The sequence below is a fragment of the Bufo bufo genome, chromosome 5 (assembly GCF_905171765.1).
Source record: "Bufo bufo chromosome 5, aBufBuf1.1, whole genome shotgun sequence".
Taxonomy (NCBI): domain Eukaryota; kingdom Metazoa; phylum Chordata; class Amphibia; order Anura; family Bufonidae; genus Bufo; species Bufo bufo.
In genome coordinates this window covers 387,985,281-388,273,638 of record NC_053393.1, presented here as the reverse complement: position 1 = coordinate 388,273,638, position 288,358 = coordinate 387,985,281, and the positions used below count along the sequence as shown (strand labels likewise).

Here is a 288,358-nt window from a genome sequence, read left to right as displayed (position 1 = left end):
GGTGGGTCGACGCAGCAGGAATAAGCAAGTGTTCCATATTTAAGCTGACAAAGCTATGATAAGCGCCACATTAAAGCTAATACATGTACTCAATCTCTCAATGTCTCATGCTTAAAAAATTTATATTTATATATAAATGATATATACCGACTAGAGATGAGCGAAGGTTTGACAAATTAGATTCGGCAACTTAGCCGAAGTTTGCCAAGAAATTAGATTCCTTCCAAATGAATTTGTCACAAATCGCTATAAATCCGTTTTTTTTTTTTTTAACGATGCAATGAATGGTTTCGCATATGGTCTGTAAAAAAAAGGAAGGGACAATACGTTCGTGTCTATGAGCATATATATATATATATATATATATATATATATATATATATATATAATATAATATATTTTTTAATTTATGTTATGTTCTCTCAGTTATGAATGCCAAGGCTATCGTTCTTTTTTAATCAACCTGTATATATATATACAGTAATGTGCAAAAGTTTTAGGCAGGTGTGGGAAAAAATGATGCTAAGTAAGAATGCTTTCAAAAATAGAAGAGTGAATAGTTTATTTTTATCAATTAACAAAATGCAAAGTGAATAAACTAAAGAGAAATCTAAAACAAAATCAATATTTGTCTAGTGCACTAAGTTTACTTGGCCAATCACTGCAAATACGGTCCTACAAGTTGCTTCTTCAAAAGTGCTTAGCAGGCACATACTGATCCATCATGCAATCTCATGTGGAAGGTTTCTGATTGGCTTCAAATTTGTTCTGCAGCAGGACAATGACCCCAAACATACAAAGAGTCCTGGAAGTGAAGAGCCCTGATCTCAACATTAACAAGTCTGTCTGGGATTACATCAAGAGACAGAAGGATCTGACCAAGCTTACATCCACAGATCTGCGGTTAGTTCTCCAAGATGGTTGAAGCAACCTCCCTGTCAAGTTCCTTTAAATACTGTTTATAAGTGTACCTAGAAGAACTGATGCTGTTTTGAAAGCAAAGGGTGGTCACACCGAATATTGATTTGATTTAGATTTCTCCTTTTGGTCATTCTCTGCATTTTCCTAATTGATAAAAATAACCTTTTTTTGAAAGTATTCTTACTTTGCAGCATTTTTCCCCACACCTGCTTTGAACTTTTGCACAGTGCTGTATATATATTAGCAGAAAAGTATCTGTTCTGTCCATGTGATAGACACAACGATACACAACTCATTATAGTACAGTTATCAGAGCTGTGTTTTGTGGAAAGCCATCCAGTTGTGTGTCCAGGACAGATTTTTATGCCTTGGAATTAGGCAATGTAAGTTCCCAGCAACCGGAAATCTATGAATAATTGGTTGTCTATCATAGGATTAGCAAGCTGATTTTTTTTCAATCCATTATACTTAATGGGGCCGGAATTCAAAACGGAGATGTGAAAGTAGCCTTACCTGTATCATTTTTTTTTTTTATCTGTAGAGATCCCATATTCAATTTATATAGTTCAGTTTCTATACAGTATATGTTGAGCATTGACATCAAAGGTAACCATGATTATGTCAACTTTAAATAGCATCTATGGGGGGTGCTATTCTCCTGCTAGAGATAAGTTTTAAAATCGTGAGGTGTGACTATTCCCTAATTATTATTAAGAAACCTAGACTAAGAAAACACCCGTCTATGGCATCTGTAGAAGATTTCAGATAAATCAATATTAAGAATAGTCATTAAATTGAAATATCAAATTGCAATTCACAGGCACATAGTGGGTCATTTATTAAGACAGGCGATTTATATGCTGGTCTTAAACCCCATGAGCTGAGGTTAGATGCGCCAACATTATGTAGAGGCACAGGCCACATGGCAGTGCTCCTAAAATGTCCCCTAGTGATGTACATAGAATAGTCCCCATTTACTGAGGAGGATTGGGAAAAACTGTTCAAAAGAAACAGCAGGTGGTGTTATTCTAATATTCTTGCAATATTTAGGGATATAAGATATTTTTTCAAAATAAGTGTCTTTACGGTAGGAGCAGTGAGACTATGGAACTCTCTGCCTGAGGAGGTGGTGATGGTGAGTACAATAAAAGAATTCAAGAGGGGCCTGAATGTATTTCTGGAGCGCAATATTAAAGGCTATAGCTACTAGAGAGGGGTCGTTGATCCAGGGAGTTATTCTGATTGCCTGATTGGAGTTGGGAAGGAATTTTTTTCTCCTTAAGTGGGGAAAATTGGCTTCTACCTTACAGTTTTTCTTTTTCCTTCCTCTGGATCAACTTGCAGGATAACAGGCCGAACTGGATGGACAGATGTCTTTTTTCGGGCTTATAAACTATGTTACTATGTAAATACAAAAATCTTCATAATTTGGAACTGTATTTAAAAGGGGTTGTGCAGGGGTTTTATTTTGATGACCTATCCTCAGAATAGGTCATCAATATCAGATCGGCAGGAAAAGCTTTGCCTCCTCTTCATTACACTACACGTCACCTCCCCCGTTGCGGTGGCGTAGTTTACTTACAAGTACTTGCTCCATTCAAGTGAATGGAGTGACACTTGCTTCCGAGATGACAGACAGTGTAATGAAGAGAAAGTAACACTCGAAAGGAGCGCTGCCTCCTTTTCAAACAGCTGATCAGCAAAGGTACCAGGTGTAGAACCCCCGCCAATCCTATATTGATGACCTATCCTGACGATAGGTCATTAATATAAAATCCCTGCACATAACCCTTTAACTATAAACAATTTTTGTAGGACAACCCCAAATCCTGCATTAATTTTTACATTCTTCATTATCCATAATTTATGCTTATGTGATTAGGGAATCTGTAAAAGTATCTCACAATGGATTGACACGACAGCCGCTGTTGTAAATGTAAGTTCCTATAAGCTGCACTGGGTGTGAGGTTTAAAGATTCTAGATCACATCCGGGAGGTCACCTAATGTGCTCTGGATACACTCTCATAACACAACCTAAGGCACTGGAGATCACACAGACTTAGCTATTAATCATATCCAATGCAGCACACAAAAGGAATTTAAATATTGTAGAGACGAAATAGGAAAAAAGGTCATTAGAACAGGTCATTCGCTATAAGAGAACATTGTGGAGATTGAAATAAATTAATTCACTAAAAATGAATAATTATTATGCCACAGTATGAACTGTGATAATAATCTGATATGCTAATAGTAGCTGGCTGTACGAAAGTTTTAATTACAGTAAAAGTGGCCGTTTCTTTTCAATTTTTTTCTGCACGGATCCCATTTAATTTGTATCTGCCGCTGTCATCCAAATGTTCCAGATAACTTATTACTATGTTAATGGACAGCCATACTGAGTTTATAGGGTCAGTTAACAGTTCATGGGTTAAAATTAGTAATTAATACTCCCCAATCCTGCATTCCCACGAGGACCTTCTTCAAAATTGAGTAAGCAGGCAGAGACTGGCTGTTATGATAGAGGTCCTTGACACTCCGGTCCCACTCTCCACCTGCGGGCAAAAACGCATTTCTCTCAGCCAGCTGGGCTGGACGTCCCTGGGTATCTTATGCACTCTGTCCTGTTGGAGGGTGCATGAGCTTTAGGTTGGATAGTCTATAGTAACCAGCAAAGGTTTCCCTTTCTGACTACTCGTGCACCATAGTCTAGCCTGACTACCTGATTTCTAGCCATCTTCCCTGACCTTAGCCTGTTTCTTGGATTGCCCTACTTCTGCCTGCCCTGACCTCAGACTTGTTTTACAGATATGCTAGTACACTGGCAGCCCTGACTTTGGCCAGTCTCCAGACTATGCATATTGCCTGATCCTTCGGTGCTTTGCACCAGTGTCTAAGACCCCATGGGTCAGCCGCCAGCCACACCAGGACTATCTCAAGAGGTAGCGTTCTGGTGGTTCTTGGGGATTACACATACAAAAAGGTGATACACACGGCATGATAGTTATCAATAGCAACAGGCAGTTGCCACACTTACAGAGCAGGTCTTTCTAGTAGTCCACAGATAAGTACTGAAGAGATTGCTATCACTGGTAACAGGACAGTCTGTATACTCCCAAAGCAGTTGTCACTGGTTACAAAAAAAACACTGTGCCCTGAAACTTGCAAACAGATATTTGTTTGGTTCGCCAATAAAGGTATCACTGCTATAATACTTTTGCCTTTTTTTTAACACAAAGGTATTTAACATCACATGGATAGTTCAGTACTCAAGCAGTCCACATCATGTAACCTCCTTGCCTCTCCATTAGACTATGCTAACCTCTAATTATAAGCATCAGCACAATATAAAGGGCGTATCTCAGACAATCAATTTTCTAATATTGCCACTGGAGTGAAGTCATAGTCAGGGTGACAGTCAATCTTTAATATCATGCCAGCAGCTAAACTTTGCTAATGCAATACTACAGAAGAAAGGATGTCAGGGCTGACTATGTCTAGTCTGCCCTGACATCATCTCTGAACTGACAAATATATGAAAACTATAATTTCTGAAAATCTATCTATCTATATCAAGGCAGTACATGTACGGTAATACTAATGGCTCCCAGGAAAGATATCTTGTTTACAAAATGTTCTGGAGTCCTAACACTGCTGCATAAGGTAGGTTTCATCTCTCATGAAATAAGAGATGGGGTCAGCTGGTTCATTCAATCAACAGATTCTCCAAAAGGGACAAACTGCACAACAGGATTAATTCTGAGTACAGTTAAGGCTCCAGTACACATTAGGCTCTATATATATTATGGTACTGTTGGACAACACTTCAGGACCAGCAGATCTTCTAATGTGCATGGGGGACTAAAGACTCTCCATAACAGATGATATTGGGGAAGAAAAGGATAGGGTGCTTTGAATTTCTTCACCCAATCCTTTTGTTCTACCGGGAGATAAGGTGCCGCAATTGATGTACAGCAGTGTGTAGAACCCCCAGACACATTACATACAGTCACAGGGAAAGAGACAACAGACAGGGACTACCACAAAAGAACTTTAATGTTTGCCTTAGTGAAGCTTTATCAGTCTCTCAGGCAGCACTGAGGGCAAAATATTTGATACAAACACACTTCATGTGATGGATGCTGTTCGTGAATATACTCTACATCCGCTTTGGTCACTGTGCTTTTCCAAGGGGCCAGTTGCTCTCAGCCCCTCGTGTTTCTATCTCTCGTAGTCACGCTCACCTAGCTGGTGCATTTCAACTGATTCTCAACACTGGACTTCCCAGGTGACGCTTACTCCTGTTTCTTACTATGTCCACTTCTCTTAGACCCCAAGTCTGGAAGTTTTGGCTCTGCCACTCTCAGTCCCTAGGTTATGTACCAATTTGCATGCTCCACTCAGCTCCACTTGTCTCTGAGTGGCTTTTTCTTTCTATACTAGCAGATGAGGAGTTCCCTCTGGTCCTCACAGACACCAGCATTTACAGTGAGGAACAGAAGTATTTGAACACCCTGCGATTTGCAAGTTCTCCCACTTAGAAATCATGTAGGGGTCTGAAATTCACATTGTAGATGCATTCCCACTCTGACAGAATTGAAAAAAAAAAATAATAATAAAAAAAAAAAAAAAATCAGGAAATCACATTGTATGATTTTTATAGAATTTATTTGTCTTGCACTGCTGGACAAACGTATTTAAACACCTGAGAAAATAAGTGTTAATATTTGGTACAGAACCCTTTGTTTGCAATTACAGAGGTCAAACGTTTCCTGTAGTTCTTGACCAGGTTTGCACACACTGCAACAGGGATCTTGGCCCACTCCTCCACACAGATCTCCTCTAGATCTGTCAGGTTTTGTGGCTGTTGCTGAGCAACAGAGTTTCAGCTCCCTCCAAAGATGTTCTATTGGATTTAGGTCTGGAGACTGGCTGGGCCACTCCAGAACCTTGATATGCTTCTTACGGAGTCACTCCTTGGTTATTCTGGCTGTGTGCTTCGGGTCGTTGTCATGTTGGAAGACCCAGCCATGACCCATCTTCAATGCTCTGACTGAGGGAAGGAGGTTGTTGCTCAAAATTAAGGAGAGGATGGCCCCATTTATCCTCTCCTTAAGGCCTCATGCACACGACCGTTGTGTGCATCCGTGTCCGTTGTTCCGTTTTCCGTGATTTTCTGCGGACCCATTGACTTTCAATGGGTCCGTTGAAAACTCGGGGAATGCACCGTTGTTCATCCGCGTCCGTGATCAGTGTTTCCTATTTTTCTGACGGACAACGGTTCACGGACCCATTCAAGTCAATGGGTCCGTGAAAAAACACGGATGCACACAAGATTGTCATCCGCGTCCGTGATCCGTGTCTGTAGGCTACTTTTACACAGACCGATCCGCAGATCAGTCTGCATAAAAGCTTTTTCAGATCTGAGTTTTTACTTCGTGAAAACTCAGATCCGACAGTATATTCTAACACAGAGGCATTCCCATAGTGATGGGGACGCTTCAAGTTAGAATATACTAAGAACTGTGTACATGACTGCCCCCTGCTGCCTGGCAGCACCCGATCTCTTAGGCTGGGTTCACACGGGCGTGACGGATTGGCTCAGGATGCGTTCAGGGTGCGTTCAGTGAAACTCGCACTATTTTGCAAGCAAGTTCAGTCAGTTTTGTCTGCGATTGCGTTTAGTTGTTCAGTTTTTTCCGCGCGGCTGCAATGCGTTTTGATGCATTTTTCACGCGCGTGATAAAAAACTGAAGGTTTACAAACAACATCTCTTAGCAACCATCAGTGAAAAACGCATCGCACCCGCACTTGCTTGCGGATGCAATGCGTTTTTCATGCAGCCCCATTCACTTCTATTGGGCCAGGGCTGCGTGAAAAACGCAGAATATAGAACATCCTGCGATTGTCACGCAACGCAGAACTGATGCATGAAAAACAACGCTCATGTACACAGACCCATTAAAATAAATGGGTCAGGATTCAGTGCGGGTGCTATGCGTTCACGTCATGCATTGCACCCGCGCGGGAAAACTCGATCGTGTGAAAGGGACCTTACAGGGGGCTGTGATCCGCACCCCTCAGGTGCCGCACCTGAGGGGTTAATTGTGCGTATCATAGCCCCCTGTAAGAGATCAGGTGCTGCCAGGCAGGAGGGGGCAGACCCCCCTCCCTCCCCAGTTTTAAATTAATTGGTGGCCAGTGCGGCCCCCCTCTGTCATGGTCTTACCTGCTTGCTGCTCTCCTTCGTTTGACATGTGCTGGCGGCCATCTTGGGTCCTGGGTTTCTTGTAGCCTTCCACCCTGCGGCTCCTCCTTCCCCTGGGAGGAGCTGGATGCCTAGCTCATATATATAGGAGGTCTGTGGCTTCAGTTCCTTGCTTGGTCCTCTTGTGTTCACATGCTTCTAAGACTGCTGCTGCTTCTGGTTCCTGATCCTGGCTTCGTCTGACTACCCTGCTGGTTCCTGATCCTGGCTTCGTCTGACTACCCTGCTGGTTCCTGATCCTGGCTTCGTCTGACTACCCTGCTGGTTCCTGATCCTGGCTTCGTCTGACTACCCTTCTGGTTCCTGACCTCTGGCTTCGCAAAGACTCTGCTCGGTTTCACCATCCGTTTGGACTTTTGCTTTACAGCTTTATTTTCAATAAAGCCTTCTTATTTTCATTTATCTCTTGTTGTACGTCTGGTTCATGGTTCCGTGACATTAGGACCAAGCCATGAATTCTGACGGTACAGGGCCATCCTCGCTACCCACGCTGGTTGCCAGACTTGATCAGCAGGATCACCTGTTGGGTCGGTTCGCTGTGGCGTTGCAAACCCTGCTTGAACGCACGGCTCATTTCGCTCCCGTTGCCGATGGGTCGGTTGTCGCTCCTGGGCTCGCTCCTACTGCCGCTCCGGTTGTTGCGCCAGAGTCTACCCCGACACCTGTTGTTGCGCCTGCGGTGTTTCGGGGTATGACCGGTTCTGCCCCTCTTCCACAGCGCTTTGGGGGAGAGCCAACTCAGTGCCGAGGTTTCCTTAACCAGGTGGGCATTTATTTCGAGTTGCTGCCACATGCCTTTCCTACTGAGAGATCAAAGGTGGGCTTCTTGATCTCGCTGCTCTCGGACAAGGCCTTGGCCTGGGCCAGCCCTTTATGGGAGAACAACAATCCGGTGGTTGCCGAGTTTTCCGGTTTTGTTGCTTCTCTTCGGAAGGTATTCGATGTGCCGGCTCGTGCTGCCTCTGCTGCGAAGCTCCTTATGTCCATCAGACAGGGTTCACGATCCGTAGCTGAATACGCCATTGAGTTTCGTACCCTGGCAGCAGAGGTGGGCTGGAATAATGAGGCTCTGGTCGCTGCTTTCTCTCATGGTCTCTCGGATGCCTTGAAGGATGAGGTTGCAGCTAAGGACCTACCAGTTGAGCTCGAGTCTCTTATTTCTTTCCTGATTTTGATTGACACCAGACTCAGGGAGAGACCTTCCTTTAAGGAGAACCTGCGGAGGTCTTCTAACAGATTGGTGCCTACGTTTGCTGTCCCACCCGTGCCTCCCTCTCCTCCCACGCCTCCTGGGGATGACTTGTCTGGGGGTGAACCCATGCAGCTGGGGTTTGCTCGCCTGTCAGAGGGGGAGAGGGCACTCCGGAGACGCGAGGGCCGATGCATGTACTGTGGTCTCGGTGGGCATTTTCGGTTGGCATGTCCGAACCGTCCGGGAAACGCTCGTACCCTGAGATCCGTCGGGGGCAGATCTTGGGTGGAGTCTCCTCGTCCCCGGTTTCCCGTGTTGACAAACCACTGATCACTGTTGTCCTCTCCTGGGTCGGGGGCTCGGTGACGACCCAGGCGTTGGTGGACTCTGGTGCTGGTGGTTTGTTCATTGATAGTGTGTTCGCTGCCGCCAATTCCATTCCTCTGCAGGCTCGAGGTTCCCCACTGGCTCTTGAGGCGATAGACGGCAGACCCCTTCTGCCGCCACACGTGACTCATGAGACCCTTCCAGTGGGGATAGCCATTGGTGCCGTTCACAGAGAGTCGGTCTGCCTCCAGGTTATTTCGTCTCCACACTACTCGGTGGTCTTGGGGTACCCCTGGCTCCAGAAGCATAATCCGACTTTCGATTGGAGATCGGTCGAGATCCTCTCGTGGTCACCGCAGTGTGGGGCTAGTTGCATCCATGGGTCTGTCAAGTTGCTGTGTACTTCCTCGGACTCTCTGTTGCCTCCTGAATACGAGGAGTACCGGGATGTATTCGATAAGGTGCGCGCGGTTGCCCTACCTCCGCACCGCCCATACGATTGTGCCATAGAGTTACAATCTGGTGCCGTTCCTCCTCGTGGCAAAGTCTATCCACTGTCGGTAGCGGAGAATGAGGCCATGGAGGAGTACGTGAGGGAGGCGCTTTCACGCGGACACATTCGCAAATCTTCGTCCCCGGCAGGGGCTGGATTTTTCTTTGTGAAAAAGAAGGGCGGTGAGTTGAGGCCTTGCATCGATTACAGGGGTCTCAATCGCATCACGATCAAGAACGCTTACCCGATACCCTTGATTTCCGAGCTGTTCGATCGCCTTAAAGGGGCCACGGTCTTTACCAAACTCGACCTGAGGGCGGCATATAACCTGGTAAGGATCAAGGCGGGCGATGAGTGGAAGACCGCGTTTAACACCAGGACTGGTCATTACGAATCCTTGGTTATGCCCTTTGGGTTGTGCAATGCGCCCGCAGTCTTTCAGGAATTCATCAACGATGTTTTCCGTGACCTGTTGCAGCAGTGTGTGGTAGTCTATTTGGATGACATCTTGGTATATTCTGAATCCATGGAGGCCCACATTCTGGATGTCAGACGAGTGTTGCAACGGTTACGAGAGAACAAGCTGTTCGGTAAGCTTGAGAAATGCGAATTTCACCGATCCCAGGTAACCTTCTTAGGTTACATCATTTCCGCTGAGGGGTTCTCCATGGATCCTGAGAAGGTTTCGGCTGTCTTACAGTGGCCCCAGCCCAGTGGTCTTCGTTCCCTGCAGCGCTTTTTGGGCTTCGCCAATTATTATCGGAAGTTCATCAGGGACTTTTCCATGCTGGCCAAGCCTCTCACGGATCTGACCAGGAAGGGCAGTAATTCCCAGGTCTGGCCGCTCGAGGCCATCCGAGCTTTTGAGGCCCTAAAGTCCGCCTTTGTGTCGGCTCCGATTCTGTCGCATCCCAACCCTGGGTTGCCCTTTGTCCTCGAGGTGGACGCGTCTGAGACGGGAGTAGGCGCCCTTCTGTCTCAGCGTAGAACACCAGAGGGTCCTCTGCTTCCTTGTGGGTTTTACTCCCGGAAACTGTCTTCCGCGGAGTGCAACTATCAGATTGGTGACAGGGAGTTATTGGCCATCGTGCAGGCCCTTAAAGAATGGAGGCACTTGCTCGAGGGTTCGGTGGTTCCGGTTCTCATCCTGACGGACCACAAGAATCTGACCTACCTTTCTGAGGCCAAGAGATTGACACCACGTCAGGCCAGATGGGCTCTGTTCTTGTCACGTTTTAATTACGTGGTCTCCTACCTACCCGGTTCCAAGAACATCAGGGCGGATGCCTTATCATGGCAGTACTCCGAGCTGTCCAGGGAGGAGTCGATTCCGACTTCGGTCATACCTCCGAATCAGATCCTGGCCGCCATTCGCACCAGCCTGACCTCTCCCCTGGGTGAGCAGATTTTGGCGGCTCAATCTGGTGCTCCCTCTGGGAGACCCAACGGCAGATGTTTTGTGCCTGAGGAGTTGCGCACTCGGTTGTTGCGAACCTACCATAACTCCAAGACCGCGGGGCATCCTGGAAAGAATCAGCTGTCCTGGGCTGTTTCACGTCTGTTCTGGTGGCCTTCCCTACGTTCCGACATCGCCGCATATGTAGCGGCATGCTCCGTTTGTGCCCAGAGTAAGTCCCCTCGGCACCTTCCGTTGGGCCTTCTGCAACCCATAGCCACCGGGGAGCGCCCATGGTCACACCTGGGGATGGATTTCATTGTGGACCTCCCTGCATCCCGAGGCCATACGGTCATTCTCATGATTGTGGATCGGTTTTCCAAAATGTGCCACTGTGTTCCTCTCAAGAAGTTACCCTCTGCACAAGAGTTGGCCACGATTTTTGCCAGGGAGGTCTTCCGGTTGCACGGTTTGCCTAAGGAGATTGTGTCGGATCGGGGGAGTCAGTTTGTGTCCAGGTTCTGGCGCGCCTTTTGCTCCCAGTTGGGGATTCATCTCTCCTTCTCCTCGGCCTACCACCCTCAGTCCAATGGGGCCGCAGAACGATCCAATCAGGCCTTGGAGCAATTCCTTCGTTGCTATGTCTCCGATCACCAAGACAATTGGGTTGACCTCCTGCCTTGGGCTGAGTTTGCCAGGAACACGGCGGTGAACTCTTCCTCTGGGACGTCTCCCTTCATGGCCAATTATGGGTTCCAACCTGCCGTGTTACCGGAGGTATTCTCTCGCCAGGATATTCCGGCTGTGGAGGATCACCTTTCCGTCCTACGTGCTTCTTGGGTACAGATCCAGAAGTCCCTTGAGGTCTCTGCGCAGCGCCAGAGATTCCAGGCTGATCGCAGACGAGCGCCTGCTCCTTCCTACCAGGTCGGAGACCGTGTATGGTTGTCCACCCGCAACCTCAACCTTCGAGTGCCCACTCCCAAGCTGGCGCCTCGCTTTGTTGGTCCCTTCCGAGTGCTTCGCAGGGTAAACCCGGTAGCCTATGCCCTTGCGCTTCCTCCTGGCATGCGGATCTCCAACGTGTTTCATGTCTCCCTGTTGAAGCCACTGGTGTGTAATCGTTTCACTTCCTCGGTTCCTCGGCCTCGTCCGGTCCAAGTGGGCAATCGTGAGGAATATGAGGTGAGCAATATCCTGGACTCACGCCTGGTCCGCGGTCGGTTGCAGTTTTTGGTCCATTGGCGTGGTTATGGTCCAGAGGAACGTTCCTGGGTTCCCTCCGCAGATGTCCATGCTCCTGCCTTGCTCCGAGCCTTCCACGCACGCTTCCCTCAGAAACCGTTTTGTGCTCCGCGGAGGAGGGGCCCTTGAGGGGGAGGTACTGTCATGGTCTTACCTGCTTGCTGCTCTCCTTCGTTTGACATGTGCTGGCGGCCATCTTGGGTCCTGGGTTTCTTGTAGCCTTCCACCCTGCGGCTCCTCCTTCCCCTGGGAGGAGCTGGATGCCTAGCTCATATATATAGGAGGTCTGTGGCTTCAGTTCCTTGCTTGGTCCTCTTGTGTTCACATGCTTCTAAGACTGCTGCTGCTTCTGGTTCCTGATCCTGGCTTCGTCTGACTACCCTGCTGGTTCCTGATCCTGGCTTCGTCTGACTACCCTGCTGGTTCCTGATCCTGGCTTCGTCTGACTACCCTGCTGGTTCCTGATCCTGGCTTCGTCTGACTACCCTTCTGGTTCCTGACCTCTGGCTTCGCAAAGACTCTGCTCGGTTTCACCATCCGTTTGGACTTTTGCTTTACAGCTTTATTTTCAATAAAGCCTTCTTATTTTCATTTATCTCTTGTTGTACGTCTGGTTCATGGTTCCGTGACACCCTCCCTCCCCTGTATTACATTCATTGGTGGCCAGTGCGGCCCCCCCTCCCTCCCCTGTATTACATTCATTGGTGGCCAGTGCGGCCCCCCCTCCCTCCCCAGTATTATATTCATTGGTGGCCAGTGCGGCCCCCCCTCCCTCCCCTGTAATAAATTCATTTGTGGCCAGTGCGGCCTCCCATCTCCCCCCCCTCCTAATTAAAATCCCCCCCCCCCCATCATTGGTGGCAGCGGAGAGTAAGTGACAGGTCTGTGCTATAAGCAATGCGCCGCACAGACCTTTCACTTACTAGTAGGAGGAGCGCCCGGCCGGTCACAGACAGCGCAGGTAAGTATAATGCTTCTAAAATTGCTAAGTAACCATGGCAGTCAGGACTGCAGTAGCGTCCTGGTTGCCATGGTTACAGATCGGAGTCCCAGCAATTAAACTGGGACTCCGATCGGAACTCTCCGCTGCCACCAATGATGGGAGAGGGGAGGCCGCACTGGCCACCAATGAATGTAATACAGGGGAGGGAGGGGGGCCGCACTGGCCACCAATGAATTTAAAACTGGGGAGGGAGGGGGGTCTGCCCCCTCCTGCCTGGCAGCACCCGATCTCCTACAGGGGGCTATGATATGCACAATTTACCCCTCAGGATTAACCCCTAATTGTGCGGATCACAGCCCCCTGTAAGAGATCGGGTGCTGCCAGACAGCAGTCATGTACTCAGTTCTTAGTATATTCTAACTTGAAGCGTCCCCATCACTATGGGAACGCCTCTGTGTTAGAATATACTGTCGGATCTGAGTTTTGACTATATAACTCAAATCCGATGGTATATTTTAACAGAGGCGTTCCCATGGCGATGGGGACGTTTCAAGTTAAAATATTAATAAAAAATAGAGGGGCACTCCGTAAGGGAACAGGAGACCGCAGTTGAAGACTAATATTTAATCTTAATTAAAAGACATCACATCAAACAATCACAGATAAAACCATCTGTATAATAATACAATAAAAAATATGCACAATGGAAAATAGCCGAATGATGGTAAAAAGTTCAAGGGTACATGAGTGATCAACAATCCCCACAATGAAATTAGGTCACAGCGAATCTTGATGCACCTAGACAAGGCTCCAAAAGGAACGCTCTGACAGCGTCGATAAGGTAGTATCAATATTATGGACTGTCCAACTTCAAACCTCCAGTGTAGAAGGACAAACAATGTATCAAGTCCTGGGAGGGATCTCTGTTAAGATGGACAGATTATAGCAAAAGTCTCTTACCCTATTCCGTCACTCGCTGTCACGGAACCATGAACCAGACGTACAACAAGAGATAAGTGAAAATAAGAAGGCTTTATTGAAAATAAAGCTGTAAAGCAAAAGTCCAAACGGATGGTGAAACCGAGCAGAGTCTTTGCGAAGCCAGAGGTCAGGAACCAGAAGGGTAGTCAGACGAAGCCAGGATCAGGAACCAGCAGGGTAGTCAGACGAAGCCAGGATCAGGAACCAGCAGGGTAGTCAGACGAAGCCAGGATCAGGAACCAGCAGGGTAGTCAGACGAAGCCAGGATCAGGAACCAGAAGCAGCAGCAGTCTTAGAAGCATGTGAACACAAGAGGACCAAGCAAGGAACTGAAGCCACAGACCTCCTATATATATGAGCTAGGCATCCAGCTCCTCCCAGGGGAAGGAGGAGCCGCAGGGTGGAAGGCTACAAGAAACCCAGGACCCAAGATGGCCGCCAGCACATGTCAAACGAAGGAGAGCAGCAAGCAGGTAAGACCATGACAGTACCTCCCCCTCAAGGGCCCCTCCTCCGCGGAGCACAAAACGGTTTCTGAGGGAAGCGTGCGTGGAAGGCTCGGAGCAAGGCAGGAGCATGGACATCTGCGGAGGGAACCCAGGAACGCTCCTCTGGACCATAACCACGCCAATGGACCAAAAACTGCAACCGACCGCGGACCAGGCGTGAGTCCAGGATATTGCTCACCTCATATTCCTCACAATTGCCCACTTGGACCGGACGAGGCCGAGGAACCGAGGAAGTGAAACGATTACACACCAGTGGCTTCAACAGGGAGACATGAAACACGTTGGAGATCCGCATGCCAGGAGGAAGCGCAAGGGCATAGGCTACCGGGTTTACCCTGCGAAGCACTCGGAAGGGACCAACAAAGCGAGGCGCCAGCTTGGGAGTGGGCACTCGAAGGTTGAGGTTGCGGGTGGACAACCATACATGGTCTCCGACCTGGTAGGAAGGAGCAGGCGCTCGTCTGCGATCAGCCTGGAATCTCTGGCGCTGCGCAGAGACCTCAAGGGACTTCTGGATCTGTACCCAAGAAGCACGTAGGACGGAAAGGTGATCCTCCACAGCCGGAATATCCTGGGGAGAGAATACCTCCGGTAACACGGCAGGTTGGAACCCATAATTGGCCATGAAGGGAGACGTCCCAGAGGAAGAGTTCACCGCCGTGTTCCTGGCAAACTCAGCCCAAGGCAGGAGGTCAACCCAATTGTCTTGGTGATCGGAGACATAGCAACGAAGGAATTGCTCCAAGGCCTGATTGGATCGTTCTGCGGCCCCATTGGACTGAGGGTGGTAGGCCGAGGAGAAGGAGAGATGAATCCCCAACTGGGAGCAAAAGGCGCGCCAGAACCTGGACACAAACTGACTCCCCCGATCCGACACAATCTCCTTAGGCAAACCGTGCAACCGGAAGACCTCCCTGGCAAAAATCGTGGCCAACTCTTGTGCAGAGGGTAACTTCTTGAGAGGAACACAGTGGCACATTTTGGAAAACCGATCCACAATCATGAGAATGACCGTATGGCCTCGGGATGCAGGGAGGTCCACAATGAAATCCATCCCCAGGTGTGACCATGGGCGCTCCCCGGTGGCTATGGGTTGCAGAAGGCCCAACGGAAGGTGCCGAGGGGACTTACTCTGGGCACAAACGGAGCATGCCGCTACATATGCGGCGATGTCGGAACGTAGGGAAGGCCACCAGAACAGACGTGAAACAGCCCAGGACAGCTGATTCTTTCCAGGATGCCCCGCGGTCTTGGAGTTATGGTAGGTTCGCAACAACCGAGTGCGCAACTCCTCAGGCACAAAACATCTGCCGTTGGGTCTCCCAGAGGGAGCACCAGATTGAGCCGCCAAAATCTGCTCACCCAGGGGAGAGGTCAGGCTGGTGCGAATGGCGGCCAGGATCTGATTCGGAGGTATGACCGAAGTCGGAATCGACTCCTCCCTGGACAGCTCGGAGTACTGCCGTGATAAGGCATCCGCCCTGATGTTCTTGGAACCGGGTAGGTAGGAGACCACGTAATTAAAACGTGACAAGAACAGAGCCCATCTGGCCTGACGTGGTGTCAATCTCTTGGCCTCAGAAAGGTAGGTCAGATTCTTGTGGTCCGTCAGGATGAGAACCGGAACCACCGAACCCTCGAGCAAGTGCCTCCATTCTTTAAGGGCCTGCACGATGGCCAATAACTCCCTGTCACCAATCTGATAGTTGCACTCCGCGGAAGACAGTTTCCGGGAGTAAAACCCACAAGGAAGCAGAGGACCCTCTGGTGTTCTACGCTGAGACAGAAGGGCGCCTACTCCCGTCTCAGACGCGTCCACCTCGAGGACAAAGGGCAACCCAGGGTTGGGATGCGACAGAATCGGAGCCGACACAAAGGCGGACTTTAGGGCCTCAAAAGCTCGGATGGCCTCGAGCGGCCAGACCTGGGAATTACTGCCCTTCCTGGTCAGATCCGTGAGAGGCTTGGCCAGCATGGAAAAGTCCCTGATGAACTTCCGATAATAATTGGCGAAGCCCAAAAAGCGCTGCAGGGAACGAAGACCACTGGGCTGGGGCCACTGTAAGACAGCCGAAACCTTCTCAGGATCCATGGAGAACCCCTCAGCGGAAATGATGTAACCTAAGAAGGTTACCTGGGATCGGTGAAATTCGCATTTCTCAAGCTTACCGAACAGCTTGTTCTCTCGTAACCGTTGCAACACTCGTCTGACATCCAGAATGTGGGCCTCCATGGATTCAGAATATACCAAGAAGTCATCCAAATAGACTACCACACACTGCTGCAACAGGTCACGGAAAACATCGTTGATGAATTCCTGAAAGACTGCGGGCGCATTGCACAACCCAAAGGGCATAACCAAGGATTCGTAATGACCGGTCCTGGTGTTAAACGCGGTCTTCCACTCATCGCCCGCCTTGATCCTTACCAGGTTATATGCCGCCCTCAGGTCGAGTTTGGTAAAGACCGTGGCCCCTTTAAGGCGATCGAACAGCTCGGAAATCAAGGGTATCGGGTAAGCGTTCTTGATCGTGATGCGATTGAGACCCCTGTAATCGATGCAAGGCCTCAACTCACCGCCCTTCTTTTTCACAAAGAAAAATCCAGCCCCTGCCGGGGACGAAGATTTGCGAATGTGTCCGCGTGAAAGCGCCTCCCTCACGTACTCCTCCATGGCCTCATTCTCCGCTACCGACAGTGGATAGACTTTGCCACGAGGAGGAACGGCACCAGATTGTAACTCTATGGCACAATCGTATGGGCGGTGCGGAGGTAGGGCAACCGCGCGCACCTTATCGAATACATCCCGGTACTCCTCGTATTCAGGAGGCAACAGAGAGTCCGAGGAAGTACACAGCAACTTGACAGACCCATGGATGCAACTAGCCCCACACTGCGGTGACCACGAGAGGATCTCGACCGATCTCCAATCGAAAGTCGGATTATGCTTCTGGAGCCAGGGGTACCCCAAGACCACCGAGTAGTGTGGAGACGAAATAACCTGGAGGCAGACCGACTCTCTGTGAACGGCACCAATGGCTATCCCCACTGGAAGGGTCTCATGAGTCACGTGTGGCGGCAGAAGGGGTCTGCCGTCTATCGCCTCAAGAGCCAGTGGGGAACCTCTAGCCTGCAGAGGAATGGAATTGGCGGCAGCGAACACACTATCAATGAACAAACCACCAGCACCAGAGTCCACCAACGCCTGGGTCGTCACCGAGCCCCCGACCCAGGAGAGGACAACAGTGATCAGTGGTTTGTCAACACGGGAAACCGGGGACGAGGAGACTCCACCCAAGATCTGCCCCCGACAGGATCTCAGGGTACGAGCGTTTCCCGGACGGTTCGGACATGCCAACCGAAAATGCCCACCGAGACCACAGTACATGCATCGGCCCTCGCGTCTCCGGAGTGCCCTCTCCCCCTCGGACAGGCGAGCAAACCCCAGCTGCATGGGTTCACCCCCAGACAAGTCATCCCCAGGAGGCGTGGGAGGAGAGGGAGGCACGGGTGGGACAGCAAACGTAGGCACCAATCTGTTAGAAGACCTCCGCAGGTTCTCCTTAAAGGAAGGTCTCTCCCTGAGTCTGGTGTCAATCAAAATCAGGAAAGAAATAAGAGACTCGAGCTCAACTGGTAGGTCCTTAGCTGCAACCTCATCCTTCAAGGCATCCGAGAGACCATGAGAGAAAGCAGCGACCAGAGCCTCATTATTCCAGCCCACCTCTGCTGCCAGGGTACGAAACTCAATGGCGTATTCAGCTACGGATCGTGAACCCTGTCTGATGGACATAAGGAGCTTCGCAGCAGAGGCAGCACGAGCCGGCACATCGAATACCTTCCGAAGAGAAGCAACAAAACCGGAAAACTCGGCAACCACCGGATTGTTGTTCTCCCATAAAGGGCTGGCCCAGGACAAGGCCTTGTCCGAGAGCAGCGAGATCAAGAAGCCCACCTTTGATCTCTCAGTAGGAAAGGCATGTGGCAGCAACTCGAAATAAATGCCCACCTGGTTAAGGAAACCTCGGCACTGAGTTGGCTCTCCCCCAAAGCGCTGTGGAAGAGGGGCAGAACCGGTCATACCCCGAAACACCGCAGGCGCAACAACAGGTGTCGGGGTAGACTCTGGCGCAACAACCGGAGCGGCAGTAGGAGCGAGCCCAGGAGCGACAACCGACCCATCGGCAACGGGAGCGAAATGAGCCGTGCGTTCAAGCAGGGTTTGCAACGCCACAGCGAACCGACCCAACAGGTGATCCTGCTGATCAAGTCTGGCAACCAGCGTGGGTAGCGAGGATGGCCCTGTACCGTCAGAATTCATGGCTTGGTCCTAATGTCACGGAACCATGAACCAGACGTACAACAAGAGATAAGTGAAAATAAGAAGGCTTTATTGAAAATAAAGCTGTAAAGCAAAAGTCCAAACGGATGGTGAAACCGAGCAGAGTCTTTGCGAAGCCAGAGGTCAGGAACCAGAAGGGTAGTCAGACGAAGCCAGGATCAGGAACCAGCAGGGTAGTCAGACGAAGCCAGGATCAGGAACCAGCAGGGTAGTCAGACGAAGCCAGGATCAGGAACCAGCAGGGTAGTCAGACGAAGCCAGGATCAGGAACCAGAAGCAGCAGCAGTCTTAGAAGCATGTGAACACAAGAGGACCAAGCAAGGAACTGAAGCCACAGACCTCCTATATATATGAGCTAGGCATCCAGCTCCTCCCAGGGGAAGGAGGAGCCGCAGGGTGGAAGGCTACAAGAAACCCAGGACCCAAGATGGCCGCCAGCACATGTCAAACGAAGGAGAGCAGCAAGCAGGTAAGACCATGACACTCGCTCAGTGTAGTGAATCCGAGAAACAGCCGATCTCAGCTCAACGCGGCGTCCCACATGATGTGGAGTCTGTACGTGACGTCTCACGTGACTCCTCGGCTGGAGCAGTAGTGACGTAGTTGGTCCTTCTTGGCAACACAGCCCCAATGCGAGACAAACTGTGAGAGTCACCCCGACCGTCGTTGTTTCCTCTTGGTCACTTGTGGTTACTTGGGGGGGGGGGGAACGGCTCACTGTCCCGACTAGCCCAAGGTGCATCAACAGTGTAATGGTCCCGACTATGCACCATACGCCCAGAGACTGGACTTGGGATGGGTAGTCATAGGAAATGTATGCTTGGATCAACCAAAAATCCGCTCATTCAAAACGTACGTGCGTGGGGATGGACGCACAACTTGCATTAAGCCTTGCCCTCATCACTATGAGGTGAAAGAGAAGCCTCCAGACCTCATACAACCACCTGACGACATTCTTCCCTACTTTGCTGACAACTTGGGAAGATTAGTCTTTCACACAAGCAAGGACGATGATAAAGTAGCTTTGTCAGTAGAGGACAGAGAATTTATCAAGATAATGGACAATGAGTTCCTTAAAGACGAAACCAATCACTGGGTTTCTCCACTACCCTTCCGAGCTACCAGGGTGAGACTCCCGAACAATAGGGAACAAGCTCTGTCTAGATTTAACTCTCTTCAGCGTACCATGAACAGTAAGCCTGAGATGAGAGAACACATCGTTGCCTTTATCGACAAAATATTCCGCAACAACCATGCAGAACCAGCTCCATCCTTAGGGAAGAATGACGAGTGCTGGTACTTGCCTTCATTTGGAGTGTATCACCCACGGAAACCTAATCAAATTAGGGTCATTTTTGACTCAAGTGCCAAACATCAAGGTGTATCTCTTAATGATGTCCTTCTCACAGGTCCTAATCTGACAAATAACCTAGTTGGAGTGCTGATGAGGTTCAGAAAAGAGCTCGTTGCCATCACCGCTGACATTGAACAGATGTTCCACTGTTTCGTAGTCAGGGAGGACCACCGGAATTTCCTCAGGTTTCTGTGGTACAAGAATAATGACACCAACGCAGAGATGGCAGAATATCGTATGAGGGTACACGTATTTGGAAACAGCCCTTCACCTGCCGTGGCAACTTACGGCCTTCGGCGAACTGCATTAGAGGGAGAATCCAAGTACGGTAAAGACGCCAGAGACTTTGTAGAAAAGGACTTCTACGTAGACGATGGACTCAAATCACTACCGACTGAAGAAGCGGCTATCGATCTGCTTAAAAGGACTCAAAGTATGTTGTACCAAGCTAAACTTAGACTACACAAAATTGCTTCAAACAGCCTGGTCGTTATGAGGGCCTTCGAATCAGGCGATCATGCACCAGGATTCAAGGACATTAACTTGGGACTGGACAGTCCACCTGTGCAGAGGAGCTTGGGCCTCAGATGGGATCTCTCGGCTGACTCTTTCGGTTTTCAGATAAGTTGTGCCGACAAGCCATTCACAAAGCGAGGCGTCCTATCAGTGGTAAACAGCCTATTTGATCCGCTGGGATTTGTAGCGCCCATCACCATACAAGGTAAATCTCTACTGAGACAGTTTTCTGAAACAGTCAAGGATTGGGATACCCCACTTCCCTCCGAGAAAGAGCAAAAATGGGAAGCCTGGAAGCGATTCTTGTGTGCCTTGGATGAGATCCACATCCCGAGATGCTATATTAAAACCTCACTTTCCTCTAGCATAAAGAAAGAACTCCATGTGTTCTCGGACGCCTCCACGGAGGCCATCGCAGCGGTTGCCTATCTGAAGGTGACAGAACCCAACAACCAAAACCACGTTGGATTCGTCTTTGGTAAGGCTAAGTTAGCCCCCAAGCCTGATCATACTATTCCCAGACTGGAACTTTGTGGGACTGTGTTGGCAGTGGAGATCGCGGATTTCATACAACAAGAACTGGGTGTCGACATAGCTGAAGTCCAGTATTACACCGACAGTAAGGTCGTTTTAGGTTACATCCACAATCGGACCAAGCGATTTTATGTGTACGTTAGTAACCGCATAGAGAGAATCAGGAGGTCCTCCAAACCTGAACAATGGCACTATGTACCGTCCGAACTTAATCCGGCAGATCATGCCACTAGGCCTATGTCTATAGGTTCCTTTACTAACTCTACTTGGCTTACAGGTCCAGAGTTTCTGCTTGGAGAGGCGGACGAATGTGTACAGGAAGTTTTCAGCATCCAGGATCCGGATAATGATCCAGAAATCCATGCTGAAGTTAGTGCATTAGTCACTGGAACAAAGCAAAACGCCAGCTTCGGTTGTCAGCGCTTTGAACATTTCTCCAGTTGGATGAGACCCATCGAGAACGTCCCTGATGGGTGAACAGGACTGTATCTAGCTTCGCAGATCTTCTCCATTCCAAGTTGGAACACAGGACTAATCTATGTTTGCATTCTAACATGTTCTTTTTACAGGTTGTTTATATTTTATGGACATTCGTCATAGTGAAATCCCCTAAGTGAATTTCAGACGGGGAGTGTGCTGTTCCTTTCATATTGAATTCCTGCACTGCATTATTATCTCTCCTTTACTATGTTGTTTCAATATATTGTTCTCTGCTGCCATCTGCTGGCCGGAATTCGTATGCTGCACGCCTTGTTCGTTGTCTATAAAGTTTTATCTCTGGGCGTGGTTTTAGCAGCCTTGGGCCTTGTCACTTCCTGTAGCCTTTTTCAGTGCTGCATTCCTTTGTGACTGGAGACACACACCTTGGCTTGTGAAGGCATCAGTTTTTGACCAGCAGTAGCCTCAGAAAAGACATCCACATGACAGCATCTACTGCATTCCTGTATTGCATCACCGTATGTCACTGCTCTGGATCAAATAAACCCACGATTGATTGCATCCTCATGTCTACGTCTGGATCCATCTAACCTGAGCATCTGCCGGTCCGGTCTGCTCCACTGCTTGGATACGAAGGTAGGACAGCCACAAAGTCATTATCATTTACACCTTCATTCGCCTTCATGTGGGGAAAGAACACATATGATTTTTGGTTGCTCTATATTACACTTTTTGTGAGGCAAGATAACAAGAAATAGCTGTTTTGGCACAGTTTTTATTTTTTGTTATTTACAACATTCATCTGACAGGTTAGTGTCACGACCGCTACCCCAGCAGCAGTCGTGTCGCACCAGACGGAGGGGAAGGGGGACCCTTATCTACGGATGGGAATAGTATGGCCACCCCTGACTAACCCTAAGCTGGCACCTGTCTGCCCTGATACCCTAGACGGGGTGTGAACCCGTGCGGCGAGCAGGATGCCTAAACCCTCAGTCACCCTAAAGCCTAGAGTGGGGAAAGGCCGATGGGAGCACTAGTCACCATCACTCATGTCTAGGAGAACAGCAGGGGAAGACAGCAACAAACAAACTATATCAGAGATAGACTTATCCAGTCACGAGCAGAGAAGGCGATCCCAATCACGACAGTCCACGCCGGACAAGAGCTCCACAGCAACACCATCAAACGATCTCCTTCAAAGGTCAGAATAGAACTGGAAGTAAGGACTATATCTGGCAATGACTGCAAGTGAAAGTGAAACTAATATAGTAGCTGGGAGTGGCAGACAGGACTCACCTGAGAAGGATGCCTACAAACTCCCAGTCAGGACAAAAAGGTTCACAAGGCAAAACCCAGATGACATACCCTGAACCACGGAGCAAGCCATCGCGAGTAGCAAGTCGCTGCGACCTTCTCCTCCCAGACCTGTCAGGATCAGTCACAGTCGTGACAGTTAGATCATGTGATATTTTTATAAACCAGGTTGTCACGGATGCGGCGATACATAAATAAAAAAAAAATTATACATTTTAGGCTACTTTCACACTAGCGTTCGGGGCTCCGCTTGTGAGTTCCGTTTAAAGGCTCTCACAAGCGGCCCCGAACGGATCCGTCCAGCCCTAATGCATTCTGAGTGGATGCGGATCCGCTCAGAATGCATCAGTCTGGCTCCGTTCAGCCTCCGCTCCGCTCAGCAGGTGGACACCTGAACGCAGCTTGCAGCGTTCGGGTGTCCGCCTGGCCGTGCGGAGGCAAACGGATCCGTCCAGACTTACAATGTAAGTCAATGGGGACGGATCCGTTTGAAGATGACACAGTATGGCTCAATTTTCAAACGGATCCGTCCCCCATTGACTTTCAATGTAAATTCAAAACGGATCCGTTTGCATTATCATGCATTATTATTTTTTTGTTCATGGTTATGCAAACGGATCCGTTCTGAACGGATGCAAGCGTTTGCATTATAGGAGCGGATCCGTCTGTGCAGATACCAGACGGATCCGCTCCTAACGCAAGTGTGAAAGTAGCCTTAGGTAAGTTTCACACAATGATTTCTTTTTTGAAGCAAAAAAAAAAATATATATCATGTTTTAGTGTTTCCATAGTCTGAAAGCCATAATTTTTTCAGTTTTTGGGCGATTACCTTGGGTAGGGTATGATTTTTGCGGGATGAGATGACGGTTCATCTGAGGGGTTAGGTCATGTGATATTTTTATAGAGCCGGTCGATACAGACGTGGCGATACATAAATAAAAAAAAGTATAAATATTAGGTAAGTTTTACACAATAATATCATTTTTCAAACCAAAAAAATAAAAAATCATGTTTTAATGTCTCCATATTCTGAGAGCCATAGTTTTTTCAGTTTTTGGGCGATTATCTTAGGTAGGGTCTCATTTTTTGTGGGATGAGATGACGGTTTGATTGGCACTATTTTGGTGTGCATATGACTTTTTGATCGCTTGCTATTACACTTTTTAAGATGTAAGGCCTCTTTCACACTTGCGTTGTCCGGATCCGGCGTGTACTCCACTTGCCGGAATTACACGCCGGATCCGGAAAAACGCAAGTGTACTGAAAGCATTTGAAGACGGAACCGTCTTCCAAATGCGTTCAGTGTTACTATGGCACCCAGGACGCTATTAAAGTCCTGGTTGCCATAGTAGGAGCGGGGAGCGGGGGAGCGGTATACTTACAGTCCGTGCGGCTCCCGGGGCGCTCCAGAATGACGTCAGAGCGCCCCATGCGCATGGATGACGTGATCCATGTGATCACGTCACCCATGCGCGTGGGGCGCCCTGACGTCACTCTGGAGCGCCCGGGGAGCCGCACGGAAGGTAAGTACACTGCTCCCCGCTCCCCGCTACACTTTACCATGGCTGCCAGGACTTTAGCGTCTTGGCAGCCATGGAAACCATTCAGAAAAAGCTAAATGTCGGCTCCGGCAATGCGCCGAAACGACGTTTAGCTTAAGGCCGGATCCGGATCAATGCCTTTCAATGGGCATTAATTCCGGATCCGGCCTTGCGGCAAGTGTTCCGGATTTTTGGCCGGAGCAAAAAGCGCAGCATGCTGCGGTATTTTCTCCGGCCAAAAAACGTTCCGTTCCGGAACTGAAGACATCCTGATGCATCCTGAACGGATTTCTCTCCATTCAGAATGCATTAGGATAATCCTGATCAGGATTCTTCCGGCATAGAGCCCCGACGACGGAACTCTATGCCGGAAGACAAGAACGCAAGTGTGAAAGAGCCCTAAGGTGACCATTTTTCTTTATTTAGCACAGTTTTAATTTTTTACTGTGTTCATCTGAGGGGTTAGGTTATGTGATATTTTTATAGAGCCGGTCGATACGAACGCAACGATACCAAATATGTATACTTCTTTTTATTTATGTAAGTTTTACACAATAACAGCTTTTTTAAAACAAAAAAAAGGATGTTTTAGTGTCTCCATATTCTGACCCATAGTTTTTTTTATTTTTTGGGCGATTGTCTCAGGTAGGGGCTCATTTTTTGCGGGATGAGATGACGGTTAGATTGGTACTATTTTGGTGGGCAAACGCCTTTTTGATCGCTTGCTGTTGTACTTTTTGTGATGTAAGGTGACAAAAAATGGTTTATTTAGCACAATTTTTATTTTTTATGGTGTTCATCTGAGGGGTTAGGTCAGGTGATATATTTATAGAGCCGGTCGATACGGACGCGGCAATACCTAATATGTACACTTTTTTTTCCCCTACTTTTTACCAATTTTTTTTAACTTTATTTGGGGAAAATGACGTTTTTGTTTATTTTTACTTGAAACTTTTAATTTTTTGGGGGGAAAACTTTATTTTTTCAACTTTTTTTTCACTTTATTTTTTGTCCCACTTTGGGACTTGAACTTTTGGGGGTCTAATCCTTTACAATGCATTCCAATACTTCTGTATTGGAATGCATTGGCTGTATGAGTAATACTGTGTGCATTACTCATACGGCTTCCGGCCTGTGAGATCCAGGGGGCTGGATCTCATAGGCTCGTCACCGGAAGGCAGCGCGATGCCTTCCTTAGGCATCGCGCTGCCTTCCATGCCATCGGGCCCCCCCTACAGCCGCATGGGGACCCAATGGCACCGCCACACTCCGGCGCAAACCGCAGGTAAATTGACATGGGGGGGGGGTCCCCCCCCCCGCGCGCATTTAGCCAAGGTGCCTGCTCAATGATTTGTGCAGGCACCGGGTTACGATCACCGCCCGCCGGGCAGCGGTGATCGGAACACATGACGTACCGGTACGTCATGGGTCCTTAAGGACTCTGGAAACATGCCGTACCGGAACATCCTAAGTCCTTAAGGGGTTAAAGAGCTCAGACAGGTGCTACTAAGTTAGATTAATAAGTGGAGTAGAGGTGGACTTTTTAAAGGCACAGTAACAGGTCTTTGAGAGCCAGAATTCTCAGCATTCTCAGAATGTTCAGCAGTGCAAGACAAATAAATTCTTTAAAAATCATACAATGTGATTTCAAGATTTTTTTTATTTTTTATTCTGTCTCTGAGTGGGAATGCACCTGCAATGTGAATTTCAGACCCCTCCATGATTTCTAAGTAGGAGAACTTGCAAAATCGCAGGGTGTTCAAATACTTCTGTTCCTCACTGTATCAACAACAAGAATGTCCTGGGTGTGTTTTAGAACTTCCACCTCAATGCACATCAGTTCTGCTTCCATAAGATGAAGCTATCACTAGTTGTCCTCAGTGCTCCCAACCACTAGTTGTCCAGTGTTCCCAAACCCTCCAGCAGTCCATCCTGTATGAGGAAACACACAAAAAGTAATTTTAAAAATTTAAATATAAGGCACATCATACCATTAACTTTAATGGGATTCTGTCACCTCATTTTCACCAATATAACTAACACTGCCCCATAGAAGACTGCAAATGCTTTCCAAGCATTCCTGTGTGTACTATGTGTCTTTATTTCATGTCCAGGAAAAGCACTTTTATTCTGCTGGAAAATATCTCCCAAGTGCCCAGCTGAAAGTAAAAAAAGCTTTCACTCCTGACTCGCTTTCTAATGGCTATATCTTCTGATATAGTGATATAATGCTGTGGTTCTGGTATAGTTTGAAAGGTTGGAATGCCAGCTTTCAAACAATGTCAGGACCATATTTCTGGTACCAATCCTAAGATATGAGCAGCTAAAGCAGCCCTCCCCTCTTCAGTCTGGTTTGCTTTGGGCAATTGGAGCAGCAGAGCTGGGCACTTAAAGTGATTCTGTCATGAGATTTTACCCCTATAACCTAAACATATGCTCATGTCCGGAGTAATAATAAGAATCCTAAGATGCCATTATTAAACTTCACTGTGGCTCCATTTGCACAAAAAACAGGTTTTTATAACCTGTCAATCACTTAAGGTGCCCAAGGGAAGGTCCGTTAATACAGGGTGCCCGGCCGTCCCCCTCGCCGTCCGGTGCCCAGCGCCGCCTTCCTAGCTCAGCGCCGCCTCCGCAATCCTACCCATCCCTCTGCCAGATACCGCGCCTGCGCACTAGGCTCAGCCTGATGCGCCGCGGACTCCGCTCAACGAAGCCGCTGCCACTACCTGTGCTCACAGGTATGCTTGGGATGTGTCTTTAATCTTCTGTGGTACAGTGCACTTAGTTATATTGGTGAAAAACAACGTCTTTCACGCGTCTTTCTCTTCTCTCACTATTGAAAACTCATACATGCTCAGCCAAACTGCATGCATAGGTATGCAGGTGTCAAAAGAGAAAGCGGTCACCTGAAAGAGCATTCACCAACAACTTTTTGAAGTTAAAAAGGGTAAAGGAAAGCACAGACATAAAATAAATGGGTATTAGGGGCATAAATAGGCAGTGCTAGGGGTGTTAGGGGCAAATATCACAGAGTGTCTGCTGTTTAAAACAGCAAAGAGTACCAAAAAGTAGTGTACATGGGGCAAACCTGCAGGCGGGATAAATCAGAACGTGTCACTGACGTTCCACTCTCTGCTCTTGAGTGGATGCGAGCAGGTCAATCAGCTGAAGAACAGCAGTGAGCAGGATACTCTACTAAACGATAACTAAATATTTGGTGAAAAACCAAAGGGTCAGCAGCGATACTCCGAGAACTCCAACCTTCAGCTTTCATCGGTTGGAGCATTTGGAGTACAGATTACATATACTTTCTACAGATCTGTAGTCCTTTCACTCCAAAAGAGGAGCACAACCAATGAACATGGAATAGGACGAGTCCTCTGTGCAGCTCTGCTGTCCCATTGTTTTTTGGAAAACTGTGGGCATCCTCTTTAACCCGTAAAGGACCCGCGCTGTACATGTACGGCGCAGATGTCCATGCCTTAAGGACCAGAGCAGTACATGTACAGCGCTGTGATCGGGCGGGTGCAGGAGCTGCGCCCGCCTGATCTGCGGCAGGGGTCCGGCAGTCACTGATAGCCGGACCTCGGCTGCATGCGCCGGCATCGGTGAAATCACCGATGCTGGCGCATTAACCCTTCATGTGCCACAGCACATGCGATGTCCTCACGGGAATGGGCGCTGCCATCGGGTCCCCGTGCTGCTGTGACATGGACCCGATGGCATGGAAGGCAGCCCCGATGCCTTCCTTAGGCATCGGGGCTGCCTTCTGGTGGAGAGCCTGTGAGATCCAGCCCCCTGGATCTCACAGGCAGGAGGCTGCATGTGTAATACAAATTGTATTACACATACAGCCTATGCATTCCAATACAGAAGTATTGGAATGCATTGTAAAGGGGATCAGACCCCCAAAAGTTGAAGTCCCAAAGTGGGACAAAAAATAAAGTGAAAAAAAAGTTGAAAAAAGAAAGTCCCCCCCCCCAAAAAAAACTAAAAGTTTCCAGTTAAAAAAATAAAATAAAATTCCCCCAAATAAAGTTAAATTTTTTTTTGTAAATAATAGGGAAAAAAATAAAAGTAGACATATTAGTTATCGCCGCGTCCGTATCGACTGGCTCTATAAACATATCACATGAACTCACCCCTCAGATGAACATCGTCAAGAAAATTAAATAAAAAATGTGCTAAATAAACAATTTTTTTGTCACCTTACATCACTAAAAGTACAATACCAAGCAATCAAAAAGGTGTATGCCCGCCAAAATAGTACCAATCTAACAGTCACCTCATCCCGCAAAAAATGAGCCCCTACCTTAGATAATCGCCCAAAAACTTAAACTATGGCTCTCAGACTATGGAGACACTAAAACATGATTTTTCTTTGTTAAAAAAAAATGAAATCAATGTGTAAAACTTACATAAATAAAAAAAGTAGACATATTATGTATCGCCGCGTCCGTAATAACCTGCTCTATAAAAATATCACATGACCTAATCCCTCAGGTGAATACCGTAAAAAAAATATAAAGTAAAAAAAAGCCATTTTTTGTCACCTTACATCACAAAAAGTGTAATAGCAAGCGATCAAAATGTCATATGCACCCTATAATAGTACCAATCAAACCGTCATCTCATCCCGAAAAAAATGAGCCCCTACACAAGACAGTCGCCCAAAAAATTTATAAAACTACGGCTTTCAGAATGTAGAGACATTTTAAATTTTTTTTCAAAAATGCTTTGCTATGTAAAACTGAAACAAACAACCCAAAAAAGTAGTCATAATTGATAGTCACGTCCGTAACAACCTGCCCTATAAAAATACCACATGTCAGATGAATGTTGTAAATAAAAACGGTGCCAAAACTTCTTGTTACCTTGCCTCACGAAAAGTGTAATAGAGCAACCAAAAATCATATGTAACCTAATATAGTGCCAACAAAACTGCCACCTTATCCCGTAGTTTCTAAAATGGGGTCACTTTTGTGGAGTTTCTACTCTAGGGGTATATCAGGGGGTCTTCAAATGTGAGATGGCAGCTTAAAATTATCCCAGTGAAATCTGCTTTCCAAAAACCATATGGCGTTCCTTTCCTTCTGCGCAATACCGTGTGCGCGTACAGCAGTTTACGCCCACACGGGGCGTTTCTGTAAACTACAGAATCAGGGCCATAAATATTGAGTTTTGTTTGGCTGTTAACCCTTGCTTTGCAACTGGAAAAAATTGATTCAAATGGAAAATTTGCCAAAAAAGTGAAAATTTAGAAATGTTTTCTCTATTTTCCATTAATTCTTGTGGAACACCTAAAGGGTTAACAAAGTTTGTAAAATCAGTTTTGAATACCTTGAGGGGTGTAGTTTCTAAAATAGGGTAATTTTTGGGTGGTTTCAATTATGTAAGCCTCAGAAAGTGACTTCAGACCTGAACTGGTCCTTAAAAAGTGGGTTTTGGAAATTTTCCAAAAGATTTGCTTGTAAACTTCGAAGCCTTCTAACGTCCCCCCCCCAAAAAAAAAATGGCATTCACAAAATGAGTAATAACTATTTTTAGAGGTATTACTATGTATTATAAAAGTAGAGAAATTGAAATTTGCCAATTTGCTAATTTTTCCAATTTTTTTGTAAATTTGGCATTTTTTTACCACTGTCATGAAGTACAATATGTGACGAGAAAACAATTCTCAGAATGGCCTGGATAAGTAAAAGTGTTTTAAAATTATCACCACATAAAGTGACACATGTCAGATTTGCAAAAAATTGCCTGGTCCTTAAGGTGAAAAATGGCAGGGTCCTGAAGGGGTTAAACTTAAACTGAAGTATAGCATTATATTTTTAAAACATATTGACAATTGTCTGTAATTGGAAATAATGTTGCAGTAAAGTTATTAAAGGGGTTGTGATGTTTTCCACAGACTTTCTGGCATGGCTGCACCCGCAATGGCAATCATGATGACCTGACCCCCGCTGCTGGGTTATAGCTCCATCGATGCAACAACGGCTCTACATGTTCCCCCGTGCCAACATCCATTTTGATGCAGGTCATATGACCACTGCAGCTAATAAGAGCCCACAGCAGTAACTTGTCACCTGTCACCCATGCATCACGTGACCTAGTGACATGACGCATGAGTGATAGGTCACCTCTGTGGCCAGTCATTGGCTGCAGCGGTCATGTGACCCATATCAAACAGATGTTGATGTGGGGAGACCTGGGGCCTGCAGAACCGGCAGGGCAGCGTAGGAGCAGGATCAGATCAGTATGATTAACACCACGCTGTAAAAAACATCTCCAGGGGTGAATAACCCCTTTAAGAAAGCCATTGGACTTGAAATCAGCCCTTGGTATAACACTTTCATTTGGTACATAGTAATAAAATATGTGCACAATTTTGATTCTTGCAGAATGTTGCATTAAGTTTGTGCCATAACTAAATGCCAAAGTATTTCAGAGAACAGTATCAATATTATGCCTGACACAATGCAGCCCAGTGTGCTAGTGCCAAACACTTCTTGCGGATCATTGCTCACATAATATGCCAATCTTGAGCAAGACCAGGGAACATAAGAATGATCTGAAGGAATGCACTCGAAACAGCTTTTCAAATTCCACTTCAAGCATCAATTCAGGACCCATTATTTTCCACTTGGGCACAGGTATTCAAGTTTTAAAACTCCACAATTAGCCCTTAGATGCTGTAAGCAGTTTTACCCTTCAACATTACCACTCCTCAGCTTAATAAAGATATTGCAGCCCCACCTTGTGGCCACAAAATTCACCTGCAATAATAGGTTATTGTTTTATTTATACATTTATTATTATGAGTTATGGAGGCATCACATAATACAGTGGAGGCTGAAATTCATTAAGGACTCGTGCACACAACCGTATCCGTTTCTCGATCAGCAAATATGGATGCCTTCCATTTTTCTCTCACCCATCCACAGAAATGACTATTCTCATCTTCAATGTGGACCAGAATAGGACAGGTTCTATAATTTGTGGGATGGACATACGGATGTCATCCGTGTGCTGTCCGTTTTTTGCAGACCCATAGAAATACTGTACATGCGGTGGTGTCCATGAGGACTAATACAGATCATACTTTCAGACCTCATTGTCTTATATGAAGAAAATATTGCTCTGTAATAGAAAAATTGAAAAAAAAAAAAAAAAAACACAAGAAGCAAGTTTTCACATTTTCTTTTTTCTATTTGTTTCCTTTCTATGACATTAATATACTTTGGGGGTCATTTACTAACAGAAATACTCTACTTTCTGGGTAATATCTGTCTGTGACTTTTCCTCGCTCACTCCAGGTTTAAAAAAGTGGGCATGGCATCGGCCTGTTTGAGGCGTAGAAAATGGTCTAAGTCTATGCCAGCAAGGCAGCTGGAGTAGATTTAGACAGGTGGTGGATACGCCGAAGTTAAGTAGAGGCCAGCGCCTCTACTGAAATTCGGCACATCCCCAGCCAGCTAGAAGGGTATTAAGACCGGCATTTTAGACGCCAGTCTAAATATCCCTGTCGGCTAGCGGGGGATGCGCCGAATTTATGTAGAGGCGCTGGCCTCTACTTAACGGACTCCCTTAGTCTTTGCCAATACTTTCTAAACATATCAGACTATCGATATCTTTCTTATCCAGCTATTTTTCCACAGCACAGAACATACAATGACCGGCGACAATTCTGATTTCTATTTTTTACATCCATATCATAATTGAGAACAGTGATGGTCAGTTCGCAGTGTTCAAACACATGCGGGCTGCCATCTTTAGTAAGGTAGACTCACCTGTCCGGCGATGCACAGGTAAGCCCTTACCAGTGCCTGTGCCGCGAGCCGGTCTGAAATCAAATGCGGTCACTGGGAGCAGGCAGTTTTGAGAACAGCCTGATGAAGGCCCCCGGCGGCTGTTCTCGGAACTGCCTGCTCCCGGTGACTGCATTTGATTTCAGACCGGCTCCCGGCACAGGTAAGGGCTTACCTGTGCATCGCCGGACGGGTGAGTCTACCTTACTAAAGATGGCAGCCCGCATGTGTTTGAACACTGCGAACTGACCATCACTGATTGAGAAGTCACCATTGTTCCTTTTTTTCGGCATTGTATTCTTTATGTTTATGATAAAGATGAATGGCCAGTATACCTGCTTCCCTCATTGTACTCTCAGCATATAGTTATGGTGACAGCGCCCAAGCCTCTTGCCAATCTGAAACCAATCTAGTTTTAAATGTTTCTTAGGCCTCTTTCACACATAGGCCAAGATTTACTAACCCTGTAGATGGTGTAAACCTAGAGTGGCTATCCAGACCCACACCACATTTATCACAGTGGCTCAGGATGGATAATAAGTCTGGTGCGGGGATGGACACTTTTGTCTAATTCTATACCAACTATTTCCTGGCTTAGGCCTCATGCACACGAATGTTGTTTTGGTCTGCATCCGAGCCGCAGTTTTTGCGGCTTGGATGCGGACCAATTCACTTCAAAAGATGCTGTCCGCATCCGTTGGCCGTAAAAAAACAACAACCTGTCCTATTCTTGTCTGTTTTTGACAAGAGTAGGCAGTTATCTTTGCAGAATGCGCACGGACGCCATCCGTGTTTTGCGGATCCGCAATTTGCGGACCGCAAAACACACAACGGTCGTGTGCATGAGGCCTTACTTTTTCTTTATACCAGAATTGTGGTGCGTTGCAACGTGGGCCACACCTCTTTTCAAGCAATGTGGGGAAAAACAATGTAGAAACCTTAGTTGCACCAAATTGGCACTACTTTTTTTGACAGATTCCAGGTGCAGACACTTTAGTAAATCTGGGACATAGTGTCTTTTGGTTATTTACTTTTTGCATATAAAAAAAAGTTTGTGCTTTTTTGCACCATTTTTTATGGGTTTTTTTTTTGTAACACTTTAAACGTGCATTTTATTCCAGTGTTTTTCAATTCTTAGGCCTCTTTCACACTACTGTTTTTTTTTTCCGTTTACGGCCCATTTTTTCCGTTCCGTATACGGTACCATTCATTTCAATGGTTCCGCAAAAAAAAAAAAATGTATGTATTCCATATGCATTCCGTTTCCGTATTTCTGTTAAATGATAGAACATGTCCTATTATTGCCCAAAAATCACGTTCCGTGGCTCTATTCAAGTCAATGGGTCAGCAAAAAAACGGAACACATACAGAAATGCATCCGTATCCATTCCGTTTTTGCGGAACCATCTATTGAAAATTTTATGCCCAGCCCAATTTTTTCTATGTAATTACTGTATATGACATACGGAAAAACGGAACCGAAACGGAAGCACAACGGAAACAAAAAACGGCCTGCAAAACACTGAAAAAGCCTTATAGAGGAAGCTTGTGTGGAAGACACCTGAAAAAAAAAAAAAAAAAAAAAAAAAGTCATGCAGCAGAAAAAAAAAAAAAGTGGTATAAATGAAACCACCGGCCAAAGAAACAGCAAATCCATTTTTTTGTTCCCACAGATCCCTTGTAATAAATGCCTATCCTTGTCCGCAAATGTGAAAAAAGTAGGACATGCACTATTTTTTTTGCTAAAGGGAAACATGGACAACGGACGCGGAACACAAACAGATGAACTATCAGCATTTTTTTGCTGACCCATTAAAATGAATGGGTCCCCATCCTATCCGCAAAAAAAAAACGGAATGGAGGCCGAGAAAAACATGAGGCCTAAGACTTCCTTAAGGCCTCATTCACATTTCCGTTTTTCACCGACATGTGCTGTCCGCATTTTCCATGGACAGCACACGTACCCATTTATTTAAATGTGTCCGTTCACACACTGTTCACATGGGTCAGTAAAAAAAAGTCACAGAAACATGCACTACTTTGGTCCGTGATGTGGACCAATGACGCCCACTGAAGTCTATGGGTCAGTGAAAATGCATCCATGTTGCGTCCGCTTTCCCTGGCCACTGATAGGAGATGCTCTGGAAATTAATTTTCAGCGGAGCAGCATACATGGAATACGGATGACACACAGTGGGTAAAGAACAAACACACGAACCAAACATGGATGTCTTCACGGATGTAACATGGGCTGATTTTTTTCACAGGACAACCAATCAAACCTCAATAACAACTGATACACAAAAGTAAAAAAGGGGTCTAGCCAAATTAGATTTAAAAAAAAAAAAAAAAAAAAAAAACACATAGTACCACCAATAACCCCAAGAGAAATTGCAAAAAATATATATAATATATATCAGTAAAATATATAAAACATATTGAATAAGTAGATCCAGATTCAGAATTTCCTATATTCTTATTCCTACGTTTGCCGTTACTACTCACCAAGAGTTGGGACTTTTTCACTCTTAGAGGTTACAATCGGAGAGAAATTAATAAGGGATATCTATCTCGAAATCTGTTGTATAAATCACGTGCTCGAGTCTCAAATCTCTGATCACTGGAGCAGATACGGCAGAGCCTTAAGAATTGTCCAATCGGGATACCTCTAAGGGCTCGTTCACACGAACGTATTTTGCGTTTGGTTACATGCTGGAGGTAACTAGTGAGTTGTTTGTGAGTCGGCCTCATGCTCCTGTAATTTGCCCACTGGCTCCTGGTATTGCCCATACGGCGCAGGTAGGTGAGAGTTAGGTCCCCGAGCTACTTAAGAAACCTTGCGCGGTGCTCGGGCTTAGACATGTTTTACACCGTAGGATATGTTGGCTAATCTCTCAATTTTAACATCAGTTTGAGGGTTTAGTAAGACCGCAGAGTGCACCTGTCTTGGTTATTATTTTGTTCTATTGCTATATTGATTACCACATCCACATAATTGCCATCTTGTGTAGGATGTCTATTGTGGTACTTGTGGTTCACTGCGGGCATCCTCCACTGTATGCATTTTTGCTGGGGATCGTCATTAGCAGCGGGCCACAACTGCAGGATTTGCTCCCCAATATATATGCACAACTGCATATGGGTTTGAGCATTTCCTGCTTGGTTAATGCCACGCCATTCTTTTCAGTTTGTATCCATCTGAGAGTAGATGTATTTCCAAGTCAGATTGATATTTAGCAATTATGCTATTTCTGTGGGAACCTCTTGTCAATGCAGCGCAATAATATTAATGGTGACTCACTCCTTTGCATTTAAGGATCTACTTATTCAATATATGTAGATATAATAATATAGCGCAGCATTTTTCAGTTACCCCCACAGAGTGTCCATATGATATATTTGGGATACTTCTTATTAATATAATATTGAGCGGTTATACAGATATACCTTTTGAAATCGGTTTCTCTTTACTGGCTACCCTATTGACCAAGTCCCATTAGCCCTGTTTGGGCGTCATCTCTGTAGCATTTACCTGGGGGCCTTTGCCGTATTTGTTATACTGTGTCATTATTTATGCGATTTAATAAACTTTATATTTTATGGATTTTTTTCACAGACATGAAATGGACAGGAAAAATATGGACAAGGCCTAACACACAATTTTTGCAGCAGTACACCCCAAAGCCAACACACTAAAGCTCATGCACACGACCATATGCGTTTTGTGGTCCGCAAAACACGGATCCGCAAAAAATACTGATTCCATATTTTGAGGAACGCAACAGCTGGCCCCTAATAGAGCAGTGCTATACTTGTCCGTACTGGGGACAATAATAGGACATGTTCTATGTTTTTGGACATGCAGACATACAGAAACGGAATGCACACGGAGTAACTTCCGTTTTTTTGCGGACCCATTGAAATTAATGGTTCCGCATATATTCAGCAAAAAAAAAAAAAGGAACGGACAGAAAATACGTTTGTGTGCATGGGCCCTACAAGTGAGAAAAAAAAAAAAAAAAAAATAGAAGAAGGACACAAAAACACACTGTAGTGGATGTAAAAATTCCCTTTTGGTTTTCAGCAAACATCTGGCTGCAGCATTCTTTGCAAAAAAATTTTTTTGTGTGAAAACAGTATGGCCCATAAATGCTATTATGACTGCTCATGAATTCTGGTGTTAAACTGCACCAACATTTGGCAAATTTTTGCTGCTAAGTGGCGTATCTCATTTTAGACATGTATGAAGCAATAAATAATAATCTACTGGACCTCGTCCACGAAGAGATATTGCTTCATGGCAAGGGTGTGGTTTCACAGGAAAATGGGCATGGCTTAAGAGGTGCCATTTTGCAACAAAATTCTGTAAGTAAGTCAACCAATAGGTGGTATAAAGTTATACAAAAGTATCTAGACATGCACCAAATCCAGACCCAACTCCCACTCTCCATACACTCCTGGTGGGCCCAGACATTGGGGTAACTCTGTAACTCCACACAGGCTGCAGCCTGCTTGCCAACCCAGCTTCTGTCACTCTGTCTTAGACCTCTAAAATGGCCAATGCGCGCATCCTAAATTTCACTAGCCTATAGATGGCCATCTTGGGGTACTTAAGGCACCTTCCCCTGTGGTAGAATACCTGAGAAAAAAGGTTCTTAGTCTACTAGCTCCTGCTAAGGTATGCTATATGTCATAGTCTACTAATGTACCGAGCTCTGCTTGTTTCCTGGATTCTGACCCTTCGCTGCCTGACCTGACCCTGATAACCATATTAACCCTTCACTGCCTGCCCTGACCCGAGATTGTTTTCTGGATTTCCCAAATTCTGCCTGCCCTGACCACAGCCTGTCCACTCTGGTGTCTCAACTTGTGGGTCAGCAGTCAACCAAACAGAGATTAGTCCAAGAGGTAGCAGCCTGGTGCTATATTTCATTGTCTGCCTGTGTACTGACCCAGGCCTGTTTCCTGGATTCTGTCCCTATGCTGACTGACCCGACCCCGATAACCATATTGACCCTTTGCTTCCTGCCCTGACCTCAGACTGTTTTCTGGATTTCACAAATTCTGCCCGCCCTGACGGCCTGTCGGCACCGGTGTCTCAACTTCTGGGACAGCCATCAAACAAACAGATATCTTCACAGATGTAACATGGACTAGTTTTTTTCACAGATGTGAAATGGACACAAAAATGTGGACAAGGCCTGATTACTCCAAGAGGAAGCAGCCTGATGGTTCCTCTGCAACAAAGTCCAGATCCCTGTATAGGGGTTAAAGGGTGAAAACCAGAGGACTGCCAGGATAAACGCCCTTAGGAATAGACCCAAATCAAATCTGTTCAGTTTAACAGACACTTCCGTAACACACAAAACATTGCAAAATATAGAAACTCCATGCAGATGTTGTCCTTGGTCATATTCACACAATTTGTGCCAAAAATAAGATGCATCTTACCCCAGAAGTCTGGTACAATATGGGCCATTACATCAAATTAAAGCCACTTAAAATTACATTTTCCCCAGCAGTGATTCCCAGCAAATTAAAAGCCAAATAGAATAACAGCACTGGTGCTCATGGATAGACCCAAGCTTCAGCGATACAGACAGATCATCCAGATGAGTTTGTTCACTCCCAATGCCAGTTAATACAATAGAAAGAATGCAAAGAAAAGCGTCCTCCCAGTCAGTGACTTATTAAAACCACTAAGGCTGGTTTCACACGGGCTTTGCGGATTGGGGCCGGATGCGTTCAGTGAAACTCGCACTATTTTGCAAGCAAGTTCAGTCAGTTTTGTCTGCGGTTGAGTTTAGTTGTTCCGTTTTTTCCGCGCGGGTGCAATGCGTTTTTCACGAGCGTGATAAAAAACTGAATGTTAACAAACAACATCTCTTGGCAACCATCAGTGAAAAACGCATCGCACCCGCACTTGCCTGCGGATGCCTACGTTTTTCACGCAGCCCTATTCACTTCTATGGGGCCAGGGCTGCGTGAAGAACACAGAATATAGAACATGCTGCAATTTTCACGCAAAGCAGAACTGATGCGTTTAAAACAACGCTCATGTACACAGACCCATTGTAATGCTATTACCGGTAGTTTATAAAATTTAAAACCTTTGAAAAGTTTCTCTATATTGGTATGAGAATATTCATCAAAACTAACTGCCCAGTGACAGAAGCCATCTCATTCTCTTTTTCAGCCTATTTGTTGATTGCTGGAAAGGTCAAGGAGTGCAGAAGACAGCCTACATATGCATCTTCGTTTCCCTACAGAATTATGTAACCCATGCCTTCCATTACCTTCTGAGTGATAGCATGGCTTTGACATCTATCAAAATCATTTATGTTTGTTTGTTCTCACAAAGGTACATTAAGCTGTTAAAATGAAAACTGACTTATTGATACTGATGGTAAGAATTTCTTAAATTTTTTTTCCACATATTAATACAGAAAATTATACAATGAAAAGGTACCTTTGTGTAATATATAATATATATATATATATATATATATATATATATATATATATATATATTATATTGTGGGGGGTTAGCTCTTCTCCGGGGGTCATTCTCACAGGTTACTTCACCAGACACGGATATACTGTCCAAACTTTGCATTTATTGTGCAACACCAGCAACAACAACCAATAACACAAAGCAAATACCTGCCCGGCTGGGCTCTAACTAAACATAGGGTAGAATCCCTGACTCACCTATAGAGTGCTGTTCAGACACGGTCATAACCTGCAGCTTTCTCAGATAGCCCAGCAGCCTCCAGACTGTAGCAAACGCAAGTCCCTTTGGGGGATTGTGGTCCAGCAGTCCTCCCGACTCTGACCTTGTGGCCCTTGTACCGCAGGCGTCACTGCATCCCCCAAATTCCAGGCTGTCACTTAGCCTCGTGGTCCCTCAGCCTAGCCCAGCTGAGACCACACAGACAGAGCCTCACCAGGACTCTGCTTCACCAAACACTCCAGAGTGAGACACACCCAAGATCCAGTAGCAGGATTAAATAGGATCCCCGGACATGAGCATGTCTCAAGTCCCGGACTGGAACCTGGGGAAACAACACCTCAATGTTCACATTGCCACATATCCCCCCCCCCCCCTGTTCAAACCTGTGGGGCTGAACACATGTACCAACTGGATGCTCGTGACAGGGCATCCGCATTATACTGCCATCTTCCGGCTCAACGTTCCCCCTGGAAGAGATGGCCAGCGTCACATGCTTCCCTTTATTTTGCCAGACCCAGGCCATCAGAGCTTGGTTTGTCATAAACACTGCCTTCCTACCTAGAGTACAGTGTCTAAGGGCCTCCTCCGTAATCTCTTCGCTGGAGAACTTAGCTTTCTGGCTTGCTTCTTTTCTAGATTTCTTCTTAGTCCCACAACCTTAAACTTCCGCAACCTTTACAGCCGCGTTTTCCACAGGGAGCTCCCGCCTCCTCCTTTTGTTGGAGATCCGGCTGGTCAGTTTTAAACCACCCTTCAGCCGCTCTAATGTCACCTGGATATCAGGCAGTAGATCCTTCAGCTCACTTATCTCCTTCTGATTGCAGCTGTACTGACACGTCTGGTCATCTACCACTGCCTGGGTATAGGTCTCAGTCACTAGGCTGACGTCTCCCCACTTAACTCTCGTCACGTCAGGTATAACTGTTGTCTGGTCGCTACTAGCAACTACTTTACTTTCACAATACCTTGACCTGGTAGCTTCTTTCTCAGAGTTGCCATCGGTCACAGCACATACGTCATATATACCGCTCGGGTCATTATCAATCCTGACCTCTAGGGGCACCGATGAGCTAATCTTCCCCCCCTCTAGCCCTATCATATTCTCCTGCACGTTCAAACACTGAGCTGGAGCTGGGCTTTGCTCCACACTACTTATATACACTGCTCAAAAAAATAAAGGGAACACTTAAACAACACAATGTAACTCCAAGTCAATCACACTTCTGTGAAATCAAACTGTCCACTTAGGAAGCAACACTGAGTGACAATCAATTTCACATGCTGTTGTGCAAATGGGATAGACAACAGGTGGAAATTATAGGCAATTAGCAAGACACCCCCAATAAAGGAGTGGTTCTGCAGGTGGTGACCACAGACCACTTCTCAGTTCCTATGCTTCCTGGCTGATGTTTTGGTCACTTTTGAATGCTGGCGGAGCTTTCACTCTAGTGGTAGCATGAGACGGAGTCTACAACCCACACAAGTGGCTCAGGTAGTGCAGCTTATCCAGGATGGCACATCAATGCGAGCTGTGGCAAGAAGGTTTGCTGTGTCTGTCAGCGTAGCGTCCAGAGCATGGAGGTGCTACCAGGAGACAGGCCAGTACATCAGGAGACGTGGAGGAGGCCGTAGGAGGGCAACAACCCAGCAGCAGGACCGCTACCTCCGCCTTTGTGCAAGGAGGAACAGGAGGAGCACTGCCAAAGCCCTGCAAAATGACCTCCAGCAGGCCTCAAATGTGCATGTGTCTGCTCAAACGGTCAGAAACAGACTCCATGAGGGTGATATGAGGGCCCGACGTCCACAGGTGGGGGTTGTGCTTACAGCCCAACACCGTGCAGGACGTTTGGCATTTTCCAGAGAACACCAATATTGGCAAATTCGCCCCTGGCGCCCTGTGCTCTTCACAGATGAAAGCAGGTTCACACTGAGCACATGTGACAGACGTGACAGAGTCTTGAGACGCCGTGGAGAACGTTCTGTTGCCTGCAACATCCTCCAGCATGACCAGTATGGCATTGGGTCAGTAATGGTGTGGAGTGGCATTTCTTTGGAGGGCCGCACAGCCCTCCATGTGCTCGCCAGAGGTAGCCTGACTGCCATTAGGTACCGAGATGAGATCCTCAGACCCCTTGTGAGACCATATGCTAGTGCGGTTGGCCCTGGGTTCCTCCTAATGCAAGACAATGCTAGACCTCATGTGGCTGGAGTGTGTCAGCAGTTCCTGCAAGACGAAGGCATTGATGCTATGGACTGGCCCGCCCGTTCCCCAGACCTGAATCCAATTGAGCACATCTGGGACATCATGTCTCGCTCGATCCACCAACTTCACGTTGCACCACAGACTGTCCAGGAGTTGGCAGATGCTTTAGTCCAGGTCTGGGAAGAGATCCCTCAGGAGACCGTCCGCCACCTCATCAGGAGCATGCACAGGCATTGTAGGGAGGTCATACAGGCACGTGGAGGCCACACACACTACTGAGCCTCATTTTGACTTGTTTTAAGGACATTACATCAAAGTTGGATCAGCCTGTAGTGTGTTTTTTCACTTTAATTTTGAGGGTGACTCCAAATCCAGACCTCCATGGGTTGAAAAATTTGATTTCCATTTTTTTATTTTTGTGTGATTTTGTTGTCAGCACATTCAACTATGTAAAGAACAAAGTATTTCAGAAGAATATTTAATTAATTCAGATCTAGGATGTGTTATTTTTGTGTTCCCTTTATTTTTTTGAGCAGTGTACATTTCTTCAAACCTTTTGATCAAGTCATATAGCGCTTCATGAAACATAGCAGATGCAGAAAATAAAGTTTCATCATCATTTACATTTTTACCACCAGGGGGCGCTTCTCCCCAGACCACAACCTGCAACGGAAAAGATATATCACTGTCACCACATATTTCATATGACATCACATTTTCCTTATGCATTTCCGCACTCGTCACCATCACTATTGTTTTCAATGGTCAACATTCTTTCCCCATGGAGGTCACAGTGCAGCTCCCTTAGACCTTCACTTAAAGGGACAGGTACAGGTTCTGCAGGAGTTTCCTCACTATCTGCAGAAGGGTCTACCTTACCCCACAGCAACAAAATGATATCACGGCCCAATAACACATCATGTATACGTGAAACTGCATCACTAAGTTCAAAAGTCCCAGATTGCACTGGAGTCTTACACTCAGGGAGAGCCACCGGACAATTCATGCCAACTCCATGAACGTCCCGCACATAGGTCTCAGCCACCCGGCTGGCAGGTACCAGGATCACCTGGCTCTCTGCGTCCAACAACGCCTGGACTGGACTGCCCTTCTCCACAAGGTCACACATTGGTGTAGCAGTCTCTAGTCCTGGTGTTTTTACACACCGACTGGCTCGGCAGATAGCAACTGCTGCTGGCTCATACCACCGCACAGGGCTTCTGAGGCATTAGGGCACTGGTCAGCAACATGCCCAACCTCCAGAGCCCCGCTGCCTGTCACTAACTGCTGTATAAGAAACAACTGGAATGCTCTTACCCACAGCCGTCACGAGTTTGGCGCTTCCAAGTGCTGTACGCACGTCTCCCCAGCAGTCATCTTCCTTCTCCGGGATGTTGGGAACCTCCCATCTTTGATTCCTGGTCATGGGACAACCAGGTGCACACCTTCCCACTTGGCGACATCTCCAGCAGCACTTTCTCTGTTGCTGGACAGCGGCATGCTGTCGAGGTTGGTTGCTCTTAGCAACAGCATTACGGCATCTTCGCACATCCTGTCTAGGACTCTGTACACCTTGGCAGAAAACACTTGAACTCTTGAGAGCCGCACTGCTCTCCATCTCACTCTCTTCCCGTCGGTTGCCCTTGGCAACGGCATACACCCCCCTCTGCATCCAACCGCATCCTGAGAACCTGCAGTTCTTGGCTCCTGGTCACTGCCCAGTTCCTCCGCACAGCAGTTACCATGGGAAACGTCTTGGGTTAGGACGTCTCTTTGTTTGTCCAACCCGCACATGAGCTTTTCCTGATCCTGTTGCCACATCATTTGCCTTTGGCTAGCCTTCAGATTGGCCCGCATAAGCTGCTTGGTGAAATCCTCCATCCACCCCATAGCAACTGACAGTCCTTCCAAACAGGTCAGTCTCTCTCACTGGCTTCTGGCCCTTTAAATCCTGCACAGTGTGCACCACAGAAAAAAAAAAAAAAATGTCCAGATTAACACCAGCAGTTTTCCAGCAGCTGCTGCTCCTGCAAACTAGCAGGCTTCCAGCACTTTTACTTATCAGCAGGGACACCTGCCCGCATCCAACACCAATTGTAAGGGATCGCCTCTTATTTGGGGGTCATTCTCACAGGTTACTTCACCAGACACGGATATACTGTCCAAACTTTGCATTTATTGTGCAACACCAGCAACAACAAACAATAACACAAAGCAAATACCTGCCCGGCTGGGCTCTAACTAAACATAGGATAGAATCCCTGACTCACCTATAGAGTGCTGTTCAGACACGGTCATAACCTGCAGCTTTCTCAGATAGCCCAGCAGCCTCCAGACTGTAGCAAACGCAAGTCCCTTTGGGGGATTGTGGTCCAGCAGTCCTCCCGACTCTGACCTTGTGGCCCTTGTACCGCAGGCGTCACTGCAGCCCCCAAATTCCAGGCTGTCACTTAGCCTCGTGGTCCCTCAGCCTAGCCCAGCTGAGACCACACAGACAGAGCCTCACCAGGACTCTGCTTCACCAAACACTCCAGAGTGAGACACACCCAAGATCCAGTAGTAGGATTAAATAGGATCCCCGGACATGAGCATGTCTCAAGTCCCGGACTGGAACCTGGGGAAACAACACCTCAATGTTCACATTGCCACAATATATATATATATATATATATATATATATATATATATATATATATATATATATACACTGCTCAAAAAAATAAAGGGAACACAAAAATAACACATCCTAGATCTGAATTAATTAAATATTCTTCTGAAATACTTTGTTCTTTACATAGTTGAATGTGCTGACAACAAAATCAAACAAAAATTTAAAAATGGAAATCTAATTTTTCAACCCATGGAGGTCTGGATTTGGAGTCACACTCAAAATTAAAGTGGAAAAACACACTACAGGCTGATCCAACTTTGATGTAATGTCCTTAAAACAAGTCAAAATGAGGCTCAGTAGTGTGTGTGGCCTCCACGTGCCTGTATGACCTCCCTACAACGCCTGTGCATGCTCCTGATGAGGTGGCGGACGGTCTCCTGAGGGATCTCCTCCCAGACCTGGACTAAAGCATCTGCCAACTCCTGGACAGTGTGTGGTGCAACGTGACGTTGGTGGATAGAGCGAGACATGATGTCCCAGATGTGCTCAATTGGATTCAGGTCTGGGGAACAGGCGGGCCAGTCCATAGCATCAATGCCTTCGTCTTGCAGGAACTGCTGACACACTCCAGCCACATGAGGTCTAGCATTGTCTTGCATTAGGAGGAACCCAGGGCCAACCGCACCAGCATATGGTCTCACAAGGGGTCTGAGGATCTCATCTCGGTACCTAATGGCAGTCAGGCTACCTCTGGCGAGCACATGGAGGGCTGTGCGCGCCCTCCAAAGAAATGCCACCCCACACCATTACTGACCCAATGCCAAACCGGTCATGCTGGAGGATGTTGCAGGCAGCAGAACGTTCTCCACGGCGTCTCCAGACTCTGTCACGTCTGTCACATGTGCTCAGTGTGAACCTGCTTTCATCTGTGAAGAGCACAGGGCACCAGTGGCGAATTTGCCAATCTTGGTGTTCTCTGGCAAATGCCAAACGTCCTGCACGGTGTTGGGCTGTAAGCACAACCCCCACCTGTGGACGTCGGGCCCTCATATCACCCTCATGGAGTCTGTTTCTGACTGTTTGAGCAGACACATGCACATTTGTGGCCTGCTGGAGGTCATTTTGCAGGGCTGTGGCAGTGCTCCTCCTGTTCCTCCTTGCACAAAGGCGGAGGTAGCGGTCCTGCTGCTGGGTTGTTGCCCTCCTACGGCCTCCTCCACATCTCCTGATGTACTGGCCTGTCTACTGGTAGCGCCTCCATGCTCTGGACACTACGCTGACAGACACAGCAAACCTTCTTGCCACAGCTCGCGTTGATGGGCCATCCTGGATAAGCTGCACTACCTGAGCCACTTGTGTGGGTTGTAGACTCCGTCTCATGCTACCACTAGAGTGAAAGCACCGCCAGCATTTAAAAGTGACCAAAACATCAGCCAGGAAGCATAGGAACTGAGAAGCGGTCTGTGGTCACCACCTGCAGAACCATTCCTTTATTGGGGGTGTCTTGCTAATTGCCTATAATTTCCACCTGTTGTCTATCCCATTTGCACAACAGCATGTGAAATTGATTGTCACTCAGTGTTGCTTTCTAAGTGGATAGTTTGATTTCACAGAAGTGTGATTGACTTGGAGTTACATTGTGTTGTTTAAGTGTTCCCTTTATTTTTTTGAGCAGTGTATATATATATATATACTCATATATTCAAAAATCTATACAACACAAATTATAAGTATGTTTATATGACATCCTATTTTTTGTATACACAAAATATTAATTAGTCAGTGCCTGGAAGTATGTATCTTAATTTATGGAACACAGGTTTATATTGCTACTTAAAGGGCATCTGTCAGCAGATTTGTACCTATGAAACTGGCTGACCTGTTACATGTGTGTTTGTCCCATGTAGTGATAGATGAACATCGGCCGGGATGATTCGCGAACACGATCAAATGTTCGCGAATCGCAAATTTGCGGCAAACCCCATTCCCTTTAATGGCAGGCGAACCTAAAAAACCTTCAGGTCATATTTGCAGCCACCAAATACTTACTAGAAGGGCACAAATAGTCCCACAATATGGACAGTGACATAGCAGAGGGGGATCAATGAAAATTCCCACAAAAAAATAAGTATTTTAATCAGGGGCCATTTTTATGCGTCTTAAAGGAAAATTCTCAAAAAATTCTAAAAAAAAGAAATTGTGAATATGTGGCTCGAGGTACATTATGCGGTGAATGGATAAAAATGCTACTGTAGGCCACTGGAGTACAGGCCCCAAACATTAGGCATTCACCAGACAGAAAAGATCAAGTGATTATGTGGCTGGAGGTCTATTAGACGGTCATTGGATAAGAATTTTACTGCAGGCCAGTGGAGCACAGGCCCCGAACATTAGGCATTCACCGTACAGAAAAGAACAAGAGATTATGTGTCTGGAAGTACATTAGGCAGTCAACGTATAACATTTTTACTGTTGGCCAGTTAGATTATAGGTCCCAAAAATGATGCATTCAACGTACAGAAAAGATCAAGTAATTATGTGGCTGGAGGTACAGTACAGACCAAAAGTTTGGACACACCTTCTCATTCAAAGAGTTTTCTTTATTTTCATGACTATGAAAATTGTAGATTCACACTGAAGGCATCAAAACTATGAATTAACACATGTGGAATTATATACATAACAAACAAGTGTGAAACAACTGAAAATATGTCATATTCTAGGTTCTTCAAAGTAGCCACCTTTTGCTTTGATTACTGCTTTGCACACTCTTGGCATTCTCTTGATGAGCTTCAAGAGGTAGTCCCCTGAAATGGTTTTCACTTCACAGGTGTGCCCTGTCAGGTTTAATAAGTGGGATTTCTTGCCTTATAAATAGGGTTGGGACCATCAGTTGCGTTGAGGAGAAGTCAGGTGGATACACAGCTGATAGTCCTACTGAATAGACTGTTAGAATTTGTATTATGGCAAGAAAAAAGCAGCTAAGTTAAGAAAAACTAGTGGCCATCATTACTTTAAGAAATTAAGGTCAGTCAGTCAGCCGAAAAATTGGGAAAACTTTGAAAGAAAGGGCTATTTGACCATGAAGGAGAGTGATGGGATGACCTGGCCTCCAGTGTCACCGGACCTGAACCCAATCGAGATGGTTTGGGGTGAGCTGGACCGCAGAGTGAAGGCAAAAGGGCCAACAAGTGCTAAGCATCTCTGGGAACTCCTTCAAGACTGTTGGAAGACCATTTCAGGTGACTACCTCTTGAAGCTCATCAAGAGAATGCCAAGAGTGTGCAAAGCAGTATTCAAAGCAAAAGGTGGCTACTTTGAAGAACCTAGAATATGACATATTTTCAGTTGTTTCACACTTGTTTGTTATGTATATAATTCCACATGTGTTAATTCATAGTTTTGATGCCTTCATAGTCATGAAAATAAAGAAAACTCTTTGAATGAGAAGGTGTGTCCAAACTTTTGGTCTGTACTGTATATTAGATGGTCATTGGATATCAATTTTACTGCAGGCCAGTGGAGTACAGGCCCCAAACATTAGGCATTCACCGTACAGAAAAGATCAAGTGATTATGTGGCTGAAGGTATATTGGACGGTGATTGAATATCAATTTTACTGCAGGCCAGTGGAGTACAGGCCCCAAACATTAGGCATTCACCGTATAGAAAAGAACAAGTGATTATGTGGCTGGAGGTACATTAGGCGGTCGCTGGATAAAAACTGTAGGCCAGTACAAATACATGTCAAATACATATGTTTAAAAGAACTAAAAATATATAATAGGATTAAAAACATGGCTAACGAAATCCCCCCTCTTGAATAAACCCCAAATGATAGTATGTGAAATTCGATAACACGTGGTCGTCACAGGTCTTGAATTCCTCCGAGGCCCCAACAATTAGGCATTCACCGTACAGAAAAGATCAAGTTATTATGTGGCTGGAGGTATATTAGACAGTCTTTGGATATCAATTTTACTGCAGGTCAATGGAGTACAGACCCCAAATATTTGGCATTCACCGGACAGAAAAGGCCTTTTATGCCACTGTATTTACATAAGACAGGGACCATTCTTTGTTCTTTGTGGTGTAGGAAATGTGTGGGCTGGCGTGAGGAAATTCAATTAAATGTGCTCGTCACAGGTGTTCAATTCCTCCGAGATCGATGCCTCATTCATTTTTAGAAATGTGAGATAGTCCACACTGTCGTGAGCTAGGCGAGTGCGCTTATCGGTCACGATCCGCCCTGCTGCGCTGAACGTCCTTTCAGACAGGACACTCGACGAGGGGAAAGCCAAGAGTTCCATGGCAAATTGTGCCAGCTCTGGCCACAGGTCAAGACTGCACACCCAGTAGTCCATGGGTTCCTTGCTTCTCAGAGCGTCCACATCGGCAGTCAACCCGATGTAGTCGAACACCTATCGGTCTAGGCGTTCCCTGAGGCTGGAACATGAGGGCGGCTGTCGGTGGGTTGGCTGTAAGAATGATCTCATATCCGTAGTGACCAACACATCTTCAAACCGCCCTCTTCTTGCAGGCGCGGTAGGATTGGTATCCGCACCTGTTTCGCTGTGGGTGGAAATTCACCTGCCAGCGCCCGCAACAGCAGAATTCAGCATCTCTCGCAGAAAGGCCTGGAAATGCTGAATTCTGCCAGCCCTCTGTGATGCTGGTAACATGTTCGCCATTTTATGTTTGTAGCGGGGCCCTAAGTACGTTGCCACCCAGTACTGGTCCTTACCCTTTATGCTTTTATACGGGGGTCCCTCTGCAGATATTGGAGCATGAAGGCCCCCATTTGCACTAAATTGGAAGCGGTGGAGCGCCCTGGCTCCTGCTCATTGCTCAGGAGAATGTCATCTTCGGTCTCCTCCCCCTAGCCATGGACAACACCAAGGATCCCCGAAAAGTTTGAAGTCCCCCTCAAAGCCTGCTCTTCTTGCTCCTCCTCCTCCCCCCAGCCACCATCCTCCTCTGACTCCTCTTCAGACTCCTGCTGACTTGTCTCAGATGGAGTAGCCCCCCTGGGAATTCATTAAGCATTGCGACTTCCTCATCTTCCAGCTCCTGCTCCTCGACGGCTTGATCAATGACATGACGCAATGCACACTCCAGAAAGATGGTGTAAGGTACGATGTCACTGATGGTGCCCTGGCTGCGACTGACCAGTTTGGGGATTTCATCAAATGGCCGCAGAAGTCTGCATGCATCGCGCATGAGCAGCCACTGGCGTGGTGAAAAGAAACCAAGCTCCCCAGAACCTGTCCTGCTGCAGAGTTCGTACAGGTAGTCGTTAAATGCACATTGGTGCTGGAGCAGCCTATCAAGCATATATATGGAATTCCAGCGCGTCGGGCTGTCACAAATCAGACGTCTGACGGGCAGGTGGTGTTTGCCGCTGAACGTCAGCAAGGCGAGCCATTTCAGCATGTTCAGCATATTGGCACCGTTATCGCACACCACTTTACCAACTGTCAAATTGAACAGGATTAGCCACTGATCGGCCTGTGACCGCAGAGTTAAAAGCAGTGCAGGACTCACCTGGCACGTTGAATAGGTTCTGGGGAGCTTGGGGGGGGCGCAGTGGAAGAGGCGGTAGCAGTGGAACAGGAGGAGTCAGCCGTGGAGGAGACAGAGGATGGAATAGAAGGTGGAGAAGAAAAGGCAGGCCTGCATGCAATCCGTGGCGGTAACACCAAATCCACACGTGTGCCACGGGTTACATGCTTGACAGCCGTGAGAAGGTTCACCCAGTGGGCAGTAAAAGTGATGTACCTTCCCTGCTCGTGTTTGCTAGACCACGTATCTGTGGTCAGATGTATTTGGTCACCGACACTGTGTGCCAGAGATATATTAACTTGCTGCTGAACGAGGCCATATAGTTCAGAGATGCCCTTCTGGGAGAAATATTTCCTTCCAGGGACCTTCCATTGCAGTGTGCCAATGGCTAAAAATTTTCTAAAGGCCTCCGAGTCCACCAATTTATATGGCAGTACTTGGCAGTTCCGACAAGCCAGCGGCCTTTGGGCAAGAGGATTGTCTGGCGTCATTTTTTTTACGCTTATATTTGGGCCATGGAAGTCTGCCTTCAGCCAGATGAATGCGACGATGGCACGGTGGAAGGTGGAGTGGAGGACGTGGAACGCCGGGAGTGTGGCTTGCTCCCACTGGGCTCTGTGACGGTAATGTACACTACACACAGGGGGGAGGATAGTGACCACTGCGCTCCACCCTCACCCCTGGCCCTGCCTACTTGCCTCGCAAGTCCTAATGACAGGGGACAACTAGACGGCAGTCCCTAACCTAGGATACGTGCTGGGAAGACAGACAAGACAAATAACGGAACGTGAACGGACCGGGTCAATACCTAGAGAGCTACGCAGTACTAAGGAATGAGCAGAGAATAGTCAAGAAAAGCCGAGGTCAAATACCAGGAGAGAAACGAAGTACAACAGGAGTCCGCAAAGAATAGTCAGGTGGAAGCCGGGGTCAGGATACCAGGAGAGATGCGCAGTACAGGAGGAGCAGGCAGAGAATCGTCAAGGAACACAGGATCAGGTAAGTATGCAGGAACAAAACAATCACCAGATACCTAAAATTAACAGGCAACCTGTGGCCAGCAGGCTGCCTGTATTTATAGTGGGGAGTGAGGGTCATGTGACGTGGCCAGCATCACATGACCGACAGACCGACCAGTCGAGCACCGAGTGATCAGCTCGGTGCTCAAGGCAGACCTAGGAGCAGGGAGCCTCCCAGCTAGCAAAGCTTCCCTGGGAACAAGGTCAAACACAGATCCTCGCTCCCGAAGCTAAGCAGCAGGTCTGCGGCTGATGGGAGACCGAGTGCGCCTTCGGCACCCCGTTACAGGCCCAATGGGAGGACAGATGCCTTCTTAAGGCGGTATTCCATATGTGAGTGTTGGGCTTACCTCGTTAAAAAAAAGCACACACTGCGGAGCCATGTGCTGGTGTCCTGGGAGCACCAGATGTGACCGTGCATGATGGATGGCTCGCTCCAGATACATTTGCAGTCTGCTTTTTGCCTCTTGTGCACTGCGAGTTCTGCCTGCTTCTCCTCCTTCTACCCCCTTTCTGCTGCTCTGTCTCTCCCTCTGGACTCCCCTCCTCTTCCTCTCTTGTGGGCACCCACTTGTCATCCATCGACACATCATCATCCTCACCTTCACCACCACTGAATTAGAGATCTCGGAATAGGCAGCAACAGCGGGGACCTCCGTCCTTGGACTGATCTGGGTTCTGTCGTCAGACCGCTGGGTGGCGGCCATTGCTACCTCCTCTTCCTGATCTGATGCCAAGAATGGCAACGCATCGGTAAGGTCTGGGAATGGATGGGAAAATAATTCCTCTGACTCGAGTGGAGGGGCTATGGTGGTGGTGTCTTTGGGGGTGAACATAGCAAAGAGTGAGGAGGGTGCAGATACAGAGGATGAGGAGGGTGCAGAAGTGGAAGGCTGAGTGAGCCACTCAACCAACTGGATTTGGTGGAAGCCGGTATATCAAACCCCTTATTCAATATTTGGTGGAAGCCGGTGTATCGCAGGCCTCAATCAATATTTGGTGTAAGCAAGTATATCAATCCCCTCTACTAGTATTTTGTGGAAATAGGTATATAGAACCCCTTAATGAGTATTTGCTGGAAGCTGGTATATCAAACCCCTTAATCAATATTTAGTTGAAGCCGGTGTATCGCAGGCCTCAATCAATATTTGGTGGAAGCTGGTATATCAATCCCCTCTATCAGTATTTTGTGGAAACAAGTATATAGAACCCCTTAATGAGTATTTGCTGGAAGCCAGTATATCAAATCCCTTAATCAATATTTGGTGGAAGCTGGTGTATTGCAGGCCTCAATAAATATTTGGTGGAAGCCAGTATATCAATCCCCTCTATCAGTATTTTGTGGAAACAGGTATAAAGAACCCCTTAATGAGTATTTGCTGGAAGCTGGTATATCAAACCCCTTAATCAATATTTGGTGGAAGCCGGAGTATCATACCCCTCAATCAATATTTTGTGGAAGCTGGTGTATCACACCCCTCAATGAGTTTTTTTGGGGGCAACAGGTATATCGCGCCAGCGTTTGTCCCTCTATATAGCTGCGGTATCTCAGCAGAACCGCACACAACGGCTGTACAATACAAATGCACTATAATATACTTTCTATGTTAGAAGGTATATTATAGGTATATCACACTCCTCAATCATTTTTTTTGGGGGGGGGGGGGCAACAGGTATATCACACCAGTTGCAATTCGTTATTCCAATAGCGTTTGTCCCTCTATCTAGCTGCGGTATCTCAGCAGAACCGCACACAACTGCCGCACAATACAAATGCACAATAATATACTTTCTATGTTAGAAGGTATATTATAGGTTTGTGGTCATGGCTACGGCAGAGAGCTAGTGCCCCGAACGTGCCGAGACCTGAGAGAGGAAACCAACCTGCCTAAACTGATATGGCTGGAGAGGTGCCCTTAGCCATGCCGCGGGTAAGCCTAAAAGGGGGCATACCCTGAGGAGTATGAAAAGAAAGGGGGGGGGAGGGTGGGGCACCGAAAACGCCCGCACATGAGGAGAGGGCGTGCCTCCTTTTAAGAGCGCCTACGCCCCTCCCACAAATGCAGGCTGACATGTCAGCCTTAAGCTACTTGTGGTCATGGCTACGGCAGAGAGCTAGTGCCCCGAACGTGCCGAGACCTGAGAGAGGAAACCAACCTGCCTAAACTGATATGGCTGGAGAGGTGCCCTTAGCCATGCCGCGGGTAAGCCTAAAAGGGGGCATACCCTGAGGAGTATGGAAAGAAAAGGGGAGGGAGGGTGGGGCACCGAAAACGCCCGCACATGAGGAGAGGGCGTGCCTCCTTTTAAGAGCGCCTACGCCCCTCCCACAAATGCAGGCTGACATGTCAGCCTTAAGCTACTTGTGGTCATGGCTACGGCAGAGAGCTAGTGCCCCGAACGTGCCGAGACCTGAGAGAGGAAACCAACCTGCCTAAACTGATATGGCTGGAGAGGTGCCCTTAGCCATGCCGCGGGTAAGCCTAAAAGGGGGCAAAAATACATATGAGTAGGGAGAGAGAACCTCTGCCACTGACCAAGTTACAAAACCAAACTGTGGAATGCCTGGGATATCTTGGCCTGAGGGTAGGTATGTAACGTGGGAAGCCTGAGGAGCGCCAGCGACCCATTTGCGGATGACGTGGCCGGGGACGTTGTGCTTGAAGCCGCGGATGCAGCTCCAATACGGAAGGAGTGTCCTGAAATGGTCTTGGGGTTGAAACCCAAGCCCGCCGCCAGAGTGCGAACGTGGGAGATGAAACTGCGAGGCCGTGCGGGCCAAGACCTGGAACGGGAGCAATGGGCGGTCAGGGACGGCGTCCCCCAGAGCTGCCAGCCAGCTCCTGAGCACCTGGACCGGGCACCATGCGTTGGTGGACTGGAAGAACTTCACCTCCACGGGTGATCCCACCTGTGAGGTTGGAAGTGAGGAGCTGTGAGGAGAAATGGTCGTCGGGCCATACCAGCTGACCCCCGGTTAAACCCTTGGACCTGACTGAACTGTGGGTGAATTTGCTGTGTCCTAAGAACCCGCGGAACTAAAGTACATGGCAGCCTTTATGACAGTGCTGGAAGGAGCCCAAAAGGAAGACCATCTAGGGAGGTGGAAAGCTTCTAAATAATCCCCTGACACAGCCTGCCTGCTCGGGACGACCGCGTGACTACTCTCCTGAACACCCCTTAACCGTTTGAGACAGAAAAACCGACCTACTTTCGGGGTCTTCCAACATGGAGAAATGTTGGACTTCGGCCAAATATCGTTGATGGTGTTAAAGGATAGTTGTGGAACAGGATGGCCTGGATCTTGAGGACACATCAGCTGGGGGTGAGCCCTGAAACATGCATGAAGGGGCCCTACATTTGTTGTAATGACAAGCAGTTTGGCTGCGGCAGGGAATGAAAAGCGAGGGAGCAGTCTCGGTAGCGTACGGAACCCTACCTGGGGGAACGGGCCCTAGGGTGGAGGTTATTGGCAAGGCTAGAGTGGACTGGGCAGGTGGCAGCCCCCCGTAGGACTTGACGGCCAAGAGGCTGGACTGGACGTCCGAAACCAAGGAGGCGACGGAGTTCATCCCGGCATGTAGCTGCGCCAGGGACACCTGAAGGGTGGACATGGAGACTTGCTCCAAGTCCGGGGCAGCTGGTTCAACCATCAGTAGCCGATACAGCTCTGCTTTACGGCGGAAGCAGGGTATTGGAACCCTCTCCGGTTAAGCTCCGTAACCAACTTCGGAATTGACCAACTCCTTAGGGCCGCTTGGATGCGGGTGTTTCCGGTACAGATAGGCCTTCTTCGATGTTGGAAATGCGACATACTGCAGCTGCGAAGTGACAAATAGAAAATAACATTTGACCAGGAAGCCCCGTACCTTGCAAGCGACACCCGAGACGTGAATGGTGGTTAAAGGAGGACTAGCGAGTGTCTAGTGCTCTGAACGGCGGGACCATGGACTAAGCGTGAAATGACGTGAGAAGGCTAACCGTACTTAGCCCCAGACAGGAAAAAGAAAACTGAAGAGAAAACAAACATCAAACCTGAAATCGTACCGGAGAAAGGACTACCGAATCGAGTCTAAAACATGACAGGCGACAGAAACAGTAAATTAACAGTGTGAACCTGAAGTGACAGGTAACAGAAAATAAATGATACCACGTAAGACTTTGAGTGATCCGGACCCTTATGTACGCCTGAGCGCGATAACCATGGCATGAGAAGTGACGAACGTGGACCCTGAACGAAAGAGGCAACGAAAACTGGAAACGTACATCGATGCGCAGCCGGTGGCAGACACGGCGTGACATGAACGTAAGCCTGAAGCGTGACAGGCAACACCTGAAAAATAAAAAACACGTGAGCCTGAAGCGCAACAGGCAGCAGATGATTGATTGAAACGTGACAAATTGAAAACGTAAGCCTGAAACGTAACAGGCAACAGATAATGAAAATAACACGTAAGCCTGAAGCGTAATAGGCAACCTAAGATAAATTAGAAACGTAAGCCTGAAACGTAACAGGCAACAGATAACGAAACTAACACGTAAGCCTGAAGCGAGACAGGCAACCTGAGATGAATTAAAACGTAAACCTGAACGTAACAGGCAACAGACAATGAAAATAACACGTAAGCCTGAAGCGTAACATAAACAGATGAGGAATTGAAAACGTGAGCCTGAAACGTGACAGGCAACAGATAAAACATGGCAAAAAGATGAGATTGAAACGTGCGTTTGAAACGTGACAGGCAACAGATGATACACTGAACAAAAAACGTGAGCTTGAACCACGGCAGGCACCCGACATGGTGAGATGTGCACGTGAGCCTGAAGCGCAAAAAGTGGCAATGGTAATAAAGCGTGAGTCTGAAACGTGACAAGCCAATGATTGAGAAAGGAACGGACGCCTGAACAGAACAGGCCGTGGGAGGCAAGAGGCGTGAGCCTGGCCGTGACCGCCAATTGATACATAGGCCTGACACGTGACAGCAACAGCCTGTCGTGGACAGGTATGACAGAGAAACAAAACATGGTGACATGAACAAGAAGTGACCTGGGACGTGACTGGAGACAACCTGGTGACTACGACGTGACCCTGACGCGGGTGACAAAGGAATAGGAAGTTGCATAGCAGCGAAGCCTGGAAGACCGCGAATGTGTGGTAGAAAATGAAGCAGTCGCCGGAAATGTCAGTGGATGTGGAGAGTGGAAAGCGATGGTCGGCAAACGGGACAAATTAGCGCAACCTGGCTGACGAGCGCAGCCAGAGTGGCGCAGCACCCGGGGACTGCAAAATAATTGGTAACGTGAGGGGGAGACTACGCAGACCGGAACGCGCCAATGCGTCCCAACCGTGACATGGGGAACCATCATTTTTTTTTTTTTTTTTTAAAGACTTCGATGCTGCTGCTTGACTGTGTGGAGAGAATAAAAACTTTGGGTGTGACTGGAGTGAGAAGGACTAAAAAACCAGCACCTACCTGTTTGAACCCTGAGTGGGGAATTTTATGACCTCTGTAAGGATGCATGGATCCCTGGTTGAAGATTAACGGGTACCCAGGGTCTGCAACAATAATTTATTTTTATTTTTTTTGGAAAAAGAACACAAAACTGGGGTCGTACTGTAGAAAATAATATTGATCGAATCTGGAATAAAAATGATAGCGACAAAGAATAGTGATTAACAGCATGAACCTGGCCTGTAACCGGAAATGGATGAAAAAACGTAAACCTGAAGCGTAACGGGGAATAAATACATAAGAGAAATGTAAGCCTGACACACGTGACAGGCCACGGACGTGGTACGGTGGATACGTAAGCCTGAAACGTAACAGGCGACAAAAATAAAAGAAAAACGTAAGCCTGAAGCGTAACAGGCAACATAATACATTGGGAACGTAAGCCAGAAACGTAACTGGCAACAGAAAAGAAAAACGTAAGCCTGAAACGTAACAGGCAGCAGACATGATAGATTAGAAACGTAAGCCAGAAACGTAACTGGCAACAGAAAAGAAAAACGTAAGCCTGAACGAAACAGGCAGCAGACATGATAGATTAAAAACGTAAGCCAGAAACGTAACTGGCAACAGAAAAGAAAAACGTAAGCCTGAAACGTAACGGGCAGCAGACATGATAGATGAGAAACGTAAGCCAGAAAAGTAACAGGCAACAGACATGATATATTAGAAACGTGACCCTGAAACAGGCACTGACGGCAAATAATACGTAAGCCTGAAGCGTGACTGGCAACAGGTATAGTCTGGGAAAACCGTAAGCCCGTGGCGACATGGGCAACAAATGGTAAGAATGATGCGTAAGCCTGACACGGAACAGGCCACAGACATGTTGGAGCATGAAAAGACATGCGTGAAACATGAAGAAAACCCGGCAATGAACATGGTGGGATGACATGGAAGCAAACCCGCCGTGTGACTGGTGACAGAACGGTGACTGAAAATAAGTATTTACCGAACAACGTCCGCAGATGTGGCAGAGTGGAACAGGCGGTGGTCGACACGGGCGGAATTTGTTTGAAAAACCTTGGCAGACGATGGATGGCAAGCACGGCAGAGTAACCAGAGTCTGCAACAATAACCAGTGGCGTGAGGGGGGGGGGGGGTTGGTGGCCCCTGCTACGCCATTACTCGACCCATGACCCAGAGAACTGCGAGTCCCTGTGATCTAATGAGACTGTGTGTGTGGAGGCTGACGTGTGAGGTGGCGGAACCGCTGCCGTGGGGTGTGGAGGGTTAACTGGTCTGCTGCTTTAACAAGACAGGGGAGGGCACGTGGGAGCTAGCGGTGTGCCATGACCCTGGCAAGCAGCTATGCTATGTATGTGCTGGCGAGGGCCTGTGGTGGGGCTTATTATGATGAACCAGTGTGTAGACCAATGCTTTCAAGTGTATTTTTTTTTATTTTTATTTTTTTCAAACTTTATTGATGGTAAACAGCAGCCGGCCGCCGGCCAGTAGCTGCGTGGGAAGAAACGGCACCCCTGGGTCTGGACGGACCCGCCCGTGGGGAGAGCGCCAGGACCAGCCAGACAAGGGGGGTGTGAGCTGCTGCGGCGGCCGGTGCCAGGAAGAGAGCCCGACAGCTGAGGCCGGCCGGGACGCAAGCTCCGTCGTCAAGGCAATGGAAGCGCTGCCCGGCGTCCCGCGAGATCTGCTCAGGGCGGCGCCTGAGCGAGGACGTGCCGGCCGTACCACCCGGGATGCGAGGTGGGTAGCGAGCTGACCGGACCGGGGGGGGGGGGGATGGGTGGACATGCCGGAGAGGGGTGCGGGAGGAGCGTGAACTTACCCAGGCAGCTGAGCGGGAAGCGTTGGAGGGGAACCCTCAGTAAACTTACCTGCACCGCAGCACAGCAGGACGGGGCGTGACGTCAGGCGGGAAAAAGCACTGCACCGAAAACGCCCGCACATGAGGAGAGGGCGTGCCTCCTTTTAAGAGCGCCTACGCCCCTCCCACAAATGCAGGCTGACATGTCAGCCTTAAGCTACATATCACACCCCTCAATCAGTTTTTTTGGGGGGGGCAACAGGTATATCACACCAGTTGCAATTAGTTATTCCAATAGCGCTTGTCCCCCTATCTAGCTGCGGTATCTCACCAGAACCGCACACAACTGCTGCACAATACAAATGCACTATAATATACTTTCTATGTTAGAAAGTATATTATAAGTATATCACACCCCTCAGTATGTCACACCTATACCAGTCCTTAAAATGACTTTTGTGCCCCTATTAGCTAGCATTTGGTGTCCCTAACAGTCTGTCCCTGCTCCACACAGCAATCTCTCCCTACACTCACAAACACAGAATGTAAAATGGCTGCCAGATCGGGTTTATTTATAGGGTAGGGGGGTGTCCATGTGCTGAAATGTCTCAATTGGCTGTCCTGTCCCACCTGATGGATGTGTCATGGGTCAAAGTTCTGCACAATGCAAAAGAATATGGTGCCGGCAGACATCGCCGTATGTTCGCCTGTTCAGCAAACTGCGAACGAGCAAAGTTCGCAGTGAAACAATCGCCGGGCGAACCGCAAGGCCATCTCTAGTCCCATGTTCATATGTGCCCACATTGTTGTTTGGTACAGTAGTAACTGTCATATATTGCATAGCTATGAAATAAGGAACTCATGCTTCCTTTTATCTTTAGACAGTACTTCGAAAGCTTCTGTTTAGACATATATTATCTGTAGAAATGCTTTAATATTTTCTATAGTACCAGAACATGAAATCCAACCTAGCCATAGTCACAGATAAAGACACTGCCTGGGTAGTTTCTAATTATATAACATGCGAAATGTAAAAAGGAATTGTGAAAAGGAAATTGGGGACACTCTGCTATCTGGCGTCAAATGGACACAAAGCTAGTTACTTAAAACAATTGATTTAATCCTTATGTATAAAACCCTACACCAGACCAAATATCCAATTAAATACAAAGCATGGTATTGCATAAACAATGCATATATAATAAAACTTATCAAAATAAAAAATGGAATGAGACAAACATATAATAAACGCCTAATGGAGTGGTAGGAGGATGACGTATTCAAAAAATAAAATTAAATCGTATTCATAAAATTATTATGTAGCCAAGATAAGTCATCGGTAGATAGTAAACGATGGACTAGATAAAGTTAAAGAATAAAAAATTAAAATAGAAAGTATGACGGAGTACAATATGTCTCCCGTAGGAGCGTGAAACGCTATGGCAATCCCAGTAAAAAAGTAAAAAATTAAGTCTGTGTAAACATAGTCGACTTGGTAAGTCAGTCTATTGGGTAACCCACATGTCCCAGGGTTAGGGAAAAGGTGAACACGTATATGTGCAGCACAATTGTTGTAAGATGTTATAGGTTGTTAGTACATCATTATAGCGGAATTAATTCCACATACAGTGGCGCTGAATACTGCGGTACTTTACCGGTCCTGGAGCCTTTACCAGTCCTGAAGCTTTTTGTCTGGCGTCTTGTAATGAAACGGCTATGTTCGGTGTTTGCACGTATTGCGTGTTGTCCCATGTGATCGGGTTGAGTCACGTGATATCTGTTGCCTTAGTGATGTCCGGACACAACTTGAGAAGCTTGCTGTAGAAACAGAGTGTAGATTGCGGGATTCTCACAGGTATGTTTGTCAGTTAAGACAAGTGAGTTTGTGGATCACTCTTTGCTGCAATTACTGCTATACCGCAAACGCGTTTCGGGGCGAAGCATGCCCCTTCCTCAGTGGTCAGCAGTAAATGGTTTGTGATGGCTTTATATGCAGGTCGTTATTAGCAAAAGGGTGTATGTCCCAAAGGGGTATGAACTACCTGGAAATACTGGACTGGAATTCCAGCAATCCTTATCCATGAAAGGTGATGTTATATTGTATAAGTAAATACATCATATAGTAAGATATTAAATCCATTATTACAAATACCACATATCTTCATATGGGAGATAAAAAATCCATCATTGGAGACCAAGATTGAAATATTGACTAGAATGACACTGAATATCTGATGTTGTTGCATATAAAATGCATCTGCGGTTATCTTGCAGTTTTGCTGCGTTTTTTACACTTTCAATCTGAATGAATCCAACTGGGTGAATTTAGCATTGAGGCCAGACGGTGTCAGGGTATTAAAATCGAAAATCCTTCTTGATTCGGTTCTTGACATGTTTGCAACATGATTACCACCTCGCCAAGGTCTCCTGATTTTTTCGAAGGCTATAAACTGTAATAATGACAAATCGCTGTTATGATATGACTTGAAATGATTAGAGACCAAATGGCATTGCAGGCCCTTCTTGATATTTGCAATGTGTTCTGCAATATGTTTTTTAAAAGGTCTCTTTGTCCTCCCGATGTATTGTTTATGGCATGGACATTCTAAAAGATAGATTACGTCCATGGAGTCACATGTTAGGGTGTCTTTGATTGCGAAACTAAATGTGTTAGTGGTTGATATTTTTTATCTCTCATATGAAGAAAAAGGAAGTTTTTGTGGTATTTGTAATAATGGATTTAATATCTTACTATATGATGTATTTACTTATACAACATAACATCACCTTTCATAGATAAGGATTGCTGGAATTCCAGTTCAGTATTTCCAGGTAGTTCATACCCCTTTGGGACACACACCCTTTTGCTAATAACGACCTGCATATAAAGCCATCACAAACCATTTACTGCTGACCACTGAGGAAGGGGCATGCTTCGCCCCGAAACGCGTTTGCTGTATAGCAGTAATTGCAGCAAATAGTGATCCACAAACTCACTTGTCTTAACTGGCAAACATACCTGTGAGAATCCCGCAATCTAAAATCTACACTCTGTGTCTACAGCAAGCTTCTCAAGTTGTGTCCGGACATCACTAAGGCAACAGATATCACGTGACTCAACCCGATCACATGGGACAACACGCAATACGTGCAAACATGTGACACGCCATTTCCGGACCTACGGAAGGTCCTACCGAACATAGCCGTTTCCTTACAAGACAACATTACTAACAACCTATAAAATCTTGCAACAATTGTGCTGCACATATACGGGTTCACCTTTTCCCTAACCCTGGGACATGTGGGTTACCCAATAGACTGACTTACCAAGTCGACTATGTTTACACAGACTTCATTTTTACATTTTTTACTGGGATTGCCATAGCGTTCCACGCTACTACGGGAGACATATTGTACTCTGTCATACTTTCTATTTTTGTTTTTTATTATTTATCTAACTTTATCTAGTCCATCGTTCACTATCTACCGATGACTCATCTTGGCTACATCATAATTTTATGAATACGATTTTATTTTATCTTATGAATACGTCTTTCTCCTCCAACTCCATTAGGCTTTTATTATAAGTTTGTCTCATTATAAGTTTTATTATATATGCATTGTTTATGTAATACCATGCTTTGTATCTAATTGGATATTTGGTCTGGTGTAGGGTTTTATACATAAGGATTAAATCAATTGTTTTAAGTAACGAGCTTCGTGTCCATTTGACGCCAGATAGCAGAGTGCCCCCAATTTGCTTTTTACATTTCGCATTTTATTTATCCGACAAGGGGTAGTGGGCAGGCGAGCACCAAACCATTGCCATCCAGACTGGTGAGCCACTATAACCCAAACCAATTCTTCTATAATTATATAACATGTAAGGTGCATATAATAAGGAAACACAGTCAGTAAAATCTAAAAATAAATTAAAATAAATAAAAAAAGCATACATACTCAGAATCAATTTCTGTAAAGCACTATGAACCTTTAAATAACAAAACTGAGGCAAAGAGCTTGAAAGCAGAGGAAATAACATGTTTTGCTCTGAAGCCTGATATCAGTTCCTTCATTACAGTGTTGCAGCACTTTTCCTTTTACATCGAGTGGAATGGCAGTATAAATGCAAGCTGTTGCAATAATTTCCAGTTAACAAAACACTGACTCCTTTCTGATGTGATTTTCTGTTATCATTTTTTACTCACTGACTTCCAGGAGCAATAACTTTTATAAATTTTACTATTCACATAGCTGTATGTGGACTATTACAAAAAAAAGTGGTACTTTCTAATGGCACCATTCATTATTGCATATTATGTACTGGGAAACTGGAAAATAATTCTAAATGAAATGGGGTGAAATTGGAGAAAAACTCAATTCTGACATTGTTTTATGGGTTCTGTTTTTAGGACATTCCCTATGCGGTAAAAATGATAGGTTAACTTCATTGTGTGGGTCAGTAGGATTACATCAATACCACATTTTTATAGTTTTTTATTGCAGTTTTCTAACCATAACTTTTTTCATATTCACGTCTACGAAGCTGTGCATGGGCTTGATTTTTGTGGGGCATCCGTATTTTTCATTGATACCATCTGGGGTGCGTATGATTTTTTGATCACTTTTTATTGAAATTTTTATGGAAGGTGAGGTAACCAAACAACGGTGAATCGGACATTTTTTTCTGTTACGCTGTTCATAACGGAAAAATACATTAATATTTAAATTCTTCTGGTATTTTTTGATGCAGTGATGCCAATGACTTTCATTTTTTTTTATTCTTCATTTTTATTTGTAAAATGGAAAGAAGGTGATTTGAATTTTTAGTCCACAGGGGACTTTAACTTGCAATCATCTAATTGCTAATACCATAGACTTCAATGATTTACCACTGCAGTCTAAGGGAGAATCAGTGTGATCCTATCAAGCCTTGCTATGGCAGTCTGAGGCCCTCAGACTGCCATAACAGCCGAACAGCTCGTCGGGATTGTGCCATTCAATCACCGGAATCACAGTGCACCTGGTAAATGACCACTCAGATGTTGTGTTTGCAACTGACCACAGCATCTGAAGGATTAAAAGTCCATGACTGGAGTTTCTCTGATTACCAGGTGTCTGCTGTGTACAACACCACCATCTTTACAGATCCAAGATCCACCATACATGTATGGCGGATGTTGGAAAGGGGTTAAAACCAATAATATGAATAATATGATTACAAATGCACTAAAGGGTCCATATAATAACAAAGGTCACACAGACCAATGTCACTGGATGTCTTCCTGGGCTGATGAATCAGATTTAAAACGTAATGCAGCAGGTGTGGACCCACTGTGTCACTTAATAGATTTGGCCTAGGGCTACTTCTAAGGGCATTATCTAAGGACCCCCCTAGTTTTTACCCTTTCTCCCCTGTATGGTGATCTGGTCATCGCTGCAGGGGAACAACCAAGCCACTACCTCTTGGAGTAGTTTCCATTCGGTGACAGCTGACCAAGAAAGAATCAGGCTATACCATTGCGTGGCACCAGAGGGGACAAGCAGAATTGTAGTCAGTGGACAAGGCGAGGTCACAGTAGGCAGAGTTCATTCAAAGTGGTAAACGGGCCAAAGGTCAGGGCACATTATATTGGGCCAATACGACTAACACGCACATCACAGTGACTAGGCAAACTAGGAACATTTTTGCTTAGGCACTCTCCCATAGGGGAAGGTGTATGAAATACCCAGGGAAGGCAAGATCTGGACTGATTAGGACATGTGCACTGGTCTTTTAAGAGCCAGAGACAGCACGCACGTGTCATATGGGCAGAGAGAAGTGCAAGCAGTAAGTGATGAGGCTGCATAAGCCTAACATGGGGAAGATCAAGCTAACCCAGATAGAGAGAGCAGGGAAATACTGGTGGACATAGACCACCAGAGCCACAGGGCGGCAGAACAGATGAGCATTCTGGCAGCTGTCTTCTCGGGAACAGGGAGATGCCAGTGGGCAAGGACAGTGTGCAAATTTCACAGTGCTTCAGAATTTACATCTACAACGGTACGACCACACGTCACGGTCATGATCCGGTCGGGTTCCACCTGTGCTGCGGTCAAGAACCGCACTGCCAATTAGCTCGCAGCTGCATTTCATCGAACTAATTAAGACCGCACTGTTCATTGTGTTCATTCATAGCCAGGAACATGTGGAGCTGCATCCTGGTCTCCTTTCTCAGATTACAAACCTGCATGATTACCTTAGCATGTTCCCTGGGCTCTTGTCCATTCTCTCCCTTCATATCATTGTGTCTTGATGTCTTTCTAGGAGTACTGTTTCTCCATGTGAATAGCACATAGTAGGCATAAAGAGTCTTATAGGCCACGCAATGCTTCGCTGGGAAAAAAGGTTTGCAAATTAGCCCTCTTTCTAAAAAGAAAAAGTCAGTTTGACCTTTTAAACCCTTAGTGACCAACCTGTTTTGACCACCCTGCCTTAGTGACCAGCCCGCCTTAGCGACCAAGCAATTAAAAAAAAAAAAATCTTCATCGCTTTCCAAGACCTATACCTTTTTTTGGTACATAACACTTTTTGATCACTATTTATAAAAAAAAAATTTGTTGGTGAATAAGCAAAAAATAGCAATTCTTTTTTTTTCTTTTTACTGCCGAACATGGTGCAGGATATATTATGTAATAATTGTGCAGTATTGGTCATTAAAGTCATGGCGATATCAAATACGTGGAGGGGATATTATTTTAGCAATTTTTCCACTGAAAAGCATTTTCTCAATGTAAAAAGGGGATTTTTTTTATTTTTTTAACTTTAACTTTTGTTTTTACAATTTATTAGTCCCACAAGGGGACTTTTACAAGCGATCTAATTACTTCTATAATATACTGTATAGCTTAGTCTACTTTCACACTGGCGTTTTGGCTTTCCGTTTGTGAGATCCGTTCAGGGCTCTCACAAGCGCTCCAAAACGGATTCGTTTTGCCCTAATGCATTCTGAATGGAAAAGGATCCGCTCAGAATGCATCAGTTCAGTCTCCATTCAGCTTTGGAGGCGGACACCAAAACTCTGCTTGCAGCGTTTTACTGTCCCGTCTGATGAAACTGAGCCAAAAGGAGCCGTCCTGGCACACAATGTAAGTCAATAGGGATGGATCCGTTTTCTCGGACACAATCTGGCACAATAGAAAACGGATCTGTCCTCCATTGACTTTTAATGGTGTTCAAGATGGATCCGTCGTGGCTATGTTAAAGTCACAATTTTGAGGTCCCCTTTGCTCAGGGGATATGGATTAATTAGCTGACTAGAGTGTGACACTTTGAGCCTAAAATATTGAATCTTTTCACAAAATTCAAATTTTAACCCCTTAAGGACTTGGCCATTTTTTGCAAATCTGACCAGTGTCACTTTGAGTGCTGATAACTTTAAAACGCTTTGACTTATCCAGGCCATTCGGAGATTGTTTTTTCATCACATATTGTACTTCATGACACTGGTAAAATGAAGTAAAAAAAAATAATCATTTTTATTTATAAAAAAAATACAAAATTTACCAAAAAAATTTAAAAAATTGGAAATTTCCAAGTTATAATTTCTCTACTTCTATAATACATAGTAATACCTCCAAAAATAGTTATTACTTTACATTCCCCATATGTCTACTTCATGTTTGGATCATTTTGGGAATTATATTTTATTTTTGGGGGATGTTACAAGGCTTAGAAGTTTAGAAGCAAATCTTGAAATCTTTCAGAAATTTTCCAAAAACCCAATTTTTCGGGACCAGTTCAGGTCTGAAGTCACTTTGCGAGGCTTACATAATAGAAACCACCCAAAAATGACCCCATACTATAAACTACACACCTCAAGGTATTCAAAACTGATTTTACAAACTTTGTTAACCCTTTAGGTGTTCCACAAGAATTTATGGAAAATAGAGATACAATTTCAAAATTTCACTTTTTTGGCCAATTTTCAATTTTAATAATTTTTTTCTGGTTACAAAGCAAGGGTTAACAGCCAAACCAAACTCAATATTTATGGCCCTGATTCTATAGTTTACAGAAACACCCCATATGTGGTCATAAACCGCTGTACGGGCACACGGCAGGGCGCAGAAGGAAAGGAATGCCATACGGTTTTTGGAAGGCAGGTTTTGCTGGACTGTTTTTTTTTACACCATGTCCCATTTGAAGCCCCCCTGATGCAACCCTAGAGTAGAAACTCCATAAAAGTGACCCCATCTAAGAAACTACACCCCTCAAGGTATTCAATACAGATTTTACAAATGTCGTTAACCCTTTAGGTGTTCCACAAGAGTTATTGACAAATGGAGATGAAATTTCAGAATTTCAATTTTTGGGCAAATTTTCCATTTTAATCCATTTTTCCCAGTAACAAAGCAAGGGTTAACAGCCAAACCAAACTCAATATTTATGGCCCTGATTCTTTAATTTACAGAAACACTCCATATGTGGTCTTAAACAGCTGTACGGGCACACGGCAAGGCGCAGAAGGAAAGGAATGCCATACGGTTTTTGGAAGGCAGATTTTGCTGGACTGTTTTTTTTTTACACCATGTCCCATTTGAAGCCCCCCTGATGCACCCCTAGAGTAGAAACTCCACATTTTAGATCATGTGATATTTTTATAGACCAAGTTGTCACGGATGCGGCGATACCTAATATGTATACTTTTTTTTACACAACGATTTCATTTTTGAAGCAAAAAAAATCATGTTTTAGTATTTCTATAGTCTGAGAGACATCATTTTTTCAGTTTTTGGGAGATTACCTTGGGTAGAGTATGATTTTTGCGGGATAAGATGACGGTTTTATTGTCACTATTTTGGGGTGCGTGTGACTTTTTGATCGCTTGCTATTACACTTTTTGTGATGTAAGGTGACAAAAAATGGTTTATTTAGCACAGTTTTTATTTTAAATTTTTTACGGTGTTCATCTGAGAGGTTAGGTCATGTGATATTTTTATAGAGCCGGTCGATACGGACGCGGCGATACCTAATATGTATACTTTTTTTTTATTTATGTAAGTTTTACACAATGATTTGATTTTTGAAGCAAAATAAATCATGTTTTAGTGTTTCATAGAAACATAGAATGTGTCGGCAGATAAGAACCATTTGGCCCATCTAGTCTGCCCCATAGTCTGTGAGCCATAATTTTTTCAGTTTTTGGGCGATTACCTTGGGTAGGGAAATATTTTTGCGGGATGATTCCAGAGGGGAAGCAAACCAGGCTGGTGCAGTGAGCTGCATTTATATTAATATAAGCAGATATATATTAAGTGTGTGACTTAAGATTAAGTGACTTTAGATTCAGGGACTTCAGTGGGGGACTGCAATTAGCCTGTATCTTATTACTACATTGTATTGTATTTTTTGCTTTTGTGGTGTAATCCCCATTTAGTATGTGTTGCACAATTGACAACGCAGTCCAGTGCACATCTTGCATGATGTATGCAGTCCTGGAACAGCCGTTCCAGGGCGAATTTCTTTGTTCAAGATGTGAGCAAATTACCCGTTTGGAATCGCTAATCGAGTCTCTAAATGGGCAAGTTGCAACACTGAGAGGCATTGACAATTTGCAAAAAAGTTTGCTTCTCACCGAGCAAGCACTCTTTGGGGTAGATGAGGGAGAGGGTGACAGAGAGGAGGCTGAGGAAAGTGAGGTAGCTAGCTGGGTAACAGTTAGAAAGCGGGGTAGAGGGAAGAGTGCCAGGGAGGCTAGCCCTGATCTGACACACCCCAACAAGTTTGCACGTTTGGCAGATGAGGGGGATATCAGTCCAGGGACGGCACTGCCGCAGCCGGACACTTCCTCTGCCAGTCAGGGGAATGTCAGCTCCGGTAAGCAGGGGACCAGGAGAGCAGGGCAGGCCAGACAGGTGCTGGTAGTGGGAGACTCAATTATTAGGGGAACAGATAGGGAAATCTGTCACAAAGACCGTGATCGCCGAACAGTGTGCTGTCTTCCTGGCGCTAGAGTTCGACATATCGCGGATCGGGTTGACAGATTACTGGGAGGGGCTGGAGAAGATCCAGCGGTCATGGTCCATATCGGAACCAATGACAAAGTTAGGGGTAGGTGGAGAGTCCTTAAAAATGATTTCAGGGATTTAGGGCAAAAGCTTAGGGCAAGGACCTCAAAGGTAGTATTTTCCGAAATACTACCGGTACCACGGGCCACACAAGAAAGGCAGCGGGAGATTAGGGAAATTAACAAGTGGCTCAAGAACTGGTGTAGGATGGAGGGGTTTGGGTTCCTGGAGAACTGGGCCGACTTCTCTGTCGGCTACAGGCTCTATCGTAGGGACGGGCTGCACCTCAATGGGGAACGGGCAGCTGTGTTGGGGAAGAAGATGGCTAGAAGGTTGGAGGAGTGTTTAAACTAGGGACTGGGGGGGAGGGTAATTACACTATAGAAGGGGAAGATAGTGCAGATAGAGACCGGGGGCAAGGTAGTGGGACTGGGGGAGAAATGGAAGGAGGGACAAGAACAGTTCAGAAGGAAAGGTGTAGGGTAAAAAATATACATAAACCTCTCATATGTATGTATACTAATGCCAGAAGCCTGACTAATAAAACTGGTGAACTGGAATTAGTGATGTGTGAGGAGGACTATGACATAGTGGGAATAACTGAGACATGGCTGGATGATAGCTATGACTGGGCAGTTAATGTACAAGGTTACAGTCTGTTCAGAAAGGATCGTCAAAACCGGAGAGGTGGAGGGGTCTGCCTTTATGTAAAGTCTTGTCTAAAGCCCACACTCCGTGAAGATATAAGTGAGGGACATGAACATGTGGAGTCAGTATGGGTAGAGATAAATGGAGCTAAAAACAACAATAAATTACTAATAGGAGTCTACTATAAACCACCTAATATACCAGAGTCCACAGAAAATCTACTAGTAAACGAGATAGACAAGGCGGCAAATCATAATGAGGTGGTTATTATGGGGGACTTCAACTACCCAGATATAGACTGGGAAACTGAAACTTGTATATCTCATAAAGGAAACAGATTCTTGGCAATAACCAAAGACAATTATCTCTCCCAACTGGTTCAGGACCCGACTAGAGGGACGGCCATACTGGACTTAGTATTAACCAATAGACCTGACAGAACAACAGACGTGCAGGTTGGGGGACACCTGGGAAATAGTGACCATAAAGTAATAACCTTCCAATTATCATTCAAAAGAGCGTTTCTACAGGGAGGAACAAAAATACCAAACTTCAAAAAAGCTAAATTTAGCCAACTAAGAGAGGCCATAGGCCTAACTAACTGGGACAAAGTCCTCAAAAATAAAAATACATCCACAAAATGGGATATCTTTAAAAACATCCTAAAATCTCATTGTGAGAGGTACATACCGTATGGGAATAAAAGGTTAAGGAACAAAAAGAAACCAATGTGGATAAACAGAACTGTAAAGAAAGCAATAAATGACAAAAAGAAAGCATATAAAACACTAAAACAGGAGGGTAGCACGGAAGCACTGAAAAACTATAAGGAAAAAAACAGAACATGTAAAAAACAAATAAAAGCGGCCAAACTAGAGACTGAGAGATTAATTGCCAAAGAGAGTAAAACTAACCCTAAAATGTTCTTCAATTATATAAATGTTAAAAAGTATAAATCTGAAGGTGTCGGCCCTTTAAAGAGTAATGAGGGGGGAGTCGCAGAGAGCGACGAGGAGAAAGCAAAGCTGTTAAATATTTTTTTCTCCAATGTATTCACTGAGGAAAATAAACTGTCAGATGAAATGCTGAATGCTGAAATAAATTCGCCATTAAAAGTGTCCTGTCTGACCCAGGAAGAAGTACAACAGCGACTTAAAAAGATCAAAATAGACAAATCGCCAGGACCGGATGGCATACACCCCCGTATCCTAAGGGAATTAAGTAATGTCATAGCCAGACCCTTATTTCTGATATTTGCGGACTCTGTACTGACAGGGAATGTCCCACAGGATTGGCGCATGGCAAATGTGGTGCCAATATTCAAAAAGGGTCCAAAAACAGAGCCTGGAAACTATAGGCCGGTAAGTTTAACATCTGTTGTGGGTAAACTGTTTGAAGGTTTTCTGAGAGATGCTATGTTAGAGCATCTTAACGGAAATAAGCAAATAACGCCATATCAGCATGGCTTCGTGAGGGATCGGTCATGTCAAACTAATTTAATCAGTTTCTATGAGGAGGTAAGTACTAGACTTGACAGCGGCGAATCAATGGATGTCGTGTATCTGGACTTCTCCAAAGCATTTGACACTGTACCTCATAAAAGGTTAGTATATAAAATGAGAATGCTCGGACTCGGAGAAAACGTCTGTAAGTGGGTAAGTAACTGGCTCAATGATAGAAAACAGAGGGTGGTTATTAACGGTACATACTCAGATTGGGTCACTGTCACTAGTGGAGTACCTCAGGGGTCAGTATTAGGCCCTATTCTCTTCAATATATTTATTAATGATCTTGTAGAAGGCTTGCATAGTAAAATATCAATTTTCGCAGATGACACTAAACTGTGTAAAGTAATTAACACTGAAGAGGACAGTATTAACACTGAAGAGGTTACAGTCTGTTCAGAAAGGATCGTCAAAACCGGAGAGGTGGAGGGGTCTGCCTTTATGTAAAGTCTTGTCTAAAGCCCACACTCCGTGAAGATATAAGTGAGGGACATGAACATGTGGAGTCAGTATGGGTAGAGATAAATGGAGCTAAAAACAACAATAAATTACTAATAGGAGTCTACTATAAACCACCTAATATACCAGAGTCCACAGAAAATCTACTAGTAAACGAGATAGACAAGGCGGCAAATCATAATGAGGTGGTTATTATGGGGGACTTCAACTACCCAGATATAGACTGGGAAACTGAAACTTGTATATCTCATAAAGGAAACAGATTCTTGGCAATAACCAAAGACAATTATCTCTCCCAACTGGTTCAGGACCCGACTAGAGGGACGGCCATACTGGACTTAGTATTAACCAATAGACCTGACAGAACAACAGACGTGCAGGTTGGGGGACACCTGGGAAATAGTGACCATAAAGTAATAACCTTCCAATTATCATTCAAAAGAGCGTTTCTACAGGGAGGAACAAAAATACCAAACTTCAAAAAAGCTAAATTTAGCCAACTAAGAGAGGCCATAGGCCTAACTAACTGGGACAAAGTCCTCAAAAATAAAAATACATCCACAAAATGGGATATCTTTAAAAACATCCTAAAATCTCATTGTGAGAGGTACATACCGTATGGGAATAAAAGGTTAAGGAACAAAAAGAAACCAATGTGGATAAACAGAACTGTAAAGAAAGCAATAAATGACAAAAAGAAAGCATATAAAACACTAAAACAGGAGGGTAGCACGGAAGCACTGAAAAACTATAAGGAAAAAAACAGAACATGTAAAAAACAAATAAAAGCGGCCAAACTAGAGACTGAGAGATTAATTGCCAAAGAGAGTAAAACTAACCCTAAAATGTTCTTCAATTATATAAATGTTAAAAAGTATAAATCTGAAGGTGTCGGCCCTTTAAAGAGTAATGAGGGGGGAGTCGCAGAGAGCGACGAGGAGAAAGCAAAGCTGTTAAATATTTTTTTCTCCAATGTATTCACTGAGGAAAATAAACTGTCAGATGAAATGCTGAATGCTGAAATAAATTCGCCATTAAAAGTGTCCTGTCTGACCCAGGAAGAAGTACAACAGCGACTTAAAAAGATCAAAATAGACAAATCGCCAGGACCGGATGGCATACACCCCCGTATCCTAAGGGAATTAAGTAATGTCATAGCCAGACCCTTATTTCTGATATTTGCGGACTCTGTACTGACAGGGAATGTCCCACAGGATTGGCGCATGGCAAATGTGGTGCCAATATTCAAAAAGGGTCCAAAAACAGAGCCTGGAAACTATAGGCCGGTAAGTTTAACATCTGTTGTGGGTAAACTGTTTGAAGGTTTTCTGAGAGATGCTATGTTAGAGCATCTTAACGGAAATAAGCAAATAACGCCATATCAGCATGGCTTCGTGAGGGATCGGTCATGTCAAACTAATTTAATCAGTTTCTATGAGGAGGTAAGTACTAGACTTGACAGCGGCGAATCAATGGATGTCGTGTATCTGGACTTCTCCAAAGCATTTGACACTGTACCTCATAAAAGGTTAGTATATAAAATGAGAATGCTCGGACTCGGAGAAAACGTCTGTAAGTGGGTAAGTAACTGGCTCAATGATAGAAAACAGAGGGTGGTTATTAACGGTACATACTCAGATTGGGTCACTGTCACTAGTGGAGTACCTCAGGGGTCAGTATTAGGCCCTATTCTCTTCAATATATTTATTAATGATCTTGTAGAAGGCTTGCATAGTAAAATATCAATTTTCGCAGATGACACTAAACTGTGTAAAGTAATTAACACTGAAGAGGACAGTATACTACTACAGAGGGATCTGGATAGATTGGAGGCTTGGGCAGATAAGTGGCAGATGAGGTTTAACACTGAGAAATGTAAAGTTATGCACATGGGAAGGAATAATGCAAGTCACCCATACATACTAAATGGTAAAACACTCGGTAACACTGACATGGAAAAGGATCTAGGAATTTTAATAAACAGCAAACTAAGCTGCAAAAAACAGTGTCAGGCAGCGGCTGCCAAGGCCAATAAGATAATGGGTTGCATCAAAAGGGGCATAGATGCCCGTGATGAGAACATATTCCTACTACTTTACAAATCACTGGTCAGACCCCACATGGAGTACTGTGTACAGTTCTGGGCTCCTGTAAACAAGGCAGACATAGCAGAGCTGGAGAGGGTCCAGAGGAGGGCAACTAAAGTAATAACTGGAATGGGGCAACTACAGTACCCTGAAAGATTATCAAAATTAGGGTTATTCACGTTAGAAAAAAGACGACTGAGGGGAGATCTAATTACTATGTATAAATATATCAGGGGGCAGTACAGAGATCTATCCCATCATCTATTTATCCCCAGGACTGTAACTGTGACGAGGGGACATCCTCTGCGTTTGGAGGAAAGAAGGTTTGTACACAAACATAGAAAAGGGTTCTTTACGGTAAGAGCAGTGAGACTATGGAACTCTCTGCCTGAGGAGGTGGTGATGGTGAGTACAATAAAGGAATTCAAGAGGGGCCTGGATGTATTTCTGGAGTGTAATAATATTACAGGCTATAGCTACTAGAGAGGGGTCGTTGATGCAGGGAGTTATTCTGATTGCCTGATTGGAGTCGGGAAGGAATTTTTTATTCCCCTAAAGTGAGGAAAATTGGCTTCTACCTCACAGGGTTTTTTTGCCTTCCTCTGGATCAACTTGTAGGATGACAGGCCGAACTGGATGGACAAATGTCTTTTTTCGGCCTTATGTACTATGTTACTATGTTACTATGAGATGACGGTTTTATTGGCACTATTTTGGGGTGCATATGACTTTTTGATCGCTTGCTATTACACTTTTTGTGATGTAAGGTGACAAAAAATGGTTTATTTAGCACAGTTTTTATTTTACATTTTTTACGGTGTTAATCTGAGGGGTTAGTTCATGTGATATTTTTATAGAGCCGGTCGATACGGATGCGGCGATACCTAATATGTATGCTTTTTTTTTATTTATGTAAGTTTTACACAATAATATAAATTTTGAAACAAAAAAAAATCATGTTTTAGTGTCTCATATTCTGAGATATATATATCTTAGGTAGGGTCTCATTTTTTGCGGGATGTGATGATGGTTTGATTGGCACTATTTTGGGGTGCATGACTTTTTGATCGCTTGCTATTACACTTTTTGTGATGTAAGGTGACAAAAAATGGTTTATTTAGCACAGTTTTTATTTTTTATTTTTTACGGTGTTCATCTGAGAGGTTAGGTCATGTGATATTTTTATAGAGCCGATCGATACGAACGCGGCGATACCAAATATGTATACTTTTTTTTTATATATGTAAGTTTTACACAATAACAAAAAAAATTATGTTTTAGTGTCTCCATATTCTGAGCCATAGTTTTTTTTATTTTTTGGGCGGTTGTCTCAGGTAGGGGCTCATTTTTTGCGGGATGAGGTGACGGTTAGATTGGTACTATTTTGGTGGGCAAACGCCTTTTTGATCGCTTGCTGTTGTACTTTTTGTGACGTAAGGTGACAAAAAAATGGTTTATTTAGCACAGTTTTTATTTTTTATTTTTTACGGTGTTCATCTGAGGGGTTAGGTCATGTGATATGTTTATAGAGGCAGCCGATACGGACGCGGCGATACCTAATATGTATACTATTTTTTCCCCTATTTTTTGCCAATTTTTTTTAACTTTATTTTGGGAAAATGACGCTTTTGTTTATTTTTACTTGAAACTTAAATTTTTGGGGGGGGAAACTTTATTTTTTCACTTTATTTTTTGTCCCACTTTGGGAATTGAACTTTGGGGGGTATATTCCTTTACAATGCATTCCAAAACTTCTGTATTGGAATGCATTGGCTGTATGAGTAATACTGTGTGTATTACTCATACAGCTTCCGGGGCCTGTGAGATCCAGGGGGCTGGATCTCACAGGCTCTTCACCGGAAGGCAGCGCGATGGAGGCAAGAAAAGAAGGGATTATAATATCAGCTAGAGGAAACTGGGAAAAAGTGCTCCTATCTTTTATGGAAGAAAAATGGAATGATGCCCTTAGAAGTTATACTAGGGTCTCAGAAAGGGCTTCACATAAAATTTCGCAATTCTTTATACTCCATAGGTTACATCGATCTCCCTGGGCGCTAAAGAAAATGGGGGTTAGAACCTCGGCTAAGTTTTCAAAATGTAGGGGTGAGAGGGCGGATCTTATACATTGTTTTTGGAGATGCCCTAAATTGATAAGGTATTGGAAAGAGATTGTAGAGATTACATCATTATTTTTAGGTATTCAAGTTTTGGAAGACCACGTATTCTGTATATTGGGGGCTACTGCACACCTTAAGGTAAATAAAGAGCTACAGTTGGCGTTGAATAAAGTATTGTTTCAGGCTAGACTGTTGATACTTCGGAAATAGATAAATAAAGACCCCCCTACAGTAGGACAGTGGCAGGAAGCTGTGCTTAACCTGATTAGATTGGAACAGGTTTCAGAGAGATTGAGTGATAGACAGGAAAAAACTGATAAAATTTGGAAGAAATGGTTGAACCAGGGCCGAGGTGTTTGAACAAAGATTTTTTATTTATTTTATTTTTTTCTTCTTCCTCTCCCCCTCTCTCTCGCTTCAAGGGGGTGGGTGGGTATTTGGGGTAAAAGGTTAATGCAAATGCTTATGTAAATGTAAAATGTTTTGTAATATGGACCTTTTGGACGGTCAATTAATGTTGTATTGGTCCTTTTGTATTTTGGAAAATAAAAGATTTATAATAAAAAAATTTAAAAAAAAAGACATCGCGCTGCCTTCCATGCCATCGGGTCCCCCCCATAGCCGCATGGGGACCCGATGACACCGCCGCACAGCCGCCGGAACCACAGGTAAAAGCCGCAAACCGCAGGTCTGAATTGACCTGCGGTTTGCGGCGATCGCTGATACGGGGGGGGTCACATGACCCCCCCCCCACCCGGCGTTGTGACAGAATGCCCGCTGAATGATTTCAGCGGGCATCCTGTCACAATTAAACCCCGCCGCGGTTTAAACCCATGGCGTACCGGTACGTCATGGGTCCTTAAGGACTCGGGAAACATGCCGTACCGGTACGTCATGCGTCCCTAAGGGGTTAAGCTGCAATAATGCAATTCCTTTTCATTTGCATTACTGAAATAAATGGACTTTTGCACGATATTCAAATTTTTCGAGTTTCACCTGTAGGTAGGGACAGGGATAGGGAACATTTTTGTAATATACTTTATTTATGGAAAACCTTTATTTATATTAGAATACTAGGACTGAAATGTCCCTTAGGCCTCATGCACATGACCGTTGTGTGCATCCGCGTCCGTTCCGTCATTTTTCACAGTTTAGCGGAGGTCCCATTCATTTCTATGGAGCTGTGAAAAAAAAATGATAGTCCTCAGTTTTTTCTCCGTGTCCGTGATCCGTGATTCCAGTCCTTCAAAAAAATATAACCTGTCCTATTCTTGTCAGTGGAAAACGGAGGACGGATCCATTCAAGTCAATGGGTCCGTCAAAAAAACCAGATGCACAACTGGTATGTCATCCGTGTCCGCGCCCGTTTTTTTCTACAAGACCTTGCTGCAATAAAATTACACTTTTCATTAACCTTCCTTTTTTTCCCCCTGTCAGACAAAAAAAAAGGAAGACACAAGGAAACGCAACTGAAGCAATGTCAGACACGGACCACTGAAGCCAAATCTCTGACAGTGAAAAAACACTGTTGTGTGCATGAGGCCTTAGTAGCTGTCTTTTTCAGAGCTGCTGCTAAGGGATATCCATCTTCCTAACAGCGTAGTGCTGTGCTAACTAGGAAGACGGGCTGGGAACTGGTAGGTGTCTTCTCGCACTGCTCCCTCTTACTGTATAGTGGAGTAAATAAAGTAATAATACATGACATATATAATAATATATGTGAATATATAAACTTTGTTCCTGTTTGTGAGCTTTCCCCCTGTACTCCCAATGCACCATGTAATTAACCAGCCGCCAGGAGCGGTGCCTGTGTGAGCGGTAAGCGTTCACTACAGCCAGTGCAGGGAGGCAGGGGGAAGCTCCTCTACTGTACATAGGGACAGTTATAGTATATTACTGTCTAGCAAAGGAAGCAATATGGAAATTCACTATACATTAGTATGTGCCTTGTAATAACTTTCTTTACATGAGAAATGTAACCTTTTTAAAGAGGTAATCCCACTAATTAAAAAAAAATACTGCCGTATGTAGACTACAGTACTGCAGTTCAATTTCCTGTGCTACAAACCCAAATATGTTAATGTAGATGGCTGTCGTCTGCTTTTATTTTTTTAAGAAAAGAAAATTTGTAAAGCAGAAAAATGTGTCAAGTATTACAAGCTTTAGTTGAGAAGATGTTCACTGCCAGAACACTAGCCTAGCCATGATAATGAAAAGCAAATATGAGTCAGAGCATTTAAATGAATTACACAGGAGAAAGTGGGGAAAATTGGACTTATTCTATATCAATACTATTTTGTGTGTCGGCACATTTGCTGTAAGGGATGGCAGGAAGATAAAAGCACTATCACACGATCCACTTTGTAGCTGATTGATAAAAGACTGCAGATTTCTAAGTGACTCACCAGCCATCAGCTGAGGCTAAAGACACCTTCTTGTCTTCTGTGTTATCTTCTATTCCCTTTTATGTTCTTTCTCTGCGGGAAGGATTTGTTAAAACTTCTTTCTTGGGAATATGTGGGAGTTATTCTGCAATTTCCTCACTCTAGGAATTAGAGGTCATTCAATAACTATTTTACAGCTTTGCTACCATAAGCAAAAATACTGCAGACTCAATTGCCGTGCAGTATTCTGTTTTAGGCTCCATTCACACGTCCGTAATATTGGGTCCGTATCCTTTCCGCAAATTGCAGAACAGGTGCAGACCCATTCATTCTCTATGGGGCAGGAATAGATGCGGACAGCACACAGTGTGCTATCCGCATTTCCAGAGCGTGCTCCCGATCTTCCGGTCCGCGGCTCCAGAAAACAATAGAACATGTCCTATTCTTGTCTGCAATTGCGGACAAGAATAGGCATTTCTATGGGGAAGCCGGCCGGGTGTATTGCGGATGTGTGAATGGACCCTTTCTGCTCCACAAGTATCAGAACAGTGCAGTGTGCAATTACTGTATATATAATTGCCTATATATACAGTATAAAGTCATATAAAAAGGATTTGCCTCCTACCATGTGTCCTCTATTTTTGTGACTCTTTATTTTGGCCTTAATGAGGTTATCCCATGACTAATGTAAAAAATGGAAATCAGACATGATATATTCCATGACAACCTCTTTCTAAGGCCTCATGCTCATGACCGTATGTGTTTTGCGCAAAAACGGAACAGCTGGCCCCTAAAAGAACAGTACTATCCTTGTCCGTAATGCTGGCAATAATAGGACATGTTCTATTTTTTGGGGGAACGGAAATACGGAAGTACGGAAACAGAATGCACACAGAGTGCATTCCATTTTTTGGGGGGCGGACCCATTAAAAAGAATGGTTCCGTATACGCAAAAAAAAAACGGAATGGACACGGAATGAAAATACATTCGTGTGCATGAGGCCTAACAAAGCTAGAACCAGCCCTGTACCTCACATGGATCCAGAGATCTCCCCATTCATTGCTCTGCTAGAATTATATCAAGCTGGCTGCTCAGGGGGAGTGTAATTTCTGCAGCAGCTCAGGGGGCGTGTCCATGCGCTCCCTATCACAGCTCAGTAAGCAGTTGAAGGATGAATCTGAGCATGTGCGTCCTTCTCAGTGAGCAGGTCAAAGAAATAAGAAAAAACAAATAGCAGGTGGCGCCATACATATGCATTTTATTAAATAACTCAGTGGCTATACAAAATTTTTAATTACATGTAATTACAAAAGTATTCCGATCCAAGTGCTGGTTGGAAAACTGTAGAATATTTTTCGTGGGACAACCTCTTTAAAAAGCGCCATTTTTCAAATCTGACATGTCACTTTATGTGGTAATAACTCTGGAATGCTTTTACTTATCCATTGATTCTGAGATTTATTTATTTTTTCGTGACACATTGTACTTTATGTAAGTGATAGATTTTGGTTGATATATTTTTGTTTTATTTATAAAAATCCCAAAGTTTATGAAAATGTAACAAAATTTGCAATTTTCCAAATTTTAATTTCTCTGCTTTTAAGCCAGACAGTCCTAGCTCACAAAATCCTTAAGGTGCCATTTGTCATTTGCTTTTGTTTTATGGTTCAATAAGATTTTATTATTATTATCAAATACAATCATAAGAGAACATCCCAAATTGCAGTATACATACCGCATACTCATTTGCTGTTGTTTTATATCATTTTTTAAGTCTGTCTTTTCTTTGTCTGTGCCAAGTTTATGAAATGGCGCACGTTAGTAATATATTTGGCAAGATTGCAATGTACACAAAAGTACAATTGCAAAAGTACACCACGGGGTTGTCTGGCATGGAGAAACAACTTTTGTGCAACTTTTGCAAACGCACATAGTAAATGTGTCATAATCCAGATCTAATCTTATTTTTGTCCCTTAAACATAGGCCACCTGTTTGACCCAATGTCACAAACTCCCCCTCCAAACTGGTGTATCTCATTTGATAAATGTCCCTTTTAGTACTTAAAGGGGTTTTCCAGGATTTTAATATTGATGACCTATTCTCAGGATAGGTCATCAATATCAAATCGGCAGGGTCCGACTCCCAGCTACCCCACCTAGCAGCTGTTTGAAGAGAAGGCTGCACTCCCATTCACTTCTGCCCTTTTATATTGGCATCATTGTTCAGTCGTACTTTTATTTTTATGTTATTAAGATGTTAAAGGGCTTACAAGTTTAGCAGTGTCAGTCTCAAAGTGGTTCTGAAAGGCCTATATATTAGAACCCCCCATATATCACCCCATTTAAAAATAAATCACAGAAATTAACCACCTCAGCCCCCAGTGCTTAAACACCCTGAAAGACCAGGCCACTTTTTACACTTCTGACCTACACTACTTTCACCGTTTATTGCTCGGTCATGCAACTTACCACCCAAATGAATTTTACCTCCTTTTCTTCTCACTAATAGAGCTTTCATTTGGTGGTATTTCATTGCTGCTGACATTTTTACTTTTTTTGTTATTAATCGAAATTTAACGATTTTTTTGCAAAAAAATGACATTTCACTTTCAGTTGTAAAATTTTGCAAAAAAAACGAGATCCATATAGAAATTTTGCTCTAAATTTATTGTTCTACATGTCTTTGATAAAAAAAAAATGTTTGGGTAAAAGTTATAGCGTTTACAAACTATGGTACAAAAATGTGAATTTCCGCTTTTTGAAGCAGCTCTGACTTTCTGAGCACCTGTCATGTTTCCTGAGGTTCTACAATGCCCAGACAGTACAAACACCCCACAAATGACCCCATTTCGGAAAGTACACACCCTAAGGTATTCGCTGATGGGCATAGTGAGTTCATAGAACTTTTTATTTTTTGTCACAAGTTAGCGGAAAATGATGATTTTTTTTTTTTTTTCTTACAAAGTCTCATATTCCACTAACTTGTGACAAAAAATAAAAAGTTCTATGAACTCACTATGCCCATCACGAAATACCTTGGGGTCTCTTCTTTCCAAAATGGGGTCACTTGTGGGGTAGTTATACTGCCCTGGCATTCTAGGGGCCCAAATGTGTGGTAAGGAGTTTGAAATCAAATTCTGTAAAAAATGACCTGTGAAATCCGAAAGGTGCTCTTTGGAATATGGGCCCCTTTGCCCATCTAGGCTGCAAAAAAGTGTCACACATCTGGTATCTCCGTACTCAGGAGAAGGTGGGGAATGTGTTTTGAGGTGTCATTTTACATATACCCATGCTGGGTGAGAGAAATATCTTGGCAAAAGACAACTTTTCCCATTTTTTTATACAAAGTTGGCATTTGACCAAGATATTTATCTCACCCAGCATGGGTATATGTAAAAAGACACCCCAAAACACATTCCTCAACTTCTCCTGAATACAGAGATACCAGATGTGTGACACTTTTTTGCAGCCTAGGTGGGCAAAGGGGCCCATATTCCAAAGAGCACCTTTCGGATTTCACAGGTCATTTTTTACAGAATTTGATTTCAAACTCCTTACCACACATTTGGGCCCCTAGAATGCCAGGGCAGTATAACTACCCCACAAGTGACCCCATTTTGGAAAGAAGAGACCCCAAGGTATTCGCTGATGGGCATAGTGAGTTCATGGAAGTTTTTATTTTTTGTCACAAGTTAGTGGAATATGAGACTTTCTATGAAAAAAAAAAAAAAAAAAATCATCATTTTCCACTAACTTGTGACAAAAAATAAAAAATTCTAGGAACTCGCCATGCCCCTCAAGGAATACCTTGGGGTGTCTTATTTCCAAAATGGGGTCACTTGTGGGGTAGTTATACTGCCCTGGCATTCTAGGGGCCCAAATGTGTGGTAAGGAGTTTGAAATCAAATTCTGTAAAAAATGACCTGTGAAATCCGAAAGGTGCTCTTTGGAATATGGGCCCCTTTGCCCACCTAGGCTGCAAAAAAGTGTCACACATCTGGTATCTCCGTACTCAGGAGAAGGTGGGGAATGTGTTTTGGGGTGTCATTTTACATATACCCATGCTGGGTGAGAGAAATATCTTGGCAAAAGACAACTTTTCCCATTTTTTTTATACAAAGTTGGCATTTGACCAAGATATTTATCTCACCCAGCATGGGTATATGTAAAAAGACACCCCAAAACACATTCCTCAACTTCTCCTGAGTACGGAGATACCAGATGTGTGACACTTTTTTGCAGCCTAGGTGGGCAAAGGGGCCCATATTCCAAAGAGCACCTTTCGGATTTCACAGGTCATTTTTTACAGAATTTGATTTCAAACTCCTTACCACACATTTGGGCCCCTAGAATGCCAGGGCAGTATAACTACCCCACAAGTGACCCCATTTTGGAAAGAAGACACCCCAAGGTATTCCGTGAGGGGCATGGCGAGTTCCTAGAATTTTTTATTTTTTGTCACAAGTTAGTGGAAAATGATGATTTTTTTTATTTTATTTTTTCTCATACAAAGTCTCATATTCCACTAACTTGTGACAAAAAATAAAAACTTCCATGAACTCACTATGCCCATCAGCGAATACCTTGGGGTCTCTTCTTTCCAAAATGGGGTCACTTGTGGGGAAGTTATACTGCCCTGGCATTCTAGGGGCCCAAATGTGTGGTAAGGAGTTTGAAATCAAATTCAGTAAAAAATGACCTGTGAAATCCGAAAGGTGCTCTTTGGAATATGGGCCCCTTTGCCCACCTAGGCTGCAAAAAAGTGTCACACATCTGGTATCTCTGTATTCAGGAGAAGTTGAGGAATGTGTTTTGGGGTGTCTTTTTACATATACCCATGCTGGGTGAGATAAATATCTTGGTCAAATGCCAACTTTGTATAAAAAAATGGGAAAAGTTGTCTTTTGCCAAGATATTTCTCTCACCCAGCATGGGTATATGTAAAATGACACCCCAAAACACATTCCCCACCTTCTCCTGAGTACGGAGATACCAGATGTGTGACACTTTTTTGCAGCCTAGGTGGGCAAAGGGGCCCATATTCCAAAGAGCACCTTTCGGATTTCACAGGTCATTTTTTACAGAATTTGATTTCAAACTCCTTACCACACATTTGGGCCCCTAGAATGCCAGGGCAGTATAACTACCCCACAAGTGACCCCATTTTGGAAAGAAGAGACCCCAAGGTATTCGCTGATGGGCATAGTGAGTTCATGGAAGTTTTTATTTTTTGTCACAAGTTAGTGGAATATGAGACTTTGTATGAAAAAAATAAAAAAATAAAAAAAATCATCATTTTCCACTAACTTGTGACAAAAAATAAAAAATTCTAGGAACTTGCCATGCCCCTCACGGAATACCTTGGGGTGTCTTCTTTCCAAAATGGGGTCACTTGTGGGGTAGTTATACTGCCCTGGCATTTTCCAGGGGCCCTAATGTGTGGTAAGTAGGTAAATGACCTGTGAAATCCGAAAGGTGCTCTTTGGAATGTGGGCCCCTTTGCCCACCTAGGCTGCAAAAAAGTGTCACACATCTGGTATCTCCGTACTCGGGAGAAGGTTGGGAATGTGTTTTGTGGTGTCATTTTACATATACCCATGCTGGGTGAGAGAAATATCTTGGCAAAAGACAACTTTTCCCATTTTTTTATACAAAGTTGGCATTTGACCAAGATATTTATCTCACCCAGCATGGGTATATGTAAAAAGACACCCCAAAACACATTCCTCAACTTCTCCTGAATACAGAGATACCAGATGTGTGACACTTTTTTGCAGCCTAGGTGGGCAAAGGTGCCCAAATTCCTTTTAGGAGGGCATTTTTAGACATTTGGATACCAGACTTCTTCTCACACTTTGGGGCCCCTAAAATGCCAGGGCAGTATAAATACCCCACATGTGACCCCATTTTGGAAAGAAGACACCCCAAGGTATTCAATGAGGGGCATGGCGAGTTCATAGAAGAAAAAAAAAATTGGCACAAGTTAGCGGAAATTGATTTTTTTTATTTTATTCTCACAAAGTCTCCCTTTCCGCTAACTTGGGACAAAAATTTCAATCTTTCATGGACTCAATATGCCCCTCAGCGAATACCTTGGGGTGTCTTCTTTCCAAAATGGGGTCATTTGTGGGGTGTTTGTACTGCCCTGGCATTTGAGGGTCTCCGCAATCATTACATGTATGCCCAGCATTAGGAGTTTCTGCTATTCTCCTTATATTGAGCATACAGGTAATGAGATTTTTTTTTTCCGTTCAGCCTCTGGGCTGAAAGAAAAAAATGAACGGCACAGATTTCTTCATTCGCATCGATCAATGTGGATGAAAAAATCTCTGCCAAAAAAAGAAAAAGGAGGGGAAAGGCGTCTGCCAGGACATAGGAGCTCCGCCCAACATCCATACCCACTTCAGCTCGTATGCCCTGGCAAACCCGATTTCTCCATTCACATCAATCGATGTGGATGAATAAATCATTGCCGGGATTTTTTTTTTTATATATACAAAGTGTTTGCCAAAGTATATGAACACCGCCACCTCCTCAGCTCATATGCCTCGGCAAACATATCTTTTACTGCAGAGGAGAAATCTCGTCTTGCAGCGCTGCATACACCGACTTGCGTGTAATCTGACAGCAGCGCAATGCTTCTGTCCGAATGCACATCAGTGCTGCAGCTAGTCGATCGGTTGGTCCACCTGGAAGGTAAAAAAAACAAAACAAAAAAGAAAAAACCAGGCCGCAAAGCAATAACTTTATTAACTTTAGAACAGAACATATTAACTTTTTTTAAACTTTTTAAACTTTTTTACTTACCGGTAATTTTTTTTTTGTTTAGTTTTTTTTACCTTTATAGAACAAACCTCTCCTTCCCCATGGGACAATGTGCAAAGCGCAAATCGCCCAAAGATGTGGCGAAGTACGTTATGCACTTTATCCCAGGTGAAAGGAGAGGTTTGCAGCAGCTGTGAGTAAAAGGGCCCTAATAGCCCTGTGTGCCTGTCCTGTGAGATGCAATCCCTATGCTAGGTGTACCTGTGTGTGGTACTTCCGGAAACACTCACCTAAGCATAGGGCAGGGTGGTCAGGGCAGTCAGGACAGAAATAGCGGGTGTCACGCCTTATTCCACTCCTGCTACAGACACGACATTTTTTTCGGGGTGGTGGTTGGGTTGAGGTACCAGCAACGACACTGGGGAAATGTCGCTCGTGTAGACGGCTAACTACACTGGTGGATGGGGGCACGGAACCTCCTGGGTAAAGGAGGTTCGCGATGATCTCTTCCTGGAATTTGAGGAAGGATCCTGTTCTCCCAGCCTTACTGTAGAGAACAAAACTATTGTACAGCGCCAATTGAATTAAATATACAGACACCTTCTTATACCAGCGTCTGGTTCTGCGGGAAACTAAATAGGGAGCCAACATCTGGTCATTGAAGTCCACCCCTCCCATGAGCGCATTATAGTCGTGGACTGAGAGGGGCTTTTCAATGACACGGGTTGCCCTTTCAATTTGGATTGTCGTGTCTGCGTGAATGGAGGAGAGCATGTAAACGTCACGCTTGTCTCTCCATTTCACCGCGAGCAGTTCTTCGTTACACAAGGCAGCCCTCTCCCCCCTTGCAAGACGGGTGGTTACAAGCCGTTGGGGGAAGCCCACGCGACTAGTTCGCGCGGTGCCACAGGCGCAAATCCGTTCTAGAAACAAATGCCTAAAGAGGGCCACACTTGTGTAAAAATTGTCCACATAAAGATGGTACCCCTTGCCGAATAAGGGTGACACCAAGTCCCAGACTGTCTTCCCACTGCTCCCCAGGTAGTCAGGGCAACCGACCGGCTCCAGGGTCTGATCTTTTCCCTCATAGATCCGAAATTTGTGGGTATAGCCTGTGGCCCTTTCACAGAGCTTATACAATTTGACCCCATACCGGGCACGCTTGCTTGGAATGTATTGTTTGAAGCCAAGGCGCCCGGTAAAATGTATTAGGGACTCGTCTACGCAGATGTTTTGCTCAGGGGTATACAAATCTGAAAATTTCTGGTTGAAATGGTCTATGAGGGGCCGAATTTTGTGGAGCCGGTCAAAAGCTGGGTGGCCTCTGGGACGGGAGGTGGTGTTGTCGCTAAAATGCAGAAAACGCAGGATGGTCTCAAATCGTGTCCTGGACATAGCAGCAGAGAACATGGGCATGTGATGAATTGGGTTCGTGGACCAATATGACCGCAATTCATGTTTTTTTGTCAGGCCCATGTTGAGGAGAAGGCCCAGAAAAATTTTAAGTTCGGAAACTTGGACTGGTTTCCACCGGAAAGGCTGGGCATAATAGCTTTCCGGGTTTGCGGTTATAAATTGTGTGGCATACTGGTTGGTCTCTGCCACGACTAAGTCCAAGAGCTCCGCAGTCAAGAACAGCTCAAAAAATCCCAGGGCCGAACCGATTTGAGCCGTCTCAACCCGAACTCCAGACTGGGCGGTGAAAGGGGGAACTACAGGTGCGGCTGAAGTTGGTGACTGCCAATCAGGGTTTGCCAGCACCTCAGGGACTCTAGGGGGTCTACGGGCCTGTCTGCGCGGTGGCTGCGACGGGGTAACTACTGCACGTGCCACCGTACCAGCTTCAACTGCCCTTCTGGTGCTCGCTACTTCACCATGTTGTACGGCAGTGCTGGTACTAGGTCCAGGAAGGGCTGCGCTGCTGGTGTATGCCTCACCACGTGATCCGGCAGCGACAGCCCCACTCTGCTGCTCTTGAAGCGGATCCTGCATAACCTGTGGTCTAGCGACACGGGGCCGGGTACGCCTGGTGCTGCCAGGGACCTCCACCTCCTCGTCCGAACTTTGGGTCAGAGAGCCACTGCTTTCCACAGGTTCATATTCTGACCCGCTAGATTCGTCAGATGAGGGTTCCCACTCCTCATCCGACTGGGTCAGAATCCTGTAGGCCTCTTCAGAAGAATACCCCCTGTTTGACATTTTGGACTACTAAATTTAGGGGTATTCCCTGAGACTACCCAAGAAAAAAAGCAAACCTGTCTTACAAAGGGGAGGCTAGCGAAGTACCGGAGGCCGCTGCGGTTGATAAAAAATATCAAAACTGATTTTTTTATCGCCGCAGTGCGTGTAAAGTGAATGTGCAGTGATCAAAAAATAATAATTTTTTGTCACTGCGGTGGGGCGGGTGTGGGTGAACGCACGTGTGGGCGACCGATCAGGCCTGATCGGGCAAACACTGCGTTTTGGGTGGAGGGCGAACTAAAGTGACACTAATACTATTATAGATCTGACCGTGATCAGTTTTGATCACTTACAGATACTATAAAAGTACAAATGCTGATTAGCGATACGCTAATCAGCGAATAAAAGTGACTGCGGTGCGGTGGGGTGGGCGCTAACTGACGCTAACTACCTAACCAAGGGGCCTAAACTATCCCTAAAACCTATCAGTCAATACCAGTGAAAAAAAAAAAGTGACAGTTTACACTGATCACTTTTTTTCCTTTCACTAGTGATTGACAGGGGCGATCAAAGGGGTGATCAAAGGGTTAATTGGGGTGCAGGGGGGTGATCTGGGGCTAAGGTGTAGTGTTTGGTGTACTCACAGTTCAGTCTGCTCCTGTGCTGGATCCAACCGACAAAAAGGACCAGCACAGGAGCAGAGAAGCCATATAACAGATCATATTTACTAATATGATCTGTTATCTGGCTTGTAATTCGATTTTTTAAAAATCAGCAACCTGCCAGCGACGATCATTGGCTGGCAGGTTGCTGATGCAATTCTCCTCGAACTTTTGCCGGCCCGCGATGCGCATGCGCGGGCCGGCTGAGACCGAAATCTCGCGTCTCGCGAGAGGACGCGCCGGCGCGTCCACTCGGAATGAAACAACCACCTCCAGGACGCGTCTGTGCGTACAGCGGTCCGGAGGTGGTTAATGTAAAATGGAGGTGAAATATAATAATTTCAATTTTTTTGCATATTTTCAATTTTAACCCATTCTTTTGAACACAGCAGGTGATAAAATAGAACTAATACTCCATATTTATTACCCTGATTCTGCAATTTTAGAAATAACCCATATGTAGCACTAGAGTGCTACTTGAATATTGGCCTAAGAATTGAAGGAGCACCTTGTGGATTTTCGGACCCCTATCTTTTATGAAGTTTTTCAGGCACCATTTCAGGTGCATAAGAAACACCTCCATAAGGCCCCATTTTTTTTTATATAGCATTACACTCACCATTTTAAACCCACAGGTATTTCATAGAATTTATTAGGACTGGGGCAGGAAATTCAAAAATTATATGTTAACAATAATATTTAGTTATAGCTTATATATAGCATTTTTACAAGGGTTAACCAGAGAAAAAGCACCCCAAAATCAGTACACCACTTCTTCCAAGTATGGATTATACCATATGTGGTCATTAACTGCTGTATGGGCACTCTGCAGCATTAAGAAGATAAGGAGCACCATTTGGCTTTTGAAATTTTACTATAATGGGTTTGGGCACCATGTTGAACCTGCAACACCCTTACGGTACCAGTACAGTGTAAACTCCAAGAAGTAACCCCATTTTTAAAACTACATATACCCACCCCAAAGAATTCAGCTAGAGATGTAGTTATGGTTTAGACCTCACAGATGTTTCATAGACATTATTAACACAGGACCGTGAAAATAAAAATGTAATTTTTTTCCAATAAAATGATGTTTTAGCATAAATTTTTCATTTTTGAAAAGATTAAAAAGAGAGAAAAAGCACCAAATAATCAGTAACGCAATTTTTCCTAAATATGGAAATACCTCAGATATAGGGGATATAATTGCTGTTTGGGGATACGACAATGCTGAAAAGGGAAGAAGCAGCATCTGGATTTTGTAACATGGAATTTGCTGAAATGGTTTTAAAAGCCACAACCAAATTTGTATTGTTTCTCATGCTTTACTTTGCATCATAAAATCACTTTTTTGCATGGCCATATACAGTTGCAAGAAAAAGTATGTGAACCCTTTGGAATGATATGGATTTCTACACAAATTGGTCATAAAATGTGATCTGATCTTCATCTAAGTCACAAAAATAGACAATCACATTCTGCATAAACTAATAACACACAAATAATTAAATGTTACAATTTTTTTATTGAACACACCATGTAAACATTCACAGTGCAGGTGGAAAAAGTATGTGAACCCCTAGACTAATGACATCTTCAAGAGCTAATTGGAGTGAGGTGTCAGCCAACTCGAGTCCAATCAATGAGATGAGATTGGAGGTGTTGGTTAGAGCTGCCCTGCCCTATAAAAAAAACACACACCAGTTGCAGGTTTGCTTTTCACAAGAAGCATTGCATGATGTGAATGATGCCTCGCACAAAAGAGCTCTCAGAAGACCTACGATTAAGAATTGTTGACTTGCATAAAGCTGGAAAGGGTTATAAAAGTATCTCCAAAAGCCTTGCTGTTCATCAGTCCACGGGTAGATAAATTGTCTATAAATGGAGAAAGTTCAGCACTGCTGCTACTCTCTCTAGGAGTGACTGCTAGAGCACAGCTCAGACTGCTCAATGAGGTGAAAAAGAATCCTAGAGTGTCAGCTAAAGACTGACAAAAGTATCTGGCATATGCTAACATCCCTGTTAGCGAATCTATGATACGTAAAACACTAAACAAGAATGGATGTCATGGGAGGATACCACAGAGGAAGCCACTGCTGTCCAAAAAAACCCATTCCTGCACGTTTACAGTTTGCACAAGAGCACCTGGATGTTCCACAGCAGTACTGGCAAAATATTCTGTGGACAGATGAAACCAAAGTTCATTTGTTTGGAAGAAACACACAACACTATGTGTGGAGAAAAAGAGGCACAGCACACCAACATCAAAACCTCATCCCAACTGTGAAGTATGGTGATGGGGCATCATGGTTTGGAGCTGCTTTGCTGCGTCAGGGCCTGGACGGATTGCTATCATCGAAGGAAAAATGAATTCCCAAGTTTATGAAGACATTTTGCAGGAGAACTTAAGGCCATCTGTCCACCAGCTAAAGCTCAACAGAAGATGGGTGTTGCAACAGGACAACGACCCAAAGCATAGAAGTAAATCAACAACAGAATGGCTTAAACAGAAGAAAATACGCCTTCTGGAGTGGCCCAGTCAGAGTCCTGACCTCAACCCAATTGAGATACTGTGGCATGACCTCAAGAAGGCGATTCACACCAGACATCCCAAGAATATTGCTGAACTGAAACAGTTCTGTAAAGAGGAATGGTCAAGAATTACTCCTGACCGTTGTGCACGTCTGATCTGCAACTACAGGAAACGTTTTGTTGAAGTTATTGCTGCCAAAGGAGGTTCAACCAGTTATTAAATCCAAAGGTTCACATACTTTTTCCACCTGCACTGTGAATGTTTACATGGTGTGTTCAATAAAAACATGGTAATATTTAATTCTTTGTGTGTTATTAGCTTAGGCAGACTGTGATTGTCTATTGTTGTGACTTAGATGAAGATCAGATCACATTTTATGATCAATTTGTGCAGAAATCCATATCATTCCAAAGAGTTCACATACTTTTTCTTGCAACTGTATTAACACCCATAACATTTTTACTTTTTCCCCAATGTAGCTGTCTGAGGGCTTGTTTTTTTTAAGTATGTTCTGTCTTTTTTATTGGTACATATGACTTTTTGATCCTTTCTATTAAATTTTTTGGGAGGTGAGGTAGGCAAAAATTGCAATTCTGTCTTTGACCATGTGCGTTATTGCTCACCTGGCAACACTACCTAAGTTGAACTGTGAAATGTTATATGACTCTTATTGCATGCTATTATATCTTCCCCACGTCCAAATGCTATATGTGTGTACAGCGACATGGAATAAATGGCGCATTAACCCATAGAGGAGCTTCGCCGTACATATTTACTGCGCTGGGATCCGTGACTTAAGGACCAGCACCATACAGCTACGGCTTCTGCTGCATATGCTGGCATAGATGAAAACACCAATGCCGCTGTATTAACCCCTTGAATGCCGCGGTCAAAGCTGACCGCAGCATGCAGAGAGTTTGCAGAGGGTACGTATTCCCACCACTTCCCCATTGGGTCCCCGCGCTGCAGTCACGGGGATCCAATGTCTGAGAAGGCAGCACGATGCCTTCCATAGGCATCCGGGCTTGCCTTCTACGGAAGCCTTTGAGATCCAGCCCCTTAGGATGGGTCTCAAAGGCAGGCTGTCAGTGTAAAGGCTGACAGGCAATGCATTACAATACAGATGTATTGTAATGCATTGCAGAGGGGATCAAATCCCCAGAAGTTGAAGTCCCAGAGTGGTACAAAAATAAAAAGTAAAAAAAATGTGGTTTTCATAATAAAAAAATAAAGTTTCAAGTAAAAGAAAAACCCCTTCCCCATAATAAAACATATCAAATTGTAAAAAAAAAAATATATATATAAAAAAAAAAAAAACTGACATATTGGGCATTGCTGTGTCCGTAACGACCAGCTCTATAAAAATATCACATGATCCACCCCGCCATCTGAACACGGCAAAAAAATAAAAATAAAACTTTGCTAAAACAACCATTTTTTGTCACCTTACATGACAAAAAGTATGATACCAAGTAATCAAATAGTCATATGTGCGCTAAAATAGTACCAATCAAACAGTCATCTCGTCCTGCAAAAAATTAGCCCCTACATTAGACAATCGTCCAAAAAAACAAAACAAACCATGGCTTTCAGAATATGGAGACACAAAAACATGATTCTTTAAAAATGCTTTTATTGTGTAAACTAAAATAAAGAAACAAAAATAGACATTAGGTATTACTGCATCCGTAACGACCTGCTCTATAAAAATATCACATGATCTACCCCCTAAGGGGAATGGCATAAAAAAAATAAAACCTGCGCCTAAACAAATACATTTTTGGTCACCTTACCTCAAAAAGTGTAATATTGAATTATCAAAAAAATCATATTTACCCAAAAATGGTACAAAAAAAACATCAGTTCTTTCTGCAAAAAAACTTTTGGGGAATTCCTACTCTAGGGATGCATCAGGGGGTCTTCAAATGTGACATGGCAACTTAAAATTATCCCAGTGAAATCTGCCCTCCAAAAACCATATATTGCTCCTTCTCTTCTGCGCCCTGCCGTGTGCCCATGCAGCAGTTTACAATCACAAATGGGGTGTTTCTGTAAACTACAGAATCAGGGTACTAAAATGGAAAATCTGACAATAAAGTGAAATTCTGAAATGGCATCTACATTTTCCTTTAATTCTTGTAGAACACCTAAAGGGTTAACAAGGTTTGTAAATTCAGCTTTCAATATCTTAAATTTATAAAATGGGGCCATAAAGTTTCTATTATGTAAGCCCAACAGTGACTTCATAACTGAACTGTTCCTTAAAAAGTGGGATTTGGAAATGTTCTCAACATTTTTTAGATTTGCAATAATAATAATAATAATAATAATAATAATAATATATCGCTGTGTTCAAGTAGCTTGAGAAGGTTAATGGGACCTGCATGCCATCTGGATATAAACCATACAATTTGAAATCTAAAACTGCACTGTGAACTGTGGCATGCAGGGGTTAACTGCCAGAGAAATTGTCAGGAGCTGAGCTGAATCAGAGGTCAGTGGAGGGATTAAGTTCAATGCCTCCCCACATAGGAAGCTTGTTCCTGAAACTCCATTTATCATAGTAGAGACAGGGCCTCTTAGTCACAGCATGCAGGCAGCCAGCCAATTTAGCTGCGGAGAGAGAGACAACTGAATACTGAGTAGTAGTTAGCTAGCAAGTGGAGGTGAGTGTTGCTTGCCAATTGGCATACCACTCAAGGGTTAAGATAGGGGAAAACCACTTGGGAGTCAAGTGTAGCCTGGAGCAATGGTAGCAAATTTGTTCTTCCCAGCTTATGCACCTTGAAAGCAACAAAGGACCTGTGTTGCAATTCACCTCTTATACGTGGTCAGTATTTGGTCAGTATTTTTGGGTTCAAAACACAGAAGAGGTGCAAATATTTCTATTATACCTTTTCTCTGTAGTTTCCACTTCTGGTTTTGGCTTACAAACACTTACCAAATTCTGATGCAAAATACTGACTGTGTGAAATAGGCCATTGTCTGTGTTGCAAGGATTCAGATACCATGACTGGTCAGAGACCGTGCAGAATGCTTGCCATGAGTGAGAGAATAGAGATAGCACAGTCTGAGAGAGCCTGTTCATACTGCGCAGTGATGTGCCACGACGGATGACTACCATAGCCTTTAAGATAGCTATAGCCAGCATCCTTGCTGCAAAGCTAGAGGAGACTCCAGAGTGATGGCAACGCATGCCAAAGCAAAGAAAGTTATTGCCTCATAAAGAGATAAAGGATAATTTATTAAACAGAAATATGCCTCAATTAGGTGTATTTCTGGTGCAGACTGCAGCGCAAATGTCCTTTGTGCCCTACTTTTGCCTGCTCACGCCAGGTATAAAAAAGTGGGCGGAATAAGGAGACGGGCTGGCAGGCCCGTCTCATTTACCATTTTCTCTGATTGTTTTAGGTGTAGAAAATGGTCTAAAGACTTCCGGTTCCAGCGCCGACATGTAAAGAAGCACGGAGAGCGAGCTCCTCGGCTGCCAAACACTTAACGTGTCACACTGTCTGTGCGTACCCTTCTTTGAACAACTAGAGAACAACAGTTGAACCGGGAGCGGTGTATGGACTGGTACATCGTTAGCATGGGCAAAAAACTCAAGAGCAGAGTGATATCGTCACCGCTGCAGGAGGACGCCATGCCTTCTAATGTGGCGCCAAACCCAGAGATTACGGAGCGGGCACTGTCTGTAGACCCGACAGAGCACGAAATTGACACAATAGAGTCACAGAACCCTAAACCGGACTCCCTGGTCAACCATATAGACTACAAAGCCTTAGCGGTGGAAGTAGCTGCGCAATTAGCCCCGGACCTCCGGGAGACATTGGCATCCTCTGTCACGAACGTTATGCAGCAGCTGCAAGAAACAGTACAGCAACACGACTCCGGACTGGAAACAGCGGAATCTCGTATACAAGTAGTGGAGGATACCACAGAATCCATTCTATACAAAATGCAAAGTGTCCTCACCGAAAACAAATGCCTGTGGGACAGGCTAGAGGACATTGAAAACAGATCCAGGCGCAATAACCTGAGAATAGTGGGTCTGCAAGAATCGATACAAGCAGGGGAACTGCTGAACATATGTGAACAAGAATTACCCTATGCTTTAGGGATTTTGCGCCATTGCAAAGTCGAATGTGCCCATAGAGTGGGACCTAAATGTCGTGGTGACAACAGCCAGCCTGACAGACCCCGACAGGTCATTATGAGATTTCTGGACTATACTGATAAAGAAGCTATTTTAAGAGCCTTCAAAGCACGTAAAGGTCCAGTCACTCTAAGAGGGACGAAAATACTAATCTTTGGGGACTACTCTTCGGAGGTTACCAAAAGGCGAGAAGCTTTCTCATCGATCTGCACACAGTTACATCGCAGAAATATTAGGTTTGCCTTAATCTACCCAGCCTCCCTTAGAGTTTTCCACCCAGATGGCTCATCAACATTATACAGCTCTCGAGAAGAGGCGACTATCCAGGCGAGGATCCAGCAGGACTGTTGCAAAGTCGTAGCCCGAGAGACATAGGAATCGTGGGGAAACACATGTCACCAAGGACACAAGAAGAACCTTTCAGAAACCCGGGTAGTCCAGGACTGCATAACAAGATCCGCTGAGACTCCAAGACTGAAAACCAAGAAAGCTTTCTGCGCCAGTCCAAATAACATCTTGAACTACAAGTGGTGATAGATGCCATATTTCGGTTGCTGCCGTTTGGGCCTGAAGGGGATGACTGTCCAACGAGCTGAACCTCTTACCGGGTCCACCCCCTGATGCCCTGGTTTTCCAGACCTTAATGGTAAGCTTAATCCGTTGTCTTGTTATGCCATAATGGCGGGGTTCAGTGCTGCTCTGCCCTTGTAATTTAGGCAGCTGAGGAGGGAAGCATTGTTGTCCTAATACTGCTATTCTTATTACATGCAGAAAAAAGTGAAGTCATACAGAGCTATATTATGGTCACTTGTGCCATCTGAAGTGCCTAGAGCTCAAATGTTAGTTTTATTTTGTTCCTATTGTTTGATGATGATGTTCAGATCTCAATCTCAGGGGGAATTGTTAGTACAGTTATTATGTGGCTGTCTGCCAATACTCGCCTTCGCAACTAGGGGTCAGCTTAGGAGAAATTATTATGAAGATAGCATCTTAGAATACTAAGGGGTTGCGCTCCCCTCAGAAGCGCAATAAGGTCCTCAGACATTTAAAGCACCTCCGTGCTGACATTGCCCTAGTACAGTAAACTCACTAGCAAACGGAGGACTTTGTCAGAATGGAGAAAATGTGGGTGGGGAAGGACTTGGGATCAGCCACGGTTCACCGTAAAGCGGGAGTAATGATATTACTACACAAAAATCTAGCGTATAATATCTTAGATTGGACGAATGATGATAATGGAAGATGGTGCACCTTACGTATAATGAGAGATGCAGGCGAATTTACCCTTTATAACATATATGGACCTAATGGTGACAATAGACACTTCTTCGCAGAACTAGCAGTTTTAATAGCTAGAGACACCTCAGTAAATAAAATAGTGGGCGGAGACTTTAACACAGTGGTAAACTTAAATGAAGATAGGAAGAGTTCATGTTTACATATAGATCGGCCTCATACAGGAGAAAGGGCTCTAGTTCCGTTTTTAAATGACACGGCTCTGTCAGATATATGGCGACTCATGAATCCTGATGGCAGAGAATTCACCTTCTTTTCCGATACCCATGACTCATGGTCAAGGATTGATTACTTTTTCCTTACCAACAATCTGAACCATAGAGTAACCGATTCCCATATTCACGACCTAATTATATCTGACCATGACCCCATTTCAGTGACACTTTCAGAGCAACAACCTAGAGGCACAGACTTTCTGTGGCGCTTTCCATCATATCTATATTCTGACGAGAATTTTGGGGATCTCCTAAAGGGTTGGTACTGGGAATTTAAAGGTGATAATAGTATGCACTTAGATTCTCCTTCCATCTACTGAGATACTGCAAAAGCAGTCCTCAGAGGTCGGATCATAGCATATACACGGGGACTAAAGAAAAAAGTTGCACAAGAGCTACTAGGAAATAGCCAAACACTCCGCACGGCATACACAACATACTTGACATCACCGTCGGCACAGACTAAGCAAGCTTGGCAGGAAGCGAAGGAAACATACGAATTATGGTATGAAAGGAAGACGAAATTAGACATGTCACATACAGCAGCAAAATTTTTTAGAGGAGGCAACAAGGCGGGTAGACTGTTATCTGCTTTGGTGAAAAACTCCAAACGTCAGCAACACATAACAGGTATAGCTGACTCACAAGGGGAAATACACAGGAAACCTGAGAAAATAGTCTGTGTTGCGAGATTTTTTTGCCTTACTATATAGTGATCCGGGTACAGTAGACTCTATGTCAGAATTTTTCCTAAAATGCACTCGTCTTCCATCTCCTTCACAGGATCAACTTGAGAATTTAAACGCCCCGATCACTGAAACAGAGACGATTAATGCCATAAAGAATTTGAATTTACATAAAGCTCCAGGCCCAGATGGGTATACAAGCGAATTCTATAAACTTTTGGGAGGGGAGATAGCAGAACCTCTCACGAAGGTCTTTAATGGCATCCTAACAGGAACACCTTTGTCTTTAATGGACAATGTGGCCTATATCAAACTGAAAAGGGGAAAGACATATTACAACCTTCTTCTTACCGTCCCATCTCGCTGATCAATGTTGATCTAAAGCTGGTAGCAAAAATCGTAGCTGATAGGCTATCATATATTATGCCTAACTTGGTGTCTCCCTCCCAATCGGGATTCATTAAGGGCAGATCTGCGGTATCTAATATCTGCAAAGTACTGACTGTACTGGATGCAGTTCACTGGAAAATTGGCAATTTTGTCACACCTTCGTTGGTGGCGGTTGACGCAGAAAAGGCATTTGATAATGTCAGATGGGACTGGTTGGAAAAGGTATTAGATCGTATGCAAATTTTTGGCCCCTTTAGAGTATTTATATCTGCCCTATATAATGCCCCAAAAGCTAGGATCTCGATACCTGGGTTTTTATCAACGCCTTTCACATTGGCTAAAGGAACGCTCTAGGGATGTCCCCTCTCACCACTTTTATTCAACTTAGCTCTAGAGCCGATAATACGATTACTTGAGGAGGGTGATATATTCCAAGGAATTAAGATAGGGAATCAGGAAGTTAGGACATCACTTTTTGCTGATGATCTTCTCCTCTTTTTGGCTGATCCTGTGGAGGATTTGGAAAAAGTGCTACACATTCTGAATGCTTTTGGGCCAGTATCTGGCTTTAAAATAAACCTTGACAAGTGCATGTTGTTGCCGTTAAGCACTTCTACATTTAGAGCCAAATTACCAGCCTCCTGTCATCAACTCGCGATATCAGATACATATATAACATACTTAGGGATTAAAATTGGGAAAACACACGAAAATGCTGTATAAACTAAACTATATCCCACTGTTTAAAGCCATCAAAAAAGATCTGAAGAGGTGGAAGTCGTTACCATTGTCTATCACAGGTAGAGGTCATTTATTAAAAATGATTTGTTTCCCAAAGCTCTTATACCCCCTACAGACTTTTCCACTACTCCTGAAACATTCAGACATAAAAGATCTCCAATCTGTTTCCACCTCATTCCTCTGGTCAGGTAAAAAACCAAGAATAGCCTTATCCAAGCTAATGTTGCCCAGACTTCGTGGAGGTCTCAATATACCAAACCTGCGACTATATAACCTAGCTTGTCTCTTTAGGCACTGTATAGATTGGGTTCACAACACTCAACACTATTCAAATTACCTACTAGAACAACAATTGTCCAACAAATGGCCATTAGTAATCCTGCTACACTCCAGGAGACAGACATTGCCTCTCTACCTAAAACAATCACTTATGGTAAGGGACATGATAGTGGCCAGGAAAGAAGTGTGCAAACTAGCATAAAGCCCATTCTTAATTTCAAGAGACATGACATTATGGCGCCACCCAGAATTCCCTCAGGGAATACAAAACAAGATGTTTGCAGTATGGAGACTTCATGGGGTGAATAACTTCATTGACCTGCTGCAGGTTTCTGAGAACAGATATCTCACGTTTTCAGAGATTTGCGCCAAATATAATTTGGGATAAATGCAGTTCCTGGCGTACCAACAAATCATTCACTTCTGCAAACAAAGATTGTTGGATGTATCTAGTGAATGCAAAACCCAATCATTGGCATTCTCGCTAATTCACAGGGACTTTAAATACTCAATTTCTCACATATACCAGGTACTTAGAGATACAGCAGACAAAAAAAAACAGAAGCTAATTTGTTTAAAAAAAATGGGGGGAAAAGCTGCAAATTATGCTACCAGTTGATGAGGTCTTGCAAGGTTGGAGGAGAGTATGTAAAGCAGTACCGTGTGAAAATTGGAGAGAATCACATTTTCGCCTCATACACTCCGCTATTTATGCATTTAATTTCTCGAGTAAGATGAGAACAGCAAAACACCTCACATTGTGTCCAAAATGTGGGACGGAAAGGGCAGACTTAGTACACTGCGCTTGGTCTTGTATACTGTGAGAGACAGGATTTTATTTATTTCTCTCTCTGCTATAGTACACATTATTCTCCACTAGATGGCAGAAATCAATTAAGTGCCTCGTGTACATTTTCTCTTTGTTGTAAGATCCTTGGTGAAAAAAAGGAGGAGTTAAGTTACTAGTTTCAAATGTACCAATAAAACTCAGGAATAAAGTTAGTAAACTACTCCCTTTTTGTCACAGAGCCAATAAACTTTCATCTAGGACCACCCTTTTGTCTATATTGCCTATATAAGTGTATGTAACTGTAATAAAGGACTGCATATTTTCCATGATACCAGCCTGTATTGGTCTCATTGAGAAAGCTGTATGAGCTCATACTTATAATTCTAACTGATTTGGAGCCACACAAAAGAAGAAGTGTGTCGTAGAATTTGCGACAACAATACATACTCAAACTTTCTGGGAGATGGTTATCAAATGGATTAAAGAAACGTAGGGAGACACTCTAGATCTCAAACCTCAAATAGTTTTGTTTAATATATTTGAGACATCTAAACCAAAGCTAATAATAGATGTGGCGCTATTAGTGGCTCTTCGTACCCTTCTGCATAACTGGCTAAAGCCAAATATCCCACAGCTACAGGACCTAATATCCCAGATGTCACACTTCATGTATATGGACAAACTGGATACAGAAACCCAAAAAGAGAAAAAAACTAAAGTTTTTTTTTTGTAAATGGAAAACCTTTATTGGGAAACACCTTACACAGGCAGACATTAATAAACTCATGTTAGTCTTCAAATATACAGATTGGTACTCCAGGGCAGTGTTGAAAGGGAACCTGGGAAAGTTGGAAGTGAGGGCAATGGATCCATGTCCAATGATACCTTCTTCTTGTGTCACTGATCTCTGATTCTAAGGTTGGGGAGGGAGGAACTTGAGCAGATATCCTTTTAGGAAGTTGTGGGCTAGGGTAGGTGGGAATGCTGTTTTTTATTTTGGAATGTCATGTATTCAATTGTCATCTTTTCTTATATTTGAAAACATAATGCATCCAGTACTAATATACTTGACTAAATGTATGTCATCCATTTACCTGATGCAGGGCTTTATTAAGACCGGCGTCTAAAACTTGCCCCATAGTGTCATTATTTAACATGATGCATCTAAGACTGCACTCTTCTTGAGAAACTTTGTAATCATAATTTTGTTTCCCCAAATGAGTATATAACCACTAAGGCTGTTGTGTCTTGTAAGACTGTTGTAACTACCAAGCTTTGGTGCCCTTCATAAATCCAGAAAAAGCCTTTGTTCAATGTTATATCTGTGTCCTCCATTTTGAGTGGGGAGCCATGCATACCACCAGTGGCATGCCTAGGGTGTTTGGCACCAGGGACGGGTCCTTTCTCTGGCCCCCCCCATACTTTAAAAACACTGTACCCCTTCACAGTAGTATTGCCCTCATTGTACAACCTTTACAGTAGTTTTGTCCAAATATGTGCCCCTTCACGGCAGTTACGCCCATATTATAACCCCTCCCAGTAGTAATGCCCATTGTGCCCCTTCACAGTAATAATGTCCACTCAGTGCCTCATAACAGTTATGCTCACCCCCTTCACAGTAGTAATGCCCTTTGTGCTCCCTTCATAGAAGTAATGCCTATTGTGCCCCTTCATAGTGGTTATGCCCATTGTGCCCCCTTCATAATAGTAATGCCCATTGTATCCCATTTATAGTAGTATTGCCCTCTGTGCCCCCTCCATAGTAATAATGCCCATTGTGCCCCTTCATAGTAGTAATGCCCATTGTGCCCCTTCATAGTAGTAATGCCCAGTGTTCCCCCTTCAGAGTAGTAAAGCCCTCTGTGCCCCCTTTGTAGTAGTATTGCCCTCTGTGCCCGCTTTGTAGTAGTATTGCCCTCTGTGCCCCCTTTGTAGTACTAATGTTCTCTGTGCCCCTCCGGGGTAGAAATGCCCTCTGTGCCCCCTCCATGGTAGAAATGCCCTCTGTGTCGCGTCTGTTAAAAAGCAAAACAAAAAATACACAGTAACTACTCACCTTGTTCCTTTCCTGAAGCTTACTTCCAGCTCTCCCCTGCAGCCCTGTGTGGGCGGAGCGTAGGCAGATTCCCGGGCTGCAGGCTCCTCCCCCACAGGCCGATAGCACGATCTGTGTCTGTAGGCTGAATGGTGGAGCAGGGAGAAGTTTTCCTGCTTCAACATTCAGTGCAGGAGAGAAGGAGCGCGGGGGGCTGAGTGACAGGACCGCAGCTCTCGGAGCTCCAGCAGTGAGCGCATCCATCTATATCTTTGGAAGCACTCATTGCTTCTAGGCTCTGGCACTACCCTGACAGCAGGCACCAGATGTGGACCGACCCCCGCTCCCCCTTACCACGCCACTGCATACCACTCATGGTCAAAAAGATCCTTAAAGGGAACCTGTCACCTGGATTTTGGGTGTAGAGCTGAGGACATGGGCTGCTAGATCGCCGCTAGCACATCCGCAATATCCAGTCCCCATAGCTCTGTGTTTTTATTGTGTAAAAAAAAAACTATTTTATAGATATGTAAATTAACCTTAATGAGTCCTGTCCCCTCCATGCTTGAGAGATGAGTCCAGCGTTCTCTGACTCTGAGCCCAGCCATGCCCACTGTGAAGGAGCCCAGCACCTCCCCGCATCCTCTGAATCTCGTCCTTACTCCCCGACGTCACAAAGCTAGAGCACCGTAATCTCGTGATGCGCGAGCTAACGCACGTGCAGTTCGTTCCCTGATGCCAGCAGAGGGAAGTAACACTATGTCGACACTGCGCATGCGCAAGCTCGTGCATCGTGAGATTACAGTGCTTTAGCTTTGTGACGTCGGGGAGCAAGGAGGAGTTTCAGAGTATACGGGGCGGGCTGGGCTCCTTCGCTGTGGGCGTGGCTGGGCTCTGGAAACATTAGTAGCCTCATTTACATATATATAAAATCGTTTTTTTGACATAATAAAAGCACACAGAGCTATGGGGACTGGGTATTGCGGATGTGCTAGCGACGATCTAGCAGCCCATGTCCTCAGCTCTATACACAAAATACAGGTGACAGGTTCCCTTTAAGTAATTTCTGACCCTCTTACAAACTGCATAACTCTTCACAGTTTTCTTACAGCAATTCTATTACAGTTTAGAGCAATTTAATAAAATCAATAGTGGAGAATAAGCGCCTCTAACACCATGGGAAATGCCATTGATTAATTCCCAGCCCTTTTGTAAACTGGTATTTTCAGTGTCAGCCCAATCAGGGCTTATAAAGTCTGTTCTTTAGAAAAGCCATTCAAAGAGAAAAAAATCAATCATTTTATTTGACAGTACAGACGTTACCTCTAGATATGATAGAAAAGGTTATCTGAGAAGGTGCCTAATCTGGGAAAAGCTTAGTGTAGGTTTACGGTTTCTATAATAAAGCCATTGCTGCTTGGAACTGACAAAACACCTGCTTTGTATCACAGTCACCACAATAATCAAGCTGTAATTTTATATCAGAACAATTAGCAGCTATAAATTACACAATTTCTTTCATGTATCACGCTTGGATTGTTTTGTCAATGATTTGTTCTGAATAAATGGATAAACCCCTTTGCAAAGTCTATTTAAGGATACAGAAGGTGCAATCTGTGGAATTGGTTAGAAACACTTCAGTTCAGATATCAACAGAATAACTATATAATAATTATAATATTATATTATAATTATATAATTATGTCCAGAGCTTGTAACATGATATATGTACTATCAAGCAGTTAATGCAAATCTGTATGTAAATGATACCAGGTGCAATGTTGGAAAATGAGGCTGAGTAATAGGTGAGTATATATATCAATCACAAGTAAAATGATGAATGTGATGCTGATCCATAACAGATAAACTGTAGTATACAGCGGCATACTGGTCATAGACCCTACAGGGAAATTTCCTGGTGGGCCAATGCCCAGGGCGCTGCCCATACCCTTGGCCTCTGGCCAGGTACATAATGATGTGATGCTCTCAGCATTAATTAATGCTAGGAGCATCAGGTAATTATGCACCTGGCTAGGGGCAGGAGGTGCCCTCCTGAATTCAACTGTATCACCGTCCTCAGGACGGTGATACATTTGAATATTGTGGTGAGGGTGGCAGTATTTTGTGCTGCACTGTGGTATTTGGTTCTGCTGGGGCGGTACTTTATACTGCACAATAGTATTTGTTTTGGCCATGCCTACTTGTGTTGCCCCATCTTCTGTCAATTTGGACCCACCTACAAAATGGAGTCACTTTTAGTTTTTTTTCCAGGGCCACTTAAAGTTCCCAGTCCACCCCTGGTAGGATACCTTCTTAAAAATACAAATGGTACACAAAATGCTAAAACCAATATATAGCTTTTTTAGACTTAAAAATTTAGGGCCCCACAGGCTGTACGGAGACAAACGTAGCCACTAAAGATCTGTACTAGACCGACATGTAGAACCTCTGTGATACAGCATCACTCAGATCATGGAAAAAAGAAATCCTCTTGGATTAAAGAGGTATTCTTTCAGTAGAATATCGATGACTTATCCTCACAATTAATATTTGATCATGGGGGTCCAACTCCTGGCACCTCCGTCAATCAGCTGTTTGAAGAGGCCAGACCACTCAGGTCTTCCTGGGCTTTTTCCCTAATGGAACAATGTGGAGTTCACATGCAATGATACCACAATTTTGCCTGAAAATATTATGCAGACAGGTGTTGCCATAGAGTCCTAGCCTTTCAGTTGCTCCAAACTAGACCTTTGTTTTAACAAAATTTTGCATATCTGAAAAGATTATACAAATCTATTCTTGGTCTCATGAAAAATATTCTGACATTTTCAAACCAGCACCTGGATCTGAATACTTTTGTAATTGTATATATTTAAAAATTAAGCATAGCCACTGAGTTATTCATTAAAATATATCTGTATAGTGCACCCACAATATTTATATCGCTTGACGCTGAAAAAGCTTTCGATAGGGTGCACTGGGGGTTTCTGACGGAGGTGTTAAATCATTTTGGGTTCCGGGGACCTATTCTATCGGCTATCTTAAATCTATATTCTCTGCCATCAGCTCGAGTTTTAGCATCTGGCTTTTATTCCAAAAGCTTTGATATAACGAACGGTACCAGACAAGGCTGCCCGTTGTCACCATTGGTTTTTGCGCTGGTGATGGAACCCCTGGCAGAAAGAATCCGCTTGGACCCAGGTATTTTAGGTATACATGTGGGTAATGCATCACACAAAATAGGATTGTACGCAGATGATGTCCTGTTATCACTTACGAACCCAGAGATATCTCTCCCAAACGTTATGGAAGTCTTAAATGAATATGCTCAAGCCTCCTTCTATAAACTTAATGTTACAAAATCGCATATTCTCCCATTTGCGATCCAAGAACCCCTCAAAAGGGAACTTCTGGCGAAGGCTCCATTTCAGTGGGCAGAGGATGGCATAGTTTACCTGGGCATACTATTAACACCTCGTATACTAAATTTGGTGAGAAGCAATCTCGACTCCCTGAGAAAAGAATTACTAACAGACTATGCCGAGTATTCTAAACTGTTTATGCCATGGCTGGCCAGAATTAATGCGGTCAAAATGATGATTCTTCCTAAGATCCTCTATAAATGTATTCCTCTTATCATTCCACAAAAAATATTAAAACTGTTGCAGTCGGACCTTATAAAATTTATATGGAGTAACAAAGCACATAGAGTGGACCGTCGAGCCCTATACCCAAAACTGAGAGAAGGGGGCCTTGGAGTCCCGGACCTCATTCGTTATTATAAGGCGAACCTCATTGAGCAGACTAAAGAGTGGTGGGCGCCTTCCTCGCTACAGAGATGGCATGAATTAGAATCCACCTACACAAAACTGGGTTCTCTCCCAGGCTTTCTTGCCGCCCTTTCCCTGGAAGCGCCTAAATCTACACCCCCTCTCTTGACTATGCAAGCGGCAGTTTGGACCTGGTCCAATTATATAGAGAAAGGGTTGCTTTTCACACCTAAGAGATCTGAGATCCCACTGGTTGCGCTTACATATGGGGTCCCCGATCTCTCCTTAGATAAATGGGAGAAGGCAGGTATCACACGTTTGGATCAGTTGTATGAAGGTGATACTATGAAAACATTTGAGACCTTACATCAGAATTATGGTATACCTAACACTTGTTTCTATCAATACCTACAAGTTAGGCATATGCTGAACAGAACGAGACTTCGCATTATTTCATTGAATAAAACGACCCCTTTTGGTAAATACTTTACTGGTACGACAGGTCAGGGGAAAGGCCTTGCTACTGCATATCATGCACTTGACCCTACTTTAGAAACAAAGCTTAATTTTATGGTGAAATGGGAAGAAGAATTTGAAAGCTCTTGGTCGGTCGGGGAGTGGAGGGATGCTTTCCACTGGACGATAGCTACTGCCAAATGTATTAATCACATTGAACAAAATAGGAAAATACAACTTAGATGGTACTTGACGCCGGCCCGCATAGCACACATGGATCCTGAATATAGTTCAAACTGCTGGAGGAATTGTGGGGAAAAGGGAAGCTTCTCACATATGTGGTGGTCATGCCCTATTATTCTCCCTTTTTGGAGGAAGATTTTTGACCTTATCTCGACAGTGGCGGGCTTCCAGATCCCCCTCGACCCTCCATTAGCTGTGCTATCCATCGGAATAGGAGATTTACCTCACTCCCATAGACCGGTTATGATGGGCATTCTCTCAGCTGCAAGGAAGCTTATTGCAACCTCATGGAAGCTGCCCATTACTCCTCAGGTGCCTGATGTGATCTCACTAGTTAACCAGTATATGCAACATGAATATATATATGCAGATTCTTACTCTGAACGCTTAAGGGCTCACAAAAGATGGGAATTGTGGAACTCTTGCCCGTTTGCAGTTAAGATTCACTCTGTAGCTCTGTAGGGACTGATACTGTGGTATACATACATGGCGGGAGAGAGCGGTGGATGGAGGACGGTGGATGGATTACGGTATAGGGTAAGCATATATAGCGGTACACTAAAGTATAGAATAAAATATATCTTAGAAATGGATCACAAGTTCTGGATTCAATCTATTAGTCTTGTTCTTGAATTGACTGTTACAATTTGTTGTATATGTCATCAATATGCTTAACATATATTAAGTGATAGTTGCTGGATTATACAAGTGACATTTATTAGCTGGTATTCTTTTGTTGGCTTAAATATGTAACATCACAATATAAATGTCAAAGTTGTACTTGCAAATCTTAACATTGTTCTGGCTTATGCAAATGACATATTTACTGTCTGATTTTCTTATGTTGAAAAATCAATAAAAACTGAAAGTTTAAAAAAAATATATATCTGTATAGCACCACCTGCCGTTTGTTTTTTACCTTATTTTTCTGACCATGTCGCTGAGGTGCATGTCGCACATGCTCAGTTCCATCCTTCATCTCCCTCCCGAGCTATGATGGGGAGAGAGCTGCAGCAGAAAGGACATGCCCCCTGAGCTCCAGCTGAAGGGATATGTCCCTGATCTACCAGCTTGATATAAATCTAGTAGAGAAATAGGTAGCTCTCTGGATCATTCTGAGGTGCAGGGCTGGTTCTAGCTTTGAGATTGTCATGGACTGTATGTCTGATTTTCATTTTTTACACTAATCATGGGATAACCCCTTTAATATGCTGTATTGCTGTCTCTTCTGAATTCTATCCAGGACCTGTCAGAAGATTTTAGAAACCTGCAGAAAATTGTCTTGTCTAAACATAGACATGTTATTATTTTTATTTGCCTCTTGATATGTATATTTTACATTGTATTTTTTATTATGCATATCAAGCCCTAATGAATAATTAATGTTATCACTTGCTCTCCTACCTTGCAGACAGCTTTTATGAGCGGAAATGTAAATTGTCCACCTTTCCTGGTGACATTTTATTACCACATGTCAAGTATGCGAGGAGTTTATTCTGACAACATTTGTTAACTATGAGAGATTGGATTTAGGAAACGGGAGCTGAAGGAGTATTGGAAATTAAATAAGACAACCTACTTCACAAATTATTATTGTTTGTCTGATACAAGCTGCAGGAAATGATTCACGTATAGGCTTTAAATTGTTATGTAGGTCTGGGGTTCTGTGAAATCCCTTTTTTTAATAAAAAATAAAAATTGTGCAAAAACTATTATAATTAATGTGTTCTTGTAACATATTTACTATTCAATATCACATAACAGTATTTGCTATCCTGTAATCATAATAACCTGTACAATATAGTGAACACATTACTTATGCGGCGCAGAGAGGAGGGAAGGAGAGTACCCTTTCACTAGGGAGAGGGAGGAGTGGTGACCCCTAACTCACCTAGCACTGGCACCTGGCTGCCCTGACGTCCCTAGACGGGCTGCTCACCCGTACGCCGATCACGTGCCTCGTCCCTGGCTTACCCTGAAAGAAGCCCTAGGTAGTGATTAGGGTGATGGGAGCACTAGTCCTCACCACTGACACCTAGGGTAACAACAGGGAAAGGACCAACAACACAAACACCACATACAATCCCCAAAGGGAGACAACAAACAGGAGAGAACCGGAGATCCGACAGCACCAGTTCCAACTGTTCCAACAGCTCCACAGCAACTCCAACTCCACCAGAGGTCAGAATAGAAAATCTTGGAAGGAAGGTCTATATCTGGCAACAAGAGAAGTAGAAAGGGAGAATATATAGTAGCTGGGATTGGCTGACAAAGAACTGCTGAAAGGAAAAGCTACCGATTCCTAAATGGGATAAAAAGAATCGCAAACCAAAGGAGAAAAACCTGGACCGGAATCCATTCCCACCACTAGGTCATGAGGGGATCCCTTGAAACCGAGCGAGTAGCCACCCGCTGCAACCTTCTGACCACAGGCACAACAGGTTCAGCGATAGGTCGTGACACGCTCGTGACATCAGTAAACAGTTTAAATATTCTGTAAATGGCACCATTTTTTCCCTTCATTAGCCCATAATGAAACTCTTAACTAGTGTGTATGGCAAAATGGCCTGATGTAAAAAAAAGTTATGGCTATGAATGTATGTGAGAAGGGCCAGGGAGGCCCATGGGGTTTGACTGTATGGGACCCTGAAATTCCTGATGGCATTTCTGGATGGAGCTACAAGGTAAGGGTACTTTCACACTTGCGACAGAGGATTCCGGCAGGCAGTTCCGTCGCCGGTCAAAACGTATGCAAGCTAATTGCATTTGTCAGACGGATCAGGATCCTGATCCGTATGACAAATGCATTTAAATGCCGGATCCGTCTCTCCGGTGTCATCCGGAAAAACGGATCCGGCATTTATTTATTTTTTAAAAATGTTTGCGGTCAGAACATGCGCAGACCGTAATGCCAGATCCGTTTTGCCGGAACACTCGGGGCCGGATTCGGCATTAATGCATTTCAATGGGAAAAAATGCCGGCATTCCGGCAAGTGTCCTGGAATTTAGGACGGAGATAAAACCACAGCATGCTGCGGTATCATCTCCGTCCTGAAAAGTCAAAAATACTGAACTGAAGACATCCTGATGCATCCTGAACGGATTGCTCTCCATTCAGAATGCATAGGGATATGCCTGATCAGTTCTTTTCCGGTATTGAGCCCCTAGGATGTAACTCAATGCTGGAAAAGAAAAACGCTGGTGTGAAAGTACCCTAACAGCTGATCAGGAGAGCAGGGTTTCAGACCCCCGCCAATCTGATATTGATGGCCCATCCTGAGCACTTACTAATGTATTGTTATTATCCATATTGCCTCCTTTACTGGCTTGATTCATTTTTCCGTCACATTATACACTGCTCATTTCCATGGTTATGACCACCCTGCAATCCAGCAGTGGTGGTCGTGCTAGCACAATATAGGAAATAGTGCCAGCCTCTCTGGTGGCTGGGACCGTAGGAGTGCTTATAGTACAGCACTTTTTTCTGTACTGTGCAAGAATGGCCACTGCTGCTGGATTGCAGGGTGGTCGTAACCATGGATACGAGCAGTGTATAATGTGATGGAAAAATGAATCCAGCCAGCAAAGGAGGCAATATGGACAATCACAATACATTAGCAAGTTCCTTGTATTAACTTTCTCTACATAATAAATGTTATTTGCTGAACCCCTTTAATATCAACATTCTGGGCCCCTTTAAAGGTTTACATCATTGCAGATCACTTACCTATTCTTTGTACATCATTAGCTCAATCTGGTAACATTTCTGGTGTAAAAATAAAACATAAATGTTAAATTACATTTTAGGAAAGAGTAAGGCAGAAATCCACATATTTTACCAGTTTGGAAACTCATCACGAAAAGAGTGGGAATAAGAGAGAGATCATGAGTGAGACAGAGGGAGAGAGATTTACAAAGTGAGAGCATTTCTCTATTTTCCTTGTCTGATTTTGTTTGTACGACTCTGTTAAATGCCTTGGAAAAAATTGATTTTTGCCACAGCACATTTCCCATATGACATGTTGGCTTTTCAATAAAAAGCTGTTCTTCACTAGAGCTTCTCTTGTTTACACTTCATAGTTAACGTCCTAAGATACCGACTTGGCTCCACACAATATTAATACTGCATGAGGTCAGAAATAGCAGCCTATGTTCTGGGATTCTTTTCTCTAACCTTATAATTGAGAAGACATCGGGTCACATTGTCCTTACTTGAGCATAATACAGATGTACATGGAAATATACTTAGAACAAATATTTTAAGTAAGAGTTGCAAAAAGCTGATCCTAGTTGGTTTAGTTTGGTTGATTGCATTCATGTACTAGAAGACTGACTTTAAACCACTTAAAGCACTAAATGCCCTTTGAACCACTAAATGCAGGAGTGGACCGACCACTCAGACATGAGGGCAGCTCCTGAAAGGCTACAAATGGTCCATAGAACCTGATGGATTAAAGAAAGGTTATCGGCATTTTTGACCCTTCCAAATTGCTGACAGCGCTAGATAGGTGAAATGTTAACGTGTTAAAACACACATAGATGCTTTGATGGACACCACAGCCATCACTTAAAGGGGTGGTCTCAATGCAGTAAATAGCATTTATCATGTAGAGAAAGTTAAAGTGTAACTGCCATTTCACTACCAAAAATGAAATTCCTAACATATGTGATGCTGAAGGTAATATATTCATGAAGCTTTATTTTTCAGTTAATTTTGCCTTTCTGATATCTGTATTCAGCCCTTAGCAACCCTATTTCTCTGTGCCTCTATTTCAGCATCTTCCTAAGATGGCCTCTGCTGCACTTCCTGTGGTGATCTCTGCTCTGTCCTTGAAGCCATCCTGTATTTCCCTCACTTCCCATAAGCCCTTGCTCTCCTCACATGAACTAGCAGGACCAATCAGAATGCAGATAACCTCCCCCACCTCCACTCCCCCACTCACATCCAGATAACCAGAGACAAGCCCTGCAATTACATGAAATCAGTAAGCATTTGTTTTAGCCTCTGAAGCTGCTCCGTCATTCTCCTCCACACTGACAGGGAGGGTGGTGGCTGATTTAGCTGCTCATATCTCTGGTTTGGTACCAGCTAGAGATATAGGCTTAGTATTGTTTGAAAAAAATAAGGGGTTGGGTCAGCACAACCTGCTGCAGGTGCACATCACTATGGCGAAATACATATACAAACGGAAAATGCAAATGTGATCGCACACTACATCCAGCACTCTGCCCTCCATGCTGGACGAGACACTGGTTTATATTTTGGCCAAAGCATAGTAAGCCACTCACCGCGTCAAGGCTGTCTCATGAGTGGTCCCTAACTCTTGTTCCTACCTGTTCATGGGCCATGACAGCCACATAAAATCCAGGGAATGCAGGTCAGCATGCAAGCCAAGTACACTTTGCTTGTAACCCCGTCCGGTGCCATTACAGCTTTCATCGGATCCAGGGATGCAAGTACCAACATGCATGCTGAACCTACCATATACTTCTCCTGGAGCCAGATGGCTAATGGTAGGTTCTATACAAGCAGACTCAGTTTTATACTGACTTTAAAACCAGCCTCAAGGACAGATTAACTGGTCAGGTGTGCAATGACTCCAAGGAGATCGCCACGCCTCCAATATATACTACAAAGAAAAAAATAAGGGGTTGGGTCAGCACAACCTGCTGCAGGTGCACATCACTATGGCGAAATACATATACAAACGGAAAATGCAAATGTGATCGCACACTACATCCAGCACTCTGCCCTCCATGCTGGACGAGACACTGGTTTATATTTTGGCCAAAGCATAGTAAGCCACTCACCGCGTCAAGGCTGTCTCATGAGTGGTCCCTAACTCTTGTTCCTACCTGTTCATGGGCCATGACAGCCACATAAAATCCAGGGAATGCAGGTCAGCATGCAAGCCAAGTACACTTTGCTTGTAACCCCGTCCGGTGCCATTACAGCTTTCATCGGATCCAGGGATGCAAGTACCAACATGCATGCTGAACCTACCATATACTTCTCCTGGAGCCAGATGGCTAATGGTAGGTTCTATACAAGCAGACTCAGTTTTATACTGACTTTAAAACCAGCCTCAAGGACAGATTAACTGGTCAGGTGTGCAATGACTCCAAGGAGATCGCCACGCCTCCAATATATACTACAAAGAAAAAAATAAGGGGTTGGGTCAGCACAACCTGCTGCAGGTGCACATCACTATGGCGAAATACATATACAAACGGAAAATGCAAATGTGATCGCACACTACATCCAGCACTCTGCCCTCCATGCTGGACGAGACACTGGTTTATATTTTGGCCAAAGCATAGTAAGCCACTCACCGCGTCAAGGCTGTCTCATGAGTGGTCCCTAACTCTTGTTCCTACCTGTTCATGGGCCATGACAGCCACATAAAATCCAGGGAATGCAGGTCAGCATGCAAGCCAAGTACACTTTGCTTGTAACCCCGTCCGGTGCCATTACAGCTTTCATCGGATCCAGGGATGCAAGTACCAACATGCATGCTGAACCTACCATATACTTCTCCTGGAGCCAGATGGCTAATGGTAGGTTCTATACAAGCAGACTCAGTTTTATACTGACTTTAAAACCAGCCTCAAGGACAGATTAACTGGTCAGGTGTGCAATGACTCCAAGGAGATCGCCACGCCTCCAATATATACTACAAAGAAAAAAATAAGGGGTTGGGTCAGCACAACCTGCTGCAGGTGCACATCACTATGGCGAAATACATATACAAACGGAAAATGCAAATGTGATCGCACACTACATCCAGCACCCTGCCCTCCATGCTGGACGAGACACTGGTTTATATTTTGGCCAAAGCATAGTAAGCCACTCACCGCGTCAAGGCTGTCTCATGAGTGGTCCCTAACTCTTGTTCCTACCTGTTCATGGGCCATGACAGCCACATAAAATCCAGGGAATGCAGGTCAGCATGCAAGCCAAGTACACTTTGCTTGTAACCCCGTCCGGTGCCATTACAGCTTTCATCGGATCCAGGGATGCAAGTACCAACATGCATGCTGAACCTACCATATACTTCTCCTGGAGCCAGATGGCTAATGGTAGGTTCTATACAAGCAGACTCAGTTTTATACTGACTTTAAAACCAGCCTCAAGGACAGATTAACTGGTCAGGTGTGCAATGACTCCAAGGAGATCGCCACGCCTCCAATATATACTACAAAGAAAAAAATAAGGGGTTGGGTCAGCACAACCTGCTGCAGGTGCACATCACTATGGCGAAATACATATACAAACGGAAAATGCAAATGTGATCGCACACTACATCCAGCACTCTGCCCTCCATGCTGGACGAGACACTGGTTTATATTTTGGCCAAAGCATAGTAAGCCACTCACCGCGTCAAGGCTGTCTCATGAGTGGTCCCTAACTCTTGTTCCTACCTGTTCATGGGCCATGACAGCCACATAAAATCCAGGGAATGCAGGTCAGCATGCAAGCCAAGTACACTTTGCTTGTAACCCCGTCCGGTGCCATTACAGCTTTCATCGGATCCAGGGATGCAAGTACCAACATGCATGCTGAACCTACCATATACTTCTCCTGGAGCCAGATGGCTAATGGTAGGTTCTATACAAGCAGACTCAGTTTTATACTGACTTTAAAACCAGCCTCAAGGACAGATTAACTGGTCAGGTGTGCAATGACTCCAAGGAGATCGCCACGCCTCCAATATATACTACAAAGAAAAAAATAAGGGGTTGGGTCAGCACAACCTGCTGCAGGTGCACATCACTATGGCGAAATACATATACAAACGGAAAATGCAAATGTGATCGCACACTACATCCAGCACTCTGCCCTCCATGCTGGACGAGACACTGGTTTATATTTTGGCCAAAGCATAGTAAGCCACTCACCGCGTCAAGGCTGTATCATGAGTGGTCCCTAACTCTTGTTCCTACCTGTTCATGGGCCATGACAGCCACATAAAATCCAGGGAATGCAGGTCAGCATGCAAGCCAAGTACACTTTGCTTGTAACCCCGTCCGGTGCCATTACAGCTTTCATCGGATCCAGGGATGCAAGTACCAACATGCATGCTGAACCTACCATATACTTCTCCTGGAGCCAGATGGCTAATGGTAGGTTCTATACAAGCAGACTCAGTTTTATACTGACTTTAAAACCAGCCTCAAGGACAGATTAACTGGTCAGGTGTGCAATGACTCCAAGGAGATCGCCACGCCTCCAATATATACTACAAAGAAAAAAATAAGGGGTTGGGTCAGCACAACCTGCTGCAGGTGCACATCACTATGGCGAAATACATATACAAACGGAAAATGCAAATGTGATCGCACACTACATCCAGCACTCTGCCCTCCATGCTGGACGAGACACTGGTTTATATTTTGGCCAAAGCATAGTAAGCCACTCACCGCGTCAAGGCTGTCTCATGAGTGGTCCCTAACTCTTGTTCCTACCTGTTCATGGGCCATGACAGCCACATAAAATCCAGGGAATGCAGGTCAGCATGCAAGCCAAGTACACTTTGCTTGTAACCCCGTCCGGTGCCATTACAGCTTTCATCGGATCCAGGGATGCAAGTACCAACATGCATGCTGAACCTACCATATACTTCTCCTGGAGCCAGATGGCTAATGGTAGGTTCTATATATTGGAGGCGTGGCGATCTCCTTGGAGTCATTGCACACCTGACCAGTTAATCTGTCCTTGAGGCTGGTTTTAAAGTCAGTATAAAACTGAGTCTGCTTGTATAGAACCTACCATTAGCCATCTGGCTCCAGGAGAAGTATATGGTAGGTTCAGCATGCATGTTGGTACTTGCATCCCTGGATCCGATGAAAGCTGTAATGGCACCGGACGGGGTTACAAGCAAAGTGTACTTGGCTTGCATGCTGACCTGCATTCCCTGGATTTTATGTGGCTGTCATGGCCCATGAACAGGTAGGAACAAGAGTTAGGGACCACTCATGAGACGACCTTGACGCGGTGAGTGGCTTACTATGCTTTGGCCAAAATATAAACCAGTGTCTCGTCTAGCATGGAGGGCAGAGTGCTGGATGTAGTGTGCGATCACATTTGCATTTTCCGTTTGTATATGTATTTCGCCATAGCGATCTGCACCTACAGGCAGGTTGTGCTGACCCAACCCCTTATTTTTTTCTTTGTAGTATATATTGGAGGCGTGGCGATCTCCTTGGAGTCATTGCACACCTGACCAGTTAATCTGTCCTTGAGGCTGGTTTTAAAGTCAGTATAAAACTGAGTCTGCTTGTATAGAACCTACCATTAGCCATCTGGCTCCAGGAGAAGTATATGGTAGGTTCAGCATGCATGTTGGTACTTGCATCCCTGGATCCGATGAAAGCTGTAATGGCACCGGACGGGGTTACAAGCAAAGTGTACTTGGCTTGCATGCTGACCTGCATTCCCTGGATTTTATGTGGCTGTCATGGCCCATGAACAGGTAGGAACAAGAGTTAGGGACCACTCATGAGACAGCCTTGACGCGGTGAGTGGCTTACTATGCTTTGGCCAAAATATAAACCAGTGTCTCGTCCAGCATGGAGGGCAGAGTGCTGGATGTAGTGTGCGATCACATTTGCATTTTCCGTTAGTATTGTTTGAAAGCTGACATTCCAAGACAATACCAGAATGAAATAAATTACAGAAAAAATATAATAATGCACTTAATAATATACATGCAAGCATTATATATGGACCAAGCCCTCACTCTGATGTAATAAAATCTGAGACACTTAGCTGTGTTTCTGCCACACAGGACGGGGGCTGCTGCAAACCATGGACGTGAAGGAATAAATTGTAAGTTTTACTGAATCTTTTCCCAACTCTATAGATATATATATATATATATATATATATATATATATATATAAAATGACACAACCGAGAAAAAGAGTGCATAACACACCGATATGAAAAAATGCTAATCAATTTTATTATTGTATCCTATTTATTTGGCACTATATCTATTTAGATAATTAGCCATTTTTGTTTATATATGCATGGATATTTCAGAATATTCATCTATCAGATGGGGCAGGTAGTAGTGTGATGTAGGATTGTGGTAGTCCCTGCTTATTTACTGTCTTATGCATCATGTATGTCTTTTATGGATACAATAATAAAATTGATTTGCATTTTTTCCTATCGGTGTGTTATGCACTCTTTTTCTCGGTTGTGTCATTTTGTAAATTGCGGGAGTGTACCGTCTACATTGAGACCGCAGGTGATTTAATATATATATATATATATATATATATATATGTGTGTGTTAGGGGCTCATGATAGTACAGAGTAAAATACCATAATGAATGTAGGATGGTATAAAATGGCAAGTCGGTTGTGGTGTGCCGACGATGAGGTAGGCCTGAGAAAGAAGAGGGCTTACCAAGGAAAAGAAAAGAAGAAAAAGGAAAATAATGTTATAATGTGGTGTCGTGGAAGGGTCATTCAACGCTGACCTCGAACGGTATGGAGCCAGGTAAGGGGCGTCCCTTAAATAGGCTAGGAGTAAATAACGAGCCCCTCCCACAATTACAGGCCAGCTGGCCTTAATACTTATGTTAGGGGCTCATGATAGTACAGAGTAAAATACCATAATGAACGTAGGATGGTATAAAATGGCAAGTCGGTTGTGGTGTGCCGGAACCGACGATGAGGTAGCCCTGAGAAAGAAGAGGGCAAAAATTTAATAATCAAGTTTATTACAAACGACCAATACAAATACACATATGAACCAGACATGTCTTTGAATGCATTTCTTAATTCTTGTACTGGGTTTGGTATGTAGCGTGAGTAAGCGGATGATTTCCAGCGCCCCAGTGCTTCAATAACATGCACTGGAATGTTAACATTGGAGGCTGTGGAGGCTGCTCCTATGCGGAAGGAGTGACCCGAGTAGTTAGCTTGGTTGAGGCCCAGCTGAGTGAGTAAAGCCCTGACGTAGGTCATGAAGATCGTAGTGGTGAGTACCGAACCTCGTAAAATAAATAATGGTTGTGATGGTAATGAGTTATGATGTTGTATGTATGCATCAAGAATCTTGATGGGGCACCACCTATTGTGCGTAGGATAGTATGCTACTTCTACTGGTGCCTGCTGACTGGTCTTGGAATGAGGCAGAGTCAGGATGTAATGATCCATGTGTTTTGTTAAGTGGGAACGGAGGAGAATAGGAGTAGATTGTGTGGTGTTGGTCGTAGTGAATTCTCTAGGCCTTAGGAATCCATAGAAAGCTATGTAGATAGCTGCCTTGATGACAGAATGCGTCTTGATGTCAAAAGGTTTTAAATCAAGCAGGTTAGACAATGCTTTGAAAATATGGTTGTCTATAGGTAGCCTCTGTGATGTACGTGTGGGTTCAGATCTCTGAATGCCCCTGAGGATAGTCTTAATCTGGTGAGAGGCCATGAAACTTGTGTTTGGTTGTAGGGTTAGCATATGATGTTGAATGCCTGTTAAATAAAGTTTAATGGTGTTGTATGACATCTTAAGTTTAAGGTGGCAAAAAGAAGCGAAACCCAACAATGATGTCAAGACAAATGGTTGCATGATGTCATGTTCCAAAAGGAATTTTTTGAATATGGTAAAGGCCCTGTCGTATGTTTTGTGCGTATTTTTAGACAGTGCCAAATGGGACAGTGCTCTGCTATGATGCATAATGGCGTCTAGTCCATTACTAGTTGCTGGAAAGTTGGAGTTGGCGTGGCTGTGAGCACGGCTGACGGGAGTGCTTGATGGAATGCCTGAAATTTAAAACAAGACAAACTGTCAGCAGCTGTGTTACATATACCTGGAACATGGAAACAATGCAGGAAGAAATTATGACAAGCAGCCAACCAAGTGAGTTTCCTCAGAAATCTCATGATCATAAGGGATTTGGAACGACCTTTGTTGATAATGTGACAGGTTGCCTGGTTATCTGAGTAGCAACGTACCAAAGCCATTCGTTCCCAAAAATTGATGCAAAACCTGTGGTAGATGCCACATCTGACCAAATGGTAGGTGATGAGTCAGTCAATTGAGGGAGGAACATACTTTTACCATTCCAGGTGGTTAAAAATTTCTTCCACATACGTAAGTCTGCCGTAGCTTGGGTATCCAAGGACAACCTGTGTGTGTCGCGTAGGAAGAGTGGAAATAGATACAGGAGTCGTGATATGAAGGAGTGGCCTTGAGGTATGATATGCATGGCAAAATTTAGAGAACCCAGCAGGGACTGTAGCTCTTTACGGTTGCAAGTACCGAGCTGGAGGTAGTGGTTGATGTAGGTAAGAATGTTCCCTATCTTGTCGTGTGGCAGGATTGCTTGCATCGTGATTGAGTCTAATTGAATGCCCAGGAATGTGATAATCGTGTCTGGCCCCTCGGTCTTCTTTGGGGAGACTGGGACACCTAGTTGCTCAAATAGATTGATGGTAGCTGTGAGGCTACTGGGAGGGGAAGTGTTCTCCTCGACCAGTAAGAAATTGTCCAGGTAGTGTAATACAGTAGGGCATCTGGCTATGTTCAATAGTAACCAGCACAAGGCCTCGGCAAATGTGTCGAAAATAGCAGGGCTACTTTTGGACCCAAAAGTTAAGCGGGGGAAAAAATTGTAGTTCCCGGACCACTTGATGCCATGTAGGTGCCATAGGGTAGGGTGAATTGGAAGCAATTTAAATGCGTGAGTAATATCGGTCTTACTAAGCCATGCTCCAACCCCTGCCTGTATGATGGCTGTAATGGCGTGATCTATGGTTGTGTATTGCAGGGAGAATTCTTCGGAGGGTATGAGGGAATTGAGACTGGGGTTAGCCGATGAGTGTGGTGCACACAGGTCAATAATGAGTCTCTGTTTAAGGTAAGATTTCCCTGTGACAATACCAATGGGGTTAGTGCGCCATTCGTTGAATGGAGGAGACTGGAAAGGCCCCAATAAGAAACCCTCAGCAACTTCCTGGGCTATGAGAGTGTCAACAGCTGTAGGGTTGTGCTGTGCGGACTGTAGATTAGGGCATTCCAGAATCCCGGATGGTATGTGTAGGATACCCGTGTAGAAGCCTTCTGTTATACCAAAGATAAGAAAATCTACCAAGTGTCTAGACGGGTGATGTGACAGAAATGCTGTAAATGCCGAAATGTTAATAGACGTTAGGTATGGCTTAGGGTACATTTTATTCGGACACATGGTTTTGGCATGTGCCCTGAAACATTTTAAACAGATATGCAATAATCTACAACCACTATAATTACAAGACCCGACATTGAAATTATTACATATCTGGGACTTGCCTAGAAACTTGATCAGGCGTCCCAGTTTGTCTCTGTTCAAATTCCAGAGGAACTAACTCCTTGCGTGGAAGCATGTTCGTCCGCCGTGGTAGGACAAAAATTTGTCATATGCGCAGTAGAGGAGCAGTATGCACAAGCCGGTGTTCTTAGACCTGCAAAGTGTCTGCAAAAAATGACGGTATCGATCCTACCCCAGTTGGATCTTGTACCATACTGGGAGAAGGCCCCAGACACTATTGCAGAAAAAGACCTATGGTAGTCATAAAAGGCTGATCCACCATATTTGTTGCCCAGGTCTACCAGCTTGTGCATATAAAGATCAAACTCCTCTCGTCTATTGGGATAGACCGCGCAGATGACATCCCAGTAAATACCAAATGCTAGGACAAACTCGGGGATAGTCAGTTTCCTGTTTAGGCGGGTGTCCCTAGATCTGACAACAACAGACACATCATGATAGGCACGATATCCTGGGAGGTAATCAGCAGAGAAGCCAGGTTGACGTCTTTACCTTCCAGGATATCTCTTTTAAGGTGCTCAGGGATCATATGAGCAGGGTTAACTTCCTGGTCCTCATAGGTGATGGCTGGAGCAACTAATAGCAAGTCGGCCGGTGCTGGTGAAGCCGCAGTGGGTGGCCCGGCTGGGGTAAAGGGCCGTGGTGACCGACTCGAGCCTCTCCAATCTGGAGTTGACCTTGCTCATGGATGCCATGAGTGATGACAACATGGAATCTATGTCACCCGGGTTGGAGTGGCTGGACCATGTTGGTAGATGAAGTACGTAGTAGTTTGAAAAGCTCTGCTTTCCTTGCTGTAGCGGGGTAGGGGATTTGCCGTCTCCTCAATGCAGTAGTTATACGAGGGATCGTCCAGGATCTGATTGGTTACCTCTCTTCCTCGTGTAGGAGAAATTGCTCTAGCCGGAATGCTCGGTAGGGAGAAATCATCTACCCCTTCTTGAGACATACTAAAATAAAACAATTTAATTAGTGTATGAAGACCACAGAGTTTGTACTGGCAGGCTGGCTAAGCCAAATGGCGAAACAATTAAACTTGTTTGGTGACAGGTGAGGCCCTGCTAGTTGCCAAGTGGCTTGAGAGGCTCTATCTATGCGTTGGCGCGAGGGGATTCGAGGCCACCCGTCGTAGTGGCAGGATTGTAGGCCTCTCGGTGACTAACACAGAAAACAGGGGAAGGGAGTGACAGGTGAGGCCCTCTCTATGCGACATGCGAGGCGACTAGCTCACGTGTGGCCCGATGGGTGTTTGCCTTCGAAACGTTGAGGCGGGGTGTTGGCCTCGCGAGACCACTAGCCGATGGCAATGCCAAGAAGGGGTAAATACCTAACTGGGGAGCCTGTGTCATGGCCTATGGTGTGGGCTGTGACACTGTTGCTACACTTGCGGTTGCCCACGGCAACGTGTTGCTGTGTGTGCATGCGGTGGCAGTGTCTCGGCCTTCTGGGTGATTGCCGTGACATGGTTGCCACGCATGTTGTTGCCTGCAGCAACGTGTAGCTTTCTATGCTGGTGTGTGCACTTCCCCCTTAAGTGGCTTTCTTCCCTTGTTTAGTGTTGGAAGGGTTAACTCCCTTCCTAGTGTTTTGTTAACACTGGGTTTATGTGTGTGTGGGTGTGGCTGCTTGGGCTATTTAGCCTCTGCTGAATGCCTGAAGCTGGGGGGTACTCCAGCCATGGTGTATGCTGGAGCTATCCTCCTGGTCTTCATATTCCATCTGTCCAGTGAGGGCCACCCTTGTGGTCATTGATGTTCTTATGGTGTCTCACGTTTATTGCAGCTATGGTTGTCCTGGGTTCCTGTGTGGTCTGTGGTGTGTGCTGTGTCCTTCTAATGTTGGTGTGGACACCAGCACTTGTGCACGGGTTCCAGTCAGTGTGTCTGTGGCAGGTAAGTGTGTTACTGGTTTCACTTACCTGCCATCTCCTTATAGCTGTATGTGTTACCCTCTCCTTGCAGCCTGGCCTCAGATAGAGACTCCTGTTCCTCCATGACTGGAATGAACAGGTTGTCTCTCCCCTGCTCCTAAGTGAGGGATTACCAGGGCGACTTAGGGTTTCTAGGAATCCTTAGTATGAGTCGTCCTACCATCGGGGTCCGCTCATACAGTGAGGAGTCAGGGAGAGGATTAGGGACGTGGTAGGAGGTGACCTGCTCCCTTATTTCTCCTTTTGACCAGGCTGATCCCCCTTTACCCTCTGACACCATACGGTGGGGAGTTTCCCCCACTCCCCACCGTGACCGCCTGTGACCCTGTTGCTAGTACTCTAAACTAGGGGGGGGGGGGATTAAAATGTATGTAAGAATACTACGTGAGCAGGCGTACGTACCTGGTAGTATGCGTATATTTCTGCGAATTCGTAAGGTGAAATATAAACCTGGAAAAAAGGTGATATAGTGAGTGTGGTCTGTGTGGGAACAGTGTGGTCTGTGTAGCCCGTACCAGAGGGTCTTTAAGGACTTGATTATGGAGATAAACTGGTAACTGGCACGAAAGTGTAGTGAACGCCATGACAACAGACTGTTTACAAAAGGCCAAGTGATGCATTTATATATATATATATATATATATATATATTTTATTTTATTTTTATTTTTTTTTAAGCCAGGATTCTGGGTAGAAACAGAGGAGTTGTATGATGGGGGTAAATAAAAATAAGGGGGAAGGGTAACACGATACTCCAAAGTGAAGATGTAAACTGTATATGATAGTATGTGATGCCAGGACGTATGATTGGTTGGATCAGTGCGTGTGATTCAACCCAAGAGTTCCCTGTTTGGGAAAGGAAAACGTATCCTCATGTATATGTCGTGGGTCGTAGTTTGAACCCCAAAATGAGGCCTGTAATCGTAGGCTGAAAAACACGTGACTGGAATGTATGTGGGAGTAAAATAATTCATACAGATAGTAAACTTGTGAAACAAAATACAACCTTGATACCTTTAAACAGAAAAATAGATTTAGTCTATATCCAGTAAGCATTGAACTCGTTTAACCGAATGGTATAGGCATAAAATGAGTATGTAATCCACGAAAGGATTTATGCGGATAAATAAACGAGCAATTACCGAAACCCTATGGCAAGGGAAACATAGAAATGAAACGAACAGTGTAACCCGTATGGAAACCCATGCGAACGGGCAAGCGTGCGACAGCATATCACGGAAAAGCCGAAAGGCGGAAATAACCGAAAGGATTGCTCATTTCGCCGAAAACACGGAATAGATTTAGGCGAAATGATACCCCTTAAAACCAATACAATAAAAATGCTGAATAGTGCACAAAATGATTGCACGAACAGACTATCTGATGCAACCTAGCCGTACGTATAACAGGGAAAAAAAAGGAGCATAGCCAAGTTAAAGGGGTTCTCCGGAAATTAAGAAAATGAAAATACTTACATATTACTTTATGATAAATATATTCCCAAATACCTTTTATAAGTTATAATGGCTCGTTTTGTCTAGGGAACAATCATAAGTAGAAATAAAATGGCTGCCATCCTATTAGTACACACAAAATCTGTCCTAATCACATAGGAGGACAAGTTACTTCACAACACTGAGGTAAAGAGCTGCCTCATTGTCCTCTCTGCTCTACTTGTCAGGGATTATGATCCTGAATACAGGAGAATCTCTGTGGGAATGGAGATGATGAAGGAGACATGAGAGGAGGGTGGGGATGTGGCTAAAGAGCAGCAGCACTTGTATGCAGTCTCCATTACCAGATTAGGACAGGTTTTGTGTGTACTAATAGGATGGCAGCCATTTTGTTTCCCCTGATGAATGCCCCCCAGACAAAACGCACCATTATAACTAATGAAAGGTACTTGGGAATATATTTATTATAAAGTAATATTTAAGTATTTTCATTTTCTTAATTCCCGGAGAACCCCTTTAACCCCTTCCCGACCTATGACGTGTATACTCGTCATGGAGCACTGCTACTTAGCGCTCCATGACGAGTATACACGTCATGGCATTAAACTGTCACTATGTCTGCAGACATGGTAACAGCGCTGTGACCCCGGCTGTTACACACAGCCAGGCACCTTGGGTCAATGCCAAGGGGGGGTCCTGTGCCCCCCCCCGTATCGGCGATCGCTGCAAACCGCAGGTCGATTCAGACCTGCAGTTTGCAGCGCTCTCTGCAGTTTCTGATCCCCGCGGTCCCTGGCCGCGGGGGATCAGAAACTTTAAAATGCCGAAAATAAAGATTTTTCACCCCCCCCCTGCAGCCCTGAATGATTTTATGCCGGCGGGTGGTGCAGGGGGGGTTGCAGGCAGTGGGTATACCAGAGTTTAGCACATTGCTGACACTCAGGTATAAACAGCTGACATCTGTGCTGTGATGTCAGCCGTTTAACCCTTTCCATACCGCAGTCTGTTCACACTAAGTGTAAAGTAAAAAATACAGTACAGTACACTATATAGTGTATTGTACTGTATTATACAGATATCAGACCCACTGGATCCAAGTTGGTCTGGGTCAAAAAAAAAAAAAAGTGAAAAAAAGTAAAGATAAAAAAAACACATTTATCACTGAATAAAAATTTAAAAAAATAAAATACACTACACATATTAGGTATCGCCGCGTCCGTAACGACCTGATCTATAAAACAGTCATGGTACTTTTCCTGCACGGTGAACGCCATGAAAATAAAAAAATAAAAACTATGAGGAAATTGAAATTTTGCCCACCTTACTTCCCAAAAAAGGTAATAAAAGTGATCAAAAAAGTCGCATGTACGCCAAAATAATACCAATCAAACCATCACCTCATCCCTCAAAAAATGAGCCCCTACATGAGACAATGGCCCAAAAAATAGAAAAAACTATGGGTCTCAGACTATGGAGACACTATAACATGATTTTTTTTTGTTTAAAAAATATTATTGTGTAAAACTTAAAAAAATAAAAGAAAGTATACATATTAGGTATCGCCACGTCCTTAACGACCTGCTCTATAAAAATATCATATGACATAACCCCTCAGGTGAACACTGTCAAAAAAATAAAATAAAAACTGTGTTAAAAAACCATTTGTTTTGTCACCTTACGTCACTAAAAGTGCAACACCAAGCGATCAAAAAAGAGTATGCCCCCCATAATGGTGCCAAACTAACCGTCATATCATCCCGCAAAAAATTAGCCCCCTACATAAGACAATCGCCCAAAAAATAAAAATAAATATGGTTCTCAGACTATGGAGACACTAAAACATGTTTTTTTTGTTGTTTCAAAAATGATATAAGAACCTGCTCTATAAACATACCACATCACCTAACCCCTCAGGCGAACACTGTAAAAAAGAAAAAATTAAAAACTGTGTCAAAAAAGCTATTTTTTGTTACCTTACATCACAAAAAGTGTAATACCAAGCGATCAAAAAGTCATATGCACCCCAAAATAGTACCACTCTAACCGTCATCTCATCCCGCAAAAATGATACCCAACCTGAGACAATTGCCTAAAAACTGAAAAAAATATGGCTCTCAGACTATGGAGACACTAAAACATGTTTTTTTTGTTGTTTCAAAAATGATATTATTGTGTAAAACCTAAATAAATTTAAAAAAAGTATACATATTAGGTATTGCCACGTCCGTAAGAACCTGCTCTACAAAAATAGCACATGATCTAACCTGTCAGATGAACGTTGTAAATAATAAATAATAAAAAAAAGTGCCAAAACAGCGATTTTTGGGCAAATTTTCCATTTTAATAAATTTTTCCCATAACAAAGCAATGGTTAACAGCCAAACAAAACTTAATATTTATTGCCCCGATTCAGTAGTTTATAGAAATGGCCCATATGTGGTCGTAAACTGCTGTATGGCCACACGGCAGGGTGCAGAAGGAAAGGAGCGCCATATGGTTTTTGGAAGGCAGTTTTTGCTGGACTGGTTTTTTGACACCATGTCCCATTTGAAGCCCTCCCTGATGCACCCCTAGAGTAGAAACTCCAAAAAGTGACCGCATTTTGGAAACTACACCCCTCAAGGTATTTAAAGCTGATTTTACAAACTTTGTTAACCCTTTAAGTGATCCACAAGAGTTAATGGACAATGGAGATGAAATTTCAGAATTTCTATTTTTTGTTAGTTTGCCTCACAAAAAGTGTAATATAGAGTAACCAAAAATCATATGTACCTTAAAATATTACCAACAAAACTGCCACCTTATCCCGTAGTTTCCAAAATGGGGCCACTTTTTTGGAGTTTCTACTCTAGGCGTGCATCAGGGGGCTTCAAATGGGACATGGTGTCTAAAAACCAATCCAGCAAAATCTGCCTTCCAGAAACCATATGGCGCACCTTTCCTTCTGCGCCCTGCCGTGTGCCCGTACAGTAGTTTACAACCACATATGGGGTGTTTCTATAAATTACAGAATCAGGGCAATAAATATTGAGTTTTGTTTGGCTGTTAACCCTTGCTTTGTTACTGGAAAAAATGGATTAAAATTGAAAATTTGCAAAAGAATTTAAATTCTGAAATTTCATCTCCATTTGCCAATAACTCTTGTGGAACACCTAAAGGGTTAACAAAGTTTGTAAAATCAGTTTGAATACCTTGAGGGGTATAGTTTTCAAAATGGGGTCATTTTTGGGTGGTTTCAATTATGTAAACAATTTATTCTCGTCAAAGGAAAATAATCAAAGGGTAGTTGTAAAGTCAAAATCACTATCACTGAAACCAACTACCTAAAATATAACTTTTATTCAAAATTGCTTAAATAAAGGTCCCTACCGGGGGGACCAAAATGTACATGGACAAACACAGAAAAGAGCAACTAAGGACCAGGCAGAGGACTGATGCTGACAGAAGGAGATAGGGGCAACACGTCTGGGTTTCTAGTGTCTGTCCCTAAGGTGTCCCTCAGACTATCCTCAGCCCAGAGATACACCTGGATGGTAGGAGCACTCTGTCCACGTGCCTCGACTGCCTGTCCTTATAACGCCCTTGCTAAAGGTATATTAACCCATATGGATGCCTGGGTCCTTGTATACACTGATTACTATATGAAATACACATACAAAACTTGATATCACATCACTTGTCCCGACGCGTTTCCCCTTATAATTCTAAAGGTTCGTCAGGGGATACAAGTATATAGTGTGTGTCACAGATATACACCAAATACAAAAACAAAACCAAAACAAAAACTGGAGAACCCCCAAGCCAGCACTAGTCAGCGAGGGGAAACACAATATACGTGTAGCCAATAGGCTTAAAAGGAAGAAGACCAGTATGATACTTATCTAGCGAAGAGTTTCCAATTCCTGCTCACAGACCTCGGGTGTCTGGCTTGAGGGGCTCCAGGGGGCAAAAAAGATGTGTCTCCAATTAGTTCATTCAAACACACTTCCTTTTAAACCCGGAATGGGGCGGTCCCTGATGCTGTTAGCCAATCCTGAGCAAGGTATATATTCGGGCATATAAAATAAGCCCATGAATAGAGGGATATCGATGTGTGCCAACAAGATGGCCGTGCGTTCCATCCAGGTCCAATGGTAAGTCTAGGGACGGCCGTGCACGTCATCAGGAAGCGCGCGTGCCGTGTCGCAGGGGGAATGTCAAGATGGCCGTGCATTCCACAGCGGCCCGGTGATGACACCGCCCCTCGCCTCTGTTAAGGAGTGCAGGTATCTCAAGGCGGTTAGCAACGTCGAGAATAGCAAGGCTCTAAAGGTCCTGGGATGCATTCGCATCGACAGGACTGTACAGCTGACGTCTTGCCAAAGGAACGCACGCCCATTTACAAGATGGCCGTGCGTTCCAGTTCGTGGATATGGAGAGGCCATACGTGTCAATGATCAGATAGTGTAACCGCCCATCACCACACAGGGTGCGTGTTGGATTGGCCGAGCGTTCCAACCTCTACCTCAGCACCATGCTGCAATCCCTGGTTGTCAGATAATAAGATTATGGACCGCAGACATTGTAGCAGCAAGGGGATATCCCACATCTTGTTTTATTCAGTCAGGATCAGAGGCTAGGAAGGACTACATATAACCCTAATGGTGCCAATTCAGTATCTCAAAAATTTGATCATGTACAGCTGCAGCAGTGCAGCTATAGTGGCATCATAGGGGTATCATGTTTTTAGGTGTGCTTGAAACCACATTTCCAAAAACAAAGGGTCGATTCCAGCTTCTGACGTATAAAATAATTTGTTCTTTATTCGGCTTTCAAAGTTTAAGATACAACATACATCACATGGAGAGACACAAAGTAATTGTGACGCGTTTCGGGCTATGGTATTGAGCCCTTCATCAAGACAATACATAGTGCACTAAAAACAGGTACTTATATATACAACACAAATGGGTTCCTCCTCTTTCTCAAATTGAGTAGAGGTTACATCCCAAGCCCAGGTGTTCCTGGATTAGGTGGGAAGTCCAACCAAGAACACATGGGCGGGGAGGTGGCAATTCAATATTATGCATTTGAAATCACATACTGATGAACTACATATACTGCAAAGTTAGATCATGTTTTCTGTTTAGACCCTTCGTGGTGCAGCCCACGTATTGTAGACTGCATATTTTACATGTTATGACATATACTACGTGGTCTGTATTGCAGTTTATATATTGCTTCAGCATATGTTTTTTGTTATTGGCCATAGATATAACCTCTTTTGAGATAAACATATGTCGACAGCAAATACATTTTTTGCTGCCACATTTGTAGTTCCCATTGGTTTTAGGCCAGGTGGATTACAATTACTTTGTGTCTCTCCATGTGATGTATGTTGGATCTTAAACTTTGAAAGCCGAATAAAGAACAAATTATTTTATACGTCAGAAGCTGGAATCGACCCTTTGTTTTTGGACATATTAAGCGTGGCTGGGTTCAAGCCACATCTTCCGTGCTTCACAAGGGTGATCAGAAGTGAGAGCTGCAACTTTCCTTTTTGCTTGAAACCACATGTACCGTGTTAACCATGAAAAAGATACCATAGAAGATAGAGAACTGGGTGCTCAGATACAAGACAACCCTACAATAATAACCTGACACTTCTTGTGTCGATATTGGATTCTATCAATAAAAGAGTATCATGTTTCAGAATACTAGGAGTTGCCTCCTTGGATCAAAGAGTATAGTAAATTACAAAAAGCACGAGAATGTTAGTTTTTCATTGAGACCCCTTGGTGATTGTGAACGGAACTGGTAGATCCACTCAGTTTCCTTCTGTAGGATCCTACGGTCCCAGTCACCCTTCCTGGGGGATGGTCTTGTCACCTCCACCTTCAGGAAGACCACTGCCACAAATAGCCTTCTCCATTGGGAAAGCCATCATCCCTCGAATTTGAAAAGAGTTATTCCCCGTGGTCAATATCTGCGAATGAGGAGAAATTGTTCGGACTCGGAGAGTTTCCATTATGAATCGAGGAAACTACAAAATCGTTTTAGAACAAGGGGTTATCCACAATACGTCTTGAGAGACGCGTTTCAGAATGCGGCCTCCATAGAACGTAATACTCTTTTGGTACCGAGGGAACCGAGGGGGAAGGATGGTGATATCGTCAGAATTATCTCCACCTTTGACACCAGGAATCAGGAGATTAGGGATATCATCAACAAGTACTGGCCTATCCTCCTTATGGACCCTGGTGTGTCAGATATACTCCCCTCCCGCCCCAGTATCACCTTTAGACGGGGTAGATGCCTTCGTGATCGCCTAGTTCGTAGCCATTATTTGCGACCAGGGGCGGACATACCGCATGTGCAGCCTGTTCGGTTGCACAGGGGCCCAGAGCAGGAGGGGGCCCCTTCTTAACGGCTGCAGGGGGAGGTAAGCAACTCCCAGGGCCGTCTTTAAAGTGGAGCAAAGGCAGCTGCCACGGGCCCAGTTGCTCCTGGGGGGCCCAAGCAGGGGCGTACAGGCCTGGCGGGGGGAGGGGGCCCGCTGCACTCGCATGTAATGGGAGCGCTCTGATCGGGCCCAGCATGAAGTACAGTGAGAATGCCGGACCCAGTCAGAGCGCTCTTCAAACAGGTGATGCAGAGGCAAGGAGGAGGGGGGGGCGCACTTACCCGGCCCGGCAGTTCTCGTCACTGTCGGGCTGTTAGTTTCTATAGTGAAGCAGGGAGACCTCTGCTCCCTGCTTCACTGATATTCAGAGCTCAGGCGCTCCCCCTGCTGGCTGCACATTGCGCTGCTGGCTGTGGGAGGAGCGATGAATGCCCGGGAATCTGCCTCCAGCACAGCCAGCAGCATGATGTGAGTGTGGAAGCCTGTCATCAGGGAAGAAGGTAAGTATTAAGTTTTTTTCCCCATAAAGCTGCAAAAAGGGGCAACCACTAAAGTAAGGGGGCACAAAAGAGCCACTGTGAGGGGCACATATCTGGGTAAAACAACTACTGTGAGGGGCACAGATATATAGGCATAACTACTATGAGGGGCACATATCTGGCATAACTGTTATAAGGCAGCTCATATCTGGTATATCTATGGACACATATCTGGCATAACCACTGTGAGGGGCACATATTTGGCATAACTGTTATAAGGCAGCTCATATCTGGCATAACTATGGGCACTGGGCACATATCTGGCATAACCACTGTGAGGGGCACATCTGGCAAAACCGCTGTAAGGGGGCTCATATCTGGCATAACTAGAGGCACATATCTGGCATAACTGCTGTGATGGAGGCACATATCTGGCCATAACGACTGAGGGGGCACATATCTGGGCATAACGACTGAGGAGGCACACATCTGGCTATAACCACTGTGAGGGAGGCAGATATCTGGCCAGAACTACTGTGAGGGGCACATATCTGGCATAATGACTGTGAGGGGGCACATATCTGGCATAACTACTGTGAGGGAGGCACATATCTAGCATAACCACTGTGAGGGAGGCACATATCTGGGCATAACGACTGTGAGGGAGGCACATATCTGGGCATAACGACTGTGATGGAGGCACATATCTGGGCATAATGACTGTGAGAGTGGCACATATCTGGGCATAATGACTGTGAGAGGGGCACATATCTCGGCTAACGACTGTGAGGGAGGCACATATCTGGGCATAACGACTGTGAGGGAGGCACATATCTGGGCATAACGACTGTGAGGGAGGCACATATCTGGGCATAACTACTGTGAGGGGGCACATATCTGGGTATAACTGCTGTGACGGCTTAATTACTGTGAGGGGCCACAATGTGGGCATTAGTACTGTATGGTAGCACTAGATTACCCTGCTATACATTGGCATGGCTCAGTCTTACAGGACCAGCACAGCGCCCCCTGCTGGCGATTTCACTGGGGCAGTCACCATCCCTTCCTTATGTGATTATTCTTTTTCTCTATCACCACAGGGACCTTGTTCTGGATCCAGCGGACATCACGCCGACGCCAGTGACATCCTGGATGAGGTAGGACCAGATTTTATTAGGACTGGGTGAGTGTATGTAGCCATGCATTGGGCTTAGAGCTCTTTCACACGAGCGGATCCTGTGCGGGTCGTCCGCTGCGTGAAAGAGAGCCAAGCCCCGCACCGGACAGCAAAGACATGGAGCATTAACATGATTGATAATGCTCTTTGCCTCTCTGTGACCTTTTAACTACAAAATCACGGTGACACTGTATGTTTTGTATTGCTATAAGTAATCTTAGGACGGAATTGGTTATGTTGAGAACTTGGCTTGGAGGGGAGGGGGCCCAGGCACATTCTTTGCACAGGGGCCCTCTGCTGTCTGTGTCCGCCCTGTTTGCGACCAACCCCGGAAGGCACATGGTTAGACCGAAAACCATTGGGCACATTCCGATGCGGGGCCTGTATGGCATGTAACTATGTGAAAAACACCAAAACGAATACCTGCTCGGTCACCAGTAGGAACTATGTTATTAATGATTTCATTAATTGCAGAAGCAAGGGGGTCATCTACCTTGCCCAATGTACATGCCCAAGGGACTATGTGGGAAAAACATTTAGGGAATTCCGGAGACGTATTTTGGAACATATTAATGATATTAAAAAGAAAAAGGACACCCCCATAGCAAATCATATATGGGAATTCCACAATGGTGACCTGAAATCATTAAAATTTTCAGCCCTGAAGGTGATAAGACCATCCCCCAGGAAGGGTGACTGGGACCGTAGGATCCTACAGAAGGAAACTGAGTGGCTCTACCGGTTCCGTTCACAATCACCAAGGGGTCTCAATGAAAAACTAACATTCTCGTGCTTTTTGTAATTTACTATACTCTTTGATCCAAGGAGGCAACTCCTAGTATTCTGAAACGTGATCCTCTTTTATTGATAGAATCCAATATCGACACAAGAAGTGTCAGGTTATTATTGTAGGGTAGTCTTGTTACTTGTATTTGAGCACCCAGTTCTCTATCTTCTATGGTATCTTTTTCATTGTTAACACTGTACATGGTTTCAAGCACACCTAAAATCATGATACCCCTATGATGCCACTATAACTGCACTGCTGCAGCTGTACATGATCAAATTTTTGAGATACTGAATTGGCACCATTAGGGTTATATGTAGTCCTTCCTAGCCTCTGATCCTGACTGAATAAAACAAGATGTGGGATATCCCCTTGCTGCTACCATGTCTGCGGGCCATAATCTTATTATATGACAACCAGGGATTGCAGCATGGTGCTGAGGTAGAGGGTGGAACGCTCGGCCAATCCAACACGCACCCTGTGTGGTGATGGGCGATTACACTATCTGATCATTGACACGCATGGCTTCTCCATATCCACGAACTGGAACGCACGGCCATCTTGTAAATGGGCATGCGTTCCTTTGGCAAGACGTCAGCTGTACAGTCCTGTCGATGCGAATGCATCCCAGGACCTTTAGAGCCTTGCTATTCTCGACGTTGCTAACCGCCTTGAGATACCTGCACTCCTTAACAGAGGCGAGGGGCGGTGTCATCACCGGGCCACTGTGGAACGCACGGCCATCTTGAGACGCCCCCTGCGACCCGGCACGCGCGCTTCCTGATGACGTGCACAGCCATCCCTAGACTTACCATTGGACCTGGATGGAACGCACGGCCATCTTGTTGGTAGGCGTGCGTTCCAGGTAATATGGCACACAGCGATATCCCTCTATTCATGGGCTTATTTTCTATGCCCGAATATATACCTTGACCCCAAAAACCACCTATGCTTCTGGGAGCCGTATGAGCTAAGTATATTGCATAACCCGATCTTAGGATGACGGGCAAATTGACAGTAGGTTGGGCCGGGTCACATGGTATGTTGCACAGCTCAGGATTGGCTAACAGCATCAGGGACCGCCCCATTCCGGGTTCAAAAGGAAGTGTGTTTGAATGAACTAATTGGAGCCACATCTTTTTTGCCTCCTGGAGCCCCTCAAGCCAGACACCCGAGGTCTGTGAGCAGGAATTGGAAACTCTTCTCCAGATAAGTATCATACTGGTCTTCTTCCTTTTAAGCCTATTGGCTACACATATATTGTGTTTCCCCTCGCTGACTAGTGCTGGCTTGGGGGTTCTCCAGTTTTTGTTTTGTTTTTGTATTTGGTGCATATCTGTTACACACACTATATACTTGTGTCCCCTGACGAACCTTTAGAATTATAAGGGGAAACGCGTCGGGACAAGTGATGTGATATCAAGTTTTGTATGTGTATTTCATATAGTAATCAGTGTATACAAGGACCCAGGCATCCATATGGGTTAATATACCTTTAGCAAGGGCGTTATAAGGACAGGCCGTCAAGGCACGTGGACAGAGTGCTCCTACCATCCAGGTGTATCTCTGGGCTGAGGATAGTCTGAGGGACACCTTAGGGACAGACACTAGAAACCCAGACGTGTTGCCCCTATCTCCTTCTGTCAGCATCAGTCCTCTGCCTGGTCCTTAGTTGCTCTTTTCTGTGTTTGTCCATGTATATCTTGGTCCCCCCGGTAGTGACCTTTATTTTAGCAATTTTGAATAAAAGTTATATTTTAGGTAGTTGGTTTCAATGATAGTGATTTCAATTATGTAAGCCTCACAAAGTGACTTCAGACCTGAACTGGTCCTTAAAAAGTGGGTTTTGGAAATTTTCTGAAAAATGTCAAGATTTGCTTCTAAACTTCTAAGCCTTGTAAGGTCCCCCAAAAATAAAATGTAATTCCCAAAATGATCCAAACATGAAGTAGACATATGGGGAATGTAAAGTAATAACTATTTTTGGAGGTATTACTATGTATTATAGAAGTAGAGAAATTGAAACTTGGAAATTTGCTAATTTTTCTAATTTTTTGGTAAATTTTGTATTTTTTTATAAATAAAAATGAATTTTTTTGACTCCATTTTACCAGTGTCATGAAGTACAATATGTGACGAAAAAACAATCTCAGAACGGCCTGGATAAGTAAAAGCGTTTTAAAGTTATTCACACAAAGTGACACTGGTCAGATTTGCAAAAAATGGCCTGGTCCTTAAGGTGAAATATGGCCGCATAAAATAGAGCTTGCTGCGATTTTCACGCAAAGCACAAGTGATGCGTGAAAATCACCGCTCATGTGAACAGCCCCATAGAAATGAATGTGTCCTGATTCAGAGCAGGTGCAATGCGTTCAACTTGCTTTTTCGCATTGCACCCGCGCGGGAAAACTCGCCCGTGTGAAAGGGGCCTTAGCGTAGAATTTATCAACCCCATGTATCAGCAAAATAGCATGTGATGAGAGTCATAAAATCTCAAAATGTTGCTCAAATTTTAGACTTTTTGAGATTTTACAGGGTAAGGCCTTATGCACACGGCCGTTGTTTTGGTCCGAGCCGCAGTTTTGGCAGCTTGGATGCGGACCCATTCACTTTAATTGGGCCGCAAAAGATGTGGACAGCACACTGTCCGCATCCGTTGCTCCGTTCCGTAGCCCCGCAAAAAAATATAACCTGTCCTATTCTTGTCCACGCTTTTCGGACAAGAATAGGCAGTTATATTAAAGGCTGTCCGTGCCATTTCGCAAATCACGGAACGCACACGGACTCCATCCGTGTTTTGCGGATCCACAGTTTGCAGACCGCAAAACACACAACGGTCGTGTGCATGAGGCCTTAAGGGTATTTTTAAGTACTGATTGGTTCTGTCTCCTTTAATTTTGTCTCATTTATATTACTTTTAGTAATCTGTGTAAGGATATTCCTAATAATTCCATGTAATGTAATACCCATCCCCTATTGTGCTGATAAGGCAAAATTCCTGAGTAGTGATCTCAGAGACACATTTTAAGACATGTGTGATGCACCCCGGGGTGTGGCCGAGGTGTATAACACGCATACATTAGGGGAGACCCCACTTGGAACTGCATCTTAGGTATTGTGCTGTATTGAAATAAGGATTAGACCCTGTCCCATAGTGGGACAAAAAATAAAGTGAAAATTTTTTTTAAGTTTCAAGTAAAAAAAAAAAAAAAAGCATCCTTTTCCAAGAATAAAGTAAAAAAAATAGTAAAAAAAAATAGGGAAAAGACATATAGACATATTAGGTATCGTCGCGTCCGTATCAAAAAGCTCTATAAACATATCACATGACCTAACTCCTCAGATGAACACCGTAAAAAATATGGCTCAGAATATGGAGACACTAAAACATCATTTTTTTTGTTTTAAAAAAGCTGTTATTGTGCAAAACTTACATACAAAAATAAAAAAAAAGCATACATATTAGATATCGCCGCGTCCATATCGACCGGCTCTATAAAAATATCACATGACCTAACCCCTCAGGTGAACACCGTAAAAAATAAAAAATAAAAACTGTGCTAAATAAACCATTTTTTGTCACCTTACATCACAAAAAGTGTAATAGCAAGCGATCAAAAAGTCATATGCACCCCAAAATAGTGCCAATCAAACCGTCATCTCATCCCACAAAAAATTAGACCCTACCTAAGATAATCGCCTAAAAACTGAAAAAACTATGGCTCTCAGACTATGGAGACACTAAAACATGTTTTTTTTGTTTCAAAAATGAAATCATTGTGTAAAACTTACATAAATAAAAAAAATTGTATATATATTAGGTATCGCCGCGTCCGTGGCAACCTGCTCTATAAAAATACCACATGATCTAACCTTTCAGATGAATGTTGTAAATAACAAAAAAAAAAACGGTGCCAAAAAAGCTATTTCTTGTTACCTTGCCTCACAAAAAGTGTAATATAGAGCAACCAAAAATCATATGTACTCTAAACTAGTACCAACAAAACTTCCACCCTATCCCGTAGTTTCTAAAATGGGGTCACTTTTTTGGAGTTTCTACTCTAGGGGTGCATCAGGGGGGCTTCAAATGGGACATGGTGTCAAAACAAAACAGTCTGTAACGGTCACGTCCACACACACACAGGGGGAGGGGTAGTGACCACTGCGCTCCACCCTCACCCCTGGCCCTGCCTACTTGCCTCACGAGTCCTGATGACAGGGGACAACTGGACGGCAGTCCCTAACTTAGGATATGTGCAGGGAAGACAGACAAGACAAAGTACGGAACATGAACGGACCGGGTCAGAACCAAGAGAGCTACGCAGTACAACGGATTAAGCAAAGAATGGTCAGGAGAAGCCGGGGTCAAATACCAGGAGAGTAGTGAAGTACAAGAGGAGTCCTAAGAGAGTAGTCAGGTGGGAGCCGAGGTCACAATACCAGGATGTATGCGCAGTGCAGGAGGAGCAGGCAGAGGATCGTCAGGGAACAGGATCAGGTAAATATTCAATAGTCCAACAAATAGCCAGGAACCTAGAAATTAACAGGCAACCTGTAGCCAGCAGGCTGCCTGTATTTATAGTGGGGAGTGAGGGTCATGTGACGTGGCCAGCGTCACATGACCGACAGACCAACCAGTCGAGCACCGAGTGATCAGCTCGGCGCTCAAGGCAGACTTAGGAGCAGGGAGCCATCCAGCTAGTAAAGCCGCCCTGGGAATGAGGTCAAACACAGATCCTCATTCCCAAAGCTAAGCAACAGGTCTGCGGGCGATGGGGGACCGAGTGCACCTTCGGAACCCCGTGACAGTACCCCCCCTTTTACGAGGGGCCACCGGACCCAAGACTTCAGGCGATGGCTTTTCAGGGTGTTCTAAATGAAATTTACGAACAAGTCTAGGAGCATGAACCTCCCTGGCAGGTACCCAGGATCTCTCTTCAGGTCCATACCCCTTCCAGTGAATCAGGTACTGCAAGGAATTACGCACCTTCCTGACATCCACTATTTTAGACACCACATACTCGACAGCATCATTAACAAGAACCGGCGGAGGCGAGGCTTTTGATGGTACTACCGGTTCAAAATATTTTTTAAGCAGAGATTTATGGAACACATTATGAATGTGGAATGACTCGGGCAGCTCCAACCTAAATGATACCGGGTTAATCACCTCCGTGATCTTATATGGTCCAATAAAACGAGGAGCAAATTTTCTAGAAGCTACCTTGAGAGATAGATTCTTGGAGGACAACCATACTTTATCCCCAACCTGAAAGTTCACCCCCCTTGAACGTCTCCTATCGGCCTTGAGTTTTTGAGAACTTTGAGCCTTTTCTAGGTTCGATTGAACCCGGGCCCAAACTGTGCACAGTTCGGAGGAGAGTTTATCAGCTTCAGGGTAAGAGGAGGAGACGGACGACCCAGAATGAAAACGGGGGTGAAAACCATGGTTACAAAAGAAAGGGGAGACCCCAGCAGAAGAATTGACACGGTTATTCAGAGCAAATTCAGCCAACGGAAGGAATTTGACCCATAATTGCTGGTCATCAGCAACATACAACCTCAGGAATTGTTCCACAGACTGATTAAGGCGTTCAGTCTGCCCATTACTCTCAGGATGGTAGGCGGAAGAAAAAGACAACGAAATTTTACATCTTTCACAGAAGGCCCTCCAGAATTTGGACACAAACTGCACACCCCTGTCCGAAACAATATTTTCCGGGATGCCATGTAAACGAACAATCTCTCTCACAAAAATAGACGCCAGGGTTTTAGCATTCGGAAGTTTAGACAGGGGAATGAAATGAACCATCTTGCTAAACCTATCGACCACTACCCAAACCACAGTCTTACCCTCCGCCAGCGGTAGGTCAGTTATAAAGTCCATCGAGATATGGGACCAGGGTCTACTGGGAATGGGTAGGGGTCGTAGGTTACCAGCAGGGCGAGTCCTAGGTGTCTTAGACCTGGCACAAACCTCACAGGCTGACACGTAGGACTTGACATCTCTGGTCAGAGTGAGCCACCAATAAGATCTAGAAACCAGATCCTTAGTGCCCTCAATACCCGGATGTCCACAAAAGGCAGAATCATGACACTCACCCAACAGCTGGAGACGAAATTGTACGGGAACAAACAACTTATCTGTTGGGGTGGATGCCGGTGCCAGATGTTGTTCAGCCTTAATGCGAGCCGAGATATCCTGGGTTAGAGCCGCTAAGAAGATGTTTGCTGGTAGGATGGATTCAGGCGGCGTCTCAGTGGGTTGAAAAGCATGGAAGCTCCGAGATAATGCGTCTGCCTTCACATTTTTACTTCCCGGCCTGAACGTAATGGAGAAATCAAAACGGGTAAAAAACAGAGCCCATCGGGCTTGTCGGGGATTCAACCTCTTAGCGGACTCGAGAAACATTAGGTTTTTATGGTCAGTGACAACAGTTACTCGATGCCTTGCCCCCTCCAAAAAATGTCTCCACTCCTCAAATGCCCATTTAATGGCCAACAGCTCCCTATTCCCTATGTCGTAGTTTCTCTCCGTGGGAGAGAATTTCCTAGAGAAGAAGGCACACGGTCTCAGGTTAGTGAGGCTAGCAGGACCTTGTGAAAGGACTGCTCCTGCGCCGTCCTCGGACGCATCCACCTCCACAATAAAGGGTCTCTCCTGATCAGGCTGGATCAGAATGGGAGCGCTACTAAATGCCTTTTTTAATGTTTCAAATGAAGAAATGGCCTTGGTAGACCAATTCTCCAAATCCGCCCCTTTCTTAGTAAGGTCGGTCAATGGCTTAGCAATTACAGAAAAATTCATGATAAATTTACGGTAGTAATTTGCGAAACCCAAAAACCGTTGTAAAGCCTTTAAGGATGAAGGCCTTACCCATTCCTTAATTGCTAAAACCTTACCAGGATCCATCTTAAAGGCGTGAGGAGTCAAAACATGCCCTAGAAACAGTATCTCCTGTACACCAAAGACACATTTCTCTTGCTTAGCGGATAGCTGGTTCTCCCTCAACACCTCTAATACTTGTTTGACATGGGACACATGAGATTCGAAATCAGGAGAGAATATCAAAATGTCGTCAAGATAGACAATAATAAATTTACCTAAGAACTCCCTAAGAATATCGTTCATTAAGTTTTGGAACACAGCTGGGGCATTGCTGAGTCCAAAAGGCATCACCTGATATTCAAAGTGTCCTATCGGAGTATTGAACGCTGTCTTCCATTCGTCTCCCTCCTTGATTCGGATTAGATTGTATGCCCCTTTCAGGTCAATCTTGGAAAACCAGGTTGCCCCCAAAACCTGGTTAAATAAATCCGGAATCAATGGGAGAGAGTATCTATTTTGGACAGTGATTTTATTTAATCTCCGGTAATCAATACAAGGCCTAAGACCACCATCCTTCTTTTTAACAAAGAAAAACCCTGCTCCCATAGGAGAGACTGAAGGTCTAATATGCCCTTTAGCAAGGCTCTCCTTAATATAATCTTCCATAGCCTTGCGTTCGGGCCCTGAAAGATTATAAATTCGACCTTTAGGAAATTCGGCACCCTCAATTAGCTCTATGGCGCAATCATAAGGTCTATGGGGGGGTAGAACCTCTGGAGTAAGGGACGAGAACACATCAGAATATTCCTTAATAACAGAGGGTAATGTATTAGACCTTACTGAAACCCCAGCCTGGACCACGGACAAGCATGAGTCACACTTAGGTCCCCATTTCACCAACTCTCCTTTGGACCAATCAATTGTGGGGTTATGTAAACGGAGCCAAGGCAACCCTAGTACCACCTCAATCGGTAGGTTCTCCAGGACTAGAAGAGAACATCTCTCAGAGTGGCACACACCCACGGACAGAGAAATTTCAGAGGTACATGACCTCACCGTACCACCAATCAGGGGAGTAGCATCAATAGCCATGACATGGATAGGTGTAGGTAAAGCAAACATTGGAATACCCAATTTACAAGCAAACTCAAAGTCAATAAAGCTGGCTGCTGAACCAGAGTCAATAAACGCCTTACCCGGCCACTTATTAACCCCCAGAGAAATTGTTATGGGTACCAAAAGCTTACCTTTAGAAAAATCTGGGTGTACCTGGTCTTTAGGTTGTCTTGCCTTAGAAGACTTGTCAGAGAGGTCCCTCTTAGGACACTTGTTGATCCAATGGCCAGGATCTCCACAGTAGAAGCACTCTCCGCGTCTGCGACGAAGATTACCCCGGGTCATGCCAACCTGCATGGGTTCCTCGGTGGAGACCTCAGTGTTGTCCCTGGAAAAGGTCTCTGGCTGGACCACCATCTGAGAACAGAACTGTCGTTCTTGTCGTCTCTCTCTAACTCGTCTGTCAAGTCGGACAACTAGGGTCATCATCTCGTCTAAGGTCTCAGGAATTTGGTAATTGACCAATAGATCTTTTAAATTATCAGATAGACCAGACCTAAACTGACTCTTCAGGGCTGGTTCATTCCATCCTGAGGGGACACACCACCATCTGAATTGGGTGCAATACTCCTCCGCAGGGAGATGGCCCTTAACCAGTGCCCTAAGAGCTGTCTCGGCTACCAGGGCCCTGTCTGGTTCGTCATAGGGGGTACCCAGGGCCTGAAAAAAAGCCTCCACAGAAGTTAGACAACTGGCCCCAGGAGGTAACGAAAATGCCCAGTCCTGGGGATCACCCTGTAGTAGAGAAATGATAATCCCCACGCGTTGGCTCTCGGGACCGGAGGACACGGGGCGCAAACGGAAGTAGAGTTTGCAATTCTCCTTAAAGGAGAGAAACCTCTTCCGGTCTCCAGAAAAGGGTTCTGGGAGCTTGATCTGGGGTTCAAAATATGGACTGGAGGACAGAGGAGTGGAAGAACCTTGCCCTAACTCACAAGAACTGAGTTTCTCTCCTAGCTCCTGCACCCTTTGTGTCAAGTTAGAGACATGGTCAGTCAGGGTAGTAAGAGGATTCATGATACAGTGGTTATTGGGCCTGTTAATCTGTAACGGTCACGTCCACACACACACAGGGGGAGGGGTAGTGACCACTGCGCTCCACCCTCACCCCTGGCCCTGCCTACTTGCCTCACGAGTCCTGATGACAGGGGACAACTGGACGGCAGTCCCTAACTTAGGATATGTGCAGGGAAGACAGACAAGACAAAATACGGAACATGAACGGACCGGGTCAGAACCAAGAGAGTTACGCAGTACAACGGATTAAGCAAAGAATGGTCAGGAGAAGCCGGGGTCAAATACCAGGAGAGTAGCGAAGTACAAGAGGAGTCCTAAGAGAGTAGTCAGGTGGGAGCCGAGGTCACAATACCAGGATGTATGCGCAGTGCAGGAGGAGCAGGCAGAGGATCGTCAGGGAACAGGATCAGGTAAATATTCAGTAGTCCAACAAATAGCCAGGAACCTAGAAATTAACAGGCAACCTGTAGCCAGCAGGCTGCCTGTATTTATAGTGGGGAGTGAGGGTCATGTGACGTGGCCAGCGTCACATGACCGACACACCAACCAGTCGAGCACCGAGTGATCAGCTCGGCGCTCAAGGCAGACTTAGGAGCAGGGAGCCATCCAGCTAGTAAAGCCGTCCTGGGAATGAGGTCAAACACAGATCCTCATTCCCAAAGCTAAGCAACAGGTCTGCGGGCGATGGGGGACCGAGTGCACCTTCGGAACCCCGTGACACAGTCTAGCAAAATCTGCCTTCCAAAAACCGTATGGCATTCCTTTCATTCTGCGCCCTGCCGTGTGCCCGTACAGCAGTTTATGACCACATATGGGGTGTTTCTGTAAACTACAGAATCAGGGCCATAAATATTGAGTTTTGTTTGGCTGTTAACCCTTGCTTTGCAACTGGAAAAAAATATTAAAATTGAAAATCTGCCAAAAAAGTGAAATTTTGAAATTGTATCTCTATTTTCCATTGATTCTTGTGGAACTCCTAAAGGGTTAACAACGTTTGTAAAATCAGTTTTGAATACCTTGAGGGGTGTAGTTTCTAGAATGGGGTAATTTTGGGGTGGTTTCTATCATGTAAGCTTCACAAAGTGACTTCAGACCTGAACTGGTCCTTAAAAAGTTGGTTTTTGAAAAATTCTGAGAAATTTCAAGATTTACTTCTAAACTTCTAAGTCTTGTAACATCCCCCAAAAATAAAATGTCATTCCCAAAATGATCCTAACATGAAGAAGACATATAGGAAATGTAAAGTAATAACTATTTTTATAGGTATTAATATGTATTATAGAAGTAGAGAAATTGAAACTTGGAAATTTGCAAATCTTTCAAAATTTTGGGCAAATTTTGTATTTTTTTTATAAATAAAAATGATTTTTTTTGACTCCATTTTAGCAGTGTCATGAAGTACAATATGTGACGAAAAAACTATCTCAGAATGGCCTGGATAAGTCAAAGCGTTTTAAAGTTATCACCATATAAAGTGACACTGGTCAGATTTGCAAAAAATGGCCTGGTCCTGAAGGTGAAAATGAGCCCGGTCCTTAAGGGGTTAAAGGGGTTGTCCCATGAAAAATATTAAATATTTTTTAAACCAGCACCTGGATCTAAATACTTTTGTGATTGCATGTAATTCAAAATTTACTTATTCACTGAAATCCATCTGTATAGCGCCCCTTGCGGTTTCTCTTTTTCAAATTTCTGTCCTGCTCACTGAGATGGAAGCCCATGCTCATTTCCATCTTTCAACTGCCACCAGCTGCAGTAGAAAGGTCATGCCCCTGAGAAAGAACACGCTCCCTAAGGCCTCATGCACATGACCGTATGTATTTTGCTGTCCACAAAAAACGGATCTGCAAAATACAGACGACGTCCGTGTGCATTTCATGTTTTGCGGAACGGAACAGCGCGCCCCTAATAAGAACAGTACTATCCTGGTCCGTAATGCAGACAATAATAGGGCATGTTCTATTTTTTTGCAGAACAAAAATACGGACATACGGAAAGGGAAATTAAAATGAATGGTTCCGTATACGGGACGGACACGGAAAGAAAATACGTTTGTGTGCATGAGACCTAAAATAAATCCAGCAGAGTAATTGGAGCAACGAATGGGGAGATCTCTGGATCCACGTGAATTAAAGGGCTGGTTCTAAGTTTCTTAGAGAGAGACTGTCATGTACTATATGGCATTGCATTATCATTTTTATATTAATCAGAGAATAGCCCCTTTAACTGATGATTTGCAATGCTGACAATTTTTACACTGCAATTAAAAGTGATTGTGCACATGTTCTGTATATAGATGAAAGACCCTTAGAATCAATGCCTCTGGTGGCCCAAGGTGTCTCAGTCCGACAATGAATACAAGATGTCTCCACATGTTGGGCAACAGTTGAACAAAAGTGGGTTTCACTTTAAACCGTGTGCAAAGTAGACAGAACACACTTGGTCTAGACTGTATATTAAATGAACAAATCTCTAGCAAGGATGTACAATAAATGTACAATACGGAGACAATTTTCTATTGTGATTTGTACATAAAATTATTGTTTTACTATGAAAATTATTCTTTGTTTCCATAAGCAAAACTGCTCCCAGCAAAGGAATTCTGCTGGAATAAACAGCCATTGACGACCTCCCCTCCTATTCCCTCTGACAGATATTCTCATTGTGTTTATTAGCTGTGACTACAAGAGCTGGATATAGCCAACAGGGAATAATTAAGGGATTGTCTCCTCCATTTCGGCTGAGACAGTTTTGTTCTTTGTCAGATCAAATAATACTTTGTGTTATAAAGTTATGTTAATAAACATTCACAATTGTCAACATGATAAATATTAAATTTCTATTCAAGCTTCAGCTCTCAATGCTTTTATTACAATATTCATAAACTGTATTATACCGAATCAAATAGAGAAAGGCATCACCCAACTCGCATTCAGCTATGCTGTAAAAAATGGATAAAATAAAAAGGAATGTAGACCGCATAAACTTGTCAGCCAGTTCACCCTTTTCACTTTCCTACAGATGACAACTGAAGCACTGGATGACATATGACATTACTTGATATCCATCACATCAGTCTTCCCATCTACAGTCCCTTTAACTTACCAAAAATGATGGATGGAAATACGTATATGTCGCTCCATTGACATGGCAAAAATAGACAGGTTTTTGTGTCAATTTTTACATTGAGGTCAGTGAGACAATGCATCAAAAAATTAACACTTTTTTTTTTTACTTACAGATTAAACAAAAGATGCAGCATTTGTCAACCAAAGAGAAGAAGACAGGTGACATTCTAGATATCACAGTGTCAAGAAATGCACTCAAAAACAATAGGAGCTGCTATCAGATCTGTAGCATTAAAATTTTCGGTTCTAAACCAAAATGGTTGCTTAAGGCTGGGTTCACACGGGCGTCACGTTTTGGCTCAGGTTGCGTCCCGGGTGCATTGCGGCAAACCCACGCAAGTAGGTACCCAATTGCAGTCAGTTTTGACTGCGATTGCGTTCCGTTATTCAGTTTTTATCGCGTGGGTGCGAAGTTCAGGTTTGGGTTCAAGGTTGTGTACAGTCGTGGCCAAAAGTTTTGAGAATGACACAAATATTAGTTTTCACAAAATTTTCTGCTGAACTGCTTTTAGATCTTTGTTTCAGTTGTTTCTGTGATGTAGTGAAATATAATTACACGCACTTCATACGTTTCAAAGGCTTTTATCGACAATTACATGACATTTATGCAAAGAGTCAGTATTTGCAGTGTTGGCCCTTCTTTTTCAGGACCTCTGCAATTCGACTGGGCATGCTCTCAATCAACTTCAGGGCCAATTCCTGACTGATAGCAACCCATTATTTCATAATCACTTCTTGGAGTTTGTCAGAATTAGTGGGTTTTGTTTGTCCACCCGCCTCTTGAGGATTGACCACAAGTTCTCAATGGGATTAAGATCTGGGGAGTTTCCAGGCCATGGACCCAAAATGTCAACGTTTTGGTCCCCGAGCCACTTAGTTATCACTTTTGCCTTATGGCACGGTGCTCCATCGTGCTGGAAAATGCATTGTTCTTCACCAAACTTGTTGGATTGTTGGAAGAAGTTGCTGTTGGAGGGTGTTTTGGTACCATTCTTTATTCATGGCTGTGTTTTTGGGCAAAATTGTGAGCGAGCCCACTCCCTTGGATGAGAAGCAACCCCACACAACACATGAATGGTCTCAGGATGCTTTACTGTTGGCATGACACAGGACTGATGGTAGCGCTCACCTTTTCTTCTCCGGACAAGCCTTTTTCCAGATGCCCCAAACAATTGGAAAGAGGCTTCATCGGAGAATATGACTTTGCCCCAGTCCTCAGCAGTCCATTCACCAAACTTTCTGCAGAAGATCAATCTGTCCCTGATGTTTTTTTTTTTGGAGAGAAGTGGCTTCTTTGCTGCCCTTCTTGACACCAGGCCATCTTCCAAAAGTCTTCGCCTCACTGTGCTTTGCGATGCGCTCACACCTGCCTGCTGCCATTCCTGAGCAAGCTCTGCACTGGTGGCACTCCGATCCCGAAGCTGAATCCTCTTTAGGAGACGATCCTGGCACTTGCTGGACTTTCTTGGACGCCCTGAAGCCTTCTTAACAAGAATTGAACCTCTTTCCTTGAAGTTCTTGATGATCCTATAAATTGTTGATTGAGGTGCAATCTTAGTAGCCACAATATCCTTGCCTGTGAAGCAATTTTTATGCAACGCAATGATGGCTGCACGCGTTTCTTTGCAGGTCACCATGGTTACCAATGATTTCAAGCATCACCCTCCTTTTAACATGTCAAGTCTGCCATTTTAACCCAATCAGCCTGACATAATGATCTCCAGCCTTGTGCTCGTCAACATTCTCACCTGAGTTAACAAGACGATTACTGAAATGATCTCAGCAGGTCCTTTAATGACAGCAATGAAATGCAGTGGAAAGTTTTTTTTGGGATTAAGTTAATTTTCATGGCAAAGAAGGACTATGCAATTCATCTGATCACTCTTCATAACATTCTGGAGTATATGCAAATTGCTATTATAAAAACTTAAAGGGATTCTGTCACCAGGTTTTACCCCTGTCAGCTAAACATAAGCTGATGTTCAGGGCGTCTTCACGATTCCTAATGTGGGCTTATACATGTCATCTGTGGGCTTATTTAGCTAAAAAAAACAACTATTACTAACCTGTCAGTCAAACAAATAAGGTGCCCAAGGGGATGTTAATGGATGCAAGGTGCCGGCCGCACCCGCCGCCGTTCGTGCCCAGCGCCGCCTTTCCAGACTTCTGCGCTGCCTCCTAATCCTCTGTGCGCCTCTCGCTCTCCCTCCCTCCCCCTCCTTCTGCTGTAAGATCTCGCGCTTGCGCACAGGGCTCTGCCTGATGCGCCCGTGCGGACTTCTCCATTTGGCTTCTTACAGCGAAGTGCGCATGCGCCGGCACTACGCTCAACCCCTGTATGCGCGAGATCTTACAGCAGAAGGAGGGGGGAGGGAGGGAGAGCGAGAGGCGGCACAGAGGATTAGGAGGCGGCGCAGAAGTCTGGAAAGGCGGCGCTGGGCACGAACGGCGGCGGGTGCGGCCGTCACCTTGCATCCATTAACATCCCCTTGGGCACCTTATTTGTTTGACTGACAGGTTAGTAATAGCTGTTTTTTTTAGCTAAATAAGCCCACAGATGACATGTATAAGCCCACATTAGGAATCGTGAAGACGCCCTGAACATCAGCATATGTTTAGCTGACAGGGGTAAAACCTGGTGACAGAATCCCTTTAAGTTTTTATAATAGCAATTTGCATATACTCCAGAATGTTATGAAGAGTGATCAGATGAATTGCATAGTCCTTCTTTGCCATGAAAATTAACTTAATCCCAAAAAAAACTTTCCACTGCATTTCATTGCTGTCATTAAAGGACCTGCTGAGATCATTTCAGTAATCGTCTTGTTAACTCAGGTGAGAATGTTGACGAGCACAAGGCTGGAGATCATTATGTCAGGCTGATTGGGTTAAAATGGCAGACTTGACATGTTAAAAGGAGGGTGATGCTTGAAATCATTGTTCTTCCATTGGTAACCATGGTGACCTGCAAAGAAACGCGTGCAGCCATCATTGCGTTGCATAAAAATGGCTTCACAGGCTCGCGCATACAGGGGTTGAGCGTAGTGCCGGCGCATGCGCACTTCGCTGTAAGAAGCCAAATGGAGAAGTCCGCACGGGCGCATCAGGCAGAGCCCTGTGCGCAAGCGCGAGATCTTACAGCAGAAGGAGGGGGAGGGAGGGAGAGCGAGAGGCGCACAGAGGATTAGGAGGCAGCGCAGAAGTCTGGAAAGGCGGCGCTGGGCACGAACGGCGGCGGGTGCGGCCGGCACCTTGCATCCATTAACATCCCCTTGGGCACCTTATTTGTTTGACTGACAGGTTAGTAATATTTTTTTTAGCTAAATAAGCCCACAGATGACATTTATAAGCCCACATTAGGAATCGTGAAGACGCCCTGAACATCAGCATATGTTTAGCTGACAGGGGTAAAACCTGGTGACAGAATCCCTTTAAGCAGCAACTTTTCCAATTTCCAATATTTATGTAATTCTCAAAACTTTTGGCCACGACTGTAGATGTAATTATTTTCCCTTATAACATGGTCAATTGAGGGTTAAAAAAATAAAATAAAAAATTAACTCACCTCCTCCAAATGATCGCGTAGCTGCCGATCTCCTGTTCTTTCTTCAAAACCTGTCAAAGGACCTGTGGTGACGTCACTATGCTCATCACATGGTCCATCACCACGGTGATGGACCATGTGATTGGACCATGTGATGTGACCTTTAGCCGGCAGCTCATGATAAAAGAAGTAAGAAGAGATCGGCAACTACGCATGCTTGCGATTTTCACGCAGCCCCGTTCACTTCTATGGGGCCTGCGTTGCGTGATAAACGCACAATATAGAGAATGCTGCGATTTTCACGCAACGCACAAGTGATGCGTGAAAATCACCGCTCATGTGCACAGCCCCATAGAAATGAATGGGTCCGGATTCATTGCGGGTGCAATGCGTTCACCTCACGCATTGCACCCGCGTGGAAATCTCGCCCGTGTGAACCCAGCCTAATAGGGATGAGCGAACTTGTGTATTGAAGTTCGGTGTACAAGGTTCGGGTGATCTAAGAATTCCGTTATGGATTCCGCTACAATGGACCATATCTTGTTCTGAACAAGCCTAGAAAAATTATCCTTTTTAATTGGGAGCAGCAGTACAGTGTGGATGTAGAAAGGGTAGGGTAATAGTAGCATGTGACCACAATAGTAGCAGCAGCAGTAGGAGCAAAGCATGGAACAGACAAATCAGTAGATTTATGTGCGAGGGTTTAGGGGTAGTAGTAGTAGTGATGGCTGTGTAGCAGTAATGGTAGAGGTAGCAGGGGGTAATGAAAGTCACAGTAGGGGGGTTAGCAGCTTGGAGTAGCAGCTGCAGTGGCGGCAGTAGCCATACCATATGGAACATGATGATAGGCAGGCAGACAGTGGCAGTAGCATGATGGCAGCAACAGCAGCAGCCATACGGTACGGAACATCAGCAAAGGCAAATCTATATATCTGTGTGTGAAAATTCTTGCGAATCCATGCCTCGTTTAGTTTGACAAAAGCGATATTTTGTACACTGGTGGAGGACAACTTTGTCTGGGTGTAACAATGGCACCTGACTCACTGAAAACCTTCTCTGAGATGACACTGAAGGCTGGGCAAAACAGTACAGAAAGAGCATACTGGGCCAGTTCCGGCTACAGTTCCAATCTGCCTGCCCAGAAATCCATGATGTCAGATAGGGAGAGGGTCTAAAAGTATGGCTATCCACTGCACATTGGTATTGACAATTTACTTTGGTAATAATACTGTTTTTGCAACAAAATTTGTTTGAACTACTCGGTCTGATGCAGTAATGCTTTCACTAACACCTTTGAACTATGCATTTAATAAGACCAGTATAATAATGGCGTTATTTCCGTAAAATGCATTTGCTATAACTGAACCTTATCTTGCAGTGTAATGCAACACGTTTAATAAAACAGGTATAATATTGGCGTTATTGCTGTAAGATGCTTTCGCTATAACTGAACATGCTGTAATCTTGCAGTAATATGCAAAGCATTTACTAACATGGGTTATGATATTAAACACACAACTGGGTGACCCAGTCCCTCACTCCCTAAAGCTTTCCCTGATGAAATTCCTTAAAATGTACAGCTACAATTTACAGCCAGTTCGGAATGGGTGGCCCATTATAGAAAATGCCTACTCTTGTCCGCAATTGTGGACCAGAACAGGACATGTTCTATCTTTTTTGAGGGGCCACGGAACAGAACTATGGATGCAGACAGCACACAGTGTGCTGTCCATATCTTTTGCGGCCCCAAAATTGCGGAACGGATGCAGACCCATTCATGCGGTCGTGTGAATGAGCCCTAACTGATGGAAATGACTGACCAAATAATGAAGTGTGAACATTTTATAGCCCAGGATTATTCACTGGAAGCCATATCAGCCTGGAAGTGATGATTTCAACAACCCCTAAGCCGCCACAAATCACAATTGGAATTGCTTGCTGATAGTTTTACGCTGCCTGTTAATCAGCGATGTATGATGTACAGTACATAGTTAAACCAGATGAAAGAAAATACAATTAAAATCTTGAGGCTGTGAAATGAGAAGGTGAAATCAATTCACTTCTGTGGTATAACAACTTCTTTGTGGGAATGGTACTGGCTGATGAGTGCAGAACCTGTGACTTGTGCATGCGCCCGGCTGCGTGCCAGCTTGATAGAGGGCACTATTACTTATAAAGCTCCTCTCCCTAGACGGGAAATAAATGAATAGAGCGGATTACATTCAGACTGAAATTGCAGACAGTCATAATTAATTTAGCTCTACATTTACAGTTGTATTCCATGACAGTGGGGGAGATTTATCAAAACTGGCGGAAAGGAAAACTGGCTTAGTTGCCCCTAGCAACCAATCAGATTCCACCTTTCATTTTCCAAGGGCGCTCAGATGGAATCTGATTGGTTGCTAGGGGCAACTAAGCCAGTTTTCCTTTCCGCCAGTTTTGATAAACGTCTCCCAGTGAGTCTCTTCCAATGAGGTCAACACATAGGGGCAGATTTTATATTATTGTTTTTAGTTTCGACCAGTCAGGCACAAAATGCACCAGTTTATCACAGTGGCTCACGTCGTGAGGAAAATTTAGTGCATTGCGATATGTTAGATACTTTGTTCTCCCTCTTGGTCAGCTTACTTTATAGGACTGTTTTGTGGCAATTTTGTAAAAAAAAAAATTCACGAACTCGGGTTAGGTTCTAAGGTACCACTTGGAACTGAACCCGAGTTTGTGAAATGTTTTTTTTTTACAGTACAAATTAATTTATGAAGTTATTGCGCGAAGTCTCACGTGACTTCTGAAAGCAATAACTTCGGCTCATTGAAGCCAATACATTCTAATACTGTACGGAGCTCCTGCTCCGTACAGTATTAGAACGAAGTTTTCTGCGAATCGACTTCGGATGTTTCATCTGAAGTCTATTCGCTCATCTCTAATCATTTTGACAGCATTTTATGAAGGAAAAACATCATGAATACATTTTTTGCAAGAGACACCTGAAAAAAAGACACAAAAAACATAGCAAAAAATGCCCCTCCAGCCCTATTGTACTATGCATTCTGTATTCAGACTGCTATTATTTCCCCTTATAACCATGTTATAAGGGGAAATAATACAATCTACACAACACCGATCCCAAACCTGAACTTCAGTGAAGAAGTTCGGGTCTGGGTACCACATTCAGTTTTTTATCACGCGCGTGCAAAACGCATTGCACCCGCGCGATAAAAACTGAACAACGGAACGCAATCGCAGTCAAAACTGACTGCAATTGTGTACCTACTCGCGCAGGTTTTCCGAAACGCACCCGCAACGCATCCGGACCCTATCCGGACACGCTCGTCTGCAAGGGGCCTAAGGCCTCTTTCACACAAGCGTGACGGATTAGGTCCGGATGCGTTCAGTGAAACTCGCACCATTTTGCAAGCAAGTTCAGTCAGTTTTGCCTGCAATTGCATTCAGTTGTTCAGTTTTTTTCCACGCGGGTGCAATGCGTTTTGATGCGTTTTTCACGCACATGATAAAAAACTGAAGGTTTACAAACATCCCCTAGCAAGCAAGTATAGTACCCGCACTAAGGCCCCTTTCACACGGGTGAGTTTTCCGCGCGGGTGCAATGCGTGACGCAAATATATAGCACCTGCACTAAATCCTGGCCCATTCATTTCAATGGCGCTGTGTACATGAGCGTTTTTTTCACGCATCAGTTCTGCGTTGCGTGAAAAACGCAGCATGTTCTATATTCTGCGTTTTTCACGCAGCCCTGGCCCCATAGAAGTGAATGGGGCTTCAGTGAAAAACGCATTGCGTCCGCAAGCAAGTGCGGGTGCGATGCGTTTTTCACTGATGGTTGCTAAGAGATGTTGTTTGTAAACCTTCAGTTTTTTATCACGCACGTGAAAAACGCATCAAAATGCATTGCACCCGCGCGGAAACAACTGAACGCAGTCGCAGACAAAACTGACTGAACTTGCTTGCAAAATGGTGCGAGTTTCACTGAACGTATCCAGACCTAATCCGTCACGCTCATGTGAAAGAGGCCTAAATCCTGACCCATTCATTTCAATGGGTCTGTGTACATGAGCGTTCTTTCTTTATGCATCAGTTCTGCGTTGCGTGAAAATCGCAGCCATGTTCTATATTCGGCCTCTTTCACACGGACGAGTTTTCCGCGCGGGTGCAATGCGTGACGTGAACGCATTGCACCCGCACTGAATCTGGACCAATTCATTTCTATGGGGCTGTGCATATGAGCGGTGATTTTCACGCATCATTTTTGCGTTATGTGAAAATCGCAGCATGTTCTATATTGTGCGTTTTTCACGCAATGCAGGTCCCATAGAAGTGAAAATTGGGTGAAAATCGCAAGCAAGTGCGGATGTGGTGCGATTTTCACGCACGGTTGCTAGGAGACAATCGGGATGGGGACCCGATCATTATTATTTTCCCTTATAACATGGTTATAAGGGAAAATAATAGCATTCTTAGTACAGAATGAATAGTAAAATAGGGCTGGAGGGGTTAAATAAAAAAAATATATATTTAACTCACCTTAATCCACTTGTTCGCGAAGCCCGGCTTCTCTTCTGTCTTCTTCTTTGAGGAATAGGACCTTTGATGACGTTACTACGCTCAGCACATGGTCCGTCACATGATCCATCACCATGGTAAAAGATCATGTGATGGACCATGTGATGAGTGCAGTGACGTCATCAAAGGTCCTATTCCTCAAAGAAGAAGACAGAAGAGATGCCGGCTGCGCGAACAAGTGGATTAAGGTGAGTTTATTTTAACCCCTCCAGCCCTATTGTACTATGCATTCTGTATTCAGAATGCTATTATTTTCCCTTATAACCATGTTATAAGGGGAAATAATACAATCTACACAACCTTGAACCCAAACGTGAACTTCAGTGAAGAAGTTCGGGTCTGGATACCACATTCAGTTTTTTATCACGCGCGTGCAAAACGCATTGCACCCACACGATAAAAACTGAACAACGGAACGCAATCGCAGTCAAAACTGACTGCAATTGGGTACCTACTCGCGCGGGTTTGCCGCAACGCATCCGGACCTTATCCGGACATGCTCGTGTGAAAGAGGCCTTCTGTGTTTTTCACGCAGCTCTGGCCCCAAAGAAGTGAATGGGGCTTCAGTGAAAAACGCATTGCATCCTGGTGCAAGTCTGGGTGCAATGCGTTTTCATTGATGGTTGCTAAGAGATGTATTTTGTAAGCCTTCAGTTTTTTATCACGAGCGTGAAAAGCGCATCAAAACGCATTGCACCAGCGCCGAAAAAACTGAACAACTGAACGCAATTGCAGACAAAACTGACTGAACTTGCTTGCAAAATGGTGCGAGTTTCACTGAACGCACCCTGAACGCATCCGGACCTAATCCGTCACGCTCGTGTGAAAGAGGCCTTAGCCCCCTTTCACACGAGCGAGTTTTCCGCGCAGGTGCAATGCGTGAGGTGAACGCATTGCACCAGCACTGAATCCGGACCCATTCATTTCTATGGGGCTGTGCACATGAGCGGTGATTTTCACGCATCACTTTTGCGTTACGTAAAAATCGCAGCATGCTCTATTTTGTGCGTTTTTCACACAACGTAGGCCCCATAGAAGTGAATGGGGCTGCGGTGAAAATCGCAAGCATCCGCAGGCAAAAACATGACGCCTATGTGAAAGAGGTTTACAAACAACATCTCTTAGCAACCATCAGTGAAAAACGCATCGCATCTGCACTTGCTTCCGGATGCAATGCGTTTTTCATGCAGCCCCATTCACTTGTATGGGGCCAGGGCTGTGTGAAAAACGCAGAATATAGAACATGCTGCGATTTTCACGCAACGCAGAACTGATGCGTCAAAAACAACACTTATGTACACAGACCCATTGAAATGATTGGATCAGGATTCAGTGCGGGTGCTATGTGTTCACGTCTCGCATTGCACCTGCGCGGAAAACTCGCTCGTGTGAAAGGGGCCTAAGGCCTCTTTCACACGGGCGTCACGTGTGAGTGCCGGACAAGATGCGGGTGTGTTGCGGGAAAATGCGCAATTTTTCCGCGCGAGTGCAAAGCGTTTTAATGCGTTTTGCACGCGCGTGAGAAAAATCGTCATGTTTAGTACCCAGACCCAAACCCGGACTTCTTCACTGAAGTTTGGGTTTGGGTTAGGTGTTGTGCAAATTTGAATATTTTCCCTTATAACATGGTTATAACGGAAAATAATAGCATTCTTAATACAGAGTTAATAAAGTAAATTAGGGATGGAGGGGTTAAAAAAAAAAAAAAAAAACTCACCTCATCCACTTGTTCGCACAGCCCGGATCGTCTTCTTTCTTCTTCTTCTTTGAGGACCTGGGAGAAAAGGACCTTTGATGACTTCACTGCGCTCATCACATGGTCCATCAGATGGTCCATAACCATGGTGATGGACCATGTGATGTGCGCAGTGACGTCACCAAAGGTCCTTTTCTCCCAGGTCCTCAAAGAAGAAGAAAGAAAACAAGCCGGGCTGCGCGAACAAGTGGATGAGGTGAGTTTAATTTTTATTTTTTAACCCCTCCATCCCTAATTTACTATGCATTCTGTATTAAGAATGCTATTCTTTTCCCTTATAACTGTTATAAGGGAAAATATTCAAATCTCACAGAACACCTAACCCAAACTCGAACTTCAGTGAAGAAGTCCGGGTTCGGGTCTGGGTACCACATTCAGTTTTTTCTCACGCGCGTGCAAAATGCATTGCACTCGCGTGGAAAAAAATGATGAATGCAACGCAATCGCATACAAAACTCCCCCCACTCGCAGGCAAAATCGCATGATTTTCCCGCGACGCACCCGCATCCTATCCGGTCCTCACACGCGACGCCCGTGTGAAAGAGGCCTAAGGCTACTTTCACACTTGTGTTGTTAATTCCGGTATTGAGATCCGGCAGAGGATCTTAAAACCGGAATTAAACTGATCCATTTTGATTACACATCAGGATGTATCCATTCTGTTAGGATGCGGTTGTGTGAAATCAAAACGGAAAACAACGGATCCGTCACTAAATACATTAAAAGTCAAAACGGAATACTAACGAAACATAAGACAACCTTAACGGATCTCTTTCCATTCAGAATGCATTAGGAGTGGACTAAACAGAACAACTTTTTCCGGTTTTGAGATCCTCTGCCGGATCTCAATACCGGAAAACAACAACGCAAGTGTGAAACAACCCTAATCCTGCACCTGTGCCGCAGTTTACACTATTAGCGCATGTGCAGTATATCTGCTTCAGCCAAGCAGAGCAGATGACTACTGCGTATGTCACGGTGCAGGCAGGGATTACAGGGCCAGGAGAGATGCCTGGCTCTGTCAATCAAGAGGATGGGGTAGCCATTAAGACAGGTGCACTGAGGCCAAACCTCATTTACATAATAATAAAAACTTTAACTGCACATGGACGGCGTAACTGATTTACATCAGAAATGTATGCCATTGCTCAGCAGGATCAACCCCACCAGGCATGATGCCTGATTTAATAGGGTTCATTCTGCTGACAGGTCCTTTTAAATGTGAGCAAGGGCACTTTTACTCAAGAGAAAGAAACAAGGGGGAGGGTTTACTAAGACTGGCATTTCATACGCCATCCTTGGAAAAAAGACAGATGGAGTAAGGTGGCCTTCCATCGTTTTTTGCGCCAGAAACTTGAATCCATGCAAGTTTCTAGTGTCATTTAGACCTCTTTCACACGAGCGAGTTTTCCACGTGGGTGCAAACGCATGGCACCCGCACTGAAACCTGACCCATTCCTTTCAATGGGTCTGTGTACATGAGCAGTTTTTTTTCACGTTCTGCGTCACGTGAAAAACGCAGCATGTTCTATAGGTTACATGCACACGAACGTTGTTTGTTTCCGTGTCTGTTCCGTTCAATGGGTCCGCAAAAAAAGCGGACAGCACTCTGTGTGCTGTCCGCATCCGTATGTCCGTTCCGTAGCCCCGCAAAAAAAATAAATAAAATAGAACATGTCCTATTCTTGTCCGTTTTAGGCATTGTTACAATGGATCCGCAAAAAAAACGGATGGCATACAGATGTCATCATTTTTTTTTGCGGATCCGCAGTTTGCGGACCGCAAAACACATACGGTCGTGTGTATGTAGCCTAAATCTGGAAGGCTGCGGCCTACCCCCTTTTGAAAAGTGTCACAAAAGTTCACAAATGATGTTGCCAATTTGGCATTTATGATACTTTTATGCCATTAAGGTGGCGTAAAGACATTGTGACAACATGGCTGCTGACAGGAATCAGGACCTGACAGCAGAACAGCATCCGGCTCCAGGTATGGAACAGCAAGAGATCAGAATCTCAGAAAGATATTAAAAAAAAAACTATTTTCCTATTTTTAAAATGCACCGAAGGCTTCATATTTCCTCTGGTAGGAACCAGCACCCAGTCCCCCCTTGTCTTTTACGTATTTTGTACGGTAGTAGGAATTGTCTGTCATTGTGTCTTATATTCGGCATCATGGCGCCTTATTACAAAATTTGGGGAAGTAGCAGAGACATCATGAAACCAGCAGCAGCAGCCTTTCCACGGGTTGTGCTGCCCTCTAGCGTCAGAAGCGTGCCATTCACTAGCCTGACCAAAGAAAACCGCGTGAGCAGCAGCGCCTGAGTGGGCGGGGCGAGCTGCTTTTCCGGCCCCGCCTCTCTCCTTGTGACTGTGACGCTGTGAGGAAAACCATCCCCGCTTGTCGCTAGAGGGGAAGCTGCAGCGGCGGCACCGCAGAGGCTCACGGCTGACGCATGTCCCCTGTCGCAGCAGCAGGATGTTTGAGAACCTGAGGGAGCGGCTGCTCACCGTGCAGCAGGACCTGACCAGCGGGTAAATGTGCGCTGTGGTGTTTGCTGAGGGACCAGGCATGGATGATACTGGGACTGGCTGCAGTTCACATGTTGCAATGGTTGGTTTGTGTAACTGTTGTGGTCAGGGCTGGGCAGCTGCAAGTTTTATCTATTTAAAAACTAAAATCCTGTTCTGTATTTTCTGCCCCGTGTCGCCAGCACCAACCAGGCTGTTCTACATTTTCCAACCCAGCACCTGGATCTGAATATTTCTATAATTGCATGTAATTACAAATTGTGTGTAGCTGCTGAGTTATTCAGTGAAATCTAGCTGTATAGCGCCACCTGCTGTTTGCTGTTTTTCTAATTTCTCTGTCCTGCTCACTGAGATGGCCGCACATGCTCAGTTCCATCTGCAGCAGGCAGGACACGCCCCCCTAAGCTGGCAGTTTGAGATAAACCTAGCAGAGCAATGAATGGGGAGATGGTTCTGAAGAGGCTGCCATGTACCATGTGATATCTCATTTCCATATAACCCCCTTTAGAGCTAAATGGAAAGTCCTTGTCCACACGGGGTCTTATGCCGTGGAATGCTTGGCGCAGTAACTGGACGAATGCCACAGGGAACCGGTTTAGTTTCCTCTGCAAAACCCACCGTGTGAGCCACGGTATATGGGACGGATATGCCGCTGATCCCAGCAAAGTGGATGCGATCAGACAAAAAAAAAAGTTTTTAAAATAATGAAAAAGTTAATTCAGATCACCATCCTTTCCCTATAAAGATCAGGGGCATCGCCATGTCCCAAAAGGACTGTACTATTAAACGTAAATAGAAACGTATTTATCCCGTACGGTGAGCAGCAGAATAGAAAATGAAATTCCCAAAGGCTGATTCTTCGTCTTTGCTGTTGCTTCACCTCCCCAAAGTGATCAAATGGTGTCAATAAAAACTACAGATGTCTCACAAAAAAATGCCTCATCGTGTGTAAACATACAAAATATGGCGATGCAAAGAAAAAAAAAATATTATTATCCAATATCTAAAATATCCCTCCCAATGCCTGGGCCCCTTGTATGGATTCTACTTGCCTCGGCACCCGCGTCGCTCCGGATCCCTGTACGTCCGGGGGGTTCAGCCAATAGCAGGCCGCAACAGGGACCAGCCTCAAGGGTCACCGCCTCAGCTATTGGCAGCACCCCCCATGCTGGATGTTTTCATCCGAGCGACAGGGAGATGATGCGGCGGCCGTGCAGGGATCCGGAGCAACGTGGGTGCGGAGGCAAGTATAATCCATACAAGGGTCCCAGTCATTGGGAGGGGTATTTTAGATATCGGATAACCAAATTTTATCATTTCTCGTCTGGTTATCACTGTAAGGGTCCATTCACTCGTCCGCATCCGTTCCACAATATCGGGAACGGGTGCGGACCCATTCGTTCTCAATGGGGCAGGAATGGATGCGGAGAGCACATTATGTGCTCTCCGCATTTCCTTGAGCGCGGCCCCGAACAATAATAAAACATGTCCTATTCTTGTCCGCAATTGCAGACAAGAATAGGCAGATCTATGGGGGGTGCCGGCCGGGTGTATCGCGGATCCACAATACACTACGGACATGTGACTGGACCCTAATCGTACTGACCCAGAGAATGAAGGGGATAGATCAGTTTTACCGCATAGGGAATGACATCAAAATGAAATCCATAAACTAAACTAGAACTGTTGCAGAATTATAATTTTTTTTCCCCAGTTCCCTCCCCATTTAGAAGTTTTTTCCAGCTTTCAACTACATCCTATTGAATCTTAAATGGTGCCAATAGAAAGTACAAATTGTCCCACAAAACAAACAAGAAAGATAAAAAAAAGTTATGCCTCCACGCAAAAATGGAAAATTTCTGTGTCAGGAAGGGGTTAAGCGGGCCATAAGCATGCTGTGAGCAAAGTCCAGGATGCAGCAGTGATTTAGTAGCTTGGCGCGGTGGCCTCTGGGATGCCTGAAACATTTGTGTCTGCCGTTCGCTGTCACACGGCTAGATGTTATCACCGTAATCAAGTTTCAGGCCTTCTGCCAACGTTACTACCGTATCACATGGTGTGACCACCACATGTTGTAGATAATATGGAGCCCTGACCTAAAGGTGTGCAACAGCCATACCCGCTGTAACAGAGTATCACCCTACACGGTGGTGTGTGTGTGTATGTGATGATGCCCAGTATGCCATTTATCGATTGAGCAGTGCAGCCACTATACAATGTTCTGGCAGCTTCTGTATGTCCGATGGATGTTGGGGGTTCTACTAGAATTCCTGCGCAGGTTAACAACTTCTGCACCCGGCGATTTTCTGTTTTTGCATTTTCGATTTTCACTCCCTACCTTTCCAGAGCCATAATTTTTTCATTTTTCCATTCACAAAATTGATTGAGTGCTTGTTTTTTGAGGGACAGTTGTACTTTCTAATGGCACCTTACAACATAGTGGGAAGCTTTAAAAAAGAAAATTCCAAATGGGGTGATATTGAAAAAAAAACAAAAAAACACAATTTTATGGGTTTTGTTTCTACTGTGTCACCTATGCAGTAAAGCTGACTTGTGACCTTCAACGGGCACCGTTCCGTGTGCATTCCGCATCACGGATGCGGACCCATTCACTTCAATGGGCCCGCAAATCCGGAATTGTGGAACGGCCGCACGGAACGGGACCCCTCGGAAGCACTACGGAGAACATGTCCTATCTTTTTGCGGAACGGGCGGATCGCAGACCCATTAAAGTGAATGGGTCCGCGATCCGATGCGGCTGACCTACGGCCAGCGATCGTGCATTGCGGGCCGCAGCACGGGCACGGGTCACACACGTTCGTGTGAACTCGGCCTTAAAGGGATTCTGTCACCTCGTATAACACAAATTCAGATTTTAAACCAGTCATGCTCCACAGCTTACCTTGAATCGGCTGTGCTGTTTTTTATTGTACTCCGTCCAGCAGTTTTGCAGGAAAAATGACTTTTATAAAACCCTGAAGGTGCCCAGAGGGGCGTTATGTTCCCCTTTGTGTGCCCAGTAACGCCCCTCTTACAGTGCCCAAAACGCCTTCCTCCAGAATCCCTAACCGCCCACAGCCTCTCATCCCTCTCCTCCCCCTCCCTGACGGCCGAGCGAAGTCTCGTGCAGACGCAGTACCTCAGTGCTATTTGCTGGAGACTGAGGACAGGAGCTTCATCGTCGTCACTGGGCATGCGTCGAGTCCAGTGACGTCCGATGCTCGCGCGGCCGTCAGGGAGGGGGAGGAGAGGGATGAGAGGCTGTGGGCGGTTAGGGATTCTGGAGGAAGGCGTTTTGGGCACTGTAAGAGGGGCGTTACTGGGCACACAAAGGGGAACATAACCCCCCTCTGGGCACCTTCAGGGTTTTATAAAAGTCGTTTTTCTGCAAAACTGCTGGACGGATTACAATAAAAAACAGCACAGCCGATTCAAGGTAAGCTGTGGAGCATGACTGGTTTAACCCCTTAAGGACACAGCCTTATTTCACCTTAAGGACCAGGCCATTTTTTGAAAATCTGACCAGTGTCACTTTAAGTGCTCATAACTTTAAAACGCTTTGACTTACCCAGGCCGTTCTGAGATTGTTTTTTCGTCACATATTGTACTTCATGACACTGCTAAAATTGGGTCAAAAAAGTAATTTTTTTTGCATAAAAAAATAAAATTTTTACCCAAAATTTTGAAAAATTAGCAAATTTCAAAGTTTCAGTTTCTCTACTTCTGTAATACATAGTAATACCCCCAAAAATTGTGATGACTTTACATTCCCCATATGTCTACTTCATGTTTGTAGCATTTTGGGAATGATATTTTATTTTTTGGGGATGTTACAAGGCTTAGAAGTTTAGAAGCAAATTTTGAAATTTTTCAGAAATCTTCAAAATCCCACTTTTTATGGACCAGTTCAGGTTTGAAGTCATATTGTGAGGCTTAGATAATAGAAACCTCCCAAAAATGGAACCTCCCATTCTAGGAACTACACCCCTCAAGGTATTCAAAACTGTTTTTTCAAACTTTATTAACCCTTTAGGTCATCCACAAGAGTTAATGGCAGATGGAGAAACAATTTTGAAATTTCTATTTTTTGGAAAATTTCCAATATAATCAATTTTTTCCAGGAGTAAAACAAGGGTTAACTGCCAAACAACACTCAAAATGGGTTGCCCTGATTCTGTAGTTTGCAAAAACACCCCATATGTGGTCGTAAACTACTATTTGGCTAAACGGCAGGACATAGAAGAAGGGGAACGCCATACGGTTTTTGGAAGGCAGATTTTACTGGACTGGTTTATTTACACCATGTACCCTTTCAAGCCCCCTGATGCACCCCTAGAGTAGAAACTCCATAAAAGTGACCCCATCTAGGAAACTATGGGATAAGGTGGTTGTTTTGGGACTATTCTAGGGGTAAATATGATTTTTGGTTGCTCTATATTACACTTTTTTGAGGCAAGGTAACAAAAAAATAAAATTCTAAAATTTTTCTACATTCGCTATTTCGTTTGGTGGAACACCTAAAGGGTTAACAAAGTTTGTAAAGTAACTTTTGAATACCTTGAGGGGTGTAGTTTCTTAGATGGGGTCACTTTTTTGGAGTTTCTAGTCTAGGCTACATCAGGGGGGGCTTCTAATGGGACATGGTGTAAAAAAAAAAACTGTCCTTTAAAATCTGCCTTCCATAAACCATATGGAGTTCCCTTCGTTCTATGCCCTGCCGTGCGGCTATATAGCCATTTACGACCACATATGGGGTGTTTCTGCAAACTACAGAATCAGGGCCATAAATATTGAGTTTTTTTGGCTGTTAACCCTTGCTTTATTACTAAAAAAAAAGGATTCAAATGGAAATTTTGCCCAAAAATTGGTGTTTTGGCACCGTTTTTATTTTATATTTTTAACGCAGTTAATCCGAGGGGTTTGGTCACGGCCTTCTTGCTTATGCGGGGGGGGGGGGGGTAAGTGGCAGGGGGTCTGAAAGCTGAAACAAAAAAGTTTGGAATAAATGTGCTTTTTTTTTTTTTTTTTTTTTTTTTTCCCCCTAACTTTTCCCTTCTATCCCTGCCTAAAGGTGCCTCTCCCTCACTGACCCTAACCTACCTGGGTGGCGATGGGTGCAGGAGGGTGATGGATGCCGATTTGGGGGACACAGGAGCTGGTGCTGGACGATGCTGCACGGTCAGGGTGCTGGACAGGAAGAGGAGGGGAGAGAGGAGCGCAGGAAGTTTGAATCTCGCGCCTCTCTCCCCTGCACCAATCAGCACCCTGGACAGCGGCGTTCAGCACCAGAGCCAGCACCGCCTCTCCAAATCCTCGGACTGCGATAGGTGGTGTATAATTACGCCACCGATCGCAGTCTTTTTCCGGTTCATCGGGTCACAGGACACCCGAATGGACCGGAAACGCAGAAAACCGCAGGTCTGAATTGACCTGCGGTTTTCTGCGATCGTCGATGCATTGTTACAGGATGCCGGCTGAATGATTTCAGCCGGCATCCCGTTCCGATTAACCCCCGGGGCGCCGGCATCACGATTTAAAGCCATGACGTACCGGTACGTCATGTGTCCTTAAGGACTCTGGAAACATGCCGTACCGGTACGTCATGTGTCCTTAAGGGGTTAAAGGGAACCTGTCACCTGGATTTAGTGTATAGAGCTGGGGACATGGGCTGCTAGATGGCCACTAGTTTATCTGCAATACCCAGTCCCCATAGCTCTGTGTGCTTTTATTGTGTAAAAAAAACGATTTGATACATATGCAAATGAACCTGAGATGAGTCCTGTATCCGGAGATGAGTCAAGCGGAAAGGAGCCCAGCACCGCCCCGCGTCCTCCGAATCTCCTCCTTGCCGGCCGACGTCACAGAGCTGGAGCGCCGAAATCTCGCGATGCGAGAGCTAGCGCATGCACAGTGTCGGCATCATGTTCATTCCCTGTGCTGGCATCAGCACAGGGAACGAACTACGCATGCGCTAGCTCGCGCATCGCGAGATTTCGGCGCTCCAGCTCTGTGACGTCGGCCAGCAAGGAGGAGATTCGGAGGACGCGGGGCGGTGCTGGGCTCCTTTCCGCTTGACTCATCTCCGGATACAGGACTCATATCAGGTCATTTGCATATTGATCAAAAAGGTTTTTTAACACAATAAAAGCACACAGAGCTATGGGGACTGGGTATTGCGGATGTGCTAGCGGCCATCTAGCAGCCCATGTCCCCAGCTCTATACACAAAATCCAGGTGACAGGTTCCCTTTAAAATCTGAATTTGTGTTATACGAGGTGACCGAATCCCTTTAAACTCTGTAGCAGAGGTCAGTTTCCACTGCAGGTTTTTTCTGAAGTGTGTGGCCTCTTTCATACGAGCGAGTTTTCCGCGCGGGTGCAATGCGTGACGTGAACGCATAGCACCCGCACTGAATCCTGACCCATTAATTTCAATGGGTCTGTGTACATGAGCGTTGTTTTTCCCGCATCACTTCTGCGTTGCGTGAAAATCGCAGCATGTTCTATATTCTGCGTTTTTCACACAGCCCTGGCCCCATAGAAGTGAATGGGGCTGCGTGAAAAATGCATTGCATCCGCAAGCAAGTGCGGGTGCGATGCGTTTTTCACTGATGGTTGCTAAGAGATGTTGTTTGTAAACCTTCAGTTTTTTATCACGCGCGTGAAAAACGCATCAAAACGCATTGCACCCGCGCGGAAAAAACTGAACGCAATCGCAGAAAAAACTGAACTTGCTTGCAAAATGGTGTAAGTTTCACTGAACGCACCCTGAACGCATCCGGACCTAATCCGTCACGCTCGTGTGAAAGGGGCCTTAAGAGCTTTTCCATTCGAACATGATCGGTCTACCGGATCTCCCAGGCCAGCCACTGCCCCTGAGCTGACCGCCTCCTAGTGTTTTATGATGGTCAGTCATCTTCTCGTGGATCTCTTGTGATCAGATATGAACTGACTGCATCATAAAACTTCAGTTCAGGGGAGCACAGTCGGTCTGGGAGGTCCAGCCGCTTTTCCCAGCCAATCATGTTACTGTAAAACAGGCCTCATGCACACGACCATATGTATTTTGCGGTCTGCAGATTGCGCATACCGTCTGTGTTGCATCCCTCTTTTTTGCAGACACATTGATTTCATTGGGTCCATGGTCTGTATTTTGCGGCCAAGTATAGGACATATTTTATCTTTTTGCAGAACAGACCTATGGATGAGGAAAGCACACAGATCATCATGTGGCCCCATGAAAGTCAATAGGTCCGCAAAAAAACGTGGACGATACACAGACCCGCGGTTTGTGGACCGCAAAATGGGTACGGTCGTGTGTGTGTGAGGCCTTAACCTGAGCACGACATCTCTGACCTGACCAGATTCAGCAGACCGGTTACTTCCTGCGCTGGATGAGAGTATAGGTTCCATCAGACTCCATAGCTCCATACAGACAGTCCGTAGAAGCATCAGGGCTCCAGATGGCAACCAAAATGGTCGCCAATGCGACTTAGAATTTACAAAAGGCGACAAGACTTTTTAGTCTTGTCGCCATTTGCGACTAGACCCGCCGCCGCAGCTCTGCTCAATACAGCGGCGGGCACAGGAGATGATCGTTCTCAGCAGCGCAGGAGGAGTCTCTCCCTCCCCCCTGTGCTGCTGCCGCCGCCTCTGCCAATAAGAAGAGACGGGAGGAGGAGGGGAGGGGCTGTGGCCACTGCGCCACCAATGAAGAAAACTAACCTGTAATACAAATACAGGAGGCGGGTGCCGGAATCAAATAGCCGACACCCGACCTTTGTGACAGGGGGCTGCGATCAGCTGCAGTTGAGTTAACCCTTCAGGTGCGGTACCTGAGGGGTTAATTGTAGCTGATCGCAGCCCCCTGTCACAGAGGTCGGGTGCCGGCTATTTGATTCCAGCACCCGCCTCCTGTATTTGTATAAGAAACGTTGGTGGCACAGTGCGGCCCCCCCCCCCCCAAACACCCCAGTATAAGAAACATTGGTGGCACAGTGCGGCCCCCCCCCCCCCCCCCCAGTATAATAAACATTGGTGGCTCAGTGGGAAGTGCCAATGAGGGTTAAAAATAATAAAAGAAAATTAACTCACCTCCTCCAGTTGATCGCATAGCTGCCGGTCTCCTGTACTTACTTCTTTCTTCAGGACCTGTGGTGACGTCACTGAGCTCATCACCATGGTAATGGATCATGTGATGAGCACAGTGACGTCACCACAGGTCCTGAAGTAAGTACAGGAGACCGGCAGCTATGCGATCAACTGGAGGAGGTGAGTTAATTTTCTTTTATTATTTTTAACCCTCATTGGCACTTCCCACTGAGCCACCAATGTTTATTATACTGGGGGGGGGGCCGCACTGTGCCACCAATGTTTATTATACTGGGGGGGCGCACTGTGCCACCAACGTTTCTTATACAAATACAGGAGGCGGGTTAGGGTTGAGTAAATTATTTTTTTTATTTTTTAACCCTCATTGGCACTGCCCACTGCGCCACCAATGTTTATTATATTGGGGGGGGGCACACTGCGCCACCAATGTTTATTATTTTGAGGGGGGGCGCACTGCGCCACCAATGTTTATTATATTGGGGTGATGGGGGGGCGCACTGCGCCACCAATGTTTATTGTATTGGGGTGATGGGGGGGCGCACTGCGCCACCAATGTTTATTATACTGGGGTGATGGGGGGCGCACTGCGCCACCAATGTTTATTGTATTGGGGTGATGGGGGGGCGCACTGCGCCACCAATGTTTATTATACTGGGGTGATGGGGGGCGCACTGCGCCACCAATGTTTATTGTATTGGGGTGATGGGGGGGCGCACTGCGCCACCAATGTTTATTATACTGGGGTGATGGGGGGCGCACTGCGCCACCAATGTTTATTATACTGGGGTGATGGGGGGGCGCACTGCGCCACCAATGTTTATTATACTGGGGTGATGGGGGGGCGCACTGCGCCACCAATGTTTATTATATTGACCTTGTACTATGCATTCTGTATTCAGAATGCTATTATTTTCCCTTATAACCATGTTATAAAGGGAAAATAATACAGTGAATAGACTTTCATCCTAGGAACCATGCGTGAAAATCGCGCCGCATCCGCACTTGCTTGCGATTTTCACACAGCCCCATTAACTTCTATGGGGCCTGCGTTGCGTGAAAAACGCACAACAGAGCATGCTGCAATTTTCACGCAATGCACAAGTGATGTGTGAAAATCACCGCTCATGTGCACAGCCCCATAGAAGTGAATGGGTCCGGATTTAGTGCGGGTGCATTCCGGTATTTTGAATGCCGGATCTGGCACTAATACATTCCTATGGGGAAAAATGCTGGATCCGGCATTCAGGCAAATCTTCATTATTTTTTCGCCGGAGATAAAACCGTAGCATGCTGCGGTTTTATCTTTTGCCTGATCAGTCAAAATGACTGAACTGAAGACATCCTGATGCATCCTGAACGGATTACTCTCCATTCAGAATGCATGGGGATAACACTGATCAGTTCTTTTCCGGTATAGAGCCCCTGTGACGGAACTCTATGCCGGAAAAGAATAACGCTAGTGTGAAAGTACCCTAAAATATTAAGTTTAAATCCCCCCTTTCCCAATTTTACATATAAAATATATAAACAATAAATAAATAAACATATTACATAGCGCTGTCCAAACTATTAAATTATTCAAAAATATCTCCTATGCGGTGAGCATTCGCCATTTTTTAGTCAACTTGTCACCCCAAAAAATAGGATAGGACGGTTCTATTATGGGCCGAATGTTTCATAAAATGCGAAATGCACACGGCTTTTTTTGTTTTTTTTGCGCGGTATTGAGTATCGCAATACTTTTTTATGGTGACGAAAGCTAATCAAAATTTTGGTTTCAAAACAACCCTACGCCGATCTGATCGGCATAGCGTTGTCACGATACCAAAATTTTGATTCAGTTTCGATTTGGCGACTAAAAATTTGATTTGGCTCCTAAATTTTTCAGTTCAGGAGCCAATGGCTACTAGGTATTTTCTTTAGGCTGGAGCACTGCGCATGCCTCAATTTTGTTTTCTGTCAAGTTTGTAAGTATCCGTAATGCAGCCATGTTCTGGAGCCCTTAGAAAGGCTTGCCGCTGGCAGTGGACTTTGTACTTACCTGGTAGCCAGGTTCTTGTAGGACTTCTCAGCATTTGCAGACACTTAAATTTATTTTCTGTCTTGCTATAGAAACATGTGTGAACCTGTAGGAGCTTGCCCGCTGTAATCCTTCACACCTCATTTTAAACGGGAAGGACGGGTTGATCTGGATGAATAAATTGTGACTTTAGGCTGACTAATGTAACTTCTCTAATGTCGTAATACAATGCAGATGAGCTTATTTTCACACCTTTCTGTATTTATAGGGACACATTGGGTGAGATCCATTCTAATGCATTCATTTTTAATGGGGGAAAAAACTGAATAGAGTGCATCCGAATGCATTCCGTTCCGGTTTGTTGTGTTCCCATGCCGGACACAAAACCGTTTTTGTGTGCGGCATGGGAAGCTGATCATGCCGGAACGGAATGCATTCGGATGTACTCTATTCAGTTTTTTGTATCACAGGCAGAGCCCAATGTGTTTCGGTAATTGTACCAAAATCCTATATCAAGAACGGGGCCCCGAAATGAATGGAGAACAAGCTGTGCATGCACGGCCACTCTCCGTTCCCTACCATGGAACATCTGAAAATAGCGGAAGTCCCATAGCAGTGAATGGAGAGAACGCTATGCATGCGTGGTTTGTTCTCTGTTTTGCATAACCCCTCCAGCCCTATTATACTATGCATTCTGTATTAAGAATGCTATTATTTTTCCTTATAACCATGTTATAAGGGAAAATAATAAAATCTACACAACACGTTCGGGTCTGGGTACCAAACATGCTGATTTTTCTCACGCGCGTGCAAAACGCATTAAAATGATTTGCACTCACGCTGAAAAATCGCCCATTTTCCTGTGACGCACACGCATCTTATCTGGCCCAAATCCATGATGCCCGTGTGAAAGAGGCCTAAGTCAAATCAATATTTGGTAGGATCCCCCTTTACCTTCAAAACAGCATCATTTCTTCTAGGTACACTTACTTGCACACAGTTTTTGAAGGAACTGAGCAGGAAAGTTGTTCCAAACATCTTGGAGCACTAACCGCAGATCTGTGGATGTAGGCTTGCTCAAATCCTTCTGTCTCTTCATGTAGTCCCAGGCAGACTTGATGTTGTTGGGATCCGGTCTCTCTAGGGCCATATCTTCACTTCCAGGACTCCTTGTTCTTCTTTAGGCCTAGTTCACACGAACGTGTGTGATCCGTGGCCGTATTGCGGCCCGCAAATTGCGGGCTGCAATACACGGCCACAGTTCCGTGTGCATTCCGCATCACAGATGCGGACCCATTCACTTCAATGGGTCCGGAATTGCAGAACGGCCGCAAGGAACTGGACCCCTCGGAAGCACTACGGAGTGCTTCCGTGGGGTTGCGTCCCGTACTTCTGTTCCGCAAAAAGACATGTTCTATCTTTTTGCGGAACGGGCGGATCGCGGACCTATTAAAGTGAATGGGTCCGCGATCTGATGCGGCTGACCTACGGCCGGCGATCGTGCATTGCGGCCCGCTGCACGGGTCACACACGTTCGTGTGAACTCGGCCTTACACTGAGGATAGTTCTTAATGACATTGTCTGTATGTTTGGGGTCATTGTCCTGCTGCAGAATAAATTGGTACCAATCAGGCGTCTCCCCGATGGTATTTCATCGTAAATAAGTATCTGTCTGCCAAGCTCTTTTGAAGAAGCACAAATGGACGGGCCACGTTGAGGACCGTAGATGGATTGGTTGGCCAAGGAAGCTTGGTGCAGCAGATGAAAAACCTATCGTGTACTTCCCTTGGATTTCAAAAGGTGTCCAGCATTGCCATCAGCTCAGAGCTGTCAGAAACCAGCGGGACCCAAGTACACCCATCTACTGTTCGGAGAACTCTGGGCAGAAGTGGTCTAAATTGAAGATTTGCACCCAAGTCATAGCTTCGATGTGGAAACAATGCCAAGTGATTCAACTATGCATGAAAACATAGGAACTAGGGTGCAGAAAAATGGCAGCAGATGCTCTGGACTAATGAGTCTGGACAGAAGGCAGTTTGTTGCAGGCAGATCCTTATCCATCATGCAGTACCAACATGGAGGTGTCTGAATTCCTCCAAATTTATTCTGCAGCAGGACAATGACCCCAAACATACAGCTATTGTCATTAAAGGGGTTATCCAGTAGTACAAAGACCCCCAACAATGCCACAGGAGATGCAGCGGTGGCCGTGCAGGGTTCCAGAGGGACACAGGTTCCGGGGATCGGGTAATAGTCTATAGGAAGGGCCCAGGCGTTGTTGGTGGTATTTGTGCTATTTGATAACCCCTTTAATGCTGCATTCACGCGAACAGGAAAACTGGCTATGTGATGGACGTTTAACCACCTCAGCCCCCAGTGCTTAAACACCCTGAAAGACCAGGCCACTTTTTACACTTCTGCACTCCACTACTTTCACCATTTATTGCTCGGTCATGCAACTTACCACCCAAATGAATTTTACCTCCTTTTCTTCTCACTAATAGAGCTTTCATTTGGTGGTATTTCATTGCTGCTGACATTTTTACTTTTTTTGTTATTAATCGAAATTTAACGATTTTTTTGCAAAAAAATGACATTTTTCACTTTCAGTTGTAAAATTTTGCAAAAAAAACGACATCCATATATAAATTTTGCTCTAAATTTATTGTTCTACATGTCTTTGATAAAAAAAAAATGTTTGGGTAAAAAAAAAATGGTTTGGGTAAAAGTTATAGCGTTTACAAACTATGGTACAAAAATGTGAATTTCCGCTTTTTGAAGCAGCTCTGACTCTCTGAGCACCTGTCATGTTTCCTGAGGTTCTACAATGCCCAGAAAGTACAAACACCCCACAAATGACCCCATTTCGGAAAGTACACACCCTAAGGTATTCGCTGATGGGCATAGTGAGTTCATAGAACTTTTTATTTTTTGTCACAAGTTAGCGGAAAATGATGATTTATTTTTTTTTTTTTTTTCTTACAAAGTCTCATATTCCACTAACTTGTGACAAAAAATAAAAACTTCTATGAACTCACTATGCCCATCACGAAATACCTTGGGGTCTCTTCTTTCCAAAATGGGGTCACTTGTGGGGTGGTTATACTGCCCTGGCATTCTAGGGGCCCAAATGTGTGGTAAGGAGTTTGAAATCAAATTCTGTAAAAAATGACGAGTGAAATCCAAAAGGTGCTCTTTGGAATATGGGCCCCTTTGCCCACCTAGGCTGCAAAAAAGTGTCACACATCTGGTATCTCCGTACTCAGAAGAAGTTGGGGAATGTGTTTTGGGGTGTCATTTTATATATACCCATGCTGGGTGAGAGAAATATCTTGGTCAAATGCCAACTTTGTATAAAAAAAATGGGAAAAGTTGTCTTTTGCCAAGATATTTCTCTCACCCAGCATGGGTATATGTAAAATGACACCCCAAAACACATTGCCCAACTTCTCCTGAGTACGGCAATACCACATGTGTGACACTTTTTTGCAGCCTAGGTGGGCAAAGGGGCCCACATTCCAAAGAGCACCTTTAGGATTTCACCGGCCATTTTTTACAGATTCTGATTTCAAACTACTTACCACACATTAGGGCCCCTAGAATGCCAGGGCAGTATAACTACCCCACAAGTGACCCCATTTTGGAAAGACACCCCAAGGTATTTCGTGATGGGCATAGTGAGTTCATGGAAGTTTTTATTTTTTGTCACAAGTTAGTGGAATATGAGACTGTAAGAAAAAAAAAAAAAAAAAAATAAATCATAATTTTCCGCTAACTTGTGACAAAAAATAAAAAGTTCTATGAACTCACTATGCCCATCAGCGAATACCTTAGGGTGTCTACTTTCCGAAATGGGGTCATTTGTGGGGTGTTTGTACTGTCTGGGCATTGTAGAACCTCAGGAAACATGACAGGTGCTCAGAAAGTCAGAGCTGCTTCAAAAAGCGGAAATTCACATTTTTGTACCATAGTTTGTAAACGCTATAACTTTTACCCAAACCATTTTTTTTTTTATCAAAGACATGTAGAACAATAAATTTAGAGAAAAATTTATATATGGATGTCGTTTTTTTTGCAAAATTTTACAACTGAAAGTGAAAAATGTCTTTTTTTGCAAAAAAAATCGTTAAATTTCGATTAATAACAAAAAAAGTAAAAATGTCAGCAGCAATGAAATACCACCAAATGAAAGCTCTATTAGTGAGAAGAAAAGGAGGTAAAATTCATTTGGGTGGTAAGTTGCATGACCGAGCAATAAACGGTGAAAGTAGTGTAGTGCAAAAGTGTAAAAAGTGGCCTGGTCATTAAGGGTGTTTAACCAACTCAGCCCCCTTAGCTTAAACTTTGAAAAGTTGTCACACTTTTATGCTTTAATAATTTCTCCCATATTTCAACTCTAATTTTAAATTTGAAAAAATGACTCCTCCCTTGGATGTGGTCTCTCTTTCTCACGCTCCCTCTCTGGCCTGGAACCATGATTCCCCGCCACCCGTGATCACCATGATAGGCGCATAAAAGAACATCGAAAGTTGATAGAGCAGATATCAAATTGGATCGTGAACATCAAGGGGACGTTGACACATTCCCCAACTTCTCCTGAGTACGGAGATACCAGATGTGTGACACTTTTTTGCAGCCTAGGTGGGCAAAGGGGCCCATATTCCAAAGAGCACCTTTTGGATTTCACAGGTCATTTTTTACAGAATTTGATTTCAAACTCCTTACCACACATTTGGGCCCCTAGAATGCCAGGGCAGTATAACTACCCCACAAGTGACCCCATTTTGGAAAGAAGAGACCCCAAGGTATTCGCTGATGGGCATAGTGAGTTCATGGAAGTTTTTATTTTTTGTCACAAGTTAGTGGAATATGAGACTTTGTATGAAAAAAAAAAAAATAAAAATCAGCATTTTCCACTAACTTGTGACAAAAAATAAAAAATTCTAGGAACTCGCCATGCCCCTCACGGAATACCTTGGGGTGTCTTCTTTCCAAAATGGGGTCACTTGTGGGGTAGTTATACTGCCCTGGCATTTTCCAGGGGCCCTAATGTGTGGTAAGTAGGTAAATGACCTGTGAAATCCTAAAGGTGCTCTTTGGAATATGGGCCCCTTTGCCCACCTAGGCTGCAAAAAAGTGTCACACATGTGGTATCGCCGTATTCAGGAGAAGTTGGGGAATGTGTTTTGGGGTGTCATTTTACATATACCCTTGCTGGGTGAGAGAAATATCTTGACAAAAGACAACTTTTCCCATTTTTTTTATACAAAGTTGGCATTTGACCAAGATATTTCTCTCACCCAGCATGGGTATATATAAAATGACACCCCAAAACACATTCCCCAACTTCTTCTGAGTACGGAGATACCAGATGTGTGACACTTTTTTGCAGCCTAGATGCGCAAAGGTGCCCAAATTCCTTTTAGGAGGGCATTTTTAGACATTTGGATACTAGACTTCTTCTCACGCTTTGGGGCCCCTAGAATGCCAGGGCAGTATAAATACCCCACATGTGACCCCATTTTGGAAAGAAGACACCCCAAGGTATTCAATGAGGGGCATGGCGAGTTCATAGAAATTTTTTTTTTTTTGGCACAAGTTAGCGGAAATTGATATTTTTAATTTTTTTTCTCACAAAGTCTCCCGTTCCGCTAACTTGGGACAAAAATTTCAATCTTTCATGGACTCAATATGCCCCTCACGGAATACCTGGGGGTGTCTTCTTTCCGAAATGGGGTCACATGTGGGGTATTTATACTGCCCTGGCATTCTAGGGGCCCTAAAGCGTGAGAAGTCGTCTGGAATATAAATGTCTAAAAAATTTTACGCATTTGGATTCCGTGAGGGGTATGGTGAGTTCATGTGAGATTTTATTTTTTCACACAAGTTAGTGGAATATGAGACTTTGTAAGAAAAAAAAAATAATAATTCCGCTAACTTGGGCCAAAAAAATGTCTGGAGCCTTACAGAGGGGTGATCAATGACAGGGGGGGTGATCAATGACAGGGGGGTGATCAGAGAGTCTATATGGGGTGATCACCACAGTCATTGATCACGCCCGTGTAAGGCTTCATTCAGACGTCCGGATGCGTTTTGCGGATCCGATCCATCTATCAGTGCATCCGTAAAAATCATGCGGACGTCTGAATGGAGCTTTACAGGGGGGTAATCAATGACAGGGGGGTGATCAGGGAGTCTATATGGGGTGATCACCACAGTCATTGATCATGCCCCTGTAAGGCTTCATTCAGACGTCCGGATGCAGTTTGCGGATCCGATCCATCTATCAGTGGATCCGTAAAAATCATGCGGACGTCTGAATGGAGCTTTACAGGGGGGTAATCAATGACAGGGGGGGTAATCAATGACAGGGGGGTGATCAGGGAGTCTATATGGGGTGATGACCACAGTCATTGATCACGCCCCTGTAAGGCTTCATTCAGACGTCCGTATGCGTTTTGCGGATCCGATCCATCTATCAGTGGATCCGTAAAAATCATGCGGACGTCTGAATGGAGCTTTACAGGGGGGTAATCAATGACAGGGGGGTGATCAGGGAGTCTATATGGGGTGATAACCACAGTCATTGATCATGCCCCTGTAAGGCTTCATTCAGACGTCCGGATGCGTTTTGCGGATCCGATCCATCTATCAGTGCATCCGTAAAAATCATGCGGACATCTGAATGGAGCTTTACAGGGGGGTGATCAGGGAGTCTATATGGGGTGATCACCACAGTCATTGATCACGCCCCTGTAAGGCTTCATTCAGACGTCCGGATGCGTTTTGCGGATCCGATCCATCTATCAGTGGATCCGTAAAAATCATGCGGACGTCTGAATGGAGCTTTACAGGGGGGTGATCAATGACAGGGGGGTGATCAATGACAGGGGGGAAATCAATGACAGGGGGGTGATCAGGGAGTCTATATGGGGTGATCAGGGGCTAATAAGGGGTTAATAAGTGACGGGGGGGGGGGGGGTGTAGTGTAGTGTAGTGGTGCTTGGTGCTACTTTACTGAGCTACCTGTGTCCTCTGGTGGTCGATCCAAACAAAGGGGACCACCAGAGGACCAGGTAGCAGGTATATTAGACGCTGTTATCAAAACAGCGTCTAATATACCTGTTAGGGGTTAAAAAAAACACATCTCCAGCCTGCCAGCGAACGATCGCCGCTGGCAGGCTGGAGATCAACTCTCTTACCTTCCGTTCCTGTGAGCGCGCGCGCCTGTGTGCGCGCGTTCACAGGAAATCTCGCGAGAGGACGCGTATATGCGTCCAGGCGGAATGAATCAACCACCTCCAGGACGCGTCTGTGCGTACAGCGGTCCGGAGGTGGTTAAGTAACCATTTTTAGAACCAATTGAAATCTATGCAGCTAATCGCATATAGTGGCCGTCAAAAAATAGGACATGTCCCAATTTGCCCATGGCCAGATGGACCCCATTGAAATAAATGGGATCATTTTTAACTGCTGTTAAAAACGGGTACACTGTTTAAAAGAGAAGCCATTCAAAGGTTAAAAAAAATTATAATAAAAAAAAAACTCATCCTCTTCCATGCACATTGACACTTGCGATGTAAAAAAAAAACAATGAACTACATCCGTTTTTAATGGCTGATGCAAAATGCAAATTAAAAACAGATATATGGCCAGAAAATGAATGCACGCACTGATGCAAAATGGCCAAGGAAAACTGTGTCCGTGTGAATGACCTGACTTCGTGTGAAAGCGCCCTAACTACTATCTTCTGTGAAGAGAAGAACAAGGTGTCCTGGAAGTGATGATATGGCCTCCACAAAGGCATGGTCTGTCTGACAGAAGGATATGAGCAAACCTAAATCCACTAAGATCTTTGTAACAACTCCCTGCGGAGTGCCATCAAAATCCGTGTGCACGTGTTCCTAGAAGAACTGATGATGTTTGGAAGGCAAAGGGCGGTCTCACCGAATGTTGATTGGATTTAGACTTCTCTTTTGTTCATTCACTTTGCATTTTATTAACTGCTAAAAAAATAAACTATTAACACTTCTATTCTGGAAAGAGTTCTTACTTGCACAATTTTTGCACACCTGCCTAAAACTTTTGCACAGTGCTGTGTGTGTTTTATGTTTTGTTACTGAGAAAAACAACGATTTGTGTCGCCATCCTCTGAGAGCCAGCGCTCAGCTAGCAGAGAAGTGCTCTCCCTGCACCTCAGAGGCCCCGCTCTGGAGATGGGTGCGGATCTCGCCTTTGGGATCGGCACCTGTCTGACTTTTATGTATCCTTGTCCAATACCTGCTGTGTAGCTCATTTTCTGGAAATGATGAGTACTTGTCTTTGTAATCCCATCTACAGTATTCTTACAAACCACTTGGTCTGACAATGAAGTGTCAACTAAACCCACACCCTAATATTCAGCCTTCTGTAGCTCAAAGCATATGTGAACACCGTTCTAATAAAACTGCTGCATTTCATGCAGTTATGCCCCAGGTTTCCAGAAATCTAGCTTTTCCCTTAAAGGGAACCTACCACATTGAATATGCAGAGCCCAATCACTGGGTGGTATGAATGTGGAAAACATTCTCACATGGTGGAGGCAGAACAAATATTGGTTGTCTGGATCAAGTTTTTCCTTTTTTCATGGGTGCTTATTTTCTCGTTGTGCTGTTTACTGAAGTCGGTCACAATTCATACTCATATTTTCCACTGTATGATGAACTTTCAGTATACATATCTCTTATCTTCTCACGTGGAAAATATCTGCACCACTGCGTACAAAACCTCCAGGCGCTTGCGTTCTGTCTTCACTGATATTTGACCTACTGTAAGGTCTACAATGGAATAAAAACGAAATATGCTGATGTCCAGCAGTCCACAACTGTATGAAAGGAGCTGAAAGCTTTTTCTTGCCTCCAGGGTTTAAAGCTTATTTTAATGTTTTTTTCAATTGCAGGTTGAAAAGTTTGGGTGACAAATCAAGAGATGTGAAGATCAAAAAGCAGCACAGGTACAAATAAAAAAATGTTTCCTTTTATCTTAGTTTCCTTCCCCCCCCGCAGCAGCTCTTGTCTTCTCCTGCTATATTAAAGGTGGCTGCACCCATTAAATTTATATACCTGCAATAGCCCAGACTATAGAAGGTAATGCCTTGTTCTGCAGCAGCATTCAGCACTCAGAACTAGTGCGGGGAGCAAAAGTACAAAAGAGAGGTTTATACTGGCTATATACAGAGTCGAATCATGTTGTTATGGCCACCAGCTAATGTGCAGCACGGACATCAGCTAGACGGGCTGGTAGTGACTCGGTAAGGTCCTGGTAGGTTGGCACAGGTATCTGGAGCCATGCTGACTGCACTGCATCCCACCACTGCTGGAGGGAGCATGGGGGAAAATCCATAGAACGAGCACCACGATCGAGGTGGTCCCACAGATGCTCAATTGGGTTCAAGTCTGGGGAATTAGGGGGCCAGGGTAGTACTTGGATGTTTTGGTCATGCTCTTACAACCAGTGTCAGACATTTCTAGCCGTGTGACATGTTGCATTGTCTTACTGGAAGATCCCATCTGCCCCTAGGGAAAACAATAAGCATGTATGGGTGTGCGTGATCTGCAGAGATGGATTCATACCCAAATCAGTTGAGAGTGCCTTCCACATGGATGAGTGGGCCCATGCCATGAAAACTTTCCCCAGAACTTGTGTTCTTCCAGCAGTGGTTGCAGGGTGTTTGTTCTCTGATGTTTTTCGCCTGACACATCAACTATCTGTTTTATGAAACAGAAAACATGACTGATCAGAGAAGGCAATACTTTGCTAATCAGTGGAGGTCCAATTCCAGTACTTCAGTGAAAATTAAAAACCTTTTCTACCAATGCATCTTCATTAGCAGAGGTGCAGTGACCATCCATGTACTTCAGGGCTCCATACACGGTAGGCTTTGTTGAGCTGTTTTTTAGACACACGTCTGGTAGCCCCCTGGTTCATTTTGTCAGTAATTTGCTCCACTGTAGCATGTCGATCCGCCCTTGCACACCTTCATAGCGATGTTCACATCTCACCACTCAATCAAGTGGTGCTCGACAATTTCCATGTTTATTCTCAATGGTGCCATTTGTCCTCTCACGATACACTTTCACCACAGCGGCACACGAACGGTTCACAAACTGCGCAGTTTCAGAAATACTGCCACTCTTGGCCTGAAAGCCAATAATCATCCCTTTCTGCAACTCTGGTAAATCCCCCCTTTTTTACCATTGTCAGCAATGAGCGATATGTCCACAAGCAACCTATCGCACACCTTATATACCCTCCAAGCCAGCCCATGACACGTCACTTCATGAGCTATGCGCTGCCAACATCGAAAGTGGTCATCATAATGTGAGTTGACCTGTGTACATAGACAGCTTCTCTAGATGACCTGTGCAGTTCCTAGATCTGCTACACAGAATTGTGGGAGAATTAGCAATTGCTGAAAGAATAAGGTTACCAACTTTATTTTGAACCTTTTATAGTGGCGACTAGAGGTCACCTTTATAGAGGTATTCCCTAATTTAATATAAGGATAGTTAGGAAATTCCATAACATTGTGATTCATGGAGAGCCAAGCTCTGTGGTGGCTCATAACACACAGGGTAGTTTTAGCGCTGCTATGTGGCAAAATAGCTGCATCGCTTCTTTCAACTGTTCTGTGGTAGAGATGAGCGAACTTCTGTTTTAAGTTCGGCGTCTAAAGTTCGGCTTCCGGTTAGCGGAGGATCCCGATATGGATTCCGAATTCCGTTGTGGTCCGTGGTAGCGGAATCAATAATGGCCATTATTGATTCCGCTACCACGGACCACAACGGAATTCGGAATCCATATCGGGATCCTCCGCTAACCGGAAGCCGAACTTTAGACGCCGAACTTAAAACAGAAGTTCGCTCATCTCTATTCTGTGGTAGTGAAGGCAGTCGTGCCCCCAATGATCCTAGGTATATGCCATCCATGACTAGTGGGAATAGCCTTGAATCTGTAGTATAACAGACATCCCAACCTGCAAAACCTCATTTCAGGGAGGTTTTTTTTTTTTTCTTTCACAAACTTTTTATTACATTTTCCAAACATATGCAGTATCTGCACACTTTGCTCTATGGTGTGGAGGACTGGGCTCATTACCCTGCCCCAAATGATCATATTTATGTATATGATTAAAGGGATTCTGTCACCACCTATAAGCCCTGTGAGCTAAACATATGCTCATGTCCAGGGTAGCATTCTGATTTCTAAGGTGGCCTTATAAAAGCTATTTGTGGCTTTATTCTGCGGAAAAACAGGTTTTACTAACCTGTCAATCATTGAATTAAGGTGCCCAAGCAGGGGAGGTCTGTGGATGCATGGTGCCCGGCTGCACGCATCGACGTTCGTGCCCAGCACCGCCTTCTACTCCTCAGTGCCGCCTCTCCCTCCCCCTCCTCCCGCTTTGAGATCCCGCGCATGCACACAGGCTCAGCCTGATGCACCATTGCGGACTGCTGGCATCGGCTTCTTCTTGCACTGTGCGCACGCGCCGAGAAGGAGACACTGCTACAGGTTGCCGGAAAGGTTTACTGCGAGTAAACTAGAGATGGGAAGTTCGGATCTTTCACATGAATCGAATCTTCGGTTCATTCGCTGAGCTGACAAGAAGCAAGTGAACCGAAGCTTAGGTTGCGCAATGCGCATGCGCAGATGCTTCGATTCACTTACTGAGTCGGCTCTTGGTCTGAGTCAGGAAGTTTATTCTTTAAAACCCTGTGTGTAATTATCTACCCCACTGTAGGAAAAAACTGTAGGGGATGTGAATTTAACACTGGGGTAAATAATATAATTAAAATGGAGGGTTAAATGTGTAAATGTATTTAAAAAAAATTACATCTCTTTCAATAGTTATATAGCTACTGAATGAGACAGAAGAAGGGATGCCTTTAACATATAGATCTCCTTGAGAAGCCAATTTGACCCTAAAGGGTTAATTCAACCTGTAATCTAAACTCTGTCCTGTCACTTCTCTTATCTCTCTGCTCTGCTATCAGTAAACCTTTCCAGGATATATTGTTTCACATGGGGGGGGGGGGGGGGGTTGTCAGGGAGCCGCTATTGGGAGACTCCCTGAACCTCCGGGAGACTTGAGATCCCTGGTATAATGACTGGCTCAGTTGTAAGAATATCTCTATGTACCTCATGTAAGAAGTAACCACTTATGAATGTTTTCTTTCTAAACTCATAGGCCAACTGAACACTCTGTGAAATTTCCAGCCGGGATAGAAGTTCTTAGCAGGTAATTGCTTCACCAATATAGAATCCCTTTGATGTGGCGGCAAAGGAAATGCAGTGGTCCATATTGCTGAAGCCTCATTTAGCTGAGCTTTTTAAGCAGTGTTCCAAACACAGCACAACACAGGAAAGCTATGGAGAGTGTCACGGCCGGTGCCTCGCACCCAAGATAGAAAAATTGTTTGCTCTACTGAAAATCTTTTATGTCCCTGGGACATCCATTTTGTTTCCTCTGATTTCACGTGGTGATGGTAAAGCAACTTATTCCATCATCTTCCCACACACACACACACTGCTCTGTCCATGGTGGTGGCTAGGCATTTTCAAGGGCTGCCTCACCTTCGGGGCCCTTTCAGCCAACCGTCCCTCCCACCACATTTCTGTAGGGAAGCATACTTACCTGCTGTGCTGGGTTCTGGCTCCTTCCGTCTCTCGCTGCTGCACCCATCCCACTCGTTAACATTCGATTTGATGAGGGTCAGTTGTGCTACTGCAGCCAATTACTGACCGCAGCAGTGATATGTCACCCATGCATTATTTGACCCACAAACGTAAGATTTAATCAACAGATTTAATAAATGATAATATAGTCTATATAAATGTATGGTCATCAGGTCAGTGTCATCTGTATTGTTGATGTACTAATGCAGCTTCTTAATTTGGCGCTTGAAGTTTAAACCTTACCACTATGACATGCATTTTTATGATTGCTCTCATATATTTTCTTTTCTAGGTATGAAGATTCCTGGGCTGCACTACATAAAGGGGCAAAAGAATGTGCTAAAGCTGGAGAGGTAAATATTACTAGTGTGAATTAAGGCATGCGATATAAGATGGCAATGTTGCTGTGCTACATTGCCCTGATGATTGTGAATGTGATTGTGTAGCAACCTGCAATTTTCCTGAAACACAACAGTGAGCAGAAATCCAAACCTTCTGGATTTCTGCGTGCCCTCACTTACCATCATTTGGTGTGTCTGGCAGCACACCTGACAACCATCTTAATGTCACACAGATATAAGTCACCATGTAACCTAATAGGAACCCCATTGGTACGGTCTGTCTTCTGATGAGGTGTCACCAGGCAATATGTAACGTCAGTGTCTAAAACAAGTCTTTTTTTGTTTTCATTGTATAAACATATTTTGGATGAGGAAATGGTTATTTATGAGAATACCATTTAAGTGCACGATTATGCTATCGGGTATCACCATGTCCAAAAATGTCTGAAATATATTTAAAAATGTTCCTGCACAGTGTACGCTGTAATGGGGGGAAAAAAACTCAATAAAAACACGTAGTTTGCCATTTTATTAGTCACCTTGTCGCCCCAAAAAAGTTGAACAACAGTGATCAAAATCTCCTCCACATATTCGATATCTCCATAAACATAACAAACTTCACTAGACATTTATCATCTAATTTATCTGGTATGGTGAACGCCGTAAATAAAAAAAAAAATAAAAAAAAACACAATTGCTGTGTTTTGTTCATTTTCCCAAAAAAAAAAAACATGGAATAAAAAGTGTTATGTACCCCAAAGTGATACAAAAGAAAACTACAAGTCGTCCTGCAAACATCAAGCCTTAACAATGCAAAAACATTTTCTTCTTTTAAAAAAAAAAAAAGTTTTTATTGTGCAAAAGTAGTAAAACAAAAAAAAAAGTATATATTTGGTATGGCTGTAATCGTACTGACCCAGAGAGTAAAGTTTTCATGGTATTTATGCCAACCAACGAAGGCCACAAAGTAAAAACTCAGTGGCAGTATTGTTTTTTTCCTATGCCCCCCAAGAAGAGTTAATAAAAGTTAATCAGTAAGTTATGCGTACCCCCAAGTGGCGCATTTTAAAAACCACAATTTGTCCTGCAAAAAATAAACCTCATATGTCTATATCGATGGAAAATGTAAAAAGTTACAGCTGTTAGAATGCGACAATGAAAAAAAAATTGTTCAGCTCACTAAGGGGTTAGTAGTGGTACAGCAGACTGTAAATTAGAGATGTTGTCTTGTTTTAATGGAAAAGTGCACTATTTCTGCCACTAGGTGTCAGCATTTACACTGAGGACGTTTCTTACCATGCCCTTACACAGCATTAGGTTTCCAGAATAAATGTAGGTGTATCATTAGACCTAACATTTTCACATTTTTGTTTCCGATGGAATATTGAACTTTTGTTTTATTGTTTTCTACATTAAAAAAAAAAGAGCTATTTTTTTTTTTTTCATGTTTCCAGCTAATAGACAGTGAGGTGGTGATGCTGTCTGCTCACTGGGAGAAGAAAAAAAGTGGCTTGGTGGAACTACAGGAGCAGCTGCAAAACATACCAGTCTTCCTTGCGGATCTTGAATCAGTGACAGCTAAACTTGGTAGGTGAACTTTTACATGTAAATTTCATGTTTCCATCCTTGAATTCTGTAGAGCACATCTGATAACTTAGAATGATTATATTTTTAGCCAGTTTACTGTGCAAACCGTAGACATATCACCAGCAAGAAGAGTGGCAAAAAACACCTTAGTGCCTCCTGGTGCTGGGGACAAAGATGCAGGTGCCCTAAAAACAGTGATTAGTAAGCTGAATATAGTGCTGTTTCTAACTTCCCTATAATTCAAAAATTGCAACAAAAAAAAAAGGCAAATGTAAAAGATTAAACAAATGTTATTGAAAATACATCACATAATAAAAATAAAGTAAAGAGGAGTCTGGCTAAACCAAGTTAAGAGATAAACTAGTTCTTACCTAATACATACACAGTAAAGTGCCCCATTAAAAAAAAAAAAAAAAAGATAATAGTAAGGACAAAAAAAACGTATAATTTAAATACCAGCCCATGTAAATGATCAAGTAACCTGCGTTCACCTCGACACACATTTTGGCTTCAAACCTTTTGTGTGGCGGTGTCTCTGGCACATTTGAAAATGTTAATATAAATTGGATAACCCCTATAACCCCCCCCGATTGCTTTTTCTTAGTGTACAACGGAGCTCAAGCCGCATTCTTGGTCTTGTTTTAAAGCTGACAATCTAAACGACCGAAACAAAGTCCTAAGACATGGATCAGTTAGAGCACCTGCAGCTAGTACTGCTATCCTTGTCTTGTTTTAAAAATTAGATTGTCACTTTTAACACAAACCAGGAATGTGACTCTTGCTCAGTTGTAGCCTTACATATTTTAGGTTAAAGCAGCCCATCACCTCCTTGTGATCCTCAGCTAGAATGGAGGAGGAGGGGAGCAGTGGCTGACTGACTGTGGGAGCAGAAAGAGACCTAGATCTTCTCTCTATATGGGTTATCAATCCCCTTCTCCATCAGTCTGAGACGATAGAGAAGTGAGAACATGAGTTTGCTCATCTAATCACCCCTCTGTGCCTAATTAGGCAGTTCATTGATGCCAGATGTTTGCCAGTGTCTAGATGACAGCATCAAATAAGTCACACCAAATAGTTACACCCACACACCTGGACCTCAATAAAGTTTCCTCTTTACTCTGTCCCTATCCTTTCCATATCTGAATTGTGATGTAAAATATCCAGACCACTTCTCTAGTGATGCCACTTATTTCAGTAATAGCAATACCGATTATCACCAGAGAGGAATATCTATTATATTTCTTTCTTTTCATATAAACGATTTCTGGCAGTCAGGAGGAGCACTGAAATAGGTGTATGGTATTTTTCCTGGCTTTGTAGTTATTTGCTTCTCCATAAAAGCTTATTCAATAATACTGTACCTGTTCACACATCATGCCTTTGCATCATTCTTGGCTGCATTTTATTTTAAAAATGAAATGCATTATTTTTTTATTTTTTTCTTCTTTCCCCCACAAAAATATAAATGAAAGATATATAATGTATTAAATAAAAAACGTTATGACCACTGGAACACAAACTGGGTAAAATGTTACTGTCCTTTAAAGGGGTATACTGGTTGTAGCACAGAATAAGTGATAACTAGAGATGAGCGAAGCAGGCTTCGGATGTGCAATCAGAACCCGGTTTGCAAAGAAATTTGTAAGTAAGTTATTCACAAAGTCGCGCGAGACTTCGTTGAATACCTTCGGTAATTGATTATTACAGTGAAAAACCACTTCAAAACTTAGAACCGATTTCAGCTTTGCGCGCGACTTCGTAACTAACTAAGCTCATACATTCTAATACTGTATGGACTAATCTCCATACGGTATTATAACAACATATTTTTTAGCAAAGCGACTTTGGATATAGCACCCGAAGTCTTTTCGCTCATCTCTAGTGATAACTATTAGATGGGTGATGTACTACTGCTGGGACCCCCTGTGATCACAAGAACAGGGCCCCTGCTGCTCCATTCATTTCTATGGGAGCTGCGGAGATAGCTGAGTACAGCACTCAGCTATTTTCTGTCATAGAGATGAATGGAGCGGCAATGCACATGCTCTACCTCTCAATTCGTACCTTCCTGTGGATAGGGGATAACTTGCTACAACCCGGATTCCCATTTCAGGCTAAAATTTGTTACAGCAATAGTGGGTTAAAGAAGACCTTTCATCTGTTTTACTTATAGGAGCTAAATACCTGTACCTGTACTGATACTGCCAGCTGTTGTGTGTATTATTATTTTTTTAAACATCGCTCCTACGCCCTCCTGAGGTTTTCGCGCTCAGTATCTAAATACTGAGCATCGGAACAGGGAGGAGGAGACGCCAGGGTTTCTCAATGGGCGTCTCCTTCTCCCTGGCTGTGCCACGTTCCAATCACAGCGGAGAGAGTCACAGCCAGGGAAGAAAAACCTCCCCGGCTGTGACGCTCTCCATGTGATTGGATTGCGGCATAGCCAAGGAGAACGAGACCCCCTTTGAGAAACCCTGGCGTCTCCTCCTGCCTGTTCCGATGCTCGGTATTAGCATACTGAACGCAAAAGCTTCAAGAGGGCATAGGGGCGATGTTTAAAAAAAAAAAAAACTTGTGGCAGCATCAGCTGCAAGTACAGGTATTTAGCTCCTATAAGTAAAACAGATGAAAGGTCCTGTTTAAAATGCTCTTAAGTCACCTGTTATGTGCCAGCTATATTTATTTGAGCCATAAATTTTTAATCTACAATAAAAACGTGGCCTTTTTGGAGATTTTTTTTTTTTTCTATTTTACTGTCAGGTGTTTAAAGTTGGCCCATCTGCGACATTGATGGCGTATCGCGTATGCCATCAATATGCACACAGTGCACTCTCCATTCCCACTTCCGACTATTTTCAGAACTTCTAAGTTGTTGCATGAAGAACACACGGCGCATGTTCTGGGACCCGCACCTATCTTTTTTTTTTAAATCAAAATAGTTTTTATTGATTATCAATAAAGGTATTAACAAAATAAAGATTTGTATACAATAGCAAAGATCTTGTCAGTCCATACATTAAAATCTTATCAATATTATGAGTCTGTCGTCATAATAACCTGAAAGCATCGTAATATAGGATATAAAGACAGATATTTGTTGTTATAAGAGTACAGGACATTGCATAAATAATGTTATATAATTATCTAACATAACAACCAACCAACCTCTCCCCCCTCCCCCTTTACTTGATCCAACAGAGAGACAGCTGCATTACTTTAATTTCATCATTAGTTATATCTCAGGAAGGCCATTACAGTGATAATTGAAATTATAGTGACCAATCGACATCCCCCATTCGACAGCGTGTGCTAAGATAACTGGCCCAATAGAGCGAATTGCCCACGTATGCAATCTCTCGATAGAGCCGCAGAGGCCAAACTCCCGATCTCCACCCAACCCCTCCATATCGACAGGAATTTGTTAGGGCATTTTCTCTTGACATAGACCCCTCTTTCAAGGCGTAAAACTGTATTCAGCCTATTTATATATTCTTGTTTTGTTAGGTGGATTTCCTCGTATCCAGTATTTAGCAATTGGAACTCTCGCCTGGAACAGCATTCTATGAATGCACAGAGACAGTTTATCATCTATTTCTGAAGAGTTCAGAATACCCAATACGCAGACTCTTGGGTCATTAGGCAATCTTATCTGAGTCGTAACGGTTATGATTTCACATATATCTTCCCAGAATTTCTCAAAATTTTGGCAATTCCAAACCATATGAAACAGTGTTGCTTCTATTTCTCCACAGCGGGGGCATGAGAAGTCTGGTCGTGGTCTGGTCTGGTTTCTTTAGAAATGTTGGCCCATATTGATAGGATAGCATCTTGCAGTTGATGGAGATTTGAGGGATGCACATCCAGGGCACGAAGCTCCCGTTCCACCACATCCCAAAGATGCTCTCTTGGGTTGAGATCTGGTGACTGTGGGGGCCATTTTAGTACAGTGAACTCATTGTCATGTTCAAGAAACCAATTTCAAATGATTCGAGCTTTGTGACATGGTGCATTATCCTGCTGGAAGTAGCCATCAGAGGATGGATACATGTTCTCATTCTGTTTACGTCAAATTCGGACTCTACCATTTGAACGTCTCAACAGAAATCGAGACTCATCAGACCAGGCAACATTTTTCCAGTCTTCAACAGTCCAATTTTGGTGAGCTCATGCAAATTGTAGCCTCTTTTTCCTATTTGTAGTGGAGATGAGTGGTACCCGGTGGGGTCTTCTGCTGTTGTAGCCCATCCGCCTCAAGGTTGTGCGTGTTGTGGCTTCACAAATGCTTTGCTGCATACCTCGGTTGTAACGAGTGATTATTTCAGTCAACAGGACTGCCGCATACTGGATGTTTTTCCCTTTTCACACCATTCTTTGTAAACCCTAGAAATGGTTGTGCGTGAAAATCCCAGTAACTGAGCAGATTGTGAAATACTCAGACCAGCCCGTCTGGCACCAACAACCATGCCACGCTCAAAATTGCTTAAATCGCCTTTCTTTCCCATTCTGACATTCAGTTTGGAGTTCAGGAGATTGTCTTGACCAGGAGCACCCCCCTAAATGCATTGAAGCAACTGCCAATGTATTTGGTTGACTAGATAATTGCATTAATGTGAAATAGAACAGGTGTTCCTAATAATTCTTTAGGTGAGTGTATATGCTTGTTCATTCCTTATCACTTCCTGTTGTATAGCTTTAGTGAGTTCCCTAGTTTTAATTTTACATCGGTTAATTTTCTGTATATAAAGACCTCTCACATATGCTTTCATGGCATCCCATACTGTCCCAATGGGTGCTGACCCTATGTTAAAATTTAAGAATTCCCTTTATATATTCTGTCAGGGGATCTTCCTCATCTAACAAGTGTATCCAGAAAGGGTTAAGTTTCCAGAGCGTTGAACCGTAGCGTCCCATGTCTTTTTTTCAAATCTCAATTCTATATGTATAGGAGAGTGATCCGAGAGGCATCGCGGTAAATATTCAATAACAGAGGTGTATGGCAAAGCTTCCAGGGATCCAATGGGTAGATCTATTCTGGACAAAGAATTATGGGACGCAGAGAAGCAGGAGTACTGCCGTTCCTGAGGGAATCTAATTCTCCACAGGTCGTGTAGGTTCAGCTCTCTGAGTAATTTTGCCAATGAGGTTTCCCCAGTATGTGTTAGATCATTAGGTGGCGGGAACTTATCCAAAGAAGGGTTCAGATATTTGTTAGTCACCCACCATCAGGACTGGCGCCTGGGGGCTTTGCACTATCCATGTCATTACCTCTTTTATTACACCGGTGGAGTATGGCGGTGGAATGTATATGGCAATTAGAAGAAATTTACCCCAAAAATAGAACAGTGCATACAAACATATCGGCCCTCAGTATCAATTTTACTAGAGTCTTATGTCAAGGACAAATCTAGATTCCCCTCCAAATGAGGGAAAAGTAAAGAAAAGGGAGCGCACAATAGGGGTAGTATGTTTAACCAAACAAATTAGTACAGTGAGAAATATCCAAACTCACCTTGTAGAGTTGTGCTTAAGTAGGCACAACTCTACTGTAGACTTAGTAGAGATAAGGTCTTTTTGCCAGGGTTGCAGCCGCAGATTGTTCTTTTGGATGGGATGTCCAATCCCCCAAAAAGGAATTTTCAGTAGAGAAAGTTTCTGCTTCGGCGCGAAAACACTGGAGAAGACAGTCTTAGGCTACATTCACACGTCCGTGGTGTGTTGCGGGTCCGCAACACACCAGCCCGTCACCCCCATAGAAATGCCTATTCTTGTCTGCAAGCTGCGGACAAGAATAGGAGATGCTCTATCTTTTTGCGGAGCTGCGGACCCAAAATCGGGGCCGCGCTCCGCAATTGCGGCTGCAGACAGCACACTGTGTGCTGTCTGCATCCATTCCGTCCCCATAGAGAATGAATGGGTCCGCACCCGTTCCGCAAAATTGCGGACGTGTGAATGGAGCCTTAATGAAAGAATTCTTCTTGTTTTAATAGAAACAACTCGTTTCAGGGATCACAATCTCCCCTTCATCAGGTTTCATAAGGGATCATTATGAAACCTGATGAAGGGGAGATTGTGATCCCCGAAACGCGTTGTTTCTATTAAAACAAGAAGAATTCTTTCATTAAGACCGTCTTCTCCAGTGTTTTCGCGCCAAAGCAGAAACTTTCTCTTTCTCTACTGAATTTTACTAGAGTGACACTCAAAGGGAATGGCTCTATGAACCAGGACACTAACCCCTCTAGTGTGCGTAGAGAAGGTGGAATGAAAGGCCTGTGAGATCCATGGTTTATGAAGCAGTCTTTAAGGGATTGTTTAGACAGGTGAGTCTCAGTGAGACACATTATAGCTGGTTGATATGTCTGGAGAGCCGTAAAAACCGCCTGACATTTAGAAGGATCTCCCAGGCCTCTAACATTCCATGCCAAAACGTGAGTTTTATCCGCCATCATTCCGTGATAAGCATAGGCGAGAGGGCGGACCAGGTACCCATATAAAACACTCGCCGTATGCAAATGAACAGTAGCATGCACTGTCTCTCTGCAGAACTTAACCCCCGATGAACCATAAAAATTATAATTCCTATAAAAGAACAAACTTTTGGTGGTCCCTAAGCAGGACCTGAGGCACAGGAAAAGTTCCTGTAACCCGCAACATAGGAAGCGGTAACACATCCGCATTTACGGACCAGAACTCTATGATAGAGAGATCCGGGCAGCAATAAAAGAGGGCATCACGTGGCATAATGGCATGTTTAACCCTTGACATGTCAACAAGACAAGTAACAATAACACAGGTATGAATACTAAAGTCAGTGTTGTATAGCACCAGATTGATTGCTACTCCATGACACGGTAGTGATCATGTAAGAACAGACTCATAACAAGCATTAAACATTATACTTATCTGCCCGTCCCCATAGTCTTCCATGGTGTCTCAGGAAAAGTCCCAGGCATGGCATTTCCCACTCTTCTATCAGTCGTTTTCATAGAGTTCAGATGACAGGGATTCCATTTGTTCAACCCAGTGGCTGGCTTCCTCCGGGGAGTCGAAAAAATGGGTTTCTCCTTTAAACATTATCCGCAGCTTTGAGGGATAAAGCATAGAGTATTGGATATTTTGTGCGCGTAGTCGTTTCTTGACGTCCAGGAATCGTGCACGCCGTCTCTGCACCTCCGCTTAGAAGTCTGGAAAAATGGAGACTCTTTGTCCATCTATGAATAGATTCTGGTGTTCTCTTGCCTTGTGGAGAATGGAATCTCTCTATCTTGAAAGTGTAGAATCCTCCTTAGCATTGGTCTAGGAGGGCCTCCCGGTGGTGGTGAGCGAGACGGCACTCTGTGCGCCCTCTCTATAGCAAAGAAGGGAGAGAGTATTTTCCAAATTTCTTTTTGAACCAGTCCTCAAAGAAATGGACAGCGTGGGACCCTTTGGATTTTTTAGGAACTCCCACTATGCGAAGGTTGTTTCTGCGCGATCTTTTTTCCAAGTCCTCCGTTTTATTTATTAGGAGGGTGATATTGTGGATTACTTAGCCAGATCACGTTTCATAGGGGAGACCTGATCTTCCAGGCTGGATACGCGTCCCTCTGCTTCAGCCATTCTTTCGTTAACTTTCCTCATGTCCTGTCTAATAAAGGACACATTCTCTTGGAGGGACCCAATGGATGTATTAAGGGTCATCAAGGCTGCACTACATTGGTGCACGGCTGCATAAATGTCCTTAGTGGTAGGATCAGACAGCAGTGGAAGCATGGGGATAGAGGGTTGTATTTGGGCTTTGCATAGAGAACTATGCTTGGTGGGGGGCCCACGTCACTTGCCTTCACCTCCTCCACGTGGGATCCGCCATCTTGAGAACAGGAGTCTCCCTCTGCAGAATGAGCGGCTGATGTCACCGCTTGTTCTGCCAGGACTCCGGGCACATTATCCTTCGGTGCGAGGGTCTCTTTAGAGGGGGAGGGGGCATGTGCATATTGTTCCAGGCGCACCGCCGCCTTAAGCGAAGCGGTCGCACCATGCTGCTTCGCTGAGGTCGGTCCCGCCGCCTCCTTGTCCTTCCTGCACGAACGAGTCATATTGGCCAGGTGTAGTAGGGAGATCTCCCTCGATAGTGTGATGGTGCTCGGCTGTTCAGATTGCCACAGCCACAGGATGGAGATGGATTTTAGCAAGCGCTGCCCGGGAGCTCTAGCGCACATGTCCTCCTACATTGCTGGCCAGGCCCACGCACCTATCTTTAATCATATGCCATAAGTCCCAGGTGGCCAAATCCTTTAAAGGGGTTCTACACCTTTTTCTTACTGATCGACAGGTCTGCTACCCAGGATCCCCACTGATCAGCTGTTTGAGAAGGCAGTAGCGATGTGGCCTTCATGCTACTTTGCATAGGCCAGTGACGTCACAACTATGTCACGTGGCTTGGGTGCAGCTCAGCCCCATTCACTTCAGTAGAGCTGAGCTGCGCCCAGGCCACGTGAAATAGTTGTGACGGCATTGGCCTGCGACAAGAAGGCCGCGGCGCAACTGTGATCACAGTTTCCTTCTCAAACTGGTTATGGACGGAGGTCCCCAACGAACAGATGCTGATGACCTATCTAGAGGATAGGTCATCGGTAAGAAAAAAGTGTAGGAACCTGTCAGGTTGAACATGGTGTCTGAGCTGGATGCAGCAGGTTATAGAGCAGGTAGAGCTGAGCAGATTAATATATAGTTTTATGGGAAAAGATTCAGTAAAACTATATTTAAACTTTATACATTTAAATTCCTGTTCATTCTGGGCTTTGAAGTCAAGTAGGAGGTCCTATCAGTGACTGACAGCTATCTCTGTATACACAGTCATAGAAGGAAGGCTGTCAATCACTGATAGGACTGCCTCCTTCACCTCAAAGACCAGAATGAACAGGAATTTAAGTGTATAAAATACAGGTTTAACAGAATCTTTTCCCATAAAACTATATATCAATCTGCTCAGCTCTTCCTGCTCTATATCATGCTGCCTTCACTCAGACTCTGTTCGCTCCAGGTTACACTGTATTTTCATGGTGACCGCTTACCTTTTAAGGGTGGGTTCACACTAGCGTTAGGAATTCCATTATGGCTTTCCATTATAACATGGTTATAACGCAAAATAACGGAATCCATAAGACGGAAGGACGGATCCGTTCTTCTGCCCATAGACTTGTATTATGACAGAATGCAAAACGGAAGACTTTAAAAGGCATTCCGTTTGCTCTTTGTCCTAATAGAAGTCTATGGGAATCAAAACTGATCCGTCTGGGTCCCGTTATGCAAGACGGAAAACAAAGTTTCACAGTCATGTCTTATATTATTCTCCTTCGAACTCCTTCAGCGGAATAAGAATAATTCGTTGGCCAGTAGAGCATGTTGTATAATCCTAAATCTTGCTGAGCTGTTATTTCTGAGGATATTCTCCTAACAGGCAGTGTGTGTGGCTGTGGTCATCTGCTCTGCCGTGACACAATGCACATTTCTGTTTTCAGTGGAAGAGATAAACAGTTGTGTTGAAGAAAACACTGAATGATTTGTACTCCTCTGGTTTATCTTCATAGCATGCTCATCTGCAAAGAGTCGGCCTCCTCTTGTACCATCCGTACCAGCCCCTATGATAACTCTTTAGATTTAGTGCCATAAATTTGACCTCAATAGACCATTAGTGTTTCATTAAATATCAGCATTGGTTCTTGAGCCTTTAAAGGGCATCTGTCAGCAGAGTTGTACCTGTGAAACTGGCTGACCTGTTTAATGTGCACTTGGCAGCTGAAGGCATCTGTGTTGGTCCTATGTGCCCGCATTGCTGAGAAAAATTATGTTGTAATATATGAAAATGAGCCTCTAGGAGCAACAGGGGCGTTGCCATTACACCTAGGGGTTCTGCTTTCTCTGCAACTGCCGTGCCCTCTGCACTTTGACAGGGCCAGGCAGGGAACACATCACCACTGCCTGGCCCTGTCAATCAAAGTTCAGAGGATGCAGCCGTTGCAAGGAGAGCTTTAAGTCGTGTCTTTTTTTGGTTAAGCTTTAAAGGCTATGTACACCTTTTTGGAGGCAGTTTTTGTTTATGATTGCATTTTGCTCATTTTTGTCTAAAAATCATATTTTCAATTGGCGTTTATTAAAATTATTTAGCCATTTTGTCACAAAGGGTTAACTTTTTTTTTTCTAGCTGTGTGACTGGTACTTTCACTTTTAGGCCTTGTTCACACGTCAGTTATTTGATCAGTTATTTCCATAAGTTATTGTGGGCCAAAACCAGTTGCAGATCTTTTCATTATATCTCATCTCTGTGTAGCCTCCACCCCTGGTTTTGGCCCAAAAAAATGATTCATATAACTGAGGCGTGAACAAAGCCTTAGGCTACTTTCACACCTGCGTTAGGTGCGGATCCGTCTGGTATCTGCACAGACTGATCCGCACCTATAATGCAAACGCTTAGATCCGTTCAGAACGGATCCGTTTGCATTACCATGAACAAACATTTTATTTTTTATTTTTTTTTGTTCATGATAATGCAAACGGATCCGTTTTGACTTTACATTGAAAGTCAATGGGGGACGGATCCGTTTGAAAATTGAGCCATATTGTGTCAACTTCAAACGGATCCGTCCCCATTGACTTACATTGTAAGTCTGGACGGATCCGTTTGCCTCCGCGCGGCCAGGCGGACACCCAAACGCTGCAAGCCGCGTTCAGGGGTCCGCCTGCTGAGCGGAGCGGAGGACAAACGGTGCCAGACTGATGCATTCTGAGCGGATCCGCATCCACTCAGAATGCATTAGGGCTGGACGGATCGGGGCCGCTTGTAAGAGCCTTCAAACGGAGCTCACAAGCGGAGCCCCGAACGCTAGTGTGAAAGTAGCCTTACTTTGTCATCTAACAACCCTTATCTGTAAACTACTGAGAGGTCAAAACACTTATTTAGCCACATTCTTATCAGTAAGATAAGGATTGAGCTTTGATGTTTATAATGTCAGAGAGCAGAGATTAGGAGTCTGTTTGCTCCCTAGATGACAGAAAAGACAGAAAATCCACAGGCTGCTACTACAGCATCTCGGCTATGTACACAAAAAAGGATTCCATATTTTAATAAAGACCAATTGAATAAATTATTTTTAGCTCAAAATAAGTACAATGCAGTAATAAAAAAAAATGCCCCCAAAGGTGTACATAGCCTTTTAACCACCGCTGGGTTCAGACCTGAGCGTACTCTGTATGCGCGATTTTATCGGGCGTTTACATACGTGGGAGGGAAGCAAGCAAACGCCCATTGTCGCGCATTCCAGGAAGTCTATGTGCGGGAACGCGCGACCATACGCCCCAAAGAAGCTCCTGTACTTCTTGGGGCGTAGGGCGTTTTACAGCACGTAAAACTATCTCCTGAATGGTAGCAGCTAGAAACATGAAACTGGTCTTGTTTGAAAGCTGACATTCCAGCAATCAGTACAAGGGAAGAAATCACTGCTAGAAATCGACATACTGTGAATGCAGCTGAAAGTGAAAGTAAAAACAGGTTCTAACAGTGATTTCTCGTCTGTTTGCTTGGACTGTTTTGTATGAAAGCCTGGAATGTCAGCTTTCAAACAAGACAAGTTGTTTCTAGCTGCTACCATTCAGAGATAGCAGCCCTCCCCCCTCCAGTTAGCTACTTTTCCCACTGCCCGAGCTGAACTCAGGCAAAACAGTTAGGTGGTTAAAGGATATGGAAAGTTTTGGAACCATTTTTGTTAAATTTGATTTAGATGTTATTTGTAGTGTTGAGCGAAGCAAGCGTCTGATGCGTCATCTGCTTCATTCAAAACTTCGGCATAATACTGTACGGAGATTCGTCTCCGTACATCATTAGAATGTATGGGCTCCGATGAGTCGAAGTAAGTTATTCGCGAAGTCGCGCGTGACTTCGTTGAATAAATTCTATAGTTGATTTTTAAAGTGGAAAGCCACTTTAAAACTAACTTGGCTTGGGTTCCGATTAGGGTGTTTGTACACACACTGTACTATTGATTAATATGTTTGTTAAAAAGGTACGCTTTAAGGATTTACCAAGTATTGTTTCTACCTTTTTGATCTAATTGTGTTTTTGTTCATTGATCAGTTATGCTGGAAGGAAGTTTTGAAGATGTAGAGAAATGCCTGTCAGACTTGGAGGAACTATGTGAACAATGTGAATTTCAGCGGTTCCAGCATATGCAGTACAGACAGTTAGAAAACTACAAGAAAATGAAAAGGTTGGTGTCAATCTATATATATAAAAAAAGGACGTATGTATGTTCCGCGATCACTCAAAAACGCAACCACCGATTTCAACGAAACTTGGTATACACATCCCTTGCTACCTGGAAAAAACTCTTGTGGGGAGTCACAGCTCTCTAGCACGTACTGTTCCTGAAATATTACCAAAAAATGCAAATATGGCACATCACATGACATACATTAGCCAATAGAAGCCTGCAGGTCTTTCTCTTCATATCCCAACTGTCATACACACGGTCACATGTCCCTTATCAGCCAATAGAAGCTCACAGGTCCTTTAGTCTCCACATACACAGTTTTACACCAGGTTTCCATAACAACCCAGCCATTTTTCTTCAGTGCTGCAGGTCAGCTTTAAATGGGCAGGGAGCTGTGGATGACACTGTTAAGGGAGCGGAGTGCTGTGGAGGTCACAGTTTAGGGGGCAGGTAGGGTGGCTATTCAGGCCACCCTCAAAAGATGGATTTAAAAACCCCGCCCCTAGGTCCCACCAAGCCACACCCCCAATCTGGTTATGCCACGCCCCCTCCCACTTCACAGCCGACAGGGATTGAAAAAATGAAGGTAAAAATCAACTTCTGTCAGCTGCAGGGGTGGGAGGGACGGTGACTTTCTCCCTGCAGCTCACGCTTAGACAGCACAGTGCTGCTGTCTTAGAGTGAGCCGTTCAAAAGGACATTCTTGTGTGAGATATTCCCAAAAAATGCATTAGCCAATAGAAGCCTGGTCACATGTCCATTATCAGCCAATAGAAGCTCACAGGTCCTTAGTCTCCACATACACACAGTTTTACACTAGGTTTCCATAACAGCCCAGCCGTTTTTCTTCACTGCTGTAGGTCAGCTTTAAAGGGGCAGGGCGCTGTGGATGACGCTATTAAGGGAGCGGAGTGCTATGGAGGTCACAGTTCAGGGGCAGATAGGGTGGCCATTCAGGCCACCCTCAAAAGACAGACTTAAAGCCCCCAGGTCCCTCTAAGCCACGCCACCTCCCTCTCCGCAGCCGACGGGGGATTGAAAAATGAAGGTAAAAATCAACTTCTGTCAGCTGCAGGGGATTGAGGGAGGGTGACTTTCTCCCTGCAGCTCATGCTCAGACAGCACAGTGCTGCTGTCTGAGAGTGAGCTGTTCAAAAGAACATCCCTGTGTCCGTCCAGGCCCTGCGCTGGACGGAGGACAGGGAGTCTTAAAGCCGGACTGTCCGGCCTAAAACCGGACCTCTGGCCACCCTAGGGGCAGGCTGCTGTGAAGGTCACTGTTAAGGGGGCGGCATGCTGTCGAGGTAACTGTTAAAGGGGCGGGCTGCTGTGTAGGTCACTGATAAGGGGGCGGGCACTGTGGAGGTCACAGTTAAGGGGACGGTCCGCTATAGAGGTCAGTGTTAAAGGGTGGGGTGCTGTAGAGGTCACTGTTAAGGGGGATACTGTTGATATCTTTTAATGACCTACACAAGCATTAAATGAAATGGATGAAATATACCCGTGCGAAGCCGGGTCCTTCTGCTAGTATTATATACAGGGGAAGATTTGTCAAGCCCCCTGTGGCAAAGTAGTGGTTCCAGAAAGCTGAAGATTTTTGCACAAGCCCTGGTTTTCTGCAAACCTTTGTAACTTTTTGCCATCTTTTATAAAAGGGTTGGCTAGAGGCCTGCACAGCCCAACTAATTTAAAATGTGTCCATCTCCTAGCTAGATTCTGGCACACAGACCTGCTGAGAAGTGCTAATAAGCCATAAGGCGTGCACACCACTCCACCACTAAGCAGATCAAAACTGGCATTAGAAACGCCAGTCTTGATAAATCCGCCCCACCGAATGTTAAGTATATGTCATTTAGTGTGACAAGATTACCATGGCTCCTTGACTCGATCATGTCACATTCTTAGGCCTCATACACACGGCTGTTGTTTTGGTCCGCATTCGAGCTGCCGTTTTGGCAGCTCGGATGCGGACCCATTCACTTCAATGGGGCCGCAAATAATGCAGACAGCACTCTGTGTGCTGTCCAAATACGTTGCTCTGTTCCGTGGACCGCTAAAAAAATATAACATGTCCTATTCTTGTCTGAGCTTTGCGGCCAAGAATAGGCATTTATATTAAAGGCTGTCCGTGCCAATCCGCAAATTGCGGAACGCGCATGGACGCCATCCGTGTTTTGCGGACCGCAAAACACACCACGGTTGTGTGCATGAGGCCTTATGCTGTGAAAGCAGCTTCTTATGCAGACTTATGGCCTGATTAAGTTGGGCTGTCCTTTGTACATTACTTTGAGGTTCCAAGAATTATATTCTGCATTGCCATAGCTCCATGGAAGCTGTTTTGGTTGTCACTCCCTTATCAGCTATATCTATTAGTAACGGTGGTTTTACACACTTTGATAATGCATACAGTTCCTGATTATAAAGGAAGCATGTGATGCATCTTTTTATGTAGAAATTATTTAATGCATGGAGAAATCTCATCATTGTGTGAACTATAACTAATGGCAATAAATAAGGCAAAACTCTCACGAATCCATCGAGGGATTGCAGATAACCAACCATGACCTTTTTTTTGATCTTATGATCCAAGTATTTAGTACTTCTGAAGATATGTGGTTGCAGTTTGGACTTTATAAAGCCGTAGTCTGTGAGTCTTCACACATTGAGACAATCGTTATTGACTTGAATTTAGTTGGGAAAAAATATATATATATTGTAAGAAGGTACAAGGAATCATCGTAGATGATAGGTACATGTTACCGAGGTTCCTGGCCTTGGTGGAGTAAGAGCCAATTTTTATGTGTCAGCAGCAGTTGTTGTTTGACACCTAGTTGCTTAGTATGGCTGGAATAGCTGATCTGGGACGGCTCTTACTGGGAGTAGTCAAAGTGCTGGGTGGGTGACTACTCCCCATGTTCCAGGCCGGGTTTTGCCAGGCATAAAAACCAGCCAGCACTGCCAGGTGGGGGAGGATTACCTCCGTCTTACAGTGGAGCTCAGGAGGTCCGTGTGCTTTGATCTGAGGGCTGTGTTACGATCCGCAACTTGAGCCGGGCTGGAGGGCTCAGACCCCTGTGAGGGTGAACAGGCCGCCTAACGTTTGTCTGTGGACGTGACAAAGCAAAACTTCCAACGGTGTGAAGTAACACCCAGGAAAAAAGGTGACTGTTTTGTATATGAACTTTTCATGTATGTGAACGATCACCAAGCCACTTGCGTTTTTTGTTTTCACGTGTGAATAAACACTGATGTTTTGAACCAAGAACTTGCACTTTGCCTCTGTGCTGCACCCGCTAATCCTAACTACCAGAGCGAATCCCCACAAAATATATATATATATATATATATATATATATATATATACACACTTAAAATGCTGCAGCGGTAATGTTTTGGCTGCAGTGATGATCAGTGCAAGGCAGAAAGAGAAGCTGAATGTGAGTCGGGACATTTCTGGATCCTAAGGAAACCACCAGTCCACCAGCTATTAAGCCCTTTCCAACCACCGCCATATGTGCACAGGGGAAGTCGGGTCTTTAACCACCTCAGCCCCCAGTGCTTAAACACCCTGAAAGACCAGGCCACTTTTTACACTTCTGACCTACACTACTTTCACCGTTTATTGCTCGGTCATGCAACTTACCACCCAAATGAATTTTACCTCCTTTTCTTCTCACTAATAGAGCTTTCATTTGGTGGTATTTCATTGCTGCTGACATTTTTACTTTTTTTGTTATTAATCGAAATTTAACGATTTTTTTGCAAAAAAATGACATTTTTCACTTTCAGTTGTAAAATTTTGCAAAAAAAACGACATCCATATAGAAATTTTGCTCTAAATTTATAGTTCTACATGTCTTTGATAAAAAAAAAATGTTTGGGTAGAAAAAAAATGGTTTGGGTAAAAGTTATAGCGTTTACAAACTATGGTACAAAAATGTGAATTTCCGCTTTTTGAAGCAGCTCTGACTTTCTGAGCACCTGTCATGTTTCCTGAGGTTCTACAATGCCCAGACAGTACAAACACCCCACAAATGACCCCATTTCTGAAAGTACACACCCTAAGGTATTCGCTGATGGGCATAGTGAGTTCATAGAACTTTTTATTTTTTGTCACAAGTTAGCGGAAAATGATGATTTTTTTTTTTTTTTTTTTTTTTTCTTACAAAGTCTCATATTCCACTAACTTGTGACAAAAAATAAAAAGTTCTATGAACTCACTATGCCCATCACGAAATACCTTGGGGTCTCTTCTTTCCAAAATGGGGTCACTTGTGGGGTAGTTATACTGCCCTGGCATTCTAGGGGCCCAAATGTGTGGTAAGGAGTTTGAAATCAAATTCAGTAAAAAATGACCTGTGAAATCCGAAAGGTGCTCTTTGGAATATGGGCCCCTTTGCCCACCTAGGCTGCAAAAAAGTGTCACACATCTGGTATTGCCGTACTCAGGAGAAGTTGAGGAATGTGTTTTGGGGTGTCTTTTTACATATACCCATGCTGGGTGAGATAAATATCTTGGTCAAATGACAACTTTGTATAAAAAAATGGGAAAAGTTGTCTTTTGCCAAGATATTTCTCTCACCCAGCATGGGTATATATAAAATGACACCCCAAAACACATTCCCCACCTTCTCCTGAGTACGGAGATACCAGATGTGTGACACTTTTTTGCAGCCTAGGTGGGCAAAGGGGCCCATATTCCAAAGAGCACCTTTCGGATTTCACTCGTCATTTTTTACTGAATTTGATTTCAAACTCCTTACCACACATTTGGGCCCCTAGAATGCCAGGGCAGTATAACTACCCCACAAGTGACCCCATTTTGGAAAGAAGACACCCCAAGGTATTCCGTAAGGGGCATGGCGAGTTCCTAGAATTTTTTATTTTTTGTCACAAGTTAGTGGAAAATGATGATTTTTTTTTTTTTTTTTTTTTTTCATACAAAGTCTCATATTCCACTAACTTGTGACAAAAAATAAAAACTTCCATGAACTCACTATGCCCATCAGCGAATACCTTGGGGTCTCTTCTTTCCAAAATGGGGTCACTTGTGGGGTAGTTATACTGCCCTGGCATTCTAGGGGCCCAAATGTGTGGTAAGGAGTTTGAAATCAAATTCTGTAAAAATTGACCTGTGAAATCCGAAAGGTGCTCTTTGGAATATGGGCCCCTTTGCCCACCTAGGCTGCAAAAAAGTGTCACACATCTGGTATCTCCGTATTCAGTAGAAGTTGGGGAATGTGTTTTGGGGTGTCTTTTTACATATACCCATGCTGGGTGAGAGAAATATCTTGGTCAAATGCCAACTTTGTATAAAAAAATGGGAAAAGTTGTCTTTTGCCAAGATATTTCTCTCACCCAGCAGGGGTATATGTAAAATGACACCCCAAAACACATTCCCCACCTTCTCCTGAGTACGGAGATACCAGATGTGTGACACTTTTTTGCAGCCTAGGTGGGCAAAGGGGCCCATATTCCAAAGAGCACCTTTCGGATTTCACAGGTCATTTATTACAGAATTTGATTTCAAACTCCTTACCACACATTTGGGCCACTAGAATGCCAGGGCAGTATAACTACCCCACAAGTGACCCCATTTTGGAAAGAAGACACCCCAAGGTATTCGCTGATGGACATAGTGAGTTCATGGAAGTTTTTATTTTTTGTCACAAGTTAGTGGAATATGAGACTTTGTATAAAAAAAAAAAAAAAAAAAAAAAAATCAGCATTTTCCACTAACTTGTGACAAAAAATAAAAAATTCTAGGAACTCGCCATGCCCCTCACGGAATACCTTGGGGTGTCTTCTTTCCAAAATGGGGTCACTTGTGGGGTAGTTATACTGCCCTGGCATTTTCCAGGGGCCCTAATGTGTGGTAAGTAGGTAAATGACCTGTGAAATCCTAAAGGTGCTCTTTGGAATATGGGCCCCTTTGCCCACCTAGGCTGCAAAAAAGTGTCACACATGTGGTATCGCCGTATTCAGGAGAAGTTGGGGAATGTGTTTTGGGGTGTCATTTTACATATACCCTTGCTGGGTGAGAGAAATATCTTGGCAAAAGACAACTTTTCCCATTTTTTTATACAAAGTTGGCATTTGACCAAGATATTTCTCTCACCCAGCATGGGTATATGTAAAATGACACCCCAAAACACATTCCCCAACTTCTCCTGAGTACGGCGATACCAGATGTGTGACACTTTTTTGCAGCCTAGATGCGCAAAGGTGCCCAAATTCCTTTTAGGAGGGCATTTTTAGACATTTGGATACCAGACTTCTTCTCACGCTTTGGGGCCCCTAGAATGCCAGGGCAGTATAAATACCCCACATGTGACCCCATTTTGGAAAGAAGACACCCCAAGGTATTCAATGAGGGGCATGGCGAGTTCATAGAAAAAAAAAATTTTTGGCACAAGTTAGCGGAAATTGATATTTTTAATTTTTTTCTCACAAAGTCTCCCGTTCCGCTAACTTGGGACAAAAATTTCAATCTTTCATGGACTCAATATGCCCCTCACGGAATACCTGGGGGTGTCTTCTTTCCGAAATGGGGTCACATGTGGGGTATTTATACTGCCCTGGCATTCTAGGGGCCCTAAAGCGTGAGAAGAAGTCTGGAATATAAATGTCTAAAAAATTTTACGCATTTGGATTCCGTGAGGGGTATGATGAGTTCATGTGAGATTTTATTTTTTGACACAAGTTAGTGGAATATGAGACTTTGTAAGAAAAAAAAAAAATAATTCCGCTAACTTGGGCCAAAAAAATGTCTGAATGGAGCCTTACAGAGGGGTGATCAATGACAGGGGGGTGATCAATGACAGGGGGGGTGATCAATGACAGGGGGGGTGATCAATGACAGGGGGGGTGATCAATGACAGGGGGGGTGATCAATGACAGGGGGGGTGATCAATGACAGGGGGGTGATCAATGACAGGGGGGTGATCAATGACAGGGGGGGTGATCAATGACAGGGGGGGTGATCAATGACAGGGGGGGTGATCAATGACAGGGGGGGTGATCAATGACAGGGGGGGTGATCAATGACAGGGGGGTGATCAGGGAGTCTATATGGGGTGATCACCACAGTCATTGATCATGCCCCTGTAAGGCTTCATTCAGACGTCCGGATGCGTTTTGCGGATCCGATCCATCTATCAGTGGATCCGTAAAAATCATGCGGACGTCTGAATGGAGCTTTACAGGGGTGTAATCAATGACAGGGGGGGTGATCAGGGAGTCTATATGGGGTGATCACCACAGTCATTGATCACGCCCCTGTAAGGCTTCATTCAGACGTCCGGATGCGTTTTGCGGATCGGATCCATCTATTAGTGCATCCGTAAAAATCATGCGGACATCTGAATGGAGCTTTACAGGGGGGTGATCAGGGAGTCTATATGGGGTGATCACCACAGTCATTGATCATGCCCCTGTAAGGCTTCATTCAGACGTCCGGATGCGTTTTGCGGATCGGATCCATCTATCAGTGCATCCGTAAAAATCATGCGGACATCTGAATGGAGCTTTACAGGGGGGTGATCAGGGAGTCTATATGGGGTGATCACCACAGTCATTGATCATGCCCCTGTAAGGCTTCATTCAGACGTCCGGATGCGTTTTGCGGATCCGATCCATCTATCAGTGCATCCGTAAAAATCATGCGGACGTCTGAATGGAGCTTTACAGGGGGGTGATCAATGACAGGGGTGTGATCAATGACAGGGGGGTGATCAGGGAGTCTATATGGGGTGATAACCACAGTCATTGATCACGCCCCTGTAAGGCTTCATTCAGACGTCCGGATGCGTTTTGCGGATCCGATCCATCTATCAGTGGATCCGTAAAAATCATGCGGACGTCTGAATGGAGCTTTACAGGGGGGAAATCAATGACAGGGGTGTAATCAATGACAGGGGGGTGATCAGGGAGTCTATATGGGGTGATAACCACAGTCATTGATCACGCCCCTGTAAGGCTTCATTCAGACGTCCGGATGCGTTTTGCGGATCCGATCCATCTATCAGTGGATCCGTAAAAATCATGCGGACGTCTGAATGGAGCTTTACAGGGGGTTGATCAATGACAGGGGGGTAATCAATGACAGGGGGGTGATCAGGGAGTCTATATGGGGTGATCAGGTGCTAATAAGGGGTTAATAAGTGACGGGGGGGGGTGTAGTGTAGTGTAGTGGTGCTTGGTGCTACTTTACTGAGCTACCTGTGTCCTCTGGTGGTCGATCCAAACAAAGGGGACCACCAGAGGACCAGGTAGCAGGTATATTAGACGCTGTTATCAAAACAGCGTCTAATATACCTGTTAGGGGTTAAAAAAATCACATCTCCAGCCTGCCAGCGAACGATCGCCGCTGGCAGGCTGGAGATCAACTCTCTTACCTTCCGTTCCTGTGAGCGCGCGCGCCTGTGTGCGCGCGTTCACAGGAAATCTCGCGTCTCGCGAGATGACGCACGGATGCGTCCAGGAGGAATGAATCAACCACCTTCCGGACGCATCCGTGCGTTAGGCGGTCGGGAGGTGGTTAAAGTTGGTGCCTGTTAGCAGGCGCATAGTCTCTGGGTTTCAAAATTTTTAAACAGCAGACACTCAGGGATAATGTCTGCAATTGGTGATGGCGCCGATCGCAGACACCTAACCTCTTAGATGCCATTGTCAAATGTGACCACAGCATCTGGCAGCAGAAAACCCGGGAGTGCTGCGCTCCTGTGTCCTGAACAGCTCCCCGCATGGCGATTTAGTGAAGTCGTTCACTCTATTAGATAGCATGGGTGTCTCTGCAGAAACCCATGAATGCAAGGCTTCTTGGGAAAATAGTAAGTCTGCAATTAATTGCAAAGATTCATTGAATGTAAGGGAGAAGCTATCTAATAATTGCTTCTTATAGTCACCTAGGATGATATAAAAAAAAAAAAGTTAAAAAAATACAAAATCTCTCCTGTCACCAGATCACCTGTATTAAGGCAGGTACATAGCCTGGTAGGGGTGATTCTGCAGGTTAAAATAATACCTTCCTCCTCATTGTTGGCGCTACGGTTGTTGATAAAAATCTTATTTTTCTTTTTCTTTTGCTGCAGGCAATTTTGTGCACCAGGAGGCACGGCTATGTGACGTCTAAACACCCCCTCCCCTTGATTGACAGCTCTAGAGTACAACTTGGTCTAGTGCTGTCAATCAAGAGGAGGGGGTGCTCGTACTGAAATAGCCCGCCTCATGGTGCTCTAAATTGCATGCCAGCAAGGGAATAAAAGTACGATTTTATCAACAACCATGGTGCCGACAGTAAGGAGGAAGGTATTATTTTTAAACTGGGATAACCCCTACCAGGCTATGTGCCTGCTGAAAAACTATATAAATGTGTAATCCCTGCAATCATGCTTAGCTGTAGAATGAAGGTAACAGGTCAGTTAGGGAATGCCGTAAAAGCAAAAACTATAAAACTGTGTCAGAATTTAAATTTTTTTATTGAATTTCTTTTCCAGTTCCACCGCGTTAGGATTTTTCCAACTTCCCACGACCTTTTATGCAGTATTAAATGGTGCCATCAGAAAGTACAACTTGCCCAGCAAAACACTAGCTCTCATACGGCTATATGAACTAAAGAGTTAGGGCTGTTTCACACGAGCGGATGCCGTGCGTGACATCTGCTCCGTGAATGACAGCCAAGACCCGATGCAGACTGCAGAAGCACGGAGCATTAACATGACTGATAATGCTCCGTGCCTCTCTGTGATCTCTTTACTACGAAATCACGGTGACAACTTTATCTCACTGTGATTTCGTAGTAAAGAGATCACAGAGAGGCAAAGAGCATTATCAGTCATGTTAATGCTCCGTGAGTGCTTCACGGAGCGGATGTCTCGCACAGCATCCGCTCGTGTGAAACAGCCCTTATAGATCTGGAAAGGCAGAGAGGCACTCAAAAATGGAAAATCCTCCGGGGCTGAAAGAGTTAAAGAGGACCTTCAGCAAGATCAGCCCCATTAACCACATTGCCTGCCAAGTAAAAAAGCATACATTTCTTATGTAGATCACTTACGGAGTTCACCTGCAGTTAAAGTTTGTATCATTATGCAGATATCATTATGCAGATAAGGTGTTAAGTACACCGAGCGGCAGGCTCCGACGCAGTGTCTCAATTGCCCCTCCCCATGATTGACGGGGCCAGACATCTTGCCTGGCCCTGTATTCCCATGTCTGCCGCCTGATTCAGTGTGTCTGTACAGGCACAATAGTTTTCTGTGCTCCTGAGGAAGCCGAAGCAGATATACTGCACGGCGCAGGCACAGGATTACTGTCCGAGGGCAGTTGAAACATATCGTTAGAGCTAAGGTGCCCCTAAGAGCTCAGGTCCACCCCTTTGTAAACGTAATGCCTCATTTGCAGAATAATAAAAGCTTTAATTGCACATGAACGGGGCAACCGCTTCTCATTTGCAATTTTCCAATATGCTGCTATCTTTACATTTTGAGTAGAAATCCTCTTTAAGAAAATTTACCGGGGGTCTTCAACCCACCTTTTTAGGACACTCCTGATAAGTAGGGGTGCGCCGAAATTCCGGCAGCCGAAAATATCGGCCGAAAATGTACCTAATCCATTTCGGCCGATATTGTTACATATCGGCCGAAAATATGGGGTGTAGGATTTGTCACCCACCATCTGCGGGCGGGGGCGCCGGGCGGGCGGTTTACTGCATCTTTATTTTACCTTGCAATCGTGACGCTCCAGTAAGAACTCTGCAGGCAGAGCGGAGGGCGGCGTAACGTCACTTACTCACGTGACGCGCCTGCTCCGCCTCCTTCATTCATAAAGTGGGCGGAGCAGGTGCGTCACGTGAGTAAGTGACGTTACGCCGCCCTCCGCTCTGCCTGCAGAGTTCTTACTGGAGCGTCACGATTGTAAGGTAAAATAAAGATGCAGTGAGTGATGCTGTGAGCAGCAGGGCCGGGGCTGTTATGGGTAGGGGGATCGGTCTATGGCACTGCTATGGGGAGGGGGGATCTGTGCACTGTTATGGGGAGGGGGGATCTGTGCACTGTTATGGGGAAAGGGATCTGTGCACTGTTATGGGGAAAGGGATCTGTGCACTGTTATGGGAAAAGGGATCTGTGCACTGTTATGCCCATAACAGTGCACATATCCCCCCCCCTCCATAACAGCGCCACCCACAGATCCCCCTCTCCATAACAGCGCCACCCACAGATCCCCCCCCCCCCCTCTCCATAACAGCGCCACCCACAGATCCCCCCCTCCATAACAGCGCCACCCACAGATCCCCCTCTCCATAACAGCGCCACCCACAGATGCCCCTCTCCATAACAGCGCCACCCACAGATCCCCCTCTCCATAACAGCGCCACCCACAGATCCCCCTCTCCATAACAGCGCCACCCACAGATCCCCCTCTCTATAACAGCGCCACCCACAGATCCCTCTCTCCATAACAGCGCCACCCACAGATCCCTCTCTCCATAACAGCGCCACCCACAGATCCCCCTCTCCATAACAGCGCCACCCACAGATCCCTCTCTCCATAACAGCGCCACCCACAGATCCCTCTCTCCATAACAGCGCCACCCACAGATCCCCCTCTCCATAACAGCGCCACCCACAGATCCCCCTCTCCATAACCGCACCAATCATTAAAAAAAAAGTATTTTAAAAGTATTTGGGCAAAAAGGCAGTTTCGGTTTTCGGTCAAGGGCATCCTGAATTTTCGGTTTCGGACCAGAATTTTCATTTCGGTGCACCCCTACTGATAAGTGACTTCGAGTTTCATTTTTGTATCATTTTTCTTCTTCTGATGAATATTCTTCTATACCAGGCTCATTTTTCTGGCTCACTTCTAAATGTATTTTTGAGATGTCATTTCTGAGGAAGTTTACAGAGACTGCCACTTTGGCAGTAGAAGGCAGACTGTGGCTGAATGCCTGTATAAGTTTCTCCCAAGCTCAAAAGCTATGATGGCTTAACCCCCTCCAGACTACTGAACTTAAATTGACATTAGTATTTTAAACAGTCCTTGTATTGTGTTATGTGTGCTGTGTAAATGAGCACTAGATTGCTTTGCTTTGTCCTTGAAGGGGAGCTAACGTAAGCACCAACCATAAGAGAGATTGCTTCTGCCGTCAGGTGGTTTTATGGTTTCCTTTATGACAGTCAGTGTTTTGGTCAGTGATTTCCATCAGTGATTGTGAGCCAAAATCGGGATTGGAGCCTCCACAGAGATAAGGTGTTCCCTCCCGGCAATCGCTAACTAGCTAGCGGGGGAGAACACTGCTATTACATGCAGCGATTTCCTCCACAGCATATGGAGAAGCGATCGCTATGCCATCGTTTGTCCCCATACTGTCGCTATTAGACCCTACAATCTGCCACCGGCAAGCGCTGATTTTTTAAGCATGCTTACAAATTAGAATTACTCGCCGGCAGTATTACACTGATGAGCGCTTAACGTCTAATTCCCCCCCCCCCCTCCCCCCTCCCCGCTTCCCACTACATTATATACCATGTTAAATTTCGGCATTAGGCCTTTTCTTCTTTTTACGGGCTGTTTTTTGCGTTCCGTATACGGAACCATTCATTTCAATTGTTCCGCGAAAAAACGGAATGTACTCCGTATGCATTCAGTTTCCGTATTTCTGTTCCGTTGAAAGTTAGAACATGTCCTATTATTGCCTGCAAATCTCGTTCCGTGGCTCCATTCAAGTCAATGGGTCCGCAAAAAAATATAAAAAAAACATACGGAAATGCTTCCATATGTCTTCCATATCCGTTCTGTTTTTGCGGAACCATCTATTGAAAATTTTATGCCCAGCCCTATTTTTTCCATGTAATTACTGTATATGGTTTACGGAAAAACAGAAACGAAACAACGGTTCAGTGAAAAACGGACCGCAAAACACTGAAAAAGCCATACGGTCATGTGCAATAAGCCTTGGAAAGTACAACTTGTCCTGCAAAAAATAAGCCCTCATATGGATATGTGAATGGAAAAATAAAAAAGTTATGACTCAAGGAGGATAGGGAAGAAAAAATGAAAACGAAAAAATCTCTGCTATCCTAAGAGTTAAAAACCTGATACAGATATTCACTAAAAGTGGTGTTTATTCATAAACCATACAGCTTCAAGATTGGCCCAACCTTTTCTTCCTTATGTGCCTGTAGCTGTGTGAACATATACAACATACAGAGAAGAGTAACCATTACTGAAGAGAATGAGCCTGTCCAAGCTGTTTTAGTAATGGGGGCTTTCAGTGTAATAAAGCGCAAGCACAGAGATTCTCCAATGTTCATCCTCCCCCAAACTGGTTACCTACTAATTTCTGCCTAACCTTAAAGACAGGAGATTGAGATGCTTTTAATTTGTGATAAAATTAGACTCCATTTGCCCGTTTTTAGTACAGAACACTTGTGCTTTGTGGACAGAATTAGAACTGCGCCAACTGCGGAGAGGCAGGAAGTGAGATCATTCCTCCCTCCGCTGCTCTTTGTCATTTCTTTGTTCTGCAAGTGAAATATGCAGGATAATCCCTAAAGCACGTTGGCTTTTTTGTTCAACTTTGGATGCTTTTCTCTGCTTGTTGCGCGGCATTTGAATGTAGTTTTCTTCATTAAAGCAGCACATTTATTTTCCAGCTCTGATGACAGATGTACGGAAAACCACACAGCCAACTTACATTTCCTTAATGTACCTCTATTTTGGAATTAATGTGGTTCAGTTTTGCTGTGTGTTTTCTCTTTGCTGAAAGAAAACGCTCCATAAACGCAGGTGTATTTTTGCAAAAACTGTATGCGTGTTTTTTTTTTTTTCGCGCTAAAAACACAGCAGAGACGCGACTTGTGACAGCGCCCTTCAGCTCCCAGATTGAAAAAATAGGTTCCTTACAAATGGCAAAACTCCTTGCTGTACGGATATTTCCGGCACCAGCAGTATCCGTGTGCTGACTGTGCTTATGAAAAGCAGGGGGAAGTCTAACTCATGTTTAAGACTTTTTTTTAGAGAATAAAATGTCTTGTACAGGTGTTATTGTAACACCTGATTTTCCATCTTATGTTGTTCAACTACAAGTCACGTTGTAGCCCTAACCACCAAAGGAGGGGATTGGTTTAAAGAGCTTCTGTTTAGGAGGGCCTGTCTGTGCATTACACGGACCGTCTAATGTTTTCAGTGTCTGTGTAGTGCTTAAACAGGTTCTCCAGTAATGAGTTAAAATGGCTGCCAGCGACGCATCCTAGAAAGTGGATAGGACAGGTTATGTCCAGCTGCATAGGTAAGGGGCTTCGCAACACATGCAGTACAGTGGTGAGTGTTCTTGTCGGGCTGCTCCTCCGTGACAACATTTGGCACGTGGGATGTCTCTGTTCTACAATAGATACTAATGACTCAGTCCTAATTTGCAGTCGTGGCCGGGCAGCCTGACAGGAATGGGAATCCTGCTCCCCTTCCTGCCAGGCTACTCAGCCATGATGGTATCCTTGCAACGACTGGTTTCTAGTGGTTTTAAATCGCTCCCAGAGAAATTCTTTAATTTCAGCTGTGGGATGTTCATCGCTTACTTCTAGATTCCATCACAAATTACAGCTGTTCGCTTGGGGTCCTAAGTCGGCTATAACAAACTCTAAATATCTGTGTAGCCACCTAAGCCTGCAAATTTAAAAAGGATCTGTCAGCTCTCCTGACATGACTGTTTTATTCCTACTAAAAATGTATAAATAAATTGACTACTTTGTGTTTCCAGTTGAGGTTGTTTTCCCACACTGTGACTCCAATTAGTGCTGACTAGAGTTGAGCGGACACCTGGATGTTCGGCCGAACTTCGGAAAAAAGTTCGAGTTCGGGACCCGAACTTGACCCCGAACCCCATTGAAGTCAATGGGGACCCGAACTTTTGAGCACTAAAATGGCTGTAATAAAAATGTCATGGAAAGGGCTAGAGGGCTGCAAATGGCGTCAAATTGTGGTTAAGAGCATGACAAGTGCTCTGCAAACAAATGTGGATAGGGAAATGACTTTAAATAACACAAATTACGTAAAAATAAAAAAGAATAATCTTGATCTAGGAGGACCAGGTCCATATGGAGTAGGAGGTTGAGGAGGCGGTGGATGTGGAGGAGAAGGTAGCCTACACTGGTTTTTGGTTTTAAATTTTATTTTAAAAATTAGGGTACACCCCAAAACATTGGGAAATATAACCTGTGATAACCCCCTCCAGGCGTGCTAAACACACGTTCAGACAATACACTGGCTGCAGGGCAGGCCAGCACCTCCAAGGGGTAAAGGGCAAGCTCAGGCCATGTGCCCAATTTGGAGACCCAGAAGTTGCAGGGGCTGACCCCTGTCAGTCAGTTCGTGTAGGCGTGTGCACACATACTGCCCCACCATGTCGCACGTCCCCTTGATGTTCACGATCCAATTTGATATCTGCTCTATCAACTTTCGATGTTCTTTTATGCGCCTATCATGGTGATCACGGGTGGCGGGGAATCATGGTTCCAGGCCAGAGAGGGAGCGTGAGAAAGAGAGACCACATCCAAGGGAGGAGTCATTTTTTCAAATTTAAAATTAGAGTTGAAATATGGGAGAAATTATTAAAGCATAAAAGTGTGACAACTTTTCAAAGTTTAAGCTAAGGGGGCTGAGTTGGTTAAACACCCTTAATGACCAGGCCACTTTTTACACTTTTGCACTACACTACTTTCACCGTTTATTGCTCGGTCATGCAACTTACCACCCAAATGAATTTTACCTCCTTTTCTTCTCACTAATAGAGCTTTCATTTGGTGGTATTTCATTGCTGCTGACATTTTTACTTTTTTTGTTATTAATCGAAATTTAGCGATTTTTTTTTGCAAAAAAAGACATTTTTCACTTTCAGTTGTAAAATTTTGCAAAAAAAACGACATCCATATATAAATTTTTCTCTAAATTTATTGTTCTACATGTCTTTGATAAAAAAAAAAATGGTTTGGGTAAAAGTTATAGCGTTTACAAACTATGGTACAAAAATGTGAATTTCCGCTTTTTGAAGCAGCTCTGACTTTCTGAGCACCTGTCATGTTTCCTGAGGTTCTACAATGCCCAGACAGTACAAACACCCCACAAATGACCCCATTTCGGAAAGTAGACACCCTAAGGTATTCGCTGATGGGCATAGTGAGTTCATAGAACTTTTTATTTTTTGTCACAAGTTAGCGGAAAATTATGATTTATTTATTTATTTATTTTTTTCTTACAGTCTCATATTCCACTAACTTGTGACAAAAAATAAAAACTTCCATGAACTCACTATGCCCATCACGAAATACCTTGGGGTGTCTTTCCAAAATGGGGTCACTTGTGGGGTAGTTATACTGCCCTGGCATTCTAGGGGCCCTAATGTGTGGTAAGTAGTTTGAAATCAGAATCTGTAAAAAATGGCCGGTGAAATCCTAAAGGTGCTCTTTGGAATGTGGGCCCCTTTGCCCACCTAGGCTGCAAAAAAGTGTCACACATGTGGTATTGCCGTACTCAGGAGAAGTTGGGCAATGTGTTTTGGGGTGTCATTTTACATATACCCATGCTGGGTGAGAGAAATATCTTGGCAAAAGACAACTTTTCCCATTTTTTTTTTTATACAAAGTTTGCATTTGACCAAGATATTTCTCTCACCCAGCATGGGTATATGTAAAATGACACCCCAAAACACATTGCCCAACTTCTCCTGAGTACGGCAATACCACATGTGTGACACTTTTTTGCAGCCTAGATGCGCAAAGGTGCCCAAATTCCTTTTAGGAGGGCATTTTTAGACATTTGGATCCCAGACTTCTTCTCACGCTTTAGGGCCCCTAAAAAGCCAGGGCAGTATAAATACCCCACATGTGACCCCATTTTGGAAAGAAGACACCCCAAGGTATTCAATGAGGGGCATGGCGAGTTCATAGAAATATTTTTTTTTTTGGCACAAGTTAGCGGAAATTGATTTTTTTTTTGTTTTTTTTCCTCACAAAGTCTCCCTTTCCGCTAACTTGGGACAAAAATTTCAATCTTTCATGGACTCAATATGCCCCTCACGGAATACCTTGGGGTGTCTTCTTTCCGAAATGGGGTCACATGTGGGGTATTTATACTGCCCTGGCATTCTAGGGGCCCTAAAGCGTGAGAAGAAGTCTGGAATATAAATGTCAAAAAAAATTTACGCATTTGGATTCCGTGAGGGGTATGGTGACTTCATGTGAGATTTTATTTTTTGACACAAGTTAGTGGAATATGAGACTTTGTAAGAAAAAAAAATAATAATTTCCGCTACTTTGGGCCAAAAAAATGTCTGAATGGAGCTTTACAGGGGGGTGATCAATGACAGGGGGGTGATCAGGGAGTCTATATGGGGTGATCACCCCACTGTCATTGATCACCCCCCCTATAAGGCTCCATTCAGATGTCCGTATGTGTTTTGCGGATCCGATCCATGTATCCGTGGATCCGTAAAAAACATACGGACATCTGAATGGAGCCTTACAGGGGGGTGATCAATGACAGGGGGGTGATCAGGGAGTCTATATGGGGTGATCACCCCACGGTCATTGATCACCCCCCTATAAGGCTCCATTCAGATGTCCGTATGTGTTTTGCGGATCCGATCCATGTATCCGTGGATCCGTAAAAAACATAAGGACGTTTGAATGGAGCCTTACAGGGGGGTGATCAATGACGGGGGTGATCAGGGAGTCTATATGGGGTGATCAGGGGTTAATAAGTGACAGGGGGGGGGGTGTAGTGTAGTGGTGTTTGGTGCTACATATTACTGAGCTGCCTGTGTCCTCTGGTGGTCGATCCAAGCAAAAGGGACCACCAGAGGACCAGGTAGCAGGTATATTAGACGCTGTTATCAAAACGCTGTTAGGGGTTAAAAAAAAATCGCATCTCCAGCCTGCCAGCGAACGATCGCCGCTGGCAGGCTGGAGATCCACTCGCTTACCTTCCGATCCTGTGAACGCGCGCCCCTGTGTGCGCGCGTTCACAGGAAATCTCGCGTCTCGCGAGATGACGCATGGATGCGTCCAGGAGGAATGAATCGACCGCCTCCAGGACGCATCCGTGCGTTAGGCGGTCGGGAGGTGGTTAAAGGGTTTCTATCACTTCGTTTCACCTATTTAGTGTCTGCTTTATCTAACCATCCTAATATAAGAGCTTATTGTCCTGCCGTTTAGCTAAAAAAATAACATATAGATATGCAAATGAGCCTCTAGGTGCTATGGGGGCGTGATTAGCACCTAGAGGCTCCGTCTACCTTAACAAACTGCCGCCGCCCAGCGCGTCCCTCCAGCCCGCCCATCTCCTCCGGAATGCGATGCTCCTCGTATTCGGCGCATGCGCAGTGAATGTCTGATCGCTTCCCTGCTCAGACATCTCCACTGCGCCTGTTCCTCGGAGCACTATGACGTCATCGGCGCAGGCGCGGATCGCTAGTGTCTGAAAGCTAAATAGGTGAAACGAAGTGATAGAAACCCTTTAAGGTACACTCCAAAATATCCAAAATACAAACATGAGCAATTGCGCTGCAGTATAAAAATGGCTGCTTAGTGCCGGTATACATGTCTATTCATGTATTCGGACAAGTCCTGAGGGATCCATGCCTGGGTTCATTTTAATGAACGTGAGCTTGTCCACATTGGCTGTGGACAGGCGGTTGCGCTTGTCTGTGATGACGCCCCCTGCCGTGCTAAACACACGTTAAGATAATACACTGGCTGCAGGGCAGGCCAGCACCTCCAAGGCGTAAAGGGCAAGCTCAGGCCATGTGCCTAATTTGGAGACCAAGAAGTTGAAGGGGGCAGACCCGTCATTCAGTACGTGTAGGCGTGTGCACACATACTGCTCCACCATGTAGGTGAAATGCTGCCTCCTGCTAAGACGTTCCATATCAGCTGGTGGTGCTGGTTGTTGTGGCGTGCTGACAAAGCTTTTCCACATTTCGACCATGCTAACCCTGCCTTCTGAGGTGCTGGCGGTGCCCCAGCTGCATTGGCGACCTCTTCCTCGTCCTCTGCCTTCGCCTTGTGCTTCCACTGTGCCCGCGCTGTCAGGTGGGAATACCACCAGCATCTTGCGATCACGCTCCAGTGAGGGAATTAAGGACGGTACGTTGTCCTTGTAACTAGGATCCAGCAGCGTCGCCACCCAGTAATCATCACAAGTTAGAATGTGGGCAACTCGGCGGTCGTTGCGTAGACACTGCAGCATGTAATCGCTCATGTGTGCCAGGCTGCCCAGAGGCAATGAAAAGCTGTCCTCTGTGGGAGGTGTATCGTCTGTGTCCTTTGTATCCCCCCATCCACGCACCAGTAATGGCCATGAGCTGGTCTGGGTGCCACCCTGCTGTGAACATGGTTCCTCCTCCTCTATCTCCTCATGCTCCACCTCCTCATCCTCCAGAACTGTGCCCTGGCTGGACAATTGTCTACCTTGGGTTTGTGGGAGCAGGAACCCACCCTCGGAGCCACTTGGGAATGACTGGCCGGAAACCCTACGAAATGATCCCTCTTCCTCCTCCTGTTCCACATCCTCTTCCATCATCGCCAGGAGCGTTTTTTCAAGGAGGCATAGAAGTGGGATAGTAACGCTGAGAACGGCGTTATCGGCACTGGCCATGTTGGTGGAGTACTCGAAACATTGCAACAAGGAACACAGGTCTCGCATGGAGGCCCAGTCATTGGTGGTGAAGTGGTGCTGTTCTGACGAGCGACTCACCCGTGCGTGCTGCAGCTGAATCTCCACTATTGCCTGCTGCTGCTCGCACAGTCTGGCCAGCATGTGCAAGGTGGAGTTCCACCTTGTGGGCACGTCGCATATGAGGTGGTGAGCGGGAAGGCCGAAGTTACGCTGCAGCGCTGACGGGCGAGCAGCAGGGTGAGAACGCCGAAAGCGCGCACAGACGGCCCGCACTTTATGCAGCAGCTCTGACATGTCGGGGTAATTTTTAAGGGATCTCTGCACCACCAAATTCAGCACATGCGCAAGGCAAGGGATGTGCATCAAACCAGCTAGTCCCAGAGCTTCTACGAGATTTCGCCCATTATCGCACACCACCAGGCCGGGCTTGAGGCTGACTGGCACAAACCACTCGTCGGTCTGTTGTTCAAGGCCTGTCCACAGCTCCTGCGCGGTGTGTGTGGGGTTTGTCCCCCCAAACAGATAAATTTTAAAACTGCCTGCTGTCGTTTACCCCTGGCTGTGCTGAAGTTGGTGGTGAAGGTGTTACGCTGACCGGATGAGGAGCAGGTAGAGGATGAGGAAGCAGAGTTAGGAGGAAGAAGCAACAGGAGGCAAACTGAAGCGCCCTGCAATCCTCGGTGGTGGAAGGACATGCGCCAAACTGCTATCCGCCTCAGGCCCAGCCACCACTGCATTTACCCAGTGTGCTGTTATGGAGATATAACGGCCCTGACCGTGCTTACTGGTCCACGTATCCGTACTCAGGTGCACCTTGCCACAGATGGCGTTGCACAGTGCACACCTGATTTTGTCCCCTACTTGGTTGTGAAGGGAAGGGATGGCTCGCCTTGAAAAGTAGTGGCGGCTAGGCATGACGTACTGTGGGACAGCCACCGCCATAAGGCCTTTAAAACTATCCGTCTCCACCAGACGGAATGACAGCATTTCAAAGGCAAGTAATTTAGAAATGCTTGCATTCAGGGCTAGGGATCGCGGGTGCGTAGGGGGTTACTTCCTCTTCCTCTCCAGCGTTTGGGATATGGAGAGCTGAACGCTTCCGTGGGACATTGTGGAGATGCTTGGTGACCCAGGTGTTGGTGTTGCTGTCAGATCTTCTGTTTGTGGGGTGCCAGGTGGCACGGTCACTCCAGAGGTGGATGAAGAGGCCGCGACTGCAGCAGAAGAGGAAGCAGGAGGAGCCAGAGACCTTTCTTGGTTTTTGAGGTGTCTACTCCACTGCAGCTCGTGCTTTGCATTTAAATGCCTGGTCATGCAGGTTGTGCTCAGGTTGAGAACGTTTATGCCTCGCTTCAGGCTCTGATTGCACAGCGTGCAAACAACTCGTGTCTTGTCAGCACATTGTCTAAAGAACTGCCATACCAGGGAATTCCTTGGAGCTGGCTTTGGTGTGCTCGGTCCCTTGCTGCGGTTGGCAGTAGGAGGCGTGGTGTCTAGAGGACGGCCGCTCCGCTTTTGCACCCTGCTCCCTCTTCTCCTGTGCTGGTGGCTCTGTGCGACCACCGCCTCTTCCTCCAAACTACATAGGTCACTCGCCTGACCTTGATTCTATGTGGGGTCGAGGACCTCATCATCCTCCACATCATCTTCCACCCAGTCTTCACCCCTGACTTCAGTCTGCACACTTTCGAAAGCCCCAGCAGTTGGCACGTGTGTTTCGTCATCATCCGAGATGGGCTGCAATGGTCCTCCCATGTACTCATCTTGAAAAATAAGTGGTTGGGCATCAGTGCACTCAATCTCTTCCACTTCTGGGGCAGGGCTAGGTGGATGGCCCTGGGAAACCCTGCTAACAGAGTCATCAAAAAGCAGAAGAGACTGCTGCATGACTTGGGGATCAGACTGCTTGGCTTATTTGCAAGGGGGTGAGGTGAAAGACTGATGGACATTGGCTGCAGGTGTCAACTGTGGTCTTTCAGCAGGAGACTGGGTGGGAGACAATGTGAAGGAACTGGATCCACTGTCAGCAACCCAATCTACTATTGCCTGTACTTATTCAGGCCTCACCATTCGTAGAGCAGCATTAGGCCCGACCAAATACCGCTGCAGGTTTTGTCGCCTACTCGCACCTAAGGAAGGGGTTTCACTTGTGCGTGTAGCTGGCACAGATCGACCACGTCCTCTCCCTGCAACAGGAGCTCCACCAGCAGCACCACGACCTGGTCCACATCCCTTATTTGACGCTCTCCTCATATTTTTCAAATTTAGGATCTTGCCCTAAATGGGTGTTAAATTAATAGTAGAATAGAACGACAGTATGTAAAGGGAGTATCTCACAGGGCCTGAACCAGTGTAGGCCTGAAGTAAATATTTCTTTGCACAAATTGGCTGTATTTCAAATCCCTGTATCAAACCCCTGTATGTAGAGGGGAGTATCTCACACGGTCTGAACCAGTGTAGGCCTGAATTCAATATTGGTGCACCAAATGGCGGTATTTATTTAAAATAATCTCTTAATGTAACCCAAATTTATTAAGGGTGTATCTCACAATGACATCTGCATCAAAGGCTGCCAACTAAATTTTTTGTGCCCAAACGAGTGTTTGTTTAACAACTTAATTTGACAGCAGTATATAAGCCTGTAAGTTCACACGTGCTGATGCTGCAAGGCCTGAAAATACAGTTTTTAGAAAAGTGTTTTTAAAACCCCAGAAAATGATGGGTGTATTTCTACCTTAAATTGCACACTGACTAATCCAGATGTTTTAGTTTGCCCCCAAAAAATGGTCATTTGCAATGTCCCAAAAGCTCAGATGCAGTGCTGGTGCACTGAGCATGCATGCAATGGCTGCCGCCGCCGCCGCCACCCACCTAACTAACGGAATTATAAAACTTTTTTTTATTTTTTTTTGGTCAATGGCTTCAGAGCAGGTTAAAACGATTTGTGTCCTGCACCCACATAACTATTTCTAGGTAGATCGCTGAGTTAGATTTTCTCCTATTCTCTCCCTGAAATCACAAGTCCAGCAGCATCCTCTCCCTACACTTGTAACAGCAGAGTGACGTGCAGCGCTACGTGACTCAAGCTTATATAGAGCCTGGGTCACATGCTGCTCTGGCCAATCACAGCCATGCCATTAGTAGGCATGGCTGTGATGGCTTCTTGGGGCAAGTAGTATGACGCTTGTTGATTGGCTGCTGTGCAGCCTTTCAAAAATCGCCAAGAAAGCACCGAACCCGAACTTTTACGGAAATGTTCGGGTCCGGGGTCCAAAAATCCTAAAGTTTAGTACGAGCCCTAGTGCTGACTATATCATACTGTGTAGGGTAAAAAAACAACTCGACAACGGGAATAGTAACAACCAGTTGTTAATTCATTTATACATTTCCAGGAGGAATAACATAGGAACAGGACAACACAAAGTTGTACAGGGAGATTCACTCGAAAGAGGCCCCAAATAAAGTAATAAAGTAATCTGAACCAGAAAATATACCTTGATGTACAGTGCTGCCCATAATTATTCATACCCCTGGCAAATTTTGACTTAAAGTTACTTTTATTCAACCAGCAAGTAATTTTTTGACGGGAAATTGCATAGGTGTCTCCCAAAAGATGATAAGACTATGTACAAGAGGCATTATTGTGGAAAAAAAAACCTTTCTCAACTTTTTATTTACATTTGAGCAAAAAGTGCCCAGTTCAAAATTATTCATACCCTTCTCAATAATCAATAGAAAAGCCTTTATTGGATGTTACAGCAATCAAACGCTTCCTATAATTAATTGCAGACCAGCTTTTTGCATGTCTCCACAGGTATTTTTGCCCATTCATCTTTAGCAATGAGCTCCAAATCTTTCAGGTTGGAGGGTCTTCTTGCCATCACCCTGATCTTTAGCTCCCTCCACAGATTCTCAATTGGATTCAAGTCTGGACTCTGGCTGGGCCACTCCAAAACGTTAATGTTGTTGTCTGCTAACCATTTCTTCACCACTTTTGCTGTGTGTTTTGGGTCATTGTCATGCTGAAATGTCCACTGGTGCCCAAGGCCAAGTTTCTCTGCAGACTGCCTGATGTTGTTGTTGAGAATCCTCATGTATTGCTCGTTTTTTCATGGTGCCGTTTACTGTGATTAGGTTCCCTGGTCCATTGGCCGAAAAACACCCCCAAAGCATTAGGTTCCCACCACTATGTTTGACAGTGGGGATGGTGTTCTTTGGGTTGAAGGCTTCTCCTTTTTTACGCCAAATGAATGAAACCTCATTGTTACCAAACAACTAAATTTTTGTTTCATCTGACCATAACGTTGAAGACCAGAAGTCTTCTTCTTCGTCCAGATGAGCTTTTGCAAAGGCCAAACAAGCTTTTGTGTGCCTTATCTGGAGAAGTGGCGTCCTCCTTGGTCTGCATCCTTGGAACCCAGCAGTGTGCAGTCTGTTAGATTGTCTGCCTTGAGACATTGCCACCAGATTCACCAGGATGGCCTTTGTGGTGATCCTTGGATTCTTTTTCACCTCTCTAACTATCCTCCTGGCCAGTACAGGTGTCACTTTTGGCTTCCGACCACGCCCTCTGAGATTTTCCACAGTGCGGAACATCTTGTATTTTTTAATAATACTTTGCACTGTAGCCACTGGAACTTGAAAACATTTTGAAATTGCCTTGTAGCCCTTTCCTGACTTGTGAGCAGCCACAATGCACAGCCGCAGGTCCTCACTGAGCTCCTTTGTCTTAGCCATGACTGTCCACAAACCAACTGCAGAGAGCTGCTGTTTTTCACCTGTTGAGTTGATTAAAACAGCTGTTCCCAATTAATCAGGGTAATTTGGATGCTTTAGAACAGCTTGGACTATTTGGAATGGTATAGAACTTTTGATTTTCCCACAGACTGTGACAGTTTGTGAAGGGTTTGAATAATTTTGGACTGGACACTTTTTGCTCAAATGGAAATAAAAGCTGAGAAATGTCATTTTTTCCACAATAATGCCTCTTGTACATCGTCTTATTATCTTTTGGGAGACACCTATGTCATTTCCTGTCAAAAAATTACTTGCTGGTTGAATAAAAGTAACTTGTTAAGTCATAATTTGCCAGGGGTATGAATAATTGTGGGCAGCACTGTATGTTTTAATCGATTGCATTACATGCAGTGCTGGAAGTGATCTCCATTTTCTGCCAGACACATTTTGACACATTCCTGAACATATAAGCAAGCATATTGGGGGGAGGGGGAGAATTTCCCTTCAACTGTTAGGACCTACTTAAAAGGGTTTTCCGGTTTCACAAAAACTAAAAATAACACCAGCGTTCAACCTTACTGCATTACACAAGTCAGGTGATGAAGTTCTGGGTGCATTTTGACTCCTCCAGCCTGATTGTGATGTGTGACCCGCGCCCTGTGTTTACATCCCTGTCGAGACTCACGGGGAGTGTGCATAGCATCAGGTCTCTGCCGCTCCTTCGCCTCCCAGCTTGAACATCGCAGATCCAAACCTGCTTTCAGCCCTTCTGGAAAAACCCCACCTTAAAGGGAATGTGTCATCAGAAAATGACCTGCTGTTTACATCACTTTTTATGTTTAACACATTTTTAAATAATTTTTGATTTAATATTTTTAATTTTCCATGTCACTTTTTACATTTATACTAAAATAAAAATTCCTGCAGTTTTTGCACTGGCCACTGTCTAATAATTGGCGCCACTTCTTGGTTTGTACAGATCACTTTACTGCAGTTAACTCATTCTAATCCTGCCTGTAGTGATATCACCTCTGTGTATAGATAAGATGGGATCCACCATTCACAATAGGTGATTGTCAGAGATATTCTTTCCTTGTACAATGACCTCTGCACAGGTCACAGAGCATGCCTAGAAAACTCTCCCATAGAAGTCAATAAGGCCAGCTCCTGACCATTGTGTCTATGGACCAAGGGGCTGCTGTAAAGCAGTTTTCTAAACGCTGTTAAGCACAGCTCATACAAGATTGCCGCCCCCATAATCAGGTTCAGGAAATAGAGTAAAAAAATCTACAATCAGAAAAAAAACTGATTAGAGAAAAAGGAGATACATTTTTGATGACACATTTCCTTTAAAGAGGACCTTTCATGGGTCCAGACATTATAAACTAAGTATCAGGATATCTAGGGCATAGTGCAGGGATCTAACTGCACTTACTATTTTTTCTGGGCACCACTCCGTTCGCCCGCTGTGGCCCCTGTATTCTCCCGCCTGGTATGCTAATTTTAGCATCGGTACAGGGAGGAGGAGACTGTCCTGTGCAGCAGAGAGCGCCACAGCCAGGGAGAAAAAAAAACTCACCGCCGTGGCTGTGACGCTCTTCACTGCGATTGGACAGCTCACAGCCAGGGAGAAGGAGACCCCCAATGAGTAACAGGGCTGTCTCCTCCTCCCCGTACCGATGCTAAAATTGGCATACCAGGCGGGAGAATACAACAGGGGGCCACATCGGGTGAACGGAGCGGCGCCCAGAAAAACTAGTAAGTGCAGTTAGATCCCTGCACTATGCCCTACATACCTTGATACTTGGTTTATATTGTCTGGACCCATGAAAGGTCCTCTTTAAGGCACAGCATCATTGCTGACATGTCTACAGGGCAGGATGCAGGAGAATGAGTAGAACACCGCTTCAGAGGGAAGGTCATTGATGATGATGTGTCTACAGGACTCGGATGTCAACGTGATATCGGGATAGGGAACTAACATAGTGGGAAATGTCACTTGACTGTGGTGGAGTGCAGGAAAACGAGGCGCTACAGATAAACACTATGGGAGAGATTTATCAGACTGAAGGAGCTGTGAGGAATCTGATTGGTTGTTATGGGCAACTACGCCAGTTCTGCTTTACACCCGTTTTATTAGCATACACAGGTTACAAAACATTAAAGTCAAATATTAGCCCAGAAATAAAATTGGGCACTATAACAGACCCTAATCAAAACCTACTCGGTATACAATGAATATACCTACACAGAAAAAAACGGAGACTAAACGGGTTACAAATCAAAGAATACTTTATTAAATACACGATATGACATAAATAGAGACATGATACATTAAATGTGACGTGCGGTCTACTCCTGAAGAGATAATATCAAAATACATATATGAGGGAAATGACAGGGTGGCGCCCCCAGAGGAAGGCATTGCCGAAACGCGCGTCGGGGTGTGCGACTCTGCTGAGGTGAATCTTCCTACAATGGGTATGTGATACTTGTGAGTTATATGAGGGAACGACTCATATATTTGCACATGCTCTTTAACATCATTATCATGTTAGGGATTCTGCATTTATGTTCCCCTATATATGAATTCATATGATCAAATTATTTATTTTGTCAATTGCAGCTCTTCTGTGGGATTTTGTACTCATAAGACCCCTGTTGCTCCCCTCATATGTATTTCCCTATAATGGGTATATAATACTTGATTGTTACTATATATGAGGGAACGACTTGTTATATTTGCACATGCACTTTAACATTATCATTATGTTGGGGACTATGTATTTATGCTCTTTTATATATGAATTCATATTAATCAATTTAATATATTTAGGGCTGCACGATATGGGAATTTTTTTGTGATTGCGATTAGGGCCCTAAAAATTGCGATAACGTTATGCGATCTTTTAAGGGAATTGTGATAGGTCTATTTGCACTATTATAGAGGGGATGTGTGGATGACACATATATAGCATCTTATGCTATGTGCCATCCACAGATCCCCCCCCCCCCCCAAATAATAGTGTCCCTGCAGTGTGAAGGGGCAGCATCTATATTAGGAATGACAGTGGGGACCGGTGCAGTCCCTGTATTCTAATACACTGGCCCTGCTCACTGTTGTATAATATTATCTAACATGTAGGCATTGTTAAAATATAATAATCCTGTATAATTCAGCTGTATTACTTGCAGCTAAGTTCCGTAGAAGGGAGGAGGCAGGCTGGACGGTGCGTCACTCACTACGTCACGCGCCCGCGCCGCCTTCTTCTTTCATAAAGTGGGTGGCGCCGATGCATGACGCAGTGAGTGACTCGCTGCCCTCCCGGCCTGCCTCCTCCCTCCTTTCTTCTACGGAACTTAGCTGTAAGTAATACAGCTGGATTATACAGGATTATTATATTTTAACAATGCCTACATGTTAGATAATATTATACAACAGTGAGCAGGGCCGGTGCATTAGAATACAGGGACTGCACCAGTCCTCACTGTCATTCCTAATACAGATGCCGGCCCCCAGCCCCTCCTCCCTCTATGTATAGGTAATGGCAGCATTTTTGGGTCTGCCATATCGCAATCGTCGATTATCGCGATACGATTGCTTTGGCGATATATCGTGCAGGCCCAAAATAAAATATATATAGATAGAGAGAGAGATATATAGATATTATCTCTAAAGGAGTAGACTGCACTTTCTATTTGATGTATCATGTCTCTCTTTTTATTTACCGTATGTCATATAATGTATTCAATAGAGTATTCTTTCATTTGAAACCTGTTTAGTCTCAGTTTTTTCCGTTTAGGTATTTACACCCATTTGATAAATCTCCCCCTATGAGTTTTGTTTCCTGCCAATTGATGCTGAAAATTGCCAAACTGAAATAACCCTTTTACGGCGGGTTTACACCGTTCGATGTTAGACGATTTTCGAGAGAAGGAAGCTTTCCTTCCCAACAGCCAGCTGCTCGTTCAGTGAAGGAGACTGCTACATTTACATGCAGTGATCTCCTTCACAGTATGAGGATCTCTATTGCGATCTCTTGTCCCCATATAGAATCCTTGTTTCTAGGCAGCAGATCGTTTTTTTAGACAGCACATTCTGCTGCCCAGAAACTATATTTGGTGTGCCTGCACGAACTACAGAATGACCCGATAATCGGGTGATCGGTGGCACATTTAGATTGTCAGGAACGAGCATTTGCAGGAACAGTTGCTCCCGATAATCCACCTTTAGGGTACAGCACATAGCCAATTTTCTACAGAGAAATTTCCACTGCAGATTTTGCTGCATGTCCAGTGTGAAAATACCGCCTTGGATTTGGTGTGGAATTCACCTAATGCATTGCGAAAGACGTTTTCTTGTGGTGTTTTTCCAGACTTTTGCATTTTAATGGTGATTTTTGCACCAACTTTTTGATGTTTTTTTTCATGGTGCAAAAAATCCAGCTCCAGATGTTGGGTGAAAGTGTATGGGAAATATGTAATGCAGGACACACAAGCATTTCTTGCCTAGTGGCATTTTTTGTGCCTTGAGTGTTTTTTTTTAATGCAGTATGTTGATGCTATGTCTTTTTTTATTTATTTTTTATTTTTATTTTTTTCATATGCGTTTCCATCTTCTTCTCTTTAAGTCTCCATTACTCCTGACAGAATATGGCAGCAGAGAAGTAAGAAATCTGTCATTTCCCATGTTCATGTACTGTACAGTATAAAGCTTTTTTATAAATATCCGGTTGCAAGTCTTCTATAGTTTATAGAGTGGCAGTAAGAATTACAGAAGTTGTAGTTTCTGATTGTAACATTATTGTGTTTTCTTCTAGGAAAGAGATTGAAAGTGTAAAAGGTAAGTTATTTTATATACTCATACCCTCATTTCTGCAATCCCAATTTATTAATCTATCCATCCCACAACCGAGATTGCCAGTTGTATTCCTGTTGTAGAAAAACAAAGGCATTTGGTAATACATATCTAATAGATAAGGTTTCAGTTTTCAGACCTACATTTTTGTTTTCCAAAAATCGAGGTTAACAATAAGTTACTAAACTGAGGGCGGATTTGCATGTTGCCATTTAAAGGGGTTCTGGACTTTCATTTAACTGATGATCTATCCTCTCGATAGATCATCAGCTTCTGATGGGCGGGGGTCCGACACCCGGGACCCCTGCCGATCAGCTGTTTGAGAAGGCAGCGGCGCTCCAGCAGCGTCGCGGCCTTGTCACTGTTTACCGCCGGCCCAGTGACGTCACGACTAGTATCAACTAGCGTGGGCGGGGCTAAGCTCCATTCAAGTGAACTGAGCTTAGCCCCGCCCACGCCAGTTAATACTAGTCGTGACGTGGTGCTTGTATTTTGCTGTGGACTATCCTGTGCCACTGTTTGGCCATTTAGTAAGTTCCACCAATTTTTGGTGATGCATACTTACTTTTGTGGGCTTTTACCCGTTGATACTGTATAAGAGGGTTTGATATTTATATTTTGATGTTTTCAGCATGCCATAAAAATGGTGCCAGATATACCTTTTTGTTTTGCACACGTTTATACCGGTATTTAATCTTTATTTTGTGCAGCTTATCAATTTTGCAGCTGACTGCTATTGGTTACAGTGCTTAGTTCCATCGCTGACCGCATGTTTGCACTTGCATGTTATCTAATAGTCCACCAATCATGCACCACCAGCCCTATTGTCTTTAATCTTAATTGTGTTTTGCTAATCATGTGAATTATAGTGATTGATTATAATAAAGTTATGTAGTGACTGATTACACCTTGTATTGGTAAATTATTTTACGTGATATAGTGAGGATTCATATATTTCTTTTGGTGTTGGTAATTTGATTATATATGGGTTTAATACGTTCATATGGGAATGAGTTTTGGTGTTTCATGCTAATTAAAGAGGACCTTTCATCAGGCTAGCTCTAGTCTATTATTATTATTATTATTATTAAAGCGCCATTCATTCCATAGCGCTGTACATATGATGAGCGGTGCACATACATAATACAAACAATTGCACTAATCATAAACAAGACAAGTTACAAACTGGTACAGAAGGAGAGAGGGCCCTGCCCGTGAGGGCTTACAATCTACATGGTATGGGTGAAGGACACAGTAGGTGCGAGTTAAGTTGGTCATGGCGGTATAGAGGCAGCGGGGTCACTGGTTGTAGGGTTGTCTGAAGAGGTGGGTTTTCAGGTTTCTTTTGAAGGATTCCAATGTAGGTGAGAGCCTGATATGTTGGGGTAGCGAGTTCCAGAGTATGGGGGATGCACGGGAGAAATCTTGGAGTCGATTGTGGGAAGAGGCAATAAGAGGAGAGGAGAGAAGGAGGTCTTGTGAGGATCGAAGAGTGCGTGTGGGGATGTATCTGGAAAGTAGCTCAGAGATGTAGGGAGGGGACAGGTTATGGACGGCCTTGTATGTATTTGTTAGTACTTTGAAGTGAATTCGCTGGGCAATGGGGAGCCAGTGAAGGGATTGGCAGAGGGGAGAGGCAGAGGAGTAATAGGGGGAGAGGTGGATTAGTCGGGCAGCAGAGTTGAGGATAGATTGGAGGGGTGCGAGAGTGCTAGATGGAAGGCCACAGAGGAGAATGTTGCAGTAGTCTAGGCGAGAGATAATGAGGGCATGTACAAGAATTTTCACAGATTCAAAGTTAAGGAAAGCACGGATGCGGGAGATGTTTTTGAGTTGGAGGCGGCAGGTGGTGGAAAGAGCTTGGATTTGCGGTCGGAAGGAAAGTGCAGAATCCAAGGTCACTCCAAGGCAGCGGACTTTGTTGACCGGGGAGAGTGTGCAGCCATTGATCATGATAGATAGGTCTGTTAAGGGAGTTGAACAAGATGGGGGAAAGATTATGAATTCTGTCTTATCCATGTTAAGTTTTAGAAAGCGAGAGGCGAAGAAGGATGATATAGAAGATAGACATTGTGGGATTCTTGATAGTAAGGTGGTGATTTCTGGACCAGAGAGGTAGATTTGTGTGTCGTCAGCGTAGGAGTGATACTGAAAGCCATGGGACTCTATGAGCTGTCCCAGGCCAAAGGTGTAGATAGAGAAGAGCAGGGGTCCTAGGACAGAGCCTTGCGGGACACCAACAGAGAGGGAATGAGACGAGGAGGTGGTGCGAGAGTGGGAGACGGTAAACGTCCGGTCTGTGAGGTATGATGTGATCCAGAAGAGGGCCAGGTCGGTGATGCCGAGAGATGAGAGAGTTTGCAACAGAAGGTCAACAGTGTCGAAGGCAGAGGACAGGTCAAGGAGAAGGAGGACAGAGTATTGTTTCTTGGTTTTGGCTGTCAGTAGGTCATTGGTGACTTTGGTAAGGGCAGTCTCGGTTGAGTGGTGGGGTCGGAAGCCAGATTGTAGGCGGTCAAAGGGGGAGCAGGAGGAGAGGTGGGAGGACAGTTCTGAATGGACATGTTGTTCAAGTAGCTTTGAGGCATACGGAAGAAGTGATATGGGGCGATAACTGGACAAGGAAGATGGGTCAAGTGAAGGCTTTTTGAGGATGGGTGTAATCGTAGCATGTTTAAAAGCAGAGGGGAAGACACCAGAGTTTAGTGATAGGTTGAAGAGATGAGTTAGGGCTGGGATAAACACTGTGGTGAGGTTAGGGATGAGGTGGGATGGGATTGGGTCAAGTGCACAGGTGGTCAGATGAGATTTGGAGAGTAGAGTGGAGAGTTTTTCTTCTGTAATGGTGGAGAAGCGGGTTTTGGGAGAAGGGGACCGAGCCGTTGTGTAGAGGGTCTGTGGGGACTGTGTGGTGAAGCTTTCTCTGATGTTGACTCTTTTGTTTGAAATATTTGGCAAAGTCCTCAGCTGAGAAGAGAGGAGAGGGTGGGGGCGCTGGGGGGCGGAGAAGGGAGTTAAAAGTGCTAAAAAGTTGTTTAGGGCTGTGTGACAGGGAAGATATGAGAGATGAGAAGTAGGCCTGTTTTGCATCAGCGAGTGAGGATTTAAATATGAGGAGGGATTGCTTGTATGCGGTGAAATGATCATTTGAATGGGATTTCTTCCATTGCCGCTCAGCAGCCCTGGAAGCTTGTCTGAGTTTTTTGGTCAGGTTGGTGTGCCAGGGTTGTCTGTTGATTTTTCGGGTTTTGTTGTGTGTGAGGGGGGCAACAGTGTCCAGAGCTGTACTTATTGTGGTGTTATATAGGGTGGTAGCAGCTTCTGGGTCTAGGAGGGAACAGATGGTAGAGAGTGGGAGAAGAGAGTCGGAAAGCAAGTGAAAGTCGAGATGTTTAAGGTTCCTGCGGGGGTGTGTTAGTGTGTGGACCGGGGGAGCAGCAGAAGAGACCAGTGAAGAGAAGGTGAGTAGGTTGTGGTCGGATAGGGGGAGAGGCGAATTAGAAAGGTTAGATAGGGAGCAGAGGCGGGTAAAGATCAGATCCAGAGTGTGACCATCTCTGTGGGTGGGAACTGAAGACCACTGTGATAGGCCGAAGGAGGAAGAGAGTGACAGGAGTTTAGAGGCGGCCGAGTGGCATGTGTCAATAGGGATGTTGAAGTCACCCATGATGATAGTGGGGATGTCGGCAGAAAGAAAGTGTAGTAGCCAGGTGTTAAAGTGGTCAAGAAAGATGGTGGCTGGGCCTGGAGGGCGGTAAATGACGGCTACTTGAAGGTTGGAGGGAGAGTAAATGCGAACAGTGTGTACTTCAAATGAGGTGAGCGTAATGGAGGGTGGCAGTGGAATTGGGCTGTAGGAGCAGGTGTCTGATAGGAGGAGACCAACTCCTCCACCATGTTTGCAGCCGGGGCGGGGGGTGTGAGTGAATTGAAATCCACTATAAGAGAGTGCAGCAGGGGAGGAGGTGTCTGAGGGTGTCAGCCATGTTTCAGTGAGACCCAGAAAGGAAAGGTTTTGAGAGAGGAACAGTTCATGAATGTATGACAGTTTGTTACAGACAGAGCGCGCATTCCATAATGCTCCTGCAAGAGGAACCAAAGGAGCAGGGGTCAGAGGAATGGTAATTAGGTTTAAGGGGTTGGAGAAATTTGTAGAAGGAGATTTGTGGTGGGAAATGGAGGTGATAGTGGGGATTTGCTGAGGAAGTCCTGGATTTGGAGAGATCACCAGCAGTAAGGAGAAGCAGAGAAAGTGTTAATAGATGAGAATAAGAGAGGGCATGAGGAGTGTTTGTGTGTTTGGGAAGGAAGTGTTTTATGTTGGCAAACAGGTTTGTGCAAGCGATCAGATGAGAAGGTAAAATGTAAGAAGAGATGAATAGTTCCTTGCTGGGTGAATGGATGTGGGGGTATTTCAGGAGGTGTTGGAAAAGTGGGAAGAGTAAGAGGAAAAATTGAAACATTGTTTGCATTAACTATGTCTGTAATTACCTGTGATCCCCTTCTGGTCCAATTCTGGTATAATTCAGTCAGTGCACTTAAGAGTGGCACTTGAAAGATGTGGCATTTGGAAAGACCAACCTACCTTATAGGGCGGCCCCCAGTAATGCCATGGCACTTTTTTTTTTTTTTCCTACAGAACGGGGGGTTCTGTAGGGGAAAAAAAAATTACGTTTTGTCCGCTGTTGGCCCCGTATATTTTGGCACCTTATATTATAATAAGGCGACTTGGTTATACTAGGCGGAAACTTTTATTCTCGGTTATACTAGGCGGAGACTTGTATTTTCCCTGGAAGTGGTTATCTTCTCCCTGGCTGTGAACGCATCCAATAATGAGCTCAAGTTCTCGTGAGAATCGCGAGAACTTGAGCGTGTAGACATCCTTAAGCTCACCCAGGGATAACCACACCCAGGGAAAATACAAGTCTCCGCCTAGTATAATCGAGTCGCCTCATTATAATATAAGGCGCCAAAATATATGGGGCCAACAGCGGACGAACGGGGGGTTCTGTAGAAAAAAATAAAGTGCCATGGCATCAGTTTGGGCCGCCCTATAAGGTAGGATAATTAGACTAGAGCTAGCCTGATGAAAGGTCCTCTTTAAAAACATATTGCAAAAAATGCATCCTTTTTGAAGCTGGGTTTATACGTTCAGGTAATACAGTTGACACTTCGTTGGTATGACTTGGATTTGAGGTAATAGTGATCGTAGCAACTGAGAAGTTAGCTCCCTCCATCCTCTGATTGTACCCCCTGCATCCTTATCTTGTCGTTCCATTCTGTTGCTATGGCAGCCTGGGGCCCTGTAAAGGCTTTCAGGCCTCCATAGCAAACTGTCTATTAAAGAGATTGTCTCACCTCAGACATAGGGGGCAAATTGCTAGTATATGCCCCTAATGTCTGATAGGTGCAGGTCCCAGTTCTGGGACCCGCACCTATCTTTAGAAAGGTGCCTGCGAAGTGAAGGAGGGCGCACCGTACATGCGTGGTCCCCCTCCATTCATTCTTATGGGAGGTGGGCCTGCTTCAAAGCTTTATATTTCCCACCTCCATCAGCCTAGCTGGAAGCAAGCTCCACTGGCAGGTTGACCACCTGCTGGTGGGCAGAGTTGCTCTTCCTAGAACAAAAGAACTCCCCAAACATCATGGAACCGGGAGTTCAAAAGAAATTATGGAATAATTGTACATCTCAGAAATACACAGTTTACATCTTTGAGACCCTGGGACCGAGACCGATTTTCTCCCAGTCTTCATTTGCTTATAGGATGCAGGGAAGGGGAGATAGAGAGAACTTCTAGTAGAAACCAAATAGCAACGCCATGTTTGGTCTCCAAATGCCCCAGGGATCCAAAAATTGCCATTTATTTGGTCGTCTTTCCTCCCAAATAATTAGCATGTACCTCTAATATACCTCCCTTGATGCAAAAATGAAAGTGTTACAGGTGTCAAACTGTGACCATGCAAAGCAATTTTTTAAGAATAAAGTTTAAAAAAAACATTTAAATAGTAAAACATAACAAAAATGATATACATTTTTTGTCACTAATTGTAACTGAGTCCTAGAATAAAGTTAGTCGTTTTTTTGGCACACAGTGAACGCCTTAAAAGTGAAAACTGAAACAAAACACACATTTTTTTCCATTCCACCGCACAGTTTATTTATTTATTTATTTTTACAGTTTCCTAGTACATTATATGGGATATTAAATGGTTACTGAATTCTGGTAAAACTTTTGATAAGTCACAGAGGACTTTTACCTGTCAGTGTTTGCAGATGATTACATTTGTCAAGTGTGTGACTACCAGTATCTGCAGTATTGTCGCTCATTTCTGAGTACTGCTCCAAACAGAGGTCTTTGTCAAGCATCTAAAGAAGATTTGCAGAAAGCAAGGCGACCATTACCTGCAGTTCTTCTGTATTGGGTGTCTAATTGGTGATGCTTTTAGCCTACTTTTGTCTGAATGTTTAGCTACAGAACATCCATGATGGATTGTTTTGTTTAGACACATTTTAAGAAGCAACTGTGCTTCTCTCTCTCAAACCATTTTCTGCTAATATCTCCTTTAATTGCCTATGGTACATTAGAGCTGAAGAACTAGAGGCAATTACAGTTTAATAATGAGAAATGGCAGTCTACCTCGAGCAGCTACTGATTTGTTCAGGTTGGCTTGTTGTCACTTGTAGCTGAACGCGCCTTGGTTTTTTTCCTGCTGATTTTACTGGCCTATTAAAACTGTTTGAATTGTTCCAGCTTACTGTACTTCTGTACTGTTTTGACATGGTTAAAAAAAATGCACAATAAGCTGCACAAGATATTGATTTGAATGATACATCAGTATACATGTATAGTTATCGCTAAGGGCTCTTTCACACTTGCGTTGTCCGGATCCGTCGTGTACTCCATTTGCCGGAAGTGCCCACCGGATCCGTAGCACTGCAAGTGAACTGAAAGCATTTGAAGACTTTTCCGTCTTCAAAATGCGTTCAGTGTTACTATGGCAGCCAGGACGCTATTAAAGTCCTGGTTGCCATAGTAGTAGTGGGGAGCGGGGGAGAAGTATACTTACCGTCCGTGCGGCTCCCGGGGCGCTCCAGAATGACGTCAGAGCGCCCCATGCGCATGGATGACGTCATCCATGCGAGTGGGACGCCCTGACGTCACTCTGAAGCGCCCCGTGAGCCGCACGGACGGTAAGTATACTGCTCCCCCGCTCCCCACTACACTTTACCATGGCAAACAGGACTTTAGCGTCCTGGCAGCCATGGTAACCATTCAGAAAAAGCTAAACGTCGGATCCGGTAATGCGCCGAAATGACATTTAGCTTAAGGCCGGATCCGGGTTTCAATGGGCATTAATTCCGGATCCGGCCTTGCAGCAAGTGTTCAGGATTTTTGGCCAGAGCAAAAAGCGCAGCATGCTGCAGTATTTTCTCCGGCCAAAAAACGTTCCGGTCCGGAACTGAAGACATCCTGATGCATCCTGAACGGATTTCTCTCCATTCAGAATGCATTGGGAGACGGAACTCTATGCCGGAAAAGAAAAGCGCAAGTGTGAAAGAGCCCTAAGTACCATAAACACCGGCTTTGATCTACCCACGATTGCTTTCCATTTTTGAACACTTGCAAAATAATATGGGAAGTGAAGTCATGGATCCAGTGGCCTGAGTCAATTTGATTTTTTAACCTTGAGCAATGGCATGCGGGATACTTCTGCATGCCCAGGTGTCAAGGTCCTAGTAGCAAACGTATACAGTTTTCATTCCATCCCCAATAGTTGCCACCCTCTGCTTCATGTAAGCCTTTGAGCTTGCAAGTTGACCTAGAAGGTTCTTCAGAAACTTGCCAATGGATTCTTGAGGCATACTCTTGGGTGCAGTTTTAATACCAAACTCGCATCTTTTCTTTAGGAATGTAAACTGCTATCTGAAGGCAGATTTTCAGTAAGTGGATCAGAGCTAAAGGATTACAATATCTTCTTTGGTTGCCCGTACATGGTGGTATCTTCTTTGGTTGCCTGTACATAGTGCAGCCAAGCCACAGTAACCATATTTAACCTCTCCTTGCTGGGAGGCACCTGGACTTGCCCTAGTTTAGGTTGCATAAGTAGGCCAGCAATGAACGGTAATCCGAATGTGGTTACCGCGGTCCGGCTGCACTTTGTACTACCCTCCGTTTCAGGTGGAATTCATGTACTTATTGGTGATGATCTCACAAATAGGATTGTGTCATTAAAAATAAGCACCACATTTGTGCACATACTGCAGACATTCACTTTGGATGCTAGGTCCTTCCTCAGTCTCCTTGTGATTTATGTTTGTAGCTCTAAGCTTAGTAGATACATTTTTTCAGAATTTCCCTAAATAGAAAAGTAGTTAGGATAGAACGGTAAGCTGTAATTACAGGAAGCGCAGAGGATCAAACCTAATGAAATGGTTGATTCATGTAGTGATGATTCAGGAGGTTGGACTGTAATTGTTACTAAAGAGCAGCCAGCAGAGGATTGTGAGGATGGTCTCCTGTGAAAAAACTTGCCATTATATTGTTTAATCTGCATACTTTATAACCTTCATGAAAATAGAAATGTAGTCACTATGAAAAACTTGAAGCAGAAGAAACCAGTTTGACTCCTGCTTGAGATGACTGAACGTATCATGTATTTCTATAAGGCAGTGATTTCCAATCTATCATTGGCTCAAGAGACATTCTAAGATAACAGGTTGAGGTTTGGTATTTGAAATGTGGGTTTTGCAGAGGATCTGCGACAAAATACGCTACGAATCTGTTTCAAAATCTGCATTAGCTGCATCCAGGTTTAACACAGATTTTGTAGAAGATTCTCAGCAGATTTTACTTTAAAGGGAACCAGTCACCGGGATTTTGTGTATAGAGCTGTGGACATGGGTTGCTAGATGGCCGCTAGCACATCCGCAATACCCAGTCCCCATAGCTCTGTGTGCTTTTATTGTGTAAAAAAAACGATTTGATACATATGCAAATTAACCTGAAATGTGTCCTATATGTGAGATGAGTCAGGGACAGGACTCCTCTCAGGTTAATTTGCATATGTATCAAATTGTTTTTTTCACACAATTAAAGCACACAGAGCTATGGGGACTGGGTATTGCGGATGTGCTAGCGGCTATCTAGCAACCCATGTCCTCAGCTCTATACACAAAATCCTGATGACGGGTTCCCTTTAAGCATTGCAAAGCATGAAATCCATAGCAAAAACTACTTTTTTGGGGAGGTGAAATGATGATAAAAAATGGAAAATTGGCCTTTTTGATTTTGATTTCACTGATTACTATTTTTATATTTTAATAGTACAGGGGTTTCCGGATGCTGTAATGCTAATGATGGGTTTTCTTTTAGTCTTTATTTATTTTCTTTATATCTTTTATTTATAATTATTATTATTTTTTTTTTAGGCATCCTTGGTGACTATAATATGCAATCATTAGATTGCAATGCAGTGCTGCCTCCTGCAGGCCTGTATTGGAGCATGCCAGTGATGGGCAGCGGAACCTCAAGCAGGCTCTGGGCTATCACAGAAACATAAAAGCTTCCCCCATCTCAGCTGGGCGCAGGAGCATGTGACTCCCTCTTTTTCACCACTCAGATGCCATGGTCACATTTAACGCTTATTTTTTATGAGGTTCACCATGTGATATATATGATATAACTTTATTCTGCAGATTGATATGATTATGGCATAGAAGCCCCAGTTACTGGGGGAATACACTCTCCTGAGAGGTTGTACAGCATTATACAGCGCTGTACAGCCTCACTGCAGGGCTGATGGCGGTGTAAAGAAGACCTGGTCCTGCATTCTCCTGGCTCTGGCGGTCACATGACTGCCAAGTCGGGACAGGAAGTGCATAGCGCCTTCTCAGCTGTACACAAAACGATCCAGAAGGCAGGGACACTGAGGAACAGTCAACTGCCTTCTCTATGAGGAGCCCTGCTGTCACTGACAGCAGGCCCCCTGCATGATTAGCGACTGCAATCTCTGAGAGGAATCCTGACCCCCAGGACGGTTATAGTCTATGGGCGGTCGGGAAGTGGTTAATTCTAATTCCCATTCTCCTTGTAAATCATTGATTAGGACTAGTGTTGAGCGAACTTCAGTCTAAAGTTCGGCTTCCGGTTAGCGGAGAATCCTGATATGGATTCCGAATTCCGTTGTGGTCCGTGGTACAATTCACAGTATTGGTTTGAAATAAATATGTTGTAGGAGCAATTAAACTGTATCACTGATTTGTTATCCTACTAAAACTTAATTTTTATATATATTATTTGATAAGATATGTCCCACAATATTAGTAGTAGATGACTGCATATAAAAAAAAATCTGACCAGGCATATACATCAGCAATAATTACTTGGCACTACGTATATGTATATACAATACAATATTACGCATGAATATACGTAGTCCAGTATTATAGATAACAAATGGCAATATGGTTTGACCACTTATTATGATCACCACTCACGGTTTGCTGTATGGAAGATGCGTGATCTTGGTATCCAGACAGCTGGGTGATCTATTGGATCCGTAGTAGTCCCCTTTGTCACCCCCTAAGGAGCGACCCCACTTCTCGATGGCTGACCCTATTATTCTCACCCTATTGTTGTCTCCTGGTGCTGGCCTGGTCAGATATTTTTCCAGTAGTCGTTCCCGACGCGTTTCCTCTGACAGACAATGCTGTCAGATTCATCAGGGGTAAAAGAGATGACATAAGTACGGTGTAATAACCGTCAGCTCGATCGCTTTTTGATGGTGTCCCAGCTGAATAGATGCAGTCCAGACAGATGTCTGAAACTGCCCCCTTATATATACCATCATATTAACTCTAATTAGTGTGTAGTTAATCACTTACACTGCATTCCGGCGTGCGTTCCATTAGGTTGGGGCCGGATCCGGAAGTATGTCACTCTGCGCATGCGCGGTAGTTGACAAAGTACTCTGTGGAACGCATAACGTCAGAGTCATGCGTCCAGGCGCAACCTAGGATACCTCACGTTAGTGTGGAACGCATCGGCGTCAATAGCCGCACTTGGTGATAACACGTGATGCTGTGGAACGCATAGACGTCATATTAATGCGTCTCAGGAGATCCGATGGGAATGCTATGAAAATATACATCGATTGTGTCGTCGAATGTACAAGGATACCTGCAAAACACATTTATTTATTTATAGTGGCATAATATCATAAGTGGTCCAGATACAGATGATCTGGTCCATTATGAGGTTAGTTGTATGTCACGGTTATCCTGCAATTTAGTCCAATTGCATTCCTTAATGTTATCTATATATGGCCTCGGGTATATTAGTTTTAGGGGCTACACTGGTACGTAGGTGGGGGACTTTTTTGGAGTGGGAGGAAGGTTAGTCCAGGGTCATGTGCATTATGTAAAAAATTCATGATGTACCCAGGACCATTGTTAACCCCCCCCCCCCCCCTCGCTTTTTTTGATAATTGTAACTATAACCTATCTCGGTAGATGTAATATTATTCCTATCCCGTCCATATTCTTTTATCTTTACACTTGTCAGTTGGTTTGGAGTATTTAGATATATTGGGCCTAAATAAAACACCCAAAGGACAATATTTCATTTAGGCCAAGTGGGCTCACTGTTTTTAACCTATGAGTCCACTCTGCCTCTTTCTGTAATATTTTTCTATTGAGGTCACCGCCTCTGGGGGATAGACGTATCACTTCGATTACGCAGAATTTCAGTAACCTGAAATCTCCATCATGACAGATCTGTATATGTCTTGCGATTGGAGTATCTCGTTGGTGTCTAATGTCTCCCAGATGATCTCCAATCCTCCTCCTGAGTTCTCTTTTGGTCTTGCCCACGTATTGAAGGTTACAGGTGCAGGTGCATAGGTATACAACCCCTGTAGTTTTTCAATTTGCAAAATCCCTAATAGTATATATTTTCTTGGTAATGTTACTGATGAAGGTTTTGGTCTTGGTAATATGTGGGCAGGCTATGCATGAGCCACACTTGAACATACCTAGGGGTTTCCTATCCAGCCAAGTTCCAGGTTTTTTGATCGGTATCTAATGGCTGTGTACGAATCTGTCCCCCAGTGATTTTCCTCTACGGTATGTAATTGCCGGGTAAGGAGGAAGGGTGTCCTGAATGTCAGGGTCAGTGAGCAGCAAGTCCCAGTATTTTTGGAGGATGTCCCTAACTTGTCTATTGCAGTTATCATAAGTACCTACAATACGAAAAGTGGGATCTGTTGTGGATTTTGTTACTTGTTTAGGAGACAGTAGTTCTGCTCTTTCTACATTTAGTGCCGATTTAAAGGCTTTTTGTAATGGATGATCCGGGTATCCCCTTTGACTGAACCTGGTTCTCAGGTCCCTAGCTTGGTTATGAAAGTCTTTTTTCTATATGCAGTCATCTACTACTATTATTGTGGGACATATTTTTATATATTATCTGATAAAAGTTAAGTTTTATGTGGTCCGTGGTAGCAGAATCAATAATGGCCGATTATTGATTCCGTTACCACGGACCACAACGGAATTCGGAATCCATATCGGGATTCTCCGCTAACCGGAAGCCGAACTTTAGACGCCGAACTTAAACCAGAAGTTCGCTCAACACTAATTAGGACTGCCCCTTGAACGCTAAGTCCAGAAAGAACAAGAATTTAACATTATACTGAGTGAGAGATTTATCAAACTGGTGTAAAACAAAACTGGCTTAGTTGCCCACAGCAACCAATCAGATTCCACATTTCATTTTTTTCAGAGCTCCTTTGGAAAATGAAAGGTGGAATCTGATTGGTTGCTACGGGCAACTAAGTCTGTTTTCCTTTACACCCGTTTTGATAAATCTCCCCCAGAATCTTTTCCCACAAAGCTATATATCACATACATTGGCTCCGCTCCAACTGCTCTAAAACATGCTGCCTTCAGATCAAACTGCATGTACCCTTATCCTTGGAGTATAATTTTACATATTTTAGTTATAATACAAACCAAAATACATTGATTGTTTGTAATAAAGACTTGGGGGTCATTTATCAAACTGGTGTAAAGTAGAACTGGCGTGGTTGCCCATAGCAACCAATCAGATTTCTCCTTTCATTTTGCAAAGGAGCTGTGAAAAATGAAATGTGGAATCTGATTGGTTGCTATGGCTAACTAAGCCAGTTCTACTTTACACCAGTTTGATAAATGACCCCCTTGGATTCTGTAATTTTTATTTATTTAAAGGGTTTTGCGAGATTTTTTTAAATCTAGATAAGTCATCGGTATCTGATCAGTGGGGGTCAGAACCCAGGACACCCGCCAATCAACTGTTTGAGAAGTCGTTGGCACTTGCAGTAGCGCTGCAGCCTTTTCACAGCTTAGCAAAGGCCATGTAACATCATGTTCATCGGTCACATGGCCTAGACGCATCTCAGCCCCATTGAAGTGAACGGGGCTGAGCTGCAATTCCATGAACTGTACAATTTACGGCGCTGTGCTTGGTGAGCTGAGAGAAGGAGACCGCCGAGCTACTATGAGTGCTGGTGCCTTCTCAAACAGCTGATCGGCAGGGTCCTCACTGGTCAGACACTGCTCCTCCAGATAGGTCAACCGGTAAAAAATAAATAAAACCCTTTTAACCAATAGGAGTAGAGAACTTTTTTACATTTTTTTATTTAACAAGTTTACATCAGAAAATGAAAATTATTTGCACAATCTGCTGGTCAACAAAATTAGCAAATGCGGTATATGGTCAAGAAATTAGATTGTAATACCTACATGTAAGCCCTGGTCAAGACAGTCCAGAGCTTTTTGACACAGACCATTTCATTTTCTTTTTGAGATAATGAAGGGCACAGATTATTTAGGAAGAATTCGTTCTGAAACGTGCTATTTTGTAGCTATTTATTTTGGTATGCAATAATCTCTGCAGACTTGATTGATAGCTTCCAGGATATATATCATAAGCAGTTTTTCAAGTGTGAATTGTGTATGCTTTCTGTACCCCCTGGGCCTTTAAAATCCCTTCTAATTGAAATGACATTTAATTTACTAAACAGAACTGTAAACCTACAGTAATAAGTCAGGACCTCTGTGGTGTACTAAAATATAATGAGAGCCAAGACTGTAAACCAAGGCTAAGGAAGTCTTCAGCGGCAGTCAAAAGATGCCACTTTTTAGTGTGCAGTTTCTTATTGGCTGGTAGCAGGAGTCACCTCGCTGGCTTTAAACAATAGAAAATAGGCGGTGGGACCGACCGAACAGGAGGAACTAGAGGGGTGCCATAAGTATGTAATGGCAATATCTAGACACAGGAGCATTTTTTTAAGTTAGTAATTTAAGATGACTTTTAAGAATGAGCTGTTGTGTGTCCGTTCATTGGAAAGACCCGTATTCTAGATATATCAGCGTATTTCTCATTTGCAGGTCTCATATCTAATAGGCAGGTTTTTCCTGAGCTCAGCTCCATAGCTGGCATAATGTCTCCCATACACTGCACACACAGAAGAGGAGATTCTGCCCTCCTGTCTCTCTGTAGTACCACCATTAGAAGCTGCAGGACATTATACTGCAGTGTTGAGTTGCCTTACACACGTGTCATGACAATAGTTGATGGCTGTATGTAAATGCAGCTAATGAGCGGGCAATAATCAGGAATGAAGACCTTGTTACTTATCAATGAAAGAAGATGATCACAGCAGCATATCCAGTGCGTCATTTATTGGAAGCCTTTAGTGCACACACAAACAAAGTACGACGTTTCGGCTACGCAGTAGCCTTTGTCAAGTATACAAAAGGTAAAACTGGCAATATTAAATACAAATGTGACCACTCCCACCAGAAGTTGGAGCCAATCATTAAAAAGCTCAGCCCACTCACTATATCAATGTGATTATAAACAGCCTGTTCTATAATCAGGCCATATGCATCATATAATAGAATCAATCTGTACCTGATACATGTGTTCACCGTCCAGTCACGCTAGAAGTGTTCCCATCCATATCTGCGTCTAGCCGATCACGATGCGCATGTCAATTCCGTAATCGCGCGGGCGCCGTGACACAAAGCCGTCTGTCACGTGCATCATGCGTCATCGCGTCACATGATGATCCCGTGTCCAACGTAAGGTCCTTTGCACACATAGAAAGTACAGCCAACTGAAAGGTCCTATCTCCAGACCTAACTGTTCGACATGTGTGTGTCAATGGGGACCAACCTGTCTCCCATCTAGACAATCTCCCAAGCGAAAGGCCAGGTACATACTTAATCTATCTAGACACTTCATAAGGTCGGACAAATCTAAAACATGGCCCGTTAAATATGATGGATATGGGAAAGAGAGTGTTTCAATCTACCGGAACCGGACGAGACAATGTATCAGATACACAATACAAGTGTATGAAGTGAATATAAGTGAACTTAGTGATCAAAACAAAATATTATAAGTGAACCATAGTCTACCATTAAAACCATTGTCTATACTGAGTCAGACATGAATAGAACACTACCTATCTATCAATACTGTTTATATTAAATTCAATGTTAAGTCCCTGGGGTTGTAGCGATTGTAATATAAAGATCCATTTCAGCTCTTTTTTCCTAAACATGCACTCCCTATCTCCACCCCTCTTGGGGACATCAACAGAGTCAATGACACTGAATCTCAATTGGCTGACAGAGTGTCCACAGTCAACAAAATGCTTCGCCACAGGTTTGTCCATAATTTTTTTTCCTGATGTGCTTTTGTCGAACAGTTAGGTCTGGAGATAGGACCTTTCAGTTGGCTGTACTTTCTATGTGTGCAAAGAACCTTACGTTGGACACGTGATCATCATGTGACGCGACGGACGGCTTTGTGTCACGGCGCCCGCGCAATGACGTAATTGACATGCGCATCGTGATCGGCTAGACGTCGATATGGATGGGAACACTTCTAGCGTGACTGGGCGGTGAACACATGTATCAGGTACAGATTGATTCTATTATATGATGCATATGGCCTGATTATAGAACAGGCTGTTTATAATCACATTGATATATCGAGTGGGCTGAGCTTTTTAATGATTGGCTCCAACTTCTGGTGGGAGTGGTCACATATTTGTATTTAATATTGCCAGTTTTACCTTTTGTATACTTGACAAAGGCTACTGCGTAGCTGAAACGTCGTACTTTGTGTGTTGCACTAAAGGCTTCCAATAAATGACGCACTGGATATGCTGCTGTGATCATCATCTTTTTCATTGCTGTTCCTGGACTGCTGTGGATCTGCGGTCCCATCGCGGTTGTTGCATTCCGGTTTTAAAGGATTAAAGGTCTAAAGGTCCGGTTGTGCTGCTCTACTACCTATCATTTGTGCTTGTTACTTATCAGTGCTTGCTCTATCAGTCCATGGAAGAGGGCTCTAGCATGGGGCTTTGGTACAGAGTTTTTTGCCTTTTTGTACAAGTGTAATATTTATGGGCCACAACGTATTTTACGACCTAGAAGATCAAATGCCAAGACCAGGTCCTGCATGATGCAAAAAGAACAAGGGGGGACATTTATACACCACTTTTTGGCGCATTATTGTTGCAGATTTTGTTGCAATGTTTTTTAAAGGCAAAATCTGTTACTTTTTGCCTCTCATGTCACTTTTCCTGAGTGCCGAGAAAAGGGGATGTCGCCAGGGTGTGCCGACAGGCTCATCTCATTTATCATTTTCTGAGCCATCTTTTGACTTGGAAAATGACTTAAAGTGTAACTGGTCATTCTTTTTTTTATTTTTTGTAATGTATAGGGGCAGCGATACTGACCGTTTTTGTAATATACTTAAATTACTGATATCGTACATTTCTATTAGAAAAATAGCTCTAAAGTGGCCCGTTTTGAGCCTTAGCAACGCTCCTCTGTCTTCTGCTTACATAACAGTCAGTGTTAGCAAGTCTCTGCTGTTATGTAAACAGAAGACAGAGGAGCGTTGCTAAGGCTCAAAATGGGCCACTTTAGAGCTATTGTTCTAATAGAAATGTACGATTTCAGTAATTAAAATATATTACAAAAATGGTCATTATCACTGCCCCTACACATTACAAAAATAAAAAAAAAAGAATGACAGGATCTACGCCAGCAAGGAGCCGGGCTACATTTTACTATGTCGGCCTGTTGGAGGAAGCTCCAAAGGTAAACCTCATTCCCACGTCCGTGTCCGTGCTCAAATTCGCGAGCAAGAGGTCAGCGATTCATCCGTGAAGCTGTCCGTGGAGGATCCATGTGTCTGTTTTTTGCTTAATCGTGTTGCATCCATGTTACACTAAACAGCTGAAAAATAATTTTCAAAGCATCTCTTCTTAATGATCCGTGAAAAACGGATGGCATCCGTGTTGCATCCGGGATTTTCATGGACCCATAGACTATAATGGACGTGAGGGATCCGGGAACACGGACCAAGATAGGACATGCATCTGTGCTGAAAACACGGAACCACGGACCACGCTGATGTGTTAATACACACATTCAAATAATTTGGGACGTGTGCTGTCCGCGGAGAACACGTACAGAACACGTACAGAACACGTACGTGAAACACTGACATGTGAATGAGACTTTGCACCTCCACATAACTTTGGCACATCCACCGTCAGCGCAGAGGGACTAACCCCGGCGTCTAAGGCTAGGGCTACACGGTGACATGTGTCGTGCGACAAGTCGCGTAACATATAGGATACAACGACACTCCAACATGTGGCGTGCGACATTTATGTCGCACCAATGTCGTGCAACATATTTTGTAATGCTAGTCTATGGTGTCGCACTGCAACATGCGACGACTGCGACAAAACAGTCGCACAAAAATCCATCCCACCATAGACTAGCATTACAAAATATGTTGCGCGGCATGTCGTCGTGTAGCTCTAGCCTAAATCGCCAGTCTTAATAAATGTACCCCAAAGTGTTTATTAAAGGGAACCTGTCAGTGGTTTCAGTGTATTTGGCAGCATTTGTGGGGATTGCAGGTTTTTATTTGTTTTAGTGTGCTTGTTACCAGGGTTTGGTCTTTGGTGTAATGTAATCTCACACTGGGTTTACCACTGTGACTGATGGATGCCTGTATCTATATTGACTTCAGATTTATATCGCTGTTCTCCACAGAACCCTTGAGTAATTAGATCACCAATATGTTGAAAGGAACCCATCACAACAGAACACGTCCATGAGAAATAAGCCCTCTAATTTATATTGTCGCCTGGAATTCTTCTTTTAGTATACACTTTCCTGCTTCTTTACATTTAGGGCTAATTCCCACTTTGTGTTCCGTAAAGTACAGCCACGGGAAAGCCTTGCAGACCTTCAGGGTTTTGTTTCTTGAAGAATAAAAGGGCTTTTCAATGAGATGTTTTAAAAACTATGCCAATCTCCTCTGGCACCCAGTGAATAGGAGGCCCATGCCCCCTTCCCATACTGCCTGTGCAATGTACAGGACACCTCTACATTGCACAGAAAGTGCACACAACCGTATTTTTCATCTGTTTGCTACCTGTATTTTTTGTGGCTAGCACACTTACCCATTCGTTGTTACGGCACTATGCACAGGTCTGTATTGTTTGCGGTTCCATGTGGCCGTAATGCAAGGTATAGAAAATTTCCTATTGGGGTCCATATTGCGGACAAGAACACATGTACACATCCATATTTTTCAAATTTTTTTTTTATTATTTTTTTTTTTCGATTCCTTGTGTCCGTTCTGCAAATTATAGAACATGTGCTATTCTTGTTTGCATTGCGGACGAGAATAGTCATTTCTATTGATGGAAAGGTATCTGTATCTTGTGGAACTGTGGATTGCGTACTGAAATACGGAAATGGTCGTATGCATGAGGCCTCATGCATTTACATTTCGATCCATAATGTAGAACCATATTGCACACCCCTACTCCAGTCCACATACAGCATGGGGATCTGTTGGCACATGCATTTTTTCTTTTTATTTTTTTGGGCTCAGCATTAAAAAAAAAAAAAAAAGCCAGCATAGATCACTGTACTTGGTGGTATGCATGGCCCATTGAAATACATTGACTCCATGTGTGCAACCAGTGCGATACTGATCCCAAATACACTTGTGAGCTTAAAGAGGACCTTTCACCGATCCTGACATTGTGAACTAAGTATCATGACATATACAGCGGCGCCCAGGGATCTCACTGCACTTACTATTATCCCTGGGCGCCGTTCTCCCGTTAAGTGCAGTGAGATCCCTGGGCGCCGCTGTATATGTCATGATACTTAGTTCACAATGTCAGGATCGGTGAAAGGTCCTCTGTGTTTATTAAAATAAAAGCAGGACCTGTCAAGGAAAGTATACTTACCTGCTCCCTGACTCTCTGTTCTGGATCTGTGTGTCCACCGCTGTCTTTATTGCGCTTCAGTCCACGCTTGTAAACTTCGGGCATGAAAGGTGTCTTGGGGCTACATAAAAACACAAGTTGGAGAACCCCTTTAAAGTCTTACTCCAAGTACTGAGCACAATGCTGGGATCAAACATGGAAGAGTCTGCCCACCAGGCATGGACAAAATTTTGGTGTTTTTCAGGCGCAGATAGCCGTTCCGTCGTTATCTGCGAATTCGTCCCACTTACGCCAGATCTAAAATTGTCCGCGTTTCGGTCTTAATAAATGTTTTCCATAGTTCTTTGAGAGTATGTGCAGTCAGAAGTGTCATTTTTTTTTCACATTTTCTTTACAGATTTTGTCTGTCTTTCTGATGCAGATAAGCAGAACACAGATCCTCAAAATACTATGTGGTCTGTGTTCGTCCACATTTTTTTGTGGAAACATTCCCTTCAGTGGGTGCGTGGTCCGTATTTTGCAGAATATTCTATCTTTTGTAGAACTGATATACAGTCGTGGCCAAAAGTTTTGAGAATGACACAAATATTAGTTTTCACAAAGTTTGCTGCTAAACTGCTTTTAGATCTTTTTCAGTTGTTTCTGTGATGTAGTGAAATATAATTACACACACTTCATACGTTTTCAAAGGCTTTTATCGACAATTACATGACATTTATGCAAAGAGTCAGTATTTGCAGTGTTGGCCCTTCTTTTTCAGGACCAATTCGACTGGGCATGCTCTCAATCAACTTCTGGGCCAATTCCTGACTGATAGCAACCCATTCTTCCATAATCACTTCTTGGAGTTTGTCAGAATTAGTGGGTTTTTGTTTGTCCACCTGCCTCTTGAGGATTGACCAAGTTCTTAATAGGATTAAGATCTGGGGAGTTTCCAGGCCATGGACCGAAAATGTCAATGTTTTGGTCCACGAGACACTTAGTTATTACTTTTGCCTTATGGCACGGTGCTCCATCGTGCTGGAAAATGCATTGTTCTTCACCAAACTGTTGTTGGGTTGTTGGAAGAAGTTGCTGTTGGAGGGTGTTTTGGTACCATTCTTTATTCATGGCTGTGTTTTTGGGCAACATTATGAGTGAGCCCACTCCCTTGGATGAGAAGCAACACCACACATGAATGGTCTCAGGATGCTTTACTGTTGGCATGACACAGGACTGATGGTAGCGCTCACCTTTTCTTCTCCGGACAAGCCTTTTTCCAGATGCCCCAAACAATCGGAAAGAGGCTTCATCGGAGAATATGACTTTGCCCCAGTCCTCAGCAGTCCATTCACCAAACTTTCTGCAGAAGATCAATCTGTCCCTGATGTTTTTTTTGGAGAGAAGTGGCTTCTTTGCTGCCCTTCTTGACACCAGGCCATCTTCCAAAAGTCTTCGCCTCACAGTAGGGTTGTCCCGATACCACTTTTTTAGGACCGAGTACAAGTACCGATACTTTTTTTCAAGTAGTCACCGATACCGAATACCGATACTTTTTTTAAATGTCATGTGACCGTTTTGGGGGATCTGTGGATCTGTGGATGACGCACTGTCATGTGGGGGATCTGTGGATGGCACTGTTATGGGGGACCTGTGGATGGCACTGTTATGGGGGATCTGTGGATGGCACTGTTATGGGGATCTGTGGATGGCACTGTTATGGGGGATCTGTGGATGGCACTGTTATGGGGGATCTGTGGATGGCACTGTTATGGGGGATCTGTGGATGGCACTGTTATGGGGGATCTGTGGGTGGCGCTGTTATGGGGGATCTGTGGATGGCACTGTTATGGGGGATCTGTGGATGGCACTGTTATGGGGGATCTGTGGATGGCACTGTTATGGGGGATCTGTGGATGGCGCTGTTATGGGGATCTGTGGATGGTGCTGTTATGGGGGATCTGTGGATGGCACTGTTATGGGGATCTGTGGATGGCACTGTTATGGGGATCTGTGGATGGCACTGTTATGGGGGATCTGTGGATGGCACTGTTATGGGGGATCTGTGGATGGCACTGTTATGGGGGATCTGTGGATGGCACTGTTATGGGGATCTGTGGATGGTGCTGTTATGGGGGATCTGTGGATGGCACTGTTATGGGGATCTGTGGATGGCACTGTTATGGGGGATCTGTGGATGGCACTGTTATGGGGGATCTGTGGATGGCACTGTTATGGGGATCTGTGGATGGTACTGCTATGGGGTGGGATATCTGTGGATGGCATTGTTATGGGGTGGGGGGATCTGAGGATGGCATTGTTGTTTGGTGGGGGATCTGTGGATGGAACTGTTATGGGGAGGATCTGTGGATGACACTGCTATATGTCATCCACAGATCCCCCTCATAACAGTGTCCCCCAATACACCGGGCCCCGCCGCTCACCGAAGTATTTATAAACGTGAATCCTTATCCTGTTGTTAAGTTGAACTAACGCTGCCCTCTCCCATGTTCCCATGTTCCCCTGTATCCCCACAGCACTTACTTAAGCTTCCATAGCAGGCAGAGCGGACGGCACCAGTAACGTCACTCACTGACGTCGCGCGCCTGCTCCGCCTGCTTCATTCATAAAGTGGGCGGAGCAGGCGCTCTACGTCAGTGAGTGACGTTACTGCTGCCGTCTGCTCTGCCTGCTATGGAAGCTTAAGTAAGTGCTGTGGGGATACAGGGGGATACAGGGGAACATGGGAGAGCGCAGCGTTAGTTCAACTTAACAACAGGATAAGGATTCACGTTTATAAATACTTCGGTGAGCGGCGGGGCCCGGTGTAAGAGTACAGTGACTGCACCGGGCCCCGCCCATAGTTACGCCCATAGTATTCTATTTATGTATCGGGGCGGGGTATCGGCGGCTGAGTACCGCTGAGAAAACTCGGAATCGATACCGATACTAGTATCGGTATCGGGACAACCCTACCTCACAGTGTGTGCAGATGCGCTCACACCTGCCTGCTGCTATTCCTGAGCAAGCTCTGCACTGGTGGCACATCCGATCCCGCAGCTGAATCCTTTTTAGGAGACGATCCTGGCACTTGCTGAACTTTCTTGGACGCCCTGAAGCCTTCTTAACAAGAATTGAACCTCTTTCCTTGAAGTTCTTGATGATCCTATAAATTGTTGATTGAGGTGCAATCTTAGTAGCCACAATATCCTTGCCTGTGAAGCCATTTTTATGCAACGGAATGATGGCTGCACGCGTTTCTTTGCAGGTCACCATGGTTAACAATGGAAGAACAATGATTTCAAGCATCACCCTCCTTTTAACATGTCAAGTCTGCCATTTTAACCCAATCAGCCTGACATAATGATCTCCAGCCTTGTGCTCGTCACCATTCTCACCTGAGTTAACAAGACGATTACTGAAATGATCTCAGCAGATCCTTTAATGACACCAATGAAATGCAGTGGAAAGGTTTTTTGGGATTAAGTTAATTTTCATGGCAAAGAAGGACTATGCAATTCATCTGATCACTCTTCAGAACATTCTGGAGTATATGCAAATTGCTATTATAAAAACTTAAGCAGCAACTTTTCCAATTTCCAATATTTATGTAATTCTCAAAACTTTTGGCCACGACTGTACATATGATCTGTTTGCTTTCTGCATCCGTTTCTGTTCCGCAAAGTGATACAACATGTCCTATACTTGGCCTCAAAATATGGATCATGGAGCCATTGAACTCAATGGGTCTGCAAAAAATGCGACACAGGACGGTATCCATATTTCTCCCTGACGAAGCCGTTGGCGAAATGCGTTGGGTAAGTGGGGGACCTTCATGCAGACAGTGTGTACGTGATGTACTTTTTTTCATTGTTCCACTGTTTTTTGGCTTGTGGTACGGGGTTCATATGGTGCTTATTGTGGAGTCGCTGTGTGTACTTATGTGCCTTGACATTCAGGCATAATCCACTTGGATATGATGCAACTTCAATATTCCTTTTCCCGGTATCTATTATATTTTATATATAGTTTGTAACTGTCTGCATGTCAGTTAGTCCCCTACTAGTTAGTTCATTTTAACCTTTTTCCTCCTATAATCACGTGGATTCCTCTCATTTTAACTTGTTTGTATTTTAATTGAGTTTAATAAAGAAAATATATTTTTATTTCTTTGGTGGATTATTTTTGGTATGGGCTCCAACACCAATATAAACTAGGTTTAGACGGTATCCATATATTGCGGACCGTAAAATACATACGGTCATGTGCATCAGGCCTAGTACGCTCCATGTGCATGTGACTTGATATGCCATGCTCCATTAGTCCAGTACTGTATTATATAGCAGACATGTATGAGCTCTATAGCACTGCCAAGCATCTCTGCCAAGAGTGTGTCCAGACATCTAGCACTGCTTCAGTCTTTATACTTAAAGGGGTTGTCTCAATTCATCAAATGGCATTTATCATGTAGATAAAGTTAATACAAGGCACTTATTAATGTATTGTGATTGTCCAGATTGCTTCCTTTGCTGGCTTTATTTATTTTCTATTACATTATACACTGCTCATTTCCATAGTTACGCCCACCCTGCAATCCATCAGTGGTGGCTGTGCTTGCACACTATAGGAAAAAGCACCAGCCTATGTGCTCTCCCATGGTCCTGGCCACCAGCCAGACCAGCGCCTTTTCCTATAGTGTGCAGGCACGACCACTGCTGCTAGATTACAGGGTGGTCGTAACCATGGAAACATGCAGTGTATATTGGGATGGAAAAATTAATCCAGCCAGCAAAATAAGCAATATGGATAATAACAATACATTAGGAAGTGGCTTGTATTGACTTTCTCTACAGGATAAATGCTACAGTATTTGCTGAAGTGAGACAACCTCTTTAAAGACAACACTTCAGTCTTCCTATGGAATTAAACAGGTGGTAGACCTTATCATGTGTTGCAGGGCTGAATACCTTCTGAAAACTCTGTCCGACGGTAATGTATATACATGTTGTAGGATATTGTTAGAGCCCGATTAGGATATTTTCACATGTGCGCAATTTCCTTTCCGGTTTTGAGATGATCTCAAAACTGGAGGAAACCACTTCCATTTTGTCTCTATTCATTGTCAATAGGGACAAAACTGAACAAACTGTAACGGAATACATCAGAATGCATTCCGTTCCGGTTTGTTGCGTTTTGTGACTGGACACAAATCCTCTGCAAACTGCAGTTTTGTGTCCGGCTTGCGAAACTGAACAATCCAGATCTGGCACTAAAAACAATGTAAGGCTAATTTCACACTAGCATTGTTAGAATCCGGCAGGCAGTTCCGTTGCCGGAACTGCCTGCCAGATCCGGCAAACTGTATGCAAACGGATATCTTTTTTTATGGATCCGTTAGACGGAAAAACGGATCTGGTATTTAAATTTTTCAAAGATCGAAAGAACCAATTTCAGATGCAAATTGTACAGTGGCTATAAAAGACAACCGAAAGGTCACATACCCCTCAGATGCTACCTCAGAAGATGGCAAAGATGATGCCGGACCACATTCGCTTTGGATTTCAGGCTCTAATCCTTGTTTCCCGCTGGAGGAGACCTCTTCGAGCCAGACGGCGCCGTCACTATTGGGTGCACCCAAAGTTCTGTTTCCCGAACTGTGGAATTATCCGGACAAGTTTCTTAACTACCCTATGGATGAGCGTCTCCAGTTTTGACGATCTGCTACAAAGGGTATCTCATCTCAGAGACACCATTTTCCGTCGAAGTGTTCCACCTGCAGAGCTGTTAATGCTTACCATAAGGTAATTATTAATTTTTTCAAATTTTTTAAATATTTTGCTAGTAACTGTTATTTTTGTATGATTTTTTTATTTTTATTTTTTTACGTAGCTTTTCCAGGTTCAAAGCTGAACCCAGACATATTTCTCTACCCCATGGTATGAAACTTTTGTGTATTTGATACTGTACTCTACCCTAGCGCAGCTCTTGATTGCGCAGGCCAAGGGCTTTAGAGGCTCTGCATTAGTATTGTTATTCACTGTGACTTCACCGGCTCCTATGGTCAGGCTTTACCCCTATCTCGACCATTAGAGACGACTTCACTGTGAGCAATGCTAGCCAGAAGCATACACCTATCGTTCTCCATGGAGAGCCCATTCCATCACTATATTTCCCAAAAATTTCCTTTTTCCTTGTGAGAATGACCACAAAACAAAGGAAAGCATTTGACCATTTAACAGTGGTATGGCCAGTTTACGGTCCCAAACAAGGCCAACCAAATTATATAGCTTGTATTGTTTTTTTGGTTGTTTTTACTTTCTTCTGATAGATTGACGAGTTTGACGTCCCTCCATTATCCGTTTCGTCTAGAAATATCCACAGTTTCCTTGATTGTTAAGGATACGTGCCGTGCTTTGTGGGAGCAGTTGCATGCAGAATTTATACCACATCCAAGGCAACAGTGGATCGAAATTTCAGAAAAATTTGGGGAGGTGTGCCAGTTTCCTAACTGTCTTGGGGCAGTGGACGGGAAACATATATGTATTATCAAGCCCCAAGCCACTGGTTCAGAGTACTTTTTTACTACAAAAAATATTTTTCAATTATATTAATGGCCATCGCTGATGCCCAGTACCGTTCTTTGGCAATCGATGTTGGGGCTTATGGCTGAACCAATGATTCCATGGTCTTTAAAAATTCTGACATGGGGCGAAGGCCATACAATAGACAATTTGATTTTCCACCACCTCAACCTCTACCAGGTACTGATGCTCCCCCCCCCCCCCCCATGCCCTTTTTGTTGGTTGCTGATGAAGCCTTGCAGATGTGTGGCTCTAATTAAACCTTATTGCAGCCGCGGATTAAACCGGAGCAAACGCATATTCAACTACCGCCTGACTAGGGCCCGAAGAATGGTGGAATTCGCATTCGGCATTCTGGTGGCTAAAAGGCAGATTTTCACCAAACCCATTCAGCTAAAAATAGAAACTGTTGATGAGGTGGTAAAGGCATCGGTGGTGTTACACAACTACCTCCTCATAAAAGAACCGCTACATGTCAAGCAGATCCCTGAAGACAGCTATTTGGCCAGTATTGAAAGTTTTGGACTAAGGACCACTGTAGCAGTTCCCAGGATGAGAGACTCCTTTGCTGAATATTTCTGCTTCGATGCAGGAAGTGTGGACTAGCAGAATATATTCTTGATGCAGTTTGGTTGCGTGGCTATGTGGGTGGGTGTGTACAGTAGTGTGTTTGTTGATTTTCAAAACCTGCTTTGTAAAATTAGTTTATTAAACTGTTTTTTATACCATATACTGAGTCTTTATGCATATATTGATCTCCCCACGCTGGAGGAGCGACAAACTTGTGTTGCTCCACCAGGGTTGGGAGATTGTCAGACCTGTCTTCTCCACACTAGTCCTCATGTCAACATACTCTCCCCAAACTGGAGGAGCGACACATACTTGTGTCGCTCTGCCAGTGTTGGGAGATTGTCAGGCCTCTCTTCTCCACACTAGTCTTCAACATACTCTCCCCACACTGGAGGAGCGACAAATACTTGTTTTGTCCTGCCAGTGTAAGCAGAATGTGTGAGCCCTAGAGCCCTCCATCTCCCTAAGCTGGTGGAGCGACAAATACTTGTGTCGCTCCACCAGTGCAGGGAAAATGTAAGGGTTAAAAAAGAACCCTTTTTTTTTTTTTCACCCTAACTTAAAAAACCCATAAAAATAAAAAAAAGACAGATTTCCAAAAACATATAACATTTATCAATATGTAAAAATTATCAGATATAAATAAATAAAAACATATATTTTTTTTAGAATTGCCTTAAAACAGGCCTGGGGGGACTAGAAGAGTGGGGGGTGGAGTGCAGTGCGCAGGTGGGTTGGGACCCCTCTGTCCTGTTGCTGTTCTGGCACTGTGGACAATGAAGTGCGCGTTGGGGCAAGTGCAACAGTGGGAGTATTTAAAGTGGAGAATGGGGCAGGAGATGGAGCTTGCTGAGCTAGGGAAGAGGGAGTGGTGAAAGAGGTTGGAGCATAGTAATGAAGAGAAGGAGAAAAGTGGTGAGAAAATAGCTCAAGTGTGGGACTGGGATGGGGGTTGGACGTGGGAATGAGGGTGGGACTGGGATGGGGCAGCTGGGAAGGGGGATAGTTGTGGGATGAGGGATAGGGCTGGGCGGAGGAAAGGATGTGGGGTGGTGTTGCACTTGCCACAAGGCACAGTCCACTTGTCTTCTGGCCTCAAACAATTGGTCAGGCGTAAACTGTTCCATCACAGGGACTAACAAATTCAAATAAAGTTGCATCGGACTCATTTGCGACGTCCACACCGCCCCCTCCTGAAGACGATTCAAATTATCCTCCAATCTGGCAACTCTATTTGTGAATCCCATCAAGGATTCGTAAACGAGCCTTGTGAGATCCTCGCAGTCTGCCTGACGGCTCCTACCTGCCCTCTGGCGACGCATGATGGCCTCAAATAATGGGGCTAATCGGTCCATCGTTGTGTTGCCAGAGGGCGGCGGTAGGGAAACATCGGAGTCCTGACCAGTTGCTTGAGAAGGACGAGAGGGACCCGCAGTGGCCGGCTCATCAGGAACCGCCTCCTGAGGAACTTCGTGCGCCCGAGTACTGCTTGATGTTCTGTAAAGCAGTGGTCCCCAACCTTTTTTGCACCAAGGACCGGTTTCATGCAAGACAATTTTCCCAGGGAGGGTGGGGTGGAGGGGGCGGGGGTTCTGGGGCGGGGCTTAGGGGGTGGGGGGGGGCTGACTGATTCACGCGCATAACAAAACACAAGGTGCATATTAAAATATATAACACTATATAATGACTATATAAACTGACTATGGTCTCTGCTGCACTGTACCGTATTTTTCGCCCTATAAGATGCACCTAGTTTTAGAGGAGAACAATAAGAAAAAAATATTTTTCATTACACCTCAGGTCAGACCAGCAATCGGACCCCCAATGTTAATCAGACCTCAGATCAGACCCCAAATGGCGCTCAGATCAACCCCCAAACCTTTAGCCATCTATCAGCCCCCAATGTCAGCCATAAACCCCCCCCAATGTCAGCCATAAACCCCCCCAATGTCAGCCATAAACCCCCCCCAATGTCAGCCATAAACCCCCCCCAATGTCAGCCATAAGCCCCCCAATGTCAGCCATAAGCCCCCCAATGTCAGCCATAAGCCCCCCATGTCAGCCATAAGCCCCCCATTAGCCCCTCATGTCAGCCATAAGCCCCCCATTAGCCCTTCATGTCAGCCATAAGCCCCCATTAGCCCCTCATGTCAGCCCCATGTCCCTCATGTCAGCCATCAGCCCCCAGTGCAAATAAAAAATAAATAAAAAAAACACTTACCTCTCCTGCTCCTGGTCACCATCGCGATCCTCTTCGTTCTGCTGTCGGCTGGCTGTGTATAGCGGCGCACAGCGTGAGGTCACAGAGAGACCTCACGCTGTGCGCAGCCCTGCACAGCCGATAGTCGAGCCGAGGACCAGGAAGTGGTGAGTACAGATCCTTCACCGCTCCCTGGTCCTTCTGTACTAATGAAGCGCTTCCATAATGGAAGCGCTTCATTAGTACAGAGTTAAAGACTGCCCTGATCGCCGCGGCCCGGCTAACAATCCTCCACGGCCCGGTCCTGGGCCGCGGCCCGGCGGTTGGGGACCGCTGCTGTAAAGCAAAGAAAAAAAAAACACAATTGGCAATTGGATTTCAGTAAAGAACCTCTGGAATAGAGGTGAACAAAGCGACTTCTGATGCTACATAGGAAGTTGCATTGCAAAAACATTTCATACAAGTACTGTACATAGAGCACATACATTCTGTTACTGTACAGAGAAGTTTCTATGTACAGTATGACATTTTTTTGGGGAAAGCGACTTCAGATGTATAATCTATAGCACGCTTCGTTCATCTTTACTCCATGAAATATGATGTGGATGTCCAAGACAAATGACAGTCTGCCTGGGCCATGCACATAGATTGGATAACAACATAATTCAGAATCTCTATAAACATAATCTCTTACCTTTCGCAGCTCTAGGGTTCTTCGTAGGAACCCCAAGGCGGGGATTCTAGGAGTTGCAGTACCTAGGACTACTACTCCTAGCATCCCCTATGTACTTATGCTACCTGCAATAGTACATAGGGACTGCAGGTAGTATAAGTACATAGGGGATGCTAGGAGTAGTAGTCCTAGGTACTACTACTCCTAGCATCACCTATGTACTTATAACATACAGCTCCTATGTATAAGTACATAGGAGCTGCTTATATTTCATTTTTTTATTGTTGCACAAAAAAAATAATAATAACTTTATACTCGCCTTCGATGGCGTGCTGCCGACTCCCTCGCAGGCTGGAGCAAAAACGCAAACAGGAAGCTGCGAAATCAGCTCCTCCTATATCCAGGCGTAGACCGAAAAACCGGATCCGGCGACGCTGCAATTTCCGGAACAGTTGGTACCAGATCCGGCATTAATACATCTCATTGGAAATGAATGCCGTATCCGGCAAGCTGCGGTATTTTGTCCGGTCACATACTGTACAAGGGACGGAACGGAAGACATCCTGATGCATACTGAACGGATTGCTTTCTATTCAGAATGCATTAGGACAAAACGGATGCGTTTTTTTCCGGTATGGAGACCCTTTACCGGATTTCAATACCGGAAAAGAATAACGCTATTGTGAAAGTACCCTAAGTCAATGGTGCCGTATCAGTTTTTTTCGGACAGGATACAACTGTTTTGGCGCCCATTGACTTACAATAATGGTAGTGCCGGATTGTACACTTTCGATTTATTACAACCGCATCCGAACAGAACAGATGCAAACGGTTTTATTAAATCAAACTGAAGCGCTTTCCTCCGGTTTTGTGAAAGTAGCCTTACTTAGAGGGTATGTCTTGGGTTGTCACATATTCTGAGTAATTTTCTGCGGACTGCGGCTTATTCATGGAGAAAATGTGGATGTTTCATGGAGTGGTTTGAGGATCCTTCATTTTATACGGGTCCTGTCGGTTGCTGTTTATACTATGACCCTGTACCCTTTTGGGACTTGTGGCCACTCTTTCACTGTGTAAGGATTTTGGCGAACGTCAGCCGCGTACGACACTCGGATTACTACTTCTTCATTGGTGCATGCAGTCTTATTTACTCATCAGACAGAAAGATAGTACAGATACAGAAGTGTTAAGTAAAGAACACCGATTTAGCAGAGATGAGTTTGTAACTGCAACATGTCAGATTGTCACGTAGCTCATTGTACAAATAGCATTATAATGCATATTCCTAAAAGGTCTACAGAATATTTCGTACTGTTTTGGGGTATGCTCTGAATGTAGAAATCTGAGGCTATGAAGCACTTGTGATCTGATGCCAGCGTGTTACCATTTTCTCGTTTCAGTGACAGACAGTGACAGGAATGTCAAGGACCCCTAAGAGGGTCTTCAGAAACTTGGCACTCTCCATCCCTGAAAGAGGTGATGAAACCTCTCAATAAAAATGTAACGGTTTCCTAAAATCCCAATCTTTTATCTATAATCCGTCTGTTGCTTTTCTTTTGCTTGTATGGCCCTTTTATATTTATTCTGTTGGAGGCTTGCACTGGGTAGTATTGGTAAGAAATAACCACCCCTTTCTTTATAGCCGCATGTGGTACGTCCCCGTCCCCCCCCCCTAATAGATTCATGAATCTGTGTGCACCAGCGAGGCTGACAGTTCATATTCAGCCTTTTGTCGAGGCAGAGCCAGTAGTGTCCATGTCTGAGCCCATGTGCTCCAGCAACCAATTGAAAAACTGTGGCGCTCGGCACTATTCATTTATATAGCAGACTGCCCGAATCTCCTTCTCCAGCCTTTGTTCTGTCATCTAGAGGATGCTCTACCCTGCCTGGTAACTGAAGGCTTGGACAGCTCACATCTTCTGTCTGCTCGCTGGAACCTGCCAGAAATGTCATCCCCGGGATCTACTGGGAGCAGCCAAAGAAATTCCTGTAGGTACCACCACTTGCCTATGGTCTCTTGGGCCACGAGCATATTTGGTCTAGGGGTGTAGACTTACAGCTGTCCAGAACAGGGCGCTGCACTGCAGTCCTGGCACAGGCTGGTTTAGGAAGCATGGGTTGTGCGACTTGATTTCCTTCTTTTTCTTTTTTCTTTCATTTATTTTTTCCCTTAGCCATAGGTAATTTGCTGAAATCCAGACACATGGTATTTCTTGCCTTTTTTTATAATTTGCATGCTTGTCTCTTAAATCTAATCCTAGCTCTGAATTGTCATTTTTGGGAAGGCTTATATAAGTAATAGAATGTTGTATTTTGCTATTTGACCTTTTTGAATCCTAAAATAAAGTGCATAAAATGGTCGTAATTGGATTGGATTGATTTCTTTTCACTGGGCGTGTAATAGGATTTTTCCTTGCCTTCACATATTTCTTTTATTGATCGGTAGTGTGAAACGAAGGAGTCCTGGAATGTTGTAGTGAACGATGGTGAATTCTGGCTGCTTGGCCATGTGACCAAATAAATTGGTTCCTTTTGCAAATTGATACGGGTTTCCTGGTGCCTGTTAAGCGCCTGGGTGTTATTTCTTATATTCTCTCTAGAATTCATTATCATTGACCCTCCGTGGGAAGTACCTTTCACTAAAATCACTGCTTGTGTAGAAGCAACAAATAGGGATGAGTCATGGAATACAATGCCACGGTCTACATCTGTGTAGAACGCTTGGAGGAAGCAGCTTGTGCTGGCTAGTGGTCAAGGGCCAGATTCAGCATGCCGTGTACGTACAACAGATAGTACTCTGTCATTCACAATGTAATGCATTGATACATAGGGGACTTTTTCGCTTTAATGATGTGTTGAATTTGTCCCATATGTGTCTGCTTTGCAGCTAGCACGCAGACTCATTCATTTCTGTGGATCTGCAAAAAAAACGGACGGCACATGGATGCCATCCGAGTGCTCGCTATCCGTATCGCTATGTCCGTTCTACAAATTATAGAACATGTCCTATTCTTGTTCGTATTGCAGGCGAGAATAATCATTTCTAGTGATGGGAGTAAGAAAAAACTTAGAGTGCATACGGAAGGTGTCCGTATTTCGCAGACCACGACACGATTGTGTGCTTGATGCCTCAGGCCAGGTGTTCGCTTTACGCCATTTCATTTTGATGTTACACTATGGAAAAAATATGGCAGTCAGATTTTGTGACATGTGAATGGGTTGGAAAAATTTTATTTGAATTTACTACTGTAAAAAGATTTACAACTGCTGTAAAAGAGCATGTATTAGCAAGTGCCACATTTTAACGCAAAGTGTGAACCTACCCTTAAAGGGGTTGCCTTATCAGACACAACCCCTTTCAAAAACACATGGGGTCCCCCTTTTGGTACCCCTGGCAAACAGATTATTTTGCCAGGCATATTTCCTGCAGCAGTCACTGCATAGCAAATGTAGTATTAGGCCTCATGCTGCCGGCCGTGGCCCATATTCTGGCCCGCAAACAGCAGGTCTGCGATATGTGGGCATCGGCCGTGTGCTCACCGCATAATGGATGTGGACCCATTCACTTGAATGGATCCGCAAAAAAATAGAACTTGTTCAAGTTGAATGGGCCTGGATCCGTTGCGACAGCTGCACGGATGGTGCCCATGCATCGGAGACCACAAATTGCGGTCCCCAATGAATGGAACGGCCGTGTGCATAAGGCCTTAAAGGAGTTTTCTAGCTACCTGATATTGATGACCTATCCTCAATATCCGATTGGTGGGGGTTTGACTCCCTGCAACCATACAAATCAACTGTTGTCTGTAGCCTCCAGTGCCAAATCAGCACTGTGAATTGAGCCGGAAGCACAGCTTCCTTCAAAATGTAATGGCTGTGCTGGGTGACCATTCATTAGAATGGATGTGGCGATATCCATGAAGTTTACTGTTTTTATTGTTTATGTGCCAATTTTTAATGTATATTTTTTTAAATGTTTAAACTTTTTTTATTTTATTTTTTTTTTAAGCCCCTGTAGGAGGCTACAATATTCAGTAGTTAGATTTATTTTAGCTTATACTGTAATTCCATACAACTACAGTATAAGCTCAATTTGCAGTTATCCTATGTTGGCCTGCCACCTGCAGCTCTAATACGTTGGGACTCTTCAGAGAGACTCAGTGCATTAGAATCAAGGACCGGCTTTCCTAGTCGCCGCATGACTGAGTCGGTCCTTACCCGGAAGCGCAAACTTTTTTTTTTTTTTTTCATGCTTGACCTAAGGCATCTAAAGGGTTAAATGCATGCGTTCTGTAGACATTAGCCGCAGGCCTCTGTTGCTGAGACCCTCCAGCTATAGTGCCCGCTGTGCTCATGAGCAAGCGCCATGTTTAAAGTCCCTCCTAGCGCTGTACATGTACGGTGCTGGGAGTCTAATGTTTAAAGAGTGACTGTTCTTCACACAATTTCATTTGATCGAGAATGGTGTAACTAACAAATATCGAAATCGCTTCATTTAAAAAAGTATGCCTGCTACCATCTGAAAAAAAAGCTGTAAAGTCATGGCCACTAGGGATCCCAGCTCCACCTAAGTTGCTGTCTACTTCCTGTTGTCAGGCAAGATCCGTACCTGAATATAACAAAATAAGCAAAGACAGGTACACTCTGCGGTCTTACTAAACCCTCAAACTGATTTTAAAATTGAGAGATTAGTCAACATGTCCTACGGTGTAGGACATGTCTAACATGTCTATGTGATTTATCTCTCCTTATCAGCTTTCTCAGATCCCTAGAAGAAAACATAGTGGGAAGTGAGGTCACTGCATACAGTACTGACAGAAGAGAGACACCCCTGCTTGTGATAGAAATGCATCTAGCTGTGCAGCTGGAACAGGGAATAATATGGCTGAAAGAGACTTTAGGAAGCCCAAACATAACTGTTCCTTTACAGTTATGATTGTACAATGAAGCACAGCCATTATGCAAACTTTTTATTTTTAAACTCAGGTATGCTTTAGGCTAGGGCTACACGACGACATGTGTTGCGCGACAATAAGTCACAACTAAACTGCAACATGTGTCACGTGACATTGATGTCACACCAATGTCGCGCAGCAATTGCTATAATGATAGTTTATGGTGTCGCACTGCGACATGCTGCAACTGCGAAGCAACAGTCGCAGAAAAATCCATCTTGGATGGATTTTTTGCTACTGTCGCTGTTGCAGCATGTCGCAGTGTGACACCATAGACTATAATTATAAAAATTGTTGCGTGACATATCTTGTCGTGTAGTCCTAGCCTTAAGGGCTATTCCTCTGAAACCCTCTTGACATATGTATCAAACATCTAAAGAAGTGTGACTGTAGGGTTCAGGCAGTACAGAGCCCCACTGATCAACAGAACAAGTAGTTGTTGTACCCTGTGCCCTGTTCTGTTACGCTACATTACAAAGAATAGAAGGTATGTGAACTGGGAGGGAAAGTTCTATGACATTAGAATTTTCCCAAGACTGATGGTTTATAAACGGTACTTATATTAGTTTTTCTCATACAATGTGTATCATAAATGAACAGTTTGGCCAGAAATGCCGTAGTGTATGCACGTAGCCTTCCATATAAAGGGCATGCAAGATCTAAGTACATGCATACTTCCTGTATATTAGAGACATCTGTGACCCATGCAGATGGAACTGTGGCCTTTCTGTTAGGATAGGTTTAGGACTTGTATCAGTTCTGTTAGACAGGCACACATCTCACCAAATCTCCATTTCAGAGATGGCAAATAAAATATCTTATTGTGTGGTAATTCATGCATGTTGATAAAGAAACGTCTTGGGTAATTTCACGAGCACTAAGTGTGTAGATGTGTAGATAGATATATATATATATATATATATATATATATATATATATATATATATATATATTTTATATATATCTATCTCTATTAGAGAAAGCAGGACTGCACTCCAAATTGTGATGAAAATCAAAGTGGTTTTATTCACCCATATTATGGCAAATGTTGCAACATTTGCCATAATATGGGTGAATAAAACCACTTTGATTTTCATCACAATTTGGAGTGCAGTCCTGCTTTCTCTATTATACTATTGGGGATTGCCGTTGCCCCTTCTTGGACATTGCACCCACTTCTCTGGCTGGTGCTCCCGCTGGACTTTCTTTATATATATATATATATATATATATATATATATATATATATATATACTGTATTTTTCACATTATAAGACGCACCACTCGCTAAGGTTTCAGAGGCGGAAAATAAGAAAACTAATTTTTCATCAGACTTCACATCATATCCCCATGTTAGACCTCTGATCTGACCCCCATCAAAGATGAATAAACTTACTTCTATACATGCCATTTGCTGAAGTGAGACAGCCCCTTTAAGTCAGGACATCAGAGATAAGAGCTACACATGAACTGTCAGATGACCAGATTCAAAGAAAACAGACTGTACCAGCTGGCAAAACAGACTGATTTTTAACCCTTGTATCTCAGAAACGGATGAACATTTTTTTTTAATAAAGACCAATTAAACAATGTTTTCTAGACCAAAATGAGTAAAATAAAAATATAATTAATGTTATTTATTGCCATAACAAGGAGCTAAATTGTGTGTTCTAAAATGCGCTATAAAGATATTCCAACTGGGTAAGAAGATAAGGAAACATCTGTTCTCATGCTGCCAAACATAATTAGCTTAAAGAGGACCTTTCACTGATCCTGACATTGTGAACTAAGTATACAGACATGGAGATCGACGCCCGGGGATCTCACTGCACTTACTATTATCCCTGGGCGCCGCTCCGTTCTCCCGCTATGCCCTCCGGTATCTTCGGTCACTAAGTTATGGTAAGCGGAGATTTCGGTCACTAAGTTATGGTAGGCGGAGTCTGCCCTTGTTCTGCTGTAGTGCTGGCCAATCGCAGCGCAGAGCTCACAGCCTGGGAGAAAAGAACCTCCCAGGCTGTGAGCTCTGCGCTGTGGTTGGCCAGCGCTACAGCAGAACAAGGGCAGACTCCGCCTACCATAACTTAGTGACCGAAATCTCCGCTTACCATAACTTAGTGACCGAAGATACCGGAGGGCATATCGGGAGAACGGAGCGGCGCCCAGGGATAATAGTAAGTGCAGTGAGATCCCCGGGCGCCGCTCTCCATTTCTGTATACTTAGTTCACAATGTCAGGATCAGTGAAAGGTCCTCTTTAAAAATGAGATTTAAAAAACAATGCATGGTTCACATATTCCCATTGCATTATTATGTTATTTTTGTATTTTTAAAGAAGCACTCCAGAAAACCTTCTTTGCCTATGTAGTACAGCATTGGCTTTTATTAAAGGGGTTTTCCAAGAGTGATGACCTATCCTCTGGATAGGTCTTCAGTGTCTGATTGGTGGGGAATGACACCTGGGACCCCTACCGATCAGCTGTACGAGAAGGCATCGGCGCTTGCAGTAGTGCGGTGGCCTTCTATCTGCTCCCCAAGCACAGCGCTGTACATTGTATAGCGGCTGTTCTTGGTATCTCAGCTCAGCCCCATTCACTTCAAAAGTGCTATGCTGCACCTAGTCCATGTGACCAATGAACGTAAAATCACATGGCCTAGGAAAAGCTGGAGAAGACTACAGCGTTACTGGGAGTAATGGGTGTTGTAACCCCACTGATCAGATAAATCAAGCCATTTTTTTTGGTCACGTAATTACCCCCAAAAAATTTGAATAAGTGATCAAAAAGTATATTTTCCAGAAAGGTACCAATAAAAACTACAGTTCATAGTCTTTTCGTGGGCTTCTGATCTGTGCCTCCGCTTTGCCAAAGATAGAACATTTCCTATCTTTGGCCGTATCTTGCGATCGTGGACCCATTTAGGTCATGGGTCCGCATCCACAGCACGGAATGCACGTGACAAGTGCCTGTATATAGCGGACCCGCCATTTACGGTCTGCTATACGGGCATAGAGCCCTTACTTTCGTGGGCAGGAACCCATAGAGTAAGATTGCACGTTTTTAAAGACATTTTAAAAAGTCACAATTGATCAATCTGGGGTGCATCTAATTTAACATATGTAACTATGTTCTCTTTTTCAGATCTCTAAGATTGGTGTAAAAGCATAAAGAGTTGAAAAAATGGCATATACCAAAATGTCCGTTCTTGTGTTCACAAGAATTCTGCCACAAGTGACATAATAAATTCTCCCTGCATCTTACAAAAAAATTGCTGGAGTGCTTCTTTAAAGAGGACCTGTCACCGCTCCTGATATGTTTATTGTAGTAACTACTTGCATTTCCCATGTAATAATAATTCCTTTGTTATTTTGACTAGAAGTTATGAATGTATTGCCAGCAGCTTGCTGTAAAGGTATAGATGGACATTACCAGTTGGGGGTGTGTCCCTGCGCACTCTGACACGCGCAGCACTGATTGGACAGTCGGACACAACCACTACTGGTAACACCCAGCAGTACCTTTACTGCAGACTGCTGGCAATTTATTTTTAAGCTTCTATCAGGAATAATATAGAATGGCTCAGCATAGAGTCCTAAGAATAGATGCTCCAGAATTTTTATTACAGGGGGAATGCAAGTAGTTAATAAAGCTGACATGTCAGGAGAGGTGATAGGTTATCTGTAATACTGGATTTGTATTACTGGTTGTGTTTATTGTACATTTTACCTACAGTTTGTTTTTTAACTACCTGCCAAAGTCCCGTAGACTATATACGTCCAACATATATCTCTACAGTCATGTAGTGAAAAGTCCATGTAGATATCGCACTGTGTCAGTGACAGCTAGGCTCTCCAGAGAGAAGGCAGAAATGTTTTATTTTACCATCCCTGCCTTCCCCATCTCACTATTGAGCGTGGTCTATAGAGATCAGGAAAAGACAGTGCCGCTTCCTGCTCTGGTCCCAACGGTCTGGGGTGACCCCTGGGAGTCTGCAGAGCTGGCCCAGTCTTAGCTGGGAGACCCTCTGGGGAGTTAGTCAGAAAGGGGGGGAATGGCCTGGAAGTGGTTAATGCCATAGTCTAGTTATAGGACGTTTCTGAACGTGGATGCCAAGGATTTAGAAGTACTTCTGCTGCTTGTGGGGAAATGTTCAAATGTCATTCAGCCTCAAAGGAAGCAGGTGCTCTGTTATTTGCCGTTAGCAAACTAGTGTAAGACATATATTTAATGTACTGTCGAGCCCTAGAGGTACTTCGAGGTAAACTTCCATTAGCTTCTAAACAGTATTAATTAAATGTAAAGCAGTTCTGCTGAGAACATTAGTATATTAGAAGAGTCTCCAGGCCAAAACTAGGAAATTCTAAAGGCACAGCATGTACAGTATATTTTATAAGAAATTGATAATATGGCTGACTTCCTCACATGGGGTTACTCTTTTTTTGTAACATACCAAGGCTGGTTTCACACAAGTGTCACGCTTGCAGTGCATCACCGTCCTGAACTTCCAGCACTGTCAGAGTCGCATAGCATTATATTGTCTTATGATGCTATGTAACCCTTACAGTTCTGAAATGTATTGTAGAACACGGACAGCATTATGTCAGTTTTATCCAATACATTCCACAGCGGGTGACGCTAGGGAAGCTCGTTCCCATCACGACCTTCTGTTGGCAAGCCCCCCTCCCCCTCCTGTTGCCAGAGGGGTGAGGGGTACCCCTTTTAAGTTTTAAGGGCTCTTTCATACGAGAATGTCCCTTGCTGGAATCGCGCTCCATGTGAGAGAGAGATCATGCTGTCTGGACTACAGAAGCGCACAGCATTATCATGATTTATAGTTTGATAATGCTGTGTGTCTCTGCCTGACCTTTCTGTAATAGAATCATAGTAACAGCCTTATGTCAATATGCTTCCTTACGGAAAGGTCTGACAGAGGCACACAGCATTATGAATAATGATAATGCCGTGCGCTTCTGGAGTTCAGACAGCATGATCTCTTACCTGGAGCGTGATTCCCACAAGGGACACACTTGTGTAAAAAAAAAAGCCCTAAATGTGGAAGAAAAAAAATATCTGAAGAAAAAAAGAATGGAAGGCTCTCCCAGGATTCAAACCTGGGATTTCTGCATGCAAAACCATAAACTTATCACAAAGCTATAGCATTACCACATAGAGGTGCGTGTTTTTTCTATGCTTATAAGCTAACACATATTACTGGTGTCTTTCTAATTATATATTATATGGTTAATAAAGCAGTAATATGTAGATTAGCTTTCTGAGCATATGTCATTGTGGTGAAGCTATAGTACATAGATGCTAGGACACAGCTCTGCCCTCAGCATGTCTAGCCCCATCAATCAAGGGGAGGGGGGAGTGTGCAGAGCACAGGGGGTATCCTGTCTCCTGGTGTTCGAACTTCTCATTTGCATATGAATAAAAACACATATTTCTATGCAGCTGTTTAGCATACAGACAAAAGAAAGGTATTGTTTTAATCGGCATGATGAGCCCTACCAGCCAGTATGTCTGGTTTAATAAGGTTGGACGTGGTGACAGAGCAACTTTAACAACAGTCTGTAAACCTCTGGGAAGTGAGGAGACCAATCACTGGAGTTTTGGGAGAGGAATGTTGTCCCATTCTTGTCTGATGTAGGATTCTAGCTGCTCAACAGTCTCTGTTTGTGTTTTTTGTTTCATGATGCGCCAAATTTTTTCTATTGGTGAAAAGTCTAGGTTTCAGGCAGATCATTTCATCACCCGGACTCTTTCTGCGAAGCCATGCTGTTAAGATGGATGCGGTTTGTGGTTTAGCAATGTCTTGCTGAAAGAGACCTCTGGATGGGTGCATATGTTCTAAAACCTGTATATACTGTTCAGCATTGATAGTTCACATAGCTATCTAAGCTGCCATGCCATAGGCACTAATGCAACCCCATAACATCAGAGGTGAAGGCTTTTGAACGGTGTGCTGATTACAAGCTGGATGTTCCCTCTCCTCTTGGGCCTCCAGAACACGGCGTCCTTGGTTTTCAAAAAGATTTTCAAATTTTGATTCATCTATCCACAGCCCAGTTTTACCAATGCTCAGTCCATTTTGAGCATTGGCCCAGAGAAGACGGCAGCGTTTCTGGATGACTTTGACCTATGGCTTCTTCTTTGCATGGTACAGCTGTAACTTGTATTTGAAGATTGCACTGTGAACTGTGTTCACAGACAATGATTTTGGAAGTGTTCCTGAGCGCCTGCAGTACAGAATCATGCCTGTTTTTAATGCAGTGCCGCCTGAGGGACTGTAGATCATGAACATCCAATATTGATCATCAGGAATTTCTCCAGATTCTTTGAATCTTTTTACATTATGTACTGTAGATGATAACACATTCAATTTTTCATTGAGAAACATTTTTGTGAAATTGTTCCACAATTTTTAGATTTAGTTCTTTGCAGATTGGTGAACCTCTGCCCATCTTTGCTTCTGAGACACTCTGCCTCTCTAACATGCTATTTTTATACCTAGTCATGTGACCTAGTAGCAAATTGCTCCTCCAGCTGTTCCTTTTTTATTAGTACCACTTGCTTTTCAAGCTTTTTGTTGTCTTTCCCTACGTTTTAGAGATGTGTTGCTGCAATAAAGTTCTAAATGTTTTAGTTTTTTTTTTAATGGAAAAGTAAAATGTCTCACTTTCAACATCTGATATGTGTTATATGATATGTTGTGAATTCAATTTGGGTGGATGCAATTAATTTGTGGTGAGGCGCATTTCTTGCCATAGAGTAAGAGCAACCTCAGGCAGTCCGTGCCCCTAGATTGAAGTGTACACCAGCTCGTAGCTTGCATACATTTCAGTTATCATTTGTGCCAGAAGACTGGACCCACCACACCCCCTTTTCGGAAAGTGGTGAGGACAACGTAGAAATGCCACTTGCATCTAAATTTAGAAGTTTAAAAAGTCACAATTTGCAACTTTTTGCCGCAAGTTTCTGACATATGGGGCATAGTACATGGCTCACAATACCTCAGGGATTGTTTTAAACTTCTTGACAGACAGATGAACCTGATCTAAGAACACAATGTTTAAAAGGGTTGTCAAGCCTTTTTTATGTGAAGACCTATGTTCAGGAGGTCCAACACTCCACACCCCTGCCAATCAGCTGTTCTGTGTAACTCCTTAGGGATAGGCCATCACTTAAAGGGAACCTGTCACCAGGATTTTGTGTATAGAGCTGAGGACATGGGTTGCTAGATGGCCGCTAGCACATCCGCAATACCCAGTCCCCATAGCTCTGTGTGCTTTTATTGTGTCAAAAGACCAATTTGATACATATGCAAATTAACCTGAGATGAGTCCTGTATGTTAGATGAGTCAGGGGCAGGACTCGTCTCAGGTTAATTTGCATATGTATCAAATCCATCTAGCAACCCATGTCCTCAGCTCTATACACAAAATCCCGGTGACAGGTTCCCTTTAAAAAAAACTGAACATCCCCCTTTAACACAGACCTGTCCATAGGCCAGGCCTGTTTACCTGCAGCACAACTATGCTATAGCTGCATCATACACGAGGATGTAGGTAAACTACCTTATTTCCACTCGGCGAGGTGTCGGACATCTCAGCTACAGGACCATTTCTAACTCTGATGTAGAAATGCTGGTTCGCTAAATCTTTTACCATGCTAGGTATTGTATTTTTTGTGCTTATATAATGCTGCATTACATATCATTCCCATCTAATACAGAAGGCAATCGGGTATTTAGAGATGCTGAGCTGTTTTTTACAGGAGACATTTATTTACAGGTAAATTAATGACCGCTCTGACTTTAAATGTCAACTACAGTTGCTGCTGCTGACCTTTTAGCATCAATGAGCATCCTTATTATCCTGGACACGTTTTTTTTTTTTCCTCATTGTCAACCTTTTAAAAGCAACGTATTATGATATTTCTACAAAATTGCCTTACAATCTTTTTGATGTTTATTGGCAGTATTTAGACATGAGCTGTAATTTGTAATGTAATTGCTTTCTATTGTAAATGTGTAGTTATATTAATACGGCTGTCATATTACAGATCCATAGAGCTCCGAGGTTGTTCAGAGCCGCAACAAGGCATGTGTGCATGAGTGCTTAAAGGGGGTATCCCATGTCTAATGTGAAAAATGAAAAGCAGACATCATATAGTACATGACAATCTCTTCCTAACAAAGCAAGAACCATCCCTGTACCTCACATAGATCCAGAGATCTCCACATTCATTGCTCTGCTGGATTTATATCAAGCTGGCAGCTCAGGGGAGTGTCTTTTCTGCTGCAGCTAAGGGGGCGTGTCCATTCTGCTGCAGCTCGAAGGGAGTGTCTTTAATGCTGCAGCTAAGGGGCGTGTCCATTCTGCTGCAGCTCTCCCTATCACAGCTCAGGAGGCAATCTCACTGAGCTGGACAAAAAAAATAAGAGAAAAAAAAAAACAGCAGGTGCCGCCATATAACTCAGTGGCTATGCTAAATGTCTAATTCCATGCAATTCCAATTATCACGTATCCGGGGGATAACTTCTTGTTTATAGAAAACCCCTTTAGAAAAGGTTTGTCTAGTGGGATTTTTCAGGGGAAGGTGTGATTAGCCAGACATTGCTCCCCCAGTGGTAACTCCTGGCGTAATGTAGTGGTACATGGACAGGTGGAATCCACATGAGCACGAGAAACTCTTGAAGAGCTCCTCTCCATCTTGGCTCATAGATTGGAATCTCCTTTATGACGTCCATGTGCCCTAATAGAAGGTCACTGACCACAGTATACTTAACTAATGATCAGAAATGATTATCTGTACGGAAGGTTGCAGGGATTTAAATTTCCAGAATATGCACATTTTAACATGGGCCTTATTCACACAGTCAGTGTTCAGTCAGTGATTTCCATCAGTAATTGTGAGCCAAATCCAGATACGGGTCAAAAACACAGAACAGGTGCAGATCTTTCCATTATACCTCATCTCTATGTAGCCTCTCTGTCTTTGGTTTTGGCTACTAATCACTAATAAAAATCGCTGGTCAAACACTGACATATGAATAAAGGCCCCTTTAGACTGTCCGATGTTTGGGCAGATTATCGCTAACAAAAGCTTATTAGCGATAATCTGCCAGTGTAAAAGTGCCGTGAAATGTACTTTCATCGAGTAATATGATCATTTGTGCGGACACCTAAATCATAATTTGGCAGCAGATCGTGCCATCTAAACAGCACTCTGCTGCTGGCAAACAGTGATTGTGGATTCGGAACGAGCGATCGCCCCCTCCCCAAACTGTGAAGGGATCGCTGCATGTAAATACAGCAGTCTCATTCATTGATGAGCACGCAATTTTCGAGAAGGAACACTTCCTCCCTGACAATCGTCTGCTTAGTTTAGTGTAAGGTCACCTGCACATGAGTACGGGTGCACGCACATAATTTCCCTGTGGATTTATGTGCGTTTCTGCAACTTATCCGCACCAAAATCCGCAATTTCTAATGATAGTTTTTGGTGCTTATTTGATGGTGTTTCGCCACAGATCTCACCATTTCATTGAAAAGGGTGAAATCTGCAGCTAAAACCGCAAACATAATCGACAAGCTTCAAATTTGGAAATCCACATGGCAGGTCAATTTCCGCACAGAAAAAATGTGCGATTTGCGTGATCTCATATACTTTGCCGGTACTGTAATGCGCTGTGTATTCTGCAATGTGTGCAGGTGACGTAAAGGGACCTTTAGGCCTTAGACTACTTTCACACTCGCGTTTTGTGCGGATCCATCATGGACGGATCCGTTCAGATAATACAACCATCTGCATCCGTTCAGAACGGATACGTTTGTATTATCTTTAACATAGCCAAGACGGATCCGTCTTGAACACCATTGAAAGTCAATGGAGGACGGATCCGTTTTCTATTGTCAGTAAAAACGGATCCGTCCCCATTGACTTACATTCTGTGTCAGAACGGATCCGTTTGGCTCAGTTTTACTGCAAGCAGTGTTTTGGTGTCCGTCTCCAAAGCTTTTTGGTGTCCGTCTCCAAAGCGGAATGGAGACTGAACTGATGCAAACCGATGTATTATGAACGGATCCTTTTCCATTCAGAATGCATTAGAATGCAAACTGATTCGTTTTGGACCGATGGTGAGAGCCCTGAACGGATCTCACAAACAGAAAGCCAAAACGAGAGTGTGAAAGTAGCCTTACTGATAAATCTCAGGCAACAATCTGATCTCCTTCATAACTGTGCGATTGACACCTAGACCGGATACAATTGTGACAAACTCACAGCTCTAGCACAGTATTTCAGCCCCTGGGTTTTAATTAATGTTTCTTTTCACTGAAAGCAAGCAGAAATTGAGATAATAGCAGGAATGACACAAAGTATATTCGAAAACTGCAGAACGTTCTGCCATGATTTATTTTATACATCCTGATTCATTTACCAATGTATGAAAGGTCTGTTGAAAGATTAGGTCTAGTGAGTTTCCGACGTGTATAGAATGATTGTCTGCAATATGGATGTAAATAGTGTAATAGAAGTCTAACAACAGTAGCGGTATATTTTTTAATAAATATATATGTATATATATCTTGGTTTAATTGCTTTGGGTATCAGTCAGGGATGCCTCTGTGCAGACTGTGAAGTAACTGGCCTAGCTGCAATTATAGTGAATAGGTCTTTTGTGCTATGATGGCCAACGTCCCCCCAGGACTTCTGGGGGAAATCCAAGGCACAGACATCCATTAGACAGTATATCCGTTGCCTATTTAAGTTTGGATGGAGATGAGATGTGACAGTACAGCTGCACATTTTAAATGGTAAAATAAGTGAACAGACTAGAAAATAATTGTTTAGGAAGAGTTGGTTAAAGTGACAGAAAATGTTGACTTCTTTGTACTAGTGCACAATCTGGATGTGGAAGTGTTTTACGTGGCTAATAGTATAGCTTATTGTGTAATCTGATATAAATGGGTGTCACGTTTTACACCGCTTTCTGTTATTCCTCCATAGATAAACTTCTGTCAGCAGGAACAGTAATCGAGCACTGCTCTGTGATCCTGCTGGATGTTACTCGCAACCAGATATTCTGCCAGTCCTTATTTTGCTCTAATTGGACGAAAAGGGTTGGTTCATATTGGTCATTTAGGTTATAATGCCTACAGATAAATTTTTGCGACTCTCTTTTTCAACTCAATGACGTCCCCACTGAGTAGTGACAGTCCTGATGGGTCCAGCGATCACTCATTAGCAGGTATTAAAAGGGTTGTCCAGACTTTACTAAGTGATGGCCTGTCCTCACTTATCGCCAGAACCACACAGCACTGTGAACCATGTAATGGACAGAGCTCGTCGCTGTAATGCTACTCCCATTTTAGTGATGACCTCCCTCCATTGCGCTATTGACGGTGCTGTGTAGTAACGGGGCCAACTTCACATGACTGAGCTACACCTGAACAGCTGATTAATGGGGGTGTGGGCGATCATCTAGTGGTGTTCTGTGCTGAGGATAGGTCATCAATCAGTAAACACTGGACAACCCCTTTAAAGGGGTTGGCCACTGTACATTTACAGTGCCTTGCAAAAGTATTCACCCCCCTTGACTTTTTCGTATTTTGGTACATTACAGCCTTTAGTTTAATGTTTCGTTAATCTGAATTAATCGATCAGAACACAATAGCCTAAGTTGGTTAAGTGAAATGAGGAAAATATATAAATAAAACTATTGTTTAGAAATAGAAAACAGAAAATTGGCATGTGCATATGTAGGAAGCCCATAAAAAGCTCTGATGCAACCAATTACCTTCAGAAGTCACATAATTAGTGAAATGATGTCAACCTGTGTGCAATCTAAGTGTCACATGATCTGTCATTACACACCATTTTTGAAAGGCCCCAGAGGCTGCAACACCTAAGCAAGAGGCATCACTAACCAAACACTGCCATGAAGACCAAGGAACTCTTCAAACAAGTAAGGGACAATGTTGTTGAGAAGTCAGGATTAGGTTATAAAAAAATATCCAAATCTTTGATGATCCCCAGGAGCACCTTCAAATCTGTTATAACCAAATGGAAAGAACATGGCAAACCTGCCAAGAGACGGCTACTCACCAAAACTCACGGACCGGGCAAGGAGGGCATTAATCAAAGAGGCAGCACAGAGACCTAAGGTAACCCTGAAGGAGCTGCAGAGTTCCACAGCAGAGAGTATCTGTACATAGGACGACAATAAGCCTTATGCTCCATATAGTTGGGCTTTATGGCAGAGTGGCAAGAAGAAAGCCAATACTTCCAACTAAAAACAAAAAGGCACGTTTTGAGTTTGCGAAAAGGCATGTGGGAGACTCCCAAAATGTATAGAGGAAGGTGCTCTGGTCTGAAAATTGAACTTTTCAGCCATCAAAGAAAATGCTATGTCTGGCGCAAACCCAACACATCACATCACCCAAAGAACACCATCCCCATGGTGGAGACAGCCTCATGCTGTGGGGATGTTTTTCAGCAGATGGGACTGGGAAACTGGTCAGAGTTGAGGGAAAGATGGATGGTGCTAAACACAGGGATATTCTTGAGCAAAACCTGTACCACTCTGTGCGTGATTTGAGGCTAGGACGGAGGCTCACCTTCCAGCAGGACAATGACCTCAAACACACTGCTAAAGCAACACTTGAGTGGTTTATGGGGAAACATGTAAATGTGTTGGAATGGCCTAGTCAAAGCCCAGATCTCAAACCAATAGAAAATCTGTGGTCAGACTTAAATTGCTGTTCACAAGCGCAAACCATCCAACTTGAAGGAGCTTGAGGAATGAGCAAAAATCCCAGTGGTAAGATGTGGCAAGCTCATAGAGACGTATCCAAAGCGACTTGGAGCTGTGATTGCCCCAAAAGGTGGCTCTACAAAGTATCGACTTTAGGGGGATGACTTTTTCTGTTATTTTGTCCTATTTGTTGTTTGCTTCACAATAAATAAATAAAAAACATCTTCAAAGTTGTAGGCATGTTCTGTAAACTAAATGATGCTAATGCTCAAACAATCCATGTTAATCCCAGGTTGTGAGGCACCAAAATACGAAAAAAGTCAAGGGGGGGGTGAATAATTTTGCAAGGCACTGTATTTCTGCACATGTACTAAAAACAGTACATAAAGGCACCAAAGTCTGATAATTTAAATGACTTACTCTGTTTACTGCATTGATTCTTGCTCAGAGCCCGGAATTCTGGTCACAAAATGTCCTCTGATGGAAGGTCATGTGACCAGTCCTGTCCATCAGTGTCCTCCATTGACTAACACTTTGCAGTGCATTAGAAACTTGTGTATTTTTTTAAATGTTGCATGTGCTCAGAAATGACCCAAAAAAATTCTCAAATTTGAATTGTTTGAGATTGTATGCCTGGCGTAAGTTGCTTAGTAGATGTAGGCCATTGGAATTTCATAAAATGGTTTAAACCGGAATTAAAGGGAACCTGTCACCGGGATTTTGGATATAGAGCTGAGGACATGGGTTGCTAGATGGCCGCTAGCACATCCGCAATATCCGGTCCCCATAGCTCTGTGTGCTTTTATTGTGTAAAAAAAAACCAGATTTGATACATATGCAAATTAGCCTGAGATGAGTCAGAGCTTGAAAATATGACTTCTCTGGTCACACAAGTAAGATATGACTCTTATGTTAATTTGCATATGTATCAAATCGTGTTTTTTTACACAACAAAAGCACACAGAGCTATGGGGACTGGGTATTGCGGATGTGCTAGTGGCCATCTAGAAACCTATGTCCTCAGCTCTATACACAGAATCCCGGTGACAGGTTCCCTTTAAGTGATATTTTTAATTTTTTTTATTTTCTTTCCCGGAGCTAGAGAAGGACTGTCCGCTAACAGGACCATGTTAATTATATAGAAATGGAAGATGGATCTTTTTTCTTTTTTTTCTTTTTCCCTTTTTTCATTTCACTTTTCTCTGAGGACCACCCAAGGTTCCCAGAAGAAATGGCCATTCAATCCAGGAGGAGATGGCAATACTGTCTCTTCTGGGTTGGAGGACCATGTTGTTGGTCAGCCACTAGTGTACAAGATTGAGATGTCAAAGCCAGAAGCAGATTACCTGAAGAAATGATGGAATCCTGAAGAATGGCACAACCCTCGTTGCACTCTGACCAGCCTCAATTGCTTCTACTACCCCTACTATCCAAGGCAAGGTCTAGAACTACTTGTGGTTGCAGGATTTCCACTCAACTGGTGCATCCATGAATTATTTACTGTAGCGACAGTTCATTTTACAACGGATCCATTGTAGCGAACCATCAGTGAGCGTTCTGCAGCTGCTGATGTGTCTTGCTTGCAAAACATTGCCTAAACTGGGTGCAATTGTTAGAACTGAACAGGCAAACGGGCACCACAAAATCTTAGCTCCACGGTATACAGTTTGCTGTAGATTACAACGTATGGGCAAAGTGCAGCCCAACATATGCAGTGTGTGTGTGTGTGTATATATATATATATATATATATATATATATATATTATAAATATAATATATATACACACACACTCACCTAAAGAATTATTAGGAACACCATACTAATACGGTGTTGGACCCCCTTTTGCCTTCAGAACTGCCTTAATTCTACGTGGCATTGATTCCACAAGGTGCTGATAGCATTCTTTAGAAATGTTGGCCCATATTGATAGGATAGCATCTTGCAGTTGATGGAGATTTGAGGGATGCACATCCAGGGCACGAAGCTCCCGTTCCACCACTTCCCAAAGATGCTCTATTGGGTTGAGATCTGGTGACTGGGGGGGCCATTTTAGTACAGTGAACTCATTGTCATGTTCAAGAAACCAATTTGAAATGATTCGAGCTTTGTGACATGGTGCATTATCCTGCTGGAAGTAGCCATCAGAGGATGGGTACATGGTGGTCATAAAGGGATGGACATGGTCAGAAACAATGCTCAGGTAGCCCGTGGCATTTAAACGATGCCCAATTGGCACTAAGGGGCCTAAAGTGTGCCCAGAAAACATCCCCCACACCATTACACCACCACCACCAGCCTGCACAGTGGTAACAAGGCATGATGGATACATGTTCTCATTCTGTTTACGCCAAATTTGGACTCTACCATTTGAATGTCTCAACAGAAATCGAGACTCATCAGACCAGGCAACATTTTTCCAGTCTTCAACAGTCCAATTTTGGTGAGCTCGTGCAAATTGTAGCCTCTTTTTCCTATTTATAGTGGAGATGAGTGGTACCCGGTGGGGTCTTCTGCTGTTGTAGCCCATCCGCCTCAAGGTTGTGCGTGTTGTGGCTTCACAAATGCTTTGGTGCATACCTCGGTTGTAACGAGTGGTTATTTCAGTCAACGTTGCTCTTCTATCAGCTTGAATTAGTCGGCCCATTCTCCTCTGACCTCTAGCATCCACAAGGCATTTTTGCCCACAGGACTGCCGCATACTGGATGTTTTTTCCTTTTCACACCATTCTTTGTAAACCCTAGAAATGGTTGTGCGTGAAAATCCCAGTAACTGAGCAGATTGTGAAATACTCAGACCGGCCCGTCTGGCACCAACAACCATGCCACGCTCAAAATTGCTTAAATCACCTTTCTTTCCCATTCTGACATTCAGTTTGGAGTTCAGGAGATTGTCTTGACCAGGACCACATCCCTAAATGCATTGAAGCAACTGCCATGTGATTGGTTGACTAGATAATTGCATTAATGAGAAATAGAACAGGTGTTCCTAATAATTTTTTAGGTGAGTGTATATATATCCATGCCAGTCCATGAGCCAATTAGACCCTTTTTATTTGCCGAGCGATAGGATCTTTCACAGACGTAAAAAGAATTGTAGTTGCCAGGAGCACTTTTTCAGAAACAGTGGCTCCAAGGATCTGTCCAGATCTCTCTTTATAGTTCTATGAATTATAGTAATATTATATAATGTAGGGACTGGTTTTATTTAAATATATAGGTTGTGTAGAAGCCTATGGGGATGTTTGAGGGTGCCAACAAAAGCATAAGAATGTGTGGTTTCTTCTACAAAGCCTAATTTGTCCCTCTACAGCTGTTTAAGCGGGTTATTCACTTGATCAGGTTTTTATGTTAAAATCTATTGGAATCTGTCTTTTTGCACAGTCCAGCAATATAAGTAATAAAGTAATGAAAAACCCTCCAAGGTAATATTATGATGCGCGGTTCAAATATTTCATCATTCACTTCTCTTGGAACAATTACTTCAGAAGACTATTGACCCGTCTGTACAGTTCTGGCAGAGCTGTGTAGAGCAAATATAGTGGAGACTGAAATGGTTTTGTTCTATGGTTGGAGGCTCTGGAGGGGCTGTACATGACAAGCTATGGTTTTCATTCCTTATAGCTGTGAGACCTTTCAAAGACTGACTGGCGTTTGCTCTGGCTTTGATTGCTAAGCTGTAAGAACATGAACATAAAATAAGCACAGATTTAATATGTGGTCATGGATACTGCCTGCCTACACGTAAAAGGGCACTCCTAATGACAGGCACTTCAGCCTTACAAAGAACGTGCATGTAGTTACCATGCACACTGTAAACGATCCATCTATCTGCCTACTATTCATCTGTTTTTACATTGATTTATTCTTCCACACGTATTGTCTGTGGCCTTCATACATTTAGTACTATGTGCTCCATTGAGAGGCGTTCTCTAATTATTGCTTCTGGAGGTGCAAGTGAATGATGATGCTGATTCGGATCATACCTTCAAAGCAGTTCTTTTCCCCACTGAGGTTCAGGTATAAATATGTAGGATCTACCTGTTCTACGGTATTATTCAGCTGTTTGTAGTCAAACAGTGGCTTCCTGGGAAACCCTTGTGTAACCTTAGGTTGTTAGGGGGCTCAGGGACCACCATAGTTTAACTCGTTGTTGGATGCCTTGGAGTAGGGTTCAGCAACCTTCGGCACTCTAGATGTGGTGAAACTACAACTCTCATTCACTTCTATGGGAGGTCTGAAAACTGCTAAGCAAGTATGCATGCCAGGAGTCGTAGTTTCACCACAGCTGAAGTGCTGAAGTTTGCTGCTCCATGCTTTAGAGTATGAATATCTAACATCTAGTAGTAGTGATACTTCAGTATTCATTACAGTTTAGTAGTGCCACCTTTCACTGGTTCCTTAAAGGGGTTCTGCAGTTTGTTTAAACTGATGATCTATCCTCTGGATAGATCATCAGCATCTGATCGGCGGGGGTCCGACACCCGGGACCCCCGCCGATCAGCTGTTTGAGAAGGCAGCTGCGCGACTAGTATCAACTGGCCTGGGAGGGGCTAAGCTCCATTCAAGTGAACAGAGCTTAGCCCCGCCCACTTGATACTAGTCGTGACGTCACTGGGCCTCCGGTAAACAGTGAGAAGGCCGCAGCGCTCCTGGAGCACCGCTGCCTTCTCAAACAGCTGCTCGGCGGCGGTCCCGGGTGTCGAAACCCCGCCGATTAGATGCTGATGATCTATCCAGAGGATAGATCATCAGTTTAAACAAACTGCAGAACCCCTTTAAGCCTCATGCACACAGCCATATCTAACGTTCAGTCCACAAAAAAGCCAATCCTTGAATGATGGATAGCTTCCATATGCCTTCCATTTTCTTCTCACACCCATCAATAGAAAGGGCTATTCTCATCTGCAAAGTCAGACAAGATTGTTAGATTGTAACGTTTGTAATGATTGAGACTAGTCACAAGCGAACCTAACTAATCCCTAGCTCCGTACATGGCTATATCGTATTGCCTTTAGATGAGGCTTTTTCAAGTGTGCGCCGGGTAACATGCATGTGTTACTGTAAGTAGCAGTGCATTAATGTATTACATTATGGATCCGAACCCAGGTTTGTGGGTGTGCACCACAGTCATTAACGAACCTGGGTTGGGATTCATAATGTAATAGATTGCTATTTACAGTAACGACGCATGGCCGAGATTACAGTAGTCTCAGGTTACATTATAGCCACGTATGGAGCTGGCCCCTTGTTACCAATACCAGTTATGTACATGAACGAAGCTGGTTCATCCACAGCAGGCCGAACCCAATTTGCTCATCACTAGTTGGGATGTCTGTCTATATCTCTGTCGATTACAGATATGCCTTTATGTGATTATCAACCAGTCACCAAAAAACAGCTTTTTCCAAGGGGCTGGCGTTAGGCTACTTTCACACTAGCGGTTTTTGCGGATCCGTCGTGGATCTGCAAAAACGCTTCCGTTACAATAATACAACCGCATGCATCCGTCATGAACAGATCCGGTTGTATTATGTCCTATATAGCCAAGACGGATCCGTCATGAACTCCATGGAAAGTCAATGGGGGACAGATCCTTTTTCTATTGTCAGAGAAAACGGATCCGTCCCCATTGACTTACATTGTATGATCCGTCTCGCTCCGCATCCCAGGTCAGACAGAAAAGCGCTGCAGGCAGCGTTTTGGTGTCCGCCTCCAGACCAGAATGGTGACTGGACGGAGGCAAACTGATGCATTCTGAGCGGATCCTTATCCATTCAGAATGCATTAAGCGCAAAACTGATCTGTTTTGGACCACTTGTGAGGGTCCTGAACGGATCTTGCAAACGGAAAGCCAAAACGCTAGTGTGAAAGTAGCCCATGCTAAAGGAGCCCTGCTCCTCCCCCCTCTTGCTCTCTCTACCACGTTGATTTCATCATGAAGCCATTTGAAATCTCGGGCAGGCATACAGTGGGGGAAATAATTATTTGACCCCTCACTGATTTTGTAAGTTTGTCCAATGACAAAGAAATGAAAAGTCTCAGAACAGTATCATTTCAATGGTAGGTTTATTGTAACAGTGGCAGATAGCACATCAAAAGGAAAATCGAAAAAATAACTTTAAATAAAAGATAGCAACTGATTTGCATTTCATTGAGTGAAATAAGTATTTGAACCCTCTAACAAAAAAAGACTTAATACTTGGTGGAAAAACCCTTGTTTGCAAGCACAGAGGTCAAACGTTTCTTGTAATTGATGACCAAGTTTGCGCACATTTTAGGAGGAATGTTGGTCCACTCCTCTTTGCAGATCATCTCTAAATCCCTAAGGTTTCGAGGCTGTCTCTGTGCAACTCTGAGCTTGAGCTCCCTCCATAGGTTTTCGATTGGATTAAGGTCCGGAGACTGACTAGGCCACTCCATGACCTTAATGTGCTTCTTCTTGAGCCACTCCTTTGTTGCCTTTGCTGTATGTTTTGGGTCATTGTCGAGCTGGAACACCCATCCACGACCCATTTTCAGTTTCCTGGCAGAGGGAAGGAGGTTGTCGCTCAGGATTTCACGATACATGGCTCCGTCCATTTTCCCGTTTATGCGAATAAGTTGTCCTGTGCCCTTAGCAGAAAAACACCCCCAAAGCAAAATGTTTCCACCCCCATGCTTGACGGTGGGGACGGTGTTTTGGGGGTCATAGGCAGCATTTTTCTTCCTCCAAACACAGCGAGTTGAGTTAATGCCAAAGAGCTCTATTTTGGTCTCATCAGACCACAGCACCTTCTCCCAGTCACTCTCTGAATCATTCAGGTGTTCATTGGCAAACTTCAGACGGGCCTGCACATGTGCCTTCCTGAGCAGGGGGACCTTGCGAGCCCTGCAGGATTTTAATCCATTGCGGTGTAATGTGTTTCCAATGGTTTTCTTGGTGACTGTGGTCCCTGCTAATTTGAGGTCATTAACTAACTCCTCCCGTGTAGTTCTAGGATGCTTTTTCACCTTTCTCAGAACCATTGACACCCCACGAGGTGAGATCTTGCGTGGAGCCCCAGAGCGAGGTCGATTGATGGTCATTTTGTGCTCCTTCCATTTTCGAACAATCGCACCAACAGTTGTCACCTTCTCTCCCAGCTTCTTGCTAATGGTTTTGTAGCCCATTCCAGCCTTGTGCAGGTCTACAATTTTGTCTCTGACATCCTTGGACAGCTCTTTGGTCTTTCCCATGTTGGAGAGTTTGGAGTCTGCTTGATTGATTGATTCTGTGGACAGGTGTCTTTTATACAGGTGACTAGTTAAGACAGGTGTCCTTAATGAGGGTGACTAATTGAGTAGAAGTGTCTAACCACTCTGTGGGAGCCAGAACTCTTAATGGTTGGTAGGGGTTCAAATACTTATTTCACTCAATGAAATGCAAATCAGTTGCTATCTTTTATTTAAAGTTATTTTTTCGATTTTCCTTTTGATGTGCTATCTGCCACTGTTACAATAAACCTACCATTGAAATGATACTGTTCTGAGACTTTTCATTTCTTTGTCATTGGACAAACTTACAAAATCAGTGAGGGGTCAAATAATTATTTCCCCCACTGTACATTCCTTTCTTTGTGCGCCTGTGCCATCTGTTATCTACCTTGAATAACTGAACTGCACATGTGCTTGGTGCTTGCCTGTGATTTCAAGAGGCTTCAATGATGATGTAGCGGGTGTGTTTGACTCGGTGCTGCTGGTGTCGGACTGTGCAGGGACAACCCCCCGACCCCGACTGGTAACACCCATTTGTACCTTAACTGCAAGCTGCTAGCAATTCATTTATAAATATTTCTAGCAGAAATAATGAAGGCATGGCACAACACAGGCATAAGCATAGACGTTCCAGAATTATTACATAGGGAATGCAAGTAGTTATTAAAACATGAGACATGTCTGGAGACGTCAGTACATGACCATCTCTTTCTAACATAGCTGTTGAAGGATAACACTGAGCATGTGCGGCCTTCTCCGTGAGTAGGTCAAAGGAATGAGAAAAAAACAAACAGCAGGTGGTGCTATACAGATGCATTTTATTGACCATCTCAGTGGCTATAGTAAAAAAAATATTCAGGTGCTGGTTTGAAAACTGTATGCTATTTTTTGTGGGACCATCCCAAATAAGTTTATGAAATACACCTATATAGAAAGAAGTGTGGATATGTGATTAGTTCCATGAAAGAAACCGCTTTTGAATAAGCAAATAAGGCCTTGAGCAGGACGCATGAGCCCCTTTAATCTGAATGATTGCTTGGAATCGCATTTGGCTGGAAAAAACAAGGTCTTAATTGCCAGCAGATCGCTTTAGTGCTCGGCACGGTGTCCGAATAGTCATTACAGCACATCCTCCAATTTTCTGAAGATCTTCACTCCTTTAATCTGATCTCGGGGAATGAAAAGTGCATTATGTGGCCTTCTATTTCTGGACTGTGTAATAATAGATCTTCGGGTTGGCCTGTGAGCTCATTCCTTTTCTCTGTTGACATGGGGTTATGGAATCTCTTTGACAGTATTTCACATCTCATATATGAAGATTTCTATGATTTTCTCAACAAGCCTTAAGTCTCCTCTGGCAGCGCACTGGGCAAGGTCATGATTATGTACAGATAATACTTCAGCTGGCAGACAACCGCATTAAACAACAATTAAGATGTTGCTTGCTTAAAAATACCACGAGATATCCACGTAAAGCTTGTGTGTGCTTAACACGTATGGTTCACATGTTAAGAATTAGATTCTTTTCATAGAAACATAGAATGTGTCTGCAGATAAGAACCATTTGGCCCATTTAGTCTGCCCAATAAAGAGGTTGTTTAGTGGATAAATATTGATGACCTATCATCAATATCAGATCGGCGGGCGTATGTCACATGACCATCGCCTGAAAATTGTGCTGACTGTACACACGATCCCTTGTGCAGCAATGGGCCAGTGGTTTGCTGTTTGTGTGATGCGGGGGTCCAGCTGTGTCTCTGCAAAAGGCTTCCCTGCTGTGGCCTTGTCACCCACGAATACTAGGTTTCCCTTACGTGGCAGTGTCATTATGTGACATTACTGCATTTCTGTGTCCTGTACACTGCGTAGGCTTGAGGGATTTTATTTTTTTTAAGTGTGTTCCCTATAGAGGAATTTTCCCGTGAAATAATTTCATACAAAAAAGGATGCAGGAAGGGTTAAAAATAATAATAAAATATTACTCGCCCCAGTGATCTCTTCCTGGTGCCTGGCTTGGACTCCCTGCTCAGCCAGTCATTGGGTGAGTTTGGTCACTGCTAGGACCAGTGATTGGACAGTCCAAGCCATTTCCTATGTGTCTAGCCCAGAACCACAAAGTGGACAATGGTGTCAAAATGGAGGGAGAGGGTAAACGACGATGTGAGTAATGGCTATTTTTTTTTAACCCCTTCTGCACTTTTTTTTAATACAAACTTATTCCACTGGAAACCCCTGGAAGAGATGTCTTATTTCATAATACATAAGAGGGCTGACTATAAACATTCTGGACAACCCATTTTTATCTGGCTTACAGAGTGGTTCTGTTGTTATAACCATGAAGTGAAGTCATATTATGGCTGTCCCTTTTGAAGGATCTCCTCAGAAACTAACCATGCATTGTCACTCGATCAGCATAATCAGTCGTATGTAACACAATGAGGGGAGTAGTTGCTAAGTAACTGATTGAAAAGTCCAATGTGGCCGCACATCTCTCTTACAAATATGGCTGCTAGAACGAAACTGAAAAAATATATCTGTTAAGTAAAAATAGAAAAAAAAAGGGTTATCTCATCTGGACAAGGGATTTATCATGAGGGGAGTTTTTAAAGTCACTTCTCAGGAGCCTGCCTTGCTGAAATGTTGCACGATGTTTATTAAATTTATTGCATCAAGTCTAACATGTCTGTCTGGGGATCCAAGTCATGTCTCAAGGCTTAGTTAAAGAGCTGAACATTGACTTCTTGGATAGCTGCCTTACATCTGGTGGCATTAGAGGCAGAGTTTAAAGAAGACCTTTCACCAGAATAAAACCTCTAAACTACCTATACAGACGTCTAGAGCGGCGCCCAGGGATCCCCCTGCACTTACTGTTATACCTGGGCGCCGCTCCGTTCTCCCGTTATAGCCTCCGGTATCTTCATAGTTAGGCTCCACCCAGGGGAACCTGGCGGCGTCTCTTTCTCCTATGCTGTAGCGCTGGCCAATCGCAGCGCTCAGCTCATAGCCTGAGAGAAGAAAAAAACTCTCAGGCTATGAGCTGAGCGCTGCGATTGGCCAGCGCTACAGCATAGGAGAAAGAGACGCCGTCAGGGCGCCGCTCTACATGTCTGTATACTTAGTTTAGATGTTTTATTCTGGTGAAAGGTCCTCTTTAAGAGCTCATTTGCATCCCTTCCCTCCCAGAATTCCAGAGGAGCATGTATGGCCTATAAGTCTCCTCACACTGATTTAGGCTACATTCACACGTCAGTATTTTTCTATAATCCGATTTTCTGTCCGTTTTTTGCGGATCCGTTGTTCCTGAAAATGTTTCCGTATGTCATCCGTTTTTTGCGGATCCGCAAAAAACGGAAACATGTATAAATTTCAATAAGCAAATAAAGTTGTTTGGATTTCTTGAAAAAAAAAAAATTTAAATGTAATTTCCAGGAATGGATTCCGTATAAAACGGATGACATACGGAATGACATCCGTATGTCTTCCGTTTTTTGCGGATCCATTGACTTTGTATTGTACCAGGATCCGATTTTTCAGGAAAAGAATAGGACATGTTTTATATTTAAACGGACATGCGGAACGGAATAACGGAAACGGACAGCACACATTGTGCTGTCCGTTTTTTTCCAGGACCCATTGAAAATGAATGGGTCCAGATCTGTTCCAGAAAAAACGGAACAGATCAGGAAAGAAAAAACGGACATGTGAATGGACCTTGTTCAGTTTGCTACTTTATAGGGGGGGGGGGGGGGGGGAAATGTATCAGAAATCAACTTTTACCCTTTCTTTGCGTAACTTGTCTAGAAATGAAGATTATACATCAGCCATTACATTAACTAATATTGTGTAGGCTCTTCATGCCACCAAAACAGCACTGACTCATTGAAGCATGGACTCCCCAAGACCACAAGTTCTGTGGTACTACGTGGCGCAAAGAGTAGCAGCAGGTCCTTTTAAAAGGGTTATGGCATGATGTAAAAAATCCAAATCAGACATCATATAGTACATAACAATCTATTTCTAACAAAACTAGAACCAGCCCTGTACCTCACATGGATCCAGAGTTCACCCAATTCATTGCTTCAGTTGCACTCAGTGCACTGCTAGATTCTCTTCAGGCTGGCAGCTCAGGAGGGGGTTGGGGGGGGGGGGGCGTCTTTTCGGTTGCAGCTCTCTCCCTGCGCTGCCAGCCTCCAGAGAATCTAGCAGAGCAACTGAAGCAATGAATTGGGTTATCTCTGGATCCATGTGCGGTACAGGGCTGGTTCTAGTCACAGGTTCTAACAGTAGACCGCTGGTTGCAGTTAAAGGATAGAACTGAGCATTTGCGACCACCTGAGTAGGTGGACTTGCACATTATTATGCACTTTAAGGAGAGCACTTGTAAAGAGTGTCTCTTGCTCTGGAGGACCTGTCCTGTCCTCCATTACACTGACAACCCATTGATTTGAGTGGGCGCTGTGTAATATTAGTTTGCTAGCTGTCCATGAATATGGGTCACTACTGCTGTGTTTCTTCACAGATTATAGATGAACACTTGAGGTCCCAGCAGAGGGAAACTTTGTGATCTGCTTATTATAATAGGATCCTTCAACAAGTAGGGGTGGTACAAAGTGGACCTCTCCGCCTTTATCTACAGTGTTGATTGAGCTTTTGATGAACCTAGTTGTAGAAAGTAGCATAGCTGTTGTCCCTCTCCTCCCCCGTATTTGTGTGCAGATAAGAGGATAGAATCCAGTATTACTGACACAAGTACAGCCTGATTTGTGGGAGTGATCATGACAACACCTTAGGTTATGTGCTAAAACCTACATGTTATGCTGTGTTTTGGAGACTCATGTGGATTATTTTTATTTCCATATAGCTGATCTGGATTCAGAACATACTCAGAGGGTTTTCGACATGGAGTATGCCCAGCAGATGAAGCTGAAGGAACGACAAAAGTTCTTTGAAGAGGCTTTCCAGCAGGACATGGAGCAATACTTGTCCACTGGATACCTGCAGATAGCAGAGAGACGAGGCACGTTATTACTGTATATATTATCAATCTATTTTATTATTCTTTAGGCACCAAGAGCATTAACCAGAAACGTCTGGATCACTGAGCAGTTTTTACAAGCAGTGCCAAATATGTAGTTCTCCGTTTAAAAGGAGCGTGCCAGTAGCTTTGGGCTCACTAAACCACTGCGCATAATCCTTGAACCGAGGTGTACGATCAAGATTCATATGTGAAATGTGCATGAAGAGAAGTCCCAGACTAATTTTTCACAAGGTCAAATTTAGAAAGCTAAATCCCAGGTGCATAATGGTATGTTGGTGGTTTAGTGACCGGCTCCCTTTAATTCTTCTTTAAATAACAATTTCCCTTTAAACAAAGCTACAGAAATGTGTTTTGCTAGTGGTGTGATGATTTTGGATCCTGCTACCAGTATTGCCCTTGGACCCTTGTGTTCAATAATGCCTTAGACAGCAGTAATGGAAATGGGTCAGTCTTCATATTATTCACAATCAAGAAAGTTACTCTTACGAACAGTATTTCTGAACTTTGCCAATGATTTTTTCCAGTCATCTGATAATTTCATGCATCTAAACAACTGCCTGTGTCTTCGTCATGTGTTCATCACTCTAAATGACCCATGATGGATCCTCTTGACTTAGATGAATAGATTACTTGTGTGCACGCAGGTTTACTGAGGCAGAAACACAGCAAGTTTTCAAGTGGTTAGCCACTTCTTAACATTCCTTCTTAAATGCTTCTAAAGAACATAATGTGGCACTACCAACTGTACAGAGTATCTTTCACCTCATTCCTGGTTAGAGGATCCTCAGCTTCCCATCCATGACCGATGTAAACAGTGCAGAGCCACTTCTGCCCTGACAGTGGCAACCAATATGGTGTCAGTCACATGATTTGCACATTTGACTGCTTTCCTGGCTGCCTTCCTTTCTTCACAGGCGCTGGAGCGGTTCAGTTACCATCCTTCGCCTACACAGAGGAGGAAGTTGGTGACCACCCACATCTTGGCAAGCATTGATAGGTTGACCCAGGACTGTTTACACGGATCATGGACAGGCAACCTGGGGACTTCTAACCAGCGATGAAGTGAGAGAAATGCCTCTATACAGTTGCTAGAGCAGCAGATCCAGATCTAAAACCTTTAATAAATGTGATGTCTGTGATTTCTGATGGTGCACCTGGCCACCTTGTAGGTCTTGTAAATGAGTGGTTGTTAATTGCACATGTCTATACATTCAGAATGATCTTATTGTTTTGTTATAGAACCAATAGGAAGTATGTCTTCCATGGAGGTCAATGTGGACATGTTGGAGCAAATGGACCTGATGGACATGTCTGATCAGGAAGCATTAGATGTCTTTTTAAATTCAGGAGCAGAAGACAACGCCATGCTTTCCCCTATGATAGGTACTGGTAACCTTCATGTTCTCTATGTTATTCTCTGGCAGTAGTCTAATGAGTATGTAGCATACTGTAGCTATGAGAGCCTTTGGGTCTCGTAAAAATCCTGTCTATTTTGATGCTCAGACTTTTTATACGCTGCAAGGTATTCAGATATAGCAGTAACATCATTTTAAATATAATGCTTATGGTGCCTGTATTCTGTCAATAAGGAGAATTTAAAGAGGTATTCACATCTGGGGCATTTATGGTTGATATGCCATAAATGGACAATAGTTGTGGTCCCACATCTAGAACTGCTCCTATCTACAGAATGGGGCCCAACCATAAATGGAGAGCACACTGAGCATGTGCGGAATCCTCTCCACTCATTGCTTTGGGACTTCCAAAAATAGCAGTGCATACTGAAATGAGTCCCAGAGCTGGGAGCCGCACCTATTGGACATTTATCGCATATCCTATCGATACACCAAAAATCTTCCAGATAGGACAACCCCGTTAAAGAGGTTTTCCGAGTGTTTAATACTGTTGACGTATCTTCAAGATAGGTCATCCGTATCTGATAAGTGGGGGCCCGACTCCACGACTTTTCAGTTTGAAGAGACTGCCACAGCCTCTTCCTAGGCCTGTGACGTCATGTTCATCGGTCACATGGCCTAGGTGCAGCTCATGTTGAAATGAATAGGGCTGATTTGCAATATCTAGCACACCACCTATCCAATGGACGCCTTGGTAAGCTGCAAAAAGACCACAGTGCTTACTGTAACACTGTGGCCCCTTTAACCACCTCAGCCCCCAGTTCTTAAACACCCTGAAAGACCAGGCCACTTTATACACTTCTGACCTACACTACTTTCACCGTTTATTGCTCGGTCATGCAACTTACCACCCAAATGAATTTTACCTCCTTTTCTTCTCACTAATAGAGCTTTCATTTGGTGGTATTTCATTGCTGCTGACATTTTTACTTTTTTTGTTATTAATTGAAATTTAACCATTTTTTTGCAAAAAAATGACATTTTTCACTTTCAGTTGTAAAATTTTGCAAAAAAAACGAGATCCATATATAAATTTTGCTCTAAATTTATTGTTCTACATGTCTTTGATAAAAAAAAAATGTTTGGGTAAAAAAAAAATGCTTTGGGTAAAAGTTATAGCATTTACAAACTATGGTACAAAAATCTGAATTTCCGCTTTTTGAAGCAGCTCTGACTTTCTGAGCACCTGTCATGTTTCCTGAGGTTCTACAATGGCCAGACAGTACAAACACCCCACAAATGACCCCATTTCGGAAAGTACACACCCTAAGGTATTCGCTGATGGGCATAGTGAGTTCATAGAAGTTTTTATTTTTTGTCACAAGTTAGCGGAAAATGATGATTTTTTTTTTTTTTTCTTACAAAGTCTCCTATTCCACTAACTTGTGACAAAAAATAAAAACTTCTATGAACTCACTATGCCCATCACGAAATACCTTGGGGTCTCTTCTTTCCAAAATGGGGTCACTTGTGGGGTAGTTATACTGCCCTGGCATTCTAGGGGCCCAAATGTGTGGTAAGGAGTTTGAAATCAAATTCTGTAAAAAATGACCTGTGAAATCCGAAAGGTGCTCTTTGGAATATGGGCCCCTTTGCCCACCTAGGCTGCAAAAAAGTGTCACACATCTGGTATCTCTGTATTCAGGAGAAGTTGAGGAATGTGTTTTGGGGTGTCATTTTACATATACCCATGCTGGGTGAGATAAATATCTTGGTCAAATGCCAACTTTTTGTATAAAAAAATGGGAAAAGTTGTCTTTTGCCAAGATATTTCTCTCACCCAGCATGGGTGAGAGAAGATATTTTGTCCCAAGTTAGCGGAAATTGATATTTTTAATTTTTTTCTCACAAAGTCTCCCGTTCCGCTAACTTGGGACAAAAATTTAAATCTTTCATGGACTCAATATGCCCCTCACGGAATACCTGGGGGTGTCTTCTTTCCGAAATGGGGTCACATGTGGGGTATTTATACTGCCCTGGCATTCTAGGGGCCCTAAAGCGTGGGAAGAAGTCTGGAATATAAATGTCTAAAAAATTTTACGCATTTGGATTCCGTGAGGGGTACGGTGAGTTCATGTGAGATTTTATTTTTTGACACAAGTTAGTGGAATATGAGACTTTGTAAGAAAAAAAATATATAATTCCGCTAACTTGGGCCAAAAAAATGTCTGAATGGAGCCTTACAGAGGGGTGATCAATGACAAGGGGGGGTGATCAATGACAGGGGGAGTGATCAATGCGTTCACAGGAAGTCTCGGCTCGCGCGAGATGACGCGTATATGCGTGACTCTGCGCAGGGCTGCCACCTCCGGAACGCGAATCTGCGTTAGGCGGTCCAGAGGTGGTTAAAAAGCTGTTTATTGGGGATGCCTGGAGACTCTCACCAATCCTGAGGTTAGGTCATTAGTGTTAAACACTTGGAAAATTCTTTTAAAGGGGTTAGGCTACTTTCACACTAGCGTTTTTGCTCGAGCCGGCAGGGTTCAGCAAAAACGCTTCCGTTACTGATAATACAACCATCTGCATCCGTTCTGAATGGATCCGGTTGTATTACCTTTAACATAGCCAAGACTGATCCGTCATGAACTTAATTGAAAGTCAATGGGGGACGGATCCATCTTCTATTGTGGAAGAGAAAATGGATCCGTCCCTATTGACTTGCATTGTCGGTCATGACCAGTCCGTTTTGCTCCGCATCCCAGGACTGAAAGCAAACTGCAGCATGCTGCGGTTTGCTCTCCGATATGAGAACGGAATACATTTTGGAGCATTCCATTCTGTTCAGTTAAGTTTTGTCCCCATTGACAATGAATGGGGACAAAACTGAAGCATTTTTTCTGGTATTGAGACCCTATGACTGATCTCAATACCGGAAAGTATTAACGCGAGTGTGAAAGTAGCCTTATACAGCTCCTTGGGAAAAAAAAAAGTTGTAAATGCTGTAAAATAGCTAAATAATCCCTCGCCCATCCAGCATAGATTCTCTTGCAGTCGCCCACTGGTCTTTGTTTATGAGCTTTCACTGGTCACGTGTCCTACTACTGACATCACTGTTTGATGTTGCTGGGTACAGTTCTCCAGAAGAGCACACAGATCCTTTTCCCACACCCACATATAGTTTGTGAAGCTCGGCCTGTATTATAAATGTCCATTCTTAGGTGATTGAGTCAATAGTTAGTATTGGCCGTTCTTTTAGTTTTGTTACTCTGAATGTTAGTAGAAACTGTGGTAACCAATTAATAAAGCAGGGGTTATATTGCAGTTGTAGGAAGGATCTCTGAACAGCCCCAAGGACCCTGAAGCATCATTGAGGACTGCAGCTAGATGTTTTGGGTGTTCTTTCTGTGATGCTGGCTAACCTAGCGTGAAGATAACCATGAATATATGGGGTCTGAGCAGACTAGTATATGGTCATGTTTATGGCTCGAAGCGGAAGATTGGTTATGGCCTTTTTAAAATAATTTATACTATAATAAAAGGACAATGAATTTATTTGTGTGGTAATAAAAAGTTATAACTTATCATGGCTGAAAATTGTCTGTTTTGTTGATCAGAACTAGTTTCACAATACAGGAGCTGATTAATATTTTTATGATTTTAAACTTTTTTGGCCTTTGCAAAATGGGTACAAATGTTAAGCTCCCCTAAAATAAAGATAAAAGGACCCTGTAGGCCACCACTAGTGGTGGTTAGACCTTTTTTTTTTTTTTTTTATGTGGTTTAGGCTGGAGCTACGTGGTGATCTTGGCCACAACACTTGTCTTGTGGCCAAAGATCGATATTAGCAGTGCAGCAGATGAACTAAATGGGGTTGCAATAATCCTAGAATTGCAGAAAGTGGCGCTGTGTCCCCATTCATTTCAATGGCTGCGCTATAAGGAGATCTTTGGAAGCTCGACTGTTGTCACTGCCAGGATGGCCATGTAGCTCCTGCCTTACTCCTTTTAGATTCCCCTTTTTTAACAGATATTCCAATGCAAGCTACAATTTGTTTCACTTTGCACTTGCTCTACAGACATGCCCTTCTTGGTGCATGACCATACTGACACTCCTCCCTTACAGTGTACATTAGCTGTCAGGGAAAGTGTGAGGTTCATGAGTTGATAATGTTGGTCAAGACTTAGATGTAGACGGGTACCATAAAATACAAACCTAGAAAACTGTAGGCAGCAAGGAACCTGCCTGACATTAACATCTACTGGTAGATGGTAATCTAATATTTATTTCCTACTGTCAGTCGGGTGGGGTGTTAGGGTTCTGGATTGTGTGAAATGAAATAAAATACGTAGAAACACAAACGCCTCATAGTTTTTATGGGCTTTTAATATTCTTGAAGAAGGACACACACAATTTTAGAGGAAGCGGAATGCATCCTTTGAGTGGGAAGTGGAAATTAGGGTGATTTTTAGGTGTTAAAGGGCATCTGTCAGCAGATTTGTACCTGAGAAACTGGCTGACCTGTTTCATGTGTGTGTGGCAGCTGAAGAACCTGTGCTGGTCCCATGTTTTCTCAGTAATGCGGGCACATATGAAGATGAGACCAACACAGATGCCTTCAGCTGCCAAGCCCACATGCAACAGGTCAGTTTTATAGGTACAAGTCTGCTGAAAGATGCCCTTTAATTTCAGCTAGAATTATTAGAATAAAAGACCGACATCCAGAAACCTGTGATGTACAAGCTTAGAAGAACATCAATGTGGTTATTTAGGCATTATTAAAATGTTCATTTTACCTACAGATGGCATGGATCCAAGAGAAAGGAAACGGATCCACTGCCCGTCTTAGACTATTCCTAGACTATTACACAGAAATAATACTTACTGATGCTGTTCTCAAAAGTAGTGCAAAGGGAAAGTGGAGCCTCAATCAGATTGGCTCTTTCATTTTGAAAGGGGTCTTTGCAGAATGAGGAGATTTTAAAGAGGTATTCACATCTGGGACATTTATGGCAGATGGTTATGATATGCCATAAATGTACAATAGTTGTCCCACATCTAAAACTGCTCCTATCTACAGAATGGGGCCCAACCATAAATGTAGAGCACACTGCGCATGTGCGGAATCCTCTCCACTCACTGCTTTGGGACTTCCAAAAATGGCAACGTGCACTGAAATGAGTCCCAGAGCTGGGAGCTGCACCTATTGGACATGTATCGCATATCGTATCGATACACCATAAATGTTCCAAATAGGACAACCCCGTTAAAGAGGTTTTCCGAGTGTTTAATACTGTTGACGTATCCTCAAGATGGGTCATCAGTATCTGATAAGTGGGGGCCCGACTCCCCTGTTTGAAGAGACTGCCACAGCCTCTTCCTAGGCGTGTGACGTCATGCAAAATAAGAGGTGAAATGTGATGATTGCTATGTGCCTTATGTTTCCATTGCTTCCCTTTTAAAGGTAACCTGTCACCAGGAAAAGCAATCTGCAGGCAGAGAGCAGGAGGAGCTGAGCCGATCGGTACATAGTTTTATGGGAAAAGATTCAGTAAACCTTGTAATTTATTCATTTAAACCTCTGCTCATTCTATGTTTAGGAGACATGTGGGCGGCCCTACTGACAGCCTTTACTATATGCCGTCCTAGCCATCAGTCACCAATAAGACCACCCACATGACTCCTAAACATAAAAAGAGCAGAGTTTTAAAGGAGTAAATTACATGTTTTGGTGAATCTTTTCCTATAAAACTATATATCAATCTGCTCAGCTCCTCCTGCTCTATAACAGGCTGCCTGCAGATTGCACTACATTTTATGGTGACTGGTTCCCTTAAATACTTCTCCAATGTTCTCTTCACGAGTGCTTTTAATATCATGAAAGCAGACCTCATACCTTAATTGTTTTTTGTGTTCTTTCCTCTAAAGGGCCCGACTTTGACATTTGTCGAAATGAATTAACACTTCAGGTTCCCAGCCAAGCAGAACTCAGACATAAACTTTCTTCATTGTCCTCCACATGCACTGATTCAGCCAGTCAGGAAAACAGTGAAGATGGTGGAGAGTCGCCCATAATCCAGTCAGATGATGAAGATGTACATGTGGACTCTGTACCTGGTGTCAGCCATGTTGCAAAAGCCACTTCTGATGCGAGTGATGAAAGCGATTCCCACACTGCATGATGTGAGCTTCATATGGCTGCTGTATCCTGGAGTGTTAGCCATCTTGTACTAATCCACCTCCACACGCAGTGCAAATGTTACCCTACCGATCTACACAAAGTATTGTGTACAGGAGTCACTTGCGAACAAAATGTTATTAAAATGATGTTTTTTTATGGAGACTGTAGAATAGATGAGGAGAGCGGATATGCTGCACAGTTCCGCAGATTTACTTGTGTGCTTAGTTTTTTAAGCACCATGTTTATCTCTGAGAAGATTGGCCTGAAGTCCTGCATGAACGAACAACCATTGGAATATTGAAGCTTTTAATTTAGATGTTTAGCTAGGCCAAGCTTTTTATTCTTGATGTGGTCCAAGTATGCTAAGGAAAGTCCTGGTAAACTAGTAATTACACAAATTTCCTCAAGGGTAGAGCATAGATTAGGAGAAGGGACATTTACTAAGCTCCTCACGCCACTATTGTGGAGTAAAAATGTCACACATTATGGCGCACGCCAAATGTGCACAATAAATTGCGACTTTTTAGTCTTCTCTGAATCAGCAGTAACTTATAGCTGAAGTCTATACCAGCCCCTGGCGGGCATAGACTTCAGTTTCTGGCACACGGCAGGGCAGAGATCCACCTAATTTATTAAGGGACACCTGTCTCTTAATAAGTTAGGAGCATCTCATGCCAGTGCAGGGAGATCAAGACTGGCATGTGAGTACGCCAGTCTTGATAAATCTCCCCCATTGGGTTCACAGTTATGCTTCTGTGACTACCAAATTTGAGATCCACATCACATGGATCCCAAATACATTGACCTTAGACACTGTGTGACAAGGGTGGAAAATGGGGAATTGTGGCATGTAGCCAGACCTAGTCTCCATTAGAAGCATGGCAGTCCATATACTGCCATATGTCTCTGTGCACCATATATGGTATATTAAAGAGGATCTGTCCCCACTCCTGATAAGGCTACTTTCACACTCGCGTTTTGTGCAGATCCGTCATGGACAGATCCGTTCAGATAATACAACCGTCTGCATCTGTTCAGAACGGATCTGTTTGTATTATCTTTAACATAGCCAAGATTGTGTCAGTAAAAACGGATCCGTCCCCATTGACTTCCATTGTGTGCCAGGACGAATCAGTTTTGCTCAGTTTCATCAGACGGACAAAGCGTAATGGAGACTGAACTGATGCATTCTGAGCGGATCCTTTTCCATTCAGAATGCATT

General features: G+C 44.2%; 1 protein-coding gene across 1 annotated transcript; it reads left to right on the top strand.

The window, feature by feature from the left end:
* The first annotated feature begins 153,838 nt into the window (after positions 1 to 153,838).
* Positions 153,839 to 288,124, top strand: DTNBP1 (dystrobrevin binding protein 1). The gene is made up of 10 exons (XM_040432620.1): positions 153,839 to 154,013; positions 173,080 to 173,133; positions 176,368 to 176,418; positions 177,148 to 177,208; positions 178,651 to 178,783; positions 190,890 to 191,022; positions 220,251 to 220,273; positions 279,427 to 279,582; positions 280,843 to 280,986; positions 286,884 to 288,124. The coding sequence occupies exons 1-10, from the start codon at positions 153,958 to 153,960 to the stop codon at positions 287,135 to 287,137; spliced, it is 1,065 nt and encodes a 354-aa protein (XP_040288554.1). The 5' UTR covers positions 153,839 to 153,957; the 3' UTR covers positions 287,138 to 288,124.
* Positions 288,125 to 288,358: the final 234 nt, after the last annotated feature.

Excerpts from the sequence above, each read along its gene's own strand:
- DTNBP1 (XM_040432620.1), top strand. The coding sequence starts at position 153,958 with ATGTTTGAGAACCTGAGGGAGCGGCTGCTCACCGTGCAGCAGGACCTG. Across the intron at positions 176,419-177,147 it reads GGGATAGAAGTTCTTAGCAG|GTATGAAGATTCCTGGGCTG; the intron begins GTAATTGCTTCA and ends TTTCTTTTCTAG. Across the intron at positions 220,274-279,426 it reads AGAGATTGAAAGTGTAAAAG|CTGATCTGGATTCAGAACAT; the intron begins GTAAGTTATTTT and ends ATTTCCATATAG.